Source organism: Mobula hypostoma, chromosome 3 (genome assembly GCF_963921235.1).
Source record: "Mobula hypostoma chromosome 3, sMobHyp1.1, whole genome shotgun sequence".
In the NCBI taxonomy this organism is placed as follows: domain Eukaryota; kingdom Metazoa; phylum Chordata; class Chondrichthyes; order Myliobatiformes; family Myliobatidae; genus Mobula; species Mobula hypostoma.
This window is the reverse complement of record NC_086099.1, coordinates 40,287,104-40,575,461: the sequence shown is the minus strand read 5'-3', so window position 1 is coordinate 40,575,461 and position 288,358 is coordinate 40,287,104. Positions and strand designations below refer to the sequence as shown.

General features: G+C 41.0%; 3 protein-coding genes across 5 annotated transcripts; 2 read left to right on the top strand and 1 right to left on the bottom strand.

The window, feature by feature from the left end:
• The first annotated feature begins 30,196 nt into the window (after positions 1-30,196).
• On the top strand, positions 30,197-87,409 carry LOC134343946 (molybdopterin synthase sulfur carrier subunit). Its single transcript, XM_063042911.1, has 4 exons — positions 30,197-30,457; positions 40,195-40,316; positions 45,261-45,407; positions 87,272-87,409. The coding sequence occupies exons 1-3, from the start codon at positions 30,446-30,448 to the stop codon at positions 45,385-45,387; spliced, it is 261 nt and encodes an 86-aa protein (XP_062898981.1). The 5' UTR covers positions 30,197-30,445; the 3' UTR covers positions 45,388-45,407; positions 87,272-87,409.
• LOC134343945 (molybdopterin synthase catalytic subunit) lies at positions 54,649-105,733 on the top strand. Its single transcript, XM_063042910.1, has 4 exons — positions 54,649-54,769; positions 87,272-87,425; positions 101,284-101,407; positions 105,199-105,733. Exons 1-4 carry the CDS (start codon positions 54,649-54,651, stop codon positions 105,262-105,264), a joined length of 465 nt encoding a protein of 154 aa, XP_062898980.1. The 3' UTR covers positions 105,265-105,733.
• Positions 105,734-110,496: 4,763 nt separating this feature from the next.
• itga2.2 (integrin, alpha 2 (CD49B, alpha 2 subunit of VLA-2 receptor), tandem duplicate 2) lies at positions 110,497-268,831 on the bottom strand. 3 transcript variants are annotated; one of them, XM_063042908.1, is made up of 30 exons: positions 268,396-268,831; positions 231,935-232,055; positions 192,047-192,156; positions 188,002-188,093; positions 180,476-180,590; positions 174,800-174,927; positions 171,086-171,234; positions 168,964-169,114; positions 166,378-166,543; positions 163,674-163,753; positions 160,709-160,847; positions 160,011-160,156; positions 158,995-159,138; positions 157,659-157,862; positions 153,857-153,987; positions 149,415-149,581; positions 142,969-143,120; positions 140,511-140,621; positions 140,334-140,419; positions 137,141-137,270; positions 135,859-135,948; positions 134,940-135,016; positions 134,750-134,839; positions 131,937-132,039; positions 128,148-128,258; positions 127,454-127,564; positions 123,168-123,281; positions 120,163-120,249; positions 114,092-114,208; positions 110,497-113,595 (listed from the first exon to the last, which is right to left on the bottom strand). In XM_063042908.1, exons 1-30 carry the CDS (start codon positions 268,442-268,444, stop codon positions 113,506-113,508), a joined length of 3,561 nt encoding a protein of 1,186 aa, XP_062898978.1. In that variant the 5' UTR covers positions 268,445-268,831; the 3' UTR covers positions 110,497-113,505. The 3 variants fall into 3 exon arrangements, with proteins under 3 accessions (XP_062898978.1, XP_062898977.1, XP_062898979.1); XM_063042907.1 differs by having other exon boundaries at positions 157,659-157,865; positions 268,396-268,830; XM_063042909.1 differs by lacking the exons at positions 231,935-232,055; positions 268,396-268,831 and adding an exon at positions 206,712-207,207 and having other exon boundaries at positions 157,659-157,865.
• Between the last annotated feature and the right edge of the window lie 19,527 nt (positions 268,832-288,358).

The following is a 288,358-nucleotide window of genomic DNA, read 5'->3' as shown; positions in this document are numbered from 1 at the left end:
TTTTTATTAACTTAGTATATATGAATGGAGGAGCGGAGTTGATGACATTAATGAATGTATTCGATCTAATATATTAGTTCAGCCCTGTTTTGTTCTGTTTGTTTTTTTCTTTGTGATATCCTTTTCTTTTTATTTCTTTTCTCTTCATGATTAATTATATTAACAGCTTGGAAGTCTATTACACTTGTACTATTTGTAGTTTCCTTGTATATGTTTATTACCAATAATGTAATTTCAGTCTCTTTATATCACTATTGTTATTATGTTTATAAACTTGAAAACTAATAAAAAGATTAAAAAAGGAAAAAGAAGGAAGTTTGGAGATAGAGAGAGAGAGTGAGTGGGAGAAGGAGGTGGAGGAGAGAGAGATTTGACTTAAACAGCATAACTGTAACAGTTACATATGTTTAGTGATTCAGGTAATACCAAAACTATAGAACTGGCTTCAGAAAATGGAATACTATGGCTATTGTGCTTCTAACCGGAGTCACTTCACATACCATCAGAACCAGGTTGCTACAGGCAGGTGATCAATGATGATCCCATCTGATGACTTATGATGATTATAATTATAATAATGATGATCATTACAGGTTTATTGAATGATTGAAACTGCATTTTCACTGCACGGGCAATAATCTGAATATGCTGGGTACCCAGGTCCATTGATATTGTCAGATAATGAACTACATGGAAAAATTATAGCACAGAAAAAGGCCATTTGGCCCATCAGATCTATGGTAATCTTTAAACTCCACAGGAGCCTCCCCCGCCTTATTTAATCCCACATTAATTAATACTTCCATGCTTTTCTCCTTCAAACACTGCAAGGCAGATATCTTATTTGCCTCAGCTACTCCATTTGGCAGTGAATTCTCATCACTCTCTCAGAAGAGGGTTTTGCAATAAATAATAAAACGTGCTGCCAAAAATGTCTTTCCCCCTTATGTAAATGTGACCAGTAAAAGTTTCCTCTGGTCTGTGCCTTTAATACAAACACAAAACAGAGAAAACGGAACATTTTGTTTCTGTGACATACAATCCAAACCAGTGCAACCCCACATCATACTAGCTACTTAATTAACTAATCTTTATATAACTGTGTAGCATATATATTAAAGTACATGCTAGATGACATATACTCACTCAATAATGACAAAATTTTTATTCATTGCCAGCAGTAGCATATTCACAAAGATTGTTCCAATGATAACTAAATTAAAATATGTATCCATGTGCTAAGGAAAACAAACAGAACTCTTAGAAATGAAAACAGAAAAAAACATTCAACCAAACCTGAAAACATTACATAAGAAGATAATTTAATCAATCAGAGAGCATGCTACTTAAATTTACCTGAATATCTCATAGTTGCCAAAATATACTGTGGTGGTTGATGATCGAACACTTGCTATAAATTGATTGTAATATAATGGTACACTTCAACATAAATGTTTTTCTGTTGTAGATACTATTCTTAAAAAACAAAGTAGAATTGTGGTAAGTAGTTCCAGAGTGATACTGGAAACAAAGTGATGGTTTTGTATACAAAAGTAATGGGTTTTCCTGAATCACTCAAAAGGCAGTGCTATCCTAATGAATGTAGTCCTCGTCATTGTTGAGGGCAGAAATTGGTGGGGGGGGGGATGGGGAGAGGGGGGAGGGCAAAACCTGCTGCTCTGTGATAGAGGTAGATCATCAGTACACGAAGGTTTTTGGTGATTTTATGTAATTACTTTGAACATCTGATCAAATCTAAGAAATAAGAAAAATTCCCAATCACATTTCAAGAACTTGCGTTCAAACTGTTGCATCTAGGGCTTTTTTAAAAACCTTCCATGGCATGCAAGCTATAATAAAAAGTTTGGCCTTTTTCCATAACAATTGAATCCTGAGGCAATATTGAAGAACCAGTTCTTGAACATATGTGTACTATTAGAAGACAAAGACCTAAAAATTAATTCAGGCCGGTAGGCTGTCACAAAATTGGTCTCGGAATCAAACTCTTAATGGGAATGGTTAGGCATGTGTCAAACTTGATAATAGACTTCTGTTCTTGTTTACATGAGGCCAATGAACTGAAGGAGCCGGCGGAGCATCATGTGGCAGCTCACCAGCTGAGAGCTTGGAAGAAGGAACAAAAAGGATGAATTGACTGCTGGAGGGGGCTTGGGGGAAGCATTACATTAGGGTTATGAAACTGAAAAGGCTGAGAGCAATTGAATGGGGCTTAAGCAGTTACTAGTAATGGTCTTAGCAATTCAGTGGGGCTGAGAATGATCTTCCACATTTATTCTCTTCATTCAGTTCAATTTATTTTAGAAGGTGTTTCATTTTGGTGATGGTCTTCGAAACACTGTTACAGTCTTCTCGGTTTTGTAAAGCGATGGAATGGCTTTAAAACTTTCATAGCCTATAGAACTAACACTAGTTTCAGGTAGTAGCCTCGGATTGTCTTTTCTCTGTTATTATCCGTACCCATGTGTGGCATTTCTGGCAATCAATGAACACGTTTGTTTTCCACATTCTCAAACTGGATGCATTGTTAACTGAAAATGGGGACATCCATCAAACAACTCATCCACTAGCGATGTTATAATCAAACTTTGTTGTACGGACATCATGGTTTGTATTGAAATTATATAACTTATTAGAATGCAGAAATCCAAAACACTTTCAGGAAAGCAATTTAAAAAGGATATTGATGAGTCACTGTGCGAATTGCCACCTTTCTCACTAAACGGTTATGTGCAAATAAAAAGAGAGATTTCTGACAGCTGAAGCGAAACAAATACTGGGCACCGAATCTCGTCGACAGCACACAGAATGTCTGAGAACATAAAAATAAAAATTAGACAAAACTTCAACAGCTGTTCAGTATTAGTAGTAGATTGTTGGCACAAGATAAAACAGTTTAAACAAACATTTCTGATTATCAGTAGAACATCCCATGGCACAAGTTCTTCTTAGTTTGTAAATTTTAAAAAAGTACATTTCCTTATATAGTTGAAACTTCTAAACATTCATCATATTATAAAGTTTCATGTACAGTATAATTAAACACTAGTGAATGCTGCTGTTGGATTTTCTATGAATGTACAGCTGCCTGTATGCTTTGGGAATAGCTAGATAACTCAAGTTCAGAAAAGCCATCAATAATATTAAAAAAACTTAGTTGTTATTGTTATTATACAAAATATGACAGCTAGCTTATGACAGTTGAATTTCAATACTCATACAAACAGATGTAGGAAATGGCACAAATAGATCTGGGGAAATTGAAGCCAAAAATAATCAAAGTACATGGCACTCATTATAAAGAAATGGAAAAGGATGAGCAAATTGTTGCTTAAGTAATCTTCTAAAGTAATACAACAAAAGCATAATGAATAATTTATTCACATATTTTGTAGCTTTCAGTACCAGTAAAGTTTGTAATATTCTTGTATATTATAGTTCGGAAACATCTGGAATGGTGAAGGCTAAACCCTGGAATCACTTAAGACATAATTTGGATATCACGAAGAGGATTTGTGGAGTCCTTTTGGATAGATTAATGAACATTGGCCAAGTGGTCTTCATCCATAATTGTAATGTGATCGGTCATTAAGGACATCCAAACACACTAAGGAAGATTTATTGGGTTTAATAAAAACCTTACAGTGATGAAAGTGACAAGCATGGTAGTTTCTGACACGATAAGTACAGGTGAGTGGGTGATAAAGTTTTCAGGATCATATGATACCACTGAACTTCAGTGTAGCATCACCAATTACTTTGATGATCAAGCCATTACAAGTATGCTTGTAATTTAATACAGCAATTTACTTAATTTGATTTTTTTTCTAACAGCCATTTTTGATCAGGGAACAAAATGACAGCTGGATTTAGAAACACAATCACTCCCAAGGAGGAAAATATACCTGTGAGTGCAGGTGTATCTGCCACAATAGTTTGAAAGGCTTTGGAGATATGCTCACATGAGTACTTATCATGTAATGCTAATGAAAGACTAGGTTTGGGATGCTCAGGGTATTTGTTTATTAACCTAAAGACTTGAAAAAGATAATTTGGCATAAATAGTCTTGTATTGTTAATGTACTGGAAGTTTTACGGAAGGTCATAACCTATGCTCATGGTTTCTCATTAGAGAACGAATAGATTCTATTGTGCAGACTTGTTGAAGGTAGATTAACTTGTAATTAGAGCATGTTCAGACATTGGTATTACATTAAGAGGACACAATGAAGCATATCTGAAGATACAGGTGATAGAGCTGCTTGGGGAAATTCTAACCATCATTCTCTGGTTATTACAGGTTATTAAAGACCAAAGGCTTTTGGTGGTCCTGAGGAGTTTCACTTATATGCAATTTATACCTGAATCTGATATTCACCCTGTTATAAAAGGTTTTGTTTTATTTAGCCATTGTTTTGATTTAATGGAGAGTATTATTCAGATGTTTAAGTGATCCCTAGTTCTCCAAGTTGTATTAAAGATAATGGATGCTTATCAATACTCTGCAGTACATGAAGTAGAGCATTAGGGAAAATAAAGACTAAGTCGTATACGTAAATCCAACAATGACAGTCAGAGAGAGCTTGTATTTTTATTGTTCCCAGTGTATCTTACAGTCAAAGCATTTAAATATAATTACTGTTTTAACTTCTGACATTCATTCATTTCTACTTCAATGTATGGCCCTACGTATGTCTGTGTTGTCTTTGTTGAAAGAGTAATCTCTGAAGTATTGTCCAATTTGGATTAAACAATCTGATAACCGAAACAATGCCTGATCCAGAGGTGCAGAGATTTAAACTGCAGCAGTAGCAAATCTTACATTGATCAGAACGAAGTCAATCCAGATTCAGAATTTAGCCTGCCATTAGTCTGCAGTGGAAGTGTAGCAATGGACATCTTATAAATGCAAGCGAGGCTAAATAACAACTTAATGGGTTGCTATACTGGAATTCAAGCTGGGTTAAAACTTCGTCCTCATGTCTGCAGCCTTCTCTTTATCAGTTTCCTCAATCACTGTTGAAGAAAGTGTTGAATCATAGAATTATTATGAAGTAGGTAGGTTGCCAAACACATGTTGGATCCTCAGAGAGCATTCAGTCAGACCATTTTCCTGCTCTCTCCCCAAGGCCCTGCAAAGTACTTTTGCTCAAGTGTCTATGCAAATCCTTTTAGAAAGAATGAATTCCAAAGCATGAACAGATTCAGACTACAACCTTCCGCACCCGTGTCTTTTGCACATAATTAATCCTTGAACCATATGCCAATGCTAATATTTTATTGAGTTTCTAAATAAAGTCCTAATTTCAATATAAATTAGGGAACTGGAATTGCCCCCATGATAATAATATTGGGATTGGGATTGTTTAATGGCTTCACAAGATGGTAAAATACACCTAATTTTTTTGCTGTTTTTTGTAACCATTCCATTCAAAATTTGCCCCTTTTTCTATTGCCGAGGCCCAAGCAGATCTTCTGTCAGGTTGCTATTTCAGAATCAGAATCAGAATCAGGTTTATTATCATCGGCATATCACGTGAATTTTGTTCACTTAGCAGCAGCAGTTCAATGCAATACATAATCTAGCAGAGAGAGAGAAAAATAAATAAAATAAAACATAGTAATAAATAAACAAGTAAATCAAGTATGTATATTGAATAGATTATTAAAAACCTGCAAAAACAGAAATACTGTATATTAAAAAAAGTGAGGTAGTGTCCAAAGCTTCAAAGTCCATTTAGGAATCGGATGGCAGAGGGGAAGAAGCTGTTTCTGAATCACTGAGTGTGTGCCTTCAGGCTTCTGTCTCTTCTACCTGATGGTAACAGAGAGAAAAGGACATGGCCTGGGTGCTGGAGGTCTTTAATAATGGACGCTGCCTATCTGAGACACTGCTCCCTAAAGATGTCCTGGGTATTTTGTAGGCTAGTGCCTAAGATGGAGCTGACTAGAGTTACATCCTTCTGCAGCTTCTTCCGGTCCTGTGCAGTAGCCCCTCCATACCTGACAGTGATGCAGCCTGTCAGAATGCTCTCCACACTACAACTATAGAAGTTTTTGAGTGTATTTGTTGACATGCCAAATCGCTTCAAACTCCTAATAAAGTATAGCCGCTGTCTTGCCTTCTTTATGACTGCATCAGTGTGTTGGGACCAGGTTAGATCCTCAGAGATCTTGGCATCCAGGAACTTGAAGCTGCTCACTCTCTCCACTTCTGATCCCTCTATGAGGACTGGTATGTGTTCCTTCGTCTTAACCTTCCTGAAGACCACAATCAGCTCTTTCGTCTTACTGACGTTGAGTGCCAGGTTGTTGCTGTGGCACCACTCCACTAGTTAGCATATCTCACTCCTGTACGCCCTCTCGTCACCACCTGAGATTCTACCAACAATGGTTGTATTGTCAGCAAATTTGTAGATGGTATTTGAGCTATGCCGAGCCACACAGTCATGTGTCTACAGAGAGTAGAGCAGTGGGCTAACTACACACCCCTGAGGTGCACCAGTGTCACAGTATTTTCTTGCAACAATGTATCGACTCTCTCTCTCTCTGTCACTGTCTCTCTCTCTCTCTCCCCCTCTCTCTATCTCCCTCTCACTCTCTCTCTCCCCCTCTCTCACTCTCTCTCTTTCTTTCTCTCTCCTTTCCTTTCTTTTCTCCTGCATGGATCAAACCTATTTTGGCAGATCTACTACTACATCGATTTGCAAAGTGGGAAGGGTGCATAGTCCAATGTTTGATCAAAGTATGATTATGAAGGCTTGGAAGCTTGAAATTCAAGTGCATTCACCTGTGATAGACGCAAGGCATCTATCTTAAATATATCGTAAAACAACTTATTTTTGAAAGGACGACTTCAAATGGTAATAATGGATAATAGAAGTAAAAACCTTCCCTATTGTTAATAAAGGAACTGGTTTTCAATCTGTGCCTTCTTCCTTAGCATAACTTGTGTTGTCTAGACCTCCACTCAGTGATTTTAAATCCTGCCTTAAAGTTCTTATATAAATGTAAATTGTTCTGTTGTTAATACTGTACAGTTGTTGAATTGGTTATGATTGCTCTTTCTTGACTTTTATCTCTGTCCACATGCAGTACCGGGGATGTATTGAATATTGATTCCGACTTTCCACTGGGCTCCTGCTTTACGTATTTAGATGACAATATTTCCTCCCAGTTTTGCTGCATTATAAACCACGCTTTTGCACAATGTATAGCACTCAGGTTAATTATCTTGGACTACCATTTATCATCAGATTGCTAAAGGAAGTAAGGAAGGTTTTATATCAACTTCTGGATCCTGTATTTAATGGCTTATCAGGAAGCTAGTATCTCTCCGATATTGAAAAAGAAAACAAATCTTAGATACGACAGAATTCAGACAGAAAAAATTGAGTCATTGCTAAGCATTATGCCATTTTGAGAGGTTAGCACACACTCAAGAATCCTAATCTATTTAGGAAATGGAGCTCCTGCAAACACTAGACAAATGGGATTTTTGAGAAAATTAATGGATATTGGTCGACCATAAATACTGTGTACCCTAACTTCTGGGAGACACAATCTTAGCTGAGAAACTCTCAGCATCTACTATATCATGGGGGATCAGATGTCATGTATTATATCCAACTGGAAACTGGAAACAATTACACAAACAGAGGGACATTATTTATATAAATAGATATGTGTGGACCTTCAAAGTTCAGAATCAGGATGATTGTCATTGGTCATCTTCAAAGAAAATCTGGATGAAAGTCATTGATGTTGCAAATGAAATCTCTGGTCATCTATGCACCATGCTGTGATATTCATCAAATATTATGAACATACGAATGCAGAAGATGGAGTAAATTAATCAACCCCATGAGGCTGTCAGAATTAGAATCTAATTCATCTATGTGCAAGAGGTATCAATGTTGGGAGCCACAGTTAATATATTATCATGGCCTAATGCAGTTTGATGAAAGATTGTGTAAGATTGTGTAAAATTTAAAACTATTTGGTGAGGATATACTTAGTGTATTGTGTATAGTTCTAATTTCCTTAAGTAGCAGAGAATCTTAGAGATGATTCAAAGGACTATGATCAAAACAATACTAAATTTCAAGAATATTTATACAATTCCATTCGTCAGAGGATTGGAGGCATTTTAAATTAAGGATCACAGTGGATACCGCGCCTGTCTGCAAATGGAGTAGCAGCAATCTTGTGTTGCTCTTAGTTTTGTCTCTCTCCCCCGAGTTTAAACTTCGAATTTAAAATTTTTATTTGCTGATTCTTGAGGGGGAACACTTCTTTTTGGATTCCAGACCTAACCAGTTCCCCTCTACCACCACTCTGCTCCGTCTAGCGGAATTAGTCCTTACTCTTAATAATTTCTCCTTTGGCTCCTCCCACTTCCTCCAAACTAACGGTGTAGCCATGGGCACCTGTATGGGTCCTAGCTATGCCTGCCTTTTTGTTGGCTTTGTGGAATAATCTATGTTCCGTACCTATTCTGGTATCTGTCCCCCACTTTTCCTTCGCTACATAGACGACTGCATTGGCGCTGCTTCCTGCACGCATGCTGAGCTCGTTGACTTCATTAACTTTGCCTCCAACTTTCACCCTGCCCTCAAGTTTATCTGGTCCATTTCAAACACCTCCCTCCCCTTTCTAGATCTTTCTGTCTCTCTCTCTGGAGACAGCTTATCTACTGATGTCTACTATAAGCCTACTGACTCTCACAGCTATCTGGACTATTCCTCTTCTCACTCTGGCTCTTGCAAAAATGCCACCCCCTTCTCGCAATTCCTCCGTCTCCGCCGCATCTGCTCTCAGGATGAGGCTTTTCATTCCAGGACGAAGCAGATGTCCTCCTTTTTTAAAGAAAGGGGCTTCCCTTCCTCCACCATCAACTCTGCTCTCAAATGCACCTCCCCCATTTCAGGCACATCTGCTCTCACTCCATCCTCCCGCCATCCCACTAGGAATAAGGTTCCCCTTGTCCTCACCTACCACCCTACCAGCCTCCGGGTCCAACATATAATTCTCCCTAACTTCCGCCACCTCCAACAGGATCCCACCACTAAGCACATCTTTCCCTCCCCACCTCTCTCTGCTGTCTGCAGGGATCGCTCCCTACCCAACTCCCTTGTCCATTCGTCCCCCCCATCCCTCCCCACCGATCTCCCTCCTGGCACTTATCCTTGTAAATGGAACAAGTGCTACACATGCCCTTACACTTCCTCCCTCGCTACCATTCAGGGCCCCAGACAGTCCTTTCAGGTGAGGCAACACTTCACCTGTGAGTCGGCTGGGGTGATATACTGGGTCCGGTGCTCCCGATATGGCCTTCTATATATTGGCGAGACCCGAGGCAGACTGGGAGATTGTTTCGCTGAACACCTATGCTCTGTCCGCCAGAGAAAGCAGGATCTTCCAGTGGCCACACATTTTAATTCCACGTCCTATTCCCATTCTGATATGTCTATCCACGACCTCCTCTACTGTAAAGATGAAGCCACACTCAGGTTGGAGGAACAACACCTTATATTCCGTCTGGGTAGCCTCCAACCTGATGGCATGAACATTGACTTCTCAAACTTCCGCTAATGACCCACCTCCCCCTCGTACCCCATTCGTTATTTATTTATGTACACACATTCTTTTTCTCTCTCTCCTTTTTCTCCCTCTGTCCCCCTCACTATACCCCTTGCCCATCCTCTGGTTTTTTCCCCCCGCTCCCCCTTTTCTTTCTCCCTTGGCCTCCTGTCCCATGATCCTCTCATATCCCTTTTGCCAATCAACTGTCCAGCTCTTGGCTCCATCCCTCCCCCTCCTGTCTTCTCCTATTATTTTGGATCTCCTCCTCCTGCTCCCACTTTCAAATCTCTTAATAGCTCTTCTTTCAGTTAGTCCTGATGAAGGGTCTCAGCCCGAAACGTTGACTGAAACGTTGACTGTACCTCTTCCTAGAGGTGCTGCCTGGCCTGCTGCGTTCACCAGCAACTTTTATGTGTCAGGCTTTATAAAGGGTTGTTATTCTTTTTCAAATGTTCGGAGACTATCTAACATTATATATTCGTCCTCTTTTAAAACTCCACAAAGCATCGTCTCTTTGGATGCTAAAAAAGCATTCGATCCAGTCGAATGGAAATATTTATTTAATGTTTTAGAGAAATTTGGTTTTGGTATTAATTTTAATAATTGTATTAGAATGATATTTAAAGCTCCTATTGCTACTGTTATCACTAACAACTGTAGGTCTCCTTTTTTCAACTTTCACGGGGGACAAGACAAGGTTGTCCATTGTCCTTGTTATTTAATTTTATATTAGAACCCCCTTGCTATTGCTCTTTGTGGAGCTAAAAATATTCATGGGATCTGTGTAAATGAGACTATTCATAAGATTTCTCCGCTGACGATTTATTGGTTTATATATCTAATCCTGAAGAACCTATTCCTGCCTTGCTAAAATTATTCAATGAATTTGGAGATTTTTCAGGGAAAAGACTAAGGAGCTTGTGGTAGACCTGAGGAGAGCTAAGGTACCGGAGACCCCTGTTTCCATCCAGGGGATCAGTATGGACATGGTGGAGGAGTACAAATACCTGGGGATACGAATTGACAATAAACTGGACTGGTCTAAGAACACTGAAGCTGTCTACAAGAAGGGTCAGAGCCGTCTCTATTTCCTGTGGAGACTGAGGTCCTTTAACATCTGCCGGACGATGCTGAGGATGTTCTACGAGTCTGTGGTGGCCAGTGCTATCATGTTTGCTGTTGTGTGCTGGGGCAGCAGGCTGAGGGTAGCAGACACCAACAGAATCAACAAACTCATTCATAAGGCCAGTGATGTTGTAGGGATGGAACTGGACTCTCTCACGGTGGTGTCTGAAAAGAGGATGCTGTCTAAGTTGCATGCCATCTTGGTCAATGTCTCCCATCCACTACATAATGTACTGGGTGGGCACAGGAGTACATTCAGCTAGAGACTCATTCCACCGAGATGCAACACAGAGCATCATAGGAAGTCATTCCTGCCTGTGGCCATCAAACTTTACAACTCCTAACTTGGAGGTTCACACACCCTGAGCTGATAGGCTGGTCCTGGACTTACTTCATAATTTACTGGCATAATTTACATATTACTATTTAACTATTTATGGTTCTATTACTATTTATTATTTATGGTGCAACTGTAACGAAAATCAATTTCCCCCGGGATCAATAAAGTATGACTATGACTATGACTATGACTATATAAAATAAATTTTAGTAAAAGTGAATTGGTTCCTTTAAATGACTCTGTCTCTATATAGAACATAGAACATAGGATAGTACAGCACAGTACAGGCCCTTCGGCCCACAATGTTGTGCCGACCCTCAAACCCTGCCTCCCATATAAGCCCCCAACTTAAATTCCTCCATATACCTGTCTAGTAGTCTCTTAAACTTCACTAGTGTATCCGCCTCCACCACTGACTCAGGCAGTGCATTCCACGACCAACCACTCTCTGAGTAAAAAACCTTCCTCTAATATCCCCCTTGAACTTCCCACCCCTTACCTTAAAGCCATGTCCTCTTGTATTGAGCAGTGGTGCCCTGGGGAAGAGGCGCTGGCTATCCACTCTATCTATTCCTCTTATTATCTTGTACACCTCTATCATGTCTCCTCTCATCCTCCTTCTCTCCAAAGAGTAAAGCCCTAGCTCCCTTAATCTCTGATCATAATGCATACTTTCTAAACCAGGCAGCATCCTGGTAAATCTCCTCTGTACCCTTTCCAATGCTTCCACATCCTTCCTATAGTGAGGCGACCAGAACTGGACACAGTACTCCAAGTGTGGCCTAACCAGAGTTTTATACAGCTGCATCATTACATCGTGACTCTTAAACTCTATCCCTCGACTTATGAAAGCTAACACCCCATAAGCTTTCTTAACTACCCTATCCACCTGTGAGGCAACTTTCAGCGATCTGTGGACATCTACCCCGAGATCTCTCTGCTCCACCACACTACCAAGCATCCTGCCATTTACTTTGTACTCTGCCTTGGAGTTTGTCCTTCCAAAGCGTACCACCTCACACTTCTCCGGGTTGAACTCCATCTGCCACTTCTCAGCCCACTCCTGCATCCTATCAATGTCTCTGCAATCTTTGACAAACCTCTACTCTATCTACAACACTACCAACCTTTGTGTCGTCTGCAAACTTGCCAACCCACCCCTCTACCCCCACATCCAGGTCGTTAATAAAAATCACGAAAAGTAGAGGTCCCAGAACAGATCCTTGTGGGACACCACTGGTCACAATCCTCCAATCTGAATGTACTCTCTCCACCACCACCCTCTGCCTTCTGCAGGCAAGCCAATTCTGAATACACCTGGCCAAACTTCCCTGGATCCCATGCCTTCTAACTTTCTGAATAAGCCTACCGTGTGGAACCTTGTCAAATGCCTTACGAAAATCCATATAGATCACATCCACTACACTACCCTCATCTATATGCCTGGTCACCTCCTCAAAGAACTCTATCAGGCTTGTTAGACACGATCTGCCCTTCACAAAGCAATGCTGACTGTCCCTGATCAGACCATGATTCTCTAAATGCCTATAGATCCAACAGCTTTCCCACCACAGACATAAGGCTCACTGATCTGTAATTACCTGGACTATCCCTACTACCTTTTTTGAACAAGGGGACAACATTCGCCTCCCTCCAATCCTCCGGTACCATTCCTGTGGACAACGAGAACATAAAGATCCTAGCCAGAGGCTCAGCAACCTCTTCTCTCACCTCGTGGAGCAGCCTGGGGAATATTCTGACTGGCCCCGGGGACTTATCTGTCCTAATGTATTTTAACAACTCCAACACCTCCACTCCCTTAATATCAACATGCTCCAGAACATCAACCTCACTGATATTGTCCTCACCATCATCAAGTTCCCTCTCATTGGTGAACACCGAAGAGAAGTATTCATTGAGGACCTCGCTCACTTCCACAGCCTCCAGGCACATCTTCCCACCTTTATCTCTAATCGGTCCTACCTTCACTCCTGTCATCCTTTTTTTCTTCAGTTAATTGAAGCATGCCTTGGAGTTTTCCTTTACCCTACTCACCAAGGCCTTCTCATACCCCCTTCTTGCTCTTCTCAGCCCCTTCTTAAGCTCCTTTCTTGCCTCCCTATATTCCTCAATAGACCCATCTGTCCTTGCTTCCTAAACCTCATTATGCTACCTTCTTCCACCTGACTAGATTTTCCACCTCACTTGTCACCCATGGTTCCTTCACCCTACCATTCTTTATCTTCCTCACTGGGACAAATTTATCCCTAACATCCCGCAAGAGATCTCTAAACATCTCTAAAAATATATGATAATACTCCTTTCAAAGTCACGGATTCTTTTAGATATTTAGGTGTTATAATCACCAAAGAATATAAGGATCTTTATAAAGCCAATTTTGTTCCCTTGGTAGACTCCATGAAGTATTTATTTAGTAGATGGAGTCCACTTACATTTTCACTTGTCGGTCGTATCCATATAGTTAAAATGATGATTTTACCAAAATTTTTATATTCTTTCAGAATATCCGTGTTTTTTTGAGTAAGAAGTTTTTTGATCAGATTGATTCTATTATTTTATCTTTTATTTGGAATAATAAAAGACCAAGAATTAGTAAATACTACTCACAAAATTTGAAAAAGGATAGAGGTCTTGCTTTGCCTAATTTAAGAAGGTATTACTAGGCTGTTAATGTGCGATACATGCCCTTTTGGTTATATTGGGTTGATAAGAACAATTGGCCAATTTGAAAGCTGGAATTGAAAGCTGTGAAACAGTTTTATTTAACCTTGTTATTGGGAGTTGCTTTACCTATACAATTAGCTAAAGTTACTAATTTAAACCCATACCCTGTGATTAAGCACTTTTTACAAATTTGGCTCCAGTTCTGCAATTTCTTTAATTTGTAGTTTAATTTATCGAAATTAGTTTTTTAAGCCTTCTTTGAGTGATCCAATTTTTTTACTTTGGAAAAATAAAGGTATTAATTCTTTTTTGGATGCATTTACTTTCTTTCTTTTTAAATCTTTTTATTGAATAAGTATACAAAAAGGTAAGCCATATAGACACTAATACACTGTTAGAATATAATAAAATTACAGAAGATATTAATACAAAAAAATACTACAAACAATGTAATTTAAACATAACATACCAAGGTAACATAATAGTATACTAATTTTTATATATATATCAATAGAGAAAAGGAACCCCCCCCCCAAAAAAAACCCACTGTGCAACTAACTAAAAGCAAAGCAAAGCAATGGGCTAACTTGAAACCAAACAGAGTTAAACTTAAAATCACGCCCTCAATCCCGACCTCCATTAAAAACAGTAAAAAAAAAACAAGAAGGGTATATATTACATTAAATGAAAATATTGAATAAAAGATCTCCAAGTCTGTTCAAATTTAAATGAGGAGTCATAAAGATTGCTTCTAATTTTCTCCAGATTCAAGCATAATATCGTCTGAGAAAACCAAAAAAAGGTAGTTGGAGCATTAGGCTCTTTCCAATGTTGTAAGATACATCTTTTCGCCATTAAAGTAAGAAATGCAATCATTCTACGGGCTGAAGGGGAAAGATTACTGGAAATTTTAGGTAGTCCAAAGATAGCAGTAATAGGGTGAGGAGAGATATCTATATTCAATACCTTGGAGATAATATTAAAAACGTCTCTCCAAAAAGTTTCCAAAGTAGGGCAAGACGAAAACATATGAGTTAAAGAGGCTATCTGCCCCGGACATCTATCACAAAAAGGATTAATATGGATGCATTTAAAGAAGATAGATTGATATCTTTTGAACAATTAGTTGATAAATATTCTCTTTCATTCTCACACTTTTTACAATACCTTCAAGTTAGGCATTTCTTACAAAAATATTTAAGTAATTTTCCTTATGTATTGGAGACTGACCTGTTAGATACTATTATGAGTATGAACCCTTCGATGAAGGCTTCTATTGGAAGAATTTATAAATTATTATTACAATGGGATAAGCGTCCTTTATTTAAGATTAAACAAAATTGGGAAAAGGAACTCAATTTGACTTTTATGACGGAGGACTGGACGCAGATTCTGAAGCTGGTTAACTCTTCTTCGATCTGTGCTAGTCATTCACTGATTCAATTTAAAATTGTACATCGTTACCATTTGATGAAGGAGAGACTGTTTAAAATATTTCCTAATGTTGATAGTTATTGTGATAGATGTAAAACTGAGACAGCTACACTGACACACATGTTTTGGTCTTTTTCGATACTGGAACAGTTCTGGAAGTCAGTTTTTTTGACAATTTCTAAAGCACTTAAAATTAATTTACAACCTAACAAATTAACTGTGCTCTTTGGAATAATTCCTCAAAATGTCCATGGTATCTCTGTGTCTGACCAACATGTTATTGCATTAGTTACATTGATAGCTAGGAGGGCCATTTTGTTGAAGTGGAAAGATACATCAGCTCCCACTTTGTCACAATGGTACTCTCAAGTGATGCTATGTCTTAGTTTGGAGAAAATTAGAAGTCGAACCTTTGAACCTTCATTTGATTTTGAGAGAAGATGGGGTTCATTTGCTCGTTATTGTCATTTGAGTTAATGGATAGATTTCCTCCACGATCTAATTGTAAATTACTGGTATTTTTTTTCTTGCTGGTGGTTTGATGTTTATCTTTAGAAGCTTTTTGCATGATGCATGGCTCTGGGTTATAAATCCTAATGGCGTTTTTCCCCACTTTCTCTGCTTAGTAGGGTTTTTTATTATCACCAAAAATTTTTCAATCCTTAAAATAATGTTTTTTTTTCCTTCAGACATTGTAAGTGTTGTTTACTTCAATGTACTCATGTTATTTTTGAATAATATAATAATAATAAAAAGATTTGAAGAAAAAAAATTAAGGACCACAGTGATTGAAAGGAAACTGATTCTGTCTTATTGTAAAATGCAGGGATTTAAAATACAAAAGTAAGGAGATAGTTATGTGACAGGATCTATTTTCTTCTCAGAGAATTATTATCTGCTAGAATAGATTTTTAAAGTATGGATTCACCGCAATACTCCAAAATCGAACCAGGCAGAATAACAACAGAAAAAGAAGTATTTCAATGAATGATGAAAGGATTTGTATCAATGATTACGTTTCGCAACCTTTGGATAAATCCAAGAACTTCATAGCCAATGAACAACCATTGATGTATTGTTCCTATGCTAAGGAATGCACCGTTAATCAATGAACCTGGGCCGGTGGTGTTGTAAAGTTATGCATTAACTGCTATGCTACAGTGCCGCCCCTCTTGCTGCTGGAGAGGAGAGTTGTGTTTTACTCTGATTGGTGCTCTTTATTTGGTCTCTCTTCTTTATCTATAAGAAATTATTCATTCAAGAGTTTGATCCATATGTGCTCATCATATCCTGGTACATTTATTATTCTTATATGATAATAATTAGAAGGGTAAGATATTGTGGGACATCACTGCAGAGGTCCCATCAAACAGAAAGAGGAAAAGGGTAATACAGAAAGAAATAAGTGAAAGAGAGAAGCAGAATAGGAAAATTACAAAGTAGATTATGGAACCATGAAAATAAGTTTAGAAAAACAATCAAAAATAATTATTAGTAATGGCTGAAGGATAACTATTGCCAAGGACTGAAAAGAGCTCACTGTTATTCCTTGAATAATGTTATGGAATGTTAAGTCCAATTAAAAAGTAACATAGGACCTTAACATTATGTCTCCCTCAAAAGACAATTGACAGTAAAACATTCTGGCTGTAATTCATTGAATAGTCAGGCTAGTTTATAAAATCAGATATCAAGAATGGAACTTCAACTCGTACACTTCCACCAGAGCCAAGACTGAAGTTATTAAATCTCAGTTGCCAAGAAGCTGGAAGTAGTGAATCAGCTTGGTTATTGGAGCTTGTTTGGTTGATGTTGGGTTAGTAGACAAATTTCTAAGAATTAACATGGAAGTTTAGTGTATTTTACTAGATTGCTCCTTTGAGTTTCATTCCTGGTCAGCTACGCTAAACACTTAATGTGGTGTTTTGCATTCTGTCTTCAAAATTAATTCCATTTGCATGTATAGCTCTCATAACCAAGCATCCAAATTTAAGGCATTTGCCTTTGTTGACTCTGGACATTAATGATGCAAGTAATTACATTGGTTTTGGATGGGTTGGGCTTAATGTATTGGTTGGCTGTTTTCCATTCACATGTTCCTCTAATTCTGTTTACCCCTCTTCTGTTTTCCAACATCATTTTTAATTGTTTTTCAAAACTTATTTTCATGGTTCCATAATCTTCTTGGTTATTTTCCTATTCCGTTTCTCTCTTTCACTTGTTTCTTTCTGCATTACCCTTTCCCCCTTTCTGTTTGATGGGACTTCTGCAGTGGTGTCCCACAATATCTTACCCTTCTAATCATTATCATGTAAGAATATTAAATATGTCAGGAAATGGTGAGCATATATGGATCAAACTCTTGAATGATTCATTTCTTATAGATAAAGAAGAGAGACCAAATAGAGAGCAGCAATCACAGTAAATCACAATTCTCCTCTCCAGTAGCAAGAGAGCGGCATTTTAATGTAAGCAGTTAATGCAGAACTTTACAATACCACTGACCTGGGTTCAGCTCCTGCCACTGACTGTATGGAGTTTGTAATTATTCCTGCTACTGTGTTGGTTTCCTCTCATATTGTAAAGATGTAGGGTTAGTGGGTTAATTAGTCACATGGGTGTACTTGGGTGGTGTGCGCTTGTTGGGCTGGAAGACTCTGTTACCATGCTGTATCTCTAAAGAAAAGATTTACAAGAACAGCAAAGGGTATATAGAGACAAAGGGACTTAGGAACCCTAGTTCAAGGTTCTGTGAAGGGTTAACATAAGTAGGTTGAATCAGTAATAAAGAAGGCAAATGTCATTTTAGCATTCATTTTTCAATTGAGAATATGAAAAAGCAAGGATGTATTGCTGAGGTTTTATAAGGCACTAATCAGCCTGCATCTGGAATATTCTGAGCAATTTTAGGTGCCACATCAATGAAAAGAAATGTTGGCCCTGGAGAGGGTCCAGAGGAAGTTAATAAGAATGATCCCAGCAATCAAACATTTAACATTTGAGGAGCATTTGATGTCTCTGGACCTGTAATTGAAAGAGTTCAGAAGGATGAGGGGGAATCTCATTGAAAATTACCAGACACTGAAAGGTCTGGGTGGAATGGATGTAGAGAAGGTTTTTCCATTTGTAGGATGGTCTAGGATCCAAGGACACAGCCTCAGAATAAAGGGATGTCCTTTTAAAATTGATATAAGGAGGAATTTCTTCAGCCAGTAGATGGTGAATATGTGGAATTCGTTGCCACAGAGGGCTGTGGAAGCCAAGTCACTGGAGTCTACTTAAGACAAATATTGATTGATTCTTGATTGGTAAGGTGGTTAACAGTTATGGGAAGATGACGGAACAGTAAGGTTGAAAACAATCAAGAGAAAACACGATGGACTGAATAGCCTAATTCTACTCCTATAGCTTATGGTCTCATAGAGACAGCGGATGCTGAGATCTGGAGCAAAAAATTAAGTGCAGGAGGAACTCATAGGGTCAGGCAGCATCTGTGGAGGCAAAGGGATAGTGAAGACTTCATGCCAAATTTCTGTGTCAGGAGTGAGAGCTTGAAGGTGATATAGCTAGCATAAAGATATAAGGGGAAGGTGAGGCAGGGGCTGGCAAGAGATAGATGAATCAAGACGAGAAGAAGTTGATGGGCAAATTGAACTGGGTGGGGAAGGAAGAGGAGATAGTGACAGAGGCTGGGAGGTAGTTGGTAGAGACACAAAGGGTTGCAAATTATAGAATCTGATTATAAGGAAGATGAAGAGTAAAACTGGATTAGGGTACAGGGCAGGTGCAAACAGTGGGAGGTGGGGATAGGATAGGGGAATGATTAGGTAGACTGTGTGGGAGGTGGGTAGATGGAGCCAGCTAGGGGAAAGAAACTGGATAACAGGGAATGTAGGAGGAGGTTTCCACCATAACTCCCCCTTTTCTCAATATTTACTCAATAAAGACCTAGAGAGTGACAAAAAATATTGAGAAATCTTTTACCTTCCTTCTAAAATTTGAAGTGGTCAGATAAGATACATCTGGAACTTGAAAAAGTTGCCATGAATTAGATATTAAGTCAACCTTGGAAACCTTGGGAGGGGTCCACTTGTCTCCCTGCCCTGGCATTGCCGATGAAAGCATGATCTGGGATATGATGCATGCTACATTCATCAATTTACCCTCTCCCTTATTTAGCTTTTCTTCCATTTGTTTTCCAGTTCTTCTCCTCATTTATGATTCCCACTCCCGTTGTGTTTTACTTTGCCTCTCAGTTTGCACTTTCTTCTGTGCATTTCTCTACTTCTCACCATGATTCTGCTTTCTTCCCTCTCCAACACTGCCTTCTCAGTCTTTATGCATCTTTTGCTGGAACTACTGCAATCATCAATTGTTGGTCTTGGTCAATAGTGCTCAAACTACCTACTCTCCCAATAGCTAGCACTTTGTGTTTGTGTGGCCATTGCAAAGGATGACTGCAATGATCAAATCACCAACATTAACATGCCAAGCAACTGTTGATTTGTTACCTGATATGATGTAAGTAGCTTCTATGGTCAGGATGTCCATAACTGGACATACTCTGGGTGCGGATGGAGACTGGGGATCACCAAGGCTGAAAATAAGGACTTCTCAAAGTACTCCAGACTGAAACATATCGGACTTCATACCAGACAGGGCAAGATTTGGTGAATACTGACTCCATTCTTAACTGTTTTTGAGAATGATGAATTCAAAAAAAAATTCTACTCTCTGTCCTCCTCTATTTAGAACATCCACTGTAGATAGGTCATAGGTGCTACTGATTCAAGAACCAACTTCACTAAATAAGATCTCTGTAACCTGAGAACACTGTATACAACAGGTAAACTAGAATGCGCAAGAGATTCTGCATGTGCTGGAAATCTTGACCAACACACACAAAATGCTGGAGGATTTCAGTAGGTCAGGCAGCATCAATGAATGTTTCAGAAACGTTGACTATTTATTCTCCTCCATAGATGCTGCCTGACCTACTGAATTTCTTCAGCATTTTGTGTAGGCAAGCTTCAAGAACCTGCTGTTAATTTGAACAGTTACAAATGGAATTTTCAGAGCTTGCATAGAACTTGCTAACAGGTGAGGGAAACTAGATTTTGTATAGCGAAGATGAAAGTGGTCATAAGAGGTGTTTGGTTCCTAATACAAAAACACTTGATTACCCTTTACCCTTTACTTTGCAACAAACACAAACATCAAAGAAAAATATGCTTGCTTTACATGGTGACTGGAACATGAAAGTTGGTACCTAAGCACATACAGGTTAGGGATAATGTACGGAATAAAACTAATGTTGGAGGGCTGCGATTGTCAGAATTTATATTACTGTATACCTTTATACAGGCAAATTGGTTTACCCACATTAATCAACAAAAAGAATGACATGGTTGTTTTGTGATGACATCTGCCAGGATCAAATGGGGCACATTCTCATGGCTAATCAATTCTGTTCAATTATTAACCTGGATAAGATCAGATCACTTGCTGATATTGGCAGTGAAAACAAACTAATAATGATGACAGTATTATGGAACTGAGGAACATTGCAAATAATAATTTACCATGAGTTAAGTGTGAGCAAGAAAGTCCCAAAGATCCCACAAAGCCATAGACTTTTAACTTACATTTGAATCACTTCCTAGGATAATAGTTACAAAACATTACTTTTAGATTTATTTGGGTAATCAGAGAAAGAAGAGATGATGTGCTTAAGAGATCCAAGAATGAATAAGCATACTGTGAAAATATTAAAGTATGATAAATCCTGAATGCTACACGTTATGTTCAGAATTCTGCAGACTGCATGCCAAAACCAGCATTGTGTAGAATGGACTAAAGAAAGAAAGTTATACTCTTGATAGGTATGAAAAAAAATTTAAAACAATAACAGCATAAAACACACTTGAAGGTCTGAAGAGAGTAATTACAGTACACAGGCATGAAAAATTACAACAGATGTTAAGGAAGGAAAACTGCTTACAGAAAATAAAACTTACACAAGAGAAATACAGTGTGTTTTACCAAAGTATGGTGCTTCTGGGATCAAAGCAAGTAAAATGCCACAGAACAAATATACAACATTAAATTCCTGTACTAAAAGAAAGCTCATGGTACAATTTTGTGTGAAAGGCTTTGGCTCACGAGGAGGACCACCAGCATGAAAAATTGTTTAGTGACGCAAGTAGCAGTCAATTATTTGCAACTTCTGTTGGAGTAAGGGAGCTGCAGAAAATTTAAGGAAAAGCATGTGGCAAAAATTGAAGTCAAAGCTTCAGGTTCTTTATCTGAATGCACACAACATTTACAACAAGATAGATGAACTGACAGCACGAGTAAAAATAAGCACTTTTGATTTAATATGTTCAGGAGAAGGAAACCAGAGATTCATGAGCCAGTCCTCATTGGAGATCAGAGGTGGAGAGGGTCAGCAAACCTCTGCCACCCCATCAGGGATAAGTTTCCTCTTGTCCTCACCTACCTCTCCACCAGACTTTGTGTCCAGCACATAATTCTCCGTAAGTTCTACACCTCCAATGGGATCCCATCACCAAGCACATCTTTCTCTTTCTACTTTCCGCTTTCTGCAGGGATTGCTCCCTACATGGCTCCGTTGTCCATTTGATCTCCATCTGGTTCTTATCCTTGCAAGTGGAACAAATGCCTCAGCTACCCCTATACCTCCCCTCTCACTACGATTCAGGGCCCCAAACAGTCCTTCCAGGTGAGGCGACACTTCAGCTGTGAGACTGTTGGAGTCATCTACTGTAACGGGTGATCCCGGTGAGAATTCCTTTATATCAGTGAGACCCGATGTACATTGGGAGATGGCTTCACCGAGTGTCTATGTTCCGTCCACCAGAAAAAGTGGGATCTCCCAGTGGCCACTCAGTCCCAGTCCCAGTCCCATTCTGACATTTCCGTCCATGGCCTTCTCAACTGGCCCAGTGAGGCCACACTCAGTATTAGGAGCAATACCTTATATTCCATCTGGATAGCCTCCAATCTGATGTCATGAACATCGATTTCTCGAACTTCTGGTAATTGCCCGCCCCACCACTCTCCTTTACCATTCCTGTTTAACTGCCCTCACCTTATCTCTTTACCTGCCCATCACCTCCTCTGGTGCTCCTTCCCCTCCCCTTTCTTCCATGGTCTTCTACCGTCTTCTATCAGATTCTCCCTTCTCCAGCTCTTTATATTGTTCACCAGTCAACTTCCCAGCTCTTTACTTCATCCCTCCCTGGCCCCTGGTTTTACCTATCACTTACCACCTTGTACTTCTTCCTCCTCTCACCCCCAACTTCTTACCATGGCTTCTCATCTTTTTTTCCAGTCCTGATGAAGGGTAGAAATAGGAAGTGCGGGGTGTGGGAACTATAAGGCTGGTAGCAGTGGATGGGAGATGCCTTGAGTGGATAAAGTCGGTGATGGTGTGGGAGACAATGGCCTGGTGCTTCTTAGTGGGGTCATGATCGAGGGGTAAATAAGAGGAGGTATCCGCGAGTTGTTGCATTGTCTCCCGCACCATCACCGACTTTATCCGTTCAGGGGATCTTGCACACTTTATAGTTCCCACACCCCGCACTTCCCGTTTCTACCTCCTACCCAAGATCCTCAAACCTGCCTGTCCAGGTAGACCCATTATCTCAGCTCGCTCCTGCCCCACCGAACTCATTTCTGCATATCTTGACACTGTTTTATCCCCCTTTGTTCAATCCCTTCCTACCTATGTTCATGACACTTCTCACGCTCTGAAACTTTTCGATGATTTTAAATTCCCTGGCCCCCACCGCTTTATTTTCACCATGGATGTCCAGTCCCTATATACTTCCATCCCCCATCAGGAAGGTCTCAAAGCTCTCCGCTTCTTTTTGGATTCCAGACCTAACCAGTTCCCCTCTACCACCACTCTGCTCTGTCTAGCGGAATTAGTCCTTACTCTTAATAATTTCTCCTTTGGCTCCTCCCACTTCCTCCAAACTAAAGGTGTAGCCATGGGCACCCGTATGGGTCCCAGCTATGCCTGCCTTTTTGTTGGCATTGTAGAACAATCTATGTTTCAAACCTATTCTGGTAACTGACCCCACATTTCCTTCGCTACATCGACGACTGCATTGGCGCTGCTTCCTGCATGCATGCTGAGCTCGTTGACTTCATTAACTTTGCCTCCAACTTTCACCCTGTCCTCAAGTTTACCTGGTCCATTTCTGACACCTCCCTCCCCTTTCTAGATCTTTCTGTCTCTATCTCTGGAGACAGCTTATCTACTGATGTCTACTATAAGCCTACCGACTCTCACAGCTATCTGGACTATTCCTCTTCTCACCCTGTCTCTTGCAAAAATGCCATCCCCTTCTCGCAATTCCTCCGTCTCAGCCGCATCTGCTGTCAGGATGAGGCTTTTTATTCCAGGACGAAGGAAATGTCCTCCTTTTTTAAAGAAAGGGGCTTCCCTTCCTCCACCATCAACTCTGCTCTCAAACGCATCTCCCCCATTTCACGTACATCTGCTCTCACTCCATCCTCCCGCCACCAAACTAGGAATAGGGTTCCCCTTGACCTCAACTACCACCCCACCAGACTCCGGGTCCAACATATAATTCTCCGTAACTTCCACCACCTCCAACGGGATCCCACTACTAAACACATCTTTCCCTCCCCCCCACCTCTGCTTTCCACAGGGATCGCTCCCTACGCGACTCCCTTGTCCATTCGTCCCCCCCATCCCTCCCCACCGATCTCCCTCCTGGCACTTATCCTTGTAAATGGAACAAGTGCTACACATGCCCTTACACTTCCTCCCTCGCTACCATTCAGGGCCCCAGACAGTCCTTCCAGGTGAGGCGACACTTCACCTGTGAGTCGGCTGGGTTGATATACTGCGTCCAGTGCTCCCGATGCAGCCTTCTATATATTGGCGAGACCCGACGCAGACTGGGAGATCATTTCGCTAAACACCTACGTTCTGTCCGCCAGAGAAAGCAGGATCTCCCAGTGGCCACACATTTTAATTCCACGTCCTATTCCCATTCTGATATATCTATCCACAGCCTCCTCTACTGTAAAGATGAAGCCACACTCAGGTTGGAAGAACAACACCTTATATTCTGTCTGGGTAGCCTCCAACCTGATGGCATGAACATTGACTTCTCAAACTTCTGCTAATGCCCCACCTCCCACTCGTACCCCATCCGTTTATTTATTTATACACACACATTCTTTTTTTCTCTCTCTCCTTTTTCTCCCTCTGTTCCTCTCACTATACTCCTTGCCCAACCTCTGGGTTTCCCCCCTCCCCCTTTCTTACTCCCTAGGCTTCCTGTCCCATGATCCTCTCATATCCCTTTTGCCAATCAACTGTCCAGCTCTTGGCTCCATCCCTCCCCCTCCTGTCTTCTCCTATCATTTCGGATCTCCCCCTCCTCCTTCCACTTTCAAATCTCTTACTAGCTCTTCTTTCAGTTAGTCCTGACGAAGGGTCTCAGCCCGAAACGTTGACTGTATCTCTTCCTAGAGATGCTGCCTGGCCTGCTGCAATCACCAGCAACTTTTATGTGTGTTGCTTGAAATTCCAGCATCTGCAGGTTTCCTTGTGTTTGATGTAGACTTTCAATGATTATACTATGGTTATTATTTTATTATGGATTTATTGAATATGCCTTAAGACAATTAATCTCCGAGTTGTATATGGTGACATTTATGTACTTTGATAATAAATTTACTTTGAACTACTGCAGAGATGGGATTGCGGGTGAATAGCACTGAGAACTCAATCTCTCATGCGAAGTGGCAATTCCAGAACAACTTGAATCACAGAAGGATGCTCAACACCTGCAGCAGGGCTTGAATGCTATAACCTCCTGCAAACTAAAATCAAGCTACATATGTGACAACAAGTTTTTGCTCCCATTTGAGGTCAATGCCTTTTATGTTAGCTTTGACAGACAGAACATGCACGCACCTTCATTAACTCCCACAGCCCTTGATGACCTTGTGACTTCAATCTCCAAGGACGATGTGAGAGTATCCTTTAGGACGGTGATCCCATGGAAAGCATCTTCTGGCCCAGGCAGTGCACCTGACCGAGTACTGAAGACCTGTGCTAATCAACAAGCTAACCTCTTGTTTCAGCAGTTTGAGGCACCGATCTGCTTCAAGCGGGCTTTAATCACGCTGCTGCTCTAGAAGAACATGGTAACCTGCCTCAGTGACTACATCCAGTAGCACTTACATCCACTGTGATAAAGTGCTTTGACCCGGTTGGTCATGAAGCCTATCAGCTATTGCCTGAGGAGCAACTTGGATCCACTCATATTTGCCTACCATCATCACAGGTCAACAGCAGCTACCAATTCATTGGCTCTTCATTCAGCCCTGGAACATCTGGAAAATAAAGATGCATACTCCAGGATGCTCTTCATTGACTACTGCTCTGCATTCAACACTATCAACCCCTTGTAAATAATCAATAAGCTCCAAGACCTAGGCCTCGATACCTCCTTGTGCACCTCGATACTTGATTTCCTCACTTGCAGACCCTAGTCAGTTTGGATTGGCAATCTCTATCAGTACAAGGGCACCACAAGCCTGTTTGCTTAGCTTCCTGCACTATTTGCTTTATGCTTATGACTTCGAGGCTAATGCTATGTCTAATTATTTCTGATGACACCACTGTTATTGTTATTGGCCAAATCAAGAGTGGTGATGAATTGCATATAGGAGGGAGACTGAAAATCCGGTTGATTTGTGCCACAACAACAGCCCCTCACTGAATGTCAGCAAACCCAAAGAGATGATTATTGACTAACATCATATTCAGAGGAGGAGAGGGACAATAACTTTAAATTCTTTGGTGTTACCATTTTGGACGATCTGTCCTGGGACCAGTGTGTAAGTGCCATTACAAAGAAGGCATGGCAGGGTCTCTACTTTCTAGAAGTTTGAGCAGATTTGGCATTTCACCTGAAACTTTGACAGACTTCTATAGATGCACAGTGGAGACTATCCTGAATGGTTGCATCATGGCCTGGTATGGAAAGTCCAATGTCCAAGAACAGAAAAGTCTACAGAGAGTAGTGAATACTGCACAGCCCAGTCCATCATAGTCCTCCCCAGCACTGAGCATGTTCTATGTTTACATGTTTTACTACATTGAACTACTGCATTGTGATCATTACTCATTAAATCTGTTATGAATCCCATTTTGTTACATACGATCAAATCCAGAATAGCTTGTCCCATTGATAGGTTCCATAACATGCTGCACCAAGAAGTAATCCCAGAAACACTTCACATGGAAAATCTACAGCACATTACAGGCTCTTCAGCCCACGATGTTGTGCCGACCATGTAACCTACTCTAGAAGCTGCCTAGAATTACCCTACCGCATAGCCCTCTATTTTGCTAAGCTCCATGTACCTATGTAAGAGTCTCTTAAAAGACCCTGTCATATCCACCTCTACCACCTTCGCTGACAGTGCATTCCACGCACCCACCACTCTCTGTGTGAAAATCTTACCTCTGCATTCCCCCTTGTACCTACTTCCAAGCACCTTAAAACTATGCCCCCTCATGTTAGCCATTTTAGTCCTGGGAAAAAGCGTCTATATCCATATGATCAATGCCTCTCATCATCTTATACACCTCTATCAGGTTACCTCTCATTCTCTATCACTCCAAGGAGAAAAGGCCAAGTTCACTCAACCTTTTCTCATAAGGCGTGCTCTCCAATCCGGGCAACATCCTTGTAAATCTCCTCTGCATTCTCTCTAGAGCATCCACATCCTTCCTGTAATGAGGTGACCAGAACTGAACACAGTACTCCAAATGGGATCTAACTAAGGTCTTATATAGCTGTAACATTACCTCACGGCTCTTGAACTCAATCCCACGATTGATAAAGGCCAACACACCGTACGCCTTCTTAACCATACTGTCAGCCTGCACAGCAGCTTTGAGTGTCCTATGGACATGGACCCCAAGATCTCGCTGATCCTCCACAATACCAAGAGTCTTATCATTAATATTATACTCTGTCTTCAAATTTGACCTAACTAAATAAACTACTTCACACTTATCTGGGTTGAACTCCATCTGCCACTTCTCAACCCAATTCTGCATCCTATCAATGTCCTGCTGTAACCTCTGACAACCCTCCAGACTTTTCACAACACCTCCAACTTTTGTATAATTAGCAAACTTACTAACCCCCCCTTCTACTTCCTCATCCAGGTCATTTATAAAAATCACAAAGAGGAGGGGTCCCAGAACAGATCCCTGTGGAACACCACTGGTCACCGTCCTCCATGCAGAATACAAACCATCCGCAACAACCCTTTGCCTTCTGTGGTCAAGCCAATTCTGGATCCACAAAGTAAGGTCTCCTTGGATCCCATGCGGAACCTTATCAAATGCCTTACTGAAATCCATATACACTACATCAGGGGTCCCCAACCTTTTTTGCACCACAGATCGGTTTAATATTGACAATATTCCTGTGGACCGGCCGACGGGGGTGGTGTTCAAGTAGGGTTGCCAACTTTCTCACTCCCAAATAAGGGCCAACAGTAGCAGTCAAACACGGGACACTTGTGTTTACCCCGAGAAAGGCTACCATGACCATGAAGCCTTTCGCGGACACCTGTGTGCGCATGCGTGTACATGCTGATTTTTTTTCTACAAATCGGTTTTGGCTTAATCTTCCTGATTCTGTTAAGTGAAACTACATTGCACATACATTATTTCTAATTTATATAGGCTGTGTATTTATCATCTCATTCCTGCTTTTACTATATGTTAGCGTTACTTTAGGGTTTTATGTGTTATTTGATATGATTTGGTAGGTTATTTCAAGTTCAACAGTGCGTGACAGGGAATGAGGAAAGGTGCAGCTGATTCATATTGTTTCATATCGCCATATCATATCGTTTCCTCGCGGCCCGGTAGCACATGCTTTGAGGCCCGGTACCGGTCTGCAGCCCGGTGGTTGGGGACCACTGCACTACATCTACTGCTCTACCTTCATTAATGTGTTTTGGTACATCCTCAAAGAATTCAGTCAGGTCCATAGGCATGATCTGCCCTTGACAAAGCCATGCTGATTCTCCCTCATCAGATTATGTCTCTCCAGATGTTCATAAATCCTGTCTCTCAGGATTTTCATCAACAACTTGCCCACGACTGAAGTAAGACTCACTGGTTTATAATTTCCTGGGTTATCTTTTCCCCCTTTCTTGAACAAGGGAACAACGTTTGCAATCTTCCAATCCTCTGGTACTTCTCCCGTCCCTATTGATGATGCAAAGATCATCACGAGGCTCAGCAATCTCCTCCCTTGTTTCCCACAGTAGCCTGGGCTATATCTCATTTGGTCCCAGTGACTTATCTAACTTAATACATTTCAAAAGCTCCAACACATCCTCTTTCTTGATGTCAATACACTCAAGTGTTTCAGTCCACTTTAAGTCATCCCCACAATTGCCAAGGTCCTTTACACTGCTGAATACAGAAGCAAAGTATTCATTAATTACCTCCGCTACCTCCTCCAACTCCACGCACATGTTTCCACTCTCATTTCAAGTTGAGAGCCAGTGCCCTTAATAGTGTCAGAAGGATATGAAGGAAGAATTGTCTAGAATGAACTGGGAAAATACAAACTGGCAACAGTAGTGGTAAACCAGAGGATTTTCAATTTTTTCAGGAACCAGCAGCCAAGGGCTAAAATGATAGTAAGGATAGACAATATTCAGCAGCTGGGTAAATATTAAAGCTACTTAGTGTTGGAACATGCACCACTATTTCACTAATAGTGTTTACAATTACTGCACGTTGTGGTCATCTCTACTATGTTTTATATTTAACAGACATTTGAAGAGAATTTGTAATGTGTTGTGATAGTAGATTCTTGCATGGCTTGCATACAGATAGGATTTATTTATATACCAAGCTGCAGATCATTATCTTCACACCAAGAAAATCTTGCAATAAATTGGAACCCATGAACCATTGTTAAAGGTCATGCAAAAAAGAAGACTGCAGTTGTTTGGATATATCACAAGATGGCCAGAAATCTAGTCTGTACCATCATACAGAATGTTGTGAATTAAATTACTTTCTCAGGCAGTCTCCTATGCATACATAATGACTTATTTTCACTGCAGTTCTGTGCATTCTGAGATTACCTGTGTGGGACTGTAGGGTGTACCATTTTGTACCACTGCAGGTGGAGCTCGATGGGGCGATTGGATGGCTGATTTGGAATACTGGGTGCCCCTTTTGCTATTTGTTCTCCATTGGAGACTATCAACCTTTAAGACTCTTCCATATCCATTTCCATTTGAGTGATCTTGAACCATGAGGTCTGGGATCAAGGTTGGCGACTCCAAGGGTACTCCCTCTCACTTGTACTTTTCTGTTGGGACTTGTGGTACTGAGGGATTGTGATGCAGCATCTAACAAACTGCAAGGTAAAATTTTGTGAGCATGACTATGAGGCCTATTGCTTGACTAGTCTGTGGGAAAGTTCACACTATTTAGAATCTCCTAGATTACTGTGATGAGGATTTTGCAAGGTCTACTGGGCTGGCATCTACTTTGCGGTGTCTGAACACAATGCCCAGATTAATGCTAGGCAGTTGACTGTCATTAACTCCTTTGTGTTTTGTTTTCTCTCTTCGTGGACAAACCCAAGGCGTTTGGGCTGCAGATCATCTTGACAGTTTTGCAGAATTTGTACACCCCATGGCTGCGTCCGGTTGCTGTATCTCCTGCTCTTTTTACACCTTCATCTGTTCCTGAATTCACGAGTTAAAACGGAATAGAGCGGAACAGCCATTAACTAAGTTTCACCTGACAGAGCACAAACTAGCACGGGGTGGAATGAAGGAATATCGTTGTAAATGTCTGTTATCAGTAGCCACAGGAGTGACCTGATGACAGCGATACACGCAGCTCTTCCAAAGACTCTGGCCAGGGGTTGGCAAGCCTCCACTTTCCACAAATAACAAGTCATGTCAGTAAACACACCCTTTGGTCTGGCGTTGCTTCCTTTTGATTTTGATTAAATCTACTTTTCCACCCCCCCCCCCGCAATATTTGTTTTTTTTCCAATGTTGTGACATCTGAAAGTAGCCGGAAGAGTACTTCTCTCTCAGGAAGAGGCACGAGAGCTGGACGAGTCTGAGCCCGGTTGTTCGCTGATCGATTTTGGCAGAAGGTGCGGTTTCCAAGTCTTCTGAATGACCGCCCAGGTAAGGCCCAGGACCCCGGCGTTCGCCCACAGACACCAGCTGACAACCGGCGCCTCACCGGAGCTGCTCCTTTTGGCAGCCTGCGCAGCCTGGAGCTGGATTTGTGAGACGCGCGGAGCTGGCCCGCGCTGTCTCGCGTTAAAGCTGGCCCCATCTCCTCCGCCGTCGAGGCCTTCAGCCGCTCCGACTTCACAGCACCGAAGGCTCCCGACGGCGGGTCTGTGGAAAGTATGGGGCAGGTAAGCCGTACGGCTGGGATTTTTGGGGAATGAATGAACATGCTCGGAATCCCCTCGGTTTACTTTGGCGCTCAGGCTGACCTGCAGTCGGTACTTAATATTTTGCCTTTCCTACAATATTAAGGGTGCGCCATTCGATTAATAAATATTTTTACCACTCGTAAGTTGGCTCCTGGGCAAAAATCGCATATTGCAGGGATATGGGGCTGTAACAGTTCTTGTGATTCCTGATATCCCTGCATTCCGGGTTAATGTTTCTCAAAGTCACTGAGCTAGTAGCTGTTATATGGCAGTCCTTTAAATCACTGCTGATTTTTAAAAAAATGTATTTTTTGTTGGGGGTAGATTGTTACCGTTCAGCATGAACAAAACATGAAGCAATGAGAGCTTTTTGTGAAAGTTATAAATAAAAGTTTCAGAAATAACTTGATCTTTGAATGATAAAGAACAAATAATTGATTTGGAATGCCTTGTGCATTACATAAAGTTTACAGGATAATTAATGCCTCCCATTACTTTGCTGTACATCATCACAATTTAGAATGTTTTATCAAAGTGCATCATTGACTATCCAAGCATTAAACAAATACAGGTATAGAATCATAGAAATATACAGCCTTAAGTCTGGCTCTTTCAGTTCACTATGTCACTGCTGATGGTGATGCCTTTCTACCCTAATTTTATTTGGCTGCATTAGGCCTGTGTCTATCTCTGTTTTATCTTAACCCATTTACCTGTCCAAATACCTTTTAAATGTTGTACCTGCTTCCACCAACTCCTCTGGGAACTTGATCCAGATATGCACCATCTTCTTTGTGGAAAAACTTGCCCCTCATGTTTCCCCTCTCACCTTTCACCTTAAACATCAGGCTTCTAGTTCTAGACACTGCTGCCCTGGGGAAAAAATTCTTGAGCGTGCCTTTCATAACTTTGTAAAAGGTAGCTTCCTCAGTCTCCTGTACTGTAGTGAGAATAAACCCAACCTTACTACAGCCCTCTGTTCCAGGCTGCACCCTGATGTCTTCTGCACTAGCTTTATAGTCACCACATTCTCTATTTAGTCTACCCAATGTTTTGTGCAACTGCAATGTGACATCATAACTCTTACACTCAATGCCAGGAATTAAGGAAAGTACTGTACACTAAATGCTTTTTTCACTATCCTCCTCACCCATGTTGCTACTTTCAGTGAGCTATGGATTTACATCCTGAATTCTGTATGTACATCAATACTCCCAAGGTCCTTACCATTTACTCTAAGTCCCCTACCAGAATTTGACTTCCTGGCTTCATTCTCCTTCCTTTTCAGTCCTGATGAAGGGTTTTGATACATCCGCATAGATGTTGCCTGATTGCTGAGTTTTTCCAGCACTTTGTTCATGTTGTCTCACACTTGTCTGGTTAAATTCCATTTGCTTCTGCTTCACCCAACTTCCCAGCTGATCTATATCCCGTTGCATTCTTAAACAACCTTCTTTGCAATTTTCAAGCCTTTTTTGCATCCAGTTTGACAGCTAGCCTCTGATCCATTTTGTCTTAACCTTCTGGATCACATCAAAAAGTTGCCTGTAAGCTGTCATCTTTTTCTCTGTCTCAGAGAGATACTTAAAGATACATAAGAGACACTTCTTTATATAAACAACAATTTATATTTGTGTATTGTAGATATGGTAATCCCCCCCATACTTCACAGAAATATATAAAACAAAATTACATTTGATTTACCTCAAAAAGCATGAGGGTGTTAGGATAGATATTGAAAGCTTGGTCATAAAGGTAGGTCTTATGGAATTCCTTCAAAGAGAAAGATTGGTGGACAGAGGAGTTTAGTGAGAGAAAACCAGAACATAAAGTGCCTTGTAAAGTATTCAGCCCCCAACCCCTTGTTCACAGAAACAAGTATTACAATCAGGGATTTTGACAGAGAATTTTTATTTGTGAATCAAATGGCCCTTTTTTCACAGTAGAGCCCCCAAGAAAATTGGGGAAAAACTAAAAATTCAAAAACTGAAATGTCAGCAGTTCAAAAGTATTCACCCCCCCCCCCACCCCCACCACTTTGCCAAGTACATAATGGAACCACTTCACACAGCTATTACAGCCAGTAGTCTTTTTGGATAAATTTTTATTAGTTTTGCACAATGTGGTGGAGCAAGATTTACGCATTCCTCCTTGCAAAATTGCTCAAGTTGTGCCAGATTAGTTGGGGAGTGGCGGTGGACAGCAGTCTTGAGATCTTGCCAGAGATGTTTGATCGAATTAAGTTCAGGACTGACTGGGTCACTCAAGGACATCAATTTTCTTCATTTGAAGCCACTCCATGGTTGCTCTGGCAGTGTGCTTTGGGTTGCTGTCCTGTTGAAAGACAAACTTGCTCCCTGGTCAGGTGGTTTTTATCCAGGATCTCTCTGTATTTAGCAGCATTCACCTTCCCATCAATCATGACCAGACTTACAGTCCCTGCTGCTAAAAAGCATCCCCATTGCATGATGCTCCTCCACTATACTTTTCAGTAGGGATGGTGTCACCTGTTTGATCTACTGTATTGGACTTTTGCTATACGTACCGCTTAGTGTTAAGGCCAAAAAATTCCACTTTAGTTTTATCCAACCTTCTTCCACGTCTTCACAGTATGTTTTAAGTGATACCATACAAAATCTTTACGGGCCAGCATATGCTTTTTTTTTAGCCAGGACTTCTTCCTTTCCACTCTTTCATAAACACCCTTTTGGGCAATGCTTCATCTTCATCTTCATTTGCAGCCATTGACTTCTGTAGCTCACTCAGAGTGGCTGTTGCATCACAGGCGCCTCTCTTACAAGCGCCACTCTTCACCTGCAACAAAGTGCAACAAAGGGTCTGTGCAGCCAGACCTTGGCAGTGTGGCCGTGGTTTCATAATTTTTCCACTTTTTCATGATGGACTGCACTGAGCTCTGAGGTATATTCAGTGCCTTTCAAATGGACTTGTACCCTTCCCCAGATCTGTGCTTTCTATTTCTTCTATTATAAATTCCCTGACTTGTCTTGAATGCTCTTTTGTCTTTATTTTGGTTTGGTCTGGTGAAAGATTTCCATACTGTTGGACCTTACAGAGCGAGGGAGTACTTATCTTATGAATTTATTGGAAACAGGTGATCCTTCAGTTTTCTACATCAAGAATTGAGTGAGTTGGTAAGGTAATATGTAGTATTACACCTGAGGAAGTTTAGCACAGTAATTACAAAAGGGGATGAAGACATTTTCAGACTCAAAATTTTGGTTTTTAATTTTTAGTAAATTGTTGACAGGTTTTGGAATTTTTCTTGTGATTTGATATAGTGTACAATGTTTTATAGATTTGCTCAAAAATCTTACTTCAAAATATTTTTATAATTTCATGATGAAATAGGCCATAGTCAACAAAATACTGCATGTTCTTTGAAACAATAATAAGTAGGATAGACAAAGGAGAATCGGTTGATGTTTGTACTTGGATTCTCAGAAGGCCCTTGACAAGGTGCCACACATAAGGCTGCTTAACAAGCTACGAGCCCATGGTATTACAGGAAAGATTCTAGTATGGATAAAGCAGTGGCTGATTGTCAGGAGGCAAAGTGTGGGAATAAAGGCAGCCTTTTATGGTTGGCTGCCAGTGACTAGTAGGGTCTGAGTTGGGACCTGTTTTTTTTTTGTTATATGTCAGTGATTTGGATGATGAAATTGATGGCTTTGTTGCAAAGTTTACAGAGGATATGAAGATAGGTGGAGGGCCAGGTAGTTCTGAGGAAGCAGAGAGGCTACTGAAGGACTTAGACTGAATAGGAGAATGGGCACAAAAATGGCAGATGAAATACAGTGTTGGGAAGTGTATAGTCAGGCACTTAAGTGGAAGAAATGAGAGGGTTGACTATTTTCTAAATGGAGAGAAAATACAAACAAACTGAGGCACAAGGGGACTTGGAAATACTTATGCAGGATTCCCTAAAGGTTCATTTGCAGGTTGAATCTGTGGTGAAGGCGGCAAATGTGATGTTAGTATTCATTACGAGAGGACTAGAAGTTAAAACAAGGATATAATGTAAGGCTTGATAAAGCACTGGTGAGGCCTCACTTGGAGTTTTGTGAGCAGTTTTGGGCCCCATATCTTATAAAGGATGTGCTGAAACTGGAGAGGATTCCAAGGAGGTTCACAAAAATGATTCCAGGATTGAATGGCTTGTCATATGAAGAGCGTTTAATGGCTCTGTGCCTGTATTCACTGGAATTCAGATGAATGAGGTGGAATTGAGAGGAAGTTTCCTATGGTGGGAGAGTATAAGACCAGAGGACACAGCCTCAGAATAGCGGGACATCCTTTTAAAACAGAGATGAGGAGAAATTTCTTTAGCCAGAGAGTGGTGAATCTGTGAAATTCTTTGCCACAGGCAGCTGTGGAGGCCACATCTTTATATTTAAGGTGAGGATGATAGATTCTTGATTAGCCAGGGCTTGAAGGGATATAGGGAGAAGGCAGGAGATTGGGGCTGCGAGAAAAAGTGGATCAGCCATGATAAAATGGTGGAGCATACCTGCTAAGTGGTCTAATTCTGCTCCTATATCTTATGGTCTTAGATTTAGAAAATGAGACAGTAAAATGTGAAAATAGTTGTGGGGGCTGAATACTTTTTCAAGGTACTGTAAGGCCTTAGCAATTGAAGCTCAGGTGTCAATAATAGAGTAGTTGCATTTGCTAATGAATAAGAGACCAGGAATGGAAGAGTAGATATTTTGGGTATTTGGAAGTGAAAATGCTAGAGAGAGCAAAGACTGTGAGGATCAGTAGAATATAGCACTTTTAAAATTGCTTGAATTTTACTGTTGAGGTTATAACTACTACTTACCCTCTTAGGTATGTGGATATAAACAAACTAAATTGTTGCTTCTATACTGCTAATTAACATCACTAGTTTGCTATTTGATTAACATTTCAATAGAACAATTAAAAATATTAAATATTTTTACTATTTTTGCAAGGTTAAAGTGGCTTTCTGATTTCTGCAACATGCTTCAGACTGAAAGCCATTAAATTCACTTGAAAAATGTAGAACTTTTCACCTTTTCTCATAATATTTGAGTTCATTTAGGCATGGAGCTCTAATCATGTTAAGTACACTTATTGCAATGGGAGGTAGAAAAGGCATTCAAAAAGGGCGATAGTCATGGGGGATTTCAATATGCAGATAGATTAGGAAAATAAGGTTGGTGCTGGATCCCAAGAAAGTGAATTTGTAGAATGTCCACGAGATGACTTTTTAGAGCAGTTTCTGGTTAAGCACAATAGGGGAACAATATTTCTGGGTTGGGTATTATGTATTCACCCTGATTTGATTAGGGAGTTTAAGATAAAGGAGCGCTTAGGAGCCAGTGATATAATATGATAGAATTCACTGCAGTTTGAGAAGGAGAAGCTAGTGGTGGTGGCCTCCGTTGGTCGTGGTTGACCACGGGTACATGCGCCTCTGGTAGTTACTGTTTTGTGGCCTCTCCAGGGCATGCGCCAGGGCAGAGTTGATATGGAGATCCGTCTGTTGCCCATGCAGTGGGATCCCCCTTTCCATGCTGATGACAGGTCCATAGGAACGGCGAAAGTCGACACAGTTTGGTGCCAGCAGCATCGCAGGAGTTGCTTTGCTGGTGCTGGATACAGCAGTCAGCTGCCTTCGGGACTCCGACTCCAGATTTTTCCTTGGGGGTTTACTCCCAAAGCCTTTCCCTTGAGTGGGTATAGCTGCAAGGCAGCGGAGGTTTGAAATCGGAGTTTTCCCTCTCGTAGATGAGCTACCATCCGTGGTTAATGAGCCCCATCTGCCTGGAGCAACTGGTTTTAAAGTGCCAGTGGCCCACCTTTGCCCCTTCTCCTGTCAGTGAGAACAGCTCCGCCTGGCATAAGAACTATGCCACACGTGAAGGCCAGGAAGCTGAAACCAAATATATTAGTATTACAGTGGAGTAAAGGGAATTACAGGAGGATGAGAGAGGAGCTGGCCAATGTCGATTGGTTGGGAATACTCGCAGGCATGGTGGCGGAACAGCAATGGGCAGGTTTCTAGGATCAATTTGGAAGGTGCAGGAAGGATACATCCCAAAGATGAAGAAATATTCTAAAGGGAGGATGAGGCAACCGTGGATAACAAGGGAAGTCAAAGATAGCATAAAACTAAAAGAGAAGGCACGTAATATAGCAAAAATTAGTGAGGATTGGGAAGCTTTTATAAACCAACAGAAGACAACTAAATAGCTATAAAGAGAGAGAAAAGATGAAATATAAAGGTAAGCTAGCCAATAATATAAAAGGATCAAAAAGTTTTTTTCAGATATACGAAAAGTAAAAGAGAGATGAGAGTGGATATCAGATCACTGGAAAAGGATGCTGGAGAGGTAGTAATGAGAGACAAATAATTGGCTGATGAAGTATTTTGCATCAGTCTTCACCGTAGAAGAGACTAGCAGAATGCCAGAAATGCGAGAATGTAAGGGTCAGAAGTGAGTGTTGTTACTATTACTAAGGAGAAAGCATTTGAGAAGCTGAACAGTTCGAAGGTACATAAGGTACCTGGACCAGGTGGACTACATCTCAGGGTTCTGAAAGAGGTAGCTAAGGAGATTGTGGAGGCATTAGTAATGATTTTTCAAGAATTACTAGATTCTGGAATGGTCCTGGAGGACTGGAGAATTGCAAAGGTCACTCCACTCTAAGAACGGAGGCAGGCAGAAGAAAGGAAATGATAGACTAATTAGCCTGACTTCAATGGTTGGAGTCTGTTAATTAGGGATGAAGTTTCGGGGTACTTGGAGTCCCATTTCATAGTAGGCCGAAGTGAGCATGGTTTCCTGCAGTTCTGATTGAAAATCTCCAGAACCTGGGCTTCTATACCTTCCTCTGCAACTGGATCCTTCACTTCTTAATTGGTAGACTACGATCTGGGTGGATAGGAAACAAAATCTCCACCTCATTGACAATCAACACTGGTGCACTTCAGGGATATGTGCTTAGTCCACTGCTCTACTCTACACCCGTGGCTGCGTGGCTAGGTAAAGTTCAAATGTCATCCATAAATTTGACGATGATACAATTGTTGGCATAATTTCAAATGGTGACAAGAAGGCACACAGGAGTGAGATATATCAGCTAGTTGAGCAGTGTCATAGCAACACCCTTGCACTCAACAACAGTAAGACCAAAGAACTGATTGTGGACTTCAGAAAGGGTAAGATGAGGGAACACACAGCAGTCCTCATAGAGGCATCAGAAGTGGAGAGAGTGAACATTTTCAAATTCCTTGGTGTAAATATCTCTGAGGATCTAACCTGGATCTAATATATCAATGCAACTGCAAAGAAGGCATGACAGCTGCTATATTTCATTAGGAAGTTGAGAAGCTTTAGTATGTCTCCAAAAACGCTTGTTATTTTCTACACCTGTACTTTGGAGAGCATTCTAAATGGCTGCATCACCGTCTAGTACGAGGGAGGGGTTACTGCACAGGATTGAAGTAAGCTGCAGACAGCTGTAAGCTTAGTCAGCTCCATCATGAGCACTAACCTCCACTGTATCCAGGACATCTTCAAGGAGCGATCCCTGAAAAAGGCGGCATTCAACATTAAGGACCCCCATCACCCAGGTCATGACTTGTTCTCATTGCTACCATCAGGAAAGAGGGACAGAAACATGAAGGCACGCACTTAATGATTCTTCCCCCAACCCCCCACCATCTGATTTCTGAATGCACGTTGAACCTGTGAACACAACCTCACTACTTTCTTTTATTTCCATTTTTGCACTACTTATTTAATTTATATGTATATACTTGTATGTAATTCACATTTTTTTCCTCTCTATCATGTATTGCATTGCACTGCTGCCGCTAAGTTGACAAATTTCGTGACATTCCGGTGATATTAAACCTGTTTCTAATTCTGACAAATCTGTTGAAATTCTTTGAGAAAATAACAGGCAGGATAGACAAAGGAGAGTCAGTGGATGTTGTTTATTTGGATTTTCAGAAAGCCTTTGACAAGGTACCACACATAAGGCTGCTCAACAAGATAGGAGCCCATGATATTACAGGGAAGGTACTAGCATGATAGAAGATTGGCTGACTGGCAGACGGCAAAGAGTCAGAATAAATGGGGCCTTTTCTGGTTGGCTGGCAGTGACTAGTGGTGTGCCTCAGGGTTCGGTGTTGGGACCACTTCTTTTCTTGTATATGTCAATTATTTGGATGACGGAATTGACAGTTTTGTGGCCAAGTTTGTGGATGATCAAAGATAGCTGGAGGGGCAGATTGTGCTGAGGAAGTAGGGTGTCTGCAGAAGGATTTTGGCAGATCGGGAGAATAGGCAAAGAAGTGGCAGATGGAATATAATGTTGGGAAGTGCATGGTTATGCATTTTGGTAGTAGGAATAAAGGAGTGGACTATTTTCTAAATTCAAAAAACAGGTGCAAAGGGATCTGGGAGTCCTCTTGAAGGATTCCGTAAAGGCTAACTTGCTGGTTGAGTCAGTGGTAAGGAAGGCAAATGCAATTTCGACATTAATTTTGAGAGAACTAGTATACAAAAGCAAGGACGTAATGCTGAGGCTTTATAAAGCATTGGTCAGACTGCACTTGGAGTATTGTGAGTAGTTTTGGGTCACTTATCTAAGAAAAGATGTGCTGGCATTGGACAAGGTCTATAGGAGGTTCATAAGAATGATTCCATGAATGAACGGGTTAACATATGAGGAGCATTTGATGGTTTGGACCTGTATACAGAGTTTAGAAGAATAAGGGGAGATCTCATAGAAATCTATTGAATATTGAATGGCCTAGATACAGTGGGTGTGGAGGGGATATTTCCTCTAGTGGCGTGTCTAGGACCAGAGGCACAGCCTGAGAATAGAGGGACATCTATTTAAAACGAGTTGAGGAAAAATTTCTTTAGCCAGAGGCTATGACTGTGTGGAATTATTGCCAAAGATCGCTGTGTAGGTCAAATCATTGGGTATATTTAAGGCAGAGATTGATATGTTCTTGATTAATCTGGGCATCAAAGGTTAGGGGGGTGAAGGCAGGAGAATGGGGTTGAGAGGGACAATAGATCAGCCAGGAAGGAATGGCAGAGCAGATTCAATAGGCCGAATGGCCTAATTCTGATCCTATGTCTTATGGTCTTATGTGGATCTTTGATACTTAAATAGGAACTTACATATCATAAATAATATACACTAAGAGAATGGTGGGTGTAGAGTGAGGCCAGTATCTTAGTACAAACCCTTTATTAGGAGCCTTGCATTAATTGTTGAAAATATATTTCTGATAAAATACATATTTTGAAATGTACTTTATATATACAAATGATTTGAGAAGTCCACACTTGATTTGATAACAAGTGCTTATTCTTCATTGAGTTCTTTTCACATGAGAATAGGTAAATAAGTTCTTCATTTTGAGTATTTGTAGTTTTGCAGCATTAAATACTTGTCTTTTAACAACAGGTTACAGTGCTGTATTTTGCCAAGAGTGCTGAACTCTCAGGAATTCATTCTGAGGTGCTTACTGTTCCACATCAGCTTACTTCTTTACAACTATGGGAGGAAATCGTTAGGAAACATCCCAGGTAATGCAATTTGATATCTTCATAAGAAAGTCTTTTTTCCCTGGAAGACTAATCCTGATCTTGAGTTTGTGATTTCACTTCTATTAGGAATGCTGGAATTAGTATTTTGATTTTCTAATTTGCATTAAGAAAAATATTTTTGTACAGTGCCCTAAACTACAATAAAGACATTGGGTCCTAGTTATATTGAGTTACTGGGCATCTGATCCTCAGTAAACTTATCCATGTGACGAAGCTTTCCATTCTCCTAATATCTGTATTGGTTTATTATCAATTTAAGAGCACAAGAAGTAGGACCACAAGTAGGTCATGGGGCCCTTTTGCTGTTCTGCTATCCAGTGAAATGATTGGTGATCTGATCTTTTTCTCAACTTCATTTTGTGGCTCAGTTGCTTATCATCTAAGTATATATATTTTTTTATCTCAGCCTTGAAAATAACTCAATGATTTGTCCTTGACAGCTCTCTGAGATAGAGAACTATATAAAGATTTGCAACTGACTAGAAGAAATACCTCCTCATAGAATCAGAGTCACAAAGCAGAGAAATGGCTACTTGGCCCACCAGGTCCATGCTGACTTTTTTGCTGTCTACTCTAATCCTATTTGCCCTTATTTGGATTTCTATCTGAAATGAGTTCCTTCTTTTAAGACTGAACCCCCTTTTCCTGGATTTCCACCATGAGGGAAAGCATCATGTTAGCATATTATTTGTTAATTCCTTTCAGAATCTTATTTAATTCAATAAGATAATATCTCATTCCTCTAAGTTCCAGTCAGCGTTGCCCCAACCAGCTGGTTATTTGTCATAAAATTATCTCTTCACTACAGTAAATAGCCTTGTGAACTGTGTTTGAATCACCTCCAATGCGAGAATATCCCTCCACAAGTAATTTCAAAGTAAATGTATTATCAAAGTATCATCATTTACAACCCTGAGATTCATTTTCTTGCAGGCATGCACAGTAATTTTAAGAAGCACAATAGAGTTGATTTAAAGACTGCACCCAATGGAACGGACAAACATCAGTGTGCAAAATACGATAAACTGCAAACACAAAAAAAGAAAAAAAAATGAAAAAAGTAAATAAATATAGCAATAGATATCAAAAACATGAGAGGAAGAGACCTTGAATGTGAGTCCATAGGTTGTGGGAACAGTTCAGTGTTGGGGTGAGTGAAGTTTATTGAAGTTAGTCCCTCTGGTTCAAGAGCCTGACAGTTGCAAGGTAATAACTGCTCTTGAACCTGATGGTCTGGGTCTTGAGGCTCTTGTACCTTATTCCTAATGGAAACTACTGTAAATCCAAACATGTTATTCTAGATGTGATGTCATTGATGTTCTCTGCATCTGTTTTCAAGACTTCCCTACTGATTCCTGGGGCACCTAGGTTGATACAACTTAACAACTTCAAAAGTACCCATTTATTTCTGACTGTCTTCTATCAGTTGGTCAATGTTCTATGCTTGCTAATCTGTTAGCCACCTTCCTTTTACTCAGCAAACTTTTATGTAGCACTTTATCAAATACTTTTCGTAAAAAAAACTAAACGCTATCTTTTGATTCAACCTTCTCTACCCTGCTGATGCCAAATCACAAGAACTTGAATCACATTTTTAATAGATTTCATACTTGTGAAAAATGTCTGAGATGCTTTTCTATGCAGCTGAATGTATACATACAGAAGATTATGGAATCAGAGAACAGCAAAGAACAGAAAAAAAGTAATTTTATTGAATAGTCCTGACAATTTTCATCCAGTTAACCTCACTTCACTGTTCTTTCCCGGTTCTTTGCCTGCTGCAAATATCTCATGTTCACTTATGTACTCAGTTCCCTATAGAAGCTGTGAATTCAAAATCCTAATCACATTGCTGATAATAGGTTTTCCTCAGTTCACTTGTCAACCAGTCTTCAGGTTATCAGCATCAGCTATTTGATACAAATTTTCTATATTTCTTATATCAAAACCTACATAATTTTAACACCATCAAAATTGTCTTTTAATATTCCCTTCTGTAAGGAGAACAATCCAGCATTCTTAATTTAACCATATAATCTTAATCCCTGCTGCTTGTATCCATTTTAATAAATATCTTCTGTACCTTTTTAAAAGCTTTCATGTTCTTGTGGAACCCTAAATTGGAAGCAGTTATCCAACAAAGCAAAAATGAATCTTTATTAGGGGTAGCATTACCTCCTGTTATTGAACTTTTGTCCTGATGTATAAAAACACTTTTAATATTTCTGCGCTAAATTTCAAACAAAAGTTTTTGCTATTTTTCTTATCAAAGGCTATTTGGCTTGATGATAATTCATTAGACTGAGAACTGTTTTCCACAAATCCCTTAGGATCTAATGCACTTAAGTTTGCATTTAAAATGAATGAAAAGTCTATTTGTCTGCATTTGTATATCTGGCTGAAACAAAGTTTGTATCACTTATAAAATAATCTCTTTGAAAATAAAGCTGGTTTTAACTCCTTAAATACCTTTGCAAAATAAAAGAAAATATTGTCATGATAAATTTTTCATTATGTTGCGCCTGTGGATTTCTCCTGTGAAAGAAACTGAGCAGAAAGTCACTACCGTAGTCTCTAATTCTCCATCTTAGTACAATTGATTCAGCTGCTTTTCTATCACTTGATCCTGACGCATGTTCACTGTTCTGGGTTGAGTGGAGGGTGGATTATTTTTGTTGTTTTTAGATACATGTGATTGTACAGTTTTTTAATAATTTATTCTAATACTGTACCTAGGTTACAGCACCATGTTATAGCATTAATATGGTGCTGTAACCATGGTAAAGATTCAAGATTGTTCAGTATCATTTCCTGTACATAAGCACAAGGAAAATGAAATAATAGTTACTTCAGATCTGATGCAGCATAAAACAAGTACAAAAGGTAAAGAACACAGTAATAATAAAAAACACACAATAAATATAAATACACAAGATAGCATATATACATAGATTGATTGTATGTCCATAAAGTGACATAAAGTAACTGTGAGGAAATAATAAAATAGTGGTGGAGTTAGTGGGTGGAGGTGGAGCTGCTTGGGGAAAGTAACTGTGTTTTGAGTATGGTGGTCCTGGCATGGATGCTACATAGATTTCTCCCTGATGGGAGTGTGACCAGCAGTCCGGGAGCAGGGTGTGTGGATCATACATGATGTTACCGGCTCTTTACCGACACCTTTCTGTATATATGCCCTTAGAGGAGGGTGAGCTGGTGCTCGTGATGCATTGGGCTATTTTGACTATGTGTTGTGGAGCCTTCCTGTCTGCCACAGTGCAGTTTCCATACCAAAGTCTAAGAGTGCAGTGGCTCTCTATTCAGAGGGCTTTGGATAACTGAAATCCCTGTCTAGAAAGTTAGAAATACTATCTAAGAATTTAAAGCTAGCACCATTATTGGGAGCCTGAGTAGCTCCTGTGTCCCAGCGTGCCACCATCTGGATATCTAAACTAAATGTTTACACTCAAAATCTGTATGCAGTGTGAATGATCTCATCCACTTGTCCCGTACTTTAATCTTTTCCACTGGCAGCAGAAAAAATATGAGGAATATTCAGCCATGAATATTTGGGCGTCAAGGTAGCATAGGGTTAGTGTGATGCTAATACAGCTGGGGTGTTGGAGTTCAGAGTTCATTTGTGGTTTGTATGTTCTTCCCATGACCTTGTAAATTTCCTCCAGGAGCTCTGATTTCCTATGACCGTTTAAGATGCACTGGTTAGTAGGTTAATCGGACATTGTAAATTGCACTCTGATTATGCTAAGGTTAAGTTGGTGGGTTGTTGGGCCGGAGGGCCTAAATAAAAAAAATACAATGATGGATATTCTATATATTGACTTGGAACTTAGTGGGAGATGCTGGTATTTCATTGCCAATAGTCTGTATTTCTCCAAGTGGGTGCCACCATACTTGGGATTTCTTGTAAATTAGGAGGCCCTGAACATTCTGACTGCTCTGAGCTGAGTTTTTACAGACGTCTTCCCAATTTGGACCCCTTATGGAATTTAGACTAGTAGCAGTTCCTTAGCACTTGCACTGCTAAATTTGTTGACTGAACACATTGGAGTAGTAAGCCTGTTCAGTTAAGTCAGGGGTTCCCAACCTGAGGTGCACAGAGCCCTTGGTGAATGGTAGGGGTCCATGGCATAAAAAAGGTTGGGAGTCCCTGATTTAAATGGAGTGCAAGAGCTTTAAGGAAGAAAAGTTTTCTTGTATATTTTAAAATTAATTTTTAGTTTTAAGTGCATTTATTTTTACTGTTTTTTATTCTTTGATACTTTAAAATTGTTCCCCGAATTTTATCTTTTTAAAATTACCGTTGAATGTTTTTGGATATCAGTTTTGACGGTTGGCAGAGTTGGTGTTTGTGTTGGCCATTTGTAGAAACTTGTTTTGGATCTTTTCGGGATGTGTCCAGATAAATGCCAGAAAGTTGCCAGGCTCTCCTCCATTTTTCATTAGAAGTGCTATTTTGTGAAATGTTGAAACCTGCACATTTGATTAAAACTGTCACCTTATATTTGTTTTTACAAAATGTTCTACACACTAAACGTAAGAAGTCAATATTGCTTAGGCTATGGTTTTCATATGAAAAGCAACAATGATTCTAAGTCCTTAATTTTGCCACGCAAATTGATAGTATTATAGTATTATATCCAGTTGCTCCTCCACTTGATGGAATTCATTGGTAAAATGCAGCATTTCAGAGCACTCAATCAAGAATTGACTATATTTTCTCAAGGGGAGAGAATAAATTGGAATAACGCACAATTTTGTTTGGAAACCTGAAATCACATTTAGAGAACCTTGTAGACCATTACTGGGGAGAACCTGAATGATCCAGTTGAAATCAGAAAAGTTAAGCCCTGAATATTAAACGACACAAATACATTGAATGTTTTTCCTTTCTTACCGGATCCACAGACTTGGTACCATAAGGGATCACATCATTCTTGCTGTTCGTCAGGAATTCATCATCCTGGGAGATCAGCTTCTGTTCCTCGAGCCAGGAGACGAGATTGCTGTCATCCCCCCTATCAGTGGGGGCTAGTTCCTGGGATACATAAGCAGGTATTTCTAGCTTCTCTTCAAATATAATATCAGGTGCAGGAGGGCGAATGTTAAAATTCCTGATTGACTCTTTTATTTTAGCTAGATCCAAAGATTCCGTTGATCCATGTCTTCTGATCTTTCCTTTTCGTCTACATCCTCTTGGTTTTGAGTCCTTATTATATGGAGCCATATTATTTTTATGTAGATGTCACTGTAAACAAACATGACTTATTAGAGTTGAATCAAAAAAAACAGTAGACTAGGAATATTTAGTTATTTTATTAGGGAAAGGGCTTTGATGTCGTATAAATCTTTCCAGAGCCTGGAGCATTTTGTACCACCACATTAAATAAAAACCAAACTAAAAAACAGAAAAATATGGAAACATTCAGCTGGTCAGAAGGCATCTATGGAAAGAGAAACAGAGTAAATATTTTGGGTTGAAAACTTTAAATTGGAACTGGAATGGAGGAAAGAGATGGTAACTATGGGCATAGCATCTAAGGAAAGGCCTACTGGTCCTGGAGAAGGTCCAGATGAGATTCACAAGAATGGTCATAGGAATGAAATGCTTAACAAATAAAGAGCATTTTATGTTTCTAGACATCTGCTTGATAAAGTTTAGAAGGATGGGGGGGGGGGGAATCTCATTGAGACCTACTTGATACTGAAAGGCCTGGATAGAGTAAACATGGAGAGGATGTTTCCATTAATAGGAGAGTCTAGGATTCAAGAGCACAGCCTCAGAATAAAAGGATGTCCTTTCAAACTGGGATGAATTTCTTTAAAAAATAGGTTGGTAAGTCTGTGGAATTTGTTTTCACTGATGGTTGTGGACATAGGGAGTGATCAAGGCAGAGACTGATAGGTTTAAGTGTTATAGGGAGAAGATGAGAGAATGGTGTTCTTTTTAAAAAAAAAAAGCCATGCTTGACCATGTCTTGTGGTCTTCTAATTTGAAGTTACAGTGTTGTTAAACAACCCATGCTGATTATAACCTTAAATTTGATAAGGTCTTATTGGGAGGAAGTGTGCCCTTTAGCATTCCAATTAGAAACTGCTGGCTGATGTGTCAAAGAAAAGCATACCAATTCCATTTTCACTGATGATGTCTATTTCCTACAGGCGTCTTATTGTGTGAAACTACTGCCATCATGTGCGGAAATGCCTAATTATGATAAAGCTGTTAACGTGGCATCATTAGCATTTGTTTATTCAATTTGCCTTGGTCTTGGTTGTGAAACCAAATATATTTTTCTGTTTTATCTTAATTCTTTATTTCAGAGTATTTCTGATGAATTATGTAAATTTTTATGGTACTGTGGTGTGATAACCAAGATTTATTTTCTTCTTATTTTGCAAACTTTGAAGTTACAAATTCAGAATGACATGTTAAACTAAGTTTTAAAAGTATCAGAATCCTGTTATTGGCATTGCCATTCTTTGAGGTGTATCACAGTCACTTTCAGGCAACCAGGAAATTATTCTGAGTATCTTCACTAGACTTATTTAAACGTAAAACGTAGAACATTCCAGCACAATATAGTCCCTTTGGTCCATGATTTTATGCTGACCTTTTAAGACTACTCTAAGATCAATATAACCCTTTCCTCCTTCATAACCCTCCATTTTTCTCTCATCTATGTGCCTATCTAAGAGTTTTTTAAATGCCCCTAATGCATCTGCCTCTATCACCACCCCTGCCAGGGTGTTCATTGCACCCACCACCTACCTCTGACATCCTTCAATCACCTTAAAGTCCCTTGGATTAGCCGTTATGGGCCTTGGAAAAATGTCTTTGGCTATCCACCCTTTCTATGCCTCTTATCAGAATCAGAATCCTTTATTATCACCAAGTATGTGGACACATACAGGGAATTTGATGCCGGTTTCCTTGAGCTCTCGCTGTACAGAATAAAAAAAAAACAAACAAAACAATAGTGCAAATAATCATGGACTATATACAATGGGGTATATCTGTGTATGTACAGCTGGACTTGGTTTATAATAGACTAAAATTCAAGTGTTCATAAGACTGATGGCATACGGAAAGAAACTGTTAGCCCATCTCTCATTCTTCTTCACTCCAAAGGTTAAAGCCTTTGCTCACTCAGCGTTTCTTCATAAGACATGCCCTTTCGTCCAGGTAGCATCCTGGTAAACCTCCTCTGCACCCTCTCTAAGTTTTCACATCCTTCTTGTAATGAGGCGACCAGAACTAAGTGTGGTCTAACTAGGATTTTATAGAACTGCAACATTACCTCGTGACTTGAGTAGCTCAAATGTTTGAGCACATACTCTGTTTTAACATCAACATGTTCAAGAATACCTGCCTGTTTTATGCTGTCCTCACAAACATCAAGGCCTCTCTTGCTGGTGAATCCTGTATTCATTAAGGACGTCTCCGAGTCCAGGCATACGTTTCCTCTACAATCCCTGATCAGTCCTGCCTTCACTCTGGCCATCCTCTTGTTCTTCACAAACATGTAGAACACCTTGTGGCTTTCTTTAATTCTACTTGCCAAGGCCTTCTCATGCCCCTTCTAACTCTCCTAAGTCCATTCTTCAGCTATCTGGCAACTCTCTAGAGCCCAGTCTGCTACTTGCTTCCTAAACCTTAAGTAAGCTTTTTTCCCTTTTTTTCCCTCTTGACTAGGTATTTCACATCTCTTGTCAACCATGGTTCCTTCACCTGCCTCAAAGGGACAACCCTATCTAAAACCCCCAGCAAGTGCTCCCTAAGCAACCTCCACATTTCTGCTGTACATTTCCCTGAGTACATCTGCTCCCAATGTACTCTCCAGTTCCTGACTAATTATAATTCCCCCTCTTCCAATTAAATACTGTCACATACTGTCTACTTCTATCCCTCTCTAAGGTCTGGGATTAGTGGTCATTGTCTCTGAAATGCTGTCCTACTGAGAGGTCTGATACCTGATCTGATTAATTGCATAGCACCAAACCCAATATGTCATAGAAACACAGAAAACCTACAGCACAATACAGTCCTTTCGGCCCACAAAGTAGTGCCGAACATGTCCCTACTTTAGAAATTACTAGGGTTACCCATCACCCTCTACTTTTCTTCTCTTGTCATCCTGTCTACATATTGTGTTAGAAATCCTTTCTGGACACACCCAAGAAATTCTGGCCCATGCATACCTTTTGCACTAATGAGCTAGCAATCAATATCAGGGAAGTTGAAGTTCCCTGTGACAACAACCCTGTTATTTTTGCACCTTTCCAAAATCTGCATCCTGATCTGTTCCTCATTGTCTCTATTGCTATTGGGAAGTCGATTGAATACTTTCAGAGTGATTGCTCCCTTCCTATTTTTGACAATAATTCTAAATTATCTATTAATTCATGATTAAAAAACTATGGCTGATACTGATATAACTTTTCCTTAGAAGACCATGACACAGATTAAATTAATATGTTTAGGGATCATGATTTAATGGAAGGAGTAAAAGTACCTCACAGGAAGAGTAAACTGTTAGAGAGTAGGAATTGAGCCGAGAATCTGGAATAGAATGTTTTTCAAATGTAACAGCAGAATGTTTTGTTACGTCTCCATGGGTTTAAAAAAAATTAACTGAAAAGCACCAAAATTGACCTGCTGTAAGACGTGTTATTATGGTGAGCATACCTGTCCTAGTAAGACACAATGTTCACATCCCTGATCATCATCATCATCAGTGGCTATGCCCAAATTGAGCTTTGATTGCCATGGCCCACACACTCCTGTACATCCCTGATACTAGTAGTAAATTCGAACCGTATTGCCCCTTTAATCATGACCCATTTTTAAATTGCACACTCCCTTCCAGTGTAAGTCAATTCACACTCTCTTACTCAAAAGCAAGAAAATGGTGCACATTCTAACTTCCGTTTGTAATTTGAATGGTGCGTGACTCCTTTAAGGTGAATAAAATATGCGTATAAACAAAAGAGCAAGGGTGATAACGCATTTTGAGAAGACCAACAGAGTTAAGAAGCATGCAGAAGAAAAGGCAAATAGAAGAATTGGGAAACAGGTTTAGAGATACAAACAGTGTGTATAAAAACATGAACAGTGGAAATTTGTGTTAAACTGGAAGATAAATGAAGACAGGACTGTATTGATAAAGTTATCCAATTGATTCTATTTAGTATTGTTTAATTATCACAATGACATTGTACGATTCTTACTTTCTGAGGTAACTTCACAGTTAGTGTATTCACACACTGTTAACTTTTCTATAGTTTGTCTCATTAGAAGTAAACAGCAAGTATTGGCTTTAGAGTCAGCAGTGTATGGCTTTTCCAAATAATGCAAAATTAAAGTTCCATTAACATTAATGGAGCAGAGCACTCAAAAAACGGTTAATTTGTTTAACTTTTGGAAACACTCAGATGATCACTTTCATTCAGATCTAGTAAATGGCATTGGCAAGTACAGCAATAACCACTTTTGTACATTGGATAGAGAGGGATGTAAATTCTCTTTATCCAAGGACTGCAAGTCAGCTATAAGAGAAGGTAATTTCTTGCAGCAACATAAAAAAATAGGTAAACACCAAGATTTGCATAAATTTCACAATTTTTAACATAGTTGTGTTTTGATTGCATCAAATCGGTTATTTCTATAGTAATATTTTAGCAGATTACTGCATAAATAAGATCTGTTGAATTAATTGTGAAAAAAATCCATATCTGGAGCTTAGCCTTTTGGACGATACCTCACTATTCAATATTTTATAGAAGTGCTTGTATATCTAGATAATGACTAGATAACGTTTGAAGCTCCCATCAGCATCTAACCATTGACAATGGAACATATTTATCCTTTTTTCACTTGCAGAATATCTATTTCAACTCGAGTCTCTCACAAGCTTGACACAGTAAAAGTAAATTAATGGTTCTTACTTGGTAAACTTTACTTTTAGGTCATTGCCAAATAAATTTGTTTGCATTCAGTGTGAAAAGGTATGTCAGATTACAAAGAAAGCCCTTGGTGTTACTTTTCTTTTAAAACAAATAACCTGCTTTTCCAGATTAACATAATGTTTCTTTTTCACTTTTGGGCATCCTTGTTATTTCAGCAATACTGAATTTTAGATACGATTATGTTTCTTTTATGCTTGAATAAGACCAGCTCTGTTTCTTCCAAACTCAGAGGATATAGGTATAATGTTTTTTATTAGTTCATGAAAGAACGGTCCTTCTATTCAATAATTAGTGTTGCAACTCTCTTCTGGACTGTCTCCAATGATGGTGCATCTTTTCTTAAATTAGATGTGCAAACTTTACGTTGTATTCCAGGTATGTCCTTATCAACATTCCATATAACAACAACATTACTCATCTATTTCTAAACCCCAACTGCTCCGCAATAATAGCCAATGTGCAATTTGCTTTCCTACGTGCTGTACAAATTTTTGAGTTCCTTGCACAAGAGCACCTCGACACCTCTGTACTCTCTATTAAAGCCTGCACTTTGGTTCATTTTGCCAAAGTGCATGAACTTGTACTTTCCCTTATTAAATGCCATTTGCCAACGTTTTATCCATTCTCACAACCTATCACTGTCATGTTGTGCGATGTAAAAACATATATATATATTTAAATCAGAGCACGACCTCTTGCCTATTTTTGTGTTATCAGCAAACTTGGATACCCTTGGAAGGGTGTAGTCAGTCAGTCAAGGTGATGGTGAAAGGAGACTTGATAGTGATGGGGACAGACAGGAGATTCTGTGGCCTCAGAAGAGATGCCTGATGGTGTGTTGATTCCTGGGTGCCAGGGTAAAAGATGTCCCTGAGCGACTGCAGGAAATTCTTGAAGGGGAGGGTGTACAGCCAGCTGTTTTTGTATACATTGGTACAAATGACTTGGGTAGTACAAGGGATGAGGTTCTGTAGAATGAGTATTGGGAGTTAGATAAGAAACCAGATCCTTAAGCATAGTGATTGCCAGATTCCTCCTGGTACCACCTGCTAGATAGACAAGCCAGATGACTATGTGGCTGAGAGTCTGGTACAGAGGGCAGGGATTCAGGTTCTTAGATCATTGAGATCTCTTCTGGGGTAAAGACAACCTGTACATGAAGGTCAGGATGCCCTTGAACCAGAGGAGAATCAATATCCTAGTGGGATATTTGCTTTTGCCACAAATACTGTTTGAAACTAGATTGTTAGGGGGTTGGCATTTGAGAGAGTGAAGCCCATCATAAGACAGGGGTATGTGCAGCAGCCAAAGAGTGTAAGCCTAGCAATTGGGATAGCCATGGTTACAGTAAAAATGAAGATAGAATCACTGCTTTAGTTGTATCTATTTCAATGCATGTAGCTTAACAGCGAAGCAGATGAACTGATGGTGTGGATTTTCTCAGCACTGGGATATCATGGCCATAGCAAAAATGTGGCTGAGAGAAGGACAGGACTGGCAGTGCAATATTCCAGAATATTTATACTTTAGGCATGAAAGAACAACAGTTAAGAGTGGAGGGGGTGTTGCTTTTTTGATAAGGGAGGATATACCAGCAGTGAAGATATTCTTGAGAGATATTCTTGGAGGGTCAGACACGCTGAGCCAATAGGCTGTTCCTGGATGTATTTCCTGGCATAATTTACATATTACTATTTAACTATTTATGGTTTTATTACTATTTAATTATTTATGGTGCAACTGTAATGAAAACCAATTTCCCCCGGGATCAATAAAGTATGACTATGACTATGACTATGACTATGGCCAAGTAGCCTAATTCTTCTCCTATGTCTTATGGTCTTGCATGGAGACACTAGTCAGGAAAAAAGAAGCAAGTATTTACACAATTGAGTATGAATGCACCACTGAGTATGAATGATGAACATAAAATTTGAGACCATGCTTAAGATAGAAATCGGGATGGCAAAAAGAGGATATGAGATGGCTTTGGCAGGCAGGGTTAAAGATAGTCCCTAGAGGTTCTTCAGTCATAAATAACAGTGAAAGAGTGACTAGATAGAGATCAGGTCCTCGTAACAACTATCAGGCCTGCCTATGTGTGGAGCCCTAGTAGATGGCTGAGATTTTTAATGTCTCTTTTTTTACTTAACCCCATTGCTTTGACATTCATGGTATTCTCAGTGCTTACTTGGGTGAATATCATGAATGCCAAAAAAAAAAGGTTTATAAGTAGAGAGAAATTGGATCATATACACATTATAAGGAAGGAGGTGTATGCAGCCTTGAACCATATAGTGGTGGACAAATCCTTAGATGTGGTCTCGACTTTATAGGAAGAAATTGTGGAAGCCCTTGTGGAGATACTTGCTTTGTTGTTCTCCACTATTGAAGTTCCAGGAGCTAGAGGGTGGCTAATGTTGTTCCATTGTTCAAGGAAGGTAGCAAGGATAGGCCAGGGAACAGCAGGATGGTGAGCCTGCCTTCAGTTGCAGGGAAGTTACTGGAGGAAATTCTAAGTGGCAAGATTTACCATCACTGATCAGGAATAGTCAGCATGGTTTTGTGCATGGGAGGACATGTTTGACAAATCTTTTGGAGCTTTTTGAAGAGTTAGCTTAGGGGAAAGGTGGAGGTAGAGCAGCATCATGGACAGCATAATGCTTCACACTGCCAGTAATTGGAAGATTGGGGTTCAATTCCCACCACTCTCTATAAGGAGTTTGCATGTTTTCCCATTGACCATGTGTGCTTCCTTTAAGTGCTACAGTTTTCTCCCACATTCCAAAGACATGCAGGTTTTGATTAATAAATTGTGCTATGTTGGTGCGGAAGCATGGAGCCACTTGTGGGCTGCCCCCAGCACATCCTTGGAATGTGTTGGTCATTGATGCAAAACGATGCATTTCACTGCATGTTTCGATGTAATGCACCTTGGACAGTCAAACTACGGTAGGACTTATACAGGTTCAGACAATTCAGACAAGTGTTGTGGAAGAGAGGGACCTGGGAATATAAATGCACAGTTTGCTGAAAGTGGCTATGCGGTTAGACAGGCAGAAGAAAGCATTTAGCATGTTGGCCTTTATTAGACAAGGCATCAAGTTTATGAGTAGGGACATTAAGTTGTAGTTATACAAGTCATTGGTGAGACTACACTTGCAGTATTATGTACAGTTTGATCACCCTATTATAGGACAGAAATTGTCAAGCTGGAGAGGATGCAGAAGAGATTTATGCTTTGACTACAGGGCCTGAGATATAGGGAGAGGTTGAACACACTGGATCATTATTCCTTTAGTGCAGGAGAATGATGGGTATGGATACGGTTGACGGTCATAGTCTTTTCCCCAGCATTGGGTAGTCCAAAACTTGAGGGTACAGACACAAGAAAAGAGGGAAGAGATTTAAAAGAAACCTGAGAGGTAACTTGTTTACATGGAGGGTGGTAAGTATCTGGAATGAGCTGCCGGAGGAATTGGTTGAGGTGGGTACAATTGCATAATTTAAGAGGGGAGGGGCTTGGAGGATTATGTGCCAAATGTGGGCTTCTAGGACTAACAGGAAGGATACTGTGATTGACATGGACCAGATGGGTCAAATGGCTTGTTTTGCTGCTGTATTACTCTATGACTATTAGTCTGACTTAGAGCCTGAAAGAAGGCCATTTACTCTGCCTGCCTGTCTTCTGTGTGATAACTAATCTTCAATTCATTTTAATATACTTCTCCATCCCAAAGCTTTTATCTTGTGCACCAGCCATTAATGTTGGGTGTGTTAAGATATAGCATGAAGAACTTATGTAATGTCTTCTAAAGGAATTTCTACCCATGTTCTTGTTGTCTCTCAGCAAGTTAATTTGCTAAACAATATATTAAACAGTTTAGAAACACAAGTATTTTTGGATGACAGTATACAAGGAATAGAGCATCATTTATGTTTATTACCGAACAAATGCAGAACAAATACATAGAAATATTTTAAATTAATTTATTCATTATTTCAAAAGGATTCTGCATTGCTGAAGTAACTTGATGCCAAAATGTATACAAGGACAACCTTGCTCAAAAGTCAGTGCAATAGATAGGTAAATTTACTGCTTGTCAGAGTCAGAATCAGGTGTAATATCACTGGCATATGTTATGAAATTTGTTATCTTGCAGCAGTATGTTGCGATACATAATTTGAAAATATATATATAAATTACAATAGGAAATACATATAAAATAAGTAATGCAAAAAAAGTGAGGTAGTGTCCACGGGTTCAATGACCATTCAGAATTCTGATTGCGGGGCTTGTTAAATTATGTCTCTCTTTTCTCCAGTTACCATGTGCGAACTGGAAGAAGAACCCAAGGATCTGATAAAAGTGACTTATGAGAAGCTTTCCACCGATGAAGTGGCAGAATCAGTAAAATCTCCATCTTGTGGGGCAGTATCTTTGTTTATTGGTAAGATATGGAGCTGTCCAATTAGAATTTGACCACAGCATGACTTTATGAGTAACTTTATTTTTCTAGATGTTAATTGAATCTGTAGTTCTAGACTGTTGCTGAATGGATGCGCTAGCCTGAATCTAAATTTTCAGTAAGTAAAAGAAATATGGAAAATGCTGGAAATATTCCACAGGTCTAAGTGCATTTGTGGGAATTGAGTTAATCTTTCAAGTTGACAACCCTTTGCCAAAACTGGGCAGGAGACAAGGGAAGCTGGGGAGGAAGAATGTCTCCAATAAGGTAAAACCAGAGTAATTATGGAGATAAGCCCTGAACAGGGTTATATGTTCATTGAGTGAATTGGAGCAGTTAGAAATTAAGAACATAGAGAAAGGGATACAGGAGTTGCAAAATGCAGAGTTGTAAGACATGCTGGATATGCTATCCACTTTCAGAGAAAAAAGTGAAAAATGGAGAAATGTTGCAATGAGCCTCTTTCCTAGCTTGAGGATCATCAGCTCATCTTCTGTCTGGGCACATTGAGGCTTCTGGACTCAATTATTTTGCAATTATTTTGTGTTTTTATATTTGTAATTAATTTACATTACTTAGTAGAGATCTATTTTCGCTTTGACCTGAAACAGTCTTTTTCTGTTGATCAGTGTCAAAAAAGCCTGGTTAAATCTACTGTGATTCAATGTTGTAAAACAATAAAACATAAAACTTCCAAGTGAGGTGAAAAGTTTTGATTGAGGGATGACTGCGCAAGTGCGTGGACGTCAGCGAGTTAGACCAGCGCGACGTTTAAAAGGAGACAGATTTACAGAGTGCGTGGATGTCAGTGAGTTAGACCAGCGCGAAGTTTAAGAGGAGACAGCTTTGTAGAGTGGGCGACAGAGTAGGAGGGCTTGGCTCAACTGGGCTTCGGCAATAACGGGTTGAGGCCAGGTAGGTTATCTGTGAAGAATAGAAACAGGAAGTATGTCCGTGAGGCTGGTGTTCTGTGCTGGGTGTCAGATGTGGGTAGTCTGGGAGACTCCCAGCCTCCCGGACAGCCACGTCTGTGCCAGGTGCATTGAGCTGCAGCTCCTTAGTGACCGGGTTAGGGAACTGGAGCCGCAGCTTGATGACCTTCGTCTGGTCATGGAAAATGAAGAGGTGATCGAAAGGAGTTATAGGCAGGTAGTCACACTGGGGTCTCGGGAGACGGATAAATGGGTAACAGTCAGGAGAGGGAGGGGCAAGAGGCAGATATTAGAGAGTACCCCTGTGGCTGTCCCCCTTAACATTAAGTACTCCTGTTTGAGTACTGTTGGGGGGGGGAATGGCCTACCTAGGGGAAGCAACATTGGCCTCGTCTCTAGCACTGAGTCTGGCCCTGTGGCTCAGAAGGGTAGGGAAAGGAAGAAGGCAGCAGTAATAGGGGACTCTATAGTTAGGGGGTCAGACAGGCGTTTTTGTGGATGCAGGAAAGAAACGCGGATGGTAGTTTGCCTCCCAGGTGCTAGGGTCTGGGATGTTTCTGATCGCGTCCACGATATCCTGAAGTGGGAGAGGGTGAACAGCCAGAGCCCGTGTACATATTGGTACCAATGACATAGATAGGAGGTCCTGAAAACAGACCACAGGGAGTTAGGAAGGAAGTGGAGAAGCAGGGCCTCAAAGGTAGTAATCCTACTGCCTGTGCCACGCGACAGTGAGTATAGGAATAGAGTGAGGTGAGGATAAATGCATGGCTGAGAGATTGGAGCAGGGGGCAAGGATTCAGGTTTCGAGGTCATTGGGACCCCTTTTGGGGCAGGTGTGACCTGTACAAAAAGGACAGGTTGCACTTGAATCCGAGGGGAATCAATATCCTGGTGGGGAGGTTTGCTACGGCTATTGGGGAGGGTTTAAACTAGAAATGTTGGGGGGGTGGGAACCGAACTGAAGAGACGGAGGAAGGGGCTGTTCGCTCACAAATAGAGAAAGCTTGGAGACAGTGTGAGAGGGAGGATAGGCAGGTGATGGAGAAGGGATGCGCTCAGACCGATGGTTTGAGATGTGTCTATTTTAATGCAAAAAGCATCATGAACAAGACGGATGAGCTTAGAGTGTGGATCAGTACTTGGAGCTATAATGTTGAGGCCATTACAGAGACTTGGTCCAGGGGCAGGAATGGTTACTGAGAGTGCTAGGCTATAGATGTTTCAGAAAGGACAGGGAGGGAGGCAAAAGAGATGGGGGCATGGCCCTGCTGATCAGAGATAGTGTCATTGCTGCAGAAAAGAAGGAAGTCATGGAGGGATTGTCTACTGAGTCTCTGTGGGTGGAAGTTAGAAACAGGAAGGGGTCAATAACTCTACTGTGTGTTTTTTATAGACCACCCAATAGTAACAGGGACATAGAGGAGCAGATAGGGAGACAGATTCTGGAAGGGTGTAATAATAACAGGGTTAGAAACATAGAAAACCTACAGCATAATACAGGCCTTTTGGCCCACAGAGCTGTGCTGAACGTATCCTTACCTTAGAAATTACCTAGGGTTACCCATAGCCCTCTATTTTTCTAAGCTCCATGTACCTATCCAGGAATCTCTTAAAAGACCCTATCATTTCCGCCTCCACCACTGCCGCCGGCAGCCCATTCCACGCACTCACCACTCTCTGGAGAAGAGGAGAAGGAAGACTCCAAAACATCTTACTCGAAGAACCAAAGAGCATTGAGGATCCACAGCATCAGGCAGGAGATGAAAGCGCTGAAGTCCCAATACAAGGAGGCAGGAGAAGAGGAGCAATTGGCTTGGCCCAGCTGATGTGCATACTACGAAAGAAGATCAGGGTCCTCCGCCGGGCAGAGTGGCATCGGAGGCGGCATTGTGAAAGGGCCCGAAAATATGCTGCCTTTATCGCCAACCCCTTCAAGTTCACCAAGGAGTTGCTGGGGGAGAAGCGCAGTGGGAAACTGGCCTGTTCGCAGGAAGACATAGACCAACATCTGAAGAAGATATACAATGATCCTGAAAGAGAGCAGGAGATGGGAGAGTGCGACATCCTAATAGACCCACCTGAACCGGATGTGCAGTTCGACATGTCAGAGCTGCAACTAAAGGAAGTCAGAGAGGTCGTCTGCAAAGCAAGGGCAAGCTCGGCTCCAGGACCAAGCAACACCTCGTACAAAGTGTACAAGAACTGCCCCAAACTCCTGCTGCGTCTGTGGAAGATCCTGAGAATCTTCTGGAGAAGGGGGAAGATCCCAGAACAGTGGAGAGAGGCTGAAGGGGTGTGGATCCCGAAGGAGAAAATGCCACCCAGATAGATCAGTTTCGCATCATCTCCCTGCTGTGTGTCGAGGCGAAGATACTCTTCAGTGCAGTTTCCAACCGGTTGTCAACCTACCTAGCAAAGAACACCTATATTGAGACATCAGTCCAGAAAGGTGGCATTTCAGGGATGCCGGGCTGTCTGGAGCACATCGGTGTGGTGACACAGCTCATCAGGGAGGCCAGAGAGAACAAGGGCAACCTGTCAGTGTTGTGGCTTGACCTGGCAAATGCATATGGCTCCATTCCACACAAGCTGGTGCAGCTCACACTGACCAAATATCACTTCCCCAGCAGAATCAGAGACCTTATCGCTGATTATTACAGCAACTTCAGGACGAGGGTCTCTTCAGGAGCAATTACATCAACCTGGCACAAGGTGGAGGTCAGCATCATCACAGGGTGCACTATCTCAGTGGCACTGTTCTCCCTAGCCACGAACATGCTCACTAAGTCTGTTGAACCAGAGTGCAGAGGGCCCAGAATGAATTCCGCTCAATGGCAACCACCTATCAGGGCATTCATGGATGACCTCACAGTCACCACAGAATCAGTCCCAGGCTGCCGGAGGATTCTTCAAGGGCTCGAAAAGCTGGTGGAGTGGGCCCGGATGCGTTTCAAACCTGCCAAATCAAGATCGATGGTGCTGAGGAAAGGGAAGGTGGAGAACAAGTTCCGGTTCAGCATCGCAGGCACAACCATCCCAACCATCACAGAAAAGCCAGTCAAGAGCTTAGGCAAAGTTTTTGACAGCTCTCTAAGGGACACAACATCCATTCAGGCAACCTGCACCGAGTTGGATGGCTGGATGAAATCTGTGGACAAGTCTGGCCTACCTGAGAAGTTTAAAGCCTCGGTGTATCAGCATGGCATTCTTCCCAGAATCCTGTGGCTCCTCCTCGTCTATGCAGTTCCGATCTCGACAGTCGAAACCTTAGAGAGGAGGGTTAGCAACCACCTCAGGAGATGGCTGGGGCTGCCAAAGAGCCTGAGCAGCATCGCACTCTATGGACACCACAACAAACTGCAACTGCCCTTCAAATCCTTGGAGGAAGAATTCAAGGTAACAAGAGCCAGAGAAATGCTACAATATAGGGACTCAAGTGACCCGAAGGTGGCTAGAGCAGGGATCCAAGTAAGTACTGGCAGGAAGTGGAGGGCAGAGGAAGCTGTTCAGGAGGCAGAGGCGAGGCTGCGTCACAGGAGGCCGGTGGGAGTGGTCACACAAGGCCGAGCTGGGCTAGGATCCTTTCCAACTCCCCAAATGGACACCAGAGGGAAGGAAAGGCATCGTCTAGTTCAGGAGGAGGTGCGAGCAGTAGTGGAGGAGATGACAGCCTGGAAGGCGGTGGGAATGAAGCAACAGGGAGCTTGGACAAGATGGGAGAATGCGGTTGAGAGGAAAGTGACCTGGGCTGATCTTTAGAAAGCCGAACCACACCGCATCCAATTTCTCATCCAGGCAGTGTACGATGTGCTTCCAAGCCCATCAAACCTGCACACATGGGGCAAGGCAGAGTCATCTGCGTACCCACTGTGCTCTAAGCGAGGAACCCTGGAGCACATCCTCGGCGGCTGTGCAAGGGCACCTGGTGAGGGACGGTACAGTTGGAGGCATGATCAGGTCCTGAAGACCATCGCTGAAGCTGTCAGCGCAGGAGTTGAGTGGGCGAAGCGGTCCCGACCCTCCAAGCAGACCATTGCCTTTGTCAGAGCTGGGGAGCAGCCAATACCTGCCAAAAGAACATCTGCAGGCATTCTGACCTCTGCAAGGGACTGGCAGCTGTTGGTGGACCTCGAAGGGCAGCTGAAGTTCCCCAACCATATCGCAGCCACCACCCTGCGGCCAGACATTGTCCTAGTGTCTGAGTCTACTAAGCAAGTGGTGCTGCTGGAGCTGACAGTCCCATGGGAAGATAGCTTGGAGGAGGCCTTTGAAAGGAAGCTCTTCAAGTACGCAGGACTAGTCAGCAACTGTCAGGCTGGATGGAGAGCGAGATGTCTCCCAGTGGAGGTTGGTTGTAGCCCGTTCTTTAGTTAGAGCCTTCAGCATTTTGGGCATCGAGGGAGAGAGGAAGAGGAGAGCCATCCGCAGTACCACCGATGTGGCAGAGTGGGCCTCAAGATGGCTGTGGCTCAAAAGAGGGGAGCCATGGAGTCATAAGTAGCTAGCCATCTGGACACAAGCTGGGGTCTGATCAGCCCCGGCTGGGTCACCTGGAGGAGGTTGTATGATGTTGAAAGACCCGAAACACCCGATGATTCCAGGAACATCACTGAAGATGTGTCCAGAAGCATCAATAGATGTATGTACACAGCTGCATAAAAAAAAAAACTTACCCCTGACATTTCCTCTGTACCTACTTCCAAGCACCTTAAAACTATGCCCTCTCATGCTGGCCATTTCATCCCTAGGAAAAAGCCTCTGACTGTCCACATGATCAATGCCTCTCATCATCTTGAACACCTCTATCAGGTTACATCTCATTCTCTGTTGCTTCAAGGAGGAAAGGCGGCGTTCACTCAACCTATTCTCATAAGGTATGCTCCCCAATCCAGGCAACATCCTTGTCAATTTCCTCTGCACCCTTTCTATGGTTTCCATGTCCTTCCTGTAGTGAGGCGACCAGAATTGAGTACAGTACCCCAAGTGGGGTCTGACCAGTGTCCTGTATAGCTGTAACATTACCTCTCGGCTTGTAAGCTCAATCCCATGCTTGATGAAGGCCAATGCAATTCTTAATGACAGAGTCAACCTGCGCCGCAGCTTTGAGTGTCCTATGGACTCGGACCCCAAGATCCCTCTGATCCTCCACACTGCCAAGAGTCTTACCATTTATGCTATATTCTGCCATCATATTTGACCTACCAAAATGAACCACCTCACACTTATCTGGGTTGAACTGCATCTGTCACTTCTCAGCCCAGTTTTGCATCCTATCAATGTCCCGTTGTAACCTCTGACAGCTCTCCACACTATCCACAACACCTCCAACCTTTGTGTCATCAGCAAATTTACTATCCCATCCCTCCACTTCCTGATCAAGGTCATTTATAAAAATCACGAAGAGATCTGGTGTGGGAGATTTGTCGTGGTGGGAGATTTTAATTTCCTAAATATTGATTGGCATCTCCCTAGAGCAAGGGGTTTATATGGGGTGGAGTTTCTTAGGTGTGTTCAGGAAAGTTTCCTGACACAATATGTAGATAAGCCTGCAAGAGGAGAGGCTGTATTTGATCTGGTATTGGGAAATGAACCTGGTCAAGTGCATATCTCTCAGTGGGAGAGCATTTTGGAGTTAGTGGTAATAATTCTATCTCCTTTAACATAACATTGGAGAGGGATAGGAGCAGACAAGTTAGGAAAGTGTTTAATTGGAGTAAGGAGAAATGTGAAACTATCAGGTGGGAATTTGGAAGCATAAATTGGGAACAGATGTTCTCAGGGAAATATAGGGCAGAAATGTGGCAAATGTTCAGGGGATATTTGCATGGCAGTCTGCATAGGTATGTTCCAATGAGACAGGGAAAGGATGGTAGGGTACAGGAAACATGGTGTACAAAGGCTGTTGAAAACCTAGTCAAGAAGAAAAGAAAAGCTTAGGAAAGATTCAAAAAACTAGGTGGTTGATAGAGATCTAGAAGATTAGAAGGCTAACAGGAAGGAGCTTAAGAATGAAATTAGGAGAACCAGAAGGGGACATGAGAAGGCTTTGGTGAGCAGGATTAAGGAGAACCCTAAGGCATTCTACAAGTATGTGAAGAGCAAGAGGATAAGACGTGAGAGAATAGGACCAATCAAGTGTGACAGTGGAAAAGTGTGTATGGAACCGAAGGAGATAGCAGAGGTACGTAATGAATACTTGGCTTCAGTATTCACTATGGAAAAGGATCTTGGTGATTGTAGGGATGACTTACAGTGGATTGAAAAGCTTGAGTATGTAGACATTAAGAAAGAGTATGTGCTGGAGCTTTTGGAAAGCATCAAGTTGGATAAGTCTCTGGGACTGGATGAGATGTAGCCCAGGCTACTGTGGGAGGCAGGGGAGGAGATTGCTGAGCCTCTGGCAATGATCCTTGCATCAATGGGGACAGGAGAAGTTCTGGAGGATTGGAGGGTTGCAGATGTTGTTTCCTTATTCAAGGAAAGGAGTAAAGATAGCCCAGGAAATTATAGACCAGTGAGTCTTACTTCAGTGGTTGGTAAGTTGATGGAAAAGATCCTGAGAGACAGGATTTATGAGCATTTGGAGAGGCATAATATGATTAGGAATAGTTAGCATGGGCTTATCAAAGGCAGGTCATGCCTTGCAACCCTGATTGAATGTTTTGAGGATGTGACAAAAACATTGACGAAGGTAGAGCAGTAAATGTACTGTATATGGATTTCAGCAAGGCATTTGATAAGGTACCTCATGGAAGGCTTATTGAAAAAGTAAGGAGGCATGAGATCCAAGGGAACCTTGCTTTGTGGATCCAGAATTGGCTTGCCCACAGACGGCAAAGAATGGTTGTAGTTGGGTCATATTCTGCATGGAGGTCGGTGACCAGTGGTGTGCCATGAGGGGTCTGTTCTGGGATCCCTTCCCCGTGATTTTTATAAATGACCTGGATAAGGAAGTGGAGGGATGGGTTAGTAAATTTGCTGATGACACAAAGGTTGGGGGTGTTGTGGATAGTGTGGAGGGTTGTCAGAGGTTACAGCGGGACATTGATAGGATGCAAAACTGGGCTGAGAAGTGGCAGATGGAGTTCAACCCAGATAAGTGTGAGGTGGTTCATTTTGGCAGGTCAAATATGATGGCAGAATATAGTAGTAATGGTAAGACTCTTGGCAGTGTGGAGGATCAGAGGGATCTTGGGGTCCGAGTCCATAGGACGCTCAAAACAGCTGCGCAGGTTGACTCTGTGGGTTAAGAAGGCATACGGTGCATTGGCCTTCATCAATCGTGGGACTGAGTTTAAGAGCCGAGAGGTAATGTTACAGCTATATAACACCCTGGTCAGACCCCACTTGGAGTACTGTGCTCAGTTCTGATCACCTCACTATAGAAAGGATGTGGAAACTATAGAAAGGGTGCAGAGGAAATTTACAAGGATGTTGCCTGGATTGGGCAGCATGCTTTATGAGAATAGGTTGAATGAACTCAGCCTTATCTCCTTGGAGTGGCGGAGGGTGAGAGGTGACCTGATAGAGGTGTACAAGATGATGAGAGGCGTTGATTGTGTGGATAGTCTTAGGCTTTTTCCCAGGGTTGAAATGGCTAACATGAGAGGGCACAGTTTTAAGGTGCTTGGAGGTAAGTACAGAGGAGATGTCAAGGGTAAGTTTTTTACGCAGAGTGGTGAGTGCGTGGAATAGGTGCCGGCGACGGTGGTGGAGGCAGTTATGATAGGGTCTTTTAAGAGACTCCTGGATAGGTACATGGAGGTTAGAAAAATAGAGGGTATGGGTAACCTTAGGAAATTTCTATTTAAGTTCATGTTTGGCACAGCATTGTGGGCTGAAGAGCCGGTATTGTGCTGTAGGTTTTCCATGTTTCCATGAGTACTTTTTATAGGCACTGTATAATCAGTGATTTAGATGAGAAAGTACAAGGCATGATTAATAAGTTTGCTGATGACAGTAAAGATGATTGTCAAGGGGATCTTGATCATCTGGGTAAGTGGCAAATGGAATCGAATTTGGTTAAGTGAAAGGTGTTGCATTTTGGGAAGACAAATCTTTCATAGTAAGCAGTAGTATCCTGGAAAGTGTTGTAGAACAGAGGGACTTTGAAGTAGAAGTAAATAGTTTCTAAAAATTGGGATCACAGATAGACAGTGTTGAAAAAGGATTTTGGCATGCTGGTCTTCGTCAGTCAGTCTGGATGCTGGGATGCTATGTTGCAGTTGTAGAAGATGTTGTAGATGAAGTTATTTACAGCTTATCCCAGTGGTTAGCTCAGTTTATTCTTTCTGTCACATCCCACCTCTCCCATCACTCTGTAACTTCTTTTCTGTCCTGACGAAGGGTCTTTGACTGGAAAAATCAATTCTGTTTCTCGCCCTACAGATGAAGGCTGATGAAAATATTTTCAGCATTTTTTAAATTTTGGATTTCCAGGAACTGCAGCTTTTTTGATTTTCCATTTCAGTTAGTATATCAGTTAACAATATCTCTGGATATAGTGATGACTTCATTTTAATGCTGCATCAGTAACTCTGACAGTAATTTATTGACCTGTTCAGTTTAGTCCTTTAACAAGAATAATTCAGGCATTATCTCAAATCCCTCCTTTTATACTCAGTGTCTAATGCTAAGTTGATAAAGACTTAAGAGATGGTAATTATGAAGCAGCCTGGTTTTGTAGTAGTTGTGGAATCAAATTCACCAGTAAATAGATCACTAACAGAGCTGATGCTTCACAGCTCCAATCACCTGGTTAATTATGACTTTTACTGCCTTTGTGAAATCTGTACGTCCTTATATTTGTCCACATTGGTTTCTCCCACTTTCCTCAGACACTCCAAAGGTGTCAAGGTTTTTGGTTAATTGGCTACTGTAAATTTACCCAATATGTAGTCAAGTTGTCAAGTCTGGGAGAGTAGATGAAAAATTGGTGAAAGTAACATGAGATTTGAGTTGGATTACTTTGAATGTGTGCTTGAAGATTAAATGGGACAAAAGGCCTGCTAATATATGACAATATGATTTCCATTTCCTTGTGTATATATCACTAGCAGGAGAGACTAAACACAGGTAAGGTCACTTGCTGTACAGTCAGCTGAAAGTAAGTCCCAAAATTTTCAGTGTGGTCTCTACACCTAATAAAATTTCAGGTCAAAGAAAACTCCAACTGACTTTTACTGTTTTCTTGCTACAGCTGATGAGCCTAAACATTTTGGTCTTGAACATTAATTGGAAGAAGGCATATAGCATCAACATCCAGCTGTTGGGGTAGCATGGGTGTTGATCTGCTTCCAGTTTGGCATCCAATGTCGATATATATTTGTAGCGTGTGATGGGTGTACCATCACTTTATCTGAATATATGCAGATTGTGACGTCAGTTGGTGTATGCTACTTTAATGTTAATTGTAACGAGAAGATTTATGTATTAAGTACGTGAGAAGTATCTAGCATTTAGGCAATAGGGAGCGAGGTATTCTTTCCACCCCTACTCCCACTACACTGTTCTAAAGGGATCTTCAAGTATTTCTGGAGTAATTGCTGATTTATTTATGGAACAGCCTCAGGATAGAGGGATATCCATTTAAAGCAGAGATGCAGAGAAATTTCTTTAGCTAGAGGGTGGTAAATTTGAGGAATTTGTTATCAAAGGCAGCTGTGGAGGTCAGGTTGTTGAGAGTATTTAAGGCAGAGATTGATAGGTTCTTGATTGGACACGGCATCAAAGGTTACGGGGAGAAGGCCAGGGAATGGGGTTGCGAAGGGCAAAAAGGATCAGCTGTGATTGAATTGCGGAGCAGATTCGATGGGCCAAATGCCCTAATTCTGTTCTATGTCTTATGGTCTTATTTGTTCTTAAAGCTGCAAATGCTGGGAGCGTGAAATAAAACAAAGTTCACAAATACTCATCAGGTTGGTTCTAGCATTTTTCTGTCTTATTTCAGATTTATGTTTACAGTTGCTTATTAATTGTTTAAATCTAAAAGGAGTGATGTACCAGGAGCTAGTGAAATTTGTTTTGATGTTGAATTTCAGCAGGAACTATTCTTGATCTTGGTGCTATTGTGGCTGTTGCTCTGAGGGGAAAAGAACAAGGAGAATGAGACAGAGGCAGGCAGAACAGCATCAGCTCACTTGAAAATTTTGGGGTGTGAGGGGTCAAAGGCTTTCCATTGGAGGTAGTTCAGGGAGCAGTTCACTGGGGTTTAGCCCATTTAAGAATGAAATGGGAAATGCCTGCAAATCAATAAGAATGTCTTCGCTTGCAGAAACTACATACTCCTGCAATAATTTGAGTATTAGACAAGTTAAGAAATGCTTTTGCTGTTCAGATCAGAGTAGCTATTAGCTTTTCTGTGTCATGCTCACTCCAGGCTGGTAATATCTGCACTATGTTATATTTTTTCCTTACATCTGGTTACATGGATATTACACTTGCTACTTGAAGGAAGCTGAATAAATGTTATTCTCCCTTGCTAGAGAGTGTCATATAGATGTGACTTTGAAAGGATTGCTAGGTTCCCGCAGTGTAGGATACCATTGGCTCTGATAATATTGCTTTGCAAGTGCAACTTGTGAATTTGGAATATTAATGTAACCAATAGAACTCAGTATACTAATTATAAGAGGCTTGAAATGGAGAAGCAGCTTAACCTACGTTGTTGAGATTCTTAACTGTTTAGGTCTGAAATCCTTATCATTGATGCCAGTATCTAGAAAAGTACTGATTTATTGCAATCGACGTTGAAGTAATACTATAAGTGCCATATGTAGTAAAAGTTGTTGGTCATGACACCCTCTGAAATGCTTTGCTAAACATCCATTTGTAGCTAAATGGTTATAATGATCTATAATGAGAATGATTACTTGGCTATCTTTGATCCACAATAAAGTCAGAATAAATCTTATCAGTCAAAATCTAGATCAGCTACAGCCTGATCTTAAAAAGTAATAGAATTCATTATAAATGGTCTGAAATTTTCAATGAGATATTATTTTCTTGGAATATATGAAGTTGCTAGTGATAGGGTCTCACAAATATTTTGAAAAGGAATATGTGATCATCCATTTCTGTGAATAATTTCTTTAATCCACTATACTTTCAAATACCCAATCTACATGTCTAATTTAATATATTTTGCCCATTGTATTTTTCATTCAATGAATCATTTCTAAAGATACCTAGGCAATAGTTTTGTTTGATGAGAGGAGTAATGGATATTGGCTTCTATTATGTTCTTTTTGTCCTTTTTACTTGATATTTTTAAAAAATTCTGAACTACTATGTTTTTTACCTGTTAAGCCTTAAACTTACCTTCACTCCTCTACAGATGTTTTCAGAATTTCATGTTCGTAATATTCGAATTGGGAATTGGGGCAATCGTCCTAGTCTTTCATCTTCAGTCATTATAGTATGTTGATATTTCTGTACCAAGTACCATCTGTGATTTAGAAATGAACTAGTAACCTGTGGCCCTGCCCCAGGCTTCTGCCTTTGCTACTGCATGATAGAATAACTATATTTTCTCTATCTGTTATGGGAATTGCATGTCCTTGTTTAATATATCTTTATAAAGTAAAGGCTAACACCTTTGTAGTTATCGTGTGCTTCTTTTGTGAAATTACCATTTCCTCTAACTCTGATTACTTTGAGTTTTAATGATCACATTGGATGTCCTATATTAATTAGGAGTCTTAGTAGGGATGAAACCAGAAGGCAAATTGCAAAAAAAAAAGTAAGACATTTTTAAGTGGTGAAAAACAACAAGGTAATTCTGTGATTTGCCTCAAATTTGGAAAATCTTAATTAGTATAACTTCATCTAAAGCACTAGTCCCCAGCCTTAATGTCATGCCATTAAGCAAGTGGTCTGTGGATCCCAGGTTAGGAACCTCTGACCTAAAAGGAGCATACTATAAAAATTACTGTTATTTTCAATGATGTAATTCACTTCTTTAGAGATTATAGGAACTGTCATTTTCCATGATTAATCGTCAGATTTACAAATTCATGAGCTTCGGGAGGATTTTCTTTGTGACAGTTTGAAATATTATTTTAACTTTTAAATGGTAATGAATGGTAATGTAAAAATATAGAGTGCCTTGAAAAAGTATTCAGCCCCCACAACTATTTTCACATTTTATTGTCTCATTTTCTAAATTTAAAATATATTGAAGTAGGACTTTTGAGCCAATCTGCAAAACGTTGTGTTAAATAGAAACGGGAATTTCCAGGACCTGTCAACAATTTACTAAAAATTAAGAACCCAAATTGTGAGACTGGAAGTATATTAATCCCCTTTAAAATTACTACTCTAACTTTAATAACTCACCCTATTTGTTAATGTAGAAAACCGGAGGCTCACCTGTTTTCAATGAATTCATAAGAATAAATAAATACCCCCTCTCTCTATAAGGTCTGTTAGTATGGTAGATTTTCATCAGACCAAACTAAAATGAAGACAAAAGAGCATTCAAGACAAGTCAGGGAAGTGATATTAGAGAAGCACAAATGTGGGGAAAGGTACAAGGCCATCTTAAAGGCACTGAACATACTTTGGAGCTCAGTGCAGTCCATCATGAAAAAATGTGAAATGACAGCCCCACTACCCAGGTCAGGCCACCCCTCTAAATTTAGTCGCTGGAGAAGAATGGCACTTGTAAGAGAAGATACTATGACACAACAGTCACTGAGTGAGCTGCAGATGTCAATGGCTGCAAATGGAGATGAAGTTCATGTCTCCACAATCTCTGAGGCTTTGTAAAAAAAGGTTATTTATGGAAGAGTGGCAAAGAAGAAACCCTGGGTAAAATAAAAACATATCCTTGCCTGTAAAGGAAGCGAAGGAAGGTCTTGCGGTCAGATGAGCCTAAAGTGGAACTTTTCGGCGTCAATATTAAGAGGTACGTGTGGTGTAAATGTAATACTGCACATAAGCGAGGTAACACCATCCCCACTATAAAGTATGTTGGAGGTAGCGTCATACTATGGAGATGCTTTTCAGCAGCAGGGACTGGAAATCTGGTTAGTATTGATGGAAAGATGAATGCTTCTACATACAGAGAGATCCTGGATAAAAACCTGCTAGCCTCTGCCACAAGGCTTAAATGAAGGAGGAAATTCGTCTTTCAGCAGGACGACGACTCAAGGCATACTGCCAGAGCACCATTAAGAGAAGCTTCAAATCAAGAAAATGGATGACCTTGAGTGGCCCAGTGACCTTAATCTGATCTAACATCTCTGGCAAGATCTCAAGATTACTGCCTACTGCTGCTCTCCAAATAACCTGGCACAGCTTGAGCAATTTCGCGAAGAGGAATGGCTAAATCTTGCTCCATCACATTGTGCAAAGCTAATGGAGATTTATCCAAAAAGAATACTGGCTGTAAATAGCTGTGAGAGTTGGTTCAACTACATACTGAGCAAAGGGGGATGAATGCTTTTGAACTGTGACTTTTCAGTTTTTGAATTTTTAGATTTTCATGCTGTTAGAGTGGATTTCTTTTTGGGTAGATGATTTGTTAACACCCAAATGACTTTGGCCACCAGACTTCTATTTTAACTGTTTGACAAAGGACTGTGGATTGAGTCCACCACAATGGGCTTCCTAAAAGGTGTAAATACCAGATACTTCTGGTGCCTGATGCTGTAGTTTCAAAGACAGTATTATCTATACATTATAAATATTAATTGTCTTCTATGTTAGCACGTAAAATGCCAAATAAATGTATTGTGTATTGAACTAAAGGCTGTGGATACTAACCCAGACATGTTGGCGTCAGAAGGAAAGGATGAAATCGGAAGGAGTGATGTTTGTATGTAACTTCAAAAGGAAGCATTGTCTATGCATTGTCTGTAACTTTTTAAGTAGCGATTGCCTTTGTGTTTAGCATATAAATATTGAGCCCACATTTAGCTAGCAGACCTTTCTGCGGAAAGCGTCTCCGTCCGTAAGATGCCTACTGTACCTTGTGTCGAATAAAGAAGCTGCTTTGTATCTACCAGTGACTGTCTCTCTGGTAATTTCATCCACTCTGCAACACGTGCTTTACAATTTTCCTTTTTTTTGGGGGGGGGCAGAAGAGCATGTGATTCACAAAAAAAATTCTCAGTTAAATTAATCAAAATCCCTGGTTGTAATACTCATTTATTTGAACAAATGGTTGGGGGCTGAATGCCTTTTCAAGGTACTGTAATGGTGAACTTCCAAGTAAATATCTGATATTCAAAGACGGTCAGTTTCTGCTTGTTTTTGATATTTCACCATAGGTCCACTTTTAGTAAGTAATGGTAAGGCTGCTTCAAGGAAATTATTCTAGACTTCCATTCAGTCAGTTTAAAATAATTTATTCAGCTAATTTAATTTCTGAGTACTGTTTGTATGCATTAATTGAATGATAATATACTGTAGCTCCCGAACATGGATGTTTAATCACTGTTCTTTAAATCTGGAATTGTAACAATTGGATTTCTCTTCAATGTGTGCTAACACATTAATTATTTACATATTTCCATTCAATGCTTTCTCAGATCATGTGTCTATGAGAAAATATAAAATTTCATTTACGTTTTGAACTCACTTGGACTGGGCTTAAATTATTCATAAGAAGACATTTAGTTAATCTTTGTTTATGACACCAGAATATTATGAGATGTTCACACCTCAGCAGCCTTGGAGCCATGATATCTTTTTAGCTTGGGTTCATTCTTTAATTTTAAATATAGATTTGTACACAGAAGTATTCTGGAAGATTCTCTATCTGTCATGGTTGCATTCTTAGAAAAAGTATGTGATTCCTTGTATGTGATAGGAGGAGTAGAAAGGTGACCTCAACCACCCTTCCCATAATACGGTGCTGTTCATCAGACCAAGGTATAAGTGGCTGATTGTGCTAGTGGTGGTGGTATGTTTTATGAATCATAGAAAATGCTTTAAGCGATAGCATTTAGAGAAATTAATGAAATTAAGGAAAAGAAAGTGAAATACTTAAAAACTGTTTGTTTGGGTATAACAGCTATCTTAAATGTAGTGTGTCTAATGGCACTTCACATGAATGTTACTGACAAACCAGTTTTGATACTTGGCCATTTAAGATAATATCTGGACAAATGATCAACATTTTGATTAAAGAGATGGGTCTTAAGGAGAAAATTAATGGAGCAGAGAAAAGCAATGAATCAGAAAATTTTGGAAAGAATTCAGAACTTAAATACTTATCACCTTAATGGACAACTGCCAGTGATGAAAGAATTAAAAGTAAGAGGATGGATTAATTCTATCCTGGAGGTGCCCTGAGTTCTAAAGAAGTTATGAATTAGGTTTACATATTGATGTTTTTTAAATTTCAAAATTATTGAAATGATAGAAACCACGTGGCCAATTTTCCTGCAGGATTGCATGATGAACAATGTGATAATAAGTGGGCCCTCTTTCTGTGATGGTGCGCAGAATACTGGCCAGGTCACAGGGATCTCCCCTGCTCACTTTCAGACTGTCACTTGAGAAGGTAAGCCTGGCCTCATTTGAAAGACTTCACCACGGAAAGTTCGCTGGGCTTCATACTGCGGAATTCAAGGAATAAGCAGATGTGTCACTTTCAAATTGGCTGAGCTGTCAATAATTTTCACAGACTGGAAAATGGGGAGTAATTTGTAATTTATTTTAATCTGTACTGAATTTTAAATAAAGATTAGAACAGACTAGTATAATGTAGGTGGAAGCTCAAACAGAATAAAAAAACTTTTGAATATTTTATATTCAGTGACAGAATATAATATTGTCTAACATCTGGTCAGATAGTTTGCTTAGCATACAGTAATTATGGCTTGGTAAACCATTAAAATCAATTTTGACTGTTTGATTAAGAGTAGGGGTTTTTTACAGTGAGGCTAACTTATAAAAAAACTTTATTTTACATTGATTCAAATTCTTTAAGTTTGTTTGTGATAGATAAAGCGGGAAACATCTTAATCTGTTTATTTTTGCTAAAATGAACTTAGATTGGGCATTGGTAATTTCCCACATTTTACCTACTTCTTTGTTACCCAGTTACATGCTTTATGTATCGGAAGACAATCAACTATTCTTTTTTTCTCCAGTTTTTGATCACAAATTAATTCAGTCAACTTTCATATTGTTAACTGATTAGAAACAACTGCATCTTGAAGCTAGCACAAGATGGATTTTATTGTCTTTGTCTTTCCAATATGACAACAGCTGTGCCTCCTACTTACTCAATTATTTCCAATCCTTAGTAGTTTTGCTTTTATATCTTCCATAGCTAGCTATCTATTTACTGATAAGTAACAATGTTCAAAATCTGTAGAAAAGATAATTTTGTTAAATCTGGTGATAATTTATTTCTAACCACAAGAGGTCCTGCCGATCTTGGAAATCCATAACAACACACACAAAATCCTGGCGTAACTCCGCAGGTCAAGCAGCAGATAGGAGAGGAGAGTACGTCGTGTGAGAAACGGAAGGAGGGGGAGGGGCACCGAGATGAGGTGTTTGGCAGGTGAGAAGAAGAGGTAAGAGGCCAGAGTGGGAAAATGAAAAAAGAGGGAAGTGGAGGGAAAAATGAATTACCGGAAGTTGGAGAAATCAATGACGGAATATGAGGTGTTGCAGGTTGTCATGTCAGAAGAGGCATGCGCCATCATATCGGAACAGGAATGGGATAGGAATTGAAATGGTTGGCTACCAGGAAATTCCACTTTTTGTGATTGGAGCTGAGTTGTTCAACAAAGCAGTCCCCTGTTTCACCTATGTAAAGGAGGCTGCACCAGAAGCATTGGATACCGTAGAGGACCGCAACAGATTTGCATGTGAAATATTGCCTCACTTGGAAGGACTATTTAGGCCCTGAATGTAGGTGGGGAAAAGGTAACTGGGCAGGTGTAGCACTTCTACCGCTTGCAGGGATAAGTACCAGAAGGGAGATTTGTGGGGAGGGACGAATGGACCGGGAATAGACAACTTATTTCTGTTTTTTGATGTGACACTTGTTGATATAAGTTTTTCCAACTGAAATATCAAAATTTTTGTGGGATTGTGATTTAAAAACAAAAAAAATGTGCATGTTGGAAATGTAAAATAAAAATTGAAATTGTTGGAGGTAATCTGCATATCAGGCAGGATCAGTAGAGAGAGAATCAAAATTAACACTAAAGGTGATTTCAACTTTCATATGTCCTGAATTGTTGACAGTGTTTCTCCACAGGCACTGGCTGACCTGCTGAGTATCTAGCATTTTCTGTCTTTGTTTCTTACATTAAGAGAAGTAATATTATTCTAAAACATCATTACTTTTAGATCAGTATTCCAATTTTAAAGGAATTGGGATAGAATTATTGCATTTTAATATCCTTTGGATTTTTGCCAACTTATAAACCAAAATTATTGCAATCTATTAGAAGATTATCTGCAAATGGAGATGCCCTCATTAAGCATCAGATTGAACATGCTAAGAAGCATCAGTGGCTTAAGAATAGTGAATGTATTGTATGAAGATTGAGAAGTAGGAAAGAATGATGACCCAATAATTTACAGATCACATGTAAAGAGCAATGTCTGCAGAACAAATTGACATAACAAATGCTAGTTTGTTAAACAGAAGTCAAAAATGTTGGGCTTTGATTTGAACATGGAGAACTATAACACTTATGAATAGAGGATGATCTTTGGAAACCTATTCATATATCTTATAATATAAATAGCTTGAAAAGTAAATAATTTTTAAAAAAAATTACTGTGAAGCATCAAGGATTGTGCTGTATGCCCCCAGAGAAGTGGATAATTAATGTAATGAGGGTGCCTGGTAAGAAGTCTGAAATGATAATTTGTGTTGGATAAAATAAAAGATCTGAATCTGACCAGAGAAGATGAGGCTTAAAACATTTTTAAAGAAATTCTGTATTACAGAACTGAAGAATATAGTATTGAAATGAGCTTGCTTTAATTCGTTCAAGAATAACCCATTCTGAGGCTTGAAAAGACACTAGAAATTAACAGTACCAGCAAAAGGGGTAGGTGACATTGAAATGTAATGCACCTGTGAAATTTTATAATGGTACAAGGAAAGTTCAAAGCAAATTTATTCTTGAAGTGCATGTATGTCACCATATCTAATCCTGAGATTCATTTTCTTGAGGGCATAGTCAGTAAATCCAAGAAACATCACAGAATCGAAGAAAGACTGCATCCAACAGGACAGACAACAAGCCAATGTGCAAAAGACAACAAACTGTGCAAATACAAAATAATTTTAAAAAAGCAATAAATATCAAGAACATGAGTCAGAGAGTCCTTGAAAGTGAGTCCATGGGTTGTGGGAACAGTTCAGTGATGGGGCAAGTGAAGTTATCCCTACTGGTTCAAGAGCCTGATGGTTGAGTAGTGCTACAACAACAATATTTCACTCAATGTAAGCAAGACTATCCCTGAATCTGGTGGTGTGATTCCTGAGGCTCCTGTACCACCTTTCTGATGGCAACAGTGAAAAGAGAGCATGATCTGGCCAGTGGGGGTACTTGATGATGGATGCTGCTTTCCTGCGACAGCGCTCCATATAGGTGTGCTCATTGGTGAGGAGGACTTTACCTGTGATGGACTGGCTTTATCCATTACTTTTTGTTGGATCTTCCATTCAAGAGCATTCATGTTTGCAACCAGTCAATATACTCTCCACCACACATCTATAGAAGTTTGTCAAAGTTTTAGATGTCATAATGAATCTTCACAAACTTCTAAGGAACTAGAGGCGCTGCTGTACTTTCTTCATAATTGCTCTTGCGTACTGGGCCCAAGACATGACCTCTGAAATGATAACACTGAGGAATTTAAAGTTGCTGACCCTCTCCACTACTGAACTCCTAATGAGGAATGGCTTGTGGAGTTCTGGTTTCGTCCCCCTGAATTCAATAATCGGCTCCTTGGTCTTGCTTACATTGTGAAATATTGTTGTTGTAGCACTACTCAGCCACGTTTTCAATCGTCTTCCTATAAGCTGATTAGTTACCACCTTTGACTTGGCTAATGACCATGGTATCATTAGCAAATTTAAATATGGTATTGGAGGTGTGCTTTGCCTCACAGTAATAGTGTAAAATGAGTAGAGCCTTGTGGTGCCCCTGTGCAGATGGAGATCATGGGGGAGGTGTTGTTGCCAACCCGAATTGACTGGGGTCTGCAAGAGAGAAAATTAAGAATCCAGTTCACAAGAAGGTGCTGAGGTCAAGATCCTGAAGCTTGTTGATCAGTTTTGAGAGGATAATGGTATTGAATGCCAAGCTGTAGTCGGTAATGAACATCTGATGTATGCACCTTTGCTGTCCAGATGTTCTAGGACTGAGTGAAGAATCAATGAAATAGTATCTGCTGTTGACCTGTTGTGCTAGAAGGCAAATTGGAATGGATGCAAGTCGGTTCTCAGGCATGAGTTGATTTCTTCATTACCAATCTCTCAAAACACGCCATCACAGTGGATGTAAGTGCTGCTGGGTGGTAGTCATTGAGGCAGGTTACCAGGTTCTTCTTGGCCACTGGTATAATTGAAACCTGCTTGAAGCAGGTGGGTATCTCAAACTGCCAAAGCGAGAGGTTAAAGGTCTCAGTGAACACTCCAGCCAGTTGATTAGCACAGATCTTTAGTACCCACTGAGAGTACAAATCCCACTGAGTGGAGGAAAGATCTCAAAAGCACTAGAGGATGTGTCAGAAATTTTAAAAATGTAGCTGGTTGTTATAATCAGATGGAGGAAAAACATTTGATGCTTTCTTGCTGGATTTGATTAAGATATTGTACTGAAGAGAAAATGGGGAATCTTGATTTTTAAAGTCATCAACTATTTGCAGCATCTTAGAGAAATTTGTAAATGTATCTGCTTATTTTGTCATTAGTTCAAATTTTTTGTCATCCAACCATGCATTTATATGACCAAATGAAACAATGTTCCTCTGGAACGTTAAAGTTAAACCATTAACTTAATTTTTTAAAATCCCAGATAAATTTATATCCAAAAATTATACTATTATATATTTCTTCAAATATTTAGCCATACAGCTGTTGCTTTTACTCCCGAGAATTTCCATTAATACAGGCAAATACTGTTTTATGCCTGCTTGTTAGTGGTAATATTGCACACACTTCCAGTGATATCTAGCAGTGGCTTAAACAATTGGAAGGACATTTCTGACTATGATTCTAAAATCATTAATGGCATATTTGTAAAATAACAGAAGTAGTGGAAATTCAAAATAGACTGGGAATAACATTGCTTTGATTGGCAGTGAAGCTGATGATCATAAAGACAGAAGAGGAGTTGGGGAATGCAGTTGTCATTGCTAAGAATATGAATTGATGTGCTTTGGTCTTGCATCATTTGCGGAAACTACATTTTATGACTTTGTGTCCTACAGTGCTTCACAGACTGAGATATTTTGGAAATGGAGTCACCACTATACCATGATATACATGATATACATCACAGACACACATTTTCAGACCAGATGATCTTTTATTTTGCTTGTTTAAAGATATGGGGTTATGTTTTCATGCCTGCTTAAAAAGACAGGATGCAGAAGCCAAGACTGACTCTAAACAGCAATAGGTTAGTGATTACTAATTGCACTCAGAAATTTAATGGAAATGTTTAAGCAGTAGACTGAAAATAACAGAATAATTTTGGTCCTCAAAAGTCATTCCAGGATTTTGAGTATCAGCTGGAAAGATAAATTGAGAACAAAAGTAATTAAGATTAAGTACAAAGCAGCTGCCGCTAAGCCAACTTGTGAAGCAAAAATTTGTCACTTGGCTGGGTCATGGTCTCTGGATGCAAAATTCCAGAATGTAATGCTAAACATGAAATGACAACGCATTAGAAAAGCAGGGTATGCAATGCCAACAGTATTCTGGCAAAGCATTAGAGAGATAAATAGTATAGGAACTTGCATTAGTTGCTTACTTGGAAAGAGGCACAAAGGCTGGCCAAAAACTGTGTGTGTATATGAAGAAAACAGGATGGGGACATATTTTAGTCTCTGTACTTTGCATAGGAGAGGGCAGACGTATGATTTGTTCTCTGTCTTTTATGTGTTCTGTGCAGCAATTTCCCATAGTTGTGCAGACTTGACTGTCTACTGATTTTTCACTCCCCACTGCTGGCTGTAGCTAGGGTATAGCATCTTCTTGAATGGATCAAAGAAGATCTAGGCAATATATCTTCATTCATATATTTGGAGTACTTCATGCCCTAAAGTAAAATATCAAATTGGATCTTTGAATTTATGAATTAGATAAGTACTGTACAAATATGTAGTTAATGCCACAATGTGTGATTTTTCAATTATTTAAGTACTTCAGAAATATTATGAAGTGGCTTTCTTGTGCCTAGGATGGAAATAATATTTTTCTCTGCAAGGTTGCCAAACAGTGCATTTTACTGCTACCTTTAAGTGTTTTCAGAATCTTCACCACTATCAACTCATTGAAGAAAGTATTTTATTGTTGTTTGCACACTAATATTTCACAGGAGAAATAGTATGGTTTTCAATATCATTACAAATGCCACTGCCAAATGCCAAACTTTTCAGATGGGAAAATAAACTGAGGTCCTTTGATATATTCATGCAAGATGATTTAAAAAGAAGTTTTTATAGTATCCATGGCAGCATGTCTTCCACAACCAGCACTACCAAACTGTTATTATTTATTGCATTTGTTTTTTTTTGTGTGATTTAAGTTATGCAAAAGTTGATTGTATGTTTGCTTATTTGATAGCAGTAATTACATCAAAGTTAATCCACTGGATGTGAGGTCCTCAGCATTCTGTCACGGATGGACTAAAAGACTGATTAAATGCTTTCTCCTAAAATAACTATCTTAATATTATTGTTAACATCATTGTGCTAATGTCATAATGCCAGAAATGTGTTTGTGGCTATAAATGTGTAAAGGGCATCATGGTTAGAACTTATGCAAGTGGTTAACCATGCTTATAACTGACATCCGTGACAGCATTTTCTGGTATTGATTACATTAATTGGCTGTTTAAAACTGTTCATTCAGACTCAGTGTAGAAAATACCTGAGTTAAGGGGCATCTGCTGAGGGGCAAGGAGTGAGAATAAGTCCTGCCTTGGGAAAAGAAACGAATATCCTGTGAAAGGTATGAGGAGTATTTCATGGCTCTGGGACAATACTCACTGAATTTTAGAAGAATGAGGGTATATCTTATGGAAATCTGCCAAATGTTGACCTGCTGAAGGGTCTTGGCCTGAAACGGTGACTACTGTTTTACATAGAAGCTGCCTGGCCTGCTGAGTTCCTCCAGCTCTTTGTGTGTGTTGCAAATATTGAAAGGCCTAGAACAGAGTAGATGTGGAGAGGATGTTTCCAACAGTAGGAGAATCTAAGATCAGAGTGCACAGCCTCAGAATAGAAGGATGTTGTTATATTTTGTAACTTGAAAACATAAAAATGATCAAAAGAAAAGTACAGGGAGAGTAGGATGAATACGTATGCTTCATTTTTACTTCAGCGAGGTGCACTTTATGATGTGGTAGTGGAATGACACATGCCATTCAAGTACTTTTACATATAACTTGTAATGAATTATTTAAACCAACAAAGAATGCTTAATCAAATAATATATTTACAATTTTATTCAAATGTTACTGAAATATTAAATCCACAACACTCCTCCCTGCTTAGCTACAAACGCCAACTCAATAAATATGTATATAGTATACAATATAACACAACTACTATATAGACATCCGCAGCCGAGTGAATTTTAAATTGTCCCATTCAAGCTTAAAGATTTAATCGCTGTTCTAACTCATGTAGGATAATGTCTTTTCTGATAAGGGGTCACTCTGCTTGGCAGGAAAGATTTGTGACTATGAGGCAATCTCAGGTTCTGGGGCCTCCTCTGTGGTGATTGTAGGAGTTGATTCTGGGACTGTAGGAAGTGGTTCTGACAGCTCTGAACACCTTTCTTCTCTAACAATTGACTCTGCTTTCCAAGTAGCCAGTTTTGGATCATCTCTGTAGTTCCTCTCCAGGACTGCTTGTCCAGGAGTGAAACATGGAACCTCCCTGTTTAAGGAGCCCTCAATTTGTTTCAGTTGTTTGTCCTGCATACTCCTTCTGATTATGAGGTTTGAGGAGATTAACGTGTAAACACAAGGGTCGAGCCAGGAACAGCACAGCCTGTGAGTTGTTGGTTTTGGAGTGTGCTGGATTGTGACATGCAAGGATGAAATTGGTGAGCTTCTGATCCAGTGTTAGTGTAGTGCGTTCTGTTGGTATTGCTTACAGTGCATCTGAGACTCTGAGCAAACCTTTCCGCCAAGCCATTTGTAGCTGGGTGGAACGATGCAGATGTACTATGTCTTATTCCATTCATTTTCAGGAATGACTGAAACTCTTCCACAACAAACTGTGGTCCATTGTCACTGAATAAGTGTCCTGGAAAACTAGACCTTGAGAAAAGGCTTTTCAACACATCAACACTGTGTGAGGTTGTAGTGGACGGTATTGAGAACACTTCTGGCCATTTTGTAGCTGCATCCAGTACTACCAAGAAATTTGTGCCCATGAACGGTCCAGCAAAATACACATGAATCCTCTGTCAGGACAATGCAGGTCATTCCCAGGAACGTAGAGGCACTGCTTTTGGCATCTTGTGGATGTGTTGGCATCCTGAACAGTGCATGGCAAGCAGCTAGATCTGCTGATGTATCCCACGCCACCAGACAAAGCTTCAAGCCAGTGCTTTCATTTTGAGCACACCTAGTTGATGGACATGTAGCTCCTCTAGCACTTTAGCTCTCAGCTTGGATGGTAGGACTTTATTCCTTGGAGCGTAGAAGAATGAGGGGAGATTAGACGGAGGTCTACACAATTATGAGGGGTATAGACAGAGTAAATGTGAATAGCTGTTTCCACTTAGATTAGGAGAGATAAATACGAGAGCACATAGCTTTAGGATGAAAAGGGAAAGGTTTGGGGGAACATTAGGGGGAACTTCTTCACTCAGAGAGTGGTGGGAGTGTAGAACGAGCTGCCATCTGACGTAAATGTGGGCTCACACTTGTTTTAAGAATAAATTGGATAGGTACATGGATGGGAGAGGTCTGGAAGGTTATGGACTGGATGCAGGTCAATGGGACTAACGGAATAATGTTTTGGCACAGACTAGAAGTGCCGAATGGCCTGTTTTCTGTGCTGTAGTGTTCTATGGTAGAGCAACTCTCAATCCCCACACAAGGCAACCTCCGTCAAGGGCAAGTTCACCCTTGCATAGTTCAAAAAAAAATTGGGGAACTGGAATTTCTGCTGCACATTCCAGTCTCTTTGGGTGACTCTGTAGACCCGAGATAGTGTGCGGTCTATTCTGGTTTCTCTTTGGATTATCTCTGCTGTAATAGGGAGATTTTCATTTGCATTAGGGAGAATACATCAAGAGGAGTGTCCTGTTTTGCAAATTTTTCAGTTATTTCCTTTTCCAGGGTAAACAGGACAATCCATCATCATTTCTGTGATTAGTTGTGTTTTTGAATTCAATCTTGTAATTGTGTCCTCCAAGAAACAGAGCCCATCTCTCCACTTCTGCTTATGCTGTTAGTGGAACACCCATCTGTCGGTTAAAAATGTGATGAGGGTAAACACTCTCCCATACATGTATTGGTTGAAATGTTTTACACCCCAAAGCAGACTCAAAGCCTTTCTCTCAATCTACGTGTAATATTTCTCTGCAGCAGTAAAAAAGTGTGCTGGGGCTATGGGGTGTTCACTTCCATCATTCATAACATGTGACATACTGCACTTGTACCATAAGGTGAGGCATCACAGGCAGGCTTCATGAGGGTGTGCATCGAAATGTGTGAGTATGGTATCTGATGTCACCAATTCCTTTGTCTTTTGAAAAGCCACCTCACAGTGCTTTGTCCATCGCCATTTCTTCACAATTTGTAGTAATGAGTTCAAGGGCTGGACCATAGTAGCCAGGCTTGGCAGGAACCTGTTACAGTAATTGATAAATCTTAAAAAGGACCACAACTGTGACAAGTCCTTTGGCCTTGAGGCATCCACCATAGTTTGAATTTTCTCAGCACACCTGTTGCATCATGCTCTGAGACCAGAATCTTCTAATCTTTTTAACACTGTCTTGAGATTTTGGAGCTGTTTCTTGAAATCCTTACTGGTTACAAGATGTATATTGTATACATTTCTCTGGCATTAAATTGGACCTTTGGACCTTTGAACAATGATGTCATCCAGGTAACAATGAGTGACTTGGCAGCCTTGCAGCAGCTTCCTGCCAGGGTGTAAGTGCAGATGCTACTCCAAAAATAAGCCTATTATAGTGATTAAGCCCTTTGTGGGTGTCTATGGTGAGAAACACTTTGGACGATTCTTCTAGCTCCGTCTGTAGGTAGGACTCTGCTAAATCCACTTTGCTGAAGTGTTACCTTCTGGGAAAAGTTTGCAAAGATATGCTGTATATTCTGTAGAGGGTACTTGATTTACTTTCAGTAGTGGGTTGATTGTGACCTTAAAATCACCACAGATCCTGGCAGACCCATTCCTCTTGGCTACTGGGGCCACTGGCATTGCCCATGGGTTACACACATCCTTGGAAAGAATTTCTTCAATTCCATTCGATCTAGTTCACTGGCTACTTTATCATAGATGGTACAAGAAACCGAGCAGGCTTTGTAAAACTTGGATGAGGCATTTTCTTTGAGGATATTTTACCCTTGATGTGCTTGAGATTTTCAATGTCATCCTTGAGCACTGCTATGACATCATCCAGTACCTTTCTTAATTCACTTTCAGTTGACTCTTGCACGGATTTGGCATGCAAATGGTGGATGGATCGCCAATCAATTTGCCCTTGTTTCAATCAATCACATCCCCACAATGTTGGTCCTCCTTTTTGATCACTTACCAGCCCAATGTGTCTTATTGGTTGTTTATTTCTGCGAATGTCATTTCCACAGGAGTTATCTTTTCCCCAGTATAAGTTCTTAGTTGAATATCTGCAGGCTTCGGTTTGATATATTTGATATGTCGCTCATGCCTATTTTGTGGAATGACTGAAACAGCTGAGCCTGTGTCCAATTCCATTTTAATTATTTTGCCATTCACCCTTGGTGTAAGCCATATTGCTTGTCTCTTATTAGTTTTCACATTTTAAATCTCAAGGCTATCCAGTCCTGTGTCACTCTCATCGTTATTAGATTTTTTTTCAACAACATGCAGAACAGTGCTCTTTTTTAAACTGCAACTTGACTTTTTTTTATCTTTTTCTCTTTCCTGTGGAGTCCGTTTATTTTTGGCTGCCCAATATCCTCTTTGTATGTGCCCTACTTTGTTACATTTTCTGTAAGTTTTGTCTGTGAACCACTGCCACAGTGGTAACAATATGTGTTCAGCCAGGCAGGTTTCTGTTTAAACGTTGCAATTTTGTTCAGGCTCCCTTTCATTCCTGACTGCAACTCAATGGCATATTTGCTGTTTCCATTGATACAGCAATTTCAACTGCTCTTTTAAATATGAGTTCTGCTTCAGTTAAGACCCGTTTTTTGAACGCTTTCTTGTAAGATTCCACAAACTAAACAATCTCTCAGTGCATCGACTGAACTGGCAATGTTTGGACAATTTCCTCAATTCAGTCATGTACGCTGAAATGAACTTCCTTTCCTTTTGATTCTGCTTACGACCTCTGAAGTGTGCTGCAATCAACAATGGTTTCTGTTCTAAATGTTCCTACATTGCTTTCAGAATATCAACAAAGCTAATTTTGGCTGCTTTGGTTGGAGCCGTTAAACTTCTAAGCAAACTCTACGATCTTCCACTTAGCACACTCAGGAAAACTGGATATTTCATTAGCTTCAAAATACTGTTCAATTTGCTCTGTGTACAATCAAATAATGTATTTAAAATATTGGTAATACTGAAATATTAAATACACAACAGATGAAGAGGAATTTATTTAGCCAGACAGTGGTGAGACATTGGAATTCATTGCCAAGATGGCTGTGGAGGCCAAGTAATTGGGTATATTTTAAGAGAACGTTGATAGGTTTTTGATTTGCAAAGGTGTCAAAGGTTCTGGGGAGAAGACAAGGAGAAGGAAAATAAATCAGCCATGATCGAATGGTGGAGCTGATTTGATGGGCTGATTGGCGTAATTCTGCGGTTATGTTTTATGGTCATATAATCAAAGCAACACTTTTGTAAGCATTGTCAATGACTTAGAATGCTTCTGCATATTAGAAATAGTAAACAATTATATATTTAAAAATAACTAATTTAAAAACATTTAAAGAATCATTTACACAAGAGATTATGCAGGTAGTAAAAATCTTGAGCAACACACAAAATGCTGGACTAACTCAGCAAGTCAGGGATCACGTATGGAGGGGAATAAATAGTCAATGTTACGGGCTGAGACCCTTCATCATTAACATTTTTTAAAAGTGTAATATTTAGATAAATAGCTGAAAGCATCTTTTAATTGAATTTGTTTAAGTATGTTGAATTATTTCAAAATGGTGTAAAGTTTTTCACTTTCTCATTCTTGATTCTGATCAGTGGAATTGTCAGAAGTTTGTATTCCATCACTCAGGGCTCTGACATCGGTGTGTAGCCAGGATATTACCGGCAGTAAATAGCCAGCATGTTTTCAGGTTGTAGTTCTAAAATTTGTGATGCTTATGGGAGGTAGATCTTGCTAGTTTGCGTTGGATTGTGTGATTTCCCAGCAAACTGGAGTCCATGCATTGTACTATCTGCGTGAAGCTTTATCAAAAAATAATTTAGTATTGGAATGCAGGGAAGTATTGTTTTGATTCACACAACACAGAACCAGGCCCTTCATCCTACTACTGTATTTCTATATTGGCCGTCAAGTATCTAAATTAATTTTTTTTCTCTAGCATTCAACCTGTAGTCTTTTATACTAGTGTCTTTCAAATATTCATTGAAATAGTTCTTAAATGTGTGAGAGTAGATGTTATTACAAATGTTCGAGCATACTGTATTGCAGGTTTTATCTGTGTAGCAAGAAGGCCTTGGATGGTGAAATGCTGATGTCCTACTTCCAGAGGGTAGTGTTTATGTTTTGCTAAACCTTTTTGGCTTTTAGTCTTTATGTATTACAGATATTCAGAAATTTCTGTTTTATTTCTACAGAGCTTACCATTTCACATGTTGAACTCTTGTGGTTTTGTTCATTTAGTCAGTCCCAGACCCCAATTAACTTCATGTTCTGACTTTAAAATTTACTACACTTCACATCTGCAATTTTAGGTCTACCACTCTGTTTATCCGAGCCATTTAAGTATGATACGCTATTACTAATTCCCAGTGACACAGTGTTACAATTGTCAAGTAGAGCACATTATTTTCATCGTGCACCGTTTTCTTCCTTGAAGACTTGAATACCTTGAAGGTTAGTTCCAAGTTTGGACACTTTTATTATTGCTCATTCTGTTTTGTTGAATTTGTATAAATCTCACATAATCGTAATCTACTGAGACTACTCTGTCCTCAAATGTGTTAGTCAGACCTGACCTCCTCTTTACAAATCCAAGATTACTTTCTGAATGGCACAAAATCTTCCAACTTTTCAGCCATTCTGTCCTTTGATTACTCTAGTAACTTCTATATATGATAAGGTTGTCTAATTTAAATAAAGGGAAGAGCTACGGAAAAGGGAATGAATTGGGTAAATGTGATGATGGCTGCTTTCTTGCATGTAGAATAAATGTGTAAATGCATAGGGCTGAATAGGGTAGGGTGGAATCTTAAACTTCCATTGCTTCTATGAGGGATATACCTCCTGACTTGAAGGGTTTTTGAATGTATAAATACTGTACAGTATATAGATAAATGAAGTGTAACAATTACAAAACTCTGATGCAATGCAAACGAGTGCAGAAAACCATAGCAATATTCAGTACTAAGGAAATTGTTTTATTTATATTGTGCATTCCAGCAATTCACCATGCTTGCTTAAACAGTGTTTCTGCAACTTGTCACCATTACCATTAAGAAGAACAAGAACAATAACATAGAAATACTATCGCACAATGATCTTGACTTAAACATGTGTTATTAGATCAGAAACATGGATTTTATTCCCTAATATTATTGTAGGAACACCAACAATGTACTGATTGCAAGAATGCTGTATTTCATTAGCTTTTTAAGATAGTAAAATACTGGCAATACTGACAGTTTATACTGGCAATATATGTTGTAGTGCCAGTCTTCCACAGTTCATTGTCAAGTGAAAGCAATTCTAACGTATATATTCAGAATAGTCTAAACTATTGTCAGGAAGATCTATTTGTAAGTTCACACCAGCAATAAGTGGTTTTCGTACTTTTTCCACTTGCAACAACTTGAATGTGTATTTAAAGATGTTAATCTTAGTTGTTAATTCGTGTTCATAGTTCCTTACAGTCAACATAATTGATTTTACATTTCTGCTTTGATGCTTCATAACAAATAAATGAGTGTCATTAAAATTTCTTTATCGTTGAAGTAATGCATGACAATTGCTTTGAGAATTTGGCAAACCGAAAAAATCTTATTCTATAAAAACGTAGCTGCTCTCTTTAAAATGCACTGAATGATTATTCTTACCTTTACAATTGTTTTCCAAAATGAAGATAGTGCACAAAGTATTAATCTCTGCGTTGTTTTAAAATCTTGTCACTGGAATGCACTACAGAACAATGTGATGTAGCAAATTGTGAGCAGTTACTGTTTATGAATATTTTATTATGAATATTGGATAACTTGCTGCTTGTAACCAGATTGCATTGCTTCTAAAGGACCAATTGAACGTGACAACACTGATCAGCAGAAATACCGCTCTTGCTCTTTTTGTAGCATTGATACTGTAAAAAATGTTAGTTCTGTTGGTATGTGCTGAAGCAATCAATTAATAGGCAATGCTAACAACTTTGCTGAAATCATGTTTAGAATTAAGATGAAGATGGTGCAGAACAGAATAAGTATATATTTGTGAAGTTACATGGCATTTAGGTTTTAACTATGAACCAAGTTTCCTTGCATAACTTAAGAAAAAATAAGTAGTAGGATTAAATTTAAAGAATTAAACTGTCAAGATTGCAGCCAATCAGAATTACTTTGATCCATCTTTTGCCAGTGTTTTTCCTGATTACAAAACAGTTGCCATAGCGAAGGCAGTTTAATATTAATGAACAATGATCTCTATCATAACCTGAATATGATTGATATAATAAAGTATTTTACTTAACTTATTCCTGTCACCACATCACACTAACTGATATGCTGCAATTTTTAAGTTATCAGTTCTGTTTAAAGAACTCTCTTTGCATTGAAAGTATTTTGTAAATGAACTTTTATTACCGTTAATTTGAAATGCATTGTGGTACTCCGGATAGAATTGAAATTAAGGATAGGAAGTGACTTTAATGTTGCTTTCTTTAGCTCAGATGCTTGACTAACTTTAATTTATCTTTACCAGCTCCAGCAAGCAGTTTAAAAACTATTTTATCATTTTTATGTCTTTAGGTATCAGCAAGTATTTGCTTATTTTTCAGTGGAATTCTTCCTAATTTCTACGAAGGAGGGAGAAGTCTTCAACTTCTGCATTGACTTAGATATATTTTATCATTAATGAAATTTAAATGTTAAGTTATTCAAGTTATTTTAATAACATTGTATGGGGTTGGGCAAATTTATTATAGCTTTGATAGCCCTGCATTGTCTTCGAAGTACAATATGGTAAATAAATTTGAAAGCTACTTAGTTGAAATGAACCAACTTTATTTGAGATTTAGAGACACGTTCAGCGCTGTAAAGAACCTGCATTTTTATGGTAATGATTCACAGAGAAAATTGGCAAACAACTTTGCTTCAGTTGTTTTGCAGGTGTTTATTTTTCTATAGATTTAGAATATCAAATACATCATTTTTGAAACATCTGATATTAGCTGCTATTACTTACTGCCTGTTACACCGCTAGTGTTTAGAGCAGCAATGAAAGACCTCTGTCTCTAGAAGGATTCTTCATTGCTGTTTCTGTAACAATTTTTTTTGGCTAGTCAGAATTCTTAGCTCCAAGCAATAGTTGTCATTGCATATGCAAAATTATCATTTTTGAGATCAAGGTGAAGATAATGGAAGAAGGATATATTGAGTACTATGGGGTAAATGATAAAATTAGTATAATCATGTGGTCAAACCAAAGAGGATGTTAAAAAAGAATTAAAGTTATCAGGTTGGAAGCCAAGACTTGATTATGCTTTTGGCTTAGGCAGTGAATTTGAGGAGAAGAGAATCATAGTTGAAAGTTGCTGAGCTGGTTCTTCAGAAGGAAACATCCTTAAAATCTTCTGGTATAGCAATTGGGAAGGGAAGTTCTATAATCTAATGTACCAGGAGATGGTCTGAGGTGCTCAGAACAGTTTAGTAAATAATTTTATAGCTCTTTAACAGTCCACTGAATGAGTACCTAATACATTTCATTTATTAGGTACAACCAGAAACCACTTTGAAGGAAGGAAAGTTGTCCGACTTGAATATGAAGCTTATATTCCAATGGCTGAATCCGAAATAAAGAAAATCTGCCGAGCTATTAGAAATCAATGGCCAGCGATTCAGCACATCAGTGTTTATCACAGACTTGGGTGAGTTACTGCTACTGAAAATGTTGTTTGGGAAGAGAATAGTCAAAATGAAAGGCAAATAATATGAAAGGAGTATCCTTTTCTATCATACTTTGTGCTGTTCATACAGAACATGATGCAGGTTTGCATTAAAGTTGTATTATTCAAAGAAAACATGAGATTTAGTTATTTCATATTTTAGTACATACTAAGTATTATTTGGTACGTAAACATTTAATAATTGAATTTAGCCACAAATACACAATAATTTTTGCTGCTTAATGTCTAAATTTCAATAGCAAAATAACAATCCTTAATCTATTAGGAAAGTTCAATCTGATGTAAGATAATTTTTTTTTAAGTGATGACAATTTCACGCTCATATTAAAATCTAATTGTTTAGGTGAAGTATTGAGTTCAATGAAGCTCAACTTTGGCTCCGTTTTTTGCATTACAATTGAAGTAGATGTAGCTTGAATCTGACACGAGGACTTGACCGGACACCAGACAAATGAGTCTCCCTGGGGAAAAAGAAATGTTTTCATCTTCTTCACTTGGAAACGGTTTCATGTTATGTTATGTTACGTGATTTATATTTCATTCAGTTTTTTTTGGAAAATACGGATGTTAAACCAATGGTGTGTGAAATCATATTAAGCTGTTTACTAGCAATGACCCAGGTGCATCTTGTGGAGGTGTAGTTTATTTCATTGTATTTAAATTAAAATATATTATGGTTTGGAATTTTTAGTCAATTTAGTGGCTTTCATCTTCTGTTTTTCTTTGTTCCTTTTCTTGCTTTTTATCTCATTTGTGACTAAATCACTAATTTCTAAAAGTTAACATATTTGCCTTACATTTGTTTTCTCTGTTAATAAAAGTGATAAATCCAATTTTACGAATTCTCTCTTATGAGATCCTGCTTACTTTAAGACCAGTGCAAAAGTAATCCAAACCCCTTCAGTCTGTATTGTCTTTATAATTTTTTTACTAAAATATATCATTTATGCTGTTTATGCTAAAATTCATCCGCCCATCGATATCCTCTTGCAGTCTTCTAAAATTTTCCTTCATACTTCATCTCACCAAATTGAAGTTTTCCCTTGCATGCCCGTATCCATCCAAGTCATTCATATAAATAAAGAAAAGCAATTTTACTTTCTTTCCTTGTATTTATGACTTTGATGTTTGCATGTCTGGCTCTGGATATCTGACCCTGGCAAGCACTGCTGTTTACCAGCCTTCAGTCTGAACAACAGTGATTACTATGCCTGTCTGCTTTCTGCCAAATCATTCTTGCATCTGTGGTGTTCCTGATGCTTTTAATCCATGGCCACTAAATTTGTAAACCAGCCTTTCATGTGGGACTTCGCTAAATGCCTTCTGAAAATCCACATTAACAACTTCTGCTATATTCCCTACATTAACCTTATCTGTCAGCTCAGAAAAAAATTAAATAAGGTTATTTAAACATGAGTCATCTTTAAAAACTCCATGCTAATGGAAACTTCTCCAAAATCCTATGATCTGTTTTTCTATGCTGTTCTTAAGAGTTTCCTTCCCAAGGTTAAACTAGCTTGTTGTCACTGTCATGTCCTTCTCCTGTTACTGAACAAGTGTATCATATTTGCCTTTTTTAAGTCTTGAGGGATTATTTGAAGCTTATTTTGGTGTTTATCTCCACTTTTTCTAGCAAATGAGGATGAACTTGATTCAGACCAGGTGACATTTACGTACTGGAAGCGTAACCTGCCATTCTTGTATTTAACCACTGTCAATATTCATATCATTCATTTTTTGGCAGCTCAGAAAATGCTAGGTATTCCAGTTACATATTCCATCTCAGAGAATAGATCACAATTGATCCTTAATTAAACTCACCCTTCCTCCCCCCCCACCCACTTAAATTCTGAGGATGTAAACATGCTCATTTATTTTATCTGCCTTTCTCTTCACAAATTCTCTTTTTTGCTTTTTCATTCTGTCTCCAAGTTAACCATATTAAGCTTAATTGGAGAAGCTAAAGTCAGTTGTATCAGTATTATAAAAACGCAAACAACAGGATTTCTGCAGATGCTGGAAATTCAAGCAACACACATAAAAGTTGCTGGTGAACGCAGCAGGCCAGGCAGCATCTCTAGGAAGAGGTGCAGTCGACGTTTCAGGCTGAGACCCTTCGTCAGGACTAACTGAAGGAAGAGTGAGTAAGGGATTTGAAAGTTGGAGGGGGAGGGGGAGATCCAAAATGATAGGAGAAGACAGGAGGGGGAGGGATGGAGCCAAGAGCTGGACAGGCGATAGGCAAAAGGGATACGAGAGGATCATGGGACAGGAGGTCCGGGAAGAAAGACGGGGTGGGGGGGGACCCAGAGGATGTGCAAGGGGTATATTCAGAGGGACAGAGGGAGAAAAAGGAGAGTGAGAGAAAGAATGTGTGTATAAAAATAAGTAACAGATGGGGTACGAGGGGGAGGTGGGGCATTAGCAGAAGTTAGAGAAATCGATGTTCATGCCATCAGGTTGGAGACTCCCCAGACGGAATATAAGGTGTTGTTCCTCCAACCTCAGTGTGGCTTCATCTTTACAGTAGAGGAGGCCGTGGATAGACATGTCAGAATGGGAATGGGATGTGGAATTAAAATGTGTGGCCACTGGGAGATGCTGCTTTCTCTGGCGGACAGAGCGTAGGTGTTCAGCAAGGCGGTCTCCCAGTCTGCGTCGGGTCCCGTATGGGTCCTAGCTATGCCTGCCTTTTTGTTGGCTTTGTGGAACAATCTATGTTCCGTGCCTATTCTGGTATCTGTCCCCCACTTTTCCTTCGCTACATCGACGACTGCATTGGCGCTGCTTCCTGCACGCATGCAGAGCTCGTTGACTTTATTAACTCTGCCTCCAACTTTCACCCTGCCCTCAAGTTTACCTGGTCCATTTCCGACACCTCCCTCCCCTTTCTAGATCTTTCTGTCTCTGTCTCTGGAGACAGCTTATCCACTGATGTCTACTATAAGCCTACTGACTCTCACAGCTATCTGGACTATTCCTCTTCTCACCCTGTCTCTTGCAAAAACGCCATCCCCTTCTCGCAATTCCTCCGTCTTCGCCACATCTGCTCTCAGGATGAGGCTTTTCATTCTAGGACGAGGGAGATGTCTTCCTTTTTTAAAGAAAGGGGCTTCCCTTCCTCCACTATCAACTCTGCTCTTAAACGCATCTCCCCCATTTCACGTACATCTGCTCTCACTCCATTCTCCCGTCACCCCACTAGGAATAGAGTTCCCCTGGTCCTCACCTACCACCCCACCAGCCTCCGCCACCTTCAACGGGATCCCACCACTAAGCACATCTTTCCCTCCCCCCCCCCGCATCCCGCAGGGATCGCTCCCTACGCAACTCCCTTGTCCATTCGTCCCCCCCATCCCTCCCCACTGATCTCCCTCCTGGCACTTATCCATGTAAGCGGAACAAGTGCTACACATGCCCTTACACTTCCTCCCTTACCACCATTCAGGGCCCCAAACAGTCCTTCCAGGTGAGGCATCACTTCACCTGTGAGTCGGCTGGGGTGATATACTGCGTCCGGTGCTCCTGATGTGGCCTTTTATATATTGGCGAGACCCGACACAGACTGGGAGACCGCTTTGCTGAACACCTACGCTCTGTCCGCCAGAGAAAGCAGGATCTCCCAGTGGCCACACATTTTAATTCCACATCCCATTCCCATTCTGACATATCTATCCACGGCCTCCTCTACTGTAAAGATGAAGCCACACTCAGGTTGGAGGAACACCACCTTATATTCCGTCTGGGTAGCCTCCAACCTGATGGCATGAACATCGACTCCTCTAACTTCCGCTAATGCCCCACCTCCCCCTTGTACCCCATCTGTTACTTATTTTTATACACACATTCTTTCTCTCACTCTCCTTTTTCTCCCTCTGTCCCTCTGAATATACTCCTTGCACATCCTCTGGGTCCCCCCCCCCCCACCTCCTTGTCTTTCTTCCCGGACCTCCTGTCCCATGATCCTCTCGTATCCCTTTTGCCAATCACCTGTCCAGCTCTTGGCTCCATCCCTCCCCCTCCTGTCTTCTTCTATCATTTTGGATCTCCCCTTCCCCCTCCAACTTTCAAATCCCTTACTCACTCTTCCTTCAGTTAGTCCTGACGAAGGGTCTTGGCCTGAAACATCGACTGCACCTCTTCCTAGAGATGCTGCCTGGCCTGCTGTGTTCACCAGCAACTTTTATGTGTGTTGTATCAGTATTATAGTGGAGTAAAGGGAATTATAGAGGCATGACAGAGGAGTTGGCCAGAATTGATTGGAAAAGAACACTGGCTGAGATGACAGCAGAGCATCAATGGCTGGAATTTCTGGTAGCAATTCATAAGGCACATGATATATACAAAGATATATATAAAGAGGAAGAAATATTCTAACAGAAAGATGATACAACCATGGCTAGCAAGAGAAGTCAAAGACAAATAAAAGCCAGAGAGAGGGCATATAATAGAGCAAAGATTAGTGGGAAGTTAGAGGATTGGGACGTTTTTGAAAACCAACTAAAAAAGTCATTAGGAAGGTAAAGGTGGAATGCAAAAGTAAGCTAGCCAATAATATTAAAGAAGATATCAAAAGTTTCTTCAGATACATAAAGTGTAAAAGAGATGAGAATGGATATTGGACTGCTGGAAAACAATGCTGGAGAGGTAGTAATGGGGGACAACGAAATAGTGGATGAACTGAATAATTGTTTTGCATCATTCTTCACTGGGAAAGACACTAGCAGTATGGTGGAAGTTGCAGGTGTCAGGGGACATGAAGTGTGTGAAGTTATCATAATTAGAGAGAAGGTTCAAGAAAACTGAAAGGTCTGAAGGTAGATAAGTCACCTGGATCAAATGGTGTACACCACAGAGTTCTGAAAGAGGTGGGTGATGAGATTGTGGAGCCATTAGTAATGATCTTTCAAAAATCACTAGATTCTGGAATGGTTCCAGAAGGCTGGAAAATTGCAAATATCATTCCACTCAGAGGCAGAAGCTATAGGCCAAGATGTTGGAGTCGATTATTAAAGACGAGGTCTCAGGTTTCTTGGAGGCAAGTGATAAAATAGGCTGTAATCAGCATAGTTTCCTCAAGGGAGTATATTGCCTGACAAATCTATTGGAATTCTTTGAAGTAACAAGCAGGATAGACAAAGGAGAGTCGATTGATGTTGTGTACTTGGATTTTCAGAAGGCCTTTGACAAGGTGCCAAACATGAGGCTACTTAACAAGCTACAGGCCCATGATATTACAGGAAAGATTCTGACATAGATAAGGCAGTGGCTGATTGGCAGGAGGCAAAGAGTGGGAATAAAGGGAGCCTTTTTTGGCTGGCTGCTGGTGACTAGTGGTGTTCTGCAAGGTTATGTGTTGGGACTGATTCATTTTATGTTACATGTCAATGATTTAGATGATGGAACTGATGGCTTTGTTGCAAAGTTTGCAGATGATATGGAAATAGGTGGAGGGGCAGGTAGTTTTGCGGAAGTAGAGAGGCTACAGAAGGGCTTAGACAGATTATGAGAATGGGCAAAGAAATGGCAGATGGAATACAATGTCGGGAAGTGTGTGGTCAGACACTTTGGTAGAAGAAATGAAAGGGTTGACTATTTTCTAAATGGAGAGAAAATACGAGAAAACTGAGGCGCAAAGGAATTTGGGAGTCCTTGTGCAGGATTCTCTGAAGGTTAATTTGCAGGTTGAGTCTGTCATGAGGAAGGCAAATGTAATGTTAGCATTCATTTCAGGAGGACTAGAATATAAAAGCAAGGATGTAATGTTGAAACTTTATAAAGCACTGGTATGGCCTCACTTGGAGTATTGTGAGTAGGTTTGGGCCCCTTATCTTAAAAAGGATGTGCTGAAACTGGAGAGGGTTCAAAGGAGTTCCACGAAAATGATTCCAGAATTGATTGGCTTGTCATCAGATGGCTGTGGGCCTGTATTCTCTAGAATTCAGAAGAATGAGGGGAGATCTCATTGAAACCTATTGAATGGTGAAAGGATGTTTCCTATGGTGGGAGCATCTAAGACTAGAGGGTACAGCCTCAAAAAGAGGGACATCCTTTTAGAACGGAGATGAGGAGAATTTCTTTAGCCAGAGAGTGGTGAATCAGTGGAATTCTTTGCACAGATCACTGTGAACACCAAGTCTGTATGTATATTTAAGGCAGAGGTTGATAGGTTCTTGATTGGTTAGGGCATGAGAGGATACGGGGAGAAGGTAGGAGATACAAATACTAAGCAAACTAACTAAAGAGCCGAGAAAAGATGCTAGGAGGGCAATTAATGCTAAGACAAAAGATGGTGCTTTTGAAAAATGTCTTTCATAGATGAGGTAAGAGAAATTCCTTAGTTAGTCGGGAGGAGAAGTGGCGGCGTGCCGCGTGTGCGCAGCTCTCCGGTGAAAATGATATCGTATCCGTTAAATAGGGGCTGTGGACAATTCTGATTTGATGGAGAATGGACGTGAAAGCACAGAGGAACATCTGGGGAAATTTCAGAAACGCCTGTTCGTTGCTGTCGTGACTGTGTGGTCGTGAATCTTTCGGAGGGTAGGCCTCAAAATCCCCAGCCTTGCCTGCTTTTGGCGACGGAGAAGGAGGTCAAATCGCTCGGACAGAGATGGCGCCCAGTACTCGGTGTCGGAGAGCTGATAGGAGCTCAAAGTTTTCGGATGACTCAGAGTCGGATTGTGCTCGGCATGGCAGGGAGAGTTTTTCTTCCTTCTCCCATCTGCGTGAGATGTGGGACATTTGAGAGACATTGAACTTTACTGTACTCAGGGACTTCTTCATCAAGTTATGGTATTGTGCACGTTGTAACTATATGTTATAATTATGTGGTTTTGTCAGTTTTTTCAGTCTTGGTTTGTCCTGTGTTTTGTGATATCACACCGGAGAAAATAATGTATCATTTCTTAATGCATGCATTACTAAATGACAATAAAAGAGGTCTATGTGTCTTCATAATCATCACAGAGATAAATTAGTTAATACTTCACATGGGTGAGTACTAATACATAGCCAGTGAAAAATGAAAAAGTTGATAAAATGTTAGTTTAAAAACATGAGAAACTTTGCAGATGCTGGAAATCCCAGCAACACATACAAAATGCTGAGGAACTCAGCAGGCCAGGCAGCACTATGGAAAAAAGTACAGCTGACATTTCAGGCCAAGACCCTTTGGCAGAACTGGGGGAAAAAAGATGAGCAGTAGATTTAATAGGTGGGGGGATGGGAGAGAGAAACACAAGCTGATAGGTGAAACTGGGAGGGGGAGCAATGAAGTGAAGAGCTAGGAAGTTGATTGGTGAAAGAGATACAGGGCTGGAGAAGTGGAAGTCTGAAAGGAGAGGACAGAAGGCCATGGAAGAAAGAAAAGGGGGGAGGAGCACCAGAGAGAGGTGATAGGCAGGCAAGGAGATAGGTGAGAGAGAGAAAAGTGGATGGGGAATGGTGAAGGAGAGTGGGGAAGGGCATTACCGGAAGCTTGAGAAATCGATATTCATGTCATCAGGTTGGGACTACCCATACGGAATATAAGATGTTGTGCCTCCCACCTGAGCGTGGCCTTATCGTGACAGTAGAGGATGCCATGGATTGACATATCAGAATGCGATAGGAAGTGGAATTAAAATGGGTGGCCACTGGGAGATCCTGCTTTTTCTGGCGGATGGAGCATGAATGCATGGCGAAGCGGTCTCCCAATCTATATCGGGTCTCTCTGATCTATAGGAGGCCACATCGGGAGCACCAGACACATTATATGAACTCACAGGTGAAGTATCGCCTCACCTGGATGGACTGTTTGGGTCCTGAATGGTAGTGAGGGAGGAGGTGTAGCACTTGTTCTGCTTGCAAGGATAAGTGCCAAGAGGGGAATCAGTGAGGGAGGGACAAGTGGACATGGGAGTCGCGTAGGGAGTGATGCCTGCGGAATGCAGAAAGTGGGGGAGGGGGAGGGAAAGATGTGCTTGGTGGTGGGATCCTATTGGAAATGGCGGGAGTTCCAGAGAATTATATGCTGGACTCAGAGGCTGGTGGTGTTGTAAGTGGGAACAAGAAGAACCCTATCCCTGGTAGGGTGGCGGGAGGATGGGGTAAGAGCAGACGTGCGTGAAATGGAAGAGATGCGGTTGAGGGCAGGTGTTGATGGTGGAGGATGGGAAGCCCCTTTCTATGAAAAAGGAGGACCTCTCCTCTTTTCTAGAATGAAAAGCCTCATCCTGAGAGCAGATCCGACGGAGACGGAGGAATTGAGAGAAGGGGATGATTTTTTTTACAAGTAACGGGGTGGGAAGACGTATGGAAATGTTAGTTTAGCTGTTGTACCGCTTTCTGCCAATGAATGTGAAAAATACATCAGTTTGTTAAAAAGTTCAAATATAAAAAAAAGTAATATTAAGAATATGCTGTGTTTTCCAGCAGGGTTTAGCATTTTGTCTTACTTAAGTTAATGTTTTAGACCATAAGGCATAGGAATAGAATTAGGACACTTGACCCATGGCTGATTTATTATTCCTCTCAACCCCATTCAACTGCCTTCTCCTTTTTAACCTTTGATGCCCTGACTAACCAAGAACCTAGCAACTTTTGCTTTCAATGACTTGGCTTCCACAGCTGTATATGGTAATCAGTTCCACAAATTCACCACCTCTGGCTAAGGAAATTCCTCCTCATGTCTTCACTTCGCCATGTATTCAACCTGAGCCTGAGGCTCTGGAGGGTTCCTGTACTATGGAAGACGTCCTGCCTCGTCCCTGTGCCGAAGACGCTGCGCCCCAGCAGCCTCAATGACTACAGACCAGTGGCATTGACCTCCCACATCATGAAGACCCTGGAGAGACTTGTTCTGGAGCTGCTGCAGCCTATGGTCAGGCCACACTTAGATCCCTTCCAGTTCGCCTACCAGCCCTGACTAGGTGTTGAGGATGCCATCGTCTACCTGCTGAACCGTGTCTACGCCCGCCTGGACAAGCCAGCGAGAATTGTGAGGGTCATGTTTTTTGACTTCTCCAGTGCGTTCAACACCATCCGCCCTGCTCTGCTGGGGGAAAAGCTGACAGCAATGCAGATGGATGCTTTCCTGGTGTCATGGATTCTTGATTACCTGACTGGCAGACCACAGTACGTATGCTTGCAACACTGTGTGTCCAACAGAGTGGTCAGCAGCACTGGGGCTCCACAGGGGACTGTCTTGTCTCCCTTTCTCTTCACCATTTATACCTCGGACTTCAACTACTGCACAGAGTCTTGTCATCTTCAGAAGTTTTCGGATGACTCTGCCATAGTTGGATGCATCAGCATGGGAGGTAAGGCTGAGTACAGGGCTACGGTAGGAAACTTTGTCACATGGTGTGAGCAGAATTATCTGCAGCTTAATGTGAAAAAGACTAAGGAGCTGGTGGTAGACCTGAGGAGAGCTAAGGTACCAGTGACCCCTGTTTCCATCCAGGGGGTCAGTGTGGACATGGTGGAGGATTACAGATACCTGGGGATACGAATTGCCAATAAACTGGACTGGTCAAAGAACACTGAGGCTGTCTACAAGAAGGGTCAGAGCCGTCTCTATTTCCTGAGGAGATTGAGGTCCTTTAACATCTGCCGGATGATGCTGAGGATGTTCTACGAATCTGTGGTGGCTGGAGCTATCATGTTTGCTGTTCTGTGTGGGGCAGCAGGCTGAGGGTAGCAGACACCAACAGAATCAACAAACTCATTCGTAAGGCCAGTGATGTTGTGGGGATAGAACTGGACTGTCTGACTGCGGTGTCTGAAAAGAAGATGCTGTCTAAGTTGCATGCCATCTTGGTCAATGTCTCCCATCCACTACATAATGTACTGGTGGGGCACAGGAGTACATTCAGCCAGAGACTCATTCCACCGAGATGTAGCACTGAGCGTCATAGGAAGTCATTCCTGCCTGTGGCCATCAAACTTTACAACTCCTCCCTCGGAGGGTCAGACACCGTGAGCCAATAGGCTGGTCCTGGACTTATTTCATAATATACTGACATAATTTACATATTACTATTTAACTATTTATGGTTTTATTACTATTTATAATTTATGGTGCAACTGTAACGAAAACCATTTTCCCCCGGGATCAATAAAGTATGACTATGACTATGACTATCTCTGTTCTAAATGGATGTTCCTCTATTCTGAGGCTGTGACCTCTGGTTCTAGACACTCCCACTATAGGAAACATCCTGGAAGAAAGGGAAGGGGGAGGAGGACCAGGCAGGTGATGGGCAGGTAAAGAGACAGGAAATATCCTTTCCACATCCACTCTGTCTAGGCCTTTCACTATTTGATAGGTTTCAATGAGATCCCTGTCCTCCATTCTTCTAAATTTCAGTGAGTACAGGCCCAGAGCCATCAAACTCTCCTGATGCATTAACCCTTCCACTCATTTTTGTGAACCTCCTCTGCACCCTCTCCAAAGCCAGCACATCAGAGGCCCAAAACTACTCACAATATTTCAAGTGTGGTTTGACTAATGTCTTATAAAACCTCAGTATCACATCCTTACTCTTGTATCCTAGTCTTCTTGAAATTAATGCTAAATTGCATTTGCCTTCCTTACCACCATCTCAACCTGTAATTTAATCTTTAGGGAATCCTGCACAAGGACTCACAAGACCCCTACCACCTCTGATTTTTGAATTTTCTCTTCTTTTAGAAAATTGTCTACGCCTTTATTCCTTCTACAAAAATGCATGACCGTGCACTTCACTTCACTATATTCCATCTGCCACTTCTTTGCTCATTCCCCCAATCTGTTAAAGTCCTTCTGCAGACTCCCTGCTTTCTCATCACTACCTGCCCCTCCATCTATCTTTGTATCGTCAGCAAACTTGGCCACAAAACATAGCGAATTCTGTCATCCAAGTCACTGACATATAACGTGAAAAGAAGCGTTCCCAATACCAACCTCTGTGGAACACCTCCACTCAAAGGCAGCCATCCAGAACAGGCTCCCTTTATTCTGGCTCTTTGCCTCCTGCCAATCAGCCAGTCTTCTATCCATGCTAATATCTTTCCTGGAATACCTTTTCTTGTTAAGTGGCCTCATGTGTGGCACCTTGTCAAAAGCCTTCTGAAAATCCAAGAGAACAATATCCACCGACACTCCTTTATCTATCCTGCCTGTTATTGCCTCTAAGAATTTCAACAGATTTGTCAGACAAGATTTCCCCTTAAGGAAGCCATTTTGTCTTTGCTCCTCCCATTTCCTCCAAACTAAAGGTGTAGCTATGGGCACCCGTATGGGTCCTAGCTATGCCTGCCTTTTTGTTGGGTTTGTGGAACAATCTATGTTCCGTGCCTATTCTGGTATCTGTCCCCCACTTTTCCTTCGCTATATCGACGACTGCATTGGCGCTGCTTCCTGCACGCATGCAGAACTCGTTGACTTTATTAACTTTGCCTCCAACTTTCACCCTGCCCTCAAGTTTATCTGGTCTATTTCCGACACCTCCCTCCCCTTTCTAGATCTTTCTGTCTCTGTCTCTGGAGACAGCTTATCCACTGATGTCTACTATAAGCCTACTGACTCTCACAGCTATCTGGACTATTCCTCTTCTCACCCTGTCTCTTGCAAAAACGCCATCCCCTTCTCGCAATTCCTCCGTCTCCGCCGCATCTGCTCTCAGGATGAGGCTTTTCATTCTAGGACGAGGGAGATGTCTTCATTTTTTAAAGAAAGGGGCTTCCCTTCCTCCACTATCAACTCTGCTCTTAAACGCATCTCCTCCATTTCACGTACATCTGCTCTCACTCCATCCTCCCACCACCCCACTAGGAATAGGGTTCCCCTGGTCCTCACCTACCACCCCACCAGCCTCCGGGTCCAACATATTATTCTCCGTAACTTCCGCCACCTCCAACGGGATCCCACCACTAAGCACATCTTTCCCTCCCCCCCTCTCTCTGCATTCCGCAGGGATCGCTCCCTACACAACTCCCTTGTTCATTCGTCCCCCCCATCCCTCCCCACTGATCTCCCTCCTGGCACTTATCCGTGTAAGCGGAACAAGTGCTACACATGCCCTTACACTTCCTCCCTTACCACCATTCAGGGCCCCAAACAGTCCTTCCAGATGAGGCATCACTTCACCTGTGAGTCGACTGGGGTGATATACTGCGTCCGGTGCTCCCGATGTGGCCTTTTATATATTGGTGAGACCCGACGCAGACTGGGAGACCGCTTTGCTGAACATCTACGCTCTGTCCGCCAGAGAAAGCAGGATCTCCCAGTGGCCACACATTTTAATTCCACATCCCATTCCCATTCTGACATGTCTATCCACGGCCTCCTCTACTGTAAAGATGAAGCCACACTCAGGTTGGAGGAACAACACCTTATATTCCGTCTGGGTAGCCTCCAACCTGATGGCATGAACATTGACTTCTCTAACTTCCGCTAGGCCCCACCTCCCCCTCGTACCCCAGCTGTTACTCATTTTTATGCACACATTCTTTCTCTCACTCTCCTTTTTCTCCCTCTGTCCCTCTGAATATACCTCTTGCCCATCCTCTGGGTCACCCCCCCCCCCGTCTTTCTTCCCGGACCTCCTGTCCCATGATCCTCTCGTATCCCCTTTTGCCTATCACCTGTCCAGCTCTCGGCTCTACCCTCCCCCTCCTGTCTTCTCCTATCATTTTGCATCTCCCCCTCCCCCTCCCCCTCCAGCTTTCAAATCCCTTACTCACTCTTCCTTCAGTTAGTCCTGACGAAGGGTCTCGGCCTGAAACGTCGACTGCGCCTCTTCCTATAGATGCTGCTTGGCCTGCTGCGTTCACCAGCAACTTTGATGTATGTTGCTTGAATTTCCAGCATCTGCAGAATTCCTGTTGTTTCCATTTTGTCTTTGGCCTACTTTATTATGCACCTTCATGTACCCTGAAACCTCATCCATAATGAGGATTCCAACATCTTTCCAACCACTGAAATAAGGCTAACTGCCCTATATCTTCCTTTTCTCTGCCCCTCTCCCTTCTTAAAGGGTGGAGTGACATTTGCAATTTTCCAGTTTTTCAGAACCATTCCAGAATCTAGTGATTCTTGAAAAACATTATGAACGTGTTCACAATCTTTTCAGCAACCTTTTTCAGAAAACTGAGGTGTAGTCCATCTGGTCTAGTTGACTTATTTACCTTCAGACCTTTCAGCTTCCCACAACTCTTCTTAGTAATGGCAATTACACTCACTTCTGCCCTCTGACACTGTCGAGATTCTGGCAGAATGCTGGTGTCTATCACAGTATACTTATTATGTTTGTCTGCCCTTTCTTTGTCCCCCGTTACTACCTCTCCAGTGTCATTTTCCAATGGTCCAATATCCACTCTAGCCTCTCTTTTACTCCTTATGTAATCAAAAAAAACTTCTGGTATTTTGTTTGATATATTTGACTAGCTTACCTTAATATTTCATCTTTTCTCTCCTTGTGTTTTTTTAGTTGCCTTCTGTTGGTTTTTAAAAGCTTTCTAATCATCTAACTTCCCACAAGTTTTTGCTTTTTCTAAGTTTATGCTTGTATCAATCCAACAGTCAGTTGGATTTACAGTCAGAATAATCAATTGCTACACGAAAAGTCAGACTTTCAGGCAGCAGATAGCAGGAAACTATTACTTTAATGAAAATGTAAGTATGACCACATGACTTTTCCAGATTTTTGGTGCTTTTTAAACAGCTACAAGGACTTACTGGATTAATATAATTTAACCCTTGTATATTTCTAATAATATGAATATCTATTTTATAAATCGGTGATTGTTCTTATTTTTAAATGCTTTTGATTCCATCTTGTGTCATTTAATTCTGCAGATTAGTTAATGTGACTGAAGCAAGTGTGATCATCGCCATCTCCAGTCCACACAGAAGCGAGTCCTTTGAAGCAGTAAAATATTGCATTGATACTTTGAAAGCCACAGTACCAATATGGAAGAAGGTATGAGCTTTGACATTAGGGAGATGAAATTCAAATGAGGTACTTGAATAAAAGGAGCAAAGCGGAATTGTCTGAAAATTTTACTTATCTAGTTATTTTCTATTTTTATTCTAATGTTTCTTTATTCACTTTTTGATTTTCTTTTTGGCTCTAAGACTAACATTAATTGCATGTTCACATTTCTTCTCAACTTCAAAAAATACCTATAAAGTTGAGGAAAGTTCATCCTATTTATGCTGGTTCAAGGGTCCTAATTGAAAGGAATATGAAAATAAGATTCAAAAGGCAAGGTCTACCTTTAGCATATGATACAGTGGATTCTGGTTAATTGGGACAGCTGCTTATTTTGGACCACTCTTAAAGAACAAATTTAATTGAGAAAATAGCTGGGATTACTTTGTTTATTTGGGACATGGTACTGCATAATTGGGACTGGAGACCGTTGCTGTTTCTAGCTAGTGTCAGTCGTGATTTTTGTCACTGATAATTGGCAAGAAATAAGCAATAAGGCAATTGAGAACTGTTTTGCTCACTGCGGTTTCAAACAATCAGACTTTGAGATGTCAGAAATAGCTGGGAGTGAAAATGAAACGATTTCACTACTTCAAAAGTTAGGAACTACAGAGTATTTAAAGCTATTAACAATTGTCTTTAATGTCACAAAGAAAGTGAAGATTTGGAGGATGCGGTTGTCGAAAGCATTCTATGAATGCAGTCTATTATCTGTATTAGATGTCTGTGCTAATTTTGTTTATTTAGTCATTCGGAAGAACTTGGTAATGTACTGAGGACAAATCCCTCCGAAGATAGTTATTGGAACTAAAGTAGTTTTATAGTACTGTATTTGTAGTGTTCTAATCTGTTTTGTATTTCATTTAAATACATACTGTAAACTCACTTAAATGGTAATTTGTCTTTTTATATACCTTTTAAACTATTTCCATGAGACATTGGCTAATTGGGGTTGCCGCTTGATTGGGCCAAAATGTACTAGTCCCGATGTGTCCCAATTAACCAGAATACATGTAATATTTCCAGCAATGCTTATGTTAAATTGGGGCTTTACACCATGTTGATACGGAATTAACATAGCTTGTCCTTATTATAGAGATGCTTCTACAAATGTTCAAGAGTATTTCTTTAATTTGTCAAGTGCTTCACAGGTCAGAGAATGTCGTTGGATTATTTTAAGGTTATACATTGGTACCGTCAACATTCTGTTTAATATAGTGGACGTCTATCTAGTTACCCCAATTTAAATGTTAAAAGGGGATAATAGATATCTATGGCTCCTTGAGCAAAATGTGTTACCGTGGAAGGACTTCCACCCACTGTTGCTCAGATAAATCCAACTGTTGGCCAGATCTTAATTATTTAGGTATGATTATGGTAAATTTTTAATTCACATATACAATACACAGAAAACACATGCTGTTTTCATGAATAGGTCATTTCATCACACTTAATATGGACAACAGACATCAGGAAGAAGGGATTCTTAAAATCTTCCTAATCTCAGAATTAACCCCAATCCTGATATATTGTGCCTGTACACAACAGAGAGGCATCCATATCTTGTTGATGGCTGACTGTACAGGGTGAAGGCTACTATTTCAACAGCATTTGTAAGCCTTTTATTTTAAAGTGGTCCCTGTGGTCCATACCATTTCTTCCCAACTAAAAGCTAAATGCAATTCGAATTCTTGACCTTTGAAGAAGAGACCAACATGCCAGATAACCTACAGTTGCGACCATCATCAAGAAGAGTGACAAATATAATTGTGGGACTTTGTCACAGAAGAAACCATTACTAAGGCCCTCCTCCGCCAACCCTCCCACTGGCTGAAAAGCTCCTTCCTAAATTGCATTGTGAATTCCATCTATCAAAAGGTACAAGGAGCAATATTGACTGCAATGCCCGACCATTATAGACTATTTAAAAAAAAGGTTGCCTGCTTTGTATGCCATTCTATGGGTGATGTAGAATGATCTGTGATTTGTGTCCACATGGACCAAATGCCAACCGGTTTGAGTAATGCTTCAGTCCTCCTCTTATTCTTCCTAACTTGAATTTTGAACCATTCCCCCTTAAGGCTTCCCAGTGGAGTCGGATCAGATCTATGATCACTAACATATGATGTGAAATTTGTTGTTTTGCAGCAGCACTACAACACAAATTTACATAATAGATGGGAGTGGGGTGCTGTCCAGCCTCTGTTCCTCACTGCAGAACCAAGATCATCTGAATTTAGATTAGATTAGCTTTATTATTTGTCACAAGTACATCAAAGCGTACAGTGAAATGCGTCACTTGTGTCAATGACCAATACAGTCCGAGGTTGTGCAGACGGTGGCCTGTTAGTGTCTCAATGTTTCCAGCAACAAGATAGCATGCTTATGACTTAATACCCATATGTCTGTGCAATGTAGGAGGCAACCCATGTGGTCATGGGAAGAACGTACAAACTCCTTACAGACAACATCAGGAGTTGAACCCCAGCCACTGCTGCTGTAAAGCATTGCTGTGCTAACCATTATGCTACTGTGCACCACCTCATTTGAACTTGGTCATTACACTTCAGGGTAAAGGTGGTGCGAGCAGCTCTGTATGCTTGGAGTGAATTCCATGTCATCACTGACCTTCTTGGAAATGTATGCAAAAATTAAATATCCATAAGTTAGAGATCTTCTGCTGACCTACAAATTCTTCACAATCCCACAGTTGAAGTATCATGACATTAGAAAACATAGATTAAACACGGATTAATTCATGGAGGCCATGTCAGTGAAGGATACTTTTGCCTCCAGGAAGCCAGAACAGTCTTGGGCCCTTTGCAGAACAGCGGTGCTGAAGATGGAAACCTCAAACCTAACATTAGATTTATGGTCTACAAGCAACAGTAATTTCCACATTTCAGTATATGTGGTAGCTTATTGATTAAATTACTGGACCAGTAGTCAGACTTCTGGACTATTGAGACATGAGCTTGAATATTACCATGCATCCCTGGGCATGTAAGTAATTTATTAAATATGGAATTTGAAAAGAAAGCTGGTCTCAAAATGGTAATCACAAAACTATTAGATTCTGTGGTTTATTGTTTCTATATATCCATAGACCACAGGTGAGTTGACTATTAGCTACTACCATAGTTGAGGAGTAATTATGGATTGATAGTAAATTTCAGCGACATTCATAGATCATGAGCAAATAATTTAAACAATGCATGGACTACTTACAACAGGCAAGTCGAATGCTGGCGAGAACAACCAGCATTGTTTAGGACAGGGGTAGGTAACCTTAAGCACAAATGATTTTCTAGCATGTGTTATTCATTAATTTGAGGCAAAACATAACGATGTATTTAAATGGATAATTCCCATATTTCAAGTTTTTATGACATTTATCTGGCCCACGGTCCGCTCATTAATACATGATCCGACCACAGGGGGAGAAAGTTTGTCGACCCCTGGTTTAGGAAAATCCTCCAAATCTACTGGCAGCATAACAAAAAGGATGTCAGTGTCCTCTCCTTGGCCAAAGTCCCCAGCGCTGAGACACTAATTCCACTCAGCAAGCTGTGATGGATGGGCCATATCCTTTCTGTACTATCCTTCCATTGACTGGAGAAACACTCTCACCACCACCATTAAGAGGATTAACTGATTAATAAATTAAAGAATTCATTTTAGTCTTTCAAGTTTTAGTTTTCAAACTAATTTATTTATCCATATATTATCTCTAAGTATATTTCATATGTTCTAATTTATTTTAATTTTTTTTAAATTAGGAGATCTATGATAATGAAGAATATACCTGGAAGGAAAATAAGGAGTGCCAGTGGGCAAAAAAATAGCCAAAAGTAACTAGATCTCAGTGCAGTCTTGATATAATTCTCTGTTGTCAAAAAAACTAGTATTATGAATTAGGTAATCATGCCTTGATTGAAACTGATGATTTACTTTTGCACTATACATTTTTGTGTAAATACAGACTATGATGCATATACCTTTGTATAGAATTATATGAAATATGTTAAATTTCCATGTGGATAACTTCTTGATCTGAAACTTGTTGATGCCACGTAATTTCATACTGATTACCAGCATTTATGTTAATGAACAAACACATGCAGCATTCTTGTTCTTTAGCAACACGCAAAAAGCTGGAGAAGCTCAACAAGTCAGTCAGCATTTCCGGAGGGAATAAGCAGTTGGCGATTCAGGCCAAGACCCTTCAACAAGACTGGAAAAGAAGGGGTCAGAAGCCAGAAGAAGAAAGAGGAGGGGGCAGAGTACAAACTGGCATGTGTTAATTGAGATGAGGTGAGGGGGAAGGTGGGTGGATGGGGCAGGGGTGATGATGTGAGGGGATGGGAGGTGATAGGTGGAAGAGGTAAAGGGCTGAAGTACAAAGAATCTAATGGGAGAGGTCAGTGGACCATGGAGGTGATGGCAAGTGAGAAGAAGCAAACTGGTATGAGGGTAACTAGATTAGGGAATGAAAAAGAGCGAAAGGCAAGGAGGGAAGCCATCAGGTTGGAGGCTACCCAGACAGATTATTAGGTTTTGCTCCTTCAACCTGAGTTTGGGCTCATCATGGCATAGAGGCGGCCATGGCTAGATGTGTCAGTATGAGAATGGGAAGTCGACTGTTTCTTCTCCATACATGCTGTCTAACTTACTGGGTTCGTCCAACATTTTCTTTGTGTTGGTCAGGGTTTCCAGCATGTGCAGAATCTGTTATGTTTAATATTATTCTTCAACTTAATTTTGACCATTCAGTTAGATTGAAGAGAATTCAATATCAATTTTAATTGTCAAAGCTGTTACTTTATTTTCTTGGGTGGTTCTTCATAGTTGTAAAAGTGAATGTTGCTTTGACAATTGAATGTACGGTCCTGAATTTTTCTCAATGCATATTAAGAACTACAATTACATTAGAACATAAAACAGTATAGCACTGGGTGTGATTTGGTCCTTGGTGCTATGATGATCTTGATGCCAATTTATTTTAAATGTCCTGCTTTGTATCATCTATATCCTTCCATTCTCTTCATATTCTTGTGCCATCTAAAAGCCTGTTAAACTCTGTCAAGCTGCCTGCTTCCACTACTGCCTTATTCCAGTGACTTATTCCAGTCACTGAACACCCTGCTTTAAAAAAAAAACTTGCTCCTCATGTTGCCTTAATACTTTACCCTCTAACCTTAAAAACATGTCCTCTGGTGTTTTTCTACCCCCAGGGAAAGATTCAAACTATCTAACCTATCTATACCTCTTATAATTTAAAAAATCTCTATCAGGTTCCAACATTCAAGGCAGAGTGACCCAGGATTTTCCGGCCTTTCCTTGTAGTTCATACTCTCTAATCTAGGCAGCATCCTGTTAAACCACCTGTGCAGCCTTTCCGCAGTCTCTGCATCCTTCCTATAATGAAGTGACCAGAACTACACACAATACTCCAAGACTAGTCTGACTTATGTTTTGTATAACCGCAAAATGACTCTCTACTCTTGTACTCACCAATCCTACCGATGAAGGCAAGCATGCCTTATTCCTTATTTTTAAACCACCTATTCACTTGCATAACCACTTTCAGGGAACTATGTACCTGGACCCCCAAGATCACCCTGTACTTCAATGCTGTAAGGGGCCTACCATTAACTTTAAGCTTTCTGTTTAACTTGACTTAACCAAGTACAACACCTCATAATTGCTACTTCTCTGCCCATATCTGTAACTGATCAATATCCCTTTGTATCTTTGAGTCCTTTACACTAATACTGTTTTATATTAAATCTTGATTGAATGCAACTGCCCGCAAGAAACATTTTCTTGACTCTAAATGATGTTTGACTGCAAAACTTAAAGTAATTTGTTGTACATTATTGAGCTGTAATAAAAAGTGCATTTGAGGTGTGTAATAGTAGCCATCTTGCAAAACTCACAATGAAAATACAGCCCAATAGCGTACTATTGTTAGAATAAGAATTTTGTGGCAGTTGCCCAGAAACTTACCGTTTTTGAAAATTTTGTGAGCAATTTGACTAGCATATAGAGAACTAAAATATTAGATGAATGAACGAGTAGTATACTAAAGTTCTGGGATTGCTTGTAGACTGCCTTTTTGAAGATGTTTTAGATTTGCCAGAACCTGCTGTGGGCCCGATTTTGTAGGAAAAAGCTCATTTAAATAATGCCTTTAAGTTCCCAGCCGAACTTGTGTTTCAATTGAAAAATCCTGCTGAGGCAGGGAAGTGGAATAGAGTGGGCATTTCCAGGAGGTTTCACTATGCTGTTATTTTGGTGAAAGATTCTGAAAGAGGAAGATTATAGATGTTCTTGGTCCTTGAATTAAACTTCTGCAGATGCTGGTATTTTATGCCCAAGTCAGTGAACCTGTATGTAGCAAACCTGCAATGAGGTAAATTTTGAAAAGTCTCTTGAAATCCAGATATATTAATTCTATAACTTCTCTCTTAGTCACCCTAATAATTAGATTTCCATAAAAATTATTAGATTGGTCATGCCATTCTGATGTTGCTTGATCATGTAACAGTGATTTTAGAGCCATTTTATCAAATCTTTCAAAATGGATTTTGGCATCTTGCTAACTCACCTATAGATGTGTTTTTTTTCCTCCCTCTCAGTTCATGAACAGCAAAATTCAGTTTACTAACTAAATAGCTGGCAGTGCTGAAAAATCATTATTAATGTAATCAGTCTTTGCAGCTGTTTTTTTAAAGAACCTTGCAATCCAGGGCCTGAGGTTTTGTGAACCTTTAATATTTCCAGCATTTCCTTTCAATGATGTTAAAGTTCTACATTGTCACTAAGTTCTCACTGTCCTTGCTACATCTGAACATCATCACTAATAATTTGAAATAAATTTACTGTTTCTAGTTAACCTTGATAAATTATGAATAGATCACTTACTAGTCTCAATCAATTGAGTTATCCAAAGATAAAAATTCACCATCTGTCTCTGAATGTTAAGGATTTATGTTTGCACTTAACATTTACAACAGTCAATTGAAGTTCTTTATGGGGATTTTGGTACAATGTTATACACACAGAGAGTGACATGTTATGCACTGTAATATAAAACAATTTCCTGAAGAATCAGTGATAATATAACAGCAAATTGCAAATCAAGATTTTCAGCAGAGATTTTGCTTTATTCATCCGGAAAGAGTTAAGTAAGTCTTTTACAAGACAAAAATAACCTCTGTTACTTGGCCATTGCTGTAAAATAGATAAATTCTGACCTCTAGTGGTAGCAATTTAAACATACATTGCCTTACTAGAAGTACAGTAGTAAGTTTTTAATAGCTTGACCAATACAACAGAAACAATGACCTGCAATAGTAGAGTTGAAACATTTGTCAAGACTGAATAACTTTCAGCAGATTATGCAGAATTTAAATTTATGCCTTTGGTGAATTTTGCAAACATTGTATTTGTTCACTCTACTGATTAAAGATAGCAATAAAATCATCAATAACCACACATTGTTTATTATTTGTACACTGCATAATAAATAAATAGTGGTGACCAGTTCTGAGCAAGATGATGGGGCATTGAAGTTGGTGTGGAGTAGAAAGTATGAGTAGGTAGATTTCTAATCAGTTACTTAATCTACCTGAACTTTCAAACTCCTGTTTTTGCAGTCCCTGTACATCACATACAGCAATATTTTACTGAGTTAAAGTTCAAGTCAGTTTGGCAATTTGTAGGCATCCTAACCAAGGGATGCAGGAAGCTACCCAAGCATTTCCATACAATTCAATACTAGGGGCCATGGTAGTGTAGCGGTGAGCGCGATGTTGTAACAGCTCGGGGCATCAGGGTTCGGAGTTTAATCCCGCAGTCCTTTCTAAGGAGTGAGTATGTCCTGTGGAATGCTTGAGTATCCCCTGGGTGCTCCAGTTTCTTCCCACAATCCAAAGGTGTACTGGCCAGTTGTAGATTTAATTTAATTGACGTTTCTATTATATTAAGGGCATTTTGTAAGACAGATAGTGAGAAACAGTATCAGCTTACTGGGAAATCTAAGACTAGGATTTTCTATTTTAAAAAAAAAGCCAGGCTTGTTAAATGCTATGAAATAATTTTCTGTAAAATTGTCAGATGTGCTTCAGTTGCGTTGAGGGAAGGAGTGTTACACTCTCGAAATCATTAAATTGAAGTTCTATCGATTCTCATAATTGTAACAGATCTCATTGTATTTATTTGGGGGAGAAAATCAAAAGATTATTGGTCAACATTGTACTGGTATTGTGGAAGCCTGATGCAAGTGTCTTGCATTTTTTGTTACTGCAGTCGAGTTTGTGCTCAAGTTAACACTCAGATTTTCCCTCACTCAGGCGTCATTCAGCAGACAGAAACTGACTTCACTTAACATCAGCGATAAATAACCTTTGGGGAGGGGGTAAAGAAAGCTGAGTGTGAATAGAGATAATGTAGTTGAGAGTTCCACCTGCTATGTCAAGAGGGGAAGGGCTATTACTGGAAAGAGGAATTTCTAAGTTCCAGAGTACAACCATATATTGTTTTGTGGACGTGGCATTGATCTGAAACATTAACTGGTTTCTCTTTCTACAGATGTGGATTGTCTGAGTTCTTCCAGCATTTCCAGTTTTGTTTCAGGTTCTAACATCTGCAGTTTTATTTGTTTTTCATTGGTGTTTCATAAAGTTGATTCTAGGTGCAGAAGTCTACAGAGATTGGCGTTGACATTTTGCTGAGTTCATTGTTTTTGCAGAAAGCAGTTGCAGTCAGCCACCTTAGTAGAAATTCCTCTGGAATACACCATAACAGGGAATGTCAGTAGAAAAACACTTTTGGATTCTGTTTGTTTTCAGATTCTTAGAGTTCTTCTGGGAGTCAAAAATGGCGAGCAGTCTTAATGCTAGTGATTGTTTATTTTAGAGTACAAACATACAAATGCTAAGCAAACTGAATAAAAGAGCTGAGAAACGATGCTAAAAGGTAGAATGAATATGACAGCAAAAGAAATAAACCAGAAAAGCAGCTGCAGAGATGGTGCCCCTGGAAAATCCATCACATTTATAGATGAGGGAGGGGAGAGAGAAATTAGTTAATAGACTATATAATAAAACAATTACGTAGGTAATGTGCTAATACTTAGCCAATAAAATTGAGAAAGGTGATATAATGTTAGTTTAGCTGCTATACCACTTTCCGCCAGTGAGTGGGGGTGAACCACCCCATACTGTGAAAAATACATGAGCTTGTTAAAAAGTACAAATCTTATAAAAGAGTATTAAAAATGAGCAGTGGTTTCCAACAATACTAAGATCAAGAATTCCTGATGGAAGGGAGAGGGGTTAGAAAGGCTTTCAGTAGGAACTCACCTCTATATAGGGAGCAAATGTCCAACTTAATCCTCAACATGGAATAATGTGTGGGCATTTTTATGCTTTATTAAGAATTACCTCTCTGAAATCTTTGGAACTGCAAATTTAGAGCAAGCAAAGGACCCTATTTCTGGTAAACAACAACATAACATTGAAGTTGCTGGAAAAAAATTGTTTCACTCTCCACAGATGCTACCTGACATGCTGAATATTTTCCAATATATCCTCTTCGCGCGTGTGTGTGTGTGTGTGTTTTTTTTTAGCGGCTGCCAAGGTGAACATAGCATTAAACTGTTACGGCTAGTTTCTTCCAGGTAAGGGCTGGGGATAAATGCAAATTCCTGCAATTTGTGTGCCAGGCATAATGGAAATGATTGTTTTTTGGTTGCTAAGAGCAGACTATAACTCATTCCCATTTCCAAGGGAGCAGAATGATCATGTGGTCTGGTGCAGAGTTCTTTTGGCTGCTTCTAGATCACTTTGTGAGTGCTGCTTAACTCAGCACCATATGCAAACTGCAAGGGATTGCACTTCCTCAATGAAGCAGCATGTGTGTAATCAAAGGTAGTGAATTATGGCAATTCGTTATGGGTAAGGTAGCGTCATCCCTTCTGTTTCAGTCTGCTGTACTAACTGCATCTGATGCTCTACAGCAAACCAAAGGATGGCTACATTGCATTAAGATCCTTGGGGCTAAGGTTTTGGCATTGATTTCCATAGCTTCTCTGCTTTTCACTTAACACTACACAATGCAGAGAGGAGGAAAAAGAAGGATAGGATTGGATTGTGAGACTTTATTTCAAGATATAAGGAGAAATACAGACTAATTTTGTTGTTAAAATTGCAGTATTCAAAATTACATTAGAAATAAAGAGAATGGATTGCAGAAATGGCAGAAGACCATTAGATTACAAGATTCCTCGTTTCACCTAGTTCAGAATTCGGAGAAGAAACTGCAGACAACAGGCAAACATGCAATGGAATAATTATTGGGAATACGTGAAAATACTCAATAAGCTGTACACTTGTTAATTTTTTTTTAATAAAGGCTATAAATTTAGAGATACAGACATTTCACATAAAACAAAGGCAATGGATAGCTAGACACCCTTTTCACTTTTCAATCCAATTTTAAAAAAGTAGTATACAGTTTGGGGGGGAAACACTTTATAAATATTAGAAGCATACACCCGTCAGTGCATTATGTAAAGTCCCAGGAGTGCACCATGACTAGCTTGTACATAGATCACCAGAGTGCTCAGCACATTTGTTCCTAAAGTTTTTTTGGCAGTATTGTTTTTGAACACTTCAAGAAACAAAAATTCAAATATAAATGTTGGTGGTAGAAAAGTTGATGCATAGAAAATCTACTAATCACAGTATTTAAAACATGCCTGACTAGAAAAGTTTTTCCAAGAGAATTCTTGTAATAGTAACCATTTCCCGTAGATTTGTTAAAATAAAATTTTAATACTATTCTAAAGGTATTTTGTAAGTCTTATTTACATAGTAATGTATTACTAACCTGAAATTTGCATGTAACAAAATGTTGGTTTTAATAAATCCATGTAACTGTCATGATTTTAATGGAGTATTGCTCTGACAAAAATAGTAATATTGAAATCTAGCATTTGTAGAGTACTGTGAAATTGAGGTGTTTTCAAGTGAAGTATAAACAAATTTCAATAAGAAAGCAAATATTAATTTTGAAAGTGTTTTAGATGGCAATACAACTTTCAGTCTAAAGATAACATTCAATGTTGCAATATGCCCTATGAGGTACTATTATTGGGTTATTATTATTATTAAAGTATTAGTTCTAATCATCATCTCTCTGTTTCTAATATTTACCTGGGTGCAAAGTAGTCACTGGGGACAATGTTCTGAAGATGACTAGCATCAGGGAATCTTGGTCACAGTGCACTTGGGAAACCTACAGAAGGATTGCCTGCAATCCTTTGAAATTTTACCATAATGAGGAAGGTTTCCTGTCAGCTAAATGTACGGTATGTTTAAAAAATATAGAAAGGTGCCCTCAGTATCTCAATGACAGAGTAAAGCATCCCATAGTATAAAATAATTGTTTGGCTGTTATGTTTGGGTAGGAAGATGATAGAACATCCTAAAATGGAAGTTGTATTTCTTTGAATTTTGTTGAGAGGTCCCGAACTCAATCAACTACAGTGTTGAAAATACTGTATTGTTGTACAGCACATTTTGTTGTCTTTCTCAGTACCAAACTTTTCACAAAATACCATAAGCAACTCTCATCACATTATGTTAAATTCAAGAATATTTTGAAAAAAATCCAACTTTGTGGCCCCTCTGCCTCATTGACATGGATGATTCCGAAATCATAAAGAAGCGATCAATTATTAAATTCCTAAAAGTTAACATGGGAAATTAACCATGTTTAGTCATAATCTACTATTTATGAATGAAACAGCACAACTTAAAGTGACATTTTAACGCATTTAAAAAATAGAAAGAAAAGCAATTAGATTTGCTTTTTTTTCCCCAAAAGTGGAAATTACATCTCCATAAAATGTAAACATTGAATCTATCCAGCATTCATGCTTTTCTTTTCTGTAATGATACCCACTTGGTAGTGACTTAATATGGATACATCTACCATAATCACTTGCTACCAGTCATATTCAACAGTTCAGTCTAAGCAGAACTTGTACAATTCACAGTGAAATTGACCATAATTCATTATTCTTCAGCAGGATCATCATTGCCATTGTCATCATTATCCTCTTCATCCTTTGTCAATTTATTGTATTTTCTTTTAAAGAATCCAAGCTATTTAAAATAAAATAAATGTTCATTCCTTGCAGTTAAAAGAACACATTGTCACATAAAGACATACTGCTATTTAGAATTATACTTGCATAGTTTATGATACTGGGGTATATCTTGTGCTCTGGCTACAATGAACTTCTTGCTCACTATTTGAAAGTTGGCTACTGACATTAGCATTATTCTTGCAGAGAGCCAATGAAGATATTATTGGTGAAACAGTCTATATCTGAACATTATGCCTGGAAATAAGCACCTTGAGACTGTGCCTTATAACCCTATCCATTAAAGCATCGGATAGACGTTTTCACATGTGAACATATATTAAATAGGTTATTAGTTATTAGGAGCATATTTTCTATTAGTCAGTTAAAGAACTTTGTGAGCCATGAAAAATATTTCCTGAGGACTCAAAACCATAAAAGTAAATTTGATATTCAGGTAGGGTCTCACTCCTTCTGAGTTTTGTGATAATTTGAAAACTGGAGAAGTCACTTACTTTCCACAGGGCAGCAACGAGAGCTAAAAGTACAAGTAATCCACCAATGATGCTTCCCACAATCACTGTTGTGGGAACATCTTTTTTTTCTACAGGTTTGATTAATGTAACTGGGATCTAAAAGTGAAAATGAAATGTTAAATCAAAGTTCCATTCAACCTAAAAAAAACTCAGAACAAAAGCATGCACAAATTGATCATGTGGTCCCAGACCATGCAAGTAGTCAAGCCAGAAGACTTACATTTTCTAACTGTAAACATCCACAGGAGAAATTTTGCAGATGCTGGATATCCAAAGCAATACACACAAGATACTTAAGGAACTCAGCAACACAGGACCTAACTGGAACTTGTTTATTTATATAATTAATTATTTTAAAAGCAAATTGAATCAAAGTAAGTTTAAAAACCACCGGATTTTATGGTCAGCAATTTTGTACTGCTGTACATAGAATAGCTGAAAATGGCAGTGGGGCCATTATTTAAAAAAACAATAAGACCAACCGGCCCATTTAGTCTGCTCTGATATTTCATCATGGCTGAACCATTTTCCTCTCAGCCCCATCCTCCTGCCTTCCCTTGTAACCTTTCATGCGCTGACTAATCAAGAATCTATCATCCTCCACCATAAATGGCCAATGTGCAACCAATCCCACGAATTCACCACCATTTGGTTAAAGAAATTCCTTCTCATCTCCATTCTAAACTGATGTCCCTCTCTTCTGATGCTGTGCCTTCTGTTCTTAGACCACCCCAGCATAAGGAACTGCCACTCTATCTAGGCGTTTCAACATACGATAGTTCTAAATGAATTCCACCCCCCCCCCACCCATTCTCCTAAATTCCAGAGAGTACTGGCCCAGAGCAATTAATCGCTCCTCATTCTACAAGCCTTTCATTCCTGGAACCATTCTCGTGAACCTCCTCTGAACCCTCTCCAATGCCAGCACATCCTTTTTCAACTAAGGGGCACAAAAATGCTCACAATACTCCAAGTGAGGCCTCACCAGTACCTTATAAAACTTCAGCATTACATCCTTGCTTTTATATTCTAGTGCTTTTGAAATGAAAGCTATCATTTGCCATCCTCACCAATGACTCAACCTGTACATTAACCTTTAGGGGATCCTGCCCAAGACTCCCAAGTCCCTTTGCACCTTGAAGTTTTGAATTTTCTCCCCATTTAGAAAATAGTCTATGGTTTTATTACTTCTACCAAAGTGCAATAGCCATATACTTCTTGACACTATATTCTATCTGCCACTTCTTGGGCCATTCTCCCAATTTGTCCAAGTCCTTCTGCAGCCTCCCCGCTTCCTCAACACTACATGCCCCTCCACTTATTTTCGTATTGTCTGCAAACTTGGCCACTAAGCCATCAATTCTACTGTTCCCTGTGGAACACCACTAGTCACTAGCAGCCAATCAGAAAAGGCTCTGTTTATTCCCACTGATTGCCTTCTGCCAATCAGCCAATGCTCTGTCCACGCTAATATCCTTCCTGTATTACCATGGGCTCTTGTTTTGTTAAGCAACCTCATATGCGGCATCTTGACAAAGGTCTTCACAAAATCCAAGTACACAACAACCACTGATTCTCCTTTGTCCATCCTGATTGTTATTTCTTTAAAGAATTCCAACAGCTTTGTCAGGCAAGGTTTTCCCTTGAGGAAACCATGTTGACTTTGGCCTATTTTATCATGTGCCTCTGAGTGCCCCAAAACTTCATCCTTAACAATGGACTCCAACATCCTCCCAACTACTGAAGTCTAACTAACTGGCCTACGATTTACTTTCTTCTGCCTCCTTCCCTTATAGAAGAGTGAAGAAACATTTGCAATTTTCCAATCCTCTGAACCATGACAGAATTTATTGTTTCTTGAAAGATCATACTAATGCCTCCATAATCTCTTCAGCTACCTGTTTCAGAGTGCTGGGGTATAGTCCATCTGGTCTTATCTACCTTCAGATCTTTCAATTTCTGAGGCACCTTCACCCTAGTAATACCAACTGCACTCTCTTCTGTCCCCTGATACTCTTGAACTTCCAGCATACTGCTAGTTTCTTCAATTCATCTGCCATCTCCTTGTCCCCATTACTAATTCGTCAGAGTCATTTCCAGTAGTCCAATTTCTAACCTCACCTCTCTTTTACTCTTTGTATATCTGAAAAAACTTTTGGTATACTTCTTTTTAATATTACTGGCTAGCTTACCTTCATATTTCATATTCTCCCCTCTTATGGCTTTGTTAGTTGCCTTCTGTTGGTTTTTAAAAGTTTCCAGATCCTCTCTCCTCTAACTTCCCTCTATTTTTAGCTGTATAATATGCTTTCCCTTTTGCTTTTAAGTTAGCTTTGACTTCTCTTGTCAGCAATGGTTGTGTCATCCTGCCTTTAGAGTACTACTAATTCTTTGGGGTGTATCTATCCTCCCTGAAACTCCAGCTATTGCTGCTCTGCCATCATTCCTGCTAGTGTCCCTTCCAATCAGCTTTCGGAAGCTCCTCGCTCATGCCTCTGTAATTCCCTTTTCTCCACTGTAATACTGATACATCTGACTTTTCCCTCATTATTACTGTGGCCCAAGACTGGCATCATTTTGTATGCCTGTTTTGGCTTACAGTAATAATTTCAAAATTATCATTGCAATTTAAATTAAATTGTGACTTTCCTGCCGAGTTATCAATTAGAAATGATTCAGCCAAAGAGAAGTAAAGAAGTTTCTTTCATTCTTTTATGTTTCTCCAGGATATCTGAGTTGCAAGGAAAAATTGACTAGATTAGAACTGTATTCCATAGGATGTAGAAGGTTGAGAGGAGATTTGATACAGGTATACAAATTTATGAGGGGTATAAAAAGGGTAAATGAAAATGGGCTTTTTCCACTGAGGTTGGGTGGGACTACAACCAGACATCATGAGTTAAGGATGAAAGTTGAAAATTTTAAAGGGAACACGAGGCGAAACTTCTTCCCACAGAGGGTTGTGAGAGTGGGGAACGGGCTGTCAGTGCAAGTGGTTCATGCAAGCTTGATTTCAATATTTAAAAGAAGTTTGAAAAGGTACATGAATGGTAGGGGTATGGAGGGCTATAGTCCTGGTACAGGTCTATCGGAGTAAGCAGTCAAAATGGTTTTTGGCATGGATTAGATGAGCTAAGTGGCCTGCCCCATCTAATAGTCTTAATTTCAATTGTCACAAAATAATGAAGCACATTTTTAAAAAATTCCTTCCATCAACACCACACCCCACAATACCCCATTCCTCCCAGCAGCATGCTACATCTTTGCATTGGTCAGGCATGGAGAGAAGTGATGATAATGTGTCTTTAACCTGAGCTATTGACTTTTGCTTTCTTCCCACAGGTGCTTCTATTCTTGCTGAGTGTTTCCAGCATTATTTTGTTAGGGGCAGGAGTGAGTTTTTCTTAATGTCTTTCTTTGTTCATTGAATCCTGTTTATGGCAATTTCATATACAAAGCAACAGTATATTTTATGGTTAGTTTTTGAGGACACTCAGAGGCAAAGAAAGGTGAGCAAGGTAAATAACCTCAGGGAAGGGCTGCTGATACAGAGAGCCCAAGATCAGTGAAAGATACACCAATGATTGAGACAGAGAAGCAATCAATGGTGCCTAGCAGGTCAGAGGTCATGGGGGCTCAAAATATAAGTTGGTCTCCTGGAGATCAGAAGTTTTACAAAAGTTGTAGAGGGCTTACGTTATAACACCTTGAAGAGAGCTTGAAGGGCAAGAAACATGAATCCACTGTGTTGAATTGACAGTGAAAATAGTTGGGAAAGGATAATGGGCGAGTTAGGCATTGTCTGGGACAGGGTCTGGATGGAAGAGTCTGTTCTGGATATCAGCAAGGCGGCTGGTGAAATAATTGGCCTTTAAAGTCAATGATTTGATATGATTCAGGCATATATAGGACATATTTTACGAATGCAACTAGTTCAAGTTCAATTTTATTGTCATGGGCACATATTTCTTGTGTATCAATGCCATGAAAATTAGCTTTGTGTGCAAATGTACTGTACATTACGAGCATAAATTACATGAACTTATATTAACAAATTATACACCATTTATACAACAGAACAAAAAATAAACATAACATTAGTTCAAATTGAGGGAAATATCGTTTAGTAAGGACTTGATGGAGACAATGGGATGGTGTCCTGAACAGATTGATCAGACCTTCTGGCAGAATGCTTCATTGCCAGACCTCACCAACAGGAACCAAGACTTATCTTGCTGACAATGCAAGAGGACCCCTTCAAACAGATCCTTCCTGCATATCCAGACCATTACCACAACTGTATGCTGCCTGTGGACTGACTGTAATTGTGATGAGATGGTTGCTGTTGTCCACATAAAGAAGACAGCAACCATCTTGTTACTATTACAGTCAACCCACAGGCAGCATGCAGTCGTGGTAATGGTCTGGACATGCAGGAAGGATCTGATTGGGAGAAATATGGAAGGTCATGTTTCATGGCTCATCCTGAGAGAGAGAACTCTGATCTAAGGGCTGTTCCTGGGGAGACACACACATGGAGATAGACATCAAGTGCTGCTTGCAGATGATCAACTCAGTCAATGATGCCCTTTGTTCTGCCCGAAGGTTAGTCTACCAGCACGTTAAGAAGTCCTTGGAGGAATGCTGCTGACTGGCACATTCCAGTGCAGAAGGATGCACTGATGCTTGGTGCAGCCACCGCAAAGGCTCAGTGTGGAAGGACCACAGTACAGGGTTCTTCCACTACTGGAGAGTGAGAGGTCAGGTTGGGTGAGGAAGCTCCTCAATTATTGTAGCAGTGTACCACCCAAGGGGGGCACCCGAGTAACAACAGTCCTGTTGGTCTTAACAAATGCAATAAACAGTACTGAAAGCATTGACTCTGAATGTAAGAATGAAAGAGTTTGCATGTTTATTGTTGTAAATGATTTATTATAAAGTGTGTGTGTTTACACTATGTGTTAATTGGAGAGAGAGAGAGCTGGGGTCTTTGTATGCTAATAGGAGAGTGGGAACTGTGTTCCAAATAAATTTAACAAGAGTGTAGGAACTAACATCTGGTGAGCCAAATAGTGAATCATTGGCATTCTGAATAGTTGGACAATGGATTATTGTTTTGCTGTACAAAATGTTTAATTCATTGAAATAATATAATTAATGGGAAAGATCTGCTCTTGCTGTTTCTTCTGACATGGTCCAGGATGGATGGTCTCACCCTGGAAGCAGCTGTCTACACGCAAGTGTGGGTGTAAATTCATATAGCTTGGACAACTGGATAAACCCTGGCCCAAGGTTCACCAGGTGTAACCACTATCAGGCCTTTGAAAGATTGTGAATGTTTCTGAACCTCAAACATTCAATGGTTGTGGAGAAGGGAAAGGGGCTGTGGAAATTTTAAAGACATCACTTAAAATATTTCTTTTGACAAATGGATAACATATTCACACTAAAATTTTATACTGAATCAAACTGAAAATTAATGAAAGTAATTTCAGGGTGCGAAATGCTGCCCCCACACATGCTTTGCTCCGGATTATAGCATCTGCAGTCTTTCAGGTCTCTGTGAAAATTATTTACATAGACTGGAAAAAAAAATCTCAGCTTTCTCCCAACTGCCAATTTCCCCATTCATTTGAATGTGGTCCTCTGGGTGTGTAGGAGGCTTAAGCTGCATTGTTTCTGCATAGATTTCCCAGCCTAGGAGCTGCAACGCATGTGGAAATTCACATTCACATCCTGCAGGGAAGCCTGATTATACTTAAATATAAGCACAACCATTTGCGTGGAAAACCAGACCCAACATTTGATTAGACAGAAGCAGAAAAATTAAAATGACGCCATTGAAGTTCACAAATGCTTAACTTCATAAATTGTATCATTTTAAAATGATTTTCTACTTTGCCCAGAAGTAATTTTTTTATTTCTATTCTTCCTCAATAAAGCTATGCTTCTGTTTATCATATGTGGTCAACTGGAGAAAAAAGTTTTGATTCAATATACAATTAGAAAAAATGCAAAAGGATTACAGTGACAAAGTTTAAGACACTCACTGTTAATGTATTATTTTTGATGACCAATAATTGCTTGTCTGTTGCAATCTGTGCAGATGGAGTCAATGATAGGCTTTGAAAGGAGGCCTAAAATAAAGCGTGAAGAGGTTGTTAGTAAAGGTTTTTTTTAAACTGATCATTTCATCTGACAGGAATTCAAACGAAATGCAATTAAGACAAAAATAAATGTAAATGCAATCCAAATTGCCTTCATCCTGATATCTTGAGTGTAAATAAAACCATTATTTCAGCCATTTTGATCCACTCAATGTGCTATTATGAAATTATTGAAGATATTTAAAATTGTAAAGATTTTAGGTCCATACTGACAAATTGCAAACCAGCTCAGGCTTTGTCTCTTGCCAAAGTTGTTCCGGTACAATTACTACATTGGCAACTAGATCACCATGTGGAAAATTCCTCATTTAAATACAATTAGTGAAAAGTAGGGAAAAAAAAATCATTCCAACTAATTAATACCTAGTGAGTCTACTCTCTCCCATAAAAGTACTGTAGGCAACACTATCAAGTGGAATTTACTACCACAACCTTGACTCGAATACAGACCAAACAATCACATTCTGGAGGTGATGTGAGGTGAAAGGAACTGCCCTTCACACCAATGCAAAATTTAACCAAGCGTGTCACCAAGCAGCCTGAGTAAAACCGAAGACAAAGACATCAGGGCTCTACAAGGCAGAAAACAGGAGTGTGAAGAAATATTCTCCACTTTGGATGCATGCCATGACAAGTTCAAAAAGCTCAACACTATCCAAGACCAAGCAGCTCTTCTGATGCACACCCAAAATACCCCACCCTAAAAAGTCCGTTCCAAATATCATGACTGCAAAGTTGCTGTCAAGTCTAGCAGCTACAAAGTGCACTGTAGTTAGTCAACTGGGCTGATCAAATGTACATCCAAAATTACGACCTCTACAATAAAGTACAGGAGGGAAATCAGTGGATCACAGTCTGCAGCTTCTCATCTAATTCGTATGTCATCCTACCTTTGAAATGTATCACTGCTCCTCATCATCAATGGATTTAAGACCTGGCATTCCCCACCCACAAACACTGACAGTGTACCCTCACCAGAAGGGATAGCAGTGAAAGGTAGAATATCACCACCCTCACAAGGGCAATAATGGGTGGGCAACAAATCCTATCTTGCCACTGAAGCTTATACCCTGAAACATGAATAAAAACAATCACCTTTATTGATATCTTAGACGTATTTTAATTAAATGCTATAAGTATGTAAAATGTAGAGTTTATGGTCCAGTCCGTATCAGGTAAAACCACTGAGCACATCTTCACAGAGCATTGTTGCAGGAAAGCAGCATCCATCATCATGCTCTCTTCTCGCTGCTGCTATCAGGAAGAAGGTACAAGAGCTTCAAGTCTCATAGTACCAGGTTCAGGAACAGTTACTACACCTCAACCATCAGGCTCATGATAACTACATTCACTTGTCCTATCGTTGAAATGTTCCCACAACCAATGATCTCATTTTAAGGACTCTATCTCAGGTTCTCGTTATTTATTGCTATTTATTGATATTTGCATTCGCATAGTCTTCTACACTATGGTTGATCTTTCATATATCCTGATATCATTATTATTCTATACATAGATTATATCAGGGTTATATATGGTGACATACGTACTTTAATAATAACATTTACTTCCCATAACCTATGGACTCACTTTCAAGGACTCTTTGTCTCATGTTTTTGAGAGTTATTATTTATTTATTATCATTTTTTTTTCTTTTGTAGTTGCATGGTTTATTGTCTTTTGCACTCTGATTGTCCAGCCTGTTGGGCAGTCTTTCATTGATTTTAGTATGGTTATTGAATTTATTGAGTATGCTGCAAGAAAAATAATCTGTATATGGTGACTTACAGTATATATGCTTTGATAATAAATTTACTTCGAACTTCAAAATGAGTGGTGGATTCAGCAACACTCCTTATCTGTCTGGTTCCTTTTTATTGTATAGTTTGCAATGTCCCACTAAATATGTTTTGGCCTTCCTGAACCATGCTAATATGAAAAGGGCAGCATGGACTAAACCACAGTTACTGCCGATGAGGTGGCAGAGTTGCCCATTTAGTATCAGTGCCATGGGTTATAGGAAAAAAATTAGTTGTTGTTCTCACTCCTGGTTGCCAGGAATCAGTCCTTCTCTGATTACATATCTGCACGGAATTCAGGGAGTGGAAAATATTTGGTAATTATGAAAAGAACTAATAACCATATATAAGCATTCTTGTTTTCAGTTAAGAATTTTAATTTCTTGGAAGAAAACTAGTGTTCAAAGTTTGAACAGCACCAGTTTTTAACCTTTTCATTAAAGAATGTAGTGAAGATATGCTTTGCACAACTGTTATTTTAAAAATGGTACACGAAATGCAGCTTAATAAACTAATTCCATAACAGCTTTAAAATCTCACTGGTCAGCTTGCTGAATTAATGGCCTAAAATTGATCTCCCATTCTGTCTTCAGGGAAGTACTTTTATTAACTATTTGTAACATTTTCCGAGATTTTTATTGATCTTCAACAAGAATAAAAATGGGACATCAAGGGAGTTCAACAGAAATGCTACCACATTATATAAACACATTCAATTAATGGGTTTGATCAATCATAAAATTGAGAGCCATGGTTGTGTAACAGTGAGCATGACACTATTACAGCTTGGGGTATTTCAGAGCGTGGAGTTCAATTATGGCGGCCTTCTGTAAGGAGTCTGTATGTCCTCCCTGTGGAACGTGTTGGTTTTCTCCAGGTGCTCTGGTTTCCTCCCATAGTCCAAAGGCGTACCAGGTAGGTTAATTGGTCATTGTAAATTGTCCCAAGATTAGATTAGCATTGATCAGGGTTGCCAGGAGTTGCTGGGGCAGCATGGCTCAAAAGGCCTGAAGGGCCTACTTCACACTATGTTGCTAAATAAAAATAAATAAAATTTAATGTAATGATGTTATGGTAATCAATACTTACACTTATAAATGTGCCCTCCCAGATTCTTGTTGTAATATTGATTAAATATTCTCTGTTCTTTCCAAGATTGTTGATTGTGCAAACAAAATTTTCACAATTGGCATTTTCACAGTTCTACAAAAACAAATTATCCTGGTAAGATTAAGCAACATTTTCAGCTACGATCTTTTCCATCAGATAAAAATAATTCTGATCACTTCCCTAGATGTAACAGCATTAATATAGGTCTGCTCACAGCTCTACTTGAATAGAAAGGTAGGGTGTCAGTTGTTTTCATTGATTATGCGTTGTGTTGTAGGATGAGGGCGATTGTGGTCTTTCCATGACCATGATGCCTCCTGGCAAATTTTTTCACAAAAGTGGTTTACCATTGCCTTCTTCTGGGCAGTGTCTTTATGTGACAGGTGACCCCAACCATTATTAATACTCTTCAGCGATTGCCTACCTGGTGTCAGTGGTCGCATAACCAGGACTTGTGATATGCATCAACTGCTCATATGACCATTCACTACCTGTTCGCAATGCGTCACATGACCCTGATTGGGGTAGGCAGGGGGAGGGGGGGGCTAAGCAGGTGCTACACCTTGCCCAAGGGTGACCTGCAGGTTAGCAGAGGGAAGGCGTGCCTTGCACCTCCTTTGGTACAGACACATTTCAACTCTGGCACCCAGTCAGTTGTTTTCACCGGTGTTTTATTTCTCTCCATTGATCCTGTCCAGAAAGCTAAAGGTTGCCACTCTGGCGATTAGGGCTCTCCCATGACGATCAGGCAACTGATTCTTGGAAGAATTTCCTGCTCAGTGGTTCAATTTAAAAATCAGAGAATGCAAATATTATACAAACTGAAATCCTTTCTCTGAGCAGTAGGATGCAGATGCAATTATCTCTGCTTCAAATGATGGATTCTTTCGCACTGATTCTGATGCCTGAATAGCTCTAGTTACTTCCTGCACTACTAGAGAAGATACCCAGGATCAAGTAGTGCTGCATAAAGTACATTCTGTAACAAGGGCTTGGCAAGGAGCAATCACTGGAGGAATGCTTTAACCTTTATGAGAGACACATGAAGGACCAGATGTGCTCCATTTACTGGCTACATTCAAGCTGTTGGTCATCAGCTGACAGGAGAATCTTCCATGGACATAGAAACATAGAAAATAGGTGCAGGAGTAGGCCATTTGGCCCTTCGAGCCTGCACTGCCATTTATTATGATCATGGCTGATCATTCAACTCAGAACCGCACCCCAGCCTTCCCTCCATACCCCCTGACCCCCGTAGCCACAAGGGCCATATCTAACTCCCTCTTAAATATAGCCAATGAACTGGCCTCAACTGTTTCCTGTGGCAGAGAATTCCACAGATTCACCACTCTCTGTGTGAAGAAGTTTTTCCTAATCTCGGTCCTAAAAGGCTTCCCCTCTATCCTCAAACTGTGGCCCCTCATTCTGGGCTTCCCCAACATCGGGAACAATCTTCCTGCATCTAGCCTGTCCAATCCCTTTAGGATCTTATACGTTTCAATCAGATCCCCCTCAATCTTCTAAATTCCAATGAGTACAAGCCCAGTTCATCCAGTCTTTCTTCATATGAAAGTCCTGCCATCCCAGGAATCAATCTGGTGAACCTTCTTTGTACTCCCTCTATGGTAAGGATGTCTTTCCTCAGATTAGGGGACCAAAACTGCACACAATACTCCAGGTGTGGTCTCACCAAGGCCTTGTACAACTGCAGTAGTACCTCCCTGCTCCTATACTCGAATCCTCTCGCTATAAATGCCAGCATACCATTCGCCTTTTTCACCGCCTGCTGTACCTGCATGCCCACTTTCAATGACTGGTGTATAATGACACCAGGCCTCGTTGCACCTCCCCTTTTCCTAATCGGCCACCATTCAGATAATAATCTGTTTTCCTATTTTTGCCACCAAAGTGGATAACTTCACATTTATCCACATTAAATTGCATCTGCCATGAATTTGCCCACTCACCCAACCTATCCAAGTCACCCTGCATCCTCTTAGCATCCTCCTCACAGCTAACACTGCCACCCAGCTTCGTGTCATCCGCAAACTTGGAGATGCTGCATTTAATTCCCTCATCCAAGTCATTAATATATATTGTAAACAACTGGGGTCCCAGCACTGAGCCTTGCGGTACCCCACTAGTCACCGCCTGCCATTCTGAAAAGGTCCCGTTTATTCCCACTCTTTGCTTCCTGTCTGCTAACCAATTCTCCACCCACACCAGTACCTTACCCCCAATACCGTGTGCTTTAAGTTTGCACACTAATCTCCTGTGTGGGACCTTGTCAAAAGCCTTTTGAAAATCCAAATATACCACATCCACTGGTTCTCCCCTATCCACTCTACTAGTTACATCCTCAAAAAATTCTATGAGATTCGTCAGATATGATTTTCCTTTCACAAATCCATGCTGACTTTGTCCGATGATTTTACCGCTTTCCAAATGTGCTGTTATCACATCCTTGATAACTGACTCCAGCAGTTTCCCCACCACCAACGTTAGGCTAACCGGTCTATAATTCCCCGGTTTCTCTCTCCCTCCTTTTTTAAAAAGTGGGGTTACATTAGCCACCCTCCAATCCTCAGGAACTAGTCCAGAATCTAAATGAGTTTTGAAAAATTATCACTAATGCATCCACTATTTCTTGGGCTACTTCCTTAAGCACTCTAGGATGCAGACCATCTGGCCCTGGGGATTTATCTGCCTTCAATCCCTTCAATTTACCTAACACCACTTCCCTACTAACATGTATTTCGCTCAGTTCCTCCATCTCACTGGACCCTCTGTCCCCTACTATTTCTGGAAGATTATTTATGTCCTCCTTAGTGAAGACAGAACCAAAGTAATTATTCAATTGGTCTGCCATGTCCTTGCTCCCCATAATCAATTCACCTGTTTCTGTCTGCACGGGACTTACATCTGTCTTTACCAGTCTTTTCCTTTTTACATGTCTATAAAAGCTTTTACAGTCCGTTTTTATGTTCCCTGCCAGTTTTCTCTCATAATCTTTTTTCCCCTTCCTAATTAAGCCCTTTGTCCTCCTCTGCTGAACTCTGAATTTCTCCCAGTCCTCAGGTGAGCCACTTTCTCTGGCTAATTTGTATGCTTCTTCTTTGGAATTGATACTATCCCTAATTTCTCTTGTCAGCCACGGGTGCACTACCTTCCTTTGGACATATCCCCGACCAAATATATATCCAAATGCTTATTTATCCTACCTCCTACATTTCTGATTAATTGCAAAATGTCAGTGCACATTTACAAGTCAGATAAAGAAGAGCTTTGAATACCATCACTGGTAGCCCACGCATCCTTTGGTCCACAATAAATTCTACTAACTGACTGACTGACTAACTAACTAACTAACTAATTGTTGCATTCAACCCTGATTGCATGAAGTGTGCTGAGAAGGCAGTCTTTCTCTTTGCTGCAAGCTCTTGGTTCCTTTCTTGGGAAATGGTGTAACAACTTGAACTTCCTCTTAGATATTCCCGCCATGCCTTTCTGCTTTACGTGGAGGGAGTTCCCTTATGCACATGTACTGTGTTGTGTCTACTTTAAATGGAGTACAACTTGACAAATGCATTTGCTCAATCATGAGGAAAGCATGTTGAAGAAACTGAACAAATGTGGCCTGTTCGTGCTGATCCCCAGACACCATCTCCCAGTGGCCACTTCTGTTAGTAACATGACCCTACATTTGTGTGGATGCACAGCTACCAACTCACTCATCCTTTCCATGAGCTGTAGTGGTGCAAACTGCACCTGACTACAGGTGGCAATACCCAAGACCCCACCTATCTGTGAAAACAGTAGAAGAAAAAGAAATTAAAGAGTTTTCTATTTACTTAATTATGTAATAATAAATTTATTTTAAAATACTAAACTACCATTACTTCATTAAATACATAAATATATTGTGATATGAAGAAAAATAGACAAAAGACTTTACTAAATTTATCTTTCATATGAAGCTTGGTGACCCCATCCAAATAAACGGAAACAGGTAAGATCTGCTGACTCTGGCGAGTCTTAAAACTGAGAGGGCAGATAAGGTGCATCAGACCCTTGGCTAGGCATCTCATGGAATAGCCCTGCGGTGTTCAGGCATAGAATTCTGGTATGTGCTGCCATATCCTCTGCAATTAGCTGACATTTCTCAACAGAACAATCCTAATTGTTGCTGTGTTCCAGACTAATAGTTTTACGTCTTGCCAGATGTTAGCCAAAGATTCAAGTTTAATAAAAAGATGCTAACTTACCAAACCTTTCACATTTTCAAGACGTTCTTCTATAAAATTTGCGGAATAAGGTGAGTGTTTGATATCCAGATAATCTACTTTTTCTTTTAAGTCACAAATGAAGTTGCTTTCCTGCAATTATTTGAAAAATATCTATGAAATGAATGATCAATAACAGTAATTATCCTTATTTGCTCTTTGTTATTCTCAAGTATGAAAATAATCCATAACTAATTAAAACATGATGGTTTATTTCTGGGAACTATGGCTTAATTGTTGCAAGTGTCACAGATTTTGCAAACATACTGAGGGGCCACAAGGCTCATGACAGACTTTAATCTTTAAAAAAAAACTCTCCCAAATGAATCTTACTGTATTTAATTTGTCAGGAATCTGTTTGGTATATGATTGGGTTAATTTTAATTTGGAATGATGAAATAAAACAGAATATTTGATTCACCTCTTCACTGTACATCCCTCCCAACACAATTCCCACTGAAGTCAAGTATGATTTTAGTCGACTATAAATTCCACCCCCCCCCCCCACAAGTACAAGGAATTTCATTGTACTTGTGGGTCACAATAGCATTTTCTTCGCTTTGTTTTGTTCTTCATATAAACTTAAGTTGAAGCTGCCACAGGAAGGATTTTAATGGTGTTGAAAAACTGATAGCTAATAATTTCTTTATCCATGATAATTATGAGCATGACATACCGGAATCGTGTTTACTCCAGTGAGGTACAAAAGTTGACTTCTGTCTTTTGTGGTTACTGGTATCTTAACAGTAACGTAGACTGTCTGAATAGGGAATTGTCCAGTATTGACCTACAAAATACAATTTTTGTGGATTAGTTGTATCCTCAGTGGCAAGGTGTCCATCATGAGAACATTTAGAAATAGACTTGCTTCAGCACTGAATGGTCACATCAATACCCTTTGTATGTTCAATGCTATGATCACATAAAACTATTGTATCGCTGATTTTCTGTTTCTGTGATTATCAGTTTTATGGAATTAGCTAGAATTCATCAGATCAGAACAATCCAAATGGTACCTGTAATAACACTTGTGGTTAATCACACATCCTGGTGGTTTAAGTAGCCTAGCTACTTCAACACCATGGTTACAACAGCATTCTAATGCAGAAAATATCACCCACTAGATCTCATCATGGAACCATAGAGTTGTATGATACAGAAACAGGTCCTTTTCCCCACCATGTCCATATAGACCTTTTTGTCTATCTCAAGCAGTCAGTGGGATGAAGAGAAGTGTAACATGGAGGCAAAATTGAAAAGGGTGATGAATACAGGACTGAAGGTGTTATATTTGAATGCATGTAGTATGTGGGAATAAGGTAGATCATTCTGTCGCACAGTTAGAGATTGGCAGGTAGGATGTTGAGGGTAGCTCTGTTGGTAAAAAAGTGAAATCAAATTCTTAGAAAGAGGTGATGTATCCTTCTGCCTAGAGTTATGAAACTGCAAGTGGTTAAAAGACTCTGATCGGAGTTGTAGGAGCCATTAATCTGTTCTCTATCTGCATTGTATTCTGTGTTGTGCATTTCTTATGGTAACTGCTCAGGAGTGTGGGGGTGACGAAAGTGAAGGGACGAAGTAACATCTTCCATGCTTTCTTCGTAGCAGTTTGTAGAAGCCGGAGGCTGACGGATGCCCTATCTTTTGTTGGCTACTCAATAATGCTCAATCACGCTTAGCTTACACTTGGGTCTCTTAAGCTTCAGCTCTTCAAGATTGTACATTGATAATTGCTAATAAATGATCAAATACATATCCTTGACTTTTAGAGTGATCCTTGTTGCATCATGTAAGTATAACAGAACAATGGGGTCCCTGGCAGCTGCAATGTTTTTGGATTTGGCTCACTACAGGAGTTATATACAGGTCTCCGAACAGTAGCCAGGATGTGGGATTGAAATTACAACAGGAGGTAGAAAAGGGGCAATATTACAATAGTCATGAGGGATTTCAATATGCAGTAGATTGGGAAAAATCAGGTTGGTGCTGGACCTCAAGAGAGGGAATTAGTAGAATGCCTACAAGATGGCTTTATTGAGCAGCTTGTGGTTGAGCCCACTAGGGGAAAGGCAATTCTGGTTTGAAATTTGTGTAATGAACCTGTTTTGATTAGGGAGCTTGATATAAAGGAACTGTTAGGAGTCAGGTTGTGTTGAAGCAGGGAACCTACAGAAGGACTTCGACAGATTAGAAGAATGGGCAAAGAATTGGCTGATGGAATACAGTGTATGGGCATATGGTCATGCACTTTGGTAGAAGGAAGAAAGGCAGGATTCTCTAAAGGTTAACTTGCAGGTTGAGTCAGTGGTAAGGAAGGCAGTGCAAAGTTAGCATTCATTTTGAGAGGACTGGAATACAAATGCTAAGCTTTATAAGACATTAGTTGGACTGCACTTGTATAGTGAGCAGTTTTGGGACTCTTATCTAATTAAAGATGTGCTGGCATTGAGTGAGTCCAGGAATGAAAGGATTAGTATATGAGGAGCATTTGATGGTTCTGGGCCTTCTGGGAGATCATTCTGACAGGCTGCATCACTGTCTGGTATGGGGTGGGGGCTACTGCACAGGGCCAAAAGAAGCTGCAGAGGGTTGTAAATTTAGTCAGCTCCATCTAGGTTACTCGCCTACAAAGTACCCAGGACATCTTTAGGGTGCAGTATCTCAGAAAGACAGTGTCCATTATTAAAGACCTCCAGCACCCAGGGCATGCCCTTTTCTCACTGCTACCATCAGGGAGGAGGTACAGAAACATGAAGGCACACACTCAGCAATTCAGGAACAGCTTCTTCCCCTCTGTCATCCGATTCCTAAATGGACATTGAACCCTCGGACACTACCTCACTTTTTTAATATATAGTATTTCTGTTTTTGCACAATTTTAATCTATTCACTGTACCTATACTGTATAAAGTATACTGAATAAGATTTACTTATTTATTTTTTTATTATTAGATTTTTTTCTTCTATATTATGTATTGTATTGAACTGCTGCGACTAAATTAACAAATTTCACGTCACATGCCGATGATAATAAACCTGATTTTGTCCTCACCGGAGTTTAGAAGAATGAGGGGAGATCTCATTGAAATCTATCAATATTGAAAAGTCCTAGGAAGAGTGGATGTGGAGAAGATGTTTCCTATAGTGGGTGAGTCTAGGACTAGAGGGATGTCTACTTATAACAGAGAAGAGTAGGAATTTCTTTAGCCAGAGGGTAGTGATGTTGTGCCCTAGTTGTCTGCGTGATATTAAGCCAGGGCAATACAACATGGGGAGCAAACTGTTGCCCATGCAGGAGGCCCCCCCCCCCCTCCATGCAGCTGAGAAATGAATGGCAGAGACCAGTGCAGTTTGGCACCAGCAGCATCACAGGAATTTCTAGTCCATGTCGAATTCAACATAGGAATGCCTTCGAGACTCCAGCTCTGGATTTTTCCCTTGGGGTTTACTCCAGAGCCTTCGCCATGCATGGGTATAGGGGCAAGACAGTTTAGGTTTGAGATCATAGTTTTCCTTCTCCAGCGGGTGGTGAATCTGTGGAATTCATTGCCACAGAGGGCTGTGGAGGCCAAGTCATTGGGTATATTTAAAATGGAGGTTGATAGGTTTCTTGATTAGTTAGGGCATCAAACAATATGGGGAGAAGACAAGAATAATGGGGCTGAGAGGGGTAATAAACCAGCAATGATGGACTAGTGGAGCAGACACGATGGGCCAAAAGGCCTAATTCTGCTTCTATGTCTTATGATCTTACATTTTTTGACCATCTCTGATAGCAGATGCTTCTATTATCCATAGCCATACTTTATTGATCCCGAGGGAAATTGGGTTTCGTTACAGTTGCACCAACCAAGAGTAGAGTACAGACACTAATCTTCATATTTTTCTGCTTCTGTTTCAGCTTCTTAATGTCTTTGTAAGGCTTTGTAAGTTCAGGATTGTTGTTCATCTTCCACTATGGAAACCTGCTTGTTTCCTTCATGAAGTCCCTCAGTATATTAAAAGGTTTAGGTTCTCCCTGTAATGAATGGGTTCCTTTTGTGCAGATATTGATAAGTTGATTTTGTTATAAGTCAGCAAATACAACCTGATACAGTAAGCATATCTCCACAGTATTGTAATGAATGGCAAAGTGTACAAGACTGAAAAAGAAATATACTAAAAGTGGGGAGACCGAGGAAGCAAGCTTTGCCATTTTGTTATAAATGTAGGTGCTTATGACAGACTTTTGAATTTAATAATGTTATGGAGCTCATTCATATGTCAGGATGTCCACAAGTTGAATGTTTTGTGCTCCAGGGATGGCCTGTATATAAATAGAAGTATTTGAAAGGTCACTTTAGTGAGTAACTGTTGAACTGCTATAGGTTTATTCTACCCCAAATGAAAAAAAGGAAACTCGTTGAAGTTCGAAATGAAAAAGTCAATCTACATGCAATAGGCCAAAAGGTCCAACAAAACTTACTTTGAGTGTAATAACGTATTCTGGACCAATATCCTTGAAGTCTTTGATTGTTTGTGGAACCTGTTTATCAGGATTGATTTCATAGAAATGCATGTTGCTGGCTCTGTAAAATCAAATATATTATAGATAAGGAATGGGACCTTTATTTTGCAACATGACTGTAAATTCTGATATAGCACGATGGACAGAGATCGCAGGGAAACATGCTCTTCAGCCCATCAAGTCCATGCTGACCATGTTGGACAATTAGAATATAGAATAGTACAGCACAGTACAGGCCCTTCGGCCCACAATGTTGTGCCGACCCTCAAACCCTGCCTCCCATATAACCCCCCCACCTTCAACTCCTCCATATACATGTCTAGTAGTCACTTCACTAGTGTATCTGCCTCCACCACTGACTCAGGCAGTGCATTCCACGCACCAACCACTTCCTACATTAATCCCATTATTTTGCTTACCACAAGTTCACATCAACTCCCCCCAAATTCATCCACTAGAGGAAATTTACAGTGCCCAGTTGATGTAGGAGCCGATACACTTTTGGGATGTGGGAGAAAACAGGATTGTCTGGAGGAAATCCATGCAGACTCAAACGGGGGAATGTGTAAACACTACACAGACAGCACTTAAGCACAAGGTCAAAGCCAGATCTCTGTAACTGTGAGGCAGCTCTACCAGCTACACAACTGTGCTACCCATGTTCACTGATCATTTTCTGAACAATTATTTTAAAGAGATAGAGGAACATACAAAATAAGAGCAGGTGTAGTTCTTCAAACCATTCAGCTCTTCAAGATTGTTTTACATTTAAACCAATCATGACCAATCCTCAATCTCCACACCCTACTCACTGTGTTGCCTTACCTCATGATTTTTGTGACCAATCAGGTAACACAGATTACACTCTATTATTGTACAAATGTTTTCTTTTCAAATGTATATCCAAGATATTCAAGGACAACAGTTCACACACACGCCCAACAAATCAAAAAGGTGGGACGAGTAACCAATCTGATGTATTGTTCAGGTTTTAACAGGTAATTTGATAGTATAAAAACTGATGAGATTTCAGCACCCAATCACAATGGCTTGGGGTTGTATTAGAATGTAAAATGTTGAAATCTCAAACTAAGCTGCTAACTGTTTATCCCTGGGGTTTGTCTGTGACCAAACATTGAGTGCACAGCAACTGACTTGAGCTGCCGGAATCTGGAGCGAAAAAAGCCTAAATTGCTGAAGGAACTCAGCAAGTCAAACAGCATGTAATTAAAGTATGGAAATCTACAGCACATTACAGACCCTTCAGCCTATAATGTTGTGTCGACCATGAACCTACTCAAGAAACTGCTTAGAATTACCCTACCACATAGCCCTCTATTTTTCTAAGCTCTATGTACCTATCTAAGTGTCTCTTAAAACACCCCATTGCATCCTGTCAAAGTGAAGAAAAATATGTCTTCAAAGTTTTATTTATTTAGAGATACAATGTGCAAAAGGCCTCTCTGGCCCAACAAGCCACACCACTCAGTAACCCACCTACTTAACCGGAAGTTGGCATGCTTTGATAAAGTACTCTTTGCTACTAACTTGTGTGTCTTAGTAAGAATGTTGTGCTGATGCAGAGTCTTGACCAGAAACTTCAACAATTGCTTTAACTCTACAGATAGTATTAGATTCACTGAGTTCCTCCAGTGGTTTGTTGATTGGGACAGATTTTCCACCTGGTTTCCAGTGCTTCTATCAGAGTTTCCTGTGAACCATCAACAAACTGAAAAGGTCCACACCAATGAGAACTTGGGCCAGTGGCAGCATCCTCCTCCCTGCTGTTATGTGTTAGCTTTCTTTGTTCAGGACTGCAGAATACTCATGGTCTGTCTCAGCACTCAGGACCATTGAAATGAATGGACAGCAAAACACCTGCCTGTAGAACTTTTCAGTAGATTTAATACAGTTAGTTAAAATATATTTAATTGCTTTTAACTGTAAGAATGTTTATGTTAATGATTGCTTGTTGTTTGGACTGATATCTCAGCCTCAATACGTTACAGTGAGCATTCTTGAGGGCAATATCCTCCTCCTGTTGTTACTTAAGCAACAGCTTTTCCTCCATCATAAAGCCAAAACACCGGATGTTTTCTGATAATCATGAGTGTTTAATTCAACTCACAATCTGTCAGGTAATGATTCAGTCTGGATGTATCTGGGCCAATGTGGCATGACTTGAACAATATTCAGGCCTCAGCAGTTCAAAGTCAAGCAACAACAAGTGTGTTCATTTAGATGTTGGTTTTGTTAATGATTTCCACTTTCCCCTATGTGAACACCACACAAAAAAAAAGAACTCTGGTTTTAGTTGGAGAGAATTTATAGCTCATCTTAGATCAGATGTCAAAGAAATGCACTGCACTGAGGGTGTAGAAGGGCTGAGCGAGATAGTGGAGCAATAAAAGTATTTCCTTTTCATTGCATGTAGATAATTTTGCTCATTGTTCTGGAAAAGGTTGGATGCAGATGCACTGAACTAACAGAATAGAACGTTAGATGACAATAGTGCGACTGAGATCTGAGACTGGTCCAAAAACAAAACCTGAATGAAAATATTGGAACTGGAAGTAGCAGGAAAGATGAATCATATTTAAAAATTGACAACAGAATCAATAATGGAGATGAGGTAGGATGTAGGCTGGGTTAACAATGGAAAAAATATCTAACCCAATAGTCTTAATTTGGATTGCCACAAACATTAACGAATAATTAAAAGTAAAAAAAAATGTGATTAGTATTTCTTAACAGCTCTTCAAGCACCATACCTTGAGAAGAGAACTTCAGCATCGTACTGCACCTTAAAATCAACTCTCTTTTTATTGTCAGAATCAGTTTCTGGTTTTTCAATACTCTCACTATAAAGTAAAGCAGTCATGTTAATAAAATGCAAAAATAGAAGCTATAGTGCTTTTAAAGGTATCATGAACTTTTTATATTTTTATTCACTGTATATACCTTACAGCATGGAAGATCATGTATGTATCCCTCTTTGGTTCATTAAAGTTGAAGTCAAAATTGACATCAAAAGATACCTATCAACAGAAGAAAAGTGAGACAATACATTTAATTTTAACGTTTCTCTAACATGTTTTATCGCAGAAAAATGCAATGTTGAAAACAATTTTGACTTAAGAATAGCACAAAGTGAAGACTAAAGATTGAGACAGTTTTAGACAAGAAAATTTTATAGATTGAAAAAGGCTAGCATATTGATACTGCAATCTAAAATTTAAAAATAGTTTTCAGTATTTCCCCCCCCCCCCCCCAAAGGATGACCTCTCCAGCAACATTTGCTGTTGTGGAGCTGGTTAACAAATTTCATGACATGCTGGTGATAATAAACCTAATTCTGATTCTGGCTTGTTGTACTTTATGTCCTGTTGTATATTCTGATGTTTATGTATCTCTTTAAATTCAAAACTTCTATTTAAGGTTTTTGCAAAGAATACCACAGTAGTTTAACTATTAGTTTAAAATTGTATTCTGGGACATGCCTGTATTTCATTGTCCCAACTTGGTTTACTTGATCAAAGCTAAACTCATTTGGGTTCATAGGACAATAGGATGTGAGTAGCTAGTGTCAGAATAGGAAAACCAATTCTTTCATGACCAAGCCAACCAAAATCTTATTTCATTTGTTTCTTTGATATTTCTTACTCTTTTTCCATCTTTATGATGACCTTCTGTTTGGTGTACCTTTTTATCTTGACACTTGCATATTAAGAAATTGTAGATTTTATCAATATAGATTTTCCACCTGTTTTTTAAAAAATTGGTCTACAATGAGATCTGTGCAGATTTAGCAATAGAAGTCTGTGGAAAAACCATACATCAGTGGTATTAAATACTTATCTCAAATAAACAAGAAAAACACCTTATCTCCTCCTTGTAGAAATGGGTGCCCAATGTCACAAGATATTGACTGGGGGTCTACAATCAAACATGAAACTGCAGCATTATCAACCTGTTAAAACAGAAAGTTAAATACAATACATAAAATTTAAATATATGCATTTCTGTCAGTTGACAAATTAGTTGTCTAATACTGTATATGTTTGCTTTGAATAGCTATAAACTCTTCTTCTGTTTAGATTGTTATATGCATTAAAAGTGCTGCAATTCAGACAAAAGAACAAAGTTGCAGAAGAGCAAAATATTTCCAGCCATTTATTTATTTATTGCTTAGGACAGGTCTCTGTCACACTTTATACATCCTTATCTGAGTGCTCATCAGGCAAACCTACAAATTTCTCCAGGCATCCAAATACAGCTGGGGAGCAAAACGTTTGGTCAGATAGTTTCACTTAAAGGGGTCCAGCAATTTAGCTTAATTTATGGTCTTGGCAGAGAAGTTGACAAATTTTCACAAGTTCCACAACTGCTCACTGAGTCAAGTGTAAAACACTTGCTACTGAGTGGCTGGAGAAAACATTGCAACAGGGACACTAAAGAAAGGTAGCAAGGTTGGAGGCTGAGTGGACACCTTCTATGCAAGTGCAGATCTCAGCGTAATTGAAGAGGTGGGTGTGCATTTTCTCGCTGAAGATGGTTTTTGTAACCGTAACATGATACTAATGTTAACTATTAGAGACATGCCAACCTCTCTATCTAGCTCTCCGCTTTAGCTTCCTCCCAGGTGATTCATCAAACTTATCGAGCTGAAATATGGAGAGGCTGACCAGGTTGGGACATCTTTCACTGGAGTACAGGAGAATGAAAGGCCGTCTTAAAGAAGTGTACAGAATCATGAGGGTATAGACAGGGTGAATGCACACAGCCTTTTTCCCAGAACTAGATGGCATAAGGTAAAGGTGAGAGGGAAGAGCTTTGATAGAAACCAGAGGGGCAACTTTCTCACCAAGAGGGTGGTCAGTATATGGAATGAACTATCAGAAGTGGTTGAGGCAGGTACATTAACAGCATTTAAATAGGTACTTGAACAGGTACATGTACAGGAAAGGTTTATGAGCCAAATGATGGCAAATGGGACTAGTTTAAATGGAAATCTTGGTTGCCATGAAGCAGTTCGACTGAAGGGCCTATTTCCACTCTGTATGACTCTAAGCAGAAGTGCAAAAGACAAACATCTACCCTGGTATTTTTATTGCAGATATATTGTACTATATTGACACACACATAACAAATGCTCTACTCACTGATGAAAAAAAGATGTTTTTAGAAAACTGTATGTTGACTTTAGCATTAAATGCATTTTCCTTTTTGTTCACTGTTTCTACATTAACGGTTGTCCGTTTGTTCTTGCTGCTAACAATATATGGCACCGTTCTGTTGGTGAAGATAACGTATTAATCTTAGTATGTATTCAGCAATGCCTTGTGCAAAATGTAAATTATATTCAAAAACATGCATAAAGTTCAAACACAATTGTTATTCAGAGAAATAATAATTGGTTTAACTTATTGTATCCCAGAATTAATCAATAAATGCATCTTAATAAAGTCACAAATTCACAGCGACATACGTAAAGAAAATACTGTTTCACTGCCTTGTTGGTATCTTACTTATTGGCCTTGACCCTGTCCCTGAGACTAGCTTGCAAAAGGAATGAAGGAAATTAATGAACCAAAGTATTTAACACCATCCCAGCAGTATGGTAATCTTTCTGGAATTAGCCCATTAAATAATGGAATCAGCATCAGAATCAGGTTCAGTATCACTGCCATATGTCATGAAATGTTGTTTTGTGGCAGCAGTATATTACAATATATAATATAAAATCTATAAAATAAGAAATATATATAAAACTAAATTAGTGCAAAAAGAGATTAAACTGAGAAAAAACAAGTAGTGTACGTGGGTTCATTGTCCATTCAGAAATCTGACGATGGAGGGGAAGAAGCTGTTCCTAAAACATTGAGCATGTGTCTTCAGGCTCCTGTACCTCCTCCTCCTCCTCAGTGGCAGCAACGTGAAGAGAGCTTGTCCCGGGTGATGGGGTTTCTTAATGATGGATATTGCCTTTCTGAGGCATTGCCTTCCGAAGATGTCCTCAGTGCTGGGGAGGCCGGTGTGAAATGATAGAGCTAGACGAGTTTGTAACTTTCTGCAGCTTTTTCCAATCCTGTGCAGTGGCCCCTCCATACTAGATGGTGATGCAAACCATTAAAATGCTCTCAACAGTACATCTGCAGATATTTGCTGGAGTCTTTGGTGACATACTAAATCTCCTCAAACTTCTAATGAAATTTTGCTGCCGTCTTTGTAATTGCATCAATTGGGCCCAGGATAGATCTTCAGAGCTGCTGACATCTATGAACTTGAAACTGCTCACCCTTTCCACTGCTGATCCCACGATGTGGACGTGAGTGGTCCCTCAATTTCTCCCTACTGTAGTCCACAATCAATTCCTTGAACTTACTAATGTAAAATTAAATTTCACAAATTACCACTGTGGAATTTAAACTTGTAGTCTCTGTGTTATGACACCAATAAGAAATCAACTATATCCTATCAGTTTCTAAGTAATTAAATACTTTATACTTTATTGTCACCAAGCAATTGATACTAGAGCGTACAATCATCACAGCTATATTTGATTCTGCTCTTCGTGCTCTCTGGAGTACAAATCGATAGTAAATATTAACGATTTAAATTATAAATCATAAATAGAAAATAAAAAAGGGAAAGTAAGGTAGTGCAAAAAAACTGAGAGGCAGGTCCGGATATTTGGAGGATACAGCCCAGATCCGGGTGAGGATCCATTCAGCAGTCTTATCACAGTTGGAAAGAAGCTGTTCCCAAATCTGGCCGTACGAGTCTTCAAGCTCCTGAGCCTTCTCCCGGAGGGAAGAGGGACAAAAAGTGTGTTGGCTGGGTGGGTTGTGTCCTTGATTATCCTGGCAGCACTGCTCCGACAGCGTGCGATGTAAAGTGAGTCCAAGGATGGAAGACTGGTTTGTGTGATGTGCTGGTTTGTGTGATGTGCTGGTCTGTGTTCACGATCTTCTGCAGCTTCTTCCGGTCTTAGACAGAATAGGTTGTGATGCACCCTAGAAGAATGCTTTCTATGGTGCATTTATAAAAATTAGTGAGGGGTTTTAGGGGACAGGCCAAATTTCCTTAGCTTCCTCAGGAAGTAAAGGCGCTGGTGGGCCTTCTTGGCAGTGGACTCTACATTTATTGCATTCGTTGTTAGACCATTGAACAGTATAGCTCAGGAACAGGCTTTCTGGCTCAAAATGTGCCAAACTAATAATGCAAAATTAAACTAACCCCTGCTACACATATTCCATATCCCTCCATACTTTGCATATTCATATGCCTATCCAAGAGCTTCTGCAACACCTCTATTGTATGTTTCTCCACTCCCATTCCAGGCAACCAGCAAACTGCATTAAAAAAAAACTTGGCCCACATCTCCTTTGAACTTTCACTCTCTTGTTTAGTGCATGTCTGCTGGTATTAGACATTCGAAAAAGATACAGCTGTCTATGCTATCTATGCCTCTCATGATTTTATGAACTTCTATTTGGTCTTTCCTCAGCCCTTCCTTCTCCAGAGAAAACAGCCCTAAGTTTGTCCAACCTCTCCTTCCCAGCAAACACCCTCTAATCCAGGCAACATCCCAGTAAACCTCTTCTGCACCTTCTCCAATGTCTCCACATCACTCCTATAATGGGATGAACAAAAATGAATGTAATAACTGGAGTTTTGTAAATATGCAAAATAACTTCCTGACTCTTGAACTCAGTGCTTCAACTAGTAAATACAAGCATGCTACATGTTTTTTGGTCCCAGGCATTAAATAACTTGATATTGTTTAGATTTTGAGATACAGTTCCTGACTCAGATTCTTAATTGTGATTTTGTATTGTCTAAAGATAGACAATATTGATCATTTGTGGGGGGGAAGTGGGTGGAAGCTGGTAGATGTAGAGAAGGCTCCAGAAATAAAAGATGTTTTTCTTCCCCCATTGGAACACAGAGTCAGAAATCAACACTGTAGATGTCCTGATCATTGCACTTGGAAGGTAGGTAAACCCTTCATTGTTGTCATAGAAAGCTTCCCGGATTGCAGCAGTAGATAATAATGCTTGATGTTGATCAGCCACGAGGCTCACCTTGTGAGACTGCTGAGAAATGCAAATGGTGTGAAACTCCAAATGTCAAGTTTGCGCAGGTTCAATCATCTGTAGCTATCATTTGCAGGAAAAGTCAAATTTGTAATAATCAATGTGGTTTTTCTTAAAAAGTTAGGAATACAGGGGAACCTCAAAATGAAAAATGTGAAAGAACATGTTGGTCTTCCCCAATTAATATTGATTTTCTTTGTTTCTCAATAAATATTAAAAGAAGTAATATCAATGAGCGACAGATACATATTCTCACCTGCTGCTGGGGTTAATCATATGAACTTTAATTACAAGATCAGTTACGCATTCTTCATCATCACCACAGTCTTTGGAGAATGGAACCTATATCAACAGTATAAATTAAATACTAAATTCTGTCTGTACATAAACAATTTATTATCCATGAAATCAAAGTGAGGTTCTTTCAACTCACAGAAAACTGTCTGGATCTTGCTGTGTAGACATCAAGAGAGGGCCCAGCTTCAAGCTTTTGTGGACCAAAGTCTAACCGTACATCAATTGGGTTAACAATATCTCCAGCATCCTCATTTTAAAAAATTGAAAGCCATAGTTAGACAACATCTAGCAATATGCAAAATATCCTCTAAATGTATAGAAATACATGATTAATATAAGGAATAATTTTTTAGAAAATTGTATAGAATAGTGTCATAGCCAGATAACCACTTCTTCACAGTACCAGAGACCTAGGTTCAATTCTGAACTCTGGTGCTGGATCTGTGGCATTCACACTTTCTTTAGACGCCTCATTGGTATGCTCCGGTTTCCATCTACTTCCCAAAAATGTGCAAGCTCAAAGTAAATTTATCAAAGTATGTACAGTATATGCTTCCATCTTGAGATTCACTTTCTTAGGCCATAAGACGTAGGAACAGAATTAGACTGCTCAGCCCATCTAGTCTGCTCCACCATTCCATCGTGGCTGATCTCAGATCCCACTCAACCCCATACACCTGCCTTCTCGCCATATCCTTTGATGCCCTGACTGATCAGGAAACTATCAACTTCTGCCTTAAACATACCCACTGTACTCTGTGGCAGAGCATTCCACAGATTCACTACGCTCTGGCTAAAAAAAAAAATCCTCCATCCCTCGGTTCTAAAAGGTCACTCCTCAATTTTAAGGCTGTGCCTCTAGTTCGAGATACCTCTACCATAGGAAACATCCTCTCCATCTCCACCCTGTCTAGTCTTTTCAACATTTGATAGGTTTCAATGAGATCGTCTCATATTCCTCTTAAATTCCAATGAGCATAGAGACAAATCTCCCAAATGTTAACCCCTCATATGTTAACCCCTTCATCCTTGGAACCATCCTCATGAACCTACCCTGGACTCCCTCCAATGACAACAAATCCTTTCTGACATATGTTCACAATACTTCAAGCGCCACCTGGCTAGTGTCTTATGAAGGCTCAGTGTTATCTCATAGTTTTTATACCCTATTCCCCTTGAAATAAATGCCAAAATTGCAATTGTTTTCTTTACCACAGACTCGAACTGTAAATAAACCTTCTGGGGGTCTTGCATGAAGACCCCCAAGTCCCTCTGCACCTCTGATGTTTGAACCATCTGCCCATTTAGATAATAGCCCACCTTATTGTTCCTTTTACCAAAATGCATTATAATACATTTCCCAACACTGTATTCCATCTGCCACTTTTTTGCCCATACTTCCAATTTGTCCTGCTGTAATCACATTGCTTCCTCAGCACTACCTAACCTCAACCTATCTTCATATCATCTGCAAACTTCACCACAAAGCTATCAATTCCACTATCTAAATCATTGACAAACAATGTGAAAAGCAGTGGTCCCAATACCGACCCCTGAAGAACACCACTGGTCACTGGCAGCCAACCAGAAAAAATTGTGACATTACCCTTATCACATGCCTTATCCAGCTCCCTTTGCAATCTCAACCCCACATCTTGGCTACTATTTGGAGGCCTATATATGATTCCCAGAATGTTTTTTTAACCCTTTCATTTTCTTAACTCCACCCACAAAGATTCAACATTCTCTGACCCCATGTCATCTCTTTCTAAAGATGCAATTCCATCTCTTACCAACAGTGCCACACCACTGCCTATGCTTTCCTGCTTGTCCTTTCAATACAAAGTATATCCTTTGATGTTAAGCTCCCAACTATGGCCTTCTTTCAACCACATCTCAGTGATGCCCACAATGTCATAGTGACCAATCTCTAATTGCGTCACAAGTTCGTCCACCTTATTCCTAATGCTACGCGCATTTAAGTATAGCACCTTCAGTCCTGCATTCTTCACCCTTTTGAATTTTGCCTCTGTGGTCCAACTTAACTCTCTGCTCTGTCTGCATTTGTACCCAATCATTAGCTTGTCCTTCCTTACATTCGTGTTACACCCATCATCTACTTGTATACCTGCTGGATCATCCTCAGCTCTATCATACTGGTTCCCATCCCCCTGCCATATTAGTTTCTTGCAGGCATTCACAGTAGAACAACAAAATATAATAGGAATCAATGAACATTACACACAAAGACTGACAAACAATGTGCAAAAGACAAACTATGCAAACAATAAGTAAATAAATACGGAGGATTATTGTCCTCTGCGAATTGATGCTAGTGTGGAATCTGTGGGAGGAAGGGGTTGAAGATGAGCATGTTGAAAGAATAAGATAACTGTGGGACTGTCACCATGACTCAGTGGGTCAATGGATCTGTTTCTTTGCTGTATGCCTTTCTCTATAGTCTTTAAGGATGTTTTACATTGTTTTTTGGTTTTGTAGTCATGTTTGGTCTTCATATAAGCTGGCAGTTATAGTAATCAAGTGTGAGTGAAATATTATTGCATTTATAGTGAATAACTTAATAATGTACTTACCTGGACATAAAAGATGAGATCATTACAATTTAGTGAGTTCCCAACTGTAATGTACTTCTTCATAGCCCGATCATGGTTTTCTTGAAATAATCCTCGTGAGCTAACACGAGATGACTTGAGATCTGCATCCAGTGTTAGGCTATACATAATATCTGGTGATTTTGAAAAGGATTCTTTTAATAAGATATTTCTTTTTGAAAGTTTACATCTACTTTACTACTAAAATTATGCAACTATTTAATAGATTGCTTCCACAAGACAAATTATTAAAATTTGTTTGTATTTTAATGCAGATATACTGTATAGAGTCACAGTCATAGAACACTACAGCACAGAAACAGGCCCTTCAGCCCTTCAGTCTATGCCAAACAATTAATCTGCATGGCCCTATGGAGCTGCACCTGGACCATAGCCCTCGATACCCTTCCCATCCATATACCGTGTACCCTGATGCGAGTTATACACAGGCTGCCAAACAGGAGCCAGGAGGTGGGATACAAATTACAAAGGGAGATTAAAAAAGGCATGTCAAAAAGGGCAATGTTATGAAAGTCATGGTTATTAATATGCAGGTAAATTGGGAAAATCAGATTGGTGCTGAATCCTGAGAGTGTCAATTTGTAGAATGCCTACAAGATGGTTTTTTGGAGCAGTTTGTGGTTGAGTCCACTAGGGAATTCTGGCAATTCTGGATTGCATGTCATATAATAAACCATACATGATTAGGGAGCATTAGGTAAAAGAACCCTTAGGAGGCAGTGAACATCATATAGAAGTCACCCTGCAGTTTGAAAGGGAGAAGATACAGTCAGATGTATCAGTATTACACTGGAGTAAAGGGAATTACAGGAGCATGAGAGAAGAGCTGGCCAAGTTCATTGGAAGGGGACACTAGCAGAGATGATGGCAGAACAGTAATGGGTGAGTTCTGGAGAGTAATTCCCAAAGATGAAATAGTATCCTAAAGGTAGCCATGAAAACTTAAAGCACATGGTATTGGGGGTAAGGTACTGGTGTGGGTGGAGAATTGGTTAGCAGACAGGAAGCAAAGAGTGGGAATAAACGGGACCTTTTCAGAATGGCAGGCGGTGACTAGTGGGGTACCGCAAGGCTCAGTGCTGGGACCCCAGTTGTTTACAATATATATTAATGACTTGGATGAGGGAATTAAATGCAGCATCTCCAAGCTTGCGGATGACACGAAGCTGGGTGGCAGTGTTAGCAGTGAGGAGGATGCTAAGAGGATGCAGGGTGACTTGGATAGGTTGGGTGAGTGGGCAAACTCATGGCAGATGCAATTTAATGTGGATAAATGTGAAGTTATCCACTTTGGTGGCAAAAATAGGAAAACAGATTATTATCTGAATGGTGGCCGATTAGGAAAAGGGGAGGTGCAACGAGACCTGGGTGTCATTATACACCAGTCATTGAAAGTGGGCATGCAGGTACAGCAGGCGGTGAAAAAGGCGAATGGTATGCTGGCATTTATAGCGAGAGGATTCGAGTACAGGAGCAGGGAGGTACTACTGCAGTTGTACAAGGCCTTGGTGAGACCACACCTGGAGTATTGTGTGCAGTTTTGGTCCCCTAATCTGAGGAAAGACATCTTTGCCATAGAGGGAGTACAAAGAAGGTTCACCAGATTGATTCCTGGGATGGCAGGACTTTCATATGAAGAAAGACTGGATGAACTGGGCTTGTACTCGTTGGAATTTAGAAGATTGAGGGGGGATCTGATTGAAACGTATAAGATCCTAAAGGGATTGGACAGGCTAGATGCAGGAAGATTGTTCCCGATGTTGGGGAAGTCCAGAACGAGGGGTCACAGTTTGAGGATAGAGGGGAAGCCTTTTAGGACCGAGATTAGGAAAAACTTCTTCACACAGAGAGTGGTGAATCTGTGGAATTCTCTGCCACAGGAAACAGTTGAGGCCAGTTCATTGGCTATATTTAAGAGGGAGTTAGATATGGCCCTTGTGGCTACGGGGATCAGGGGGTATGGAGGGAAGGCTGGGGCAGGGTTCTGAGTTGGATGATCAGCCATGATCATAATAAATGGCGGTGCAGGCTCGAAGGGCCGAATGGCCTACTCCTGCACCTATTTTCTATGTTTCTATGTTTCTATGTAAAAGTCAAAGACAGCATAAAAGTAAAAGAGGGGGCATATAATGTAGAAAAAACTAGTAGAAAATTAGAGGATTTGGAAGCATTTAAAAACAAAAAGAAGGTAACAAAAACATTAGGAGAGAATTAGCTAGCCAATAGTATAAGAGGATACCAAAGGTTTATTCAAATACAATATATAAAGAGTAAGAAGGTGAGAGTGGATATTGGATCACTGGAAAATGCTTCTGAAAAGGTGGTAATGGGGGACAAAGAAATGAATGACAAACTTAACAAGTATTTTGCATCTGTCTTCACAGTTGAAGACACTAGCAGAATACCAAAAATTTGAGTGTCGGGAGGCAGAAGTGAGTGTAGTTGCGATTGCTAAAGAGAAGGTTCTTGAATAACTGAAAGTTCTGAAGGTAGACAAGTCCTCAGAGTTCTAAAGGAGGTAGCTGAAGCAATTGTGGAGGCGTTTGTCATGATCTTTCAAGAATCACTAGACTCTGGAAGGGTTCCAGAACTGGAAAGTTGCATATGTCACTCCACTCTTTAAGGGAGGGAGGGAGGGAGGCAGACAGAATACAGGTAATCATAGGCAGTTAGCCTAGTGGAGAAGGTAGGAAAACGAAGTTGCGAGGGATAATAAATCAGCCATGATGGAATGGTGGAATAGACTCAATGGGCTGAGTGGCCTAATTCTGCTTCTCTGTCTTATGGTCATATGATCAATTACTGTAAATCTGCTGTGACAGGACATGACAACTAAGTTACAAAATTTGGTTTGCTCGCTCTGCTCCTTGCTGGTTTATGTTAAGGTGCAAGTTACTTGTTGATGGAGAAAGTCACTGAACAGCAAGAATGGTAATAAAAACAGGAAACAAAACAAAAATGCACACAAGTTAGATCACAATTGTAGTGACCAGTTAGGATTAATATTTCAGGTCAACAACTCTTCATAAGGAGTGGGAAAAGTTAGGGCTGGACCCTGCTCTAATCAATTACAGTACCATGGAAAGGAAGAACAATCAGAAGGGAAATGATGAAAGATAACTCTATATTTGAGAGTGAGGTTAATTATGCTTGGTAAATTAGGTAGGAATGTGAGAAATAAAGAGTCAAAATAACTAGTGAAGCTGAAAATGACAAACTCTGAACATTACCACCGACCACTTGTCTTAAAAAAAATGTGAGGTATGTATGGCAATGCTTTGAAATCATTAAACTCATTAAGCCCCAAAGGTTGCAATGATTATGATTAAATAATCACTTGCCATTCCATGAAAGTGCATTAAATCTCATTAGTGATAGGAACTTATAGGCCAGTTAACCCAAATCTATTGTCAGGAGGGAATCGCAGGATATTTAGAAAATCACAAGACCATCGAGAACTAAAATGAAATTGTGTTCAATAAATTTGAGAGTTCTTTGAGTTGAAACAAACAGGGTAGATTAAGGGGAAGGTAGATGTAGCGTGTAAGTGCCAAAAGGTTATTCCACATGACAGGTGTTCCCAGGTTTGGGGGTACTGTAGTTTATTGGTATGGATAGAGGTCTAGCTAACTAACAGTCTTATCTGAGTTAGGCCAAGCAGTAATTTTTGGGTTGGAAAGGAGAATGCACCATGAGCAGTGTGTTCAGTACATTGAAGTTGAAAAAGTACACTTAACTTCCTGTCATGTCTGCAAAGAATCTTCAGAAATTTAAAAAACTATCTCAATATGTCTTGCATGGGGTTCCTTATCAAATGCCTTGCTGAAATCCATATACACTATATCTACTGCTCTTCCTTCATCAAGGTGTTTAGTCACATCCTCAAAAAATTCAATCAGGCTCGTAAGGCACGAGTTGCCTTTGACAAAGCCATGCTAACTATTCCTAATCATATTATGCCTCTCCAAATGTTCATAACTCCTGCCTCTCATGATCTTCTCCATCAATTTATCAACCACTGAAGTAAGACTCACTGGTCTATAATTTCCTGGGCTATCTTTACTCCCTTTCTTGAATAAGAGAACCCCCCAGTCCTCTGAGACCTCTCCTATCCCCACTGATGTTGCAAAGTTCAGTGCCAGAGGCTCAGCAATCTCCTCCCTCGCCTCCCACCGTAGCCTGGGGTACATCTCATCCTGTCCCTGTGACTTATCCAACTTGATGCTTTCCAACAGCTCCAACACATCCACTTTCTTAATGTCTATCTGCTCAAGCTTTACAGTCCACTGCAAGTCAACCCACAATCGCCAAGATCCTTTTCCATAGTGAATACTGAAGCAAAGTATTCATTAAGTACCTCTGCTATCTCCTTCAGTTCCATACACACTTTTTCATGGTCACACTCGATTGGCCCTATTCTCTCATGTCTTATTCTCTTGCTCTTCTCAGACTTGTAGGATGCCTTGGGGTGTCCTAAATCCTGTTCACCAAGGCCTTCTCATGGGCCATTCTGGGTCTCCTAATTTCATTCTTACTCTCCTTCCTGCTAGCCTTATAATCTTCTAGATCTCTATTATTATCTAGATTTTTTGCACCTTTCGTAAGCTTTTCTTTTCTTCTTGACAATATTTTCAACAGCCTTTGTATACCATTGTTCCTGTACCCTACCATCTTTTCCATCTCTTTGGAACGTACTTAGGTAGAACACCACACAAATATCCCCTGAACATTTGCCACATTTCTGGTATACATTTCCCCGAAAACATCTGTTCCCAATTTGTGCTTCCAAGTTCCTGCCTGATTGCTTCATATTTCCCCTTACTCCAATTAAACGCTTTCCTAACTTGTCTGTTCCTATCCCTCTCCAATGCTATGGTAAAGGAGATAGAATTGTGATCACTATCTCCAATATGCTCTCCCACTGAGAGACCTGACACCTGACCAGGTTCATTTCCCAATACCAGATCACAGCCTCTCCTCTTGTAGACTTATCTACATATTGTGTCAGAAAACCTTCCTAAATACACCAACAAACTCCATCCCATCAAAACCCCTTGCTCTAGGGAGATGCCAATCAATATTGGTGAACTTAAAAATCTCCTACCACTACAACTTTGTTATTATTGCACTGTTCTAGAATCTGTCTCCCTATCGGCTCCTCGATGTCCCTGTTACTATTAGGTGGTCTATAGAAAACACCCAGAAGTGTTATTGACCCCTTCCTGTTTCTAACTTCCACCCACAGAGACCCAGCGTCACAGCTGTCAAAAAGGAGGAAGTCACTGAAGTCTAATATCTCTGATCAGCAATGCCACTCCCCCACTTCTTTTGCCTCCCTCCCCGCCCTTTCTGAAACATTTAAAGCCTGGCACTCTACATAGCCATTCCTGCCCCTGAGCCATCTAAGTCTCTATAATGGCCACATCATAGTTCCAAATACTGATCCACGCTCTAAGCTCATCTGCTTTATTCATGATACCCCTTGCATGAAAATAGACACATCTCAAACCATCAGTCTGAGCGTATCCCTTCTCTGTCATCTGCCTATCCTCCTTCTCACACTGCCTACAAGCTTTCTCAATTTGCAAGCCAACTGTCCCTTCCTCCGTCTCTTCAGTTTGGTTCCCACCCACCAGCAATTCTAGTTTAAACTCTCCCCTACAGCCTTAGCAGACATCCCTCCCAGAATATTGGTTCCCCCTCGGATTCAAGTGCAACCCATCCTTTTTGTACAAGTCACTCCTGCCGCAAGAGGTCCCAATGATCCAGAAATCTGAATCCCTGCCCCCTGCTCCAATCTCTCAGCTATGCATTTATCCTCCACCTTACTGTGTTCCTGTACTTAGTATTGCGTGGCACAGGCAATAATCCTGGGATTACTACTTTTGAGGTCCTGCTTCCCAACTTCCTTCCTGACTCCCGGTAGTGATAATCATTTGTGGCAGATATTCTGCAGAATCATTTAAACTGCTGAGGGCTTTAATTGAGGTTAGAGTGTGGCAAGCATAGATTAGGATATGTATTTGTGTCTAGCCCATGTCATTTTCATTTTATGACTTAATTTACCAATGTGGAGTTTAGTTTAGTGATTTTGAACTTGAGTTGCTGATGAACTGAAAAGTTTGCTTAAACAGGAACAAAGTAAACTTTCTGAAAATGCAAGCCTTGAAATTCAGTTGATCCAGTTTTGTGTCATAATTCTGGGAGCAAACTGGTTGACTTTGTTAAGTGGTGGCCAGAAGTCAGTTGAGTTATGACTTGAGATTGGGTTGACTTTAAAGTATATTCACCATCATTCAGAGTTTTTTTTAAAACATCCATTTGCGCACATTAAATGATACTACTGACTTGCACACTGCATAGAATATTTGATCTTCAAACTAAAAGCAAAATGAGATGATCCTTACCAATTGATGATCCAGGTTTTTTTTCAGGTTTAATTGTAGCTTGGAAGCATATTTTGATTTTGTCACAGATATGACTAATTCCATTGATTATACAAGATTGGTTCAGAAGGGAGAGTTTTGTTGGTTCAAATGTTACTGAAACACTTACATTTGCAATACTCCTTGACCTGAAAAAAAATACAAGCTGTGTTGATACATGCTGAGTATAGAGTAAAGCGTTAATTAAATTAAAGTGCATTTAGCACATTATGAATGTTAAAGCTACAACTTATGAGAGAGGTTTCAAAGTTCAAAGTACATATATGTCACCATATATGACATTGAGATTCATTTTCTTGCAGGCATACTCAATAAATTCATAGTAGAATAACAACTGTAATAGAATCAGTGAAAGACCACATCAGTTTGGGTGTTCAACCAGTGTGCAAAAGACAACAAACTGCAAATACAAAAATAAATAATAATAATCAATAAATATTGAGAACATAAAAAGAAGAGTCCTTGAAAATTAGTCCATAAGTTGTGGAAACACTTTAGTGATGGGACAAGTGAAGTTGAGTGAAGTTATCCACTTTGGTTCAAGACCCTGATTGTTGAGAGGTAATAACTCAACAATCAGGGTCTTGAACCAAAGTGGATAATCAGGTTTATTATCACTGGCATGTGTCGTGAGATTTGTTAACTTAGCAGCAGCAGTTCAATGCAATACATAATAGAGAAGGAAAAAAAACACAAAATACTAATAAATAAAATCAATTACAGTATATGTATATTGACTAGATTAAAAATCATGCAAAAAACAGAAATAATATATTAAAGAGGTGAGGTAGTGTCCAAGGGTTCAATGTCCATTTAGAAATTGGATGGTAGAAGGAGAGGAGCTGTTTCTCAATTGTTGAGTGTGTGCCTTCAAGGCTTCTATACCTCTTACCCGATAGTAACAATGAGAAAAGGACATGCCCTGGGTGCTGGAGGTTCTTAATAATGGACACTGCTTTTCTGAGACACCACTCCTTGACGTGTCTTGGGTACTTTGTAGGTTAGTATCCAAGATGGAGCTGAGTAAACTTACAACCCTGGTCCTGTGCAGTAGCTCCCTCCATACCAGACAGTCAGAATGCCTTCCATGGTACATCTATAGAAGTTTTTGAAAGTATTTGTTGACATACTAAACCTCTGCAGACTCCTAATGAAATATAGCTGCTGTCTTGCCTTCTTTATAACTGCGTCGATATATTGGGACCAGGTTAGATCCTCAGAGATCTTGACACCCAGGAACTTGAAACTGCTCACTCTCTCCACTTCTGATCCCTCTATCAGGATTGGTATGTGTTCCTTCATCTTACCCTTCCTGATGTCCATAATCAGGTCTTTTGTCTTACTGACGTTGAGTGCCAGGTTGTTGCTGCAACACCACTACACTTGCTGGCATATCTCTCTCATGTACACACTCTCTCATCACCATCTGAAATTCTACCAACAATGGTTGTATCATCAGCGAATTTATAGATAGTATTTGAGCTATGCCTAGCCACACAGTCATGGGTATAAAGAGAATAGAGCAGTGGGCTAAGCACACACTTCTGAGGTGCACCAGTGTTGATCATCAGCAAGGAGGAGATATTATCACCAATCCACACAGATGGTTGTCTTTCAGTTAGGAAGTCGAGAATCCAATTGCAAAGGGAGGTACAGAGGCCCAGGTTCTGCAACTTCTCAAATCAGGATTGTGGGAATGATGGTATTAAATGCTCAGCTATAGTTGACAAACAGCATCCTGACGTAGGTGTTTGTGTTGTCCAGGTGGTCTAAAGCCGTGTGGAGAGCCATTGAAATTGCATCTGCCATTGACCTATTGTGGCGATAGGCAAATTACAATGGGTCCAGTGCCTTGCTGAGGCAGGAGTTCAATCTAGTCATGACCAACCTCTCAAAGCATTTCATCACTGTCGATGTGAGTGCTACTGGGTGACAGTCATTAAGGCACATCACATTATTCTTCTTAGGCACTGGTATAATGGTTTTCTTTTTGAAGCATGCGGGAACTTCCACCCATAGCAGTGAAAGGTTGAAAATGTCCTTGAATACTCCCGCTGGTTGGTTGGCAGAGGATCTCAGAGCCTTACCAGCTACTCCAACAGGACCTTCTACCTTGCGAGGGCTCACTGTTTTTAAAGACAACCTAACATTGGCATCTGAGACAGAGATCACAGTCATCAGGTGCAGCAGGGTTCTTCACAGCTGTAGTTGTGATCTCCCTTTCAAAGCATAGAAGGCATTGAGTTCATCTGATAGTGAAGCATCACTGCTACAGGGTTTTGCTTTGTAGGAAATAATGTCTTGCAAACCCTGCCAGAGTTGTCATATATCTGATGTCGCCTCAAACTTCATTCAAAATTGTTTCTTCACCCTTAAGATAGCCCTCTGTAAATCATACCTGGTTTTCCTCTATAGTACTGGGTCACCTGACTTAATGCCACAGATCTAGCCTTCAGCAGACGATGTACCTCCTGGTTCATCCACAGCTTTTGGTTTGGGAATGTACAGCAAGTCTTTGTAGGCACACACTCATCCACAGATTTTAATGAAGTCGGTAACAACTGCAGCATACTCATCCACGTTCAAAGACGATTCCCTGAATACAGTCCAGTCCACTGATTCAAAGCAGCCCTGTAGGCACTCCTGTGCTTCCCTTCTCCATACCTTCTAGGTCCTCACTGCTGGTGCTGCAGTCTTCAGTCTCTGCCTATACTCAGGGAGTAGGAGTACAGCCGGGTGATCAGGCTTCCCAAAGTGAGGGTGTGGAATAGCACAGTAGGCACTCTTGTTCCTGAATCTGGTGGTGGGAGTCTAGAGGCACCTGTACCTTCTTCCTGGTGGAAGCAGTGAGAAGAGAGCATGACTTGGTCGGTGCGGGACCCTGGTAACGAATGCTGCTTTTCTGCAGCAATGCTCTGTGTAGATGCACTCAATGGTGGGGAGATCTTTACCCGTGATAGTCTATGCCATAGAGGTTTCCTCCTATCCCAAATGCATAGTCTGCACACCATGCAACTAGAACTTGCTCATCACACAACTTACTAACATAGCATGGTGACAGAACTGTGATGCAATATTGCACCTAAAATATTCTGCACATTTCCTCTCTGGTTATGAGCAGCATTAGTAAGACCAAGCATGCAAAAATATTTTTGAGTTCTCTAAGAAGAGTATTTGTGCTTCATTTCCCAAGTCCGTGGCTCTTTCCTCCCACAGTGGCATTAAGGACTGATATTTCAGGATACCGACCCAGTGACATTAAAGGTGTTGTATATCTGCTGTTTTGATGATATGTGATATGGTGGGATACGTGATCTATTTGTTCTTCTGAGATTGTAGGACTCAGAAATAGTTTCTACTTGTATACTGACTTTACGTTCACAAAGGAGTGTGGTGGATATTCTATAGATGCTGTTACAGGCATCATCTCCTTAGTTACATCCAGGATTACAGACATTGGATACCATTGATTTCTTTCACTATTGGACGTGTGTGGCAGCTATACCCTTCAGAATTTGGCTAGTTCTGTCAGAAATGTTATTATTGACTTCCTCTTCAAAGTTCCAAGTACATTTATTATCAAAGTATGTATAGATTATACAACCTTGAGAATCATCTGCTTACAGGCAGCCACAAAACAAGAAACCTGAAAGAACCCAATTTTATTTATTTATTTTTTTAAGACCAACACCCAATGAGCGGAGAGAAAAAAAATCAATTCATGCAAACAATAAAGCAAGCACCAGCATTCAGAATGAAATTGAGCCCATAAGCTGAAAGTCGGGAGCAGGCCCACGGCTGCAGTGCTCACAGACACTGAGCCCGGAGCAGCTGGAGCACAACACAGCCTCAGCTTTGAAAGATCCCCAAGTTGTGGCTGGTTTCTTATAAAGACGTAAGCAATCAACATAAAGGAAAAAAAAAAATGGAAGGCATTAAGAACAACATTATCTTCTATTTATATTGCATGGATAATGTGGCAGGGACATCACAAGGTACTTTCCAGGGGCATTATGAAACAAAATGGCGATATCAGCCTGCATAAGGTTGTGCAGTTAACCATCCAAAAAAAACGGAAGAGATACAGAAGTGGAGAGCATTTGACAGATTGCAGTATCTGTATAGTAGCTGCTTAAGTTGAAGTAATTTTTTAAAGCCAATATGACCATAAAATAATAACATTGGTTATTATATAACTTCTGCTGTATTAACTTCCAGTTTTCTCCTTTTATCCTAGAAAATATCCAAATTATGTAAGCAATGCAATAAGCACAAAACATATTCAAACTGCACCAGACAATGCAAGTAACAAAAAACACACTCCGGGTCCCAGACCACAACATACAATCCAGCTGGAGAGTAACATAACATTTCAGAAACCAGAAAGTATAATCTTCTCCTACCAAAGTTGTACAACATTCCCAATGGATCCAATTGACAGATCGGTGATAGAATCACCATTCAAATCCTTCTGCCCATCAATAGATAGCCCGAAATATTGCAGTTCTGAGCTGATTTTTGAAGCCTGTATTTTCTAGAAAAAAATATTTAATAAGGTACAGAATTGAATTTATTGAGATACAAGATAAAATACTAATTTAGATTAAAACCTCTAGCTGGCCCAGACTACTCACACAGAATGCTGGAGAAGCTCAGCAAGTCTGGCAGTTCTGTGCAGGGGAATGTTTTGGGTGAAGGTCTTTCATTCGGATTGGAAAGGAAAGGGACATAACCCAGAAGAAAAGGTGGTTGGAGGGGAAAGAGTACAAGTTGGCAGGTCATGAATAATATCAAATGAAGGGGAAGGGCAATGAAATAAGCTGGGAATGGATGGGTGGAAGAGTTAAAGGGCTAAAAGAGGAATCTTATAGGGCAGGATAGTAGGCCATGGATTAATGAGGAGGAGGAGGCTAACCCGAGGGAAGTGAGGGATATGTGAGGAGAGGAGAAAGGGCAAGAGTAACCATAATGGAGAATGGAGAAAGAGTGAAGGGCAGGGGAGAGCAATTACTGGAAATTCGAGAAACCGATGGCCATGCCATCAGTTTGGAGGCTACCTGGATGCAATATGAGGTGTTGCTCTTTAAACCAGAGTTTAGCTCTTCCCTATCCCTCCACCTTCTTATTCTGGCTTCTTCCTTCCTCTTCCATCGTAATGAAGGGTCTCAGCCCGAAACATCAACTGTTTGTTCCCCTCCATTGATGCTGCCTGACTTGCTGAGTTCATCCATAATTTGTATTTGTTGCTCAAGCTATCCAGCATCTGCAGAATCTCATGTCTATGGCTTAGGTAACACAAAAATATAGACTGAATTGTCAAAAGGCTTTTTGATTTTCAACAGAGAAAATATACCGGTGAGATTTTAAAGTCATAGAAAATTACATCACAGAAACAGATCTTTTGGCCCATCTAGTCCATGCAGAGCCACTTTAGCGGCCTGCTCTCATCGACCTGCACCAGAACCATAGCCCTGCATACCCCTACCCAAACTTCTCTTAAATGTCAAATTCTAACTCACGCACCTGCACTGGCAGCTCATTCCACACTCATGACCCTCTGTGTGAAGGAGGTTCCCTTCATATTTCCCTTAAACTTTTCCCTGTTCACCCTTAACCCATGACCTCTAGTTGTAGTCCCACCTAACAGTGGAAAAAGCCCACTTGCATTTATCCTATCTATAACCATCATAATTTTGTATACCTCTAGCAAATCTTCTCCCAGTCTTTTATGTTCCAAGGAATAAGTCTTAACCTATTCAATCTTTCCATATAACTCAGATCCTCCAGATTAGGCAACATCCTTATATATTTCCTCTGTACTCTTTCAACTTTATTGACATCTTTCCTGTAGGTAGTTGACCAAAACTGCACACAATACTCTAAATTAGGCTTCACCAATGTCTTGCACAACTTCAACCTAACATCCCATCTCCTGTGCTCAATAAACAACAGGAATTCTGCAGATGCTGGAAATTCAAGCAACATACATCAAAGTTGCTGGTGAACGCAGCAGACCAAGCAGCATCTATAGGAAGAGGCGCAGTCGACGTTTCAGGCCGAGACCCTTCGTCAGGACTAACTGAAGGAAGAGTGAGTAAGGGATTTGAAAGCTGGAGGGGGAGGGGGAGATGCAAAATGATAGGAGAAGACAGGAGGGGGAGGAATAGAGCCGAGAGCTGGACAGGTGATAGGCAAAAGGGGATACAAGAGGATCATAGGACAGGAGGTCCGGGAAGAAAGACAAGGGGGGGGTGACCCAGAGGATGGGCAAGAGATATATTCAGAGGGACAGAGGGAGAAAAAGGAGAGAGGGAGAAAAAGGAGAGTGAGAGAAAGAATGTGTGCATAAAAATGAGTAACAGATGGGGTACGAGGGGGAGGTGGGGCCTTAGCGGAAGTTAGAGAAGTCGATGTTCATGCCATCAGGTTGGAGGCTACCCAAAATGGCTATCCCATTCCCATTCTGACATGTCTATCCACAGCCTCCTCTACTGTAAAGATGAAGCCACACTCAGGTTGGAGGAACAACACCTTATATTCCGTCTGGGTAGCCTCCAACCTGATGGCATGAACATCGACTTCTCTAACTTCCGCTAAGGCCCCACCTCCCCCTCGTACCCCATCTGTTACTCATTTTTATGCACACATTCTTTCTCTCACTCTCCTTTTTCTCCCTCTGTCCCTCTGAATATACCTCTTGCCCATCCTCTGGGTCACCCCCCCCACTTGTCTTTCTTCCCGGACCTCCTGTCCCATGATCCTCTCGTATCCCCTTTTGCCTATCACCTGTCCAGCTCTCGGCTCTATCCCTCCCCCTCCTGTCTTCTCCTATCATTTTGCATCTCCCCCTCCCCCTCCAGCTTTCAAATCTCTTACTCACTCTTCCTTCAGTTAGTCCTGACGAAGGGTCTCGGCCTGAAACGTCGACTGCGCCTCTTCCTATAGATGCTGCTTGGCCTGCTGCGTTCACCAGAAACTTTGATGTATGTTCCTGTGCTCAATACTTTGATTTATGAAGGCCAATGTGCCAAATTCTTTCTTTATAATCCTATCTTTTTTTTTGTAATTTATTTTTTATTGAATTTCATCATCAAACAATTTGCAAATTATGAAGTGCAGTTAGATATAATGGTTATCTCATAATACTTGTGAATTGAAGGATCTCTTTAAAATGGAACATACTGTACAGAAACACAAAATTTCTAATTACTTTTCAGCTTTTATGTCCTCAAGACTTCAAAGACCTTTGTCTCCAAGGAGGAATTTTACAAAAATTGTTGTTGCTGAAATATACCAGATAAACTTCTAAGCAACAGTATGCCAGTAGACTAATGAAACATCAGCCAGACAATCATTTTTGGAGCATAAATATTAACCAGGGCAGCATGCAGATAACCCTTGTTTTTTTCCTCACAATAATACTTCTGTGTTTTAAAATATTTTTCTAATTGGACATGTGGGCTTACAAAAGCCCCACAATCCTGGACTTCCTAGACGCTGACCCAGGACATACATTGAGATTTTGTGCTTTTATCTCTAAAATTTGACTTCAACAAGGGTCTTAGGTAGGAGTTAATTATAGCTATGGTTCATCTGGTAGTAATCTCTCCACTGAGTCTAAAGGATTTGCATACAGACCCCATTCTAGTGAAAAGGAAAAACCCAATTGTGGTTCTGATGGAAGGCTACACTTCAAAGGGGTGACCTTTAAGTGTGTACATAAACCTGTGAGCCACTCCATTTTCTGAGATAGGTATAAACTATTTTGATGCAATACTTCAAAGTTTTCCAAAGTTAGCTTTATTATTCTGGCTAATATTTATTCCTCAGACAATATCACTGAAACAGACTGTTATTATTTGTGGGATATTAATAAGCATAAATTATCTACAACATTTAGAATAGACTTCAAATTGCTTTGTTGAATAAGATTTGAGATATCATTAAATACAAGTTTTTCTTTCCAATTTGGAGAGAAGTTTCCCTCCACTGACTTATGGCTAACTTACTACATCCAACTTATGGATGGTTGCAATGGAGACAGAATGGTTGAAGCAATGTGCGTTTCATTCTACAGGGCAAAATGTCATTAGAAACAAACTATTTTCAGAAATATATCACAAGCCAGGAATGCAGCTAGCTATTTAATACAACATCTTAAATGCTTAGCCTGCAATCCCTTTCAGAATACAAGGAAACTCTTACTTGTGTATATTTTCGTTTGATTAACTTTTGATAGCCATTGTAAATGTAAACAACACCATTATTGTCATCTTCCACAGGTGCTCCGACTGCCACATCATGGTAACCATCCAGATTGATATCAGAGAGAGCAGCAATAGCAGCTCCAAATCGATTGTTTCTTCCATTATCTGGCCCTTCTAAGATGCCATCCTTTTCCAGGTTTCCCTGCTGAATTAAATATTCCTAATTTTAGGATGGACTGACATCGATACACTCCACAAGTAAATAACAGCTCTGCTTTAAGGCACTTTTCCCAAACCCAGATTGGTTATAATGCAATTGATGGATTATGGAACACAGTGTTACATGGACCGAATTGGCTACAGGGCAATGGTGATTGGGAAACTCTGTTTAAATCTGTGCTTTGAAGGCACTGAAGCCTGCTACGCTATAACACGGCTTTCTATGAGGTTTCTTAAAAATATAACTATTGTGTTAAAGCAGAACTACCTGTATGCTTTATGAGAGAATGAATCATTGCCCATTTAATTTCTTTTGTTTAAATAACAGTTAATCACTGAATTGTTTTCCATGATGGAATAAATATCATTTGACAGATTTCAGAATTCAGTTTACTACTGTTCACTCTTTGTCCTATAATTGAGTCAATGAACTACCTTCAAATTTTTACTTAGAGGTGCAGTGCAAATTGGGCCCTTTTAGCCCTTTGAGCTGTGCTGCCCCACTACCACCCGATTTACGCTAACCTAATCACGGGACAATTTACAATGACCAATTAACCTCCTTTAGACTGAGGGAGGAAAACAGGGCATCTGGAGAAAACCCACACCTTCCACAGGGAGGATGTGCAATTGTCTCAGAGAGGATGCCAGAAGTGAACTTTGAACTCCAAGGTCTCGAGCTGTAATTGCGTTGCACTAACCTAAACACTACTGTACTGCCACAATAATAGACCCAATATAATATTAATAGATCCAATGCTCTTGAATGACAGAAAATGAATTTTACTGTACTGAAATAATGCAAAGAACAAGGACGATTATTCAAGTTTGTTGCTGTTCTGTGTGGAAATATAATTTGAATAAATTTGTAAATAGCAAGTGATATACTTATCCTAATTAAATACATAAATATGTATAAATATACTAATATATATATATATATATATATATACATATATATACATACATGCACACACATATACATACATACACATACATATATACACACACACTTAATTAGGATAAATTCAAATTAGCACAAAGTATGCTCTCACAATGAAACTGCCATTCAAATGATCAAAACGGTATAAAAATTGAGGCAAATGATCTTTTACCTTATTGACATTAAACATATAGACTCTTCCTTCTTCATTTTTGTGCGGACCCATAAACATTGGGGACCCAACTAATAGAACATCCGTCAGGGAGTCTTGATTAACGTCTATAGCACATAGTACACTGCCAAAATATGAGCCAAGCTGGAAAAATAAGATCAAATTATGCCATTCATTTTAATGTTTTAATGATAGATTTGTAATGATATATTGGAACTTTGTTATAATATCCCTGCAAAACATAGCTCAATTTTCCCTCCTTTGTAATGAAATTGGAGTAAGGGGAAACGTGAGGCTATCGGGCAAGAACCTGGAAACATAAATTGGGAACAGATGTTCTTGGGGAAATGATGGGAAGAAATGTGGCAAATGTTCAGGGGATATTTGCGTGGAGTATATGCAGTCTGACGGCGCTCCAGGTGTGGGTGCTGTGTAGCCTCTGCCCTGATGGAAGTGGACAAACAGTCCATGAGCTGGTTGGGTGGGATCCTTTATTATATTGCTGGCCTTTCCCAGCACCTTTCTGTATACATGTCTATGATAAATGTAAGGATACCCTGCTGTTCTGACATAGCCTAAATTATGATGCAAATAAGGAATTTCTATTACACCCAAACACACAGAAGGCAAATCTAGTCCTCAACTACAAATAGCCTATATAAAGTTAATCAAAAACTGCCTTTCTAATACCCTTTGAGCTCATGTAGAGAAAACCAACCCTATATTTAGTCAACCATAGGAACAATCATGTAAGAGACTGGGCAAGTGAATTATAGTGAAATATTAATTCTGTAAATGAGCAGGAGTTTCAGATATTTGTAATTTGATTATAAAAATGTTTATTATCACTTTATGAGCAATTTGAATTCAAAATGACTGATAAATTGATAACCTTTCTGTCAAAAACATTCCCGGTTATCATGCAATCACATCATCCTTGTTTTTCAAACAAAAGAAGGAAGTGATGAAATTGTATACAGAGACAATCAGTAGCTAAGTGCAAGAAATAGCCTTACCTGTTCTCCTTTTTGTGTCTGTTTAATCACCACTTTGTCATTTAATCCCACTGCATAAATAACTATCTGGCCAGTGTGTTGAAAGCGTGGTGCTCCGGCAACATAGAGCACGGAATCTCGTGTTACTAGTGATGTCACTGCATAGCCTGTGAATGAAAAATACAAATACTATATCTTGGCCGAGACTCAAACCCACAACCTTCAGATCGTGAGCCCAATGCCCTAACCACTTGGCCATGCGCCACAAGCCTAGAAAGTAGTGAGTAATATAAAAGGGATAAAGATCAAGGATTATGTTTATCTTTCCCCTATGTGCTTTGAAACTTTACCCGTTACAAACAAATATATCCTTAAAGGAACCTGCTATGGAAATGCCTTTACCCCTGGATATACCTCTGTTTCTCCAGAGAGCAAAAGTACATGGCAACTCAGTAGAGATCAGGAACTCCGAATCTCTGAATTCGAACATAAACATGCAATCCAGTGCCACATGAAGCAGCATATTGAAGCACAACGTTGTCCTATTCATCACCTGCTGTGGCAAAGGACCTTTATGTTGATATTGGAAACTTTGTTCTTCACATCGTAACATCTTAAGATTTTCAGCTACCTTCTTGTTTGTTTTAAAGGTGAATTAATAAATCAGAAGCTGAAAACAACATTGGTTCAGAACAAATATGATTAAAATTGAGGCTTACCTAAATATGAACTGTCATTTCTGTCTTGCAAAATGTCCTGAAAGACTTTCTTGGAAAATATAGTAGTCTTGGCAGATGACTTATGGACAGTTGTGCCTGACCAATCATAAGCTCCCACTGCTCCCAGTATCAGTAAGTCCTGGAAAAAGGATGCTCATCTTCAATAAAGGGCATAGTGATGAAATTTCACTCAGTGAAACAATTATAGAATGACTTTATAGCATATTGTCCCCCCCCAAAGGTGTTGCAATGGATTTTTAAAAGTGTGTGCATCTAATTAATGGATAAAAAAGGAGGGAGAGAGAAACCGGGGAATTATAGACCGGTTAGCCTAACGTCGGTGGTGGGGAAACTGCTGGAGTCAGTTATCAAGGATGTGATAACAGCACATTTGGAAAGTGGTGAAATCATCGGACAAAGTCAGCATGGATTTGTGAAAGGAAAATCATGTCTGACGAATCTCATAGAATTTTTTGAGGATGTAACTAGTAGAGTGGATAGGGGAGAACCAGTGAATGTGGTATATTTGGATTTTCAAAAGGCTTTTGACAAGGTCCCACACAGGAGATTAGTGTGCAAACTTAAAGCACACGGTACTGGGGGTAAGGTATTGGTGTGGGTGGAGAATTGGTTAGCAGACAGGAAGCAAAGAATGGGAATAAACGGGACCTTTTCAGAATGGCAGGCGGTGACTAGTGGGGTACCGCAAGGCTCAGTGCTGGGACCCCAGTTGTTTACAATATATATTAATGACTTGGATGAGGGAATTAAATGCAGCATCTCCAAGTTTGCGGATGACACGAAGCTGGGTGGCAGTGTTAGCAGTGAGGAGGATGCTAAGAGGATGCAGGGTGACTTGGATAGGTTGGGTGAGTGGGCAAATTCATGGCAGATGCAATTTAATGTGGATAAATGTGAAGTTATCCACTTTGGTGGCAAAAATAGGAAAACAGATTATTATCTGAATGGTGGCCGATTAGGAAAAGGGGAGGTGCAACGAGACCTGGGTGTCATTATACACCAGTCATTGAAAGTGGGCATGCAGGTACAGCAGGCGGTGAAAAAGGCGAATGGTATGCTGGCATTTATTGCGAGAGGATTCGAGTACAGGAGTAGGGAGATACTACTGCAGTTGTACAAGGCCTTGGTGAGACCACACCTGGAGTATTGTGTGCAGTTTTGGTCCCCTAATCTGAGGAAAGACATCTTTGCCATAGAGGGAGTACAAAGAAGGTTCACCAGATTGATTCCTGGGATGGCAGGACTTTCATATGAAGAAAGACTGGATGAACTGGGCTTGTACTCTTTGGAATTTAGAAGATTGAGGGGGGATCTGATTGAAACGTATAAGATCCTAAAGGGATTGGACAGGCTAGATGCAGGAAGATTGTTCCCGATGTTGGGGAAGTCCAGAACGAGGGGTCACAGTTTGAGGATAGAGGGGAAGCCTTTTAGGACCGAGATTAGGAAAAACTTCTTCACACAGAGAGTGGTGAATCTGTGGAATTCTCTGCCACAGGAAACTGTTGAGGCCAGTTCATTGGCTATATTTAAGAGGGAGTTAGATATGGCCCTTGTGGCTACGGGGGTCAGGGGGTATGGAGGGAAGGCTGGGGCGGGGTTCTGAGTTGGATGATCAGCCATGATCATAATAAATGGCGGTGCAGGCTCGAAGGGCCAAATGGCCTACTCCTGCACCTATTTTCTATGTTTCTATATAATATAGGTGAAAAATGAAATTCCACCTTGACTTGGACTCCAGAACATGTCCAGGACAGCTGTTGCAAAGTTAAGTTTCTTCTGTCTCAAATTTGGAAATAAATTTAATGAATCTTATAGTTTTTCGTGGAGGTTACCAGGAATGTTGATGAAGGAAAGGCAGCAGATGTTGCCTAAGTGTACTTGACAAGGTTCCACACAGGAGGTTGGCCCAGAATATTCAGTCATTAGATATTAACGATGAGATACTAAATTGGACTAGACATTGGCTTTGCAGAAGAAGCCAGAGGATGGAATTACATGGCTGCTTCTCTTACTGGAGGCCTGTGACTAGTGGTGTGTTGCAGAAATCAATGCAGGGTCCATTATTGTTTGTCATCTATGTTAACAATCTGGATGAAAATGTGATAAACTGGATCATCAAATTTGCAGAAGACACAAAGATTAGGGGCATAATGGACAAGGAAGACAACCAAAGCTTGCACTGGGATTTGGACCATCTGGAAAAATGCAGATTTAAGGGGAACACGAGGAAGAACTACTTCACTCAAAGGGTGGTGAAAGTGTGGAATGAGCTGCCAGTGAAAGTGGTGAATGCAGGTTCAATTTCAACAATTAAGAGAAGTTTGGATAACTAAATGAATGGGAAGGGTATGAAAAGCAATGGTCTAGGTGCTGGTCGATGGGACTAAGCAGAATAATAGTTTGGCATGGACTAAATGGGTTGAAGGGTCTGTTTCTCTGCTGTAGTACTCTCTGAACTTACGCATCACTACTTCACAAGCCATTCTTTAATCTTTATGAGTGGGTTTTGAAGATCAATGCCAAGCATTTCATAAAGAACCAAATGTGCAATGTAATCACGAGAAACTGTTGAGATTAGACATTCACTGGAGATTGTTGACATTCACTTTGCAACCCACAAGAATTCTCTATTTCTGTTTTTCCAGAGTTAAGTCAGGTTCAGGTTCAGGTCCAGGTCCAGGTCCAGGTCCAAAATTAAGTATTATCAAAAAAGATCTCAATACTTCCCAATCACCCCAATGTTTTTAAAACATTTGGCTGGTTTTATAGCACTTTTGGATATGCACAGAACCAGATAATGAAATTGATCAAGCCCATCAAAGACATTGCTCATGTAGAAGGTTGCTTCAGTATTTAAAATATTATGGAACAGAAACAAACATTTCTTCACGGTGATAATTAATGACAGATAAAATGAAAATCTCACAGGAATGGTTCAAACCTGGCTGGGAACAACATGCGCACTGAACCCAACTTCTGCCATTTCCAGCAGGAAGGTTTTTTCATTCTTATTGCTGGTACCTTGTGGATTTAAAACAGTAAGATATAAGGCTTTTAAGCATATTCACAGAAACAAACAAGTTATCTCTACTACATGCTTGGTCAACCTGGACCAATATATTGTGTCTTCCTCGAACATTACTATTGGAACCATTGTCTAAGTTAAGATGAAAAGATCAGAGGCAATGATAGGTTGGCATGAATCTCTGCTGCTAGAAATAGAGCACTGCATATTCTTAAAACAGAACCTCTAGTCACGTTCTGAGCAAGTCTTGTTTGAAAACACAGCAATGAAACACAACCTGGTGGAAGTATGGTAGCTGAGCACAAGTTTAAAATACCTTCATCATATAAACACTTCATTATCATCAGCTTCAACATTGTAGGAGATTTGATTACATTCTTTCATAATATCATTTATTCATTCCAGAGTTGGGATAGACAGAAACAGATAATTTTGTCCAGTTGATTTACCTTGGTGTTTATCTTCAGCATATGCAGATTTTTTAATCCTTTTCTTTTTAAATCGCTTTTTCCCTTCAGCCAGATATCTAAGCTATTTATAAATCTTGATCTTGGTTTTAATTACCAACTCCAGTACAGGCTTATACTGCCTCACAAGCCAAAAATTATCTTCTTCAATGTTTTAATTTTCTCATTTGCTAAGAATACTCACATTCCCTTGATTTAGATGATAGCTAAATTTAAATACAATAGTGCTCCTTATTTTAAGCATACATTTGCAAAGTACTGATCACATGTATGCCATAACTATCACTTTTGGGTTACATCATATCCCTTTGGAAATTTGAATGGACACTCAGACTTGCATGTTTATTGCTGTTTCCATACCCAACGCACACCCAGTTCGATCATCCCCATGCAATACTTATTTTCCTGTATGGGCAGTGTAATTTAAGCAAGGTAATGCAAGAGAAAACCCCATGGACAGTTTTGTGACAACTTCACTGTACAGCACTAGATTAGGACTTCACTAAGACAAGTTACGCACGTTTTTTATTCTTTACACCCATATTTCCATCACCACTAACACTGATCTCACCATGCTTCTTCTACCAGCCCTAACCTCTGTCCTCCAATCTACTAAGGCATACGAGTTGGATCATTACCGGCCAACAATGGAAGAACTCAGCGAGTCAGGTTGCATCTTTGGAAAGGAATAATGAATTGATATTTCAGGCTGAGACCCTTCATCAGGACTGACTGAGTCCTGTTGAAAGCCCTCAGCACCAGATTGTCAATTCTTTATTTCCTTCTGTAGATGCTGCCTGACCTGCTGAGTTTTTCAGCATACTGTGTGTATTACTTTGGATTTCTAGCACCTACAGAACCTTTAATGTTCACAATGGAGGCCCTGATCTCTAACCCCACCCACCCCCTGACATCCTGAGGGGAATAGAGATAAAGGCCTCTTGCTCATTGATCTCCTTCCACTAATCTCATTGCCAGTTCAACATCTCTCCAACCTCCAGGTCTTGGTCTTGCCAACATCACTGTGCGCCCTGGCCACTTATCTGATTGCTGACTCCATTTTAGACCCTAGTAGGGTTTATGACTCGCCTGAAACCTGGTGCAGGTTAGCACACGTTTACTAGTAAGAATATATAATGTCCTTTCATAACACATGAAACTAGTAGCCGTGGGCCTTTTAGAGAATTGGTAACTGCCCTGTCACCACTGTGCCTCAAGAATTCCCATGATTCTCATGTCCTCAGTCTCATCCTTCATTATTTTAAATACTTAAACCAAATTTCACTGGAATATCTCCCGCTCTAATATAAACAACCCAAGTTTTCTTTCTTCTTTCATACACTTCCCAGTTAACTGCATCTTAATTTGTCAAGTAGGGGATCATGCACAATCCTGATTTGATGGAGACAGACGTGAGAGCACAGTGGAACATCTGGAAAACTTCTGAAATGACTGCTTTGCTACTGCTGCTGCATGGTAACTGGAATCTCTGGAGCTGAATGCCTCGAAATCCTCGGCTTTCCGTGTTTCAGCAGCCAGGGAGAGGTTGAAGGTCCTCGGGAGGTTGTATCGGAGAGGCTGCTTGGAAGCTCAGAGTTTTCGGACGGATGGACTCAGGGTCGGCTGGAGTCGGCTGCTTCCAGGGTATCAGCAAGTTGACAGTGCCTGGAGGTTTATGACAGGGAGTTTCTCCCTTTTGCCGCCTGCTATCGGGGACTCGGGAGACGATCGAATCGGGACTTTGAGACTTTTTTTTTTACTATGCTTATGGACTGTTCTTTATCAAATTATGGTATTGCTTTGCACTGCTGTAACTATATGTTATAATTATGTGGTTTTGTCAGTGTTACTCTTTGGTCTGTCTTGTTTTCTGTGATATCACTCCGGAGAAACATTGTATCATTTCTTAATGCATGTATGCATTTCTAAATGACCATAAAAGAGGACTGAGTGTTCTCATAATCTAATCTAATCTAATCTAATCCAATCTAATAAACCTGTGGTATAACATTCACTGTTGCCTCAGCATGCCTTCCACTCTTTGAGGCTGCACTTTGTGAGACTTTGAAATGGATTATTAACAGAAATTTCCTAACTGGATAAATTAAACATCTAAGAACTCAAAATGGAAGAAACCATAAAGAACAATTTACCTTCAATACTAAAGATTCGTTCTTTGAGCACACTAGCTATTTCTATCAAGGCATTTTCTGAGGATACATTGAAAAAATGTTTGTCTATTGGAGAACTTGCAATAGACTTGATTTCCTTGATCAAGTTGTCTGGGTTTATCCCTTCTCTATTGTAATAACCTAGAACCTACAAAAAAAATCAAAATAGATTAGATGTTTATCAACAATACATTATTACAATTAATGAATATAAATATCCCAGTAAATACTGCTTAAAGTTTGCCTGTTACCATAGCCAACACCAATTTCTAAAATAAACTCTTAAAAATATATTTCTGAAATTCATTATTTCATTTTTCTTGTACAATGCATCAGTATTGTATAATTTGGTTCTCAAATTTTCTATCTAAGATGGGTATATAGGAAATTTGAAGTGATCTATTTTGATTCAACACTTGCATGATCTACAGCAGTGTGTAGTTCAGAAGCCACATATTTCATTCAGGCTTCTTTCTCCTAGAGACATTAGAGCCAGTTCCAGTCAAAAACTTTGATATCATGATTGCGAGAACAATACCACTTGTTCTGATCATTTCCAAGGGTTTCCAACTAGTCAGCATCAATTCCAAATGCTCTTACATCTCACTTGGACGCATCTTTAGAGCCAAGCTTGTGGCTTCCTATTAGGCTTGTTCCTCCTGCAATCCCCTGCATTGTAGCACAGTGATGGAATGAGCAGAACTACTGCTTCCATGCTGCGGTGATCCATTTCAATTCTGACTCCATGCTGTCCGTGTGGAGTTCACACATTCTCCCTGTGATTGCACCAGTTTCCTGCAGGTGCACCCCAGTTTCCGCCCAGGTCCAAAAGATGCACCGTTTGGTAGGTTAGCTGACCACTAAACAGTCCCTGGATCACATGGGTGGCAGAATCTGGATAGTTTAATGGGAATGAGGGAGAATAATTTACAGGGAAAATTAGTGGAATGGGATAATTACAGGAATGGGATCATTTAGTGAGTCAAATTGGCTGGTGTCAACAGTAGCTCCGATTCAGCAGGACTTTTGCATGTCATAGAGACAAGAGACTGCAGGTGCTGGAAAGTGGAACAATCCAGGGAGTTGAGCAACACCTGTAGGGATAACTGTTTTGGGTTGAAACTCTGCAGAAGCCCTGTATGATGCAGGATTTCACTGATTCCTTTACCCGCCCCCCCACCCTCACAGATGCTGCCCAACCCTCCAGCAGACTGACTGCTGCCATGGAAACATGGAGTAACACGTACAACATGCTGGAGGAACTCAGCAGGTCAGACAGCATCCATGGAAAGGAATAAACAGTCAACATTTCAGGCAGAGAGGGTCCTGATAAAAGGTTCTTGGTCTGTTTATTTCTTTCCACAGATGATGCCTGACCTGTGATTTCCTCACTTGTAGAACCCAGTCAGTTTGGACCAGCAAAAGCCTCTCCTCCGGAATCTCCATCAGCATAGTGGCACCACAAGTCTGTTTGGTTAGACCCCTGCTCTACTCACTTTATAAGTGGTGCCATAACAACAACCTCTCACTCAATGTCAGCAAGACCAAGGAGCTGATTATTGACTTTAGTAGGAGGAAACTAGAGGTCCATGAGCCAATCCTTATTGGGTGATCAGAGGTAGAGAGGGTCAGCAACTTTAAATTCCTCAGTGTTATCATTTCAGAGAATTTGTCCTGGGCCCAGCATGCAAATGTCATTACAAAGAAAGCATGGCAGTGACTCAAGAAATTTGTGACATTTTGGTATGACAGCCAAAGCTCTGACAAACTTCTATAGATATCTATATTGACTAGTTACATCGCAGCCTGGTATGGAAACACCAATGCTCTTGAATGGAAAATCCTACAAAAGGTAGTGGATATGGCTGAGACCATCATGGGTAAAGACCTCCCCACTATTGAGCTCATCTACACAGAGAGCTGTCACAGCAAAGCAGCATCCAGCTTCAAGGACCGCCGCCATCCAGGCCATGCTCTCTTCTCGCTGCTGCCATCAGGAAGAAAGTAGAGAACCTCAGGACTCACACCGCCAGGTTCAGGAACAGTTATTACCCCTCAACAATCAGGCTCTTGAACCAGAGGGGATAATTTCACTCAACTTCACTTTTCCCATCACTGAACTGTTTCCACAACCTATGGGCTCACTTTCAAGGACTCTTCATCTATGTTCTTGATATTTATTGCTCAACTATTTATTATTACTATTATTTTTCTTTTGTATTTGCACAGTTTGTTGTTTTTTGCACATTGGTTGTTTGCCCGTTCTGTTGGGTGTGGCATTTTATTGATTCTATTCTGTTTCTTGGATTTACTGTGTATGCCCGCAAGAAAACGAATCTCAGGGTTGCAGGTATGTGACATATATGTACTTTAATAATGAACTTACTTTGAACTTTGAAAATGTATTACAATACTCTGTATCAACATAAAGTATTACTGAGTAATTATTTCTTTTTGGAGATTTTAATGCATCAATTTATACCAAATCCCTTGCATAAAAGTAGATTACAGCTTCTGTTAGACTGTGAATATCTGAAGTGCTAGAAAATAAATCTGACATTGACTTACAGCAATTCCAAATCTGGTTATTTGGTCTTGTTCACATTGAGCGATCACTTCTGGTAACTTGGCACTGTCATGAGATTCGCCATCAGTTACAACAACCATGACCTTTGTTGCTGATGGTCGTCCACCATTTTCAGGAGAGAATGCATGTTTCCTGAAATGACAAAAAAAACAATTCCACAGAGAACAAAGCAGCTTAACTTTCAAATACAAAACTGCCAACATTCAATGTAAGAAAGTGCTGTGAACTTCATAAGTTGCCCATTAATATACAATTCTTTCACTTATTTTGAAGTTAAAATATGTCAACTAGCTTGTAGTAACTTATGAATTTACATTTCAATTATGAATGATAAATGGAGAAAACCTCAACGGTGCAATTTTACTTTGACCAAATACACTTATCAATATTACATTATAAGCAATTCATTAAAGCATATATTGAATGGCCGAATTTTTATTCCCTTTCTCTTGATTTTTATTGGATTTTATTGTTTTCCCAAGCTTCTGACTTTGCTGACAAAGTCGGCATTTAATACCTGCCCCAAATTGCCCTTGAGGTGGTAGTGAGCTACCTCCTTGAATCACCAAAATTCTAATAGTGAAGTTCTGCTGAGCAGGAAGTACTCAGATCTAGACCAGCAACAATGAAGGGATGGTGACACATTTCTCCAGGTCAAAAAGTTGTGTGACTTGGAGATAAACTTGCTGCCTTTGAATTTCTTGAGGGATTTTGGAGATCCCTTCAGAGTAGTTCATAGTGCCAGTGCTGATGAGAATGGATCTTCAGAGTGCTGAATGGGGTAGGGGGTGGGGGCAATCAATCAGGCTGCTTTTTTAAAGTTATACTGATCTTCTTAAGTAGTGCTGGAACTGCATCATCCAGGCAAGTCAGAAGTGCTCCATAACACACTTAACTTCTGCCTTGTAGATGGTGGAAAGGCTTTGATTTGTGAGGTGATGAGAGTGAAGAGGGAAGAGAGCCAGTATAAAGAGGGATAAGGAAGGAAGAGGCAGGTGATAACTGGAACCAGGTGAGGAGGGACATGATGGACAGATGTCATCAAACTCCTGTAGATGTGTGATGGAAAGTGTGTTAACTGGCTGCATTATGGGAAAGCCAATGCCTTTGAGCAGAAATCCTGACAACAGGCCACTGATTTTGCCCAGTACATCATGGTTAAAACCTTCCCAACCACTGAGCACATCTACATGAAAAATTGCCATGGGAAAGTGGCATCCAATATCAAAGATCCTCACCACTAAGGACATGCTCTTTTCTTGCTGTTGCCATCTGGTAGAAGGTATGGGTGATAAGTGCAGTTAAATGAAGGCAGGAGAAAAGGCAGTTAGAACGAGTTGTGGGAGGGGACAGGAGTCTCAGGTGATTGGAACCTTCCTTATTTTTCAGATTCCAGCAAATATGTACATTCTATTAAATTTCTGTCATTAAGACAACATTATAAAAGTTACTAAGAGAGGAAGTTAAGAACAAAATTATTTGACTTCCTGCTGACCTTAAATTCCATTTAGAACACTTTCCAACGAGCATCTTGAATTAAAGGGGTATTTAGTTCTCACCATTACAGTGACAGACTACTTATGGACAGTACCACAGTAGATCAGCTAAAGACTGTACTTAACTGATGCATAACATTTAGATTGTAGCAATAGGTTATCATGTTTATACACAAAATGGTTTCCAGTTGTCCATGTGCTGAAAGTACACAATGAAAATTAGAAGTGTTCAATGAAATTTAAGAACAAATAAAATAACTAAGTCAGATAAAAGTTTGGTACAAAATGTAAATAAGTACATTATCATCTGTAAACACAAACAAAGAAGATCCTAAATCTGCACCTTATACCAGAATCTAATACCTTATCAACAGTAGATCTTGAAGGATGGTTATGAGGAAAGAACAACATCCCTATCCTAGCTTTGTTATTCTCTTCCTGCATGTGGGAGGCCCTGCTTTGAATTGGTAGCATGATAGGAATGTAGTCAGTCACAGATTCATGCAGCTTGGAAAATGGTTCTTCAGCCCACCAAGTCTACATTGACTGTGCAGTTACAAGATATCCTTTCATAAACAATTTCAAGATATTTCAAGGCATGAATTACCTTGCGTACTCAATTCCACCAGCAGTGTTTGTTTCTTGTCCTTGCTTTTGAGCAATATTTGCAGCAACCCGTTCGACTTCAGCTGTTGTTTTGTAAGCATTCAACTTGAAATCAATTATTGCGTCTTCACCATATTGTACAATGGACACCTTTTAGATCAGAATCATAGAATTTACAGCTGAACACAGAAGACTTTCTGATATGGATACCATGACCTACTCTAAAACTATGGCAAAATTAGATCATTGGCAGAAGATTATTGATCGGAAATTATGCCACAATAAATCTGACAATAACACAAAAGCAGAAAAAATGCAGATACTGCCAATTTGAAATGAAAGCAGGAACTGCTGGAACCCACAGATTGGGCAGCATCTGTTATGAAAAGATAACATTTCCATTAACTCTGTCATCTAAGTGAGTGCTGAGTTTTTCCAGCATTCTCTACTTTTATTTTCCTGAACACAATACTCTTCTGTCAAATTCCTTAATTTCTCTTAAGTCTATATCCCTTTGAAGGTTATTCAATTTTAATCCAAACATCTGAATAAAATCACTTCAGATAAAATAAGGAGAACAAAAATGACTTGTATTGATGAAATACTTTCAATATGGCGAAATATCTCCCGTCATAGAATCCTGGTGAAACCCCCGGTTTCCTTGGCTGCACAAGTCTATGGAAGACAAGATTAAGGAGCATTCCCACCCCAGACCTCTGTTTGTGTGGATGCTGTGTAATTCACTACCCTGTTACAACTTAGTGGCATGAAATAACAGACAGAACACCACATACAATTAAAAGATTATCTTTATAATTCTCAATTTGACTAAAGGGTTAGTAAAGAAAACAACACAAAAAGGACCCATTTTAATGAAACAGTCTAATGTGCACCGATCCTCAACTAATCTCACCCCAGGCTTTATCGAATCGCGGTCCCACTCTGGGTTGAATCCTATGGTCTCTTCTCTCCTGCATCTTCCCTCTTCATCTCCTCCTGAACAAAAATCTTCAAGCCCAACCTTATTGTCCCTCATCAGGGAAATCTCCCCTAAATTCGACCATCCTATTTGGATGACACACATTTCTCCTCATTTCTTATCTTCAACAATAACCCAAACAAGCTGAAAACAAGCTGCTCTTACAGAACTGCCAAAATGAAATACATACAGCATTACAGTAAAAATATGAACCAGGGCATTACACTCCCCCTACTAAAATAGGTATGTCCTCATGACTTTAAAATAATTTGTCTTCTCATATTAATAACACTGCTTTCAAAGGAATTTCATGATGTCAACACCTCTAATGCATTTGTAAATGGTAGTGACATACCTCACTAGGGGGATAATCGTAACACTCTGTTCCCCCGGTGCTACATAGGCCAGCCTGTCTGGGGATCTCCTGATTTGTTGAGACCTCCTTATCCCATCATCTACTTCTTCAGTTTCAGACACTCCTTGGGATATTTCTGGTCTATATGGCGATGCCTCCCCGATCTATCACTTGTGCTTTCCTGCAATTTGGATCCCTCTGCCACTTATCTGAGCTCAGCTTCATCCCCTTCATGGTCTAGCTGCAAGCCTGCCTGACCACTGCTAATCCCCACCCCATTTCACCTGAGAAAGTTTGGGAATCTCTTTCTCAATTATTGGAGAGTTGGCGAAAGGCAGCATATACTACACCCTTATTTCCTCATCCTCCGGGTACGTATCCCATTCAGGGGTGGGCACCAGTTTAATCCTTCCTGCTGTTGGCCCTTCAGCACCCTCCCCCACCCCCACATTGCTGCAGAGTCCAGAGTCCTCACCTCAAACTTGGCACTATCGAGATAGTCACTCAACTTATCCACCACAGCCCATTTCAATGCCAGGAACTCCAACTTGTGCGTGGGATAGCTTTTCCTCAGAGGGCAACAGCCTCTGGCTAACAATTTTAACAGGTCTCAACCCTGTGCCCTGATCCAGATACAGGACATTCCCTAAGCCCTCTCTGCTCGCATTCGTATGCAGTACATATGGCAATCGAGGGTCTGAAAAGCCAGCACAGGCACTTTGGTTAGCAGCTCCTTCAGCGACTGCAAGGCCTCTTCACATTTCAAATCCCATCTTGCTCCAAAAGGCTCCGAAGGGCTAAGATCATCTTTACCTTCCTCTCCTTTTGTTCTCCTCCCTTTCTTCCCCAAGGGAGGGTAACTGCACAGAAGCTGATTTAAAAGGTGAGTCACTTTCACTTAGCCCGTCACAAACCTTCAATAGTACCCATAGAGGCCAAGGAACGAGCGCAAAGTGCTCACAGCCTGGAGCCTGGCCATGTGGTCACTGCCTTTATCTTAAATGGATCCCTACCTACTCCATCCCGTGAGACTATCTGCCCAACATAGTTGACAGACATCTTGCAGAACTGGGATTTGTCCAGGAAATGTTTTAACCCTTCAGCTTTCAGGCCGCCCAGCACCTTCAGCAGCCTCGCTTCATGTTCCTCCAAGGTGAACCCGAACACTATGAGGTCATCCAGATACACCAATACCTCAAGCAAGTTCATGTCCCCCACCATCTTCTCCATGACCCACTGGAAGGTTGTAGGGACTCCCAATATGCCCCGGGGCATCCTTTCGAACTGGAAGAATCCCAGTGGACATACAAATGCAGTCTTCTCTTTGTCAGCCTCACTCATAGGAACCTGATATATCCACTCCTCAAGTCCAGCACGCTGAACCACTTCACACCACTCAGACAGGCCAGTGCAGCTTCAATCTTCGGGGCTGGATATTGGTCGGGGATGGTACACCTGCTCAGAGTCCTATAGTCCACACACATCCGTATCTTCCCATTCTTCTTCCGGGCCACTAATATTGGGGACGCATAGGGGCTTCTGGACTCAGTGATGACCCCAGCTTCCTTCAGCTTCCAGAAATGCTGCCGAACATCTACCACCCCTGCAGGTGTCAGTTGTCCTTGGTCACCTGGATATTGTGATGAGTGCTCTTGAAACAACCCACATCAAATTCATCAGTAGAAAAGACATCTTCCAATTTCAACATCTTCTCCATCAACCTCCTCTTCCAACCTCCAGGTACCGGAGAGTCAAGTTGAATGATTCAGCAGTCGATTTTCCCCTTTTGGGAGAGAGTTTCTCCCTGGCTTGTCTCACGGGGACACTGGACATTACCGTCACTGGGAAGAGGTACGCAGTGGCATCCCCTGCTTGAAGGTGACCTCCCTTGTCACAGAGCTCCTGACCATCACTGCCATTCTGTTCACCTATACAACCAAAGGCTTCTGCATTTCAGGCCTCACCAGTACCCCAGCAGGTAAGCCTGACTCCTCTTCATAGTCTTCCAGAGCATCTAACAAGGTGGCCTCTGTCTCATGCATTCCAGGAAATTTGGGGTTTTCCCACTCTCGCTATTTCCCCAGGCTGTAACACAACTGGTTTTGACTGGGTGAACCGCACAGTCCCTCATCTAAGCTCATAATCTGGCCCAATGCAGCCATGTACTTCTTCAAAGGCAGCTCGAAACACCAGGTGAATGGACAATATTTTCAGAAAGCTCTCTCCAACTCTCTCCTTGCAGGCTCCCATTAGCCTCCTCACAGTAGGAGTATTTGTGTTGCTTCAAATTCTGGCGTCTACAGTCTTTTGTGTCTCCAGCTCTTCCTCCTATTTCTGACATTTCATTTAGAGACAAAATTGAAAAAATCAAACGCAGTTACCTGAGTTTTCTTAGGACCTATGTCTAAACTTCCTGTTAATTTTTTAAGGAAGTTTTGGACTGGTTCCCAAGGCCAGATACTGTTGGATCCATCCAGCACTATTACAAGATCCATGGCTGATGAACAAGCTATAAAATAAAATAAATTCAGTACAGTTAATTCAATAGAACTGTCTGTTTGCACTGTATGAATCTATATAGAGAGCATAATGTGTTGTCTGGTCAGCAAGCTCAGTTAATGCAAATATATATTAGATAGAGCTCCTCTGGTTGCTAAAGGTGGCTTGGATGCATGGTGGTTAGTGTAACGTCTTCTAGCGGCAGCAACATGGCTTCAAATCTGCCGCTGTAAGGAGTTCATTTTCCCCATGACCACATGGGTTTCCTCCAGCTGTTCTGGTCTCCTTCCACATTCCAGAGATGTACGGGTTGGTAAGGGTCACCAAGTTGTGTGCCTACTTTGTTGGCCCCGGAAGCATGACGACAACTTTGGACTACCCTGGCAGACTGTGTTGGCATTGATGCAAATGACGCATATCACTGTATGTTTCAAAGTGTAGGTGGCAACTCAAGTTAATCTTTAAATCTTTATTTTCTAAGGTAATAAATACAGTTATTTATTGACAGACTTCTTCTGCTCAAGTAATAAAAGCTAAATTATACCCCCAGCCCTGGAAGTAAACAAAGGAACTTTGAAAGTTTCGCCTGACATTCCTCTGTCAGGTTCAAGAAATGACAAGCCACCTTAAATACTCAAGCTAAAGTAGGGCCTGAGGTCTGTTTTTATATATATAGTGTTTGAAATGTTCTTGATAAACAATTTTGGGAAAAATAAATAACAGATCTGTAGTAGGATGAAGCATTATCCTCATTAGAGTGTATATTAGAAGTAGTTGTATGACTAATTTGACCAGGGTCTGGGGCACTGCGTAGATGTAAAATTAGTGTATTCAAATCTAGTTTAATGCAAGGAGTCAGACCAGAAAGATAAATTACCTCAGAGCATTGATTGAACATTGTTGCCTTCACAGAGACATACTGAAAGAAGGGCAAGGCTGACAAGCCTGTATTCCAGGGTATAGAATCTAAAGCCATAAGGAGGGTCATGTATGAGATGAAGTGACACTCACTATAACTGAAGGAATCCATTACTGTGATAATGAAGGGAGATATCCAAGAAGGCTCTTCAAATGATGCCATATGGGAATAGCTTAGAAACAGAAAGAGGCATACTTAAAAGCCTAATAGTCAGCAGGAGACAGAAAAGCGGAGGTGTCGTGAAATTGCAGAGGGCTGCAAGGACAAAATCGTTGCAGGAGTAGGGGATTTCAATTACTCAGTATGAATTGGGATTATTTTAATGTGAACTTGTACTGGGATAACTTTTTAAAGTGCATTCTTGAGAGGTGTTTTTGAGCCAGTGCATAGATTGTCCTACTAGAGAAAGGCCAATCTTACAATCAACCCTTGGTAATCTGGCCAGGCAAGTTGTTGAAGAATTATATATTAGAGCATTTTTTGCGATTGTGACCATAACTCTGTTTCAAGCTAATTATGGAAAAGGATAAGCATAGTCAGCAATTAAGTCCCAAAACTGGGAGAAGGTTGATTTCATTATCAGAAGAAAGGATTATTTACTATTTGCAGTTAAGTCTACATAAGACAAGTGTGAGTGATTCAACAGTAAAATAAAGGAAGCGAAAGGCAAATTAAGGAAACACAAGGCCCTGGCGGTTAAGATATTAAGAGCTGCATAAAGAAAGGAAGGAAGCATACAGAGAACTCAGACCATGAGAGGCTCTGTTTGGAATACAGGAACTATAGGGGGCAAGTAATAATGAAATTGGAAGAATCAAGAGGGGCATAAAATATCAAAGGTGGATCTGATTACAGGAAATCCTGAGGCATTATCCAAAAAGAGTTTGGGAATAAGAGACAAAAAAGAGAAAATCTGCTGATACTGGAAATCTGAGCAACACACATAGAATGCTGGAGGAACTCAGCAGGCCAGGTAGCATCTGTGGAAAGAAGTGCAGTTGACGTTTGGGGCTGAAGCCCTTCAGCCGTCCTGCCAAAGGGTTTCTGCCTCTAACATCGACAGATTCACTACTCTTGGGCTAACTCCTTACCGCTGTTCTAAAGGAGCAGCCCTCAAATTGTGGTTGTGTCCTTTAGTTCTGGATACCCCCACCATAGAAAGCATCCTCTCCACATCCACCTTATTTAGTCCTCTCAACATTCAATAGGTTTCAATGAGATCCACCCACATTCACCTAAATTCCAATGAGTACAGGCCCAAAGCTGCTAAATGCTCCTCATATGTTAACCCCTTCATTCCCAGAATTCTTGTGAACCTCCTCCAGACTCTCTCCAATGATAACACGTCCTTTCTGAGATATGTGGCCTAAAACTGTTGACAATATTCCAAGTGCCTAGTGTCTTATAAAGGCTCAGCATTATCTCCTTGTTTTTATTTTCTATGCCCCTAGAAATGGAATGCCAACATTGCATTTGCCTTCTTTACCACTGATTCAACCTGCAAATTAACCTTCAGGGAGTTTTGCATGAGGACTTTTAAGTCCCTCTGCACCTCTGATGTTTGAATTTTCTCCCCATTTAGATAATTGTCTGCACTATTTTTCCTTTTAGTAAAATGCATTATCATACATTTCCCAAAGCTATATTCCATCTGTCACTTTTTTGCTCACTCTTCTAATTTGCTGTAATCACATTATTTCCTCAACACTATCTACCCCTCCATCTATCTTTGTATCATCTGCAAACTTTGTCACAGAGCCATAAATTTCATTATCTAAATCATTGACAAACAACGTGAAAAGTAGCGGTCCCAAAACTGACTCCTGAGGAATACCACTAGTCACCAGCTGCGAACCAGAAAAGGCCCCTTTTATTCCCACTCACTGCCTCCTGCCTGTCAGCCATTCCTCTGACCGTGCCAGTATCCTTCCTGTAATGCCATGATTTCATCTTGTTAAACAGCCTCATATGTGGCACCTTATCAAGTGCCTTCTGAAAATCCAAGTAAATGAAATCCACTGCCTTTCCTTTGTCCACCCTGCTTGTTACTTCCTCGAAGAACTCTTAACAGATTTGTCAGGCAAGATTTCCCTTCACAGAAACCATGCTGGCTTTGACTTATTTTATCAATAAGTCTCAAAGTACCCCAAAACCTCATCCTTAATAAATGAACTCCAACACTTTCCCAACCACTGAGGTTGGGCTAACTGGCCCATAATTTCTTTTCTTTTGCCTTCCTTCCTTCTTAAACAGTGGAGTAACATTTGCCATTTTCCAGTCCTCCAGAACCCACATCAAGTGATTCAATGTATCTGCTATCTATTTAGCAACCTCTTTCAGAACTCTGGGATGTAGGTCACCTGATCCAGGTGACTTATCCACCTTAAGACTTTTGAACTTTTTTTTCCCTTTGTAATAGCAATGGCACTCACTCCTGCTCTCTGACACTCACGGACCTCTGGCACACTGCTAGAGTCTTCCACAGTGAGGACTGATGGAAAGTACTTACTCAGTGCATCTGCCAGGTACATCAACAAATTAATTGGGGACGTAGGAAGTAATTTTCACAAGTTTACAGCTGAGATGTACAAAACTTAGCAGAAGAACTTTTTTTTAACCCAGAGAGTGATTGGAATTCGGAATATACTGCCTGAAGAAATAGACTGTCATAATATTTGATAAGTATCTAGGTGATCACTCGAGTTACCAAGGCATAGTAGGCTCTGGACCAAATACTGGTCATACATAAGTAGTTACATATATTACACGCTTGTTACTTATCTCAGCTTACTCATTCAGTCTTTCCTCAGTGAGCTGTGGAAAACCCATTCAGATGATTTTCATTGTTGTCATTGTTTGCTTGTCTCAAATTTGGTAAAAACTAACTAACTTCTTCCATGAACCTCTTCTACATTCTTCAAGGAAGAAACTAATAGGTTCCAATACTGATCAGGCAGGGATAAGTGGGTGGAATAGTGCAGTCCTGGGTAGGTCTGTAGTCTAGTGTAGTTTTTGTGTTGTTTTACGTAGTTCAGTGTAGTTTTTGTATTGTTTCATGTAGCACCATGGTCCTGAAAAACATTGCCTCATTTTTACTGTGTACTGTACCAGCAGTTATGGTCAAAATGACAATAAAAAGTGACTTGACTTACTTGAGGCTGACAGCAAAGACAGTAGATAATATCAACAGGCCGAGTCAGTGGTAAGGAATACAAATGCAATGTTAGCATTCAATTCGAGGGGACTAGAATACAAGAGCAAAACTGTGATGTTGGGGCTTTATAAGACATTGGTTAGACCAAATTAGAGCATTGTGAGCAGCTTTAGGCCCCTTATCCAAGAAAAGAGGTGCTGGAGTTAGAGAGTGTCCAGAGGACACTCACAAGCGTCATTCCAGGAATGAAAGGGTTAATGTATTGAAAAGCATTGATGGCTCTTGGCCTGTACTCACTGGAGCTTAGAAGGATGAGGGGAGATCTCATTGAAACCTATTGAGTATTGAAAGGCATTGATAGAGAGGATGTTTCCTACAGTGGGAGAGTCTAGGACCACAGGGCACAGCCTCAAAATAAAGGGACATCTGTAGAATATATTGCCAAAGACAGTGGTGGAGCCATGTCATTGAGTATATTTAAAGTGAATGTTGAAAGGTTCTTGGTTATTCAGGGTGTCAAAAGTTTCAGGGAGCAGGCAGGGGAGTGGGGTTGAGAGTGATAATAAATTATAATGTATGGCGAAGCAGACTCAATGGACAGAGTAGGCTAATTCTGCTCCTTTGCCTTACGGCCTTACACAATAGAACAATCCAAAAGATAAGGAGGACAGAAATCACATGTAGACAAACAACAATGGCTGTGGCAAATACCAAATTAAACAGCAAGGAAAGGCCAAATTTGCAATATCTATAGTAACTGAAAACAGGACAGAAATTTGTATCGGATGCTAGTTACAGAGACCAATGAAACTGAATATATAGAGCAAATCTAGTGACCAGGTGTTTAGTACTTGAGATCAGAAACAAATTTCTCCCTAGAGGTCCTGAAATGTCAAAGCGACAAATGTGTCAGGTTTTTCATCTGTAAACCAAGACCTGTGTCCACTGATCCTCTACAGCTTGGTCCCTGTCATAGAAACATGGGTCAATTTACCTAACAGCAGAGTCTGCAGGGGAATTCCATGTCAGGTGGAGGGAGACAGAACTTTGAAGAACCTGGTGTAGCTGAAGAAAGTGCAACAATTCTGAAGGAGCAAAAGAAAAATATGCAGATATCTGGTGCATATTATGCACAGATATTTGTAGTGACTAGGTGGTGCACTTTTCTTTTCTAAAAATTTTTTTTAAAAAAAGATCTTCATAAGGATCTGCCATCAACAAACGATGAAATCCAAATAACATTACCATGAGGTATTCAGGAAAAGAAAGTAAAATGAAAGTCTTAATATTTTTCTCTATTCCAATGTCTGCCTGCAGCAGTTTGGTAGAGATGTGTAATCAAAAAATAATTTAAAAAAAAGAGTTTAAAAATTTGAAGATGTATTTTAAAATTCTTTTCAGTAAAATTACTATCCATCATCCAGGTATATATTCACAATATATTCACAATTAATTCAAAAGACCTTACATATTAAAAAAGCTTACATTGAATAGCAGGCGAGAAGGTTTTTGATACTTGGAAATTTGAATTAACGTCTGTGCACAATCCTGTTGGATAATACAGCCTGCCACACTTCTGCGCCCATATCGGAGCACACACCTGAGAGAAGAAACAAATTTTACCAACAGCAGCAATACAACAACAACATATCTGTAGAGAGAGAGACACACACAAAGAGAAATAAAAATATCATCCCAAGCTGATGAACTATTGTTATCAGGTTTCAAGTTTCAAGTTTAATTATCATTCAACCATACATGAATATAGCAAAATTAAATTGTTCCTCCAGGCCCAAGGTGCATATCTAGAAATGATGATAAAATATATCTAAAGATTCAGAAAAAGGGAGGAAGGAAAGAGAGGACAAAAGGGAATTCTTATGATGGGTTGGAAGAGTTAATGAATAAAGTGTTCTGGAGTTTCCATTTCACCCATTTGATCTGCTTCTCAATGAGTCAAGGGTCAGGGTATTAGAGTACGAGTTCAAGTACAGTACATCTGTTTTAATATTATTTATTTAGTGATACAGTGTGGAGTAGGGCCTTCTGGCCCTTCAAGTTGCACTGCCTCAGCAACCCCACAACCCTGACTCACCCTAACCTAATCATAGTACAATTTACAATGTCTAGTTAACCGACCCATTATATATTTGAACTGTGGGAGGAAACCAGAGCAGCCAGGGAAAACCCAACAGTCCCGAAGCAACTGGAAAGGATTCTTTGTCCCTACTCTCTGCCTTCTGCACGTCAGCCAATCCATGCTAGTAGCTTGCCTCTAACACCATGGGCCCTCGTCTTGTTTAGCAGTTAATGGTTACCTTGTCACAGCTAAAGTGCATCATTTATCAGGTGTATTGAGAGGAATGAACAAATGAGCACAAATAATTTAATAATAAAATGGATTGTATTTGATAGAAGCATCTTTTCAATGCTTTTTTTTGTGTGTGGACCTCATCAGATTAGGGGGGCAGTGCTAAACCAATACTGAGTTCCCCTGGAAATTCCACCTCTTTAGTCCAACGTACAAGGCCAAGTCAAATAGAAGTGGCAGGTGTGGCCAGGTCAAATAGAAGTCCAAACAACTATAATAAATGGGAGCTTGTAATATTGCTTCAAATGGTAAAATATCTTAAGTGGATTGCCTGCCATTAAGAAACTACCATCCTTCAGTGCTCTTGGCCAATGAAATTCTAGATGCAGCTTTTAATAATCAGTATTAAGGAGTTGGAGGTGGAACTGGATGAACTCCAGACCATTCAGGAGGATGAGAGGGTAATAGATAGAACATAGAGAGAGGAAGTTACAGCCAAGGTGCAGGACACAGGAAATTGGGTGACAGTCGGAAAGAGGAAAGCGATTAAACATCCAGTGTGGAGTGTCCCTGTGGGTATCCCTCTCAACAATGGGTATATCACTTTGGATACTGTGGGGAGGGCAATGACCTAGCAGAGGAATGTCACAGCAGTCAGGTCTCTGAATCTGAGTCCGGCTCTGTAATTCAGAGGGAGAGTGAGAAGAGGCGAGCTGTGGCAATAGGAGATTCATTAGTTAGGGAACTGAACTAAGGAATTTGTGGGTGAGAACAAGATTCCCAGATAGTATGTTGCATCCCAGATGGAGAGTCTTAGGGTTCAGGATATCTCAGATTGAGTCCTCGACATTCTTAAATGATAGGGTGGTGGTTGTGGTTCACGTAGGTACCAATGACACCGGAAGGAGGAGTGATGAGGTTCTGCAAAGCGAGTTTAGGGAGTTAGGTGCTAAGTTAAAGGGCAGGGCCTCCAGCGTAGTGATCTCAGGATTGATACCTATGCCACATGCTAAAGAGGCCAAAAATAGGAAGACTATATAGTTTAACACATGGTTAAGGAGTTGGTGTAGAGGAGAGGGCATAAGATTTTTGGATCATTGGGCTCAGGGTCAGTCAAGAGGTCTAAGAGATGGCATGAAGTTTTGAAGTTGCCCTAGAAGACAAGGTGAAGGAAAATTCTAAGGGATTCTACAGATAAGTTAAGAACTAAAGAATTGCAAGGGACAAAATTGATCCTCTGGAAGATCTAATTGGTAATCCATCTGTGGAGCCAAAAGAGATGGGGGGAAATCTTAAATATACTTTTTGCATCTTCGAATCCTGCCAGCTCCCCTGCACGCTTTCCATCTGCGCTGGGTTACGAGCTGGTGATCTCTTTGGAAACTCACCTGGTCAAAGGCAATGGCAAACCACTGCTGTAACTTGCCTCGTACGTGATTCCCCACTACACCAGAGAGGTGTGGAGGGAAATCGTCCGCTAACTAGAAAAACTCCGGATGTGACGTACCTTTCCTTTCCTATTATCAGCAGACAGATGCAGAGTTACAGAAGTGAAGCAAAGTGGCGTCAACTTCATGGACCCTATACGGATTACAGAGGAGATGTTTGCTGCCTTGAGGTAAATTAAGGTGGATAAAACCCCTGACAAGGCGTTTCCTTGGACGCTGTGAGAGACAATTGCAGAAATTTCCTGGGCCCTAGCAGAGATATTTAAATCATCCTTAGCGACAGAAGAGGTACCAGAGGATTGGAGGCTAGCCAGTGTTGTTCCGCTCTAAATATAAATCAGGAAACTTATAGGCTGGTGAGTCTGACATCAGTTGTGGGGAAGTTTATTGGAAGATATTCTAAGGGACTAAATACACAAATATTTGGAAAGACATGGACTGATGAAGGGTAGTCAACATGCCTTCATTGTGGTAGGTTACATCTAACCAATCTTTTTTCGTGTTTTTTGAGGAAGTTACCAGGAAAGTGGATAAAGGCAAGGCAGTGGATGTTGTCTACATGGACTTCAGCAAGGTATCTGACAAGGTCCTGCATGGAAGGTTGGTCAAGAAGTTTCAATCGCTTGGCATTCAAGATGAGGTAGTAAATTGGACGAGACATTGGCTTTGTGGGAGAAGCCAGTGTGACTAGTGGAATGCTGCAGTGTTCAGTGCTGAGTCGGTTGCTGTTTTTCATCTATATCAATGATCTGGATGATAATGTGATTTGCTGATCCAGTTAATTTGCAGATGTCAACAAGATTGGGGGTGCAGTGGACTCTGAGGAAGGCTACCATGGCTTGTAGAGGGATCTGGATGAGCTGGAAAAATGGGCTGAATAATGGCAGATGGAATTTAATACAGACAAGTGCAAGATGTTGCACTTTGGAATGGCCAATCAGGGTAGGTCTTACACAGTAAATTTTAGGGTACTGAGGAGTGTGGTAGAAAAAAAAAAAAGAGGGATCTGGGAATACAGGTCCACAATTCATTGGAAGTGCATCACAGGTAAATATGGTTGTAAAGAAAGCTTTTAGCACATTGGCCTTCTTAAATCAAAGTATTGAGTACAGGAGATGGGATGTTAAGGTGAAGATTTAAGATGTTGGTGAAGCCTAATTTGGAGTATTGTGTGCAGTTTTGGTTACCTACCTACAGGGAAGTTGTAAATAAGGTTGAAAGAGTGCAGAGAAAATTCACAAGAATGCTGCCAGGTCTGGAGGACCTGAAATACAAGGAAAGATAGAGTAGGTTAGGACTGTATTCTATAGAACATAGAAGATTGAGAACAGACTTGATAGAGCTATAAAAAATTATGATGGATATAGATAGGGTAAATGCAAGCAGGCTTTTTTCCCCCCACTGAGGTTGGATGGGACTGCAACCAGAGGTCATGGATTAAGGGTGAAAGAGGAAAAAATTAGGGGAATATGAGGGAAAACTTCTTGACTCAGAAGGTCATGAGTGTGTGGAACAACCTGCCAGAACAACCTGTCTTGTCCCCTTTCTCTTCACCACTTACACTTCGGACTTCAACTACTGCACAGACTCGTCATCTTCAGAAGTTTTCGGATGACTCTGCCATAGTTGGATGCATCAGCAAGGGAGATGAGGCTGAGTACAGGGCTATGGTAGGAAACTTTGTCACATGGTGTGAGCAGAATTATCTGCAGCTTAATGTGAAAAAGACTAAGGAGCTGGTGGTAGACCTGAGGAGAGCTAAGGTACCAGTGACCCCTGTTTCCATCCAGGGGGTCAGTGTGGACATGGTGGAGGATTACAAATACCTGGGGATACGAATTGACAATAAACTGGATTGGTCAAAGAACACTGAGGCTGTCTACAAGAAGGATCAGAGCCGTCTCTATTTCCTGAGGAGACTGAGGTCCTTTAACATCTGCCGGACAATGCTGAGGATGTTCTATGAGTCTGTGGTGGCCAGTGCTATCATGTTTGCTGTTGTGTGCTGGGGCAGCAGGCTGAGGGTAGCAGACATCAACAGAATCAACAAACTCATTCGTAAGGCCAGTGATGTTGTGGGGATGGAACTGGACTCTCTGACAGTGGTGTCTGAAAAGAGGATGCTGTCCAAGTTGCATGCCATCTTGGACAATGTCTCCCATCCACTACATAATGTACTGAGTGGGCACAGGAGTACATTCAGCCAGAGACTCATTCCACCGAGATGCAACACAGAGCATCATAGGAAGTCATTCCTGCCTGTGGCCATCAAACTTTACAACTCCTCCCTTGGAGGGTCAGACACCCTGAGCCAATAGGCTGGTCCTGGACTTATTTCCTGGCATAATTTACATATTACTATCTAACTATTTATGGTTTTATTACTATTTATTATTTATGGTGCAACTGTAGTGAAAACCAATTTCCCCCGGGATCAATAAAGTATGACTATGACTAACCAGTGGTGTGTGCGAGCTTGATTTCAATATTTAGGCGAAGTTTGGATAGGTACATGAGTGGTAGGGGTATGGAGGGCAATGGTCCACGTGCAGATTGATGGGAGTAGGCAGTTTAAATATTTTCAGTATGGATGGGCCAAATGACCTGTTTCTGTGCTGTCAGTTTCCATGACTCTTCTTGGCTTATTATCACACTTTTCTTAAATATCTTTCCAGAACGCAAGAAGATTGATATTGTATGTTCTGCGCAATGAGGAGCATGTTTACAATCTCACAGTACACAAAGAAAATCATCCCAAAATTACTGTGCTCTAATCTAGAAGAGAGCTAACAGGAAATGTGGCAAATTTGCAAAGTTCCTTCAAATGATCTTGCATAGAAAACTGAAATTGCATCTCAACTTTTGGTTCAACAGCTTGGCTAATCCTTTCGGTTTAGAGTAAAAGGCAGCATTGTTGTGTTCTGTGGTACGTGCGATGAGGGGAAAGAGTAGAAGGTCATTCTGTCTTCTCCCTCTTCCATCGGGCAGAAGATATAAAAGCTTAAAACCACACCAGTCTCAACAACAGCTTCTATCTCACTGTTACAAGTCTCTGGAATTGGCCTGGTGTATGAAAAACTCTTATATGAACTCCTGATCTCTCAGTCTATCTTACTGTGGTCTTTGCAGCTTATTTGCTCTGTATTTTCTCTGTACTTTTAACTGCATATTCTGCATTTGTTACTGCTTTCTCTTTATACTACCTTGACGTATTTGTGTTTTAGAACAAAGTATCTGGATGGCATACAAAACAAAGCTTTTCCACTGTATTTCAGCACGTGACAGTAACAAACCAATAACCAATTCCTAGTGAGTGACTAACTCTGCAGACGATTCTTTGGAGATTCTCAATAGCATGTAAATGCAGCAAATATGAATATATTGTTGAAACTTCTGATTGAAAAGCATTTTTGTTTATGTGATTCATTAGGTCAAATTCTGAAAAACTATGGTGCCTATAAAAAGTATTCACCACCCTTGGAAGTTTTTACATTTTATTGTTTTGCAACATTGAATCACAGCGGATTTAATTTGGCTTTTTTGACACTAATCAACAGAAAAGACTCTTGTGTGTCTAAATGAAAACTTTTTTTAAGATTAGATTAGATTAGATTATGAGGACACGCATCCTCTTTTATTGTCATTTAGTAATGCATGCATTAGGAAATGATACAATGTTTCTACAAATAGGTCTAAATGTATTACAATTACTAAACACAAGATTATTGATTGCATAATTACTCACCTCCTTCTGGTCAGTATTTAGTAAATTGTCTTTGGCAGCAATATAGCCTTGAGTCTGTGTGGATAGGTCTCCATCAGCTTTGCACATCTGGACACTGCAATTTATCCCCATTCTTCTTTATAAAACTGCTTAAGCTCTGTCTGATTGCATGGGGATCGTGAGTGAACTGCCCTTATGAAGTCCAGCCACAAATTCTCAATTGGATTGAGGTCTGGACTCTGACTTGGCCGCTCCAGGACATTAACTTTGTTGTTTTTTTTAGCCATTCCAGTGTAGCTTTAGATCCATGCCTCTGGTCATTGTCTTGCTGGAAAACAAATCTCCTTCCAAGTCATAGTTCTCTTGCAGACAGCATCAGGTTTTCCTCTAGGATTTCCCCATATTTGCTGCATTCATTTTACCCTCTACCTTCACAAGCTGTCCAGGGCCTGCTACTGTGAAGCAGCACCACAGCACGATGCAGCCACCACCACACTTCACGGTAGGGATAGTGTGTTTTTGAGAATGTACAGTGTAACACAGCATTTAGTCTAATGGCCAAAAAGCTCAATTTTGGTTTCATCAGACCATAGAACCTTCTTCCAGCTGACTTCAGAGCTTCCCACATGCCTTCTGGCAAACTCCAGCTGAGAAGTCATGTGAGCTATTTTGCCAACAGTGGCTTCCTCTTTGCTACTCTCCCATAAAGCAGTGACTGGTGAAGTAGTTGGGGAACAGTTGTTGTACGTGCAGTCTCTCCCATCTCAGCCACTGCAGCTTGTAACTCCTCCAGAGTTATTATAGGTCTCTTGGTGGCCTCCCTCACTAGTCCTCTTCTTGCACTGTCACTCAGTTTTCGACAACAGCCTGCTTAAGGCAAATTTACAGCAGTGCCATATCTTTTCCATTTCTTGATGACTGACTTAGCTGTACTACAAGAGATATTCAGTGACTTGGAATTTTTCTTGTATCCATCTCCTGACGTGCTTTTCAATAACCTTTTCACAGAGTTGCTTGGAGTGTTCTTTTGTCTTCATGGTGTAGTTTTTGCCAGGATACTGACTCGCCAGCAGTTGGACCTTCCAGATACAGGTGTATTTTTACCACAATCAATTAAAACACCTGGACTGCATACAGGTGATCTCCATTTAACTAATGATGTGACTTCTAAAACCAATTGGCTGCACCAGTGATGATTTGGTGTGTCATATTAAAGGGGGTGAATACTTGTACAATCAATTATTTTGTGTTTTATATTTGTAATTAATTTAGATCACTTGTCGAGATCTGTTTTCACTTTGACATGAAAGAGTCCTTTTTTGTTGATACTGATATAAAAAAACAAATTAAATCCACTGTGATTCAATGTTGTAAAACAATAAAATATGAAAACTTCCAAGGGGGAATGAATACTTTTTATGGGCACTGCAGTTTTCATTTGTTACTAAAGTTCAGTATCATTCAGTCTTCAGAAGTGTTATAAAATTAGCCTACTTCATAGATCTTGAGTTTGAAAATCTATAATTACCAAAAATCCACCCGTTTCATCATTCCTGACAAGTGTGGCACCAGCACTCATGTTCTGTTTGATCTCTGTCACATTTGGAAAATTCATTTTATCTGAAAGATCAGCAGAAAACAACCGAAATGATATATTTGATAATAAATCTGCACAGTTGAAGTTGCACTTTGTAGTTGTCAGTAATACAGGGAAAGTTCAATATGCAGGTCAACAACGATACATTTTTAGTGAGTGTAATGCCACTTGGCAGATAACAGACAATCAATTTAACAATTAAATAGCATTATCAAAAAGATGTGGAACAATAAACCCTTAGCATTTTGACTACTTTAAAACGGAGGAGTTTATAAAAAAGTCCCGATGTTCATTCTTTATTCAGGGGAAAGAAAAGAAGGGCAAGAAAGTCTGGAAGGGAAGAAGGGAATGGATGAAAAATGAAACTTTGGAATCAGGATGCTGGAACTGGAGGTTTTTTTGGGGGGAACACTAGGTCTCTAGAATGTGGAGAGAGCATCAGAAATCATTTAAAACCAGAAGACTGAAATTAGGAAGTAAATCTGATGTATTTGAAAGTAAATTTTTATGGGTTGTCAGAGCACAGAATCTTCTATTTATACAATCCAAGCAAGCGAACTACCCTAGTTAGAATCTCCCATGACAACATTTCACACCAGTACAATGGTGTTCAATTTTATTCATCTGTTGTATTTAAATAAGATGAAAATAAAACTTACTGAATCTCAAGAGGAGTAATCTCACTACAAAGTATGAGACAACAGTCACACAGATGTCAAGTTGGTAGAATTACTGGCTCTCTTTCTTGAACGTATCAGTGAAAGGGTCGGTTTGTTTGAGCATGAAGTGACTTTCATTGTTATTTTACCCAATCTGGCCACAAACACTCAAAATTTACTGGTTTACATTCATCCATCGTATGCCACAGCTTCAATGCAATAACTGCTAAGCTATAAAACTCTAATACTAATAATCGTGAAGCAGACATCCCACCCTGCAAAAACTCATTTCAGGGAGGTAGCACCATCAATTTGCGGGAGACTCCCGGGAGAGGTGGGATGTCTGCAACAGAGTAGCTCCTTAGCAGCTAGCCAGCTAGTTTAAATAACGTTAGCTATGCTAATGAACAAATGACACCTGTTAAACTCACTTCAACACGTCTTTTACAGTCTTAACCCACCATGGGCAATAGAAAAGTCACTGTTGCAAACAGTGCAGCGAGAAACACTGTCATTATTTTGACCCCTATTAGGCAGGGGTACACTTTAGTGTAGTCTGGGGTGACGTACGTTTTATATTTTTTTTGGAACATTCTGCCTTGGCGCTCTCTCGCTTGCTTTCTCTCTCGCGCTCTCTCTCTCTCTTGCTTTCTCTCTCGCTCACCTGCTCTCGCTTGCTTTCTCTCTCGCTCACTTGCTTACTTACTCTCGCTCTCTCTCGCGCTCATGCTCTCTCTTGCTCGCTTGCTCTCGCTCTCTCCCTCTCGTAGTCGCTCTCGCGTTCTCTCGCTCGCTCTCAAAAAGATTGATTTCCGTGATATTGTATATAATTTGCGGGCATCAGGGAGCCACTATTCATATGCGGGAGACTCCCGGAACTTCTGGGAGAGGTGGGATGTCTGGTGAAGGCTTTGCTCTTTGAAGAGCTAACTAGGCTTTCTTAGTCTGTATTGATGTAGCCAAATTAAGTTACCTTTTCTGTCCTCAAATCTCTGCTGTCATTATAAGGAGCCAATTAATTTGTAATTTGTAGAGTTTTGTGGTCAATGGTTATGGCATCGAAATTGGAATTCAACTCAGATCCAACATAAAGTTATAGAATCATAGAGCTTACAAAATGGATACAGGCTCATCAGTCCAATGAGTCCATGGCAACCATGGTGCCCACCCAACTATTCCCAACTCTCTGAGTGTGGGCCATATCCGTTTGTTCCACTACACTCCCTCTTGCCCTCTCATTTACAGTATAAGCCGTACACTGGTTTGAGTTTCCAAAATGCTTCTCTTCACACTTAACTGTATTGAAATCTATTTGTGACACCTTGACCCATTTCCCTAATGGATCAAGATCCCCCTAAATTCTCCAATAAGTTTCTTCACTATCAATAACACTTTCTAATTCTATGTCACCTGCAAACCTTGTACATTTGCATCCATATCATCTCTATAAATAATGAACAGCAACGGTCCCAACACCAACCACCCACTGCACACTACTAGTCACTGGCCTTCATTGAGAGAAACCACCTCCAACTGCACCTTCTACTTCCTGCCTCCGAGCCAATTTTGAGTGTATCTACAAACGTAATTAGCTTTCCTGGATTCCATGACACCTAATCTTCCAGACTGGTCTACCGTTTTGGACTTATTCAAAATAAATCCTCCTTGGTATATACCGAGGATCCATCCCATCTCCTGAATCTCGAGAAATAGATCAAGAATACCTACTCTCTCCCTAGTCACCCCTTTACTCTTAGTACAGTCATAGACCCTCTTGGAACTTTACTTAATAGATTACCTGCTAGATCCATTTTATATCCTCTTTTGATCCTCCTGATTTCCCTCTTAAGTGTGTTCTTATACTTCTCCCTTGGAAACATGGGATATTATCAAATGTAATGAATAATTACAAGAGTTGCTGGGTTAGACGAGGAAGAATAACAACAAAATATTGTGAATATCTTCCAATTACAATCAATGGAGATATATCAATGTCATTGGCCAAACACTGCCTTCCCAGTCAAATTACTCTCTAGGAAAGAAATTATAAATGTCTTGGTAATCCACTGAAGCACAGTGGGTAACTTTATCTTCCTAATATCTCTCAATGAGGCTAAATTCTTCCATGTCATAGGGATAAAACCGAAGACTGAGGTATATATAATTGACCATCTGATGTTTACTTAAGGACAATATTTAACCTTTATAAAATTTGAAGGCAAGGGAAGTGGAAGTAATCACTCCAAAAGGTAAGGGACTTTCTGATCATTATGCATAAGTTCACATTCACTGGCTGCTTCCAAGTGTCCATGCCACCAGAAAATAACCTCAGGAACTTCAGGAGATTGCTGAATTCCTTGGCCTAACAGACAGTCCCTGTGTCCAGGGGCTCCGGATTCCATATCAAAGACTTCAATGTTAGGAAATAGCCTCCTCCTCTCTCTCTATTTTAGAACGGTCCATTTCTCCTAGTCACCCATCAATCGTCTTGTCTCAGTTTATCTGTCTCCATTAGCATAACTTTGGCTACTTGGTATGTACCATATCCCTGCTATTAGTAACACATATCACAAAGAAGTACAATTTCATTCCATCTGAGACATCGTCTCTTTTAGATTCATCCTTTCAGAGATATCCCTTCATTCTCCCCTCTTACCCCTTCCTTCTCTGCTCCTGGAAGCTAATTTATCTTCTCTTTTTTCCTTCTGACATAGGGTCTCAGATCTGAAATGTTAACTCTGTTTCTCTTTTCACTGATGCTGCCTGACCCGCTGACTGCTTCCGGCAATTTCTGTTTCTACTCTAATGCTCAGGGATGTTCAAAGAACAGAGTCAAAATTATTGTCAGGTGTTATATTAACTTCAACATGGACAATTCCAACCACGGCTGCAAAAGGAGGGTTGGGCATGGGGCTAGCAACCCTGTCCCATGAAAAAACAGAGCTACAGAAAGGCCAACAGAAGCTCCAAAGACCTCACTTTTGGGAGAGGAAAGATATACCAAGAAGATGGGCTACATCTGGGAAAACTCGAAAGATTGGCCCAGGACAGAGGGGAGCTGCCGTTGGTGACCTATGCCCCAGTAGGAATATGGGCTTCAGAAGATATATTCAACTGATTTTTTACACAAGTGGAAAGTACAGCCTACATGTGTGCCAGTATAACATGCAAGGTTGGGTGCAGGTCTAAGAAATCGGAGGAGGCAACAAATGACAAGGAACAGACATCATTAAATGAACCAGGCTGTGAGGAGAAAGAACAGGTCCAGTTACTTAGATAGGTCACCAGATAAGTGCCTTTTATGTCATCAAGCATACCTCCCAAGTTAAGTTGCTCACAACTTGCACTGTTGCCACCAACTGGACATTTGTAGACATCTCCCATGCGATTCTCTGGAAATCCATTCCATGGGGCTCCTACTAGCAACCTGTAGTGTTTAATGGAAATTCAAAATTTATTATTCGGAAAATGTTGCACCACATGATAGTGTTTCACCTAAAGCAATGTCAGCAGGATTTAGCTCATTTTTTAACCATCTTGCCTGAGCTTTGATCTATGGTGGAAAATTTTTTGAATGATGTTGACAGTGTCATCATACTTCATCAAAATGGCAATACTTCATTCATATCGAAGATATACATTATTTTAAGTCAGTGTGTTAAAAAAATAAAGTAATAATCTTACCACAAATCTGCATTGGAATTGGTATAGATTTATTATTGTCACATATACCAAGATAAAATGAAACGTTTGTCTTGCACACTGTCGATACAGCTCAAATTATTACATGGTGCATTAAGGTAAAACAATGCAGAATAAAGTACAAGAGCTACAGGGAAAGTGCATTATAGATAAATAATAAGGTGCAAAATTATATTAATGAAGATTGTGAGGTCAAGAGTGCATCTAATTGTTCCAAGGAACTATTTAATAGTGTTATAAGAACAAGGTAGAAGGTGTCCTTAAGCCCGGCTTTTCAGACTCCTGTTTCTCCTGCTTAATAGAAGAGGGGAGGAGAGAGAATGTCCAAGGTGGATTTTTGATTGTCTTGGCAGCTTTATTGAAACACTGGAATAATAGACAGAGTCCATAGAAGGGAAGATGGTTGAGATGATTGAGACGTGAATTAGCTAAGATAGACTGGCAAATGACACTTAAAGGATTGACAGTGGATATGCAATGGCAAGCATTTAAAGGTTGCATGGATGAACTACAATTGTTCATCCCAGTTTGGCAAAAGAATAAATCAAGGAAGGTAGTGCACCCATAGCTGACAAGAGAAATTAGGGATAGTATCAATTCCAAAGAAGAAGCATACAAATTAGCCAGAGAAAGTGGCTCACCTGAGGACTGGGAGAAATTCAGAGTTCAGCAGAGGAGGACAAAGGACTTAATTAGGAAGGGGAAAAAAGATTATGAGAGAAAACTGGCAGGGAACATAAAAATGGACTGTAAAAGCTTTTATAGATATGTAAAAAGGAAAAGACTGGTAAAGACAAATGTAGGTCCCCTGCAGACAGAAACCGGTGAATTGATTATGGGGAGCAAGGACATGGCAGACCAATTGAATAGTTACTTTGGTTCTGTCTTCATTAAGGAGGACATAAATAATCTTCCAGAAATAGTAAGGGACAGAGGGTCCAGTGGGATGGAGGAACTGAGCTAAATACATGTTAGTAGGGAAGTGGTGTTAGGTAAATTGAAGGGATTGAAGGCAGATAAATCCCCAGGGCCAGATGGTCTGCATCCCAGAGTGCTTAAAGAAGTAGCCCAAGAAATAGTGGATGCATTAGTGATAATTTTTCAAAACTCGTTAGATTCTGGACTAGTTCCTGAGGATTGGAGGGTGGCTAATGTAACCCCACTTTTTAAAAAAGGGAGAGAGAAACTGGGGAATTATAGACCGGTTAGCCTAACGTCGGTGGTGGGGAAACTGCTGGAGTCAGTTATCAAGGATGTGATAACAGCACATTTGGAAAGCGGTGAATTGATCGGACAAAGTCAGCATGGATTTGTGAAAGGAAAATCATGTCTGACGAATCTCATAGAATTTTTTGAGGATGTAACTAGTAGAGTGGATAGGGGAGAACCAGTGGATGTGGTATATTTGGATTTTCAAAAGGCTTTTGACAAGGTCCCACACAGGAGATTAGTGTGCAAACTTAAAGCACATGGTATTGGGGGTAAGGTATTAGTGTGGGTGGAGAATTGGTTAGCAGACAGGAAGCAAAGAGTGGGAATAAACGGGACCTTTTCAGAATGGCAGGCGGTGACTAGTGGGGTACCGCAAGGCTCAGTGCTGGGACCCCAGTTGTTTACAATATATATTAATGACTTGGATGAGGGAATTAAATGCAGCATCTCCAAGTTTGCGGATGACACGAAGCTGGGTGGCAGTGTTAGCAGTGAGGAGGATGCTAAGAGGATGCAGGGTGACTTGGATAGGTTGGGTGAGTGGGCAAACTCATGGCAGATGCAATTTAATGTGGATAAATGTGAAGTTATCCACTTTGGTGGCAAAAATAGGAAAACAGATTATTATCTGAATGGTGGCCAATTAGGAAAAGGGGAGGTGCAACGAGACCTGGGTGTCATTATACACCAGTCATTGAAAGTGGGCATGCAGGTACAGCAGGCGGTGAAAAAGGCGAATGGTATGCTGGCATTTATAGCGAGAGGATTCGAGTACAGGAGCAGGGAGGTACTACTGCAGTTGTACAAGGCCTTGGTGAGACCACACCTGGAGTATTGTGTGCAGTTTTGGTCCCCTAATCTGAGGAAAGACATCTTTGCCATAGAGGGAGTACAAAGAAGGTTCACCAGATTGATTCCTGGGATGGCGGGACTTTCATATGAAGAAAGACTGGATGAATTGGGCTTGTACTCGTTGGAATTTAGAAGATTGAGGGGGGATCTGATTGAAACATATAAGATCCTAAACGGATTGGACAGGCTAGATGCAGGAAGATTGTTCCTGATGTTGGGGAAGTCCAGAACGAGGGGTCACAGTTTGAGGATAGAGGGGAAGCCTTTTAGGACCGAGATTAGGAAAAACTTCTTCACACAGAGAGTGGTGAATCTGTGGAATTCTCTGCCACAGGAAACTGTTGAGGCCAGTTCATTGGCTATATTTAAGAGGGAGTTAGATATGGCCCTTGTGGCTACGGGGGTCAGGGGGTATGGAGGGAAGGCTGGGGCAGGGTTCTGAGTTGGATGATCAGCCATGATCATAAATGGCGGTGCAGGCTCGAAGGGCCGAATGGCCTACTCCTGCACCTATTTTCTATGTTTCTATGTTTCATGATGTGCTGAACTGTGCCCACAACCCTCCGCAGTTTCCTGTGGCCACAAGAAAGACAGCTTTATTCTGCTTATGTTGAGGGAAAGGTTGCCATGACACCATGTTACAAATTTCTCTATCTCCTTCCTGCACTCCAAACTCATTGCTATTTGAGATATGATCCACTACAGCAGTGAAATGGATGGAGTTTGAGCAGAATCTGGGCACTCAGTCTCGAGTGTACAGGGAGTAAATTAGGAGAGTGAGGACAGAACCTTGTGGAGCACCAGTGTTTAGAATAATCATGGCAGAGGTATTAGGAGGCGTTAGGTGATAGGTGCTCCATTATCTCACTCTTGTGGAGATGCAATAGAGGAAACTGCAGTGGAGTTTTAGAAGCAGTGTATTTAAATACTTTATCATCAGCTGCAGTTGAAAAATAATGGATATCTTGAGAAATTATATCTATCATTGCTCAATCTCATATACAAATTGCTTCTAACAGTGAATTAGCCAAGATTAGTTCAGGTTGATAATTACCCTGGACAAAATTTGACATCAAAAATCAATCCACGGTCACATCAGCTAGATCACATTCCTTCCCCATTCTGAACAACTGGACCTCTAGACCATGTCTGCATGCTTCTATGCATTGAGTTGCTGCCATAGGATTGGCTCATGTTATTTGCATTAACAAGCAGATGTACAGGTGTGCCTAATAAAGAGGCCACTGGGTGTATATGAATGTGCATGCTCTCTCTATAACTGTGCGAGTATTCCCTGGATGCTCTACTTCCCTCCCTTAAACGGGCATGCGGCATGTTAAGCTGGGTAGGCCCCATAAATTGTGGCTTCAAGTGTTAGTGGTTGGTGGAAAATGGGAGGAAGTTTGGAGCGATGGTGGATGAGAGGTGACCTGATACAAGATGATGAGAGGCATTAATCGTGTGAATAGCTAGAGGCTTTTTTCCTCCAGGGCTGAGATGGCTAACATGGGGGGCATAGTTTTAAGGTGCTTGGAATTAGGTACAGAGGGGATGCCAAGGGTAAGTTTTCACATAGAGAGTGGTGGGTGCCTGGAAGGCACCGTTGGTGACGATGGTGAAGGTGGATACAATAGAGTCTTTTAAGAGACTCTTAGATAGGTACATGGAGCTTAGAAAAATAGAGGGCTATGCACTAGGGAAATTCTAAGCAGATTCAAGAGTAGGTTACATGGTTGGCACAATATGGTGGGCCAAGGGGCCTGTAATGTGCTATAGATTTCTGTGTTCTATGAAGTTGATAGGGATGAGGGGAGAATAAAATGGGATGAGTGTAAATGGATGCTTGATCGTCAGTGCAGACAGTAGACTAAACCAGAGAAGATTACTTTATTCACCCCACACTGAACTGATTCCACAACATATGGACTTACTTTTAAGGCCTCCACAACGTGTGTTCTTGATATTATATTGCTTATTTATTATTATTACATTTAAAACATTTTTCTTTTTGTATTTGAAGTTTGTTGTCTTCTGAACATTGGTTGTTTGTCTGTATCTGTAGTGTGCCATTTGTCATTGATTCTATTGTGTTTCTTTCTACAAACGTTTGTATTTACTGTGAATGCACACAAGAGAATGATCCTCAGGTGCTTTGATAATAAATTTACTTTGAAATGACAATGCCCATGATGACAGATTCAGTGGAGGTGGGATAAAGCGGGGCAGGGTTACAGAGGCAGTTACAAGTATCACTAGTCTTTGCCATGGCAGTTTCAAAGAATGATAGGTCACTTAAGATCAGTTGATCTGCATTAACTGTATTAACCACAACTGAACAGATAACCACTATTTTATGTAAATTAGTTATGGACAAATACTAAAGATTATGGGTTGTTGTTCTGTTTCTAAGTTGCAGTGTAACACTCGAGACCTATTGCAACTTCAATTTCACGCAGTCACTGCTTGTGTATGCTCAAGTTTTGAATCATTGTTGATTCATTAACTCTACAAACAATTAGTTTCTGCAAAAACAAAGGTCCTCTCACAACATATCCTTAAAAGTAATTGTCCTTGACAGGACATTGCGAAACATGAATTCCTTCCAACACTCAGTAAGGCAGACAACTATTGTGAAACTCTCTTTCTAACTGCACAACGTTTGGTAGTCTGATTTTAAAAAATTGGTTGACAGGCAAGACATGAAACCTGGCCTGGCATAAAGCCCATGGTCTACAGGGCAGCAGTAGACCATCAGCTTGGGAGATGGAAGATTACCTCTAGATCCAGATTTATCACATGTACATCGAGACATACAGTGAAATGTGTTCTTTGCATTCCAGCATACCCAAGGATGTGCTGGGGACTGCCCGCAAGTTTTGCTACACATTCCAGCGCCAACATAGCATGCCCACAATGTTCAGCAGTACAACACAAGCAACAACAACAAAACAAGATAACAGCAAATCAAGGCCCTTTCTCAGTCTCCCACCTACTCACCCCTTCACACACAGAGCAGACATCCCACCCTGTAAAAACTCACTTCAGGGAGATAGCACCCCCCCTGCCCCCTGCCCCCCCCCCGGTCGACCTCCAAGGGCGCATGTATACGGGACATTTGATTATGAAAGAACACAACAATTTATTTGACACATATTGAAACTATTTGCATATATATATATTCCTTGTTGAATATTTTGTTGGCAATCTCAATGCTAATGCAAATAGCTTTTCTATTTCTTTTGCAAACTTTCCTTGTACTGTGATGTGGCTCTGCTGAAAAGAGCTGTGAAATACTTGAGCAGGCTTTCCTGCGATTAGCCTCCCTAATATGTTGTGGTCCCTAAAAGAAATAAAAGCGTAAGGTGTATCCTTATTATATTGTTTTATGTAATACTTTGTTTAGTGATTTTGTCTAATCTGTAATCTGTAAACTGGGTATGTGCAGAAAATGTGACATAGAAATACAGCATGTACTTGTATATTATCATGGAGTCGTTTTTTAATTCTATTACAACTTTAAGCACGTCTACAGGGAGTTTAGCCTCATCACGTAGGACATAAGTAGAGTAGCTCCTTAGCAGCTAGCCAGCTAGTTTAAATAATGTTAGCTACACTAATGAATGAATGACACATGTTAAACTCACCTCAACATGTCTTTTACATTTTAACCCACCATGGGCAATAGAAAAGTCACTGTTGCAAACAGTGCAGCGAGCAACACTGTCATTATTTTTCACCCCTATTAGGCAGGGGTGCACCTTAGTGTAGCCTGGGGTGAAGTGCGTTTTATACTTTCTTTTCTTGAAACACTTTGCCATGGTGATGCAGGACACGAAATTGAACTGATGGAGAGACAGAGGTCGACTGTAAAGCCCGCCCACAGAGAAAACTGATAGGTCTACTTAGCACAAAGAGAGACCAATCAGGATGCTCGCTCCTGCTCCCGCGCTCCCTCTCCCTTTCATTTCCGGGATATTGTATATAACTTGCGGGCATCAGGGAGCTGCTATTAATATGTGTGAGACTCCCAGAACTTCTGGGAGAGGTGGGATGTCTGCACAGAGGCACCAGCAGGCCTCTAACACCAGTCCGGGCCTCTAGACTTGCGATGGATATTCACTCTCCAAGGCCAGGGTTCTTTTTTGCCAAGCTCAACTTTCTAACACAGTAGCTGAAACTTCAAAGAATTGTTTTTGAGTAAGTTAAACTTCCAACCAAAGCCTTTTTGTTCAGCTTCCTATTGTAAACAAGAACAAGTCATCAGATCTTAATTGCAAGCAGTAATCAGTCTGAAGTTAAAAGAACAGCTTTGCAAACAAATGGCATAGTCTATAGAGTACAGACTGCTGGCCCACAGGAGAGAGCTGATTCCTCAAGAGATGCTTTGTAAAAGAATGGGATTGTGTTAATTGACTTGCATCAAACTAGACAACACTGGCTACGTTATTTAGACCATAAGGCATAGGAGAAGAATTGGGCTATTTGGCCCATCAAGTCTGCTCTACCATTACATTATGGTTAAACCATCATCCCTCTCAACCTCATTATCCTGCCTTCTTCCCATAACCTTTGATGCCTTGACAAATCAAGAACTTACCAATCTTCATTTTACATATACCCAATGACTTGGCCTCCACAGCAGTCTGTAGTAATGACAGATTTTACGGGTTCCACTTTGGCTTCAGTCATTTCAGAACCCATAGATCCTGAGAGACTGCATAAGATGATGGTTCAAATTTTCGGAATAAAGGCTATGTCCCCGTTGTCCACGGGAATGGTACCGGAGGATTGGAGGGAGGTGAATGTTGTCCCCTTGTTCAAAAAAGGTAGTAGGGATAGTCCAGGTAATTATAGACCAGTAAGCCTTACATCTGTGGTGGGAAAGCTGTTGGAAAAGATTCTTAGAGATAGGATCTCTGGGCATTTAGAGAATCATGGTCTCATCAGGGACAGTCAGCATGGCTTTGTGAAGGGCAGATCGTGTCTAACAATCCTGATAGAGTTCTTTGAGGAGGTGACCAGGCATATAGATGAGGGTAGTGCAGTGGATGTGATCTATATGGATTTTAGTAAGGCATTTGACAAGGTTCCACATGGTACGCTTATTCAGAAAGTCAGAAGGCATGGGATCCAGGGAAGTTTGGCCAGGTGGATTCAGAATTGGCTTGCCTGCAGAAGGCAGAGGGTGGTGGTGGAGGGAGTACATTCCGATTGGAGGATTGTGACTAATGGTGTCTCACAAGGATCGATTCTGGGACCTCTACTTTTCGTGATTTTTATTAACGACCTGGATGTGGGGGTAAAGGGTGGGTTGGCAAGTTTGCAGACAACACAAAGGTCGGTGGTGTTGTGGATAGTGTAGAGGATTATCAAAGATTGCAGAGAGACATTGATAGGATGCAGAAGTGGGCTGAGAAGTGGCAGATGGAGTTCAACCTGGAGAAGTGTGAGGTGGTATACTTTGGAAGGACAAACTCCAAGGCAGAGGACAAAGTAAATGGCAGGATATTTGGTAGTGTGGAGGAGCAGAGGGAACTGGATGTACATGTCCACAGATCCCTGAAAGTTGCCTCACAGGTAGATAGGGTAGTTAAGAAAGCTTATGGGGTGTTAGCTTTCATAAGTCGAGGGACAGAGTTTAAGAGTCGCGATGTAATGATGCAGCTCTATAAAACTCTGGTTAGGCCACACTTGGAGTACTGTGTCCAGTTCTGGTCGCCTCACTATAGGAAGGATGTGGAAGCATTGGAAAGGGTACACAGTAGATTTACCATGATGCTGTCTGGTTTAGAGAGTATGCATTATGATCAGAGATTAAGGGAGCTAGAGCTTTACTCTTTGGAGAGAAGGAGGATGAGAGGAGACGTGATAGAGGTGTACAAGATAATAAGAGGAATAGATAGAGTGGATAGCCAGCACCTCTTCCCCAGGGCACCACTGCTCAATACAAGAGAACATGGCTTTAAGGTAAGGGGTGGGAAGTTGAAGGGGGATATTAGAGGAAGGTTTTTTTACTCAGAGAGTGGTTGGTGCGTGGAATGCACTGCCTGAGTCAGTGGTGGAGGCAGGTACACTAGTGAAGTTTAAAAGACTACTAGACAGGTATATGGAGGAGTTTAAGGTGGGGGCTTATATGGGAGGCAGGGTTTGAGGTTCAGCACAACATTGTGGGCCGAATGGCCTGTACTGTGCTGTACTATTCTATGTTCTATGAGCTTCAATTGATGATTTCTATATTACTCCACCAGCAAGCAAGTGATCCAGTAACAATGTAGATCTGGATTCATTCTTGCAATAATGCATCTCAAAATGCTAATGATATTAACAGAAATTTATCTTTGTTCATTAGAAAGTAAGAAATAGAAATTGGATAACTAGGTCCCTTACATCTGGTGCGTCATACAAGATCACAAACAAATCTTTCAGACTAATTTCAGAGTCAGAATCAAATTTATCATCACTGACTTATATGACATTGACATCTGTTGTCTTGCACCAGCTCCATATTGTTTCACTTAATATCCAAAAAACTGGCAATTTCCAACTTTCAACTGAGCCTCCAAAGCCCCCTTGTGCCAAGGATCCCAAAGATTTTCTACTCTGTTGGTGAAGATATTTTAACTTATCTCCGAATTTTTTTTCCCAAAGAGATTGTCTCACATTGTTCTAACCCCAGAGAATACTGGACCTGTTCCTCATCAGACAATACTCTCATTCCAGAATCTGGTGAACCTTTGCTTCACTCCCTCTATTTCAAGTACATACTTTGGTTGGGAATGAAAAAGACCAGAATATAACACTGCAGGAATAGTCTCACCAGTATTCCATATAATTGCTAGAAGATACCTTTACTTCTGTATGAAATTCTTTAACAAGTATCTGAACTCGTTGCCTTTCTAATTACTTTCTGTGTCTACATGCTAACTTTCAACAATTCATGTGCAAGGATGACTAGGTCCTTTCAAACACCAAACTTTTCATTATCTCAGCATTTAAGTAGTAAAACCAAAAGACATAGGAGCAGGATTAGGCCATTCAGCCCATGGAGTCTGCTCTGCATTCCATCATGGCTGATTTATTATCCCTCTCAACCCCATTTCTCATCCTTTCTCCTCATAACCTTTGATGCCCTAACTTATCAAGAACCTATTACTCTCTGCTTTATTTATACGCAACAACTTAGCCTCTACAGCCACCCATGGCAATGAATTCCACAGATTCACCACCCTTTGGCTAAAGAAATTCCTCCTCATAAGTTTTACAGAAACATCCCTCTATTTTGAAGCTGTATCCTCTGGTCCTAAACTCCCTCACAATAGGAAACATGCTTTCTATCTAGGCCTTTCAATATTTGATGGGTTTGATGAGATACCCTCTGCTCATTCTTCTAACGTCCAGCGAGTACAGGCCCAGAACTTTCAAATGCTCCTGATATGTTAATCCTTTCATTCCAGGGATCAGTCTCATGATCTTCTGGACCTTCTCTCCGATGCCAGCACATAATTTCTTCGATCACCATAAATCATTATGAGCCCTGTCGTATGATGTAGGTGATCATGGTCTATGACTATGATTGTTCTTGACAAGTTTTTCTACACAAGTGGTTTGCCATTGCCTTTCTCTGGGCAGAGTCTTTACAAGATGGGTGACCCCAGTCCTTATCAATACTCTTCAGAGATTTTCTGTCTGGTGTCAGTAGTCGCATAACAAAGACTTGTCATATGCACCAGCTGCTCATAAGACCATCCACCATCTGCTCCCATGGCTTCACATAACCATGATCTGATGGCTAAGCAGGTGCTACACCTTGCCCAAGGGTGACCTGCAGAGTTGCCGAGAGGAAGAGCACCTTACACCTCTTTTAGTAGAAATGCATCTCCATCCCACCACCCAGATTTTCTAAGACAAGGGGTCCAAAACTGCACACAACACTCCAAATGCGGTCTGACCAATGCTCTGAAAAGCCTCAGCATCACATCCTTGCTCTTATATTCTAGTCCTCTCAAAATGTATCCTAACATTGCAATTGCCTTCCTTAAATAATACATTTCTTTTATCTAAATTAGGAACAGCTATGGAACCCATCAAGTTGCAGCCTTCTAATTGTTTATTCCTTTTCTGTTCTTTGCCATTAATCGCTCCTCAATCCAGGCGTGTATGCAAACCCTATTACTGCATTCTCTAACTTAGGTATTGGTATTAGTTAATTATGTCACATGTACCAAGATAAAGGGAAAAGCTTGTATTACATATTGCTCATACAGTTCAAATCATTACATCGAGAACTAAGGTAGAAGAAGTTAAAATAATAAAGGATAAAGCTGCAAAAAAAAGTGCAAGTGAAGCAGGGTGCTGTAGTAGTCTTGTAGCCTGACCTCTACCTTGCTGAGGCCAAGCGACAACTCTCAGACACCTCCTCTTACTTACCCCATAAAGGAGCACCAGGCCAATGTCTCCCACACCATCACTGACCTTATCAACCCTGGGGATCTCCCATCCACTGTCACCAATCTCGTAGTCCCCTCACCCTGCATCTACTGTTTCTGCCTCCTACCCAATATCCATCAACCTGCCTGTCTAGGTAGATCGATTATTTCTGCTTGTTCCTCCCCACTGAACTTGCATCTTCATACCTTGACTCTGTTTTATCTCCCCTGGTTTAGCCCCTTCCTACCTTCATCCATGACACTTTCACATGCTCTTAATCTTTTCAATGACTTCACGTTCCCTGGCCCTGATTGTCTCATTTTCGCTATGGAGGTCTAGTCCCTATAAACCTCTATCCCCCATCAGGACAGCCTTGAACCTCTGTTTCTTTCCGGTCAGCAGACGTAACCAGTTCCCTTCCACAACTCTTCGCCATCTGGCGGAACTGGTCCTCGCTCTCAATAATTTCTTCTTTGGCTCCTCTCACTTCTTCCAAACCAAAAGTGTGACTGTGAGACTCACATGGGCTCCTGCCAGGCCTGCTGTTTTGTCAGCTACGTGGAATAGTCCATGTTTCAAGCCTACACCAGTATTGTTCCCCAACTCTTTATGCGCTCCAACATCATCTGCATTGGTGCTGCTTCCTGCACCCATGCTGCGCTCACCGATTTCATCAACTTTGCTTCCTGCCCTCAAATTTAATTGGTCCATTGCCGATACCTCCCTCTCCTTTCTCAAACTCTGTCTCCATTTCTGGAGACAGCCCATCTACTGATATCCTTTATAAACCCACTAATTCCCACATCTACTCGCACCTCTTCTCACACTGTCACTTGTAAAAATGCCATCCCCTTTTCTCACTTCCTGTCTCTGCCATATCTGCTTTAGGATGATGCTTTTCATTACAGAACTAACAAGATGTCCTGCTTCAAAGAAAGGGGCTTCCCTTCCTCCACCATCAATGCTGCCCTCACCCTCACATCTTTCACTTTGTGCACAACTGTCTTCACCCCATCCTCCTGTTACTACACTAGAGATAAGGTTCCTCTTGTACTCACCTACCAACCCACCAGCCTCTGCATCCAGCACATAATTCTTCATAACCTCTGCCATCTCCAACGGGATCCCGCCACCAAGCACTTCTTTTCCTCCCTGCCCCCAAATTTCCATTTTCTGCAGGGATCGCTCCTTATGTGACTCTTTTGTCCACTCGTCCCTCTCCACTGATCTCCCTCCTGCTCCTGATACTTATCCTTGCAAGCAGAATGTGCCACACCTGCCTCGGCACCTCCTCCCTCACTACCATTCAGGGCAGCAAACAGTCCTTCCAGGTGAGACGACACTTCACCTGTGAGTCTGTTAGGGTCACCTATGGTGTCTGGTCCTCCCAGTATGGCATCTTGTATATTGGTGAGACCCAATGTAGATTGGGATACTGCTTCACCGAGCACCTACTCTCTGTCTGCCAGAAAATATGGGATTTCCCGGTAGCTGCTCATTTTAATTGCACTTCCCATTCCAATATGTCAGTCTCCTCTACTGCTGCAATGAGGCCACGCTCAGGTTGGAGATGCAACATTTTATATTCGGTCTGGGTAGCGTCTAACCTATTGGCATGAACATCGATTTCTCAAAATTCTGGTTATTGCCCCCCACCCAGCCTCTTTCACCATTCTCCATTCGTGTTTCCCTCTCTCACCTTATCTCCTAACCTGTCCATTATCTCCCTCATGTGTTTCTTTCCCTTTCCGTTCTTCCATGGTCTTTTATCCTTTTATTAGAATCGTCCTCCTCCAGCCCTTATCTCTTTCACCAATCAACTTCTCAGCTCTCTATTCACCTTCACCCCTCCCAGTTTCTCCCATCACCTGACACCTTCTACTTCTTCCTCTCCTCCCCCCCCCAACCTTCTTTCTCTGATTTGTCTTCTTCCTTTCCAGTCCTGATGAAGGTTCTTGGCCCGAAATATCAATTGTTTACTCTTTTCCATAGATGTTGCCTGGCCTGCCGGGTTCCTCCTGCATTTTTGTGTGTGTTGCTCGGTAATTAATAAAGTGCAGGATCATAACGAAGTAGAATATGAGGTCAAGAGACAATGTCATTGTACAAGAGAGCCATTCAAGAGTTTGTTAACAGTGTGATAGAAGCAACCTGTGAGCCTGCTGGTATGTGTTCTCTGACTTCAGTATCTTCTGTCCCATGAGAGAGGGGAGAAGAAAGAACATCCAAGATTGATAGAGTCTTTGATTATACCGAACTGAGGCAATGAAAAGTGTACACAGAGTCCCTGGGAGGGAGGATGGTTTCATCTGCAATTTAAAGGAGGTCTTCTGAAATTCAAAGTTTACCACATCTGTTTTCTTTTTGCCTTATCCATTCTGCTAGTTACATTACAACCTCAAAACATTAATGGAATTGTCATACATCCATGTTGACTTTTTACTGGCTTGGATTTATGGTGCTAAATGTGCTACTTAGTTCACTGGGGGCCTCAAATGCAAATTGCTACAAAAACAAAAAATGATCTGATTTACAAATGTAATTAGAATTGTTGACTTTGTTTTGGATGAAGGTTGTATTATTATTCATAAATGAACTTTATATTGAGATTTTCTGCATTTTACTAATGACTGATTTTTGCTGCAAAGCAGAAAATGGTGTGTGTGTCGCTTCAAGTGTGGCAGAATGGAAACATGCTATTTGAGGACTTCCAGAAATATTTTCACATGGAATTTCTGGTCAACACTGAGCTACTTACCCTTCTGTTAATGTATTTTAAGGTGTTGCTCTTGGAATCTCCCAAGGCAAGTTGCCAAAGAATGCTGTCTCCAAACTTAACAATAAAAACTTGCATGTTTAATTTGCATGTAAGGGTGTTGGTTAGATTAGATCAGATGTGGGGAAAGTGAGGAAATAGCAGGGCATGCCTTGAAAATTTCTGATTTGACAGCCCACTCACCATTGCTCCCTGACTTGGTCATCTTCCAATTGTGTCAGAATGTTCCGTGCCATACATAAAGAAACATTGAAAAAATGCTTCAAAACTATTGGAACTTAGCTTCAAGTCAAGTTCATTGTCACTGAACTACATACAAGTATACCATCAAATGAGCAGACATTTCTCTGAACACAGTACTACACATAGCAACTTATGAAAGGAAGGATAAAATCTACGGATCAGTTACGCATAAATAACAAACTGAAGTGCGCAAGTTAAATATTGTAAGGTACAGAACAGGTTAACCAGTGACACTTCGAATGTGATGCGGAGGGAGTTCAGAAGCCTAATGGCCTGGGGGAAGAAACTGTTTCTCATCCTGACCATTCTTGTTTTTATGCATCGTAGTCTCCTGCCTAATGGCAGAAAGCCAAAGAGGATGCGAGATGGATGGGTGGGATCCTTAATAATACTGAGGACCCAGCATATGCAGTGCTCCTGATAAATGTCCCCAATGAATGCTAGGCCCTCTCAGTCATTCTCACAGTCCTTTGTAGGGATTTCCGGTCCGATACTTGGTTGCTTCCATACCATAGAGAGATGCAGTTTGTCAGGATGCTCTCAATGGTCTTCCTACAAAATGCAGTTAAGATGGGGGGTGGGGTGGGAGCCTCGCTTGCCTTAATCTCCTTAGGAAGTGGAGGTGCTGCTGTGCATTCTTGTTCAGGGAGGTGATATTGAGGGACCAGGTGAGGTCATCTGTGATGTAAATGCCCAGGACCTTGGTACACTTAAACTTCTCTACCAAGCAGCCATGTATTCGCAGAGGGGGATGGTTCATCTTCACCCACCTGAAGTCCGCAATGATTTTCTTGGTCTTCTCCATGTTCAGGCTTGGGTTGTTCTTTTCATACCAATTCACTAGCCGCTCCACTTTCTCTTTGTACCCCATCTCGTCACCGTTGTTGACGAGGCCAGCCACTGTTGTGTCATCCGCAAACTTGCTGTGGTTTGAGCTGGATCCTCTGACACAGTCATGCGTCAGCAGTGTGAGCAGCTGCGGGTTGAGCAGACAGCCTTGGGAGCGCCAGAGCCAGGGCTCAGTGTAATAGGACTAGAGACGTTGCTGCCCAAATGGCCCGACTGTGGCCTTACCGTTAAGAAGTCCAATGTCCATTTGCAAAGGGAAGTGTTGAAACCCAGAGAGGACAGTTTCCACGTCGATTTCTGGGGTACGATGGTGTTAAGTGCAGAACTGAAGTCTATAATCAACAGTCTGGCATACAAGACCCCATTTTCCAGGTTTGACAGGACAGAGTGGAGGGCAGAGGCTACTGCATCATCAGTGGATTGATTCAAGCCACGAGTGAAATGGAAAGAGTCCAAAGTAGCCGGGAGAAAGGCTTAATGTGCTCCATGACCAGCTGGTCAAAGCATTTCATAATGGTTGATGTTAATACCACCGGACTACAGTCATTTAGGCAGGTTACTGTCAGTGCCTCCATCATCTGGGCTGGGCAGTCTTTCAGAACCTGATCTGGTATATTATCAGGTTGCTGTAGCTTTGCATAGGTTGACTCTGGCCAGGGTCTTCCTCACCTTAGCTTCAGCCAGGTGGAGTGTCTGTTTCCCTGGAGGGAAGAGGTGCCTTCCTCACCAGTACTTTGTTCTGTGCATGAATCTGGGCATAGAAGACATTCAGCCCATTGGAGAGTGAAATATACCTGGTCACTGACATGAAGGATAGACTTGTAGTCTGCAATCCTCTGAATTCTGTACCACATGCACCTCATGTCCCTGGTATTGCAGAAGTGGCTATGTATTCTCTGATACTGCTTCCATTTCACCTTCCTGATAGAGAGGGAAGCACAGTTCTTGCTCCCCTGACAGCTGTCACATCCCCCAATCCAAAGGCAGCATCATGATCCCTCAGCTGTGCATGGACCTCTGCAGTGAGCTGTGGCTTCTGATTTGCCTTCACCTGGAGGTGTTAAATGACGGTAACATTCTCAGTACACTTCTCTGTAGCTGAGTCACAGAATCCACATATTAGACCATAAGACATAGGAGCAGAATCTGGCCATCTGACCCATCGAGTCTGCTCCAGCATTCAATCACGGCTGACCTTTTTTCTTCTCCCCCTCAACCCCAGTTCCCGGCCTTCTCACCATAACCTTTGATGCCATGTCCAATCAAAAACCTATCAATCTCTGCCTTAAATACACCAACCAACCTGGCCTCCACAGCTGCATGTGGCAACAAATTCCACAAATTCACCACCCTTTGGCTAAAGAAATTTCTCTACATCTCTGTTTTGAAAGGGTACCCCTCTATTCTGAGGCTGCTCCCTCTTGTTCTAGACTCTCCCACCATGGGAAACATCCTTTCCACATCTACTCTGCCTAGGCCTTTCAACATTCCAAAGGTTTCACTGAGATCCCCCCTCATCATTCTGAATTCCAGTGAGTACAGACCCAGAGCCATCAAATGTGCCTCGTATGATAACCCTTTCATTCCTGGAATCATCCTTGAGAACCTCCTCTGGACCTTCTCCAATGCCAGCACATCTTTTCTAAGATGAAGGACCCAAAACTGTTCACAATACTCAAGGTGAGCTCTCACCAGTGCCTTATAAAGCCTCAGTATCACATCCTTGTTCTTGTATTGTAGACCTCTTGAAATGAATGCTAACATGGCATTTGCCTTCCTCACCACTGATTCAACCTGCAGGTTAACTTTCAGGGTGTTCTGCACAAGGACTCCCAAGTCCCTCTGCATCTCAGATTCCTGGATTTTCTTCCCATTTAGAAAATATTCTGCACATTTCTTTCTTTCTTTTTTCCGCATACTTATTTCTACTACCAAAAGTGCATGACCATACATTTTCCAACATATTTCATTTGCCACTTTCATGCCCATTCTCCTATGTCTAAGTCCTTCTGCATCCTACCCGTTTCCTCAACACTATCTGCTCCTCCAACAATCTTCATATTATCCGCAAATTTGGCAACAAAGCCATCTACTTCATCATATAAATCACTAACGCATAGCATAAAAAGTCGTGGTCCCAACACCAACCCCTGCGGAACACCACTAGTCACTGGCTGCCAACCAGAAAAGGATCCTTTTATTCCCACTCACTGCTTCCTTCCAATCAGCCAATGGTCTAACCATGTTAGTAACTTTCCTGTAATACCAGGGCTCTTATCTTGGTAAGCAGCCTCATGTGTGCCACCTTGTCAAAGGCCTTCTGAAAGTCTAAATATACCACATCCACTGCATCCCCTTTATCTATCCGACTTGTAGTCTCCTCAAAGAATTCCAACAGGTTCATCAGGCAGGATTTTCTCTGAAGGAAACCATGCTGACTTAGTACTATCTTGTCCTGTGTCACCAAGTACTCAATCACCTCATCCTTAACAATTGACTCCAACATCTTCCCAACCACTGAGATCAGGCTAACTGGTCTACAATTTCCCTTCTGCTGCCTTCCTCCTTTCTTAAAGAGTGGAGTGACATTTTCCAGTCCACTGGCACCATGCCAGAGTCAAATGATTTCTGAAAGATCATTTCTAATGCCACCACAATCTCTATGCTACCTCTTTCAGAACACTAAGGTGCAGTTTATCTGGTCTGGGTGACTTATGTACCTTTAGGTCTTTCAGCTTTTTGAGCATCTTCTCTCTTGTAACAGTAACTGTACCCACTTCTCTTCCTTCACACACAACATCAGGCATACTGCTAGTATCCTCCACAGAGAGGACTGATGCAAAAAATTCGTTTAGTTCAGCAGCCATCTCCTTGTCCCCCCCGTTATTATTTCTCCTGCCTCATTTTCAGCAGTCATATATCCACTCTCATTTCCCCTTTATTTTTAACATACTTGAAAGAAACTTTTATTATCCACTTTGATATTATTTGCTTTCATATTTCATCTTTTCCCTTCCAATGATTTTTTTAGTTGCTCTCTGTAGATTTTTAAAAACTTCCCTATCCTCTATCTTCCTCTATTTTTGCTTTGTTGTATGCCCTTTCTTTTGCTTTTACAATAGCTTTGACCTCCCTTGTCAGCCACAGTAGTACTATTTTACCATTCAAGTACTTCGTCATTTTTGAAATACACATGTCCTGCACTTTCCTCATTTTCCCCAGAAACACACGCCATTTCTGCTCTGCTGACATCCCTGCCAGCAACTCCTTCCAATTTACTTTGGCCAACCCCTCTCTCATACCACTGCAATATCCTTTACTCCACTGAAATACTGCTACATCAGACTTTACTTTCTCCCTATCAAATTTCAAGTTGAACACAATCATATTGTGATCATTGGTTCCTAAGGGTTCCTTTACCTTAAGCTCCCTAATTCACCTTCGGTTCATTACATAACACCCAATCCAGTATAGCTGATACCCTAGTAGGCTCAACAACAAATTGCTCTAAAAAGCGATCTCTTCAGCATTCAACAAATGTACTCTCTTGAGGTCTATTACCAACCTGATTTTCTCAATCGACCTGTATGTTAAAATCTCCATAACATTGTCCTTTTGACTTGCCTGTTCTATTTCCTGTTGTAACCTGTGGTCCACCTCCCAGCCACTGTTGGGAAGCCTGTATATAACTAACATCAACATCCTTTTACCCTTGCAGTTTCTTAACTCAATCCACAAGGATTCAACATCTTCTGATTCTATGTCACATCTTTCTACTGATTTAATGCCATTCTTTACCAGCAGAGCCACACCACCCCCTCTATTTGCTGTCCTTTCTGATTTTGCATCCCTGTTGATTTGATACTCAGCCTGTTGGCTGCAACTAAGTCCCATCACCTGCCTGCCCTTCCTGACAGTCTGACTGCATGCTATTTTTACTTTATATTCCCCGATGGTAAATTAGTTGCCATATTTCCTGGTAAAATCTATGCATTTATGACTGAAGAATTGTCAAGATATTCTCATGGAATTGCAGTGGTAGTTGACATTGTCAAAGTTGTATTACAGGGTCATTGTATAACATGACTCACTAATGGAATGACATTGCATTGCCTTTGAACACAATTTTCAAATTATTTATCAAATGGTAGCATGATTCCTAATTTTGTCCACTGGGTGGCAGATGCACAAGGACAAGCTCCCAGTTTTATGGTGCTGTTCATGGCTACAGGACATTCCAAGTTACTTTCCAACCTATGAAGCACTCTTCGCAAGCATTTACAGTCATAATTTGGGGAACAGTGCAGTGGACAGTTTGTGCCGTGAGTTCCATTCACATCACTTGTGAGGTAAATGTTCGTCAGACAGGCTGGTGAACAGTAGCAGCATTAAAATCATGATATCCGCCTGAGGAGGATTGGAATCTATTCGCACTGTAACGCAATACAGAAATCTTTCGATTGGATACTGCCCAGTATATTGGAGACAGTTGTCCAGTTGCTCAAGTACATAAGCCTAACAAGATTCCACTTGGCAAGCAAACAAATGCACCCTTTAGGTGCTGCTCTTAAGAATGTCAACATTCATATAAATGTCTACAGTAAAATAAAAGATCAGAAAATAATCAGCTTTGTAGCCTTCTCCTCCAAAAGAGGCAATCAATGTTGGAGGCTACCTAGGTAGAAAATGAAATGTTGCTCCTCCACCCTGACAAATTAAATTCAACTTAGATTATGAGGACACTCAGTCCTCGTTTATTGACATTTAGAAATGCAAGCATTAAAAAATGATACAACATTCCTCCGGAACGATATCACAAGAAAACACAGGACAAACCAAGACTAAAACTTACAAAACCACATAATTATAATATAGTTACAACAGTGCAAAGCAATACCATAATTTGATAAAGAGCAGACCATGGGCACAGTAAAAAAAAAAGTCCTAAAGTCCTGATAGCCTCATCATCTTACACAGGCGGCAGAAGGGAGAAACTCTCCCTGCCATGAACCTCCAAGCACAACAGACTTGCCGATGCAGCACCGTTGGAAGCACCCAACCGCAGCGGACTCGAGTCCGTCTGAAAACTTCAAGCCTCCGACTAGCCCCTCTGACACAGCCTCTCCAAGCACCATCCTCTGCCGAGCGCTTTGACCCTGCCCCAGCCGCTGAGCAACAAGCAAAGCCGAGGACTCGGGACCTTCCCCTCCAGAGATTCTGGACCACACAGTAGCAGCAGCAGCGAAGCAGGCATTTCAGAGGTTTCACCAGATGTTCTTCCGTGCTCTCACATCTGTCTCTATCATATCAGGATTGTGCACGGCACCCTACTTGACAAATAACAGACATCACCACCAGAGTGGCTGCTGCGAGCTGCGTCACGCCGCCATCTTCTCCTCCCAAATTGCTCAATTTGACAAGTTGGACAATGGTTTCATCATGACAAAAAAAGGCTGCCACAGACTGACTTGTTAGGATAGGAATGGGAATAGGTGTTAAAATGGATAGCCATTGGGAAATTCCACTCTTGGCGGATGGAGTGGAGGTGTTCAACAAAGCAGTCCCTCAATTTACATCGGGTCTCACCAGTGTAGAGGAGGCTGTATTGGGAGCACCACATCTGTTGGACGATGCTGAGGATGTTCTACGAGTCTGTGGTGGCCAGTGCTATCATGTTTGCTGGTGTGAGCTGGGGCAGCAGGCTGAGGGCAGCAGACACCAACAGAATCAACAAACTCATTCGTAAGGCCAGTGATGTTGTGGGGATGGAACTGGACTCTCTGACGGTGGTGTCTGAAAAGAGGATGCTGTCCAAGTTGCATGGCATCTTGGACAATGTCTCCCATCCACTACATAATGTACTGGTTGGGCACAGGAGTGCATTCAGCCTGAGACTCATTCCACTGAGATGCAACACTGAGCGTCATAGGAAGTCATTCCTGCCTGTGGCCATTAAACTTTACAACTCCTCCCTTGGAGGGTCAGACATCCTGAGCCAATAGGCTGGTCCTGGACTTATTTCCTGGTATTTACATATTACTATTTAATTACTTATGGTTTTATACTGTTTTATTTATACTCTATTCTTGGTTGGTGCAACTGTAACGAAAACCAATTTCCCTCAGGATCAATAAAGTACGACTATGACTATGACTAGATAAAACAGATGACCGCAACAGATTCACAAGTGAAGCATTGCCTCACCTGGAAGGATTGTTTGAGACCCTGAATGGAGGCATGGGAGATGAATGGACAGGTGTAGGTTTTCTGTTGCTCGCAGGGATATGTGCTAGGAGGGAGAAAAATCAGATTGTGAAAATCAGAGCCCACTGACCTCCATTCCATGAGCACACTCAAGTAGGGCCTTAAACTCATAATCCCTCAACACTAAGCAGAATTCCCAGGGGATATTGCCGATTAACTGAACTGCTCTTTATCATCCAGAACTCAGCATTCAATACAAACAGCCCTCAAAACTAATCAATAAACTCCGAGACCTTGGCCCCAATACCTCCCTGTGCAATTGGATCCTCAATTTCCTTACTTGAAGATCCCAGTCAGGATGGATTGGTACAAGTAAGTATTTCCCTGAATGTGGCAACATTGGTCGGTGGTGCAAAAGCATTTGGCAAGGTTGCATTCATTAGTCAGGGCATGGAGTACAGGAGTTGGGATATCATGTTACAACTACACAAAACATTCGTAAGACCATTCTTGGGAGTATTGTGTGGAATTCTGGTCACCTAGCCATCAGCCGGAAGGGCTATAGAAGAAATTCACGAGGATGTTACTGGGAGGGTTTAAATTACAGGGAAAGTTTGGATAGGCTGGTGCTTTGTTCTCCAGAGCATAAGAGAGTGAGGGATCTTATATACAGTAAAATCATTAGTATAGATAAGTATGTGGTCTCATTATTTCCCCAAGGTAGGGGAATCTAAAACTAGGGAGCATAGATTAAAGCTGAGGGGTAAAAATTAAAATTCACACAGAGGGTTAACGTGGAAAGATCTGCCAGTGGAAGTTGTAAAGGAAAGTACAGTTTAAAATGCACTTAGATAGATTCATAGATAGAAAATGTTTACAGGAGAGGAGGGCAAATGGGAGTGCCTCAGGTAGGGAGCTTTTGCAGCATGAATGAGCTGGGCTGAAGGACCTGTTTCCATGCTGTATAACCCCATGACTCCAGGACACACAACCTCTCAAGCCTGCTCTTCCATCAAATAAAATTGTTTATGATTGCATGCTTCATGCTGTCTGATTTCATATCCTCTACCTTCCTCAGTGTACAAAAACCTTTTGAATATATTTAGCAACTAAGCATCCAAAGGCCTCTGAGCAAAAAAAAAGAACGATTCCAAGTACTCTCAATGGAAAAAAAAACTCAGTATCCCAGACAAGCCTTTAGGGCCTGTCCTTGATCCCAGCTCACTAGCTGAAGGAAGCAAAATCTTCACAACCATTTTGTCAATCCCTATCAAAATGTTCTGTCTCAGAGTGTGCCTTTCAAATACTTCTAGATTCTAGTAATAATAGAATAATTGTATATTTCTTTTTCTGGTACAATCAGGGATCCAGCTTTGTATTTTAAACACACAATAATCTGCAGATGCTGGGATCAAAGCAACACTCACAACACGCTGGAGGAACTCAGGTCGGGCAGCCTCAGTGGAAACGATGAGTCGGCGTTTCGGGCTGGAACCCTTCATCAGGACTGAAGAAAGGAGGTTTTTGGAGGGTTGGAAGAAGGCTGGTAGGTTCAGTTGAAAAACCAGTAATTTGAAAGACAAAGGGGTGCGGGAGGGGAAGCAGGGATGTCATAGGCAGGAAAACAATGGGTAGTAGAAGAAGGAGGCGGAACCATGAGGGAGGTGATAGGCAGCAGGCAGGAGGGGGCAGAATGAAATAGGGATAGAGGAAGGGAGGGGTGGGAATTACCGGAAGTTGGAGAATTCTATGTTCATACCAAGGGGCTGGAGACTACCTAGACGGCATATGAGGTGTTGCTCCTCCAACCTGAGTTTAGCCTCATCATGGCCGTAGAGGAGGCCACGTATGGACATATCTGGATGGGAATGGGAAGCAGAGTTGAAGTGGGTGGCTACCAGGAGATCCTGTTGTGGCAGACGGAGTGGAGGTGCTCGACGAAGCCGTCCCCCAATCTGCGTCGGGTTTCACTGAAGTAGAGGAGGCCGCACTGGGAGCACCGGATGCAATAGATGACCCCAACAGACTCACAAGTGAAGTGTTGCCTCACCTGGAAGGACTGTTTGGGGCCCTGAATGGTGGCAAGAGAGGTGTAGGGACAGGTGTAGTACTTACGCTTACAGAGATAAGTACCAGGTGGGAGATCCGTGGGGATGGATGTGCAGATAAGGGAATCGCGGAGGGACCAATCCCTGCGGAAAGCGGAGAGGGGTGGAGAGGGAAAGATGTGTTTAGTGGTGGGGTCCTGTTGAAGGTGGCGGAAGTTGCAGAGGATAATGTGCTGGATCCGGAGGCTGGTGGGGTGGTAGGTGAGGACAAGGGGAACTCTGTCCCTGTTGTGGTGGCGGGAGGATGGGGTGAGGGCCGAAGTGCGGGAAATGGAGGAGATGCGGGTGAGGGCATCATTGATGACGGCAGAAGGGAAACCCCGACCCTTAAAGAAAGAGGACATTTGAGATGTCCTGGAACGGAAAGCCTCATCCTGATCCAAAACAAGTAATTCTTTAGACATCGAAAAGAAAACTTCATGCACTACCTTAACTTTGGCTTCTCCAAATCCTTGTACATTTTCAAAAGATTTCCTGTTTGTTATGCACCAATAGGAAAGGCTATTTATTATTTGCTATCCTAATTTTAGTTACCATACGTTGATTTCCTCTCATGAATTCCAAAGCAGGACTCCACGTTGTAATAGTAAAGAAAAGGCAGTATGTGACATAACAGTAGATTGTAATCACGTCCAAGTCAAATTGCTCCTGAACCATTTCCTCACTCCACCCTCAGTATAATAATTTAACGTCTTTCTGGATTTATGATGCAGGGAGTCAGAAATTGTTTGAGTCTGTCTCAGCTGAGAGGTCATAGAACAATTACTACTGAATAATTTAGAAAGAGAGAAGGCTCATGGAGCACATTCAGGGTAAAGTAGTGCTATATCTTTAGGACGGCGATCTTTGATGTTTGAGTAATATTCTGACTTTTATGACCTTTCCCAGAATACTTTTGTGAAATAGAACCTATACTGTACTTTGAAAGAAGGGAAGGCTTTTTCCCCCCATTGAGTTAACCATTAGTTTTCTCTGTCATCCCACAACATTACCTAAGTTGTGCTTGTCAGGCAGGCTCATGACCTCACCAAAGCTTGAATAGTAACCTGCATTTAGGAGCTGTGCAAGTACAAAGCTTGTGAATTTCACACTCTTATTTCTTTTAGTGCATGAATGGAATACGCAGTGTTGATCAATCTCTGCAATTGACACCATCTCAATACCACAAAAGACCTATACCGTAGATACTGCTAACCAATTTTTTTTCTGAAAGAAATTCTGCACTATTGCTTCACTTGTACACATGTTGAGTGTTTTTTGTAGTTCTAAAATAGCTGAGGTCTACAGGGAATGGAGGGAAAGGTGCAGATAGACATTGTTAACTTCAGGGCCTCTGCTCAGACCAGTTGCTCCACTTATTTATTTAGAGACACCACATGGAACATACCACATAGAAATACCCTGTAGCCATCTCCCTCAGTAATTGTTATCTCATTTTGGATGCTGTTGGGGGGGAGGGGGTGACCTGACAGAGGATGACCACGGCGCTCGCGTCTCTGGCACTGAGAGGTGTGGTGCAGTTAAAACAGAAAGCAACAAATACTGGACTGAAAGTATAATATTTGAATGCACACAGCATAAGAAATAAGATGGACAATCTTGAATTTCAGCTATAGATTGGCAAGTATGATGCTGTGGCCATCTCTGAAACTTGGCTAAAGAATAGCTGCCATTGGGAGCTGAACGTCCTAGGATATACGGTGTATCGGAAAGATAGGTTAGTAGGCAGAGGGGGTGGTGTGGCCCTGTGTATTCGAAATAATATTAAATCATTCGAAAGGGATGACACAGGAAGGTGTAGAGTCTCTATGGGTTGAGTTAAGAAATGGCAAGGGTAAAAGGACCCTAATGGTAGTTGTATACAGGCCTCCAAACGTCAGCCAGGATGTGGATTACAAATTAGAGCAGGAGATAGAAAAGGCATGTCAGAAGGGCAATGTCATGATAATCATTGGAGATTTTAACATGAAAGTAGATTGGGAAAAGCAGGCCAGTACTGGACCTCAATACAGAGAATTTGTAGAATGTCTAAGGGATGGCTTTTTAGAACAGCTTGTTGTTGAGCCCACCAGGGGATTGACTGTGCTGGACTGGGTGTTGTACAATGATCCAGAGGTGATAAGAGAGTTTAAGGTTAAGGAATCCTTTGGGAAGAGTAAACACAATATGATCAAGTTCACTTTGAAATTTGAGAAGGAGAAACTAAATTCCAATGTGGCAGTATTTCAGTGGAATAAAGGAAATTACAATGGCATGAGAGGGGAACCAGCCAAAGTTGACTGGTAAGGATCACTAGCAGGAAGAACAGCAGTGCAGAAATGGCTGGAGATTCTGCGAAAAATGAGGGAAGTGCAAGACAGATATATTCCAAATAAGAAGAAATTTTTGAATGGAAGAAGGACACTACTGTGGCTGACAGGTGAAGTGAGAGCCAAAGTAAAAGCAAAAGAGAGGGCATACAAGGAAGCCAAAGCTAGTGGGAAGATAGAGGATTGGGAAGCTTTTAAAAACTTGCAGAAGGAAACTAAGAAGATCATTAGGAAGGAAAAGATGAATTATCTAAGGAAGCTGGTGACTAATATCAAAGAAGATACTAAAAGCTTTTTTTTAAGTATACGAAGGGTAAAAGAAAGTTGAGGGTAGATATAGGACCAATACAAAATGGCGCTGGGGATATTGTAATGAGAGACGCAGAGATGGCAGGGGAACTGAATGCGTATTTTGCATCAGTCTTCACAATGGAAGACATCTGTAGTATACCGGACATTCAAGAGTGTCAGGGAAGTGAAGTATGTGCAGTGAAAATTACGACTGAGAAGCTTAATGGTCTGAAGAAGGATATATCTCCTGGACCTGATAGAATGCACCCTTGAGTTCTGAAGGAAGTAGCTGGAGAGATTGCGGAGGCATTAACAATGATCTTTCAAGAATCAATAGATTCTGGCATTGTACCGGATGACTGGAAAATTCCACATGTTACTCCGCTATTTAAGAAGGGTGGGAGGCAGCAGAAAGGAAACTATAGACCTGTTAGCCTGACATCAGTGGTTGGGAAGTTATTGGAATCAATTGTTAGGGATGAGGTTACGGAATACTTTGAGGCACATGACAAGACAGGCCAAAGCCACTATGGTTTCCTGAAAAGAAAATCCTGCCTGACTAACCTACTACAATTTTTTTTGAGGAAATTACAATCAGGGTAGACAAAGGAGATGCAGTAGGTGTGGTGTACTTAGATTTTCAGAAGGCTTTTGGCAAGGTGCCGCATGAGGCTGCTTAGCAGGATAAGAGCCCATGGATTACAGGGAAGTTACTAGCATGGGTGGAGAATTGGCTGATTGGCAAAAACAGAGAGTAAGAGTAAAGGGATCCTATTCTGGCTGGCTGCCGGTTACCAGTGGAGTTCCACAGGGGTCAGTGTTGGGACTGCTGCTTTTAACAATGTATGTCAATGATTTGGACTATGGGATTAATGGATTTGTGGCTAAGTTTGCCAATGATATAAAGGTAGGTGGAGGAGCAGGTAGTGTTGAAGAAACAGAGAGCCTGCAGAAAGACCTAGATAGTTTAGGGGAATGGGAAAGGAAGTGGCAAATGAAATACAATGTTGGAAAGTGTATGGTCATACACTTTGGTGGAAGAAATAAGCGGGCAGATTATTATTTAGGTGGGGAGAGAATTCAAAATGCAGAGATGCAAAGAGACTTGGGAGTCCTTGTGCAAGATACCCTAAAGGTTAACCTCCAGATAGAGTCAGTGGTGAAGAAGGTGAATGCAATGTTGTCATTCATTTCTAGGGGTATAGAATAGAACAGCAGGGATGTGATGTTGAGGCTCTATAAGGCGCTCGTGAGACCACACTCGGAGTATTGTGTGTAGTTTTGGGCTCCTTATTTTAGAAAGGATACACTGACATTGGAGAGGGTTCAGAGAAGATTCACGAGAATGATTCCTGGAATGAAAGGGTTACCATATGAGGAATGTCTGGCAACTTTTGGGCTGTATTCCCTGGAGTTCAGGAGAATGAGGGGGATCTCATAGAAATATTCTGAATATTAAAAGGCCTGAACAGATTAGATATGGCAAAGTTATTTCCCATGGTAGGGGAGTGTAGGACAAGGGGGCATGACTTCAGGATTGAAGGACGTCCATTTAGAACAGAGATGCGGAGAAATTTCTTTAGTCAGAAGCAATGTTCCCTCTAACTTTTAGTAGTGAGTGTGTGCAAAAATCTTACATTGTGCAAATTTTTTTCCTGTGACATGGCACAGTTTATGTAGGTTTACAAAATATTTGACATAAAACTGCACAGAATAACAAAATAACATACATATTTAAGTCACTCAGTTATTTTTTCTCTCTCCTTTCTTTGGCATTTACCCATTCTTTGTAAACTCTATCTAGACTAATAGAACTTCCATCCATAGAAACCATACAAAAGCTACAACACAGAATCAGGTCTTTTGGCCCTTCTTGGCTGTGCTGAACCATTTTCTGCCTAGTCCCACTGACCTGCACACAGACCATATCCCTCCATACACCTCCCATCCATGTACCTGTCCAATTTATTCTTAAATGTTAAAAAAGAACCCGCATTTACCACCTCGTCTGGCAGCTCATTCCACACTCCCACCACTCTCTGTGTGAAGAAGCCCCCCCTAATGTTCCCTTTAAACTTTTCCCCCCCTCACCCTTAACCCATGTCCTCTGTCTTTTTTTCTTCCCTTGCCTCAGTGGAAAAAGCCTGCTTGCATTCACTCTATCTATACCCAACATAATTTTATATACCTCTATCAAATCTCCCCTCATTCTTCTACGCTCCAGGGAATAAAGTCCTAACCTATTCAACCTTTCTCTGTAACTAAGTTTCTCAAGTCCCGGCAACATCCTTGGAAGTCTTCTCTGCACTCTTTCAACCTTATTAATATCCTTCCTGTAATTTGGTGACCAAAACTGAACACAATACTCCAGATTCGGCCTCACCAATGCCTTATACAACCTCATCATAACATTCCAAATCTTATACTCAATACTTTGATTAATGAAGGCCAATGTACCAAAAGCTCTCTTTACAACCCTATCTATCTGTGACGCCACTTTTAGGGAATTTTGTATCTGTATTCCCAGATCCCTCTTTTCTACTGCACTCCTCAGTGCCCTACCATTTACCTTGTATGTTCTACCTTGGTTTGTCCTTCCAATACCTCACACTTGTCTGTATTAATCTCCATCTACCATTTTTCAGCCCATTTTTCCAGCTGGTCCAAGTCCCTCTGCAAGTTTCGAAAACCTTCCTCACTGTCCACTACACCTCCAATCTTTGTATCGTCAGCAAATTTGCTGATCCAATTTACCACATTATCATCCAGATCATTGATATGGGTGACAAATAACAATGGACCCAGCACTGATCCCTGTGGCACAACACTAGTCACAGGCCTCCACTCTGAGAAGCAATTCTCTACTACCACTCTTTGGCTTCTTCCATTGAGCCAGTGTCTAATCCAATTTACCACCTCTTCATGTATACCTAGCGACTGAATTTTCCTAACTAACCTCCCATGCAGGACCTTGTCAAAGGCCTTACTGAAGTCCATGTAGACAACATCCACTGCCTTCTCTTCATCCACTTTCCTGGTAACCTCCTTGAAAAACTCCAATAGATTGGTCAAACATGACCTACCACGCAAAGCCATGTTGACTCTCCCTAATAAGTCCTTGTCTGTCCAAATGCTTGCAGATTCTGTCTCTTAGTACTCCCTCCAATAACTTACCCACTACCGATGTCAAACTTACCGGCCTATAATTTCCCGGATTACTTTTCGATCCTTTTTTAAACAACAGAACAAACATGAGTCGTTCTTCAATCCTCCAGCACCTCACCCGTAGACACCGACATTTTAAATATATCTGCCAGGGCCCCTGCAATTTCAACACTAGTCTCCTTCAAGGTCCGAGGGTATACCCTGTCAGGTCCTGGGGATTTATCCACTTTAATTTGCCTCAAGATAGCAAGCACCTCCTCCTTTTCAATCTGTACAGTTTCCATGATCTCACTACTTGTTTCCCTTAATTCCATAGACTTCATGCCAGTTTCCCTAGTAAATACAAATGCAAAAAACCCATTCAAGATCTCCCTCATATCTTTTGGTTCCACACATAGCCGACCACTCTGATCTTCAAGAGGACCAATTTTATCCCTTACAATCCTTTTACTCTTAATATACCTGTAAAAGCTCTTTGGATTATCCTTCACTTTGACTGCCAAGGGAACCTCATGTCATCTTTTAGCCCTCCTGATTTCCCCCTTAAGTATTTTCTTGCACTTCTTATACTCCTCAAGCACCTTATTTACTCCCTGCTTCCTATACATGTCATACAACTCCCTCTTCTTCTTTATCAGAGTTGCAATATCCCTTGAGAACCAAGGTTCCTTATTCCTATTCACTTTGCCTTTAATCCTGACAGGAACATACAAATTCTGCACTCTCAAAATTTCTCCTTTGAAGGCTTCCCACCTACCGATCAGATCCTTGCCAGAGAACAACCTGTCCCAATCCACGCTTTTTAGATCCTTTCTCATTTCTTCAAATTTGGCCTTCTTTCAGTTAAGAACCACAACCCCAGGACCAGATCTATCTTTGTCCATGATCAAGTTGAAACTAATGGTGTTATGATCACTGGAACCAAAGTGCTCCCCTGCACAGACTTCTGTCACTTGTCCTAACACGTTTCCTAACAGGAGATCCAATATTGCATCCCCTCTAGTTGGTCCCTCTATATATTGATTTAGAAAACTTTCCTGAACACATTTTACAAACTCTAAACCATCTAGACCCCTAACAGTATGGGAGTCCCAATCAATATATGGAAAATTAAAATCCCCTACCACCACAACTTTATGTTTCCTGCAGATTTACTCTTCCAATTCTCGTTGACTATTGGGTGGTCTGTAATACAATCCCGCTAATGTGGCCATACCTTTCCTGTTTCTCAGCTCCACCCATAACACTCAGTAGACAAGCCCTGTAATCTGTCCTGCCTGAGCACTGCTGTAATATTTTCCCTAACAAACAATGCTACTCCTCCACCTTTCATTCCTCTGCCTCGATCACATCTGAAACATCGGAACCCTGGAATATTAAGCTGCCAGTCCTGCCCCTCCTGTAGCCAAGTTTCACTAATTGCTATAACGTCATAATTCCACGTGTCAATCCACGCTCTCAACTCATCCGCCTTCCCCGCAATACTCCTAGCATTGAAATATATACACCTCAGAAGATTTTTACCACCACTCACAACCTTTCTATTAGTGGATTTGCTTGAACTTTTAACAACATTTATTTTCACCCCAGCCACACTGTCAGCTCTGGCACTCTGGTTCCCATCCCCCTGCAAATCTAGTTTAAAGCCTCCCCAATAGCACTAACAAACCTCCCTGAGAGGATATTGGTCCCCCTGTAGTTCAAGTGTAACCTGTCTCTCTTGTAGGTCCCACCTGCCCCAGAAGAGGTCCCAATTATCCTGAAATCTGAAACCCTGCCCCCTACACCAGTTCCTCAGCCACTTGTCCATCCTGCAGAGCATCCTATTCTTACTCTCACATCTCCTCTCATCCTCCTTCTCTCCAAAGAGTAAAGCCCTAGCTCCCTTAATCTCTGATCATAATGCATACTCTCGAAGCCAGGCAGCATCCTGGTAAATCTTCTCTGTTCCCTTTCCAATGCTTCCACATCCTTCCTATAGTGAGGTGACCAGAACTGGACACAGAACTAATCACAGGAAAATTTAAAATGACCAATTAACCCACTAACTGGTACATATCTGCACTGTGCATGGAAACTGGAACATCCCGAGGAAATCCACACACACAGAGGAAGGAATGTACAAACTTGCTTACAGAGGACATCAGAACTGAACTCTAAACTCCGATGTCTAAGCTGTAACAGCATCATACTAACCGCTATGCTACCGTAGCACCCACTGGAATTTCTGGGTTCCTCCTGCATTGGTGTGTGTTGCTAAGAATTAGTCTGTATATTCCGTGAGATCAGTAAGCACCACTGTGGGGGAACTGCTAACTCTTTGCAAACCATAAAGCCCTTACTTCCCATACTTCCAAATTATACTTTCCTTTATATTAAAATGCCCTATATGGGAAAAAAAGATAGGCATTTTGAAATTTGTAATCATGTCCAACTTTAGCTTGTTGGAGTAGATGGCTTTGGAGCAAAAAGCACTATATTTAATTTGGGTTGCACAATCTAAGTGGCAAAGGCTCAAAAATTTCTCATTATGTCATAATAAATGATTTGCCCTGCATCTACTATATCCTAAAAATCTTGAAGGTGTAAGATGCTGCTAGAATCTCACTGACTGGGAGGCATAAAAGAATCAATGTCGCTAATGCATCATGTTGCACTCAGATTTCTGGGTGTAGATTTTATCCGAGAACTCGAGTTTCACTGTAGTCTGTGTACCTATCCAGTACCTGACTGAGAACACTTGTGGAATGTGAGATTCACGAATAGTGTTTATTGCAGAAGGCTCTTTTGTGTCAGCTGTCTGAGAACATTCTCCTCAAATTATTTGTTGTTGATAAATCGAACTTTTACAAAACAGGGAAGTATTTGCAGCAATGCACAGTGACCAAATTTCATGCTAATGTGGTCACAATCACTGGAAATAGATAGCCACAGCACCCACCAGAACTTGCTGGCTTACTCCAGCATTTGTGGATATTGCTCAGAATTAGTCTGTATATTTCACAAGATGAGCTTAGCACCATTATGTGTTAAAATGCTCAAATTAGGATCTGTTGTTTTGCAAAAAGAAAAATAAAAAGGTAGCAGGAAGCTGTTGCTTAACCAGCAGCTACTCCATATAGACAAAGTTGAGCTTATTGTCAAATGCACAAGTACATGTATGTACAGTTGCATGAAAGCAGCTTTCAGAAGAGAAACATAGATTATACACAGTGTTTTACAAGAAAACACAAATAAAGGAAAGAAAAAACAAAGTTAATTTTAGTTCAAAGCAGTCAAAACGGTAATAAAGTTGCTATACTCTAGTGATTAGGGTTTCGTCTATTGGCTCAAGAACAAATGGTTGAAGGGAAATAGTTGTTTTTGAATTTGGTGGGGTTGCACTACAAGTTTCTGCACCTCCTGCTCGACGGTAGCTGCAAGAAGATGGCATGACCCAAGTGGTGGAAACCTTTGATGATAGATGTTGCCTTCTTGAGGCAGTGTCCCCTGTAGGTACTACTGATGGTGGTGTGGGATGTTCGGGCAGATGGGGCTCGTCACCCGTGGTTGGCAGCTCACCTAGAAGGAAATCTCTGATCTCAAACCTCCACTGCCTTTTGGCTATACCCACTCATGGGGAAGGCTTCAGGAGTAAACCCTGAGGGAAAAGTCCGGAGCTGGAATCCCAAAGGCAGTCCTGTATTGAGGCCAACACTGACTGGCAAGTACTGTGACACTGCTGGTACCAAATTGGATAGGTCCCGGCAGTTCCTTTGGGTACATCAGATGTGTGGGGAGAGGGAGCTTGCTACATGGGCAACAGCTTGGTCTCCATTATCGTACCGCCCGGGCTTGAGTATCTAGACAGCTAGGACACAATATCCAAGGCCGACCCTAACTGATGAAGGTCTTTTCAAGGAATGGCCCATGATGTGTTGGACAGAGGCCACTACTCTCTGCAGCTTCTCATGTTCCTGTGCATTTGAATTACTGTACCAGGCAATGGTGCAACCAGTCAGGATACTTTGAACATATATCTGTTGAAGTTTGTTAGTGTTTTCAATTACATGTTGAACCTCCTTAACTTCCCAAGAAAGTAAAGACACTGGCACGACTTTCCATATGATTGCATTTAGGTGCTGGGTCCAGGGCTGGTCCCAATGTAGATTGGTGCATGTTCGGCCTCCTTCCTCCTCCTTCAGTAAACAGTCTGCATTTTAGTTTTGCTGACATTGAGTGTGGGGTAGTTTATGCAGCTCCACTCAACCACATAACTCATTGTCACTTGTGATTGGCCCAACATCAGCAAATTTGAAGATGGCATTGAAGCTGTGCTTAGGCAAGTAATCATACATGTAAGTAGAGTAGAACAGGGGTTAAACACACAGCCTCGAGGTGCACCTGTTTTAGATAGTCACTGAAGATGGGATGTTCTTGCCGATCATCACTGATTGAGGTCTGCCAATAAGGAAGTCAAGTATCCAGTTGAAAAAGGATGTTTGGGGCACAGGTCTTGAAGATTATAGATTTCTATACTGACGGAAAGGGCACCAGACCTGAATATATAATCCATTCTACACAAAAGGAGACTAATGCACAGATGCACCACAAGGCTGTATGCTTAGCCCTCTGCTCTACTTGTTTTACACTTACAAATGTGTAGCTAAGCACAGCTCCAATGCCACATTCAAGTTTGCTGATAACATCACTGGCCAAATCAAAGGTGGTGATAATTCAGAATATAGGAGGAAGATAGAAAATCCGGCTGAATGGTGTCATAACAACATCTTACTCAATGTTAGCAAGACAAAGGAGCTGATTATAGACTTCAGGAGAGGGAAACCAGAGGTCCATAAGCCAGTCCTCATTGGAGAATCGGAGGTGGAGAGGGTCAGCAACATTAAATTCCACAGTGTTATCATGTCAGAGAACCTGTCCTGGGCCCAGCATGTAAGTGCAATTATGATGAAAACACAGCAGTGCCTCTCCTTAGGAGTTTGCAAAGATTTGGCATGACGTCTAAAACTGACAAAATTTTGACAAATCTAAAACTTTAGATGTGTAGTGGCTGCATCACAGACTGGTATGGATACACTAATGCCCTTAAATGGAAAATCCTACCAAAAAAGAAGTGGATACGGCCCACTCCATCATGAGCATAGCCCTCTTCACCATTGAGCACATCTACATGAAATGCTTTCACAGGAAAACAGCATCAGAGACCCCCACCACTGCGCTCCTTTCTCACTGCTACCACCAGGGAGAAGGTACAGGAGCCTCAGGACTCACACCACCAGCTTCAGGAACAATCATTACCCCTCAACCATCAGGCTCTTGGACCAAAGGGGGTACCTTCACTCAACTTCACTTGACCCAACATTGAAATGTTCCCACAACCACTTTCTTCAACTCATGTTCATAATATTGATTGCTGATTTATTTATTATTTTTTTTATTTGCACAGTTTGTTGTCTTTTGCACATTGGTTGAATGCCTAAGTTGTGCAGTCTTTCATTGATTCTGTTATGATTATTATTCTATTATGATTTATTGAGTATGCCTGCAAGAAAATGAATCTCAGAATTGTATATCGTGGCATATATTTACTCTGATAATAAATTTACTTTGCATTTTGAGCTTTAATGTTCCATGTTGACCAACAGGCTAAAGTTTCTGCCTTGGAATATGCAGATCGCTATTTTATTTTAATTTTGTCCGTTGTCTATCTTGGAAATGCGTGTTTTTGCAACTGGGTTCAAATCGCTCAGTTAATTTATTGCAGTCTATGCCAAGATAGGAATAATGAACAAAGAAAATCTTCAAAAATGCAAACACGAGGAAAGCTGCAGATGCTGGAATTTCAAGCAACACACATAAAAATTGCTGGTGAATGCAGCAGGCCAGGCAGCATCTATAGGAAGAGGTACAGTCGACGTTTTGGGCCGAGACCCTTCATCAGGGCTAACTGAAAGAAGAGATAGTAAGAGGTTTGAAAGTGGGAGGGGGAGGGGGAGATCTGAAATGATAGGAGAAGACAGGAGGGGGAAGGGACGGAGCCAAGAGCTGGAAAGTTGGTTGGTAAAAGGGATATGAGAGGATCATGGGACGGACGGGAGGCCTAGGGAGAAAGAAAGGGGGAGGGGGGGAAGTGCGGAGGATGGGCAAGGAGTATAGTGAGAAGGACAGAGTGAGAAAAAGGAGAGAGAGAAAAAATACATAATAATAATAATGATAAAAGATAAATAAATAACAGATGGGGTACGAAGGGGAAGTGGGGCATTAATGGAAGTTAGAGAAGTCAATGTTCATGCCATCAGGTTGGAGACTACCCAGATGGATTATAAGGTGTTGTTCCTCCAACTCAAGTGTGGCTTCATCTTGACAGTAGAAGAGGCCGTGGATAGACATATCAGAATGGGAATGGGACGTGGAATTAAAATGTGTGGCCACTGGGAGATCCCGCTTTCTCTGGCGAAAGCGTTCAGAGAAATGGTCTCCCATCCTGCGTTGGGTCTCGCCAATATATAGAAGGCCACATCAGGAGCACCGGATGCAGTACATCACCCCAGCTGACTCACAGGTGAAGCGTCGCCTCGCCTGGAAGGACTGTCTGGGGCCCTGAATTGTGGTAAGGGAATGTGTAGCACTTGTTCCGCTTACAAGGATAAGTGCTGGGAGGGAGATCGGTGGGAAGGGATGGGGGGGTGGGGGGGGAATGGACAAGGGAGTCGCGCAGGGAGCGATCCCTGCGGAAAGCAGAGAGAGTGGGGGAGGGAAAGGTGCTTAGTGGTGGGATCCCGTTGGAGGTGGCGGAGTCATATGTTGGACCCGGAGGCTGGTGGGATGGTAGGTGAGGACAAGGGGAACCCTAGTGGGGTGGTGGGAGGATGGGGTGCGAGCAGATGTGCGTGAAATGGGAGAGATGCGTTTGAGAGCAGAATTGATGGTAAGGGAAGCCCCTTTCTTTAAAAAAGGAGGACATCTCCTTCATCCTGGAATGAAAAGCCTCATCCTGAGAGCAGATGCGGCGGAGACGGAGGAATTGTGAGAAGGGGATGGCATTTTTGCAAGAGACAGTGTAAGAAGAGGAATAGTCCAGATAGCTGTGAGAGTCAGTAGGTTTATCTACATCAGTAGATAAGCTGACTCCAGAGATAGAGACAGAAAGATCAAGAAAGGGGAGGGAGGTACTGGAAATGGACCAGGTATACTTGAGGGCAGGGTGAAAGTTGGAGGCAAAGTTAATGAAGTCAACGAGCTCAGCATACGTGCAGGAAGCAGCGCCAATGCAGTTGTCGATGTAGCGAGGGAAAAGTGGGGGACAGATACCAGAATAGGCACGGAACATAGATTGTTCCACAAAGCCAACAAAAAGACAGGCATAGCTGGGACCCATAGAGGTGCCCATGGCTACACCTTTAGTTTGGAGGAAGTGGGAGGAGCCAAAGGAGAAATTATTAAGAGTAAGGACTAATTCTGCTAGACGGAGCAGAGTGGTGGTAGAGGGGAACTGGTTAGGTCTGGAATCCAAAAAGAAGCAGATAGCTTTGAGAGCTTCCTGATGGGGGATGGAAGTATATAGGGACTGGATATCCATGGTGAAAATAAAGCGGTGGGGGCCAGGGAACTTAAAATCATCGAAAAGTTTAAGAGCGTGAGAAGTGACACGAACATAGGTAGGAAGGGATTGAACAAGGGGGGATCAAACAGTGCCGAGTTAAGCAGAAATGAGTTCGATGGGGCAGGAGCAAGCTGAGACAATGGATCTACCTGGGCAGGTTTGTGGATCTTGGGTAGGAGGTAGAAACGGGAGGTGCGAGGTGTGGGAACTATAAGGTTGGTAGCAGTGGATGGGAGATCCCCTGAGCAGATAAGGTTGGTGATGATGTGGGAGACAATGACCAGGTGCTCCTTAGTGGGGTCATGATCGAGGGGTAAATATGCATTTCTGACACTGGAAGATAAATGTCCCTACTTCGTGTGCCGTTGTTGCAAAAACTTATACAATATAAAGTATATTATTTTCAAGTTAATCTGGACCTATGTGGCTGAGTATGGGTGAGAAGGTTCAAAGGTGTTTTCTGATGGCTAATTTGGAGCATGCATTTTGTAAAGTTTAATTTTAAACAGTTCTGTCTCAATGACATCAAATAAGTCAATCTTAAAGATGAATTGCAAAAGGGAGGCAAGTTATGGAAAAACTAATGATTGTGTGAAAACCACTTTTAGAATAACAGTTTTCAGAAATGTAAATACATTTAAGGAATGAGCCCAAAGGATTTTATAAATTTGGACAATGATCCAGATCATGATACAAGTTCATGAACACACATCTCTGTTTGTTCAAAGAATCTTTCATTTTCTGTTTTAAAAGACTAACAACAGGAAGTAAGTCATTATATTTAATTTTCAACCAATTTATCTGCACTAATGGCTGTGTACACCAAATGAGGTTAACAATAAAGGCAGTATCAGCCAAGATACTGATGTCCAATTACAGATCAAAACTGACAATCTAACATCAATAATGGAAAATCCCATGTAAAGAAAATCACGGCCTTTTTGAAAGAGAAGGAACTTCACAATCTGATATCTAAAATCCCATTTTCTCACTTTTCAGACTAAAGGACATATTCCACCAGCCAGTGAAAATCTGCTTTTTTTTTAAAAAAAAAGTTATGTTAATATCCCTCATCTGAGGGGGCAGGTCTTCTGCTTGTTGTATGAAATGGGTAAGACTGAAAATACCATTCTGATCGTCTTTTATGGAATGATTAAAATAATTAAAAACACACTGCAGTTCCTTGCCTAGGCCACACTCACAGTATCTCATAACTTGTAATTCTTATCACCAACGTGAACAGGGCAATATCACAAACTGCAAGTACTTCTCATAGTAATATATTGCTTTTCCTTTCTTGAAACTGGATCCAAATGTATAACTCATGAAGAACCTAAAATTGTCTCTAAGGTGCTGTACAGCTGCAGTGTCAGAGCTGAACATTGGAAAGGAAATCCTGAAGGATTTGACAAGCCATCACATAAATAACAAATGACTGATGTGACCAACTCAGTCCTCAAGTTTTAGACTACTATTGAACTCAAAAATACTTTCCTACATCCTTACGTCTCTTCTGGATCTTTGTTGGACACTGAGGTGGCTCAGTAAAATTAGTGTAAACATTGGATTGTGCTCAAATAAAGCTGAGAGAGAGTGAGTAACAGCAGTAGCTAACTTTCAAAGTATTGGTAAGGGACACCTTGCAAGGAGACAGAGATAGAATAACCCAAGTGGTCAGCAGGATGAGTTCTATTAAGTCACATAGACCTGGAGAATACAAATGTTTAGAACTGAAAGGGGTGAACTGCAAAGCCAACTGCAAACAGGAATGACCATGTTTAGGGAGAAGGAGGCCCACAGATGGATTTAATATTCAAAGTGTGAAATATATAGTATACAGAAGTTCTATTAGAGTATTAGAATACCTTTAGAGAAACTGCCTATTGGGTACAGAAACCTTTTACTAATGACCATCTACATGACCATCTTCCCTGCATTGACTAATCTGTGTAATACTTATCAAATCCCACTAATGTGAACCTTCACTCTTTCTAACTCGAGTGTACTGTGGCTGTATTGTGTACCTACATAAAAACAAACACTGCAGCAAGGCTTCTCCTACTACAGCTCCCAAATCGATGATCTCTATTATCCAGAAAGATGACAGATGGTAGACCGAGGTCTGCAGGCTTTGAATTCCACACTATTCTAACATTTGTAAGGTGCACTGGAGCAGTCCCACCCCCATCAGCTTCTAGCACTCAATGGGCAATTGGCCAATTAACCCATCAATCAGCGCACTGTTGGTATCGGGTGGGATATGACTCTTCACAGGACAAATGTCGGGAGTCTATCCCATCAACACTGAGCTTAGGATTGCAACATGGGCTACTAGAAGTGCTCTGAAGTAGCACTTCTACAAGGTTTACCACCAAGTAGTTTCATCCTGCTTCTATTTCTTACAGTGTTCTTACAGAAAGACTTGCACTCACGTTGTGCCATTCATATTCTTGGGGAAACCCAGAATGATGTACTGAAATTAAGTACTCTCGGTGTGTATTGGACAAAGCTCAGCGACATCAATAAAAATTGAGAAAAACATGGCAAAAATATGATGGATGTAGAAACATGGAGCTGCTGCGTAGCATATGAAATTAACAAAATAATGATATTTAAAAGAAATAAATGTTTCACCTTAACTTAGGCATGTAGTTGATTTATTTTGAGTTGCTTGCTTTGTATCATTTTGGGCATTCCTCTGTTCTTTCTGGAAGTCTAAATTATGACTTTTTATTTCACCTTCTCTATTGGTAGAGATAGATTTAAAGTTGTCAGTCAACAGTTCTAATGTTTCTTTGCATGGAGAACAACTTCCTAAAATATTTTTTCAACCTAGCAAAGTGTCATTCTTTGCTTATTTCAAAACTGCCTATTTTCTTTGTTCAATAAACTTCCTTTCCAAAATTTCACATTACTATGATATGAGCAGTGCTCCTAGAATTTACACCTCACTTACCTATCACTTAGCTGGCATCTTAACGTCATTCCCAGATGAAAAAGCAAGGGCAAGTCATACATTCCACTTTATCGGGATATTGGCCAAATTTACTGGTCATGGATTATCATTCTAGGTGGTACAATAGGAATTAACAGATCAAAGATAAGATGACAAATAATAGAACCTCAAAAATGCCTTAAGTTTGCTCCATTATTCAACACTTGTTCCTATATCTCAGTACATGCTGCTTTCTGATCCTCGTATCTCTTTACCCCTTTAGGTTAAGATTGATGGATATTTTGGACACTAGAGTATACTTAACCACTGAAAAACCTTAACCCTTTGAGGGAGGAAATTCCAAAGATTCTCAAACTACACCTCAATTCTGAATGATTAATGTCTTATGCTAAAAATTTGCCTTGCAGTTTCAGGCAACAAGTAGTCTCTCAGCATTTAACATGTGGTGAACTACATCATGCTGCGATTTTCTCAAAATAACGTACGTACGAAGTAAACTTTGCCTTACCATTGACCATCCCGGTTTGAGAACTGCTGAATTGAGGTGCCAAAGAGAACATCTGGCGGGCCTGAAAATGTTTTGGCTTTCATCATGTCAATGTTAAATGCTTGGGTTAGTTGAAGAAGACCTATGAAAAAGACATAAGCAATACAAGTCTGTGATTTGTAATTGAAGTAGTAATTGAAAATAATTCCTGCAATATTAAATAATTCTGTACTTTTGAAGCATAACTGATTAACGGTTATTATTTTACCATGCAGCAGTTTTATTTTTAAAACTCTCTTACCCCTTTCTATTTACACTTGCTGAACTGATCCTGTATCCACTCAATTCTATGTTATTCTCAATCATTTGATTTACACATTCAGCCTATTATATCCATGTTGGCAATAATAAGCTGCTGTTGTGATACTTAATTGATTAAAAAATGATAACAAGGAGGTACTGCAAAGTCTAGCAGTACTTAGTAGATAAATCATTCCGTCCGTACAAGATGAATCTGAGGTTGCTGAAGGCGGAGTTTTTGGTCATGAAATCAATGGTAAACAGAATTTAAAACTGAATGGCATGTAACCTTTTAGAAATGATATTCAGGAACTGAATTAGCATTCATTTGGATTAGTGTGGATTAACTAGGGAAAACCACATGAATTTGTTAATACCAAATCATGTTTGACTACGGATTAATGAGAAAAATTTACTTTATATGGTGTATATGAATTTTCAAAGACCATTTGATAAAATAACACATTATAAGTTTGACATTAAGATTGAAATCCATGGTATTAAAAAAAAGACAGTGGAGATAAGGATAAAAATTTGGAGTAGTAGTGAAGGTCTTTTTTGTTCTGGTGGGAAACAGATGCCAGGATACCACTTTTCTTAATAGAAATTAATAGCCTGGATTTTGGTGTCCAGTGAACACAAGGAATTAAAAACATAGGGAATAGAAGCAGGAAGAAGCATTTGGACCTTTCAGCTTGCTCTGCTATTCGATTAGATCATATATAACAAAACAATCTTCCTGCTTTCTCCCAGATCCCTCAAATCCTCAAACATCTAAAAATCAATGAGGTCCAGTTTAAAATGAAATTAATTCCCAGGATTCAGCAGGTCTCCAGGGTAGAGAATTCTGAAGGTTCACAACCTTGTGAGTTAAGGCATTTTGAGATTGTGATCCCTCACCTCCGCTGAAGGAAACGTTCTCCTCACATTTATTCCTTTAACCCTTTTAAAAGATCTATGTTTCAATGAGACCACCACTCATTCTAAACTATAAAAAAAAGGCTTAGACATCGTACGGCCAGATTTGGGAACAACTTCTTTCCAACTGTGATAAGACTGCTGAATGGATCCAGACCCGGATCTGGGCCATACCCCCCAAATATCCGGACCTGCCTCTTGGTTTTTTTGCACTACCTTACTTTCAATTTTCTATTTTCTATTTATGATTTATAATTTAAATTTTTAATATTTACTATCGATTTGTAATCCAGGAAGCGGGAAGCGCAGAATCAAATATCGCTGTGATGATTTCTAGTATCAATTGTTTGGTGACAATAAAGTATGAAGTATAAAGTCTTTTAAGGCAATTAAAATATCTATCACTTTTTAAAGTTAATAAAACTCCAATGGACTCTAGTTGCTAGTGTGGTTCCCCTTTAAGACAGCGGAAGGGAGCATGCAAGTCTGGTATAAAAGTTCGAAGGAAGTGTGGCTTTCAGCTCCCAATACTGAACATCTTGCTGGCAAACATACAGTCTCTGGTAAATAAAATGGAAGATCTCAGAGCTAGATTGCTGTACCGGGGGGCATTAGGACTTGTCCTGTAATTTTGTTTCACGGTGTCTTGGATGCCCCCTACCAGTCCAGATGCAGCCATGCAGCTCGATGGCTTCACAATTCACCACCAAAATAGTACTGCTGAGTCTTCCAAAGGCAGAGGCGGTGGAGTATGCTTTATGATCAACTCCTTGTGGTGTGCAAATGTTGCAGTGCTATCCCTGTCCTGCCCATCCGACCTGGAACATCTTGTGATCAGGTGCCACCCATTTTATCTGCCGCTGGAGATTTCAGCGGGAGGAGAAGATGGCGGCGCGCCTATGCGTGCTCAGCCCTCCGGTGAAAAATGATATCGTATCTGTTAAATAGGGGCCGTGGACAATTCTAATTTGATGGAGAATGGACGTGAAAGCACAGAGGAACATCTGCAGAAATTTCTGAAACGCTCGTTTACTGCTGTCATTACTGTGTGGTCAGGAATCTTTTGGAGGGTAGGCCTCAAAATCCCTGGCCTTGCCTGCTTTTGGCGACCGAAAAGGAGGTCAAATTGTTCGGACAGAGGTGGCGCTCAGTACTCGGAGTCAGAGAGCTGATCAGAGCTCGAAGTTTTTGGATGACTCAGAGTCGGATTGTGGTCGGCATGGCAGGGAGAGTTTTTCTTCCTTCTCCCGTCTGCGTGAGATGTGGGACATTTGAGAGACTTTGAACGTACTGTGCTCATGGATTTCTTCATCAAGTTGTGGTATTGTTGCACTGTTGTAACTATATGTTATAATTATGTGGTTTTGTCAGTTTTTTCAGTCTTGGTCTGTCCTGTGTTTTGTGATATCACACCGGAGGAAATATTGTATCATTTCTTAATGCATGCATTACTAAATGACAATAAAAGAGGACTACGTGTCTTCATAATCTAATCTTGTAGCAGGGTATATCCCACCTCAGACCAGTGTCAAACAGGCTCCCGATGAAATGAGCGATGGAATAAACAGGCATGAAACCTTGATGCTGATGCCTTCCCTGTCATTTTGTAAAGGTTTAATGAGGCCAGCTCAAAAAAGTCTAGAAATAATTATTACCAATAAATTACTTGTAAAACCAGAGGAACCAACACACTGGACCGCTGAAATAGTACCACCAAGACTGCTTACCCTGCTATTCCATGGAAAGTCTGATCACCTGGCTGTACTTCTACTCCCTGGATATAGGCAGAGCCTGAAAACTGCAGCATCAGTAGTGAAGACCAAGAAGATATGGACAAGGGAGGTGCAGGAGTGCTTACAGGACTGCTTTGAATTGGAGGACTGGACTGTATCCAGGAATTCATTTTCGAGTCTGAATGAGTATGCCACAGCTGTCACCGACTTCATTAAAGCCTGTGTGTATGAGTGTGTGTCTATGAGAATGTACCACACATATCCAAATCAAAAGTCATGAATGAACCAGGAGGTTCATAGTCTGCTGAACACTAGATCTGTGGCATTTAAGTCAGGCAACCCAGTACTATAGAGGAAAACCAGGAATGGAGGGCTATCTCAAAAACATAGTAGCAATTCTGAACAAGGCTGGAAGTGGAATCAAATGCCTGTCAACTCGAGCAAGGCTTACAGGCAAAAGCTACAAAGCAAATCCTCTCATGAATGGCAGTGATGCATCACTCCCAGGTGAGCTCAGCACCTTTCATGCACATTTTGAAAGGGAGAATAAAACAACAGCTCTGAGCATCCCTGTGGCACCTGGTGACTCCGTGATCTCTGTCTCAGACACCAACGTCAGACTGTCTTTCAAGAGGGAGAAGGTGACAGGAGTACTTGGTAGGGCTCTGAAAACCTGTGCCTACCAAGACTTCAATTTCTCATTGCTACAATTGGAAATTCCCACCTACTGTAAAAGGGCAACAATCACACCAGTTCCCAAGAGCAGGGTGAGCTGCCATAACAACCATCATCAGTAGCTCTCACATCTACGATGGTGGATGAATTTGAGAAGTTGGTTATGGCTAGAACTAACTCCTGTCTCTGCAAGGACCTGGTCCCACTGCAATTTGCCTATCGTCACAACAGGGCTTCGGCAGATGCTATCTCGTTGGCTCTTCTCATGGCCTTGGATCACTTGGACAATACTAATATGTATATCACGATGCCATTTATTAACTACAGCTCAGTGTTTAGCATAATCATTCCCACACTTCTGATCAAAAAGCTCCAAAACCAAGCTTCTGTACCTCCCTCTGCAACTGGATCCTCGACACTCTAACTGGAAGTCCACAATACTTGCAGATCGAAATAACATCTGCATCTCACTGACAATCAACACTGGTGCACCTCAGGGACATGTGCTCAGTCCATAAGACCACAAGACATAGGAGCAGAATTAGGCCATCTGGCCCATCGAGTCTGCTCTGCCATTCAATCATAGCTGATTCTTTTTTTAAAATCTCCTTCTCAACCCCAGTTCCCGGCCTTCTCCCCCTAACCTTTAATGCTATGTCCAATCAAGAACCTATCAATCTCTGCCTTAAATACACCAAACGACTTGACCACCACAGCTGCATGTGGCAACAAATTCCACAAGTTCACCACCCTTTGGCTAAAGAAATTTCTCCACATCTCTGTTTTGAAAGGGTACCCCTCTATCCTGAGGCTGTGCCCTCTTGTCCCAGACTCTCCCATCATGGGAAACATCCTTTCCACATCTACTCTGTCTAGGCCTTTCAACATTTCAAAGATTTCAATGAGATCCCCCCCCTCATCAATCTGAATTCCATCGAGTACAGACCCAGAGCCATCAAACGTTCCTTGTAGGCTAACCCTTTCTTTCCTGGAATCATCCTTGTGAACCTCCCCTGGACCCTCTCCAACACCAGCACATCTTTTCTAAGATGATCAGTAATTGGAGCTATGATGTTGTGGCCATTACAGAGACTCGGATGGCTCAGGGGCAGGAATGGTTACTTAGAGTGCCAAGCTTTAGATGTTTCAGAAAGGACAGGGAGGGAGGCAAAAGAAGTGGTGGCGTGGCAATGCTGGTCAGAAATAGTGCCAAGGCCACAGAAAAAGAGGAAGCAATGGTGAGATTATCTGTTGACTCTCTGTGGGTGGAAGCTCAAAACAGGAAGGGGTCAATAACTCAACTGGGTGTTTTTTTATAGATCACCCAATAGTAACAGGGGCATCAAGGAGCAGATAAGGAGACATTAAGAAAGAGGATGTGCTGGAGCCTTTGGAAAGCATCGAATTGGATAAGTCATCAGGCACGGACGAGATGTACCCCAGGCTACTGTGGGAGGCAAAGGAGGAGATGGCTGAGCCTCTGGCAATGATCTTTGCAACATGAATGGGGATGGGAGAGGTTCCGGAGGGTTGGAGGGTTGCAGATGTTGTTCTCTTATTCAAGAGAGTAGAGATAGCCCAGTGAGTCTTACTTCAGTGGTTGTTAAGTTGATGGAGAAGATCCTGAGAGGCAGGATTTATGAACATTTAGAGATGCATAGTATGATTAGGAATAGTCAGCATAGCTTTGTCAAAGGCAGGTCATACCTTACCAGCCTGACTGAATTTTTTGAGGATGTGACTAAACACGTTGATGAACGTTGATGTACTGTATATGGATTTCAGCAAGGCATTTGACAAGATACCCCATTCAAAGCTTATTGAGAAACTCAGGAGGCATGGGATCCAAGGGGATCTTGCTTTGTGGATCCAGAATTGGCTTGACCACAGAAGACAAAGAGTGTTTGTAGACAGGTCATATTCTGCATGAAGGTTGGTGACCAGTGGTGTGCATCAGGGATCTGTTCTGTGATCCCTTCTCTTCATGATGTTTATAAATAACCTGGACGAGGAAGTGGAGGGATGGGCTAGTAAATTTGCTAATGACACAAAGGTTGGGGCTGTTGTGGATAATGTGGAGGGCTGTCAGAGGTTATAGTAGGACATCGATAGGATGCAAAACTGGGTTGAAAAGTGGAGTTCAACCCAGATAAGTGTGAGGTGGTTCATTTTGGTAGGTCAAATATGATGGCAGAATATAGTATTAATGGTAAGACTCTTGGCAGTGTGGAGGATCAGCGGGATCTTGGGGTTCAAGTCCGTAGGACACTCAAAGTTGCTGCTCAGGTTGACTCTGTGGTTAAGGCGGCGTACAGCGCATTGGCCTTCATCAATTGTGGGATTGAGTTTAGGAGCCGAAAAGTAATGTTACTGTTAAATAGGACTGTGGTCAGACCCCACTTGCAGTGCTGTGCTCAGTTCTGGTCACTTCACTACAGGAAGGATGTGGAAACTATGAAAAGGGTGCAGAGGAGATTTACAAGGATGTTGCCTGCATTGGGGAACATGCCTTATGAAAATAGGTTGAGTGAACTCGGCATTTTCTCCTTTTCTACTTCACCTGCCTCATTTTCTAGTGGTCTTATATCCACTCTCATTTCTCTTTTATTTGCAACATACTTGAAAAAACTTCTACTATCCACTTTGATATTATTTGCTAGCTTGCTTTCATATTTCATCTTTTCCCTTCTAATGATTTTTTTAGTTGCTCTCCATGGTTTTTTTAAAATGTCCGAATCCTCTATCTTCCCACTAATTTTTGCTTTGTTGTATGCCCCTACTTTTGTTCTTACAATAGCTTTGACTTCCCTTGCCAGCCACAGCTATACTATTTTATCATTTAAGTATTTCTTCATTTTTGGAATACACATGTCCTACACCTTCCTCACTTTTCCCAGAAACACACGCCATTGCTGCTCTGCTGACATCCCTGCCAGCAACTCCTTCCAATTTACTTTGGCCAACTCCTGTCTCATACCACTGAAATACTGTTACATTAGACTTTACTTTCTCCCTATCAATTTTCAAGTTGAACACAACCATATTGTAATCACTGGTTCCTAAGAGTTCTTTTACCTTAAGCTCCCTAATCGCCTTTAGTTCATTACATAACACCCAATCCAGTATATCTGATCCCCTAGTAGGCTCAACGACAAACTGCTCTAAAAAGCTATCTCTTCAGCTTTCAAAAAATTCGCTCTCTTGAGATCCATTACCAACGTGATTTTCTCAATCGATCTGCATGTTTAAAATCTCCCATGACTACCATAACATTGCCCTTTTGACTCGCCTTTTCTATTTCCTGTTGTAACCCGTGGTCCACCTCCTAGCCATTGTTGGGAGGCCTGTATATAACTGCCATCAACATTCTTTTACCCTTGCAGTTTCTTAACTCAACCCACAAGGATTCAACGTCGTCCGATCTTATGTCACATCTTTCTACTGATTTGATGCCATTCTTGTAATAGGTCACTGAAATCCAAATCAGAATCAGGTTTATTATCGCCGACTGATATGTCACTAAATTTGTTGTTTTGCAGTAGTACAGTGCAAAAACATAAAAGTCCTTTAAATTACAAAATAAATAAATAATGCAAAAGAAGGAATAATAAAGGCGGGAGGAGAGAGAGCAGCGCGCTGCGAGTGCGCAGCCCTCCGGTGAAAAATGATATCTTATCTGTTAAATAGGGGCCGTGGACAATTCTGATTTGATGGAGACAGATGTGAAAGAACAGAGGAACATCTGGAAAAATTTCTGAAACGCTCGTTCGCTACTGTCATTATTCTGCGGTTGGGAATCTTTCGGAGGGAAGGCCTCAAAATCCCCGGCTTTGCCCGCTGTTGGCGACCGAGATGGAGGTTGAATCATTCGGATAAAGATGGCACTCAGTACTCAGTGTCAGAGAGCTGATCAGAGCTCAAAGTTTTCGGATGACTCAGCATTGGACTGTGGTCAGGTATGGCAGGGAGAGCTTTTCTTCCTTCTCCCGTCTGCATGAGATGTGGGACATTTGAGAGACTTTGAATTTTTACTGTGCCCGTGGACTTCTTCATCAAGTTATGGTATTGTTGCACTGTTGTAACTATATGTTATAATTATGTGGTTTTGTTAGTTTTTTTCAGTCTTGGTCTGTCCTGTGTTTTGCGATATCACACCGGAGGAAATATTGTATCATTTCTTAATGCATGCATTACTAAATGACAATAAACGAGGACTGCGTGTCTTCATAATCTAAATTAGTGCTTGTGGATTCATTGACTATTCAGAAACCTAATGGTGGAGTGAAGGCAGCACACATAAAAGTTGCTGGTGAATGCAGCAGGCCAGGCAGCATCTCTAGGAAGAGGTACAGTCGACGTTTCGGACCGAGACCCTTTGTCAGGTGGAGTGAAATTTGCTTTTCCTAAGTTATTGTGTAGGATCTACAGGCTCTTGTATCTCAGAGTCAGAATCAATATTATCAGCATGTCATGAAATTTAGTAAAGAGCACGTGTCCTTAATGAGGGTCCTTACCGGCCTCTTGAGGCATCCATTTGAAGGTGCCCCCTGTGGTGGGGAGGGTTGCATCCCTGATTGTACAGATGACTGTACAATCATCTGTAACCTCTTGCAGTCCTGTATATTAGAGCCTACATACCAGACTGTGATGCAGCAAGCCAGAATGCCCTCCACTGTACATCTATAGAAATTTACAAGTGTCTTCGTTATATCACTTAATGTTGGCAAGACCGAGGAATTGATAGTGGATTTCGGGAAGGGGAGGTTGTGAAAACATACACCCCAGTCCTCGTTCAAGGGTCAGCTGTGGAAAGGGGGAGGCAGTTTCAAGTTCCTGGGCATTAAGGATCTATTTTGGGCACCACACATTGATGCAATCACAATGTAGGCACACCGGAGGCTCTGCTTTCTTTGGAGTTTGAGGAATCTTCACCGCACAGTATTGCAAGAGGCTGTAGAGTGTTGTAGACTCAGCCAGCTCCAGATGGGCGCAATCCTCCCCACACCTGCAGTGTTCTTCAAGAGCCAATGCCTCAAAAAGGGGGCACCCATCATTAAAGACCCTCACCATCCAGATTATGCCCTATTTGCATTACGGGAGCCTGAAGAACCACACTCTAAACTTCAGTCCGAGCAGACCACACCTCAGCTTGATCAAAGACTCCATGATGCCCAAGGTGCTTGGTCAATATCACAAGCTAAGCAGCAATGCCATGGTATTGCTTGTGCAAGGGCTATTAAGCCTTGTAGGCAGAAGTGTCTGTAGCATGATGCTTGTTATTGGTCATATTGCACAACACTATTCCAACCACAAGCATCTGTTATGCTTATCTTCTGATTCTCTAGAAACTACTGTGGATATCAGAGGACAAGTTGGAACACACAAAAAAAAGCATGTGCATAGAAAACAGTAAAGACAGGAGGCATTGCTGATTGGGGAGGACATATAGGATAAGTGAATGAGACCTGGGATGGACTCAGTGGCGAACCTGACTATGTCTAGAAGAAAAAAAAATGCAACCTCATTGTGTTCTGTATGAGTGTTCTGAGTGCTTATATTTGCAGTAATAAATACTTTCACAGTACCACAAGATGTGGGGAATAAACCCATTTGGAGATAGATAATTCTCAAACTAGAGAAAATCTGCAGATGCTGGAAATCCAAGCAACCAACACACACACACACACAGTGCTGGAGGAACTCAGCAGGCCGGGCAGCATCTATGGAAAAGAGATAACTGATGAAACCGGGGGGGGGGGTGGGGGGGGATGCAGGGTGGAGGGCTGGACCTCCCCAACCTGACCACAGATACTGTTTGGCCTGCCGAGTTCCTCCAGTATTTTGTGCGTTGCTTGGAGATAATTCTCTCTAGCATTGTTCTACCTGAATGGAGGTGTTCAGAGGAAGGAAGGCACACAATGTGTTGCACTGAAACAGTTAATTCAGTCCAGTGGTCAGTGCTGGAGTCTGCTGTACACTCCTCCACTTCTACTCATTGGAAGCACTTTTTTTTCCTCTGTGCATTACACAGATCGACATAGAATAAATTGCACATCACAGATACAGACTATTTGACCAAACCACCTCCTATTGCTGTCACTGAATTATAGAATTGTATAACCAAAACAGGCCTTTCAGCCCACCTGGTTCATGCTGGCTACTATAGGTACCTTTCACTAGTCCCATTTCCTGTAGCCTTGCACACCTTTGCAATTCAGGTATTTGTCTAGATGCTTTTTAAATATTCCGAGATTGCCTGCTGCACAACCTCTTCAGGCAGTACTTGCCAGATACTAGCTACTTTGCTGTGTGAAGGAAAATATCCCCTCAGGTTCCCTCTAAACTTTCTATTCTCATCTAATACCTGTGTTCTCAGGTTTTGGATATTTCCACCCAGGGCGAGACAAAAAGATTCCTACTATCTGTACTTTGTATTCCCCTCAAAGGTTTGTATACCTCTATCAGGCTTCCCCACTGTTTCCTCTGTTCTACATAAAACAAATCTAGTTTATATAACCATATAACAATTACAGCATGGAAACAGTCCATCTCGACCCTTCTAGTCCATGCCAAACTCTTACTCTCACCTAGTCCCACCGACCTGCACTCAGCCCATAACCCTCCATTCTTTTCCTGTCCATATATCTATCCAATTTAACTTTAAATGACAACATCGAACCTGCTTCAACCACTTTTGCTGTTAGCTCGTTCCACACAACTACCACTCTCTGAGTATAGTAGTTCCTCTTCATGTTACCCCTAAACTTTTGCCCTTTAACTCTCAACTCATGTCCTCTTGTTTGAATCTCCCCTACTCTCAATGGAAAAAGCCTATCCACGTCAACTCTATCTATCCCCCTCATAATTTTAAATACCTCTATCAAGTCCCCCCTCAACCTTCTACGCTCCAAAGAATAAAGATCCAACTTGTTCAACCTTTCTCTGTAACTTAGGAGATGTAACCCAGGTAACATTCCAGTAAATCTTTTCTGTACGCTTTCAATTTTGTTGACATCTTTCCTATAACTCGGTGACCAGAACTGTACACAATACTCCAAATTTGGCCTTACCAATGCCTTGTACAATTTCAACATTACATCCCAACTCCTATACTCAATGCTCTGATTTATAAAGGGCAGTGTATCAAAAGCTTTCTTCACCACCCTATCCACATGAGATTCCACCATCAGGGAACTATGGACCATTATTCCTAGATCCCTCTGTTCTACTGCATTCTTCAATGCCCTACCATTTACCATGTATGTCCTATTTTGATTAGCCCTACCAAAATGTAGCACCTCACATTTATCAGCATTAAACTCCATCTGCCATCTTTCAGCCCACTCTTCTAACTGGCCTAAGTCACTCTGCAAGCTTTGAAAACCTACTTCATTATCCACAACTCCACCTGTCTTAGTATCATCTGCATACTTACTAATCCAATTTACCACCCCATCATCCAGATCATTAATATATATGACAAACAACATTGGACCCAGTACAGATCCCAGAGGCACACCACTAGTCACCGGCCTCCAACCTGACAAACAGTTATCCACCACTACTCTCTGGCGTCTCCCATCCAGCCACTGCTGAATCCATTTTACTACTTCAATATTAATACCTAACGATTGAACCTTCCTAACTAACCTTCCATATGGAACCTTGTCAAAGGCCTTACTGAAGTCCATATAGACAACGTCCACTGCTTTACCCTCATCAACTTTCCTAGTAACCCCTTCAAAAAATTCAAGATTTGTCAAACATGATTTTCCACGCACAAATCCATGTTGACTGTTCCTAATCAGACCCTGTCTATCCAGATAATTATATATACCATCTCTAAGAATACTTTCCATCAATTTACCCACCACTGACGTCAAACTCACAGGCCGATAATTGCTAGGTTTACTCTTAGAACCCTTTTTAAACAATGGAACAACATGAGCAATACGCCAATCCTCGGCACCATCCCCGTTTCTAATGACATTTGAAATATTTCTGTCAGAGTCCCTGCTATTTCTACACTAACTTCCCTCAAGGTCCCAGGGAACGTCCTGTCAGAACCCGGAGACTTATCCAATTTTATATTCCTTAAAAGCACCAGTACTTCCTCTTCTTTAATCATCATAGTTTCCATAACTACCCTACCTGTTTCCCTTACCTTACACAATTCAATATCCTTCTCCTTAGTGAATACCGAAGAAAAGAAATTGTTCAAAATCTCCCCCATCTCTTTTGGCTCCACACATAGCCGTCCACTCTGATTCTCTAAGACATTGCCTCCTCATAACTAAAATATCCCACTCCAGACACCATCCCGGTGAATCTGCTTGACACCCTCTCTTGCCCAATTACATCCTTTCTACAAGTTAGAGACCAGAACTGCTCATAACCCTCCAGGTATGGCTTATGAATATGTGTCATCATGTCTAGACATTCATCTTCTATGTCTCATGATGCCAAACATCCCATAATTAAAGTTCAAAACAGTCGCAAGTAAATTAATCAAAGTACATTATGTCCCCATATACAACCCTGAGATTCATTTTCTTGTAAGCATTCACTACCTTATCTACCCACACCATCACTTTCAGGGATCTATAGCCTTGTACTCCAAACACTCTCTGCTAATTAACATTCCCTAGGGCTTTTCCACTTATTATGCATTTCCTACCCTTACTTCATCTTTCAAATTGCATCATTTTATTCTTGTCAGGATTACATTTCTTTTAACCATATAACAATTACAGCACGGAAACAGGCCATCTCGGCCCTTCTAGTCCGTGCCGAACACTTACTCTCACTAGTCCCACCAACCTGCACTCAGCCCATAATCCTCCATTTCTTTCCTGTCCATATATCTACCCAATTTAACTTTAAATGACAAAATCAAACCTGCCTCCACACAGCTACCACTCTTTGAGTAAAGAAGTTCCCCCTCATGTTACCCCCAAGCTTTTGCGTTTTAACTCTCAACTCATGTCCTCTTGTTTGAATCTCCCCTATTCTCAATGGAAAATACCTATCCATGTCAACTCTATCAATCACCCTCATAATTTTAAATACCTCTATCAAGTCCCCCCTCAATCTTCTACACTCCAAAGAATAAAGACCTAACTTGTTCAACCTTTCTCTGTAATTTAGGAGATGAAACCCAGGTAACATTTTAGTAAATCTCCTCTGTACTCTCTCAATTTTATTGACATCTTTCCTATAATTTGGTGACCAGAACTGTACACAATACTCCAAATTTGGCCTTACCAATGCCTTGTACAATTTCAACATTTTGTCATTGCTCTGCTCAGCTTTCCAGCTGATGGTTATCATTCTGATGCCTTAAATAATTTCCACACCCAGACCACAAATTTAAATCTTGATCAAATATTTGACTCATCTTGGAGGACAATGAAAGGTCTTACAGTCCTAAGGTGATAGATTTCAGTACTTTGTAAATGTGATGATAGCACTGACTCGATCACATCTAGCTGCCAAAGTTATCCCACATCTCATATCTAGTTCTTCCAATGATCCATACCCCTTGGTTTTTGAATCCTCTGCTGAATTAAATTTTATTTGCTGCATGCCTTTTTAAATGATTGAATGAAAAAGATTATTTCATTTTAGATGACTGTCTTGAGCTCCTCGTTTATCTGTGCTAGCCTTTTATTTCTGTGCTCATTTCTGCATGCCACAAAGAATATTCTAAAGAAATTCCTCTCTTTGAAGTCCTGCATCTTCATCTTTTTCCTGAACTTCAAGTCAACAGCACCTGTGGCAACCCTCCTTAAAACTATAGAACTAGCGCAATTCAAAATCTGGTTGTCGGTGATAATTAAAAATTGATAGTTTAAGCCTTTTGTTCTGATTATTACACGGACAATTTGGGCAAATTTCTTTATTGTGCTCCTGACTATTAGATCCCTTTTATGTAGTACCAAAAAAAGTGAACCAAATACTGATGCCTTTGGAACCCTAAAAGTATAGCCTTCCAATTACAATACTGAAATAGTTCCTATTGCTTCACAGTTTTAGTTCCAATTAGCCACATTTGCTGGGGTTAGATAGCTTTTACATTTTTTGGACTAAGTACCCTGTTGGAACTTATAAAAGCCCTTCCAAAATTGATTTGCCCTTATTAACCTTCCTTGTTAGCTTCTCAGAAAATGCTAACAAGTTAACAAATCCATGCTAACTGATCTTGATTAATCTGTGCCTTTTTAAATAAAGATTTAAACTGCTCTTTTGAATTCATTCAAATAATTTCCCCACCCACTAATGAAGCTAAATTGTACGTAGTTACTTGGTTTACCCCTTTTTCCCCAATTTAAACAATACCACATTAGCAGTTCTCCAATATTTTGGTATCTCCCCCATCACTAGAGAGCATTGAGAGATGAAAGGCTGTGATTTCTTCCTTTATGAACAAAATCATCTGAGCCTGACAATTATCTGCGCTCTTCACCACACTCCTTGCACATAGATGATGACATTAAGCACAAGTGTCCTTTTTACCCATTTGGCTGCTCTTCATCGACTACAGGTTGGCATTCAATACTATCACTCCTTCAAAACAAATCAATAAGCTTCACGATCTTGGCCTCGATCCCTCCTTTTGCAATTGGATACTTGATTTCCTCACTTGCAGACCTCAGTCAGTTCAGAGTGGCAACAACATCTCTTCCACAATCTCCACCAGCAAAACCCAGCTTTACTCACTTTACACTTATGACTGTGTGGCTAAACACAGCTCCAAAGCCATATTCAAGTTTGTTGATGATAATACTGTCGTATGCTGAATCAAAGGCGGTGCTGAATCAGCATTTAGTAGAAAGAGTGAAAACCTGGCTGAATGGTGGTGCCACAACAACAGCCTCTTACTCAATGTCAGCAAAACCAAGCAGCTGATTATTGCTTTCTGGTGGAGGAAGCTGGCAGTCTGTGAGCCAGTCTTCATTGGGGTATCAGACGTGGAGAGGGTCAGCAACTTTGAATTTCTCAGTGTTGATCATTTCAGAGGTCCTAAGCTGGGCATGGCAGTGCCTCTACTTCCTTAAGAGCTTGTTAAAATTTGGCCTTAACATCTAAAACTTTGATAAACCTATAGATATATGACAGAGAGTACATTGACTGACTGCATCACAGCCTGGCATGGAAACACTAATGCTTGTGAACAGAATATCCTACAAAAAGTAATGGAAACATCCTAGTCCATCATGGGTGAAGCCATTCCCACTGTTGAGCACATCTACATGGAGCATTGCTGCAGGAAAGCAGCACCCACCATCAGGGATTCCCCCATCCACATAAGCTCTCTTCTCACTGCTGCCATCAGGAAGGCGGCAAAAGAGTCTCGGGCCTCACACCACCAGATTCAGGAACAGTTATTACTCGTCAAACATCAGGCTCTTGAACCAAAGGGGATAACTTCACTCAACTTCACTTGCCTCATCACTGAGATGTTCCCACAACCTGTTGCTGTGATGCAACCAGTTCATATTCTCTTGGTAGTATATACCTTACATTCTTTTCTTACTTGTATTAATCTTCAAACTCTTATGTACCTGAACAATTTAAAGCAAAAGGGACTGTACATAGTCAAGATACTTTATGATCTTCTCATTAAACACATCTGAGATGAGGCAATGCATTGTAAGATAGTTGAATATATTGTAACTCCTATAGTTAAACTCTAACAACACGATTTGCACCCAGGTCTCGACATGCTCTACAACGAAGGCCAATAGTACAGTATATTATTAAAGTTCTATATGGGAAAGGTGCATCAATAGAAATATGAGACAGATATAGTAACCTTCCAAAACAGAAAGAGATATATTTCTTGATTTTCAAGTCTGACACCACAAGCAGGCATCCCATTGTTATTTCAAACAGAGATATAACAAAAACACATTTCATATCCTCTCTCCACCCCGAAAGACTTTGACCTAGAAATTTGTTTGTAGTGGAAGGGGATTATAAAACAGTAATTATGTGGCACATTAAAAGTTCTTTTGTTCATAGATCAGATGCATAAAAATTCAGTGACACTGAGGAACAAAGCTGTTGAATGGCATGTACACACTTCTCTCCATGTGCTGCACACTATGAAGCGCAGAATAGACGTCTCAGGGTAAATCCAGGAGTAGGAATAGCCATGGATGTACGCAGCAGAGACAGGACTGTTGCTCAAGGACCAGGGTTTGGAATACTACCCAACTTAAGAGCCCAGTCAGTGCTTCACTGCCAACTTCCTGATCTGACTCCTGAGTGGAGGAGCTGAATCCCAAGAAGGGGATAATTGGATGATTAGGACCAGAGGGATCTGGGGGAGATTGATTGGGAAGTCAAGGCTTGTTGGAGGAATTAGATTGGAGAGATGAGGCCGAGGAAGTTGGATCATTGATTTTGGGCTTTGAATAAATAAATAGCGTAAAAGAAGAATTGTAAAGTGATGTTCATGGGCCATTCAGTATTTCTTCAGTGCTCTACCAAAGTGTCAACTTTGAACAGAGTGAGAAAGTGAACTCAAAGTTTTGACTGAAAGGCAAAGGTGTCATTCATTGACTAAAAGGTTATATTATATTTTTAGTTAAATATTACAAAATTTGTTCAGTTAGTTTAATAAAAATTGAATTAGTATATTTATTTTTATGAGTATATGGTAGTGTAGCGGTTAGCATAACACTATTACAGTATCCGAGACCTGGTTCAACTCCGCTCCTGTATGTAAGGAGTTTTACATTCTCCCTGTGATTGCATGAGTTTCCTCTGGGTGCTCCGGTTTCCTCCTACATTCCAAAGGCACGTGGGTTAGGGTTCATAATTTTTGTGGGAACGCTATGTTGGCGTTGAAAGCATGGTGATATTTGTAAGCTGCCCCCAGCACATCTTCAGGCCTGTGCGGTCATTGATGCAAACAATACATTTCACTCTATGTGTTGATGTAAATGTGACAAATGAAGCTAATTGTATCTTATCACAGTACCTTAAGCTAAATGTGAATACCTTAGGTGTTGCAATAAGACAAAAGTGTGCTTTTTGAGTTGAATTTAATAAAACCTAGGGGTGGTAAATTACAAACACAAGAAACCTGCAGATGCTGGAGGGAGAGGGGGGAGGGAGGGGGAGGCATTTTGGGCCAAGAGGGGAGGGGAGATGCCCGAATTAAAAGGTGGGGGGAGGGGAAAGAGGCTAGCTGGAAATGGTAAGTGAAGCCAGGTGAGTGGCAAAGATCAAGGGTTGGAGAAGAGGAAATTGTTTTTTTTTAAATTAACATTTGAATGATTATCAGAACCAACACTTAATCCCTACTGGTCTTGATAAGGGGTGGAGATCTGCCTTCTTGAACTGCTGAACTCATTGAGATGTGGCCTGACTCACAAAGCTATTAGGGAGGGAGATGCAAGATTTTGACTCAGTGATGGTAAATGAACAGTATTATATTCCTGTTTGGTTTGGAGGGCAACTTCTAGATGGTGGTCATATAGTCAAACAAAATGAAAACAGGCCCTTTGGCCAAATGGTCAATGCCAACAAAGATTCCCATTTACGTTGGTCAACATTTACCTGCATTTGACCGATATCCCCAAAACTTTCCTCTGCATGTATCTGTTCAATACATTTTAAGTGTTGTTCATGTACCACTTTCAGTGGCAGCTCATTTCATATACTGACCATCCTCAGAGTGCTTCTCAGGTTCCTACTAATTGCTTCTCTCTCACCTTAACCCTATGGCCCTAGTTCTTGATTCCCCAACTCTGAGAAAAGGACTTTGCATATTGGTCCTATCTATGCCCCTCATAATGTCATACACCTTTAAAATATCATTCCTCATTCTCCTCTGCTGAACTGAAAAAAAGTACCAAACTGCACAGTCCCTTGAGTCCTAGCAACATCCTAGTAAAACTCATCAGTATCTTTCCTACAGCAGGTGACCAAAACTAACAGAATATTTCAAACATGGCCTCACTAATGTTTCGTACAACTCCAACACAACATGCTGTCTAATGAAAGCCAGTGTGCCAAAAGCCTTCTTCATCATCCTGTATATCAGTGAAGACACTTCAAATTCAAATTTCAAAGTGAATTATCAAAGTACGTATATGTCACCTTTAGATTAATTTTCTTGTAGGCGTTCAGAGTAGGTCAGAGAAATATAATAAAATTCACAAAAAGAGCACACACAATGACTGACAAACAACTGAAGTGCAAAAGACAAACTCTGCAAATAAAAAAATAAATAATACTGAGAATATGAGTTGTAGAAATCAGTTTAGATTTCAGGTGAGTGAAGTTATCCACTCTGGCTAAGAGTAGTAAAATCTGTATCTTGTGGTGTGGGACCTAAGGTTGTTGTATCTCCTTCTTGATGGCAGCAGCAAGATGAGGCCTGGGTGGTCGGGGGGGTCCTTGAACATGCAAGTAGCTTTGTGAACAGCCTGCAAAAGTTCACTGTATATCGCCAACACCATCAACTTCAGCGCTTTCTGGGAACCACATACTTATACTTCCAATTGCCTCTGTTCCACAACATTACCATTCATTGTGAAAATCCCACCCTCATTTGTCATCTCCAAAAGAAACACTTCATATTTAACCAAATTAAACCCCACTGTCATTCCTTGGCTCATTTATCCAGCTGATCAAAATCACTCTGTACATCCTGATCACCATTTAAATGGTCAATGACATCACCTATTTTATTGTCATTCTGCAAACTTACTAGTGATGTTTTGTACATTCTTATCTAAATCTTTCATGTAGCTGACGAAAAGTAATGGGTCTTGCATTATTTTCACCATCGCTTTATTTTCACCATGGATGTCCAGTACCTATATACTTCCATCCCCCACCAGGAAGGTCTCAAAGCTCTCCACTTCTTTTTGGATTCCAGACCTAACCAGTTCCCGTCTACCACCACTCTGCTCTGTCTAGCGGAATTAGTCCTTACCCTTAATAATTTCTCCTTTGGCTCCTCCCATTTCCTCCAAACTAAAGGTGTAGCTATGGGCACCAGTACGGGTCCTAGCTATGCCTGCCTTTTTGTTGGCTTTGTGGAACAATCTATGTTCCAAACCTATTCTGGTATCTTCCCCCACTTTTCCTTCGCTACATCGATGACTGCATTGGCGCTGCTTCCTGCACGCATGCTGAGTTCGTTGACTTTATTAACTTTGCCTCCAACTTTCACCCTGCCCTCAAGTTTACCTGGTCCATTTCTGACACCTCCCTCCCCTTTCTTGATCTTTCTGTCTCTATCTCTGGAGACAGCTTATCCACTGATGTCTACTATAAGCCTACTGACTCTCACAGCTATCTGGACTATTCCTCTTCCCACCCTGTCTCTTGCAAAAATGCCACCCGCTTCTCGCAATTCCTCCATCTCCACCGCATCTGCTCTCAGGATGAGGCTTTCCATTCCAGGACGAGGAAGATGTCCTCCTTTTTTAAAGAAAGGGGCTTCCCTTCCTCCACAATCAACTCTGCTGTCAAACGCATCTCCCCCATTTCACGCACATCTGCTCTCACTCCATCCTCCTGCCACCCCACTAGGTATAGGGTTCCCCTTGTCCTCACCTACCACCCCACCAGCCTCCAGGTCCAACATATTATTCTCCGTAACTTCCGCCACCTCTAATGGGATCCCACCACTAAGCACATCTTTCCCACCCCCACCTCTGCTTTCCGCAGGGATTGCTCCCTGCGCGACTCCCTTGTCCATTCGTCTCCCCCCCCCCCATCCCTCCCCACTGATCTCTCTCCTGGCACTTATCCTTGCAAGTGGAACAAGTGCTACACATGCCCTTACACTTCCTCCCTTACCACTATTCAGGGCCCCAGACAGTCCTTCCAGGTGAGTGACACTTCACCAGTGAGTCGGCTGGGTTGATATGCTGCGTCCGGTGCTCCATATGTGGCCTTCTATATATTGGCGAAACCCAGCACAGACTGGGAGATCATTTCGCTGAACACCTACTCTCTGTCCACCAGAGAAAGCAGGATTTCTCAGTGGCCACACATTTTAATTCTACATCCCATTCCCATTCTGATATGTCTATCCACGGCCTCCTGTACTGTAAAGATGAAGTCACACTCCCGTTGGAGGAACAACACCTTATATTCTGTGAGTAGCCTCCAACCTGATGGCATGAACATTGACTTCTCTAACTTCCGCTAATGCCCCATCTCCCCCTCGTACCCCATCCGTTATTTATATACACACGTTCTTTTTCTCTCTCTCCTTTTTCTCCCTCTGTCCCTCCCACTACACCCCTTGCCCATCCTCTGGGATTTTCCCCCCTCCCTCTTTTCTTTCTCCCTAGGCCTCCCGTCCCATGATCCTCTCATATCCCTTTTGCCAATCAACTGTCCAGCTCTTGGCTCCATCCCTCCCACTCCTGTCTTCTCCTATCATTTTGGATCACCCCCTCCCCCCCCCCCACTTTCAAGTCTCTTACTAGCTCTTCTTTCAGTTAGTCCTGACAAAGGGTCTCGGCCCGAAACATCGACTGTACCTCTTCCTAGAGATGCTGCCTGCCCTGCTGCGTTCACCAGCAACTTTGATGTGGGCCTTACACTGACACCTTGGATCACCAAGAATCACCGGCATTTAGTGATCTCATGCTTTTACTGTCCCTGTCTAGAAGGTAGAGGTTGTGGCAACAAGTATTCTCTGCTAGTCATTAATCGTGCCTATGGAGAAAAGCTACAGAGGCACATTTGAAAATAGATGATTTATCATGCAAACAAATATAACATTTCAATTAATTAATGGTAATACAGACTTTCTCTAGTTATATTATTGAATAAATAATAGCTATAATGTTGAAATGGTCTTCCTCTACAAAGATACTGTACTGAAAATTGTCAGAGATAGAAATTGCTGGAAGTTTTTAATCAGCCTAATGTCTTCTATGGCTAATGTCACTTTATAAATGGTCATTGACGTGAAATGTTAATCCTTTTCCTCTAACGTCATTTAGGAAATTCACTGGAAACACTTGAGCTAATTTCTCCTTTGAGGTGGAGAAAATGCTTCTAAAAATAAATAATCTGATGGCCATCTTTTGCACTTTTCTTCATTAACAAAAATTATGGGTCAGTCTAATAACTTTTCTTTTACAGCAATTGCTTTGTCACTGAGTGGAAATTTTTTTTTAAAAAAAAGGACCATTTCAGAGCACAGCAAAAGTTTGTTGAAAATTGTGGCTGTGAAGCTATCTGTAGGCAAGGCAGAATAAATGTTCATGTGGACCTTTGGGAATTTCATTCTCATGTATTCGATGATATCCCTCAATTTCATGACATGCCAAGCTGGGATTTACCACACGGAAAATGCTGGAGGAAATCAGCAGGCTAGGCAGCATCTATGGAAAAGAGTGAATAGTCAACATTTCAGACCAAGACCCTTCATTAGGACTGGCAAAAAAGATGAGGTCAGAGTAAGAAGTGCGGGGGGGGGGAAGGGAAGTTGATTGGTGAAAGAGATACAGGGCTGCAGAAGGGGAAATCAGAGAGAAGAGGATAGAAGGCCATGGAAGAAAGGAAAGGGGAAGCAGCACCAGAGGGAGATGGCAGGCAGGTAAGGAGATAAGGTGAGGGGGAAATGTGAATGGGAATGGTCAAGCGAAGGTCTCATGACTGGAAGTTTGAGAAACCAATGCTCCCGCCATCAGGTTGGAGGCTACTCAGACAGAAAATAATGTGTTGCCCCTCCAACCTGAGCGTGGCCTCATCAAGGAAGTAGAGAGGGCCATGGCCTGCGTGTCAGAATGGGAAGTAGAATTAAAATGGGTGGCCACTGGAGATCCCGTTTTTTCTGGCTGACGGAGCGTAGGTGCTCGGCAAAGTGGTCTCTCAATCTACGTCGGCTCTCACCGATATACAGCAGGCCACACTGGGAGCACCGCATACAGAAGATGACCCAACAGACTCTTAGGTGAAGTGTCACCTCACCTGGAAAGACTGTTTGAGGCCCTGAATGGTAGTGAGGGAGGTGATGTAGCGGCAGGTGTAGCACTTGTTCTGCTTGCAAGGATAAGTGCCAGAAGGGAAACCAGTGGGGAGGGATGAAGGGACAAGGGAGTCATGTAGGGAGTGATTTCCGCACAAAGCAGAAAGTTGGGGGGCGGGGGGTGGTGTTGGAAATGCACCAGGTAAATTTGAGGGCAGGATATAGCCTAGGAAAAATGGGGGCGGACATCAGTGTAGGCTTGGAACATAGACTGTTCCATGAACCCGACAAAAAGGCTGGGACCCATGTGAGTGCTCACGGCTACACCTTCTGTTTGAAGGAAGTGGGAGGAGTCAGAGAAATTATTGAGAGTGAGGACCAGTTCTGCCAGAGAGAGGAGAGTGGCGGTGGAGGGAATTGGTTGGGTCTGTCCAAGTCACAGGGTAGGAAACGATCCATCTCCAATGGGATCCCACCACCAAGCACATCTTTCCCTCCCCCCACTTTCTGCAGCGATTGCTCCCTATGCAACTCCCATTGTCCCTCCCCACTGATTTCTGTCCTGGCGCTTATCCTTGCAAGCAGAACAAATGCTACACCTGCCTCTACACCTCCTCCCTCACTACCATTCAGGGCCCCAAGCAGTCCTTCCAGGTGAGGTGGCACTTCACCTGTGAGCCTGTTGGGGTCACCTACTGTATCTGGTGCTCCCGGTGTGGCCTCCTGTATATCCAGCTCTGCACTTCACCCCTCGCTTTCTCCTTGTTTCAGCCATCACCTCTACCTTGTATTTCTTCCTCCCCTCCACCCACAACCTTACTCTGTCTTCTCATCTTTTTTTCTCCAGTCCTGATGAAGGGTCTTGGCCCGAAATGTCGACGGTTTACTCTTTTCCATAGATGCTGCCTGGCCTGCTGAGTTGCTCCAGCATTTTGTGTGTAATGCTTGGATTTCCAGCAACTGCAGATTTTCTCTTGTTGTGATAGGATGTACCACATCAGAGCTAGAATCCCAGAGCTACTGATCTACGCATGCTTACTGACATGCTTCTAATACTGAATGCCTGGAGGCTAAAACGCAGCATCTGCAGTACAGATCAACTGTACCTGATCATTATTCCGAAAGAGAAATTCAGACTAATCCTCTGGTGAAATGGCATCATATTAATGCAAGCACATGGTTAAACATGTCAAGGTGTGCACATGACCAAGCATTGGTGGAGTACGTGCAAGAAGTTAGCCCTGGCCTGGAGTATTGTGAGCAGTTTTGGACCCCTTACCTCAGAAAGAATATGCTTACATTGGAGAGGATCCAGAGGAGTTCACTAAAATGATCCCGGGAATGAAAGAGTTAATGTATGAGGAGCACTTGATGGCTCTGGGCCTGTACTTGCTGGAGTTTAGAAGAACAAGGGGGGATTTCATTGAAAACTATCAAGTATTGTTAAGTCTAGATAGAGTGGATTTGTAGAGGACGTTTCCTATAGTTGAGTCTAGGACTAGAAAGCACAGCATCAGAGTAGAATGATGTCCATTGACAACAGAGATGAGGAGGAGTTTCTTTAGCCAGAGGGTAGTGAATCTGTGGAATTCATTACCACAGGTGGCTGTGGAGGCCAAGTCATTGGTTGTATTGATTGGTTCGTGATGAGTAAGGGCAAAGGTACAGGGAGAAAGCAGGAGAATAGAGCTGAGAGGGACAATAAATCAGCCATGGTGGAACGGATGGCAGAGCCGAGTCGATGGGCCAATGGTCTAATTCTGCTCCTATATCTTGTGGTCTTACAGTCTAATTTATGTGTATTTCTGTCTTTAACATGTTGAAAACCATTGGGGAGGCTCATATCCCTGCGCTCCCTTCCCTCTGGGAACGCCACATCAGCTTTAATAAAACTTTGAAATGCAAGAAGTTGTTTCGGTTCAGGTGCAACATAATAAAAGAAAAATCATATATCCTCTGATGGTAATCACAAACTTACAAAAAATATAGATTTTTTCGTAATCAGCATTCATATTTATGATTCTTACCTATCTTTCATCATGTCAGCATATAACCTGGCCTTTGGTTGCTGCACAATGGAAAGTGTTCCCTTTCGAGTTTCGGTAAGATGGCAGTGAGAATGATTGCACGGCCACTCCAGATCAAACCAAAGGTGTAATTATTCATCCTGTATGACTTTATTTACAATTGCAAGGCATTACTGAATATTCTGAACATCAAATACGCAATTCTACCCCATTAGCCAGTTGCTTGATAGACAAGGAGCTGGACTTGGTGTGGACCGTGTTGCTGTCTGCCACAGGAAGGTATGGGAGTCAGTGTGCCGAGGTGGTACATGGTGTAACAAACCGAGCGAGTGATTGCTCTGGACATTTTTCTTGTGGTTGCAGGACCGCCGCGAGTCTGATTCACTGGCTCATTGGGCCGGCGGCAGGGGAGCCGCACGGTCTCAGCACACCAGGTCCTCAAGCCACGGGCTTGCCTGTTGGAGCTGCCCGGGCGAGAGTCACTGTAGGCAGTGTGGGAGAGAGCAGAGGTGTGGTGGGCACGCTTGAGTCCATGCTGGGTTGGGTCTGGGGCTGCCCCTCAGGCATTCGTTCAATGGAAGACAAGCTGGATGGCATTCATCCGTGGCTGCACTGGAGTGTGATGATCTGGCTGCTGTAGGCTTGTTCTTGCTGACAACAGCCATGTATCATCAATCTACAGAACATGCCACTCAGGATGTTGGACTATCATATTTTTTATGTGACTGTATGTTTACTGCTATCTTATACATGCCTTGTGCTGTGTGTGACTGTTGGTACAGTGTTTTGCACCTTGGCCCTGGAGGGATGTTGTTTTGGCTGAATTCATGGGTATTCATGTATGGTTGAATGGCAATTGAACTTGAATTTGTATTATTCTGAAGTCATATCTGCCTCTTAGATGGGTTTTAAACGATCATAAAGCAACTAATTTGAAGAGGCAAAGAGGAACTTTATCCAGTGCGCAGGTCAATATTTATTCCTGAACTAATACCATCAGCATTATTAAACAGCAGATTATCTGGTCACATCACATTGATATTTGCAGCATATTACTGCATTCAAATAATTTCTATATTACAATCACAACTAAGATTTATGCAACACCCTTAACAGTAAAGTATTCCAAGAAATGCCACAGAAATAAGCCATATGAGGAGATAACAGAAGAGGCAAATTTTAAGTAACAACTTAAAGACTGGGATGTGTAGATGAGGAGGCATTTTAGGAAGGGATTTCACTGACAGGGTCTAGGCGACTGAGGAAATGAGAAGCAGCAGTGGAGTGATTGAAAATACAGACAAGCAGCAGGACAATTTTGTAGAAGCACAAGGCTGTGGCGCTAGAGGAAATGGGGTGAAAAGAAGAGGTCTGTGTGATGGAGAGAGATAATGTCTAAGGTTTAGGTCAGGTCAGTGTCAAGTTTGCAAACGATTTGATTTGTCTCTGATAGTGGGCAGTGAAGGGGAAGATGTTATTGGCCTGGAAGCGTCGTTTGTGGTTCATATGAAAGAATTGCTATTCCTAATTTTAGATGCTGACGGTTACAGTGCAAATGACAGTTTTAGAGTTCTTAGTTGGAAAGCATTTTGAGACATCTTCAGTTAGTGAAAGGCATGCCTTCTTTCTTTCAGCCATAAACGACCTGCTGGAGGAACTCAATGGGAATGAGCAACATCTGCGGGAAGAATGGAATTGTTGTTGTTACAGGTTGAAACCCTGCAATAGGACCTGGAACATCAACAAATAAAGGGATAAAGGGGAGAACATTTGCTTGGATGCAAAAGATGTGGGCAAGATCCTTAATGAATACCTTACTTCAATATTTACCAATGAGGAGGACGTGGAGGATAGGGAGATCAGTGCTGAGCATTTTGAGGAAAAGAGGAAGTATTGGGTCATTGAAAGAGCATGAAGATGGACTAGTCTCCAGGGCCTGGTTGAATATACCACAGGTTATTAAGAGAGGAAGGAGAAGTGCTTGCTGGGCCCTTGACCAACATCTTTGTGTCGTCTCTCAACGCAGGTGAGGTCCTGGAAGACTGGTGAATAGGTCATGTTGCTCTATTATTGAAAAGGGAACAAGGAACAATCCTGGAAACTACAGACCAGTGAGTCTCACATCAGTGGTAGGGAAGATACTGGAGGAATTCTTAGGGATAGGATTTATGAATATTTGGTAAACCATAGCCAACGAAGAAAAGCCAGAATGGCTTTATGTGGGGCAAGTCGTGTCTTACTAACTTGGTGGAGTTTGTTGATAATGTAATGAATTTGATTGTTGAAGGTAGAGCTGTAGTTGTTGTCTTCTGGATGAACCTTACTTGAGGGATCTTGTCAAACACCTTAAAGGTTCCTCATGGAAGGCTCATCCGGAAGATTAAGATGCATGGGATCGATTGCGAATTAGCCATTTGGACTCAGAACTGGCTTAGCTATAGAAGGTTGAAGGGACTTATTCTAGCTGCAGGTCTGTGATTAATGATGTTTTGCAGGGATTTGTACTGGGACCTCTGTTTGTGAATTATATAAATAACCAAATAATATAGATGAGTGGATTGGTAAGTTTGCAGATGATTCCAAAGATTGGTGGTGCTGTGAATAATGTAGAAGACTGCAAAGAATACAACAGGATGTAGATCAGTTGCAGGTATGAGCAGAGAAATGGCAGACAGAGTTTAACTCAGGCAAGTGTGAAGTGTTGAACTTCACATGTGGGTCAAGTGCAAAGAAACAGTACACCGTTAAGACCAAGATGCTTAAAAAGTGTTGATGAACCAATAGGCTGGTCCTGGACTTATTTCCATCTGGCATAGTTTGCATATTGTTGTTTGATTGTTTGTATTTTTTGTATTGCTATATTTATGCTCTATTCTTAGTTGGTGCAGCTGTAACAAAACCCAATTTCCCTCGGGATCAATAAGGTATATCTATCTATCTATGAGCAGAGGGATCTTTGAGTCCAAGATCATAGCTCCTGGAATGTGGCTACATGGGTTGATGGAATGATTGAGAAGGCATATCACATGTTTGCCTATATTAGTCAAGGCAATGAATTCAAAAGCCAGGAAATTATGTTCCAACTTTATAAAATTCTAGTTAGGCTACACATTGAGTATTGCGTACAGTTCTGGTTGACCCATTATAAGAAGTGTGTTAAGGCTTTGGAGGGGGTGAAAGAGAGGTTCACCAGGATGTTTTCTGGATTAGAGGGCATGTGCTACAACAAGAGGTTAGACAAACTTGAGTTGTTTTCTCTGGAGTGATGGAAGCTGCGGGGAGATCTGATAGAGATTTTATTATAAAAAGCATGGATAGAGTGGATAGACAATGTCTTTTTCAAAGGGTTTAAGTGTCTAATACCAGAGGACTTGCATTTAAGGCGAGGTAGCATAATTTAAAGAGATGCAGAGGGTTCAAGTTTTTTTAAAAAAAAGAGAATGGAAGGTGCCTAGGATGCGTTGCCTGGGGTGGTGGTAGAGACATTAGAACCTTTTAAGAGATGCTTTGATATGCAAATTAATGTAAGGAAAATGGAAGTACACGGGCACTGTGTAGGCAGAAGAGATTAGTTTAGTTAGCCATTTGATTGATTCGGCACAATGTTGTGGGCCAAAGGGCCAGTTCCTGTGATGTATGTTCTACGTTCTAACTCCACTCCTCTGACAGGTGCTACTCCAGAAGATTGTTGCCCATATTCAGCCTCTGCAGGTCTTTTGCGTCTCTTTTCTTTATTTATATGTAAAGTTATCTTAAAATGCTTCTTTAAACTTAAGTCCCTCTCATTACATATTTTTCATGAAACTTCCTTATGCTCTATTAGAGAAGAGCATTTCACTGCAAATTCAAGGTTAATGTTATTAATTGCTTTATCAGTGAGGACATGACATCATAGAAGTGTGGCAACGGAGATGGATTTCTATTGAGGAAAGACGTTATGCCTTCATCAGAAATCCCATTGAGCAAAACAGATCACACTTGAAGAATTTACTCCTACACGTCTGGTTCACTGCCAGTTAACACGGGAGGGATGAAGTCATTGTACCACAACTATAATAATTAAATTTTAATGATTAGTCTACAGAGAAAAGAAAATGATGACCAAAAGACTTAAAAACTTTGGTTCTAGCAATATAGTATACATTAAAAACAAAATCAGAGTTTGTTTTATAGTACTGCTATAATTCACAGTATTCTTGATTAAACATTTTTTTTCCTCTGCTGTAGAAATAGCAAATGGTAAGAAGTCTTTCGCTTGAATTCCTCCCCCAGAGTTGCTCACTTTTTGTAAAACAGGCTGCATTCATCCACATTCATGATGGCTGGCCAAGAGTGACAAAGGAAACTTTATCTCAACCGAGAGGGAACAGGATACAAAACTGATAAATGAGTATGTACATTTACAGAAGTTTGTATGGTTGACAATGTATGCGGGTGCTTGGGAATGTCAGCAGAAAAAAAATCATTGTTTCCTTGATTGGTGGAATAAACATTAAGAGTTATAAATGCACATATATTTCACCTTGCTGGTGCTCATCTTCAATATACTTGTAAACTTCTAGCAGAGTCTTCTGCAATAAAGTAATGACACTGGATTTTGTATTTGCTTTGTCATTTTTGGAAAGAAATGTGACAATTTGTTTGGAGGTGCACAGAAACAACAAATGTTATGATGTAGAATGTGTACAGAACCTTAGAAGAGTCAGAGAATCTCAGTAGTAAGACAGCTGTGAAAGAAGAGGAAGATTAAAGGTAAAGAAAACACTTAGAAAAATGAAGCAGGAGGTACAAAAGCCTGAATTTTCATGACTCTAGGTTCAAGAATAGCAACTTCCTTCAACCATCTGGTTCTTGAAACAAACTGCAAAACACTAATCACTACCTCAGTATAGCAACACAATATCCACTTTGTGTTACAATAGATGTTATTGTTTTCATTCTAATTCCATTCTTATATAATGTATGTTTTCCTCGTGCATGCTGTGTATTTTATGCTATGTGCCTGAGATGCTGCTACAATTTTTTTTTTCCATTGCACCTGTGCATACATGTTCAAGTTAAAAGTCAAGTTTATTTTCATTCAATTATATATATGCATGGGGACAGGCCTGGACGTCCTGCTCACTTAAGAAAGGTGGAACTTCTTTCATAGCCTCTCCTTTTCAGGTGTATTGAACGCTGCAGGACCAACGGTTTGGCTTGCCATGTAGGAGTTCACTCGCATATGGCCTTTCCTACACTACTGTGCCCATAGCAACACCTTCACCTGGTGTCCCTGTTCATCCTGAGTTTGCCATGTCACGGTGCGACCAAGTGTCCAGCAATATAACTGGGCAGGCAGGTTGGCAGCCAAGAAGGACTACTCCAATTCCAAACCTAGGTGGATGGGGCTCGTTAGCCTTGCCAGTCAGTCTGTCTGGAGAAGGAAAACTCTGATACTCAACCTACAGCCTTGCGGTCGCCACAGTCATCGCAGCTTGCTGTGCCATTGGGGAACGTCCCTCTGCCTAAAGAGTGGAATCAGTCCGTGCACACCAATCCTCTCTATAAACCTACGCAGTGCAGGCAGGAAGTCCTACTTCCCTCCTGATCTTCACAAGTGAAGAACTAGCCATCATATATATGTATACAGTTAATTGAAACATTGTTCCTCTGGGCTCAAGGTTCAAAGCACAGTCACACACATCACACATTGCATAGTCAGATCACATACTTCCTGTCAGATTGCCAGCAGGTGGTAAGAGTTGGTTCCCTCACCTCTGTCCCTCTGACTCTCACAGGTGTCCCTCAGGGCTGTGTCCTACTCCCCCTCCTTTACTCTGTATGCTCATGACTGTGTCGCCACCCACAGCTCCAAACAGCTAATTAAATTTGCTGACAATACTACACTGACTGGCCTAATCTCAAATAATAACGAGGCACCCTATAGAGAAGAAGGCATCACCCTGACAGTGGTGTCAAGAAAACAATCTCTCCCTCAATGTTACAAAAACAAAGAGCTGATTGTGAACTACAGGAGGAATGGAGACAGGCTAACCCCTATTGATATTAATAGATCTGGGGTGGAGAGGGTGAACAGCTTTAAGTTCTCGGCATACACATCACCAAGACTTTCACATGGTCTGTACATACCAGCTGTGTGGTGAAAAAGGCACAACAGTACCTCTTTCACTTCAGACAGTTGAAGTTTGGTATGGGCCTCCAAATTCTAAGAACTTTCTACAGGGACACGATTGAGAGCATCCTGACTGGTTGCATCATTGCCTGGTATGGGAACTGTACTTTCCTCAATCGCAGGACTCTGCAGAGAGAGTGGTGCGGACGGCCCAGCGCATCTGTAGATGTGAATTTCCCACTATTCAGGACATTTACAAAGACAGATGTGTAGAGAGTGAGTAGCTTCAAGTTCCTGGGTGTCAAGATATCTGAGGATCTAACCTGGCCCCAACATATCGATGTAGTTATAAAGAAAGCAAGACACTGGCTATACTTTATTAGGAGTTTGAAGAGATTTGGCATGTCAACAAATACACTCAAAAACTTCTATAGTTGCACCGTGGAGAGCGTTCTGACAGGCTGCATCACTGTCTGGTATGGAGGGGTGACTGCACAGGACTGAAAGAACTGCAGAAAGTTGAAAATCTAGTCAGCTCCATCTTGGGCACTAGCCTACAAAGTACTCAGGTCATTGTTAGGGAGCGGTGTCTCAGAAAGGCAGCGTCCATTATTAAGGACCTCCAGCACCCAGGGCATGTCCTTTTCTCATTGTTACCATCAGGTAGGAGGTACAGAAGCCTGAAGGCACACACTCAGTGATTCAGGAACAGCTTCTTCCCCTCTGCCATCCGATTCCTAAATGGACACCAACTCACTTTTTTAAAAAATATACAGTATTTCTGTTTTTGCACTTTTTTTGATCTATTCAATACACATAACTGATTTACTTATTTATTGTTTTATTTTATTTATTATTATTTTTCTCTCGCTGCTAGATTATGTATAGTATTATGTACATGTATATGATTATGTATAGCTGCTGCTAAGTTAACAAATTTCACGTCTCATGCCGGAAATAATAACCTGGATTCTGAAAGGGACCCAAAGGATCATTGGGGACCCGAGTCACCCCAGCTAGAAACTGTTCCAGCTGCTACCATCTAGGAAACGGTACCACAGCATAACAGCCAGGACCAACTGGCTCCGGGACAGCTTCTTCCACCAGGCCATCAGACTGATTAATTCATGTAGACACAACTGTATTTCTATGTTATATATTGTTGTACATACTTTTTATTATAAATTGCACATTTAGATGGAGATGTAACGTAAATATTTTTACTCATGTATATGAAGGATGCAAGTAATAAAGTCAATTTAATTATGATCCAGGAATATATAGTCACAAAATAAATTTTAGCATGTCGCTTTATGTCAACCTGGCCTGAAGTGTGAGATGCATATGCATTTCTTGGAATGTATGCGGGATGGTTTTTTGAACCAACATGTCGAGGAACCGACCAGAGAGCAGGCTATTCTGGACTGGGTTTTGAACACTGAGGAAGGGTTAATTAGCGATCTTGTCGTGAGAGGCCCCTTGGGTAAGAGTGACCATAATATGGTGGAATTCTTCATTAATATGGAGAGTGACGTAGTTAATTCAGAAACAAAGGTTCTGAACTTAAAGAGGGGTAACTTTGAAGGTATGAGACGTGAATTAGCTAAGATAGACTGGCAAATGACACTTAAAGGATTGACGGTGGATATGCAATGGCAAGCATTTAAAGGTTGCATGGATGAACTACAAAAATTGTTCATCCCAGTTTGGCAAAAGAATAAATCAAGGAAGGTAGTGCACCCGTGGCTGACAAGAGAAATTAGGGATAGTATCAATTCCAAAGAAGTAGCATACAAATTAGCCAGAGAAAGTGGCTCACCTGAGGACTGGGAGAAATTCAGAGTTCAGCAGAGGAGGACAAAGGGCTTAATTAGGAAGGGGAAAAAAGATTATGTGAGAAAACTGGCGGGGAACATAAAAACGGACTGTAAAAGCTTTTATAGATACGTAAAAAGGAAAAGACTGGTGAAGACAAATGTAGGTCCCCTGCAGACAGAAACAGGTGAATTGATTATGGGGAGCAAGGACATGGCAGACTAATTGAATAATTACTTTGGTTCTGTCTTCACTAAGGAGGACATAAATAATCTTCCAGAAATAGTAAGGGACAGAGGGTCCAGTGAGATGGAGGAACTGAGTGAAATACATGTTAGTAGGGAAGTGGTGTTAGGTAAATTGAAGGGATTGAAGGCAGATAAATCCCCAGGGCCAGATGGTCTGCATCCTAGAGTGCTTAAGGAAGTAGCCCAAGAAATAGTGGATGCATTAGTGATAATTTTTCAAAACTCGTTAGATTCTGGACTAGTTCCTGAGGATTGGAGGGTGGCTAATGTAACCCCACTTTTTAAAAAAGGAGGGAGAGAGAAACCGGGGAATTATATACCGGTTAGCCTAATGTCGGTGGTGGGGAAACTGCTGGAGTCAGTTATCAAGGATGTGATAACAGCACATTTGGAAAGCGGTGAAATGATTGGACAAAGTCAGCATGGATTTGTGAAAGGAAAATCATGTCTGACGAATCTCATAGAATTTTTTGAGGATGTAACTAGTAGAGTGGATAGGGGAGAACCAGTGGATGTGGTATATTTGGATTTTCAAAAGGCTTTTGACAAGGTCCCACACAGGAGATTAGTGTGCAAACTTAAAGCACACGGTATTGGGGGTAAGGCATTGGTGTGGGTGGAGAATTGGTTAGCAGACAGGAAGCAAAGAGTGGGAATAAACGGGACCTTTTCAGAATGGCAGGCGGTGACTAGTGGGGTACCGCAAGGCTCAGTGCTGGGACCCCAGTTGTTTACAATATATATTAATGACTTGGATGAGGGAATTAAATGCAGCATCTCCAAGTTTGCGGATGACACGAAGCTGGGTGGCAGTGTTAGCAGTGAGGAGGATGCTAAGAGGATGCAGGGTGACTTGGATAGGTTGGGTGAGTGGGCAAACTCATGGCAGATGCAATTTAATGTGGATAAATGTGAAGTTATCCACTTTGGTGGCAAAAATAGGAAAACAGATTATTATCTGAATGGTGGCCGATTAGGAAAAGGGGAGGTGCAACGAGACCTGGGTGTCATTATACACCAGTCATTGAAAGTGGGTATGCAGGTACAGCAGGCGGTGAAAAAGGCGAATGGTATGCTGGCATTTATAGCGAGAGGATTCGAGTACAGGAGCAGGGAGGTACTACTGCAGTTGTACAAGGCCTTGGTGAGACCACACCTGGAGTATTGTGTGCAGTTTTGGTCCCCTAATCTGAGGAAAGACATCTTTGCCATAGAGGGAGTACAAAGAAGGTTCACCAGATTGATTCCTGGGATGGCAGGACTTTCATATGAAGAAAGACTGGATGAACTGGGCTTGTACTCGTTGGAATTTAGAAGATTGAGGGGGGATCTGATTGAAACGTATAAGATCCTAAAGGGATTGGACAGGCTAGATGCAGGAAGATTGTTCCCGATGTTGGGGAAGTCCAGAACGAGGGGTCACAGTTTGAGGATAGAGGGGAAGCCTTTTAGGACCGAGATTAGGAAAAACTTCTTCACACAGAGAGTGGTGAATCTGTGGAATTCTCTGCCACAGGAAACAGTTGAGGCCAGTTCATTGGCTATGTTTAAGAGGGAGTTAGATATGGCCCTTGTGGCTACAGGGGTCAGGGGGTATGGAGGGAAGGCTGGGGCGGGGTTCTGAGTTGGATGATCAGCCATGATCATAATAAATGGCGGTGCAGGCTCGAAGGGCCGAATGGCCTACTCCTGCACCTATTTTCTATGTTTCTATGTTTCATATTTACTTAAGACACATTCAAGGGTCAAGGTACATTATCAAAGTATATATGCAGTATACAACTCAGATTCACCTTTGCCAGACATCCACAAAACAAAGAACTATGCTAAAGGGTTTCAGCCTGAAACATCGACTATACGCTTTTCCTAGATGCTGCCTGGCCTGCTGAGTTCCTCCAGCATTTTGTGTGTGTTGCTCAGATTTTCAGCATCTGTAGATTTTCTCTTGTTTATGTTATAATGTTACTAGCACTGTCTTACATATACAGTGTATATGCCAATAACCTCAATTTTGATTAGAAGTCTCTGATTCTCTAAATTACTGGTGATAATCTATCTGGCCCAATCAATGTGATAATTGACCAGATCCCTAATAGAATTGAGCTCCTTATCCATGGCTAGAGAGTCCCTGTTTGCACAAGTAAATCAGGGTGAGAACCTGGTTGCGGGATCCTGATTGAAATTTGTGTGCAGATCAAACTCCACCCAGCCAGGGCTTGAGGGGCGTCACCTGCAACTCCTAAAGAGGTAGCTGAAGGCTGCTTAAGAAAAGGGCAGGGAAATTTTTTAACGTCTGCAGGCCAGAGTTCACTCACTTAGGAGCTGGCTGTGGTCTGGAATACCTGATGGAGAGCTACCACCCTAAACTCAACAATTCAGTTCAAAGGAGACCAGAATTTCATTGGGGCTTCGGAGAGGATAAACTGTAGGAATATGGAGACTGTTAGAGGGAAGGTTAGATTGGGACAGAATATGATGTACAGATAGCATAATGATGTAGCATCTCATTAATAAAGGGGTTAAATAAATGAATAAAGTTATGCACTTCTGCAATCTCCTGATTGGGACCCCCTTTGTAAATTGTGGGGATTCTAATCCTAGTTGTAAAAATCTCAGAATCCCAGCCTGCTGCTAGACTTCATGTGTAGTCTAGTGAGGAGTGACAGCTGTCACTGTTATTTATGGACACTGGGAAGGGGCTTCATCTTTCTGAGCACCACAGATCCCTAGGTATGTCCGTAAAACTGTCCGTGTTTGTGGGTCATGGCACATTCAGAAATCTGATGGTTGAGAGGAAGAAGCCATTTCTAAAACATTGAGCGTGTGTCTTCAGGCTTCTGTAACTCATCTCTGATAATAGTAATGAGAAGATGGTATGCCCTGGATGGTGGGAGTCCTTAATGATGAATGTCACCTTTTTGAGACATTGCCTGTCAAAGATGTCCTCGATGGTGGGGAGGTATTGACCATCATGGACTGGCTGAGATTACAACCCTCTCTTGCTTTTTCCGATCCTGAGCATTGAAGCCTCCATACCAGGTCAGTCAGAATGCTCTCCACAGTACATTGTAGAAATTTGCTAGTGATCAACCACATCTCTTCAAACTCGTAATGAAATATAACTGCTGGCATGCCTTCTTCATAATTGCATCAGTATGTTGGGCCCAGGATAGACCTTCAGAGATGTTGACACCCAGGAACTTGAAGCTGCTCACCCTTTCCACTGCTGACCCCTCGATGAGACCTACTGCGTGTTCCCCCGACTACCCCTTCCTCAAGTCTACAATCAATTCCTTGGTCTTACTGAGGTTGAGTGTAAGGTGTTGTTGTGACACCAGTGAGCTGATCCCACTCCTCGTATGCCTCCTCATAATCTCAGAATGTGAACATAATTTACCTGTGGGCAATTCCATCAAGATTTATATCTCCCATTTATAAATACCTTCAATCTGTTCAGATTCCATGACTCAGTTGAAGGCATCCTGAAAGCGCTTTTAGACAAGGAGGCAGTGTGCATCTTCCTAAAGCAAAGGTTGATTGATATGGAATTGAAAGCTAAGTTTTCTTCTCTTGGGGACATCAGTTAACAGGGAGGACTTACATTGCAATCCACATTACTTGCGGTAATACTTACTAGTTCTTCTGTAACTTTTAACCTTCAAGTTCTATAAACTGAACTGAAATTCTCAAACTGACTTTGTTAGGCTCAAAATCACATTCACTTAATCATTAGTTTAAACAAACGGATTATCTAGTAACTTAACTACGGCACTCCCCATAAACTCAACTTCGTAACAAATATTGCAAACAACATGCAGCCTGAGGGTAAACAATTGACTGAAACGTCTAGTAACACGCCTTTGTGAAACATGAACAAACATGACTTCAGGCTATAAACCAGCGGCTCTGCCTATACTGGGTGCCTCCTATTAATTCAGGTTCAATTAACAGATGTAAAAGGATTGCTCATTGGCCAATGTGCAGGATTAGGTTGCAGAATATGACTTTAAACAAGTGGTGCACATATTGTTTAGAGCATTTAAAACAATATATAATTCGATGTTCAAAGCTCAAAGCAAAAAAAAACTTTACAGAAATAGCAGAAGGCGTAGCTTTACAACCTTTGTTTTAAATCCATGTACTAAATTGACCTTGAAAGTTATCAGTGAAAGTTTCTAAGTAAAACTTGTTTCTATTTTAGAGCTCCTGTTACCATTTCACTCCAAGTGAAATCTCAGTTTAAACGTTGCTGAGACTTTTGCCACCAGTTTTTAAGACAACATAATCTTTTGCTAGATCTTTTACTTTTGGGATACCTGCACGGTAGCGTCTAACTAGCGTCCAGCGTCTAAAGTTCACTTGAACTCAGTTAAAGATGCATTAAAACACAAACAAGGGTTGCTTTTTGGAAGAGAAAGGCTACTTGCTTTTGTCAATACTGCTGGAGTAGGAGAGCAGACAATGAAACTGGCTCAGCGCATTACAGATGCATGCAAACAATTTAAAAATGTGGAACGATTAAACATAGAGATAAACAAAATTACACAAAAGCAGAAGTTTGAAGCTAACATTATACCAGGCACAGCTCTAATCTATTATTATACTTAAAACAGGATTGATTCTTTCTCAAATACTTTCAGAATTCAGAGCTCTGAATAAAATTGAAGTACTTTATTAACCTTATAATATTCCTACCTTGCACAAGGACTAAGAAACAAACAATTTCTCGTGTGTTGAGATCCATTGCTGGCCGTGAACTCAGTCAACTTCAAATTCTTTCAACTTTCGGCACCAAAGATCTGAAATGATTACTGTACTTGTACACTTTCTGGCTGCTGTTTGCAGCTATACTGACACTCTCGCTGCCTGTTCACCTCAATCAGATACAGTCCTGAATGTCAATGCTTATTACTTTACCATGTATCTACTTTCTGAGTCAGAGCCGCACCTTCCAAGAAGAATTGAGACACTATACACATTCTTCTATCCATTAAATGACTGAACTCCCGACTGTTAACTAACTCCTCCTACTGGAATTTATTAACTCTGTCCAGACTGTAACACTGTCTCCTAGCACAAATATAACCTATTTGTCCTTTGTTAATGACTCAGCACGACTTGCTTCCGTTCTGCAGTTGTGTATTCTGAGGTGGCTAATGAAGCAGTCGTGGGAACTGATGGGGTACGAGTTGGCAAACAGGGTAAGGAATGTGGGCAGCTTTTGATGTCATGCATTCATTGCACTGATTATGCAAGACTTTGTGCGCTTCTGACGACCTTATTACTCACCCAACATTTTCTCTTCCATTTTGAGCAGTCTTAGAGGCAGAGCCATACAGTAAAGAAGCTGGCCCTTCAGCCCATCTCATGTATGCCAACTAAATTGCCTCTCTGAACTAGTAGACATTTGTTTGCATTTGCACACCTCTCTCTAAACCTGTCCTATCCTCTCACCTTCTGACTAGACCCCCTTCCCCTCACCCCACCTTTTTATTCTGGTGTCTTCCCTCTTCACTTCCAGTCCTGAAGACGGGTCTTGGCCCGAAACATTGACTGTTTATTCATTTCCATCGATGCTGCCTGACCTGCTGAGGTCCTCCAGCATTTTGTGTGTGTTGCTCTGGATTTCCAGCATCTGCAGAATCTCTTGTATCTATGTACTTGTTCAAATGTCTTTTAACCATTTTAATTCTTCCTGCCACTACCAGTTCCTTTGGCATTTTCTTCCATATACCAATAACCTGTGTGAGAAATCTGCCCCTCAGGTTCCCTTTCATTTTTTCTCCTATCACCTTAAACCTGTGCCCTCCAGTTTTCGACTCCACTACCTGATGAGAAAGACTCTCAGACCATATGACACAGGAGCAGAATAAGGCCACTCAGCCCATCATGTCTGATCTGCCATTCCATCATGGCAGATTTATTATCCCTCTCAACCCCATTCGCCTGCCTTCTCCCCATAACTTTGACACCCTTACTAATCAAGAAGCTATCAACCTCCACTTTAAAAATACTCCATGATTTGCCCTTTACAGTCTTCTTTGGCAATGAATTCCACAGATACACCACCTTCTGGCTAAAGAAATTCCTCTTCTCTGTTTCAAACGGATGTCCTCTATTCAGAGGTTGTACCCTCTGGTCCTAGACTCCCCCTCTACAGGAAATATCATTTCCACATCCACTCTATCTAGGTCTTTCAGTATTTGATAGGTTTCAATGAGACCCCCGCCCCCACCCCATTCTTCCAAACTTTAGTGAATACATGCACTGAATCATCAAACACACCTCACACATTAACCTTGTCTGTAGAATCTGCGGAATGCTCTGCCACAGTCTGCGGTGGAGGCCAAGTCCATGGGTTAATTTAAAGCAGAAGTTGATAGTTTTCTGATTGGTCAGGGCATCAAAGGATATGGTGGGAAGACAGGTGTATGGATTTGAGTGGGATCAGCCATGATGAAATGGTGGAGCAGATTTGATGGGCTGAATGGCCTAAGTCTGCTCTTATGTCTTGTGGCCTTACGGTCTTTAATTTTTGGAATTAATCTCGTGAACCTCTTCAGGGACCCTTCTCCAATACCAGTACATCTTTTCTTAGATAAGGGGCCCAAAACTGCTCACAATACTCCAAGTGCAGTCTGACTAAATCTTATAAATCTTCAGCGTTGTATCCTTGCTTTTAAATTCTTGTCCTCTTTAAATGAATGCTGGCATCACATTATCCTTCCTTCCCACCAACTAAACTTGCAAGTTAACCTTCAGGGAATCCTGCATGATGACCCCCAAGTCCCTTTGCTCCTCTGACTTTTGAATTTTCTCTCCATTTAACTCTTGCCTCACACATTTGTATAAACCACTATAACTGTACCCTTCAGGGGCTCCTAAGTTTCAGTTAGAATAAATCCAGCCTATTCAATCTATCCTTTTAAGTAAAACCCTCCATTCCAGGCAACATCTTGGTGAATCTTATCTGCACTCTTTTTTAGCCACATCCGTCTCATAGCATGGCAACCAGTACTGTATAGAATACTCAAGTGTGGCCTGACCATTGTTTTATACAATTGCAATATGACATCCGAACTCTTCTGCTCAAAGAATTGGTCTATGAAGGCAAGCACACTGAGTACCTTCTTGACTCCTCTATGCATGTGTGCCATCATGAACACCATACACTTGAGACTCCTTATGTATGGTTGTTGCTTCCAAAGGTTTCCTCCACTGATACTTTCACTACTTATCCATCCTCATGCAAGATGGAGATTAATTATTTGTGAGCAGTTTAATTTGAGGAGGGTATTATGCCGTCCCTCATAATTGCTGGAGTCTTGAGCTTAATTGAGTTTAAGAATGTAACAGCACTGATAGCCCTTCAGCCCATCAAGTCTGATCAGCTTGGACTTGATGTGCGAAGTGACCTGCTTCCATATAGTATGACTTAATAACCTCCATGATGAAGGAACTAATATTGCTCGTTTCATGGATAACTCAGGGTTCTGCTGTTCCCTATCCAGTAAGCAGATGATGAGCTTGACTCCATTTGAGCAGAACCTCCATAATCTCCTAAATGCAGCAGAAGAAAGCAAATTTCAACATGTTGGTTAAGTCTCTAACTTGCCTAGAAAGAGCCAGAGGCGAAATATTTCAGTGTAATTGGTGCTTTGATGATAATGGCTTCACTGTTGTAGGTGTGTTAGATATCTGTGAGAACCTGCTTGATTAGGTGGAATCTTGTGAAAAATATCTTCCGTCTTACTTAATCGTGGCCTGACAAAAAGCTGAGAACATTTTGCACTGGTCCTTTCTCACTCTCCTTTCCTTTTCAAGCGTGGTATCCAGATGTTATAGCTGGGACTTGCTGCCTCAAAAAAAAAACTTGTGGAAATAGAACAGAATCAATCATGACTTTAAAAAGGAAGTGGATCTGTAGTTGAGGTAACAGAGTCAGAAACAGAAACAGACCCTTCAGCCCAGCTCATCTCTGCTGACCAAGATGCCTATATAAACTAATCCCTTTTTGTTGCTACAAAGGAAGAGACATGGCTACAAGGAAGGAGTGTGGGAAGTGGAGTGGGGCTGAGTAGATTGATACATAAGGAGTTCACATAGACTTGATCTAAATGGCCTCCTTAACCTTTTTATGATCATCTGCTATTCTTCTTTCTGTCTTTCTTGCCCTTGAATGGCCCAAGGCATGTTCACCAAAACCACAATAACAAGCCTGGTATAGCTAATGTAGGCTCATGTGGAATTCTACTCCAAGTCATGGCACTCTCTCACATTTTCAAAGTTTTCTATGATAAACAAATTTACAAAAAAATATCATTCTAATCAATCACAAATAAACCTGCATGATATTGACTAAACAGTGCTGGTCAATAGATAGGTGTAAGATAGATTTTTTCCTTTCTTTAATTGAGAGATGCTCATCCATAGTCATACTTTATTGATCTATGCTGACTAGATTGACCCCAAATATATCCAATACCAAGAAAGACTCTCCTACCCTCCCATATGAAGGAATCTTATATTGCTTGTAGTCTAAAAGGTATTTATACTGCCTGTTTCTCTGATTTCATGAACATCCAATTTTTATATCAGGGATTATAGGGTCCTTGATTAAAGGTGTAACATAGAATGGACAAGACCTTCTCACCCAACTCATGCATCCTGAGTATGGGGCCCACCAAGTTAATCCCATTTATCTATGGCCCATATCCCTCTAGGTCCCTCCTATCAAAATTTTTTAAAATGTTATTGACATACTTGCCTCTACCACTTCTTCCAGCAACTCATTCCACATAGAAAGGTTATGTGGCAAGTAGTGAAGGTCTTGTTTCTGATAAGACTTCAAGGTAAATCTGTACTCCTAGAATTGGATGTCTTAATCATCTTTCATGAGCAATGAAGCCTGCCTGGGAGGATAAAGAGAAGATTTTTTGTGCACCTTTATTCTGGCAAGAAATCAATCAGCAACAGTGGATTCTGGGTGTGACCTTATTAATTAACAAACAACATTCATTGAAATCACTATACTGTAGACAGGGTAATCATGCATCATTATCCCATTCTCAAAGTTTATTGAGTTTTCATTTCAGTTTATTTTAGCTCAGATACCCTGTACATATACACTCAGTGGCCAGTTTATTAGGTACACCTGCTCATTAAAGCAAATATCTAATCAGCCAATCGTGTGGCAGCAACTCAATGCATACAGACATGGTCAAGAGGTTCAGTCGTTGTTCAGAACAAACATTAGAAGGGGGAAGAAATGTGATCTAGGTGATTTGACTGTGGAATGATTGTATTGTTGGTGCCTGACAGGTGGTTTGAGTTTCTCAGAAACAACTGATCTTCTGGGATTTTCATGCACAATAGTCTCTAGAGTTTACAGCCAATGGTGCAATAAATAAATCCAATGAGTGGCAGTTCTATGGGCAAAAACACCTGGTCAGAGGAGAATGGCTATACTGGTTCAGGCTGATAGGTAAGCAACAGTAACTCCAATAACCATGCATTACAACAGTGGTGTGCAGAAGAGCATCCCTGAACACACAACATGTCCAACCTTGAAGTGGATGGGCCACAGCAGGAGAAGATCACAAACATACACTCAGTGGCCACTTTATTAGGTACTGTCTTCTTGAAAATTCCACTGAAGTGCCAAGTAATTTACAAGAAAGTATCAGAAAGACTTATTAAGGAGATCTTTGGTCTTAAAGCTTCCTGATTTACGGTGTTTCTATGTCTATCCTTGCTCCCTCGACTACTGCAATTTCCTTCATTTCTTCCTCATAACCAAATGGATTTCTCAGTACTAACACTGACAAGTAAAAGTAGATACAACGGTCTGGTTTCCATGAATTTAGAATTTCCACAGCAAGCTCTTAGACCTTTGTCTTTTCTATTAATGTGATCTTCAAAATTTTCTTTATGATGAGGATTGACCTAACATTTTGTCTTTCTTTGCCTCAGTTTTAATTATTCCACTTTATGGGGCCATTCATCTGCTCTGATTTATGGAATCAGGTTTGGAAGTGAAACTACAACTGATTTATTATTATCATGTATACTGAGATACAGTGAAAAGCTTGTCTTGCATAATGTTCGTACAGATCAAATCATTGCACAGTGCATTGAGGTGTATTGTAAAGGAATAACAATATGGAATAAAGTGTTTGGCTCAGAGAAAATGCCGTGCAGGTAAACAATTTGGTACAAGAACATGACATAGAAACATAGAAAACCTACAGCACCACACAGGCCCTTTGGCCCTCAAAGTTGTGCTGAACATGTCCCTACCTTAGAAATTACTAGGCTTACCCATAGCCCTCTATTTTTCTAAGCTTCATATACCTATCCAAAAGTCTCTTAAAAGACCGCCTCCACCACCATTACCAGCAGCCCATTCCACGCCCTCACCACTGTCTGAGTAAAAATCTTACCCCTGACATCTCCTCTGTACCTACTCCCCAGCTCCTTAAACCTGTGTCCTCTTGTGGCAACCATTTCAGCCCTGGGAAAAAGCCTCTGACTATCCACACGATCAATGCCTCTCATCATCTTATACACCTCTATCAGGTCACCTCTCATCCTCTGTCACTCCAAGGAGAAAAGGCTGAGTTCACTCAACCTGTTTTCATGAGGCATACTCCTCAATCCAGGCAACATCCTTGTAAATCTCCTCTGCACTCTTTCTATGGTTTCCACATCCTTTCTGTAGTGAGACAACCAGAACTGAGCACAATACTCCAAGTGGAGTCTGACCAGTGTCCTATATAGCTGCAACATTACCTCTCGGCTCCTAAATTCAATTCCATGATTAATGAAGGCCAATACACCATATGCCTTCTTAACCACAGAGTCAACCTGCACAGCTGCTTTGAGCGTCCTAGAACTTGGACCCCAAGATCCCTCTGATCCTCCACACTGCCAAGAGTCTTACCATTTATGCTATATTCTGCCATCATATTTGACCTACCAAAATGAACCACCTCACACTTATCTGGGTTGAACTCCATCTGCCACTTCTCAGCCCAGTTTTGCATCCTATCAATGTCCCGCTGTAATTTCTGACAGCCCTCCACACTATCCATAACACCTCCAACCTTTGTGTCATCAGCAAACTTACTAACCCATCCCTCCACTTCCTCATCCAGGTCATTTATACAAATAACGAAGAGTAAGGGTCCCAGAACAGATCCCTGAGGCACACCACTGGTCACCGACCTCCATGCAGAATATGACCCGTCTGCAACCACTCTTTGCCTTCTGTGGGCAAGTCATTTCTGAATCCACAAAGCAATGTTCGCTTGGATCCCATGCCTCCTTACTTTCTCAATAAGCCTTGCATGGGGTACCTTATCAAATGCCTTGCTGAGATCCATATACACTACATCTACTGCTCTTCCTTCATCAATGTGTTTAGTCACATCCTCAAAAAATTCAATCAGGTTCGTAAGGCACGACCTGCCCTTGACAAAGCCATGCTGACTATTCCTAATCATATTATACCTCTCCAAATGTTCATAAATCCTGCCTCTCAGGATCTTCTCTATCAACTTACCTACCACTGAAGTAAGACTCACTGGTCTATAATTTCCTGGGCTATCTCTACTCCCTTTCTTGAATAAAGGAACAACATCTGCAACCCTCCAATCCTCCGGAACCTCTCCCATCCCTATTGATGATTCAAAGATCATCGCCAGAGGCTCAGCAATCTCCTCTCTTGCTTCCCACAGTAGCCTGGGATACATTTCATCCAGTCCCAGTGACTTATCCAACTTGATGCTTTCCAAAAAGTTCCAGTACATCCTCTTTCTTAATATCTACATGCTCAGGCTTTTCAGTCTGCTGAAAGTCATCACTACAATCACAAAGATCCTTTTCCTAGTGAATACTGAAGTAAAGTATTTATTAAGTACCTCTGCTATTTCCTCTAGTTCCATACACACTTTCCCACTGGCACACCTGATAGGTCCTATTCTTTCACGTCTTATCCTCATGCTCTTCACATGCTTGTAGAATGTCTTGGGGTTTTCCTTAATCCCGCCCACAAAGGTCTTCTCATGGACCCCTCTGGCTCTCCTAATTTCCTTTTTAAGCTCCTTCCTGTCAGCCTTATAATCTTCTAGATCTATAACATTACCTAGCTCTTTGAACCTTTTGTAAGCTTTTCCTTTTTTCTTGACTAGATTTATTAAAGCCTTTGTAAACCATGGTTCCTGTACTGTACCTTAATTTCCCTGTCTCATTGGAACATACCTATTCAGAACTCCACACAAATATCCCCTGAACATTTGTCACATTTCTTCCGTACTTTTCCCTAAGAACATCTGTTCCCAATTTAAGCTTCCAATTTCCTGCCTGATAGCCTCATCATTCCCTTTACTCCAATTAAACACTTTTCTAACTTGTCTGTTCCTATCTCCCTCCTATGCTATTATAAAGGGGATAGAATTATGTTTACTATCTCCAAAATACTCTCCCACTGAGAGATCTGACACCTGACCAGGTTCATTTCCCAATACCAAATCAAGTACAGCCTCTCTTCTTGTAGACTTATCTGCATATTGTGTCAAGAAACTTTCCTGAACATACCTAACAAACTTCACCCCATCTAAACCCCTGGTTCTAGGAAGATACCGATTGATATTTGGGAAATTAAAAACTCCCTTCACAACAACTCTGTTACTGTTACACCTTTCCAGGATCTGTTTCCCTATCTGCTCCTTGATATCCCTGTTACTATTGGGTGGCCTATAAAAAACAACCAGTAAAGTCATTGACCCCTCCTTTTCCTAACCTCCACCCACAGAGACTCCGTAGACAATCCGTCCATGACATCCACCTTTTCTGCAGCCGTGACACTATCTCTGATCTACAGTGACACGCCCCCACCTCTTTTGCCTCCCTCCCTATCCTTTCTGAAACATCTAAAAACATCTAAAACCCAGCACTTCCTGTCCCTGAGCCATCCAAGTCTGCTCCAACCTTAGGCCACAAACTTATCAATCACCGCTGATGAGTTATTAACTGATGAGTTACTAACCTCAAACTTTCTGCATAATCAGTCAAAGAGTTGAACTGCATGTGCATGTAACGAGAGCCGTATAACTCATCGCCTTCTACCCTAGGCCACGAACTTATCAATCACCCCTGCTGTGGGCACTCTCTGGAGATCCAAGATCCGTATGCTCCACGACCGCTGGACTAAGTGTGTAAATGTAGGAGGGGACTATGTTGAAAAATAAATGTGTTAGATTTTCTAAAATTGACTCCTTGTACCTAAGGCCACGAACTTATCAATCACCCCTTGCGGACTCAAGCATGCACTCTTTCATCATACCTCCACAATTTGTGTCTCATCTGAGTATTTATGTAGTTCTCTTTTGAAAGCTATTACTAAAATTCATTTCCATTTCCCACTTCCGCTTAATACTGATTTGGAGAAAAGTTGCACGAAATCAGGTCTAGTTTGTGTTTTATTTTAATTGGTATAGAAAATGCTGGAGAGCGAAAGAAAATTAAGGTTTCAGGTCTGAGACTTTTTCTCAGACTAGGAAAAAAGTAAATCCATCTCTGGAGACAAACTGTCAACCAACATCTTTTATAAAGCTACTGACTCCCATGGTTACCTTGATCATAATTCTTCCCACCTGATCTCCTACTAATCCCTTTTCTCAGTTCCTTTGCCTCCGCTGCATGTGCTACCAGGATGTGGCTTTCCATTCCAGAACCTCCTTCTTTAAAGAACGAACTTTCCTTCCTTCTACTATTGACGTTGCTCTTAGCTGCAACTCCTCCATTTCCAATACATCCGCACTCACCCCATCTTCCTGCTGCCATAATAATGATAGAGTCCCTCTCGTCCTTTCCTGCCACCCATCAGCCTCTCCATTCAACAGATTATCCTCTGTAACTCCACCATCTCCAAAGGGATCCTACCGCTCAACATATCTTTACATCTGCCGCCCCCTCCCGCCCCCGGCTTTCAGCAGGGATCACTCCCTCTGGGATTCCCTTGTCCATTCATCTCTACCCACTAATCTCCCTCCAGGGCACTTAGTCGACATTTCGTGCTGAGACCCATCTTCAGGACTGAAAAGGAAGGACGGAGTGCAAGGTGTTGCTCTTCCACTCTGAGCATGTCCTCATCGTGGCACAAGAGGAGGCCATGGATCAATACGTCCGAACGGGAATGAGAACCGGAATTAAGATTTTGGCCAAAGGGAGGTCCTGCTTGTGGCCTATGGTATGGAAGTGCTCGATGAAGCAGTCCTCCAATTTACGACGGGTCTCACCAATGTAGAAGCAGCTGCATCAGGAGCACCAGCCACAATAGACGACCCCAGCAGATTCACAGGTGAAGTGTTGCCTCAACCAAAAGGATTGTTTGGGACACTGAATGGAGCTGAGGGAGGAGGTGTATGGACAGGTGTAGCACTTTGTTAGGGCGAGACCAAGAATAGATGTGTTGTTATGACTTTTTGCATTGTATTGCTAATAGCAGGGCTATGGAAGCTAAACTCTCCCTGTAGAGAGATCAATTATAGATGGATGGCAGCCAAAGTCGACAGTTCTAATTAATATAGAAAAGCAAATTGGAGTATTTGCTATTAAGTCTCAATGTGGCCAGGCAAAATTCTTGTTTCCCAACTTCATTTTGGAGCTGTTGCATTAGCGAAATAAGACACTAGCAAATAGGTCAAAGTGGGAATGGGGTCAAGTAATAATGTGGCAAAACAATCAATCTATCTGAGTCTGGTTTCTGCAGTACAGAGGAGGTCACATTTTGAACATCAGTACACTAGATTAGAAAAACCACAGGTGAATCATTGTTTGAACTGGAAAGAATATTTAGGTCCTGGATGTTGGGTAGGGAAGCATATTGACATTATGTAGGAAGATGTGCTTAGTGGTCTTGAAGCACATAAAGGTGGATAAATCTCCAGGGTCTGTCTAGGAGTCTCCAAAGACATTGTGGAAAGAAAGAAAGGAGATTGCTAGCATGTTAGCGGAGATTTTTGTGTCTTTTTTAACCATGAATAAGTATCAGAAGACTGGAGAGTGGATAATTCTGTGCCTTTATTGACAAAGGGTATCAAGGACAAGCTGGGAAACTACTGTATATCAGTGAGCCATACATGAGTAGTGGGAAAGTTTCTGGAAGGGACTCTGAGCAATAGGATTTATTTGAATTTGAAAATCAAGACTGAATAAAAGCAGTGAACATATCTTTGTAGGAGATTGTGTCTCATGAATTTGATTGTGTTTTTTGAGGAGGCGACTGACAAGATTGATGAGGGCATAGCAGTGGATGTTATAAACATGGACTTTAATAAGGCTTCTGATAAGATCCCACATAGCAGAATGCTCTGGAAGGATAAAATATGTGGGATCCAGGATAAGATAGCAATTTGCATACCAGATTGGTCTTGTGGAAGGTGGCAGACATTGGTACTGAAGGTTTGTTTTTCAGATTGGTGACCTGTATCCTGTGGTGTGGCACAGGAGTTGATGGTGTGTCCTTTGTTGTTCATCATATACATTGATGATCTGGAAGAGAAAGAAAGGTGGCAGGTTTAGTAAGTTTGTTGATTTGATAGTTTAGAGCACAGTGAAGTAAATTTTCTAAGATTATAACAGGATCTAAATCAACTGGGCAGGGAATGCTGATGGAATTTAACACAGACATGCAGAAGCTAAATCAGGCCAGGACACACACAGCAAATGGCAGGGCCTGGAGAGTGTTATTGAACAGCAAGACCTTGAGATTCCATGAATAGGCAGACAGAGTAATTCAAAAGAAGCATTGTCAACCCAAAATATTGAAGTAAATGACATCATTTTAACTATTGAAATTATGTTGAATCACTTACTGTTACCTTTGATCATAAGGGTATAAAAATGTCTGTATATATGAGTTTGTGGGACTCTTATCAAGAGGGTCTCCAAGAGCATGTCTGTTTGTCTTGATGAATAAAGGCTTTCATATCCATAACTTCTTCAATTCTTCTGGTGACTTAGCCACAGTCACAACAATATACAGTACGTCATCACATACTACCTTGAGAGTAATTTTCTGGCAGGCTTTTACAGGGAAAGAAAGGAATACAATAGAATTTTATGAAAAACTATATATGAACAGAGAAAGGCTGACAAACACCAATATGCAAAAGAGGTCACAATGTACAAAAAAAAATAATACTGAGAACATGAGCTGTAAGGAGTCCTAGAATGTGAGACTGGAGTTTGTAGAATCTGTTCAGAGTAGTGGTGAATGAGCTGGTTCAAGAGCCTGATGGTTGTTGGGTAATAATTGTTCCAGGACCTTGGGGTGTGGGACCTTAGGCTTCAGTACCTCCCGCTCTCTGGTAGTAGTGAGAAGAGGGCATGGTGGGGGTCTTTGATGATGGATTCTGCTTTCTTGTGGCAACATTCCATTTAAATGTGCTCATTTGTGGGTAGAGTGTTGCCCGTGATGCACTGGGCTGTGTCCAGCAATTTCTGTAGCCTTTATGCATTGCTGGACATTTGTGTTCCCATATCAGGCTGTGATGCAACAAGTTGTGCAACTATTGAAGTTAATCAACTCTTTTGGTAACGTGCCAAACCTACACAAACTCCAAAGAAAGTAGAGGTGCTGTCATACCTTCCTTGTAGTGACACTTATGTGCTGGTCCCAGGAATGATCCTCTAATATGTTAACGTCAAGGAATTTAAAGCCCGGTCCCCTAATGAGGACTGAATCATGGACCTCTGGCTTCTTCCTCCTGTAGACTTTAATCAACACTTTGGTTTTGCTGATATTGAGTGAGAGGATGTTGTGGTACCACTCATCCAGATTTTCAACCACCTTCCAATATGACAATTCATCACCACCTTTGATTTGACCAACAACAGTGGTATCATCAGCAAACTTAAATACAGCACTGAAGCTGTACTTAGCCACAGAATCGTAAGTATAAGTGTGTAGAGCAGGGGGTAAGCACACAGCCCTGTGATGCACCTGTGTTGATGGTAAATGTGGAGAGAATGTTGTTACATACCCTTACTAACTGGGGTCTGTCAGTGAGGAGTTTTGCGATCCAAAGGGGAACTTTCTCTTGGCCACCTTTCTCAAGATTTTCCCTCAGTTTTTCCAGCATCCAATTGGGGTCAATACTATCATTATCTTATGTCTTATATTCTCAATGACTTTTTTTGACAATCTATCTCACTGCTCAGTTCCCTGGTGTATTTTCTCTAGCATATCATCATCATTCAGTTTTAACATGACTTGTTTGACCTTTTGAGTAAAGATCCTCTGTCTGCTATCTAGATTTCCCAAATCAAGGGCATTGATAGTGAATATTCCAAGGCTATATACTGAGCATAAGTCATTAATTATAATTTTTCTCCTACAGGTCTTAGTGCTGAGTCTCCCTTTCACACTGTTCCCGACTGTTCAGCTAGTATTTGGGTCAATCAAACATACGTATTTTGAAGCTTCATTGTACACCTTTCTATCAATATATACCAATAATGTCTGTCATGATGTGCACCATATTACCTCCACACAACTCATTTCCTGACATCTGAACATACCCAACATGGTGAAGCTTGAAGTATCTTGAAAGAGGCCCACTATATTCTTCAGATTATCTTGATCCATAGTTGGAACAGGGATTACAGCCTTCCACCACCCAGTAGGACACAATTTGGGATTCTCTACACATAGCATTTTATCTTCATCAATGCAAATACCACAGAGTGGGTCCTATCTAGAATTGTCCCATCTTCGATGCACAACACCTCAGTTAGGTTGTGCATCAACCAACTTCTTGAAGTGATCCGACTCCAATCAGTATCCTGTGTATAATAAACACACCAATAACTTCACTTTGTAGACAATCATTTATTTATAAAGCAGAAGTAATTTCTGCTCTGATTTACAGTTCTACGGTATATTATAGCAAATTAGGTGGTAGCCTGATATTGCTTAAGTTTCTTTACTGCCTGCTTCTTGGAGGTAGGGTTTGTGATGGGGTCGCCTGGTCTCTTTCACTGGCTTGTTTTACTTGGGGTACTTTGATGGTGGTGGATGGATAGGATTTGAAGACAATCTCTCATGTGGCTGATGGCTTTCTGTTCACTGAATAATTTTAATTGATTTACATGATACCATCCCACTTATCCAGACTCCAGCAACACTTCTACACTGAGGGGCGTGCTTCATCCACTATTAAGTGCTGACCAGCATATTTGGGGGAGAAAAAGGCAACTGGCTGATAAACTCTGAAATTAACTTTCTGCCCTATTTCATATTCAACAGATTTCATGTTGCCATTGAAACCACTTTACTACACTTCTTAAACACAAGATTCTGCAGATGTTGAAAATCCAGAGAAACAGACAAATGCTGGATGAACTCAATAGATGAGGCAGAATCTATGGAAGGGAATAAACAGTCAAAATTTAGCCTAAAGCCCTTCATCTGGAGTCATGAAGGGTCCTGGCTCAAAATGTTGACTGTTTATTCCATCGATGCTGCCTGACCTGAGTTCCTCCAGCGTTTTGTGTGTCACTACACTTCTTCTTCTGTTCTGTCTTTATCCACAGTCACCATGAGTTCCTGCAGCACTTGAGTGTGTGTTGACAGGATATTGTTCTATTGCTGACTGATATATACAGTCCTCTCATGACCAAGAGCCACAAACTCAGATTCTGAGAAGTCAAGTTCCAGGAGGTAATAGACAATAGACAATAGGTGCAGGGGTAGGCCATTCAGCCCTTCGAGCCAGCACTGCCATTCACTGTGATCATGGCTGATCATCCATAATCAGTACCCCGCTCCTGCCTTCTCCCCATATCCATTGACTCCACTATCTTTAAGAGCTCTATCTAACTTGCGCGCGTCCACTTGTGATGTCTGTTATCTGTCAAGTAAGGGTCCGTGCACAATTCTGATTTGATGGAGACAGACGTGAGAGCACGGAGGAACATCTGGAAAACTTCTGAAATGCCCGCTTCGCTGCCGCTGCTACTGTGTGGTAACCAGAATCTCCGGAGCTGAAGGCCTCGAAATCCTCGGCTTTGCGTGTTTCAGCGGCCGGGGAGAGGTCGAAGGCCCTCGGCAGAAGATGGCGCTTGGGAGGCTGTATCGGAGAGGCTGGTCGGAAGCTCAAAGCTTTCAGATGGATGGACTTAGTGTCGGCTGCGGTCAGCTGCTTCCAAGGTATCGCCAAGTTGACGGTGCCTGGAGGTTTATGGCAGGGAGTTTTTCTCTTTTGCCTCCTGCTATCGGGGACTCGGGAGTCGATTGACTCGGGACTTTGAGGCTTTTTTTTTTACTGTGCCCATAGTCTGTTCTTCATCAAATTATGGTATTGCTTTGCACTGCTGTAACTATATGTTATAATTAGGTGGTTCTGTCAGTGTTAGTCTTTGGTTTATCCTGTTTTAGACCATAAGACCATAAGACAAAGGAGCAGAAGTTGGCCATTCGGCCCATCGAGTCTGCTCCGCCATTTTATCATGAGCTGATCCATTTTCTCCTATTTAGCCCCACTCCCCTGCTTTCTCACCATAACCTTTGATGCCCTGGCTACTCAGATACCTATCAATCTCTGCCTTAAATGCACCGAATGACTTGGCCTCCACTGCTGCCCGTGGCAACAAATTCCATAGATTCACCACCCTCTGACTAAAAAAATTTCTTCGCATTTCTGTTCTGAAAGGGCGCCCTTCAATCCTTAAGTCATGCCCTCTCGTACTAGACTCCCCCATCATGGGAAACAACTTTGCCACATCCACTCTGTCCATGCCTTTTAACATTCGAAATGTTTCTATGAGGTCTCCCCTCATTCTTCTAAACTCCAAGGAATACAGTCCAAGAGCGGACAAACGTTCCTCATATGTTAACCCTCTCATTCCCGGAATCATCCTAGTGAATCTTCTCTATACCCTCTCCAACGTCAGCACATCCTTTCTTAAATAAGGAGACCAAAACTGCCCACAGTACTCCAAGTGAGGTCTCACCAGCGCCTTATAGAGCCTCAACATCACATCCCTGCTCCTATACTCTATTCCTCTAGAAATGAATGCCAACATTGCTTTCGCCTTCTTCACTACTGACTCAATCCGGAGGTTAACTTTAAGGGTATCCTGTACGACGACTCCCAAGTGATTCTGTGATATCACTCCCGAGAAGCATTGTATCATTTCTTAATGCATGTATGCATTTCTAAATGACAATAAAAGAGGACTGAGTGTTCTCATAATCTAATCTAACTCTTTCTTGAAAGCATCCAGAGAATTGGCCTCCACGGCCTTCTGAGGCAGAGCATTCCACAGATCCACAACTCTCTGGGTGAAAAGGGTTTTCTTCAACTCCGTTCTAAATGACCTACCCCTTATTCTTAAACTGTGGCCTCTGGTTCTGAACTCCCTTCAATTCAGATCTTCAATTCAGCTCATTGGCTGTCCCATCATCAAAAATGAGTGGTGAATACAGTCAGGCTTGATAGCATATTTCTTACCAGCATACAGACAAAAGGTATGATGGTATTCCACGTGGAACTTTTCTGTTGGATAGTTTCCCAAATCATGCTCTTCAGGGTTTCATTAATTCTTTCAACTGTGCTATTTGACTGCAGATAATACATCATGTGGAATTTTTGGTTTATGCTGGTAATAAATTCATTATATTCTGCATGACATTGGCAGTGAAATAGGCACCTTGTATTGGACCCAGTACTGTGTGGAAGCCCCATTGGTATCTATCTGTTATATATCTGACAAGAGGTGTGTGGTTAGCGCCCAAGTGCTGAGGAAGAGAGACACACAGTAAGAACTGTCCAGAATAAAGGGAAAACAATGAACTCTAGGCCAACAGGGCTGTTAATTAGAACTTTTAAACTAAGCTAATGCCAATACAGCAGCTCAGTAGTAGTAGATTAATGATAAATAACTATCATCAGTCTAAACAGTAGTATTCTCTCCCAGAATTAGGACAACAGTAAGCACGAAGCATTGACTTTGCTGTGCTATTGCTTAAGTCTCCACAGGATTGTAACAAGAGGAAGGGAGTTAAATACCATCGCAATGAAACACTAATTGGCTGGAATGTGCATACTCACGAACGTGATTGCCATCCCCGTTCCACACCCGCCTATGAGTGCGTGCAGAGTCCAGGGTTGTGACAATATCAGCCATGATTTCAGCTGTGTCAGTCTTAGTAGGAGCTCATCATGACCAATTTACGAAAGATATATTTACTTGTATTTCCATTAGCATGGTGGCAGAAAGCCAATATGATCTATTTGTAAATCTGTCCTGTGTCTGTTTATTAGGATGATGTGCCTACATTCTGCTTTATTAACAAAATAATCTGGATTGTTTTGAGCACACGCCAAACTATTATCCACATCATGTTTTATGTCCTTACCCATACAGGAACACCAACACAAGCTTTTAATTCAATCAGTGGTTGCTTTAACCCGTCCGTATCACTGAACATCATGGCATTGATGTTTTATTGATTGTGATCTTAAGGGGATACCGTATCTCGCCTGTCCTTAATGACACATTCATCCTCCACTTGTTTGTTATTCTCCCATTTATCATTTGAGAGGGGGCATGTTTCATACTGGACTTGTTTTAGCTTATTGTTCATAGTTTGGCCCTGCATCAGATCCTCAATCTCTGTCTGATTGACAGGAACGACATCCACCTGATCCCCTCTTGGGGTTTGCCATGATTCCTCTTCCTGGACACTAAATGTTGCCAATACATCTGCTGGTATGTTCACTGCATAGGAAAATTAATCTAATGGTTTTATATTAATTATGTCATATAAACCTTGGGTTTCTGAGTGATATATTTAAGAAGGGGTACAGTTTGATCATGTGGGGTTGAGTGACGATTGAATGGTGGAACAGATTCAATGGGCCAAATGGCCTAACTCTGCTCCTACATCTTAGGGTCTATGGTCTTATAGAAAGCACCCTATCTTGATGGGAACTGCTCACCCTGTGACCACAAGAAATGGGAAAGAGATGTGTATGGCCTGTTATGGAAACCAGCCTGCCCTGTGAGGGCTCTTTCTGCACCACTCTGCCTTTCAGAAGGCAGAACAAATAATCAAAGACTCCTTCGACCTCAGCCATTCTCTCTTGTTCCTCCCTTCATCGAGCAGAAGATACAAAAGCTTGAAAACATGCATCACCAGGCCCAAGGACAGCTTCTATCCCACTGTTATAAGACTGTTAAACGGACCTCCTGTACAGTAATGATAAACCCTTGACATGATCTACATCATCATGCTTTTGCACCTTATTGTCTACCTGAGCTGTACTTTATCTGTAACTGAAACGGTCACACTTTTCTCTGCATTCTATTACTGCTTTTCCCTTGTATCACCTTGATGTGATTGTATCTTGAAATGATCTCTATGGATGGCACACAAAACGAAGTTTTTCACTGTAACTCGGTACATGTGACTCTAATGAACCAATTAACCGGCTAAAAAACCAAATCCCAATAAAAGCTTACCCTTTGCTGATAAGAAACCCATTGATTCCCATAGGGGCAAGAGGTTGGTTAGGCTCTTCCATACGTACATGCTTTCTGAGTATATGTTACCCATGGGAGGGTGGGGGAGGAGAATAGGGGGACTTGTTCGGGTGACTCAGCACATATGGTCCTGTTGCTGAATCAGCATTCTGAGCACTCAGCTGGCCAGATAGTCCTGCTTGTGGATCTTGTGTAGAAAGTAGATGTGTTATGTGTGGGGCAAAATTAGAAGCTGTGGTGGGAAGATCGCTGAGGAACTGAGATCCATGGATGTGTGGGAGAAAATGGCCTAATCTGCAATGATAGGGTCATGGTCCACTATGAAGTTTGACTATGTGTTTGAGAGCTGTTGTTTGGCCTCCATGAGTACAGAGGTTTCTTCACCAGACACACCAGTGCCATTCTTGAAGGCACGCTTGAAGAGGACCAGAATTTGTTCTTAATGAGCAGAGCATTACAAGTTGAGGAGCTGGAAAGTTAGAGTGAGAAAGTGGAGTGGAAAAGTTAAGCCATCAAGTGCCCCATTGGTTGTTAACAATAAATAGGTCCAGAGGGGCTAAGAAGCCAAAGAGAGCAGTCCAGGCAAACTGGGAATCCTGGAGATGGAAGAAAAGGTGTGGAAAGAATAAATGGGGCAAAGAAATGCGCACAGAGGTGAGGGGGCAGGCAGGCAAAGTCCATCATGTTAAATGTTCATAATGTGGTTTCCTCTACATTAGAGAAACTAAAGACAGATTGGGTGATCACTTTGCCGTGACCCTAAGCTATCAGTTGCTTATAACTTGAGTTCTCCATTAGGCTGTGACCATCTAACTGTTACACCAAGGCTCAATGCAAACTTGTGGAAGAACAACCTCATCTTTCATTTGGACACATTACTGCCTTCTCAACTCATTACTGAACTGTAGGTAACTTGTCTTTCTGAACTGACCATTTCTGCTTGTTATACGCCGTTATTTTGACTCAATTATTCTCTGAATCTGTATAATCAGGTCTGATGAACATCTCCCAAGGCCATGCCAAATGCAATATGACAAAAATGTATAACTTCCCTCCAAATATTACATTAACTAAGTTGGATTCATCCTATCAGAGATGTTTCCATTGTTCTACCATCACTCCTCCACCTTTCTACCTCTGAAGATTGTTTTTTTCTCTCTCTCTTTCCAGTTCTGACAAAGGGTCTTGGACCTGAAATGTTATCTCTGTTTCTCTTTCTACAGATGCTGCCTGACCTGTTGAATGCTTCCAGCATTTTCTGTCATAGGCCGAATCAAAGATGGTGATGAATCAGCATGTAGAAAGGAGATTGAAAATCTGGGTGAGTGATGCCACAAAATAATCTCTTTCTCAATGTCAGCAAGACCAAGGAGATGATTATTGAAACCAGAGGTCCATAAGCCAGTCCTCATCAGATGATCAGAGTTGGAGATGGTCAGCAAATTTAAATTCCTCGGTGTTATCATTTCAGGGAATTGGTCCAGGGCCAAGAATGTAAATGCAATTATGAAGAAAGGACAGCATTACCTCTACTTCCATAGGAATTGGCGAAGACTGGGCTTGACATCTACAACTTTGACCAACTTCCATAGATGTGTGGTGGAGCGTATATTGACTGACTGCATCACAACCTGGAATGGAAACACCAATGTCCTTGAAAATCTTACAAAAAGGAGTTGATATGGTCCTGTACATCACGTCTGAACACATCTACACTGAGCATTGTCTCAGGAAAGTAGCATCCATCATCAGGGATCCCGCCACCCAGCTCATGCTCTCTGCTTGCTGCTGCCATCAGGAAGACGGTACAGGAGCCTCAGGACTCATACCATAAGGTTCAGGGACATTTATTACCCTTCAACCATTGGGGTCTTAAACCACAGGGGTAACTTCACTCAATTTCACTTGTCCCACCACTGAAATGTTCCCACAACCTACGGACTCACTTTCAAGGACTCTTCATCTCATGTTCTCAGTTGGTGTGGTCTTTTATTGATTCTATTATGGCTATTGTGCAATTATTCTATTGTGGGCACGTGGCCAAGTGGTTAAGGCATTCGACTAGCGATCTGAAGGTCGTGAGTTTGAGCCCCAGCCGAGGCAG

Bases quoted from the DNA above. Each gene is read 5' to 3' on its own strand.
- itga2.2 (XM_063042907.1), bottom strand. From the start codon at position 268,444: ATGGATCTCAACACACGAGAAATTGTTTGTTTCTTAGTCCTTGTGCAA. The intron at 166,544-168,963 runs GTAAGTCAATGT...TTTTTTTTGTAG, and splicing joins TAACCAGATTTGGAATTGCT to GTTCTAGGTTATTACAATAG. The intron at 135,949-137,140 runs GTGAGTAGAGCA...CTGTTTTAACAG, and splicing joins AAAACATCTTTTTTTCATCA to GTTGATAATGCTGCAGTTTC.
- LOC134343946 (XM_063042911.1), top strand. The intron at 40,317-45,260 runs GTAATGCAATTT...CCGGATCCACAG, and splicing joins ATCGTTAGGAAACATCCCAG to ACTTGGTACCATAAGGGATC.
- LOC134343945 (XM_063042910.1), top strand. From the start codon at position 54,649: ATGTGCGAACTGGAAGAAGAACCCAAGGATCTGATAAAAGTGACTTAT. The intron at 87,426-101,283 runs GTGAGTTACTGC...TTAATTCTGCAG, and splicing joins AGTGTTTATCACAGACTTGG to ATTAGTTAATGTGACTGAAG. The intron at 101,408-105,198 runs GTATGAGCTTTG...TTTTTAAATTAG, and splicing joins CAGTACCAATATGGAAGAAG to GAGATCTATGATAATGAAGA.